The 238,819-nt window shown below is 31.5% G+C and overlaps 29 protein-coding genes across 48 annotated transcripts; 16 read left to right on the plus strand and 13 right to left on the minus strand.

Annotated features, from left to right (window-relative positions):
• Positions 1-869: 869 nt before the first annotated feature.
• Positions 870-4,136, minus strand: LOC137826316 (cell division control protein 2 homolog C). The gene is made up of 5 exons (XM_068632243.1): positions 3,991-4,136; positions 3,249-3,903; positions 2,285-2,354; positions 2,021-2,159; positions 870-1,229 (listed from the first exon to the last, which is right to left on the minus strand). The coding sequence occupies exons 2-5, from the start codon at positions 3,889-3,891 to the stop codon at positions 1,137-1,139; spliced, it is 945 nt and encodes a 314-aa protein (XP_068488344.1). The 5' UTR covers positions 3,892-3,903; positions 3,991-4,136; the 3' UTR covers positions 870-1,136.
• Positions 4,137-9,532: 5,396 nt separating this feature from the next.
• On the plus strand, positions 9,533-12,481 carry WRI4 (Integrase-type DNA-binding superfamily protein). Of its 2 annotated transcripts, XM_068631704.2 has the most exons (8): positions 9,533-9,740; positions 9,898-9,980; positions 10,101-10,109; positions 10,214-10,302; positions 10,393-10,466; positions 10,582-10,632; positions 11,257-11,333; positions 11,907-12,481. In XM_068631704.2, the coding sequence occupies exons 1-8, from the start codon at positions 9,616-9,618 to the stop codon at positions 12,305-12,307; spliced, it is 909 nt and encodes a 302-aa protein (XP_068487805.1). In that variant the 5' UTR covers positions 9,533-9,615; the 3' UTR covers positions 12,308-12,481. The 2 variants fall into 2 exon arrangements, with proteins under 2 accessions (XP_068487805.1, XP_090149599.1); XM_090293473.1 differs by lacking the exons at positions 9,533-9,740; positions 9,898-9,980; positions 10,101-10,109; ... (2 more) ...; positions 10,582-10,632; positions 11,257-11,333 and adding an exon at positions 11,344-11,666.
• Positions 12,482-15,104: 2,623 nt separating this feature from the next.
• On the plus strand, positions 15,105-18,005 carry LOC137823981 (uncharacterized). 2 transcript variants are annotated; one of them, XM_068629385.1, is made up of 5 exons: positions 15,105-15,831; positions 15,902-16,119; positions 16,478-16,606; positions 17,452-17,583; positions 17,729-18,005. In XM_068629385.1, exons 1-5 carry the CDS (start codon positions 15,531-15,533, stop codon positions 17,840-17,842), a joined length of 894 nt encoding a protein of 297 aa, XP_068485486.1. In that variant the 5' UTR covers positions 15,105-15,530; the 3' UTR covers positions 17,843-18,005. The 2 variants fall into 2 exon arrangements, with proteins under 2 accessions (XP_068485486.1, XP_068485487.1); XM_068629386.1 differs by having other exon boundaries at positions 15,244-15,831; positions 15,919-16,119.
• Positions 18,006-19,618: 1,613 nt separating this feature from the next.
• LOC137824138 (protein SHOU4) lies at positions 19,619-25,238 on the plus strand. Of its 6 annotated transcripts, none has more exons than XM_068629604.1 (6): positions 19,619-19,843; positions 21,307-22,017; positions 22,171-22,292; positions 23,046-23,201; positions 23,966-24,177; positions 24,743-25,238. In XM_068629604.1, exons 2-6 carry the CDS (start codon positions 21,393-21,395, stop codon positions 24,933-24,935), a joined length of 1,308 nt encoding a protein of 435 aa, XP_068485705.1. In that variant the 5' UTR covers positions 19,619-19,843; positions 21,307-21,392; the 3' UTR covers positions 24,936-25,238. The 6 variants fall into 6 exon arrangements, with proteins under 6 accessions (XP_068485705.1, XP_068485702.1, XP_068485707.1 ...); XM_068629606.2 differs by lacking the exon at positions 19,619-19,843 and adding an exon at positions 20,035-20,158; XM_068629605.1 differs by lacking the exon at positions 19,619-19,843 and adding an exon at positions 20,570-20,792.
• Positions 25,239-32,152: 6,914 nt separating this feature from the next.
• LOC137825434 (GRF1-interacting factor 3) lies at positions 32,153-33,922 on the plus strand. Its single transcript, XM_068631101.1, has 4 exons — positions 32,153-32,227; positions 33,112-33,188; positions 33,387-33,474; positions 33,560-33,922. Exons 1-4 carry the CDS (start codon positions 32,153-32,155, stop codon positions 33,920-33,922), a joined length of 603 nt encoding a protein of 200 aa, XP_068487202.1.
• A 1,204-nt stretch (positions 33,923-35,126) lies between these two features.
• On the plus strand, positions 35,127-39,719 carry LOC137825808 (Galactose oxidase/kelch repeat superfamily protein). The gene is made up of 6 exons (XM_068631596.2): positions 35,127-35,568; positions 35,665-35,894; positions 37,043-37,213; positions 37,858-37,963; positions 38,198-38,404; positions 39,293-39,719. Exons 1-6 carry the CDS (start codon positions 35,236-35,238, stop codon positions 39,461-39,463), a joined length of 1,218 nt encoding a protein of 405 aa, XP_068487697.1. The 5' UTR covers positions 35,127-35,235; the 3' UTR covers positions 39,464-39,719.
• A 1,049-nt stretch (positions 39,720-40,768) lies between these two features.
• LOC137825611 (Kelch repeat-containing F-box family protein) lies at positions 40,769-44,204 on the minus strand. Its single transcript, XM_068631321.1, has 2 exons — positions 43,409-44,204; positions 40,769-41,964 (listed from the first exon to the last, which is right to left on the minus strand). Exons 1-2 carry the CDS (start codon positions 43,833-43,835, stop codon positions 40,982-40,984), a joined length of 1,410 nt encoding a protein of 469 aa, XP_068487422.1. The 5' UTR covers positions 43,836-44,204; the 3' UTR covers positions 40,769-40,981.
• A 1,857-nt stretch (positions 44,205-46,061) lies between these two features.
• On the minus strand, positions 46,062-51,089 carry LOC137824270 (Pyridoxamine 5'-phosphate oxidase family protein). Its single transcript, XM_068629832.1, has 9 exons — positions 50,658-51,089; positions 50,010-50,225; positions 49,770-49,872; positions 48,378-48,457; positions 48,208-48,285; positions 47,976-48,067; positions 47,219-47,330; positions 46,585-46,710; positions 46,062-46,500 (listed from the first exon to the last, which is right to left on the minus strand). The coding sequence occupies exons 1-9, from the start codon at positions 50,853-50,855 to the stop codon at positions 46,384-46,386; spliced, it is 1,122 nt and encodes a 373-aa protein (XP_068485933.1). The 5' UTR covers positions 50,856-51,089; the 3' UTR covers positions 46,062-46,383.
• A 1,127-nt stretch (positions 51,090-52,216) lies between these two features.
• LOC137826926 (beta-glucuronosyltransferase GlcAT14C) lies at positions 52,217-55,028 on the plus strand. Its single transcript, XM_068633081.2, has 4 exons — positions 52,217-53,022; positions 53,429-53,504; positions 53,947-54,062; positions 54,238-55,028. The coding sequence occupies exons 1-4, from the start codon at positions 52,494-52,496 to the stop codon at positions 54,795-54,797; spliced, it is 1,281 nt and encodes a 426-aa protein (XP_068489182.1). The 5' UTR covers positions 52,217-52,493; the 3' UTR covers positions 54,798-55,028.
• Positions 55,029-61,014: 5,986 nt separating this feature from the next.
• Positions 61,015-62,026, minus strand: BBX32 (B-box 32). The gene has a single exon (XM_068632244.2). The coding sequence runs from the start codon at positions 61,839-61,841 to the stop codon at positions 61,092-61,094; it is 750 nt and encodes a 249-aa protein (XP_068488345.2). The 5' UTR covers positions 61,842-62,026; the 3' UTR covers positions 61,015-61,091.
• Positions 62,027-69,199: 7,173 nt separating this feature from the next.
• LOC137826346 (RNA-binding KH domain-containing protein) lies at positions 69,200-74,524 on the plus strand. 3 transcript variants are annotated; one of them, XM_068632281.1, is made up of 7 exons: positions 69,200-69,937; positions 70,757-71,167; positions 71,675-71,923; positions 73,333-73,695; positions 73,856-73,929; positions 74,055-74,169; positions 74,257-74,524. In XM_068632281.1, exons 1-7 carry the CDS (start codon positions 69,491-69,493, stop codon positions 74,398-74,400), a joined length of 1,803 nt encoding a protein of 600 aa, XP_068488382.1. In that variant the 5' UTR covers positions 69,200-69,490; the 3' UTR covers positions 74,401-74,524. The 3 variants fall into 3 exon arrangements, with proteins under 3 accessions (XP_068488382.1, XP_090150387.1, XP_090150386.1); XM_090294260.1 differs by lacking the exon at positions 69,200-69,937 and adding an exon at positions 71,454-71,530 and having other exon boundaries at positions 71,149-71,167; XM_090294261.1 differs by lacking the exons at positions 73,333-73,695; positions 73,856-73,929; positions 74,055-74,169; positions 74,257-74,524 and adding an exon at positions 71,454-71,530 and having other exon boundaries at positions 69,224-69,937; positions 71,675-71,814.
• A 70-nt stretch (positions 74,525-74,594) lies between these two features.
• On the minus strand, positions 74,595-80,792 carry ZML2 (ZIM-LIKE 2). Its single transcript, XM_068632282.1, has 8 exons — positions 80,441-80,792; positions 79,529-79,871; positions 78,144-78,230; positions 77,930-78,063; positions 76,188-76,319; positions 76,010-76,115; positions 75,055-75,111; positions 74,595-74,957 (listed from the first exon to the last, which is right to left on the minus strand). The coding sequence occupies exons 2-8, from the start codon at positions 79,847-79,849 to the stop codon at positions 74,892-74,894; spliced, it is 903 nt and encodes a 300-aa protein (XP_068488383.1). The 5' UTR covers positions 79,850-79,871; positions 80,441-80,792; the 3' UTR covers positions 74,595-74,891.
• Positions 80,793-87,287: 6,495 nt separating this feature from the next.
• On the plus strand, positions 87,288-95,485 carry MNS1 (alpha-mannosidase 1). Of its 2 annotated transcripts, XM_068628695.2 has the most exons (14): positions 87,288-87,773; positions 88,381-88,428; positions 88,883-89,071; positions 89,457-89,569; positions 89,948-90,013; positions 90,146-90,317; positions 91,834-91,923; positions 92,216-92,340; positions 92,494-92,559; positions 92,830-92,938; positions 93,039-93,140; positions 93,671-93,751; positions 93,824-93,994; positions 94,829-95,485. In XM_068628695.2, exons 1-14 carry the CDS (start codon positions 87,615-87,617, stop codon positions 95,066-95,068), a joined length of 1,731 nt encoding a protein of 576 aa, XP_068484796.1. In that variant the 5' UTR covers positions 87,288-87,614; the 3' UTR covers positions 95,069-95,485. The 2 variants fall into 2 exon arrangements, with proteins under 2 accessions (XP_068484796.1, XP_068484795.1); XM_068628694.1 differs by having other exon boundaries at positions 87,345-87,773; positions 89,948-90,317.
• A 1,844-nt stretch (positions 95,486-97,329) lies between these two features.
• Positions 97,330-102,527, plus strand: LOC137826349 (Cation efflux family protein). Its single transcript, XM_068632283.1, has 13 exons — positions 97,330-97,955; positions 98,040-98,094; positions 98,198-98,330; positions 98,514-98,569; positions 98,915-99,029; positions 99,165-99,222; positions 99,312-99,430; positions 99,897-100,016; positions 100,107-100,208; positions 100,292-100,364; positions 101,467-101,534; positions 101,888-101,948; positions 102,025-102,527. Exons 1-13 carry the CDS (start codon positions 97,772-97,774, stop codon positions 102,147-102,149), a joined length of 1,269 nt encoding a protein of 422 aa, XP_068488384.1. The 5' UTR covers positions 97,330-97,771; the 3' UTR covers positions 102,150-102,527.
• Positions 102,528-105,358: 2,831 nt separating this feature from the next.
• On the minus strand, positions 105,359-107,346 carry LOC137826580 (large ribosomal subunit protein uL30w). Of its 2 annotated transcripts, XM_068632592.2 has the most exons (7): positions 107,293-107,346; positions 107,001-107,179; positions 106,805-106,902; positions 106,658-106,715; positions 106,086-106,165; positions 105,897-105,999; positions 105,359-105,815 (listed from the first exon to the last, which is right to left on the minus strand). In XM_068632592.2, the coding sequence occupies exons 2-7, from the start codon at positions 107,175-107,177 to the stop codon at positions 105,600-105,602; spliced, it is 732 nt and encodes a 243-aa protein (XP_068488693.1). In that variant the 5' UTR covers positions 107,178-107,179; positions 107,293-107,346; the 3' UTR covers positions 105,359-105,599. The 2 variants fall into 2 exon arrangements, with proteins under 2 accessions (XP_068488693.1, XP_068488692.1); XM_068632591.2 differs by lacking the exon at positions 107,293-107,346 and having other exon boundaries at positions 107,001-107,186.
• Positions 107,347-108,793: 1,447 nt separating this feature from the next.
• ACA9 (autoinhibited Ca(2+)-ATPase 9) lies at positions 108,794-132,608 on the plus strand. Of its 4 annotated transcripts, XM_068633580.2 has the most exons (36): positions 108,794-109,035; positions 109,185-109,278; positions 118,203-118,305; positions 118,509-118,807; positions 119,791-119,907; positions 119,992-120,031; positions 120,692-120,807; positions 120,895-121,026; positions 121,127-121,216; positions 121,937-122,006; positions 122,227-122,297; positions 122,392-122,475; positions 122,561-122,638; positions 122,713-122,784; positions 123,533-123,616; positions 123,723-123,805; positions 123,910-124,018; positions 124,105-124,160; positions 124,281-124,323; positions 124,404-124,487; positions 125,259-125,396; positions 125,729-125,794; positions 125,892-125,990; positions 126,205-126,315; positions 126,683-126,850; positions 127,088-127,147; positions 127,290-127,454; positions 127,686-127,802; positions 128,747-128,845; positions 129,201-129,338; positions 130,264-130,364; positions 130,913-130,958; positions 131,039-131,170; positions 131,838-131,945; positions 132,032-132,123; positions 132,302-132,608. In XM_068633580.2, the coding sequence occupies exons 4-36, from the start codon at positions 118,586-118,588 to the stop codon at positions 132,414-132,416; spliced, it is 3,306 nt and encodes a 1,101-aa protein (XP_068489681.1). In that variant the 5' UTR covers positions 108,794-109,035; positions 109,185-109,278; positions 118,203-118,305; positions 118,509-118,585; the 3' UTR covers positions 132,417-132,608. The 4 variants fall into 4 exon arrangements, with proteins under 4 accessions (XP_068489681.1, XP_068489680.1, XP_090150389.1 ...); XM_068633579.2 differs by lacking the exon at positions 118,203-118,305 and having other exon boundaries at positions 108,799-109,035; XM_090294263.1 differs by lacking the exons at positions 108,794-109,035; positions 109,185-109,278; positions 118,203-118,305 and adding an exon at positions 112,795-112,834 and having other exon boundaries at positions 118,671-118,807.
• Positions 132,609-135,299: 2,691 nt separating this feature from the next.
• On the minus strand, positions 135,300-138,811 carry LOC137823398 (protein MANNAN SYNTHESIS-RELATED 1). The gene is made up of 6 exons (XM_068628512.2): positions 138,397-138,811; positions 137,714-137,846; positions 137,547-137,620; positions 137,055-137,140; positions 136,032-136,611; positions 135,300-135,894 (listed from the first exon to the last, which is right to left on the minus strand). The coding sequence occupies exons 1-6, from the start codon at positions 138,496-138,498 to the stop codon at positions 135,616-135,618; spliced, it is 1,254 nt and encodes a 417-aa protein (XP_068484613.2). The 5' UTR covers positions 138,499-138,811; the 3' UTR covers positions 135,300-135,615.
• Positions 138,812-149,872: 11,061 nt separating this feature from the next.
• Positions 149,873-154,972, plus strand: LOC137826176 (coatomer subunit beta-1). The gene is made up of 4 exons (XM_068632053.1): positions 149,873-152,130; positions 152,425-152,937; positions 153,478-153,563; positions 154,479-154,972. Exons 1-4 carry the CDS (start codon positions 150,082-150,084, stop codon positions 154,681-154,683), a joined length of 2,853 nt encoding a protein of 950 aa, XP_068488154.1. The 5' UTR covers positions 149,873-150,081; the 3' UTR covers positions 154,684-154,972.
• A 2,728-nt stretch (positions 154,973-157,700) lies between these two features.
• On the plus strand, positions 157,701-160,113 carry EXO70G2 (exocyst subunit exo70 family protein G2). Its single transcript, XM_068628828.1, has one exon. It carries the CDS (start codon positions 157,949-157,951, stop codon positions 159,971-159,973), a length of 2,025 nt encoding a protein of 674 aa, XP_068484929.1. The 5' UTR covers positions 157,701-157,948; the 3' UTR covers positions 159,974-160,113.
• A 254-nt stretch (positions 160,114-160,367) lies between these two features.
• On the minus strand, positions 160,368-162,149 carry PGR7 (proton gradient regulation 7). The gene is made up of 5 exons (XM_068628829.1): positions 161,676-162,149; positions 161,515-161,586; positions 161,308-161,412; positions 160,882-161,031; positions 160,368-160,779 (listed from the first exon to the last, which is right to left on the minus strand). The coding sequence occupies exons 1-5, from the start codon at positions 162,147-162,149 to the stop codon at positions 160,540-160,542; spliced, it is 1,041 nt and encodes a 346-aa protein (XP_068484930.1). The 3' UTR covers positions 160,368-160,539.
• A 58-nt stretch (positions 162,150-162,207) lies between these two features.
• LOC137823623 (WD repeat protein) lies at positions 162,208-167,545 on the plus strand. Of its 3 annotated transcripts, none has more exons than XM_068628831.2 (8): positions 162,208-162,341; positions 162,432-162,651; positions 162,725-162,787; positions 162,871-163,010; positions 163,448-163,485; positions 163,581-163,626; positions 166,464-166,628; positions 166,907-167,545. In XM_068628831.2, exons 1-8 carry the CDS (start codon positions 162,230-162,232, stop codon positions 167,080-167,082), a joined length of 960 nt encoding a protein of 319 aa, XP_068484932.2. In that variant the 5' UTR covers positions 162,208-162,229; the 3' UTR covers positions 167,083-167,545. The 3 variants fall into 3 exon arrangements, with proteins under 3 accessions (XP_068484932.2, XP_068484931.2, XP_090149647.1); XM_068628830.2 differs by having other exon boundaries at positions 166,961-167,545; XM_090293521.1 differs by lacking the exon at positions 162,208-162,341 and having other exon boundaries at positions 162,523-162,660.
• A 1,980-nt stretch (positions 167,546-169,525) lies between these two features.
• Positions 169,526-173,344, minus strand: LOC137824081 (putative xyloglucan glycosyltransferase 5). Its single transcript, XM_068629534.1, has 5 exons — positions 172,024-173,344; positions 171,389-171,697; positions 170,998-171,288; positions 170,662-170,775; positions 169,526-170,576 (listed from the first exon to the last, which is right to left on the minus strand). Exons 1-5 carry the CDS (start codon positions 172,756-172,758, stop codon positions 169,932-169,934), a joined length of 2,094 nt encoding a protein of 697 aa, XP_068485635.1. The 5' UTR covers positions 172,759-173,344; the 3' UTR covers positions 169,526-169,931.
• A 3,454-nt stretch (positions 173,345-176,798) lies between these two features.
• Positions 176,799-178,410, plus strand: LOC137825939 (ATP synthase epsilon chain). The gene is made up of 2 exons (XM_068631752.2): positions 176,799-176,990; positions 178,164-178,410. Exons 1-2 carry the CDS (start codon positions 176,807-176,809, stop codon positions 178,190-178,192), a joined length of 213 nt encoding a protein of 70 aa, XP_068487853.1. The 5' UTR covers positions 176,799-176,806; the 3' UTR covers positions 178,193-178,410.
• Positions 178,411-180,310: 1,900 nt separating this feature from the next.
• EXO84B (exocyst complex component 84B) lies at positions 180,311-189,588 on the plus strand. Its single transcript, XM_068633319.1, has 7 exons — positions 180,311-180,756; positions 182,310-182,407; positions 184,047-185,103; positions 185,428-185,943; positions 187,495-187,683; positions 188,861-188,997; positions 189,119-189,588. Exons 1-7 carry the CDS (start codon positions 180,607-180,609, stop codon positions 189,279-189,281), a joined length of 2,310 nt encoding a protein of 769 aa, XP_068489420.1. The 5' UTR covers positions 180,311-180,606; the 3' UTR covers positions 189,282-189,588.
• Positions 189,589-190,073: 485 nt separating this feature from the next.
• On the minus strand, positions 190,074-194,855 carry LOC137827108 (RNA-binding (RRM/RBD/RNP motifs) family protein). The gene is made up of 7 exons (XM_068633320.2): positions 194,322-194,855; positions 194,077-194,206; positions 193,813-193,930; positions 192,172-192,263; positions 191,998-192,067; positions 191,805-191,891; positions 190,074-191,300 (listed from the first exon to the last, which is right to left on the minus strand). Exons 1-7 carry the CDS (start codon positions 194,686-194,688, stop codon positions 191,211-191,213), a joined length of 954 nt encoding a protein of 317 aa, XP_068489421.1. The 5' UTR covers positions 194,689-194,855; the 3' UTR covers positions 190,074-191,210.
• Positions 194,856-197,363: 2,508 nt separating this feature from the next.
• On the minus strand, positions 197,364-200,833 carry LOC137826251 (D-3-phosphoglycerate dehydrogenase 2, chloroplastic). The gene is made up of 5 exons (XM_068632146.2): positions 200,203-200,833; positions 198,962-199,338; positions 198,545-198,655; positions 198,352-198,447; positions 197,364-198,259 (listed from the first exon to the last, which is right to left on the minus strand). The coding sequence occupies exons 1-5, from the start codon at positions 200,825-200,827 to the stop codon at positions 197,588-197,590; spliced, it is 1,881 nt and encodes a 626-aa protein (XP_068488247.1). The 5' UTR covers positions 200,828-200,833; the 3' UTR covers positions 197,364-197,587.
• Positions 200,834-211,742: 10,909 nt separating this feature from the next.
• Positions 211,743-214,767, plus strand: LOC137825940 (uncharacterized). The gene is made up of 2 exons (XM_068631753.2): positions 211,743-212,842; positions 214,198-214,767. The coding sequence occupies exons 1-2, from the start codon at positions 212,084-212,086 to the stop codon at positions 214,411-214,413; spliced, it is 975 nt and encodes a 324-aa protein (XP_068487854.1). The 5' UTR covers positions 211,743-212,083; the 3' UTR covers positions 214,414-214,767.
• Positions 214,768-216,260: 1,493 nt separating this feature from the next.
• SLP1 (Calcineurin-like metallo-phosphoesterase superfamily protein) lies at positions 216,261-221,438 on the minus strand. 3 transcript variants are annotated; one of them, XR_016514893.1, is made up of 10 exons: positions 221,013-221,438; positions 220,166-220,266; positions 219,810-219,923; positions 219,326-219,538; positions 218,489-218,629; positions 218,210-218,385; positions 217,543-217,631; positions 217,372-217,441; positions 216,980-217,089; positions 216,261-216,622 (listed from the first exon to the last, which is right to left on the minus strand). XR_016514893.1 is itself a non-coding variant. In XM_068631421.2 (10 exons), the coding sequence occupies exons 1-9, from the start codon at positions 221,218-221,220 to the stop codon at positions 217,003-217,005; spliced, it is 1,194 nt and encodes a 397-aa protein (XP_068487522.1). In that variant the 5' UTR covers positions 221,221-221,411; the 3' UTR covers positions 216,261-216,622; positions 216,980-217,002. The 3 variants fall into 3 exon arrangements, 2 of the variants coding, with proteins under 2 accessions (XP_068487522.1, XP_090150108.1); XM_068631421.2 differs by having other exon boundaries at positions 218,489-218,624; positions 221,013-221,411; XM_090293982.1 differs by lacking the exons at positions 216,261-216,622; positions 216,980-217,089; positions 217,372-217,441; positions 217,543-217,631; positions 218,210-218,385 and having other exon boundaries at positions 218,582-218,644; positions 221,013-221,367.
• A 1,743-nt stretch (positions 221,439-223,181) lies between these two features.
• On the minus strand, positions 223,182-226,937 carry LOC137826393 (UDP-glycosyltransferase 87A1). 2 transcript variants are annotated; one of them, XM_068632352.2, is made up of 2 exons: positions 226,310-226,937; positions 223,182-224,159 (listed from the first exon to the last, which is right to left on the minus strand). In XM_068632352.2, exons 1-2 carry the CDS (start codon positions 226,803-226,805, stop codon positions 223,285-223,287), a joined length of 1,371 nt encoding a protein of 456 aa, XP_068488453.2. In that variant the 5' UTR covers positions 226,806-226,937; the 3' UTR covers positions 223,182-223,284. The 2 variants fall into 2 exon arrangements, with proteins under 2 accessions (XP_068488453.2, XP_068488452.2); XM_068632351.2 differs by having other exon boundaries at positions 223,182-224,162.
• Between the last annotated feature and the right edge of the window lie 11,882 nt (positions 226,938-238,819).

Genomic DNA, 238,819 nt, shown 5'->3' on the forward strand with positions numbered 1-238,819 from the left:
GTAAAAGAAATCAATTTCTCTTTATATGTATCCTACTAAAACATACCCATTTAATTTTGCCACCCATTTTTTATCCCCAACACTCATTAAACATGAACAATACCATAAATATTCTTATGCTGTCTCAATTATAGTTCCTTAAAGTAATATAGAATAGTATTTAACTACCCAAGTAAAAAGCATGCACAATAAAAAATAAGAATATATCTGTTATTTTTCCTACCAAGTTTTTTCCAGTCCAAACTATGCAGAAAGAGCTTGAAATCACAAATTGTTAATTTTACAGAACTCTTGTTCTTATTTGAACATTTGCCCTTAGCATTATTTAGTTTCATAATTTTGTTACAAGTGGGGTTAATTTATTTGATTTATTTATAAAAAGACTAAAACCTTCTTTGTAATTCAATTACTGAAGTGACAACGACATTTGAAAGGAGGGCAAGTAGAGCACAAAATATTGGTATTGATGTTCATTACCTAACCTTTAATTTTGGCTTTCCAGGTGGAAACCGGCAACATCTGAGCAAGACAATAGCAATCAAACACTAGCAATCCATTTTATATTCTAAACACTAACGTCTTTTATAAACAATTTATAACCAAGTAATCTCCGAAATATTCATCAATTTAGTTTCTAACTTTTGTTGAGCTAAAAATTTATTTGAAGAATTTCTTAAAAAATTTAAAAAAACTACATAAAAACATAATTTGTCTTAAACTTTTTTACTTCAGGGACCATTTTAAGTGCAAGAATGAAACTAATGGTTCTTTCACAATCACACGTACTCGACTATAGTCAGGGTCTATTCCTTTCAATTTCAACAGAAAATACAACCAACTCTAGCATGATTAGACACTACGCACTGGGATAGTTAATATCATAGGCATGGACTATCCTTTTCGATTTCAACAGAAACTACAACTTTTTAGGAGCATTAAGTTTTTCAAGGGGTCCTACAAAGACTTTGGCAACCATGAACTGCCCTTAATAAGAGTGAACTGTTCATATATCACCAAGATGATGACGAAATATTACACACAAGCTGAATTGGACATATTCAATAATTTTCATCGACTGCTATATAATACTGAATAACAAACACTTTTGCACAAAACCTTTTGACTTAGAGGCAAAACTAAAATTGAGACTTGTCAAGACTGTCAAAGTAGGGATGTTCAAGTGCTGCCTTGGCAGATATTCTCTCAGAAGGGTTGTACTTGAGCATTTTCTGCAGATGAAAGAAAATATATTGTTGAAAAAGGGTTGGTATATATGTATGCGTAGAGCGTAAGAAACACCACAATGTGAGATAAAGCTGGTTCAATCTAAAAGCTAGATCAGGTGATATATATGGTATGTAAGAAACTCCAATCAAGTGAGATAAGCCATATACACGAATTCCATGTAATTCGGCTCAATATGTAAAAAAAATCAAGTGTATGGTATATAACAAACTCCAACCATGTGAGATAAGCTACATAGATGATGATACAATGAAATCGAGATCACTCTAAAAATTAATTCAAGTATACTTACTATGAATTTTTTAATAATTTTCTTGAACTCCTTCTATCAACTTTTATAGGACTAGAAACCTTGCCACCCAAAATTAAAATGGAATTATGCTATTTTAAGTATTAAGGTATATAAATAACCCTAAACTGGCTTCAAAATTTCTTTTTGAGCACCTGATATCCATGAGGAACACACCCTGGTTTCCAGCATTTCTTTATATTGCGCCTAAAATTTCCATTTATCAATACATAATGCATTGAGATTACTTCATTGCCAGGGAAAGATTACTTTGAGACAAAAATGCAGCACGGCACCTATGTCACAGCCTCAAACATATTTTGATTTTGTTTGGATGGTCACAGAACAGAGAATACATTAGGAAGAATTTACGTGGTGACAAGTTCTGTTGCACATATATGTATGTATTTATTCATGTGAGGGACTGAAGGGTTGTGAATTCAGAAGCATAAAACAGTCAAGAATAACAAAAATACAAATACTAACCGATAGAAGGTCCACTCCATCAGGTCCTAAGGTAGGTACATTCCTTGCCAAACTCTGAGATTCCCAATGCGGGTACACATGCCAATCACGCAGAGAAGTAACTCCAGGCCATTGCTCCTCCGTTGGAGTCCCCAACATCCTTGAAGGATCAATAATTAGCAAACAGCATAGTTGAATCAACAAACAAAGTATGAAAAAGACAGATAAAAATGTGACTAGCTTCTAATATTCCAGTCACAACTAAAAAAAGGTTTACAGACATACTTGAATATGTGAATTAGCTGCTGGAACTCAGAATCCCCAGGAAAGAGCGCTTGCCTTCTCACCATTTCAGCTGCATAGAAACAGACAAAATGTTTGGTTCAGTATATTTTCGGATGTGATTAGTTGAAGTAGTTCTAGTTTCCCCCTTCCTAGCTCTAGCAAAACTAACATGATTGTTCTCTTTGAGTATTTTGTATAAAAGTACATTTCTAACTTCCATTTGCACGTTTTATTTTTATTTCTATTCCCGCGAGGAGACAATATGATATTTCCATAGTCTAATACACATTTAATTTAACTGCCATTTTATTTATTTTTTATTTCAATTCTTGTCTATTTAAAGAAATTTTCCAGTGAATACTCAAATTTAACCAAACATACTTTTGAAAATACACAAATAAGAAAGGTTGTGTTTGTTTCAGGGTATCTAGAAATATTCCCATGAGCGTGAACATAGGAATATCACATTCATATGTTTGGACAAGCTAGGATAATGAAGGATGAGTATCTGCATTCACATAAAATGAAAGTTATTTTCTACAATAACTACCTTTCCCCACTCTTTCCTTTCACATCTCTTCTCTTATTTTTATTTCCCCAAATTTTTAATTAAATAAACTTAAACATTTTTTAAAATATAAACAAACACGTTCACTAGAATAATAATCCCCCCCCCCCCCCATAATATTAGCTATATGATTAGTATTGACAATTGATAATACAATTTTAAATCCTAGAAAGAAATTGGCCTCAACATGTGTAACTATAATACGATCCTGTGCTAAAAAAATAGATAACTTCTGTGCTACATAAAAAAAACATTCAAAATTTACAAGTCCCATTACTTCAAAACCCAAATTTTATTAACTAAATCCATTTCGAAATCTCTTTTGCAAGCATCCATTCATCCAAACTCCAAACACAAACAAACTAGAATAAAAGAGAGCGAGTGATGTGGACTGACCAAAGATGCAGCCAACAGACCAAATATCAACCCCAGTGGAGTAATGCGTAGAGCCGAGGAGAACCTCAGGCGCTCTATACCACAGAGTGACAATCTCATGCGTGTAGCTCTTGAGAGGGACGGTGAAGGCGCGGCCGAGGCCCAGATCAGCGATCTTGAGAATCCCCTTCTGCTGGTCGAGGAGAAGGTTCTGGGGCTTCAGATCGCGGTGGAGGACACCGTGGCTGTGGCAGTGCGCCACGCCCTTGCAGAGCTGGAAGAGAAAACTCTGAACAAGTTGGGGAGGGAGGGGCCTGACATTAGGGCCCTTGCGGTGGGAATCTATGAACTTCTTGAGGTCAGTATCGAGGTACTCGAACACGAGGTAGAGGATGGGCTTGGTGAGGGGGTTGGCGGAGGCCTTATGGGTTTTGGGGATCTTATCGACGTGTTCGACGGAGAGCAGTCGCACGATGTAGATGGATTGGGAGAGAAGTTGCAGAAGCGAGACCTCTCGGAGAGCCGTCGGAGGCACGCCCTCCTCGTCCATCTCCAGCCGCGTCTTCTTCAGCGCCACCACGTTGCCGGTAGCTTTCTCTCGTGCCTTGTACACTTTCCCATACGTTCCTTCCCCCACCTTCTCCAGCTTCTCGTACTTCTCCATTTCCGTTACTCACTTCATCACCGATCGTGCTTTTCATCAGACACATAATCCACAGAATATGCAAATTGAATTGAAGAAGAACAGAGAGTGAAGACAAACCTGAGAGCGTTGTTGATGATGATGATGATGAGACGAGAAAGCGAGAGAGGCGCGGAGAGAGATTAGGGTAGAGGATTGGGGAAAGAGGGAATTTGAATGTGAAATGAAACGGTAACGTTCCAGATCTAGTCAATGGCGCCATTCTCATTTTCAAATTTCTTTCCCTTTTCATTTTACTCTGTATTTGCATCTTTCAATCACTATAACGTAAAAAATATAATATTTTTAATAATTTTTTATTTATTTTTAGTTTAATTGATTAGTAATTAATATATTTAAGTTGAAGTTTTAAAGGATTGTTTTATAAGATGATATGTTAGTTTTTGTAATAATTATTTTAAAAGTTATACTAAGATTATCTATAGTTTTAAAAAATGTACTTAGTTTAGGAACACCAAATTGTGTTTGTTTTAAGTAGAGGAAAATAATGTGGTTGTAAAAAAAATTAATAAAATTGTAGTATTCTAATTTTTTTATTGTAATTAAAATTAATTTAAAATAAAATAAAATATAAGTAATTACCTGTACATAGAGCTCAATGTAATTAAAATATTATTCCGTTATAGTCTATGAACTAAGCTTAAAACACACGTGAACACTTTGTACGTATATGTCCTTATGTACGTAGTTTGAAAATGAAGTTTAATAAAATTAACTAAAACTTTAATAAAAGTAATTACAAAAGTTGAATCAAACAAAATCTTGATAAAATACTAAAAGTTTGGTATGAAAATCTAACACCTGATAAATATTAAATATAAATAAATACAATATAATATGATTATTAGACAGAAAAAAAAAACAATTATAATATTGTCAATAAATCTAAAAATATATTTTTATAAATTAAATTTTACCATAAACTACTTCTTTTACTAAGATTTTTTTTTAATTCGTCCAATAAAGTAATGAATCATGAATAAATTATTAACAAGTTGTTTTAATTTAATTAATAAATTCAAATTCAAATTATTTGTACAACTTAACTTAGAAATACTTGTAGTGACACAGTCTACTAAAAAAAAATTGTTCTCGAGATAACGACTAGTGTAATATATCATCAGTATTAATTGGAAAACCTTTGATCTCGACATGTTAAATTGTTTTATCATCATATTGTTGCATACTCTCATTATCATCTCTTGATACAACTTTGTTACTTCCTTTTTCTAATTTGAATTCAGTATCATTTTATTGTGGAACAAAATAATGAATTTCATCAAAATTAGATGAAAAATATATCAAGGTCTCATAAAAAAACTACATTTATAGTGATAAACATTTGTTTGGTTTATGGATCGTAATGTTATTATCCTTTTTACAACCAACAAACATATAATTTTCTACTTTAATAGACAATTTGATTCTCTATGCTTGTGTAAGTAAACATAAGTCACACAACAACAAAATTTGTATGTTAATTAATTTTAGGACTTATTATTGCATTTGTAAGTAATGGAAGAGGTTTAATATTCAAAAAGACATGGACAATGCTCTATTGATAAAAGTTATATTGCATACGTGAAAGCTTTTGTCCAATATATTATTAACATATGAGTTTTAATCAAATGGAGCTTGAACCACTTAATGATAGTTCTTACGTTCTACTACTCCATTATATTGCGGAGTATATGAAAAAAAATCTCGATGAACAATTTCATTGACTACTAAAAAATGTTCTGAAGTTCTGATTGCATATATTCTTCTCCATTATTACTACGTAGTACATGAAATTGTGTTTTGTACTGAATCTTGATGAATTTGCAAAAAAATCTAAAATAGTCTTTCAACTTCGTTTTTAAACTTCATCAAACATAATCAAATCATCATTCAAAGTGAACGATCACAAAAAAAAAAATATTTAAAATTAAAGAAAATAAGTTGTGTTACTAAAATATCTATAAAATATTTTTACACTAATAGTAATAATTAATAATCATTGAAAAAATAAGTTTCTAAAACTTAGAGAGTAACTTTTGACATTACAAAACCATTATATAGATTGCTAAAAAATTATAATGAGCCATTTATTCGAAAGAGGTGCCTTGAATGTTATTGTTCTCATACACTTCCACATGCACTTGTTTCCTACCTTTGTTTTCGGTAGATTAATGGTGTGGTTGTGTTTACTACCTTTGCCATCACCAATGAAACTTATTTCTAGGGTTTCACGAGATAATAAGAACAAAAAATATATATATATATATATTACTTTTTCTTCTATCAACAAAAATTACAACAACTTTAAACATGTATGGAGGTAACATGGCAAAATCCTCACTAATAATTCAGGTGTAGCATATAATATTGAAGACAAATAAATAATTTTAAAAATTACACAAATGGTGGTTTTTTAAAATAGCTTCTATAATTCTTTTGTGACTTTCTACAATAATAGGAAACTTAAATAATTTAACCTAAACAATTTTATTTTTACTTTTATTTAATATAGCATACTCTAATTAATATAATATTTAATATCAGATTAAAAATTAAAAATCAATATAACATATTAAGATATTTATAATTTAATTACTAATTTGCTTTTTAAAAAATCATGATATTAAATTATATAATAGTATTCTTTTTGTATGATTTAATAAATCCAAAAATAATTTGCTATAAATTTTAAAATATTAATACTAATAATAATATAAATATTAAATTATTATGAAAACAAATAGTGATAGATGCAATGGCACCAGTGTAAGTTGCATTAACACTATCAAAAAATTAGTCAAAAAAATATTCATAAAATATGCCACTAGGATGAATATTTATTTCATAGAAATTTTATATAAAATAAAATTAAGTTTAAATATGTTTTCTGTTTCTGTAAAATGAACTTATTTTGATTTTAACCCTGATGAAAAAATTATAAATTTACAAATTATTAGTTTTAGTCAATATAGATTTTTTTTCATCTTCCAAAATTTTGAAATCGTGAATTTTGATCCTTAACATTCACTTAACTATAAATAAACAACTTATATTTATATATTTTAAAAGTTTGTAAAAGACTGTATTTACCGACATTATATCACAATACTAATAAACATCACCTTATCATTTAACTTTTCAGTGAATGCATAAATAATTAACAAGCACATAATACTGAAAATAATTTTATTTTTTTAATTTTAGAGTAATATTTAAGCCAGCAAATTATATTTATCTATATAAATAAAAATATATGTAATATATAATTTTGTAAAATATATTGAAATTATTAATAATGCAATACTTAATATAAATTGCGTTCATATGATTAATTTTTTTCATTTAATAAATATATAATAATAGTATTATTTGAATATAATTATTTTATTAATATAACATGACATCTATTATAATTTAAAACAAATATTTAAGTTTTTATATTTGTTTTAATAGTATGAATTTGTGTTGGAGTGTGTGTTTATAATAAACTTATTGGTCACCAATCTATTTAATTCGTATGCTAATTAGGTGTTAATTCCTAAACCAAAAAATTAACATCTATTTAGACTTCATAGGCTTTAAGATTTTAAGTTTTTGTATTAAGAGGTTTCAAAAAATTTAGCTATGATAGAAACAAATTATTTGCATTCAATCCATTATAAATTATTTTTAAACACAAATAAATAAATAAAATTTAGGGTTAAATAATAATAATAATACCGACCACAATAAAAAAATATAAACGATAAAAAGCAATAAAATTAATAAAAACAATAAAAACATGGTTGAGTTATGATTAATTTCAGGACTGCAAAAAGCAAGGTCTACTCAGACAGTGACTTTATGCACTTAAATATACCATTTACTGTGTTTTTTTTTAATATTTTGTATTGTTAATTTGAAACATAAAATTACATTTTCAATCTAAATAAGAAATAATTTAAACTCTCTTTTTGCACTAACAATTAAAGCTCAGTAATATTTTATTATTTGAAAAATATTATAATATATATTCCTTAAGTATGATAAAAAAATAAATGTTATATACAAATTGTTTTTTTTCAAAAGGGATTATTGTAATTTATTAAAATGATTTCAGAAGTGCAGAAAATTATCACAATCAAGAAAAAAGACAAAAATACAATGGATTAGTTCAGAGACAGCCACAATAAAAAAAGCAAAACTTTTTTTTTTTTCCGTTTTTCCGTCCAAAACAGACTTTGTATGGTAGTAAAGAAGAACACAAAAACTTACATAATCTGCTGCAATAGAAACATGATAATCCTTTCTAAAAACATAATCAGTATATTAAAATGTGCATAAAGTGAAAAAATATAAAAAAAACTTATTTTTTTAAAAATTTAAGATAAATTTAGTTTTAATATTTTTTTCATGTGAAAATATAATTTTTGTTACTTGATGTGTCAACCAGCACTTCAAGAAAATCATGAAATAAAAACTAATTTTTAGTGACAAAAAATAATTAGTTGTTGACTAAATTAGATATCATTTTAGAGATTACAATTTTTTTTTTCTAAATTAACTTTGATTATTGTTAAATGGTTTCTAAATTGGTATCTAATTAGCCACTAAAGTTTTTGCTATCAAATTTAGAAACTAGTTAAAACTTTGGTTTGTTAATTAGATACTAATTTAGAAATTATTTAACAATAATAGTTTTATAAACTATTTTTTTTAGTTTTTAACATGATTTTTAATTTAGTTAATATAACAATTAATTTTTTTTTTTTAAATTGGTTTCTATTTCATGTTTTTTTAGTGCAGATGTCAAGTTGCATAATTATGTCTAATACGAAAGCATTTAAAAAAAACTAAAAAATTATTTTAGTTTCTAAAATTAAAAAATATTTTTAAATATTAAATTTTAAGGGCCAAAATAATTTCTTAAAACTATATTTAATGCTTTTTTAAATTTAGTTTGAAAGACAAAAATCACATTTGCCTAAATTTCAAAGTTTTTTTTTTTAATTTAAGGTTCAAAGCAGAATTATTCTTCAGAAATCAAAAATAGAATTCTTCTTCAAGATAAAAGTTTGCTTATGATTTAAAAATTCATGAGAAAATATTGTTGCAAGTCATTGATATGTTAGCTAAACTAGCTGCGTTTCATATGACTTCATTGACTCTTTTTTTTCATTATTTAAAAAGGTTAGCCAACCATAAACAATCTTGCAGAAAAGAGAATCATTTCATAGACTTATATAAACTGCAAAAAAAGGAGAAAAAAAATGAAAATTTAATCTGAATAACTCAATAAACCTTAACTTATCAAAAAAATGTTTTGTAAAAATGGATGAAAAAGTTTATTAGAACATTAATGGTGTGATAATTAAAAGTAAAATTCAATAATGAAGTGGCCATTGGAGATTATTACTCCTTTCAATCCTGCAGAATTTGTTCTACTCAACCACCAACTGCAACTGCATCACCAAGAAAAAGGAAACTAAAATGTTGAATAAATATATTATTAAATTATATTTTATATATTAGGGAGAAGGAGAAATAAAGAATACACCTACTTTTTCATTCTCCTCCACTATTTCTATTAATTAATGCCCTTTTTATTGGATGACTTAGTCATATTTATAACCCTCTCCGACCTTCTCTCTTGAACTATATGCACTGCAGTGTGGTCCTCTCTTCTTTTTTTTTTTTTCAGTTTTCATGGCCAAAAGATCGCAGAAAGCCCTCAAGAACACTGACACCAACAGCACTGCCAAACGCACACGCAAAACAGTTCCAAGAGATTCACCACCACAGAGAAGTTCAATCTATAGGGGTGTCACAAGGTTAATATAATAGCACTTGTTTTTGTTTGTCATCTACTGAATCTAGATCTGTTGCAACATGTTTTTTCATTCATTTTCTTTGTTTGTTCTTTCCTATGTTTCATAATGCTGTGTTCTCAAATGGGTGAGTTTGTTTGCATGCATGTGGTTTTTCCAGACATCGTTGGACTGGTCGGTATGAGGCTCATTTGTGGGACAAAAACTGTTGGAATGAGTCACAGAGCAAGAAAGGAAGACAAGGTCTGTTGCTTTTTGCATTTGTTGTTCTGTCTTTGTGTACATACTTTGATTTCAAGTTTTTTGATTTTCTTCTGATCTTGTTCATTTGTTCTGGCAATGGAAAACAACTCCATGGTGCAGTATATCTAGGTATGATTTGAGTGTTGCTTTGGATGACAAAAACCTTCATTGATCATACATATTTGCTTTTTCTCAATCTGGCATTGAAAATTGGTTGCAATGAACTTTGTTAGGGGCATATGATGATGAAGAAGCTGCAGCACGTGCTTATGATTTGGCAGCATTGAAGTACTGGGGTCAAGATACCATTCTCAATTTCCCAGTACTTTTTCACATCTTTGATTCAAATGATGTTTATTGTTCATATATCAGATTTGATCAATCACTTCATTGTGTGTGTTTTTTATCCTAGTTAACAAATTATGAGGAGATGCTCAAGGAAATGGAGGGTCAATCAAAAGAAGAATATATTGGATCTTTGAGAAGGTTAATCTTCAGTATTTAACTCCATTCATGATAATGCTTTTCTGAACCTTTTTCTTTTTCCTTTTAACTTTTGGAACTGATGAAGTTGTTTCTTGATTCAATTTTCATTATGCAGAAAAAGCAGTGGATTCTCTCGAGGAGTTTCAAAATACAGAGGTGTAGCAAGGTACTCGAACCTTCCTCTGTTTTGTTGGAAAATGTTAGATTTTGTAACATTTCAATATAAATCTTTTTAAAAATATAAAAATGTGATAATTATATCAGTTTTAAGAGAAATTAAAGTTGTAACAGAGTTAATAAGAGTCAATCTATTAAAATATATATAAAAAAAAATTATTTAGTTTTTAGAGTGCAATAAATGAATTAGTTTGCAGGTAGAATATTTCAATAGTCTGGTACGAAATATATATAAAAAAATATCCCATTTTGCATGGACTACGATGGAGAAAAGCAAAAAAAGAAAAATAAAATGTACATTTATAATTATTGAGCAACATTTTTGTGCAGTAACAGTAGTCAATTCTCACTATTAGCTGTGGACATTTATTAAAATTACATGCTGTAAAATGTGTAATGAAATTTGAAACAACTATGATCAATTCATATGAAATACAGCAAGTGTGAAACTACAATCATATATGAAACTATTAACTGAATGAAATTTATGATAGTTCTTAATACAAGTTATTCATTCTAAGTCTCTAACTTTACTTTTAATCTGCATAAACACTGTATATATAAACAGTTAGATTGGTGGAAAATGTTCTGAATTTTTGTTTTAAATGATTAGACACCACCATAATGGAAGATGGGAAGCTCGAATTGGCAGGGTCTTTGGCAACAAATACCTATATCTTGGAACTTATGGTAATTTCATAACTATGATCTAATCTTTAGATTGGGTATGAGTGAATGGTGTTTGTGTGTATTTTTATGAATGGTTTTGATGTGCAATTCTGATCCTTAGACAGAAGCATATGGTCTTAACATTTTAATGCATTTAGATGAATCATTGGTGTGAAGTTTTGAAAATGTATTTGACCATTCTTTCCAATTCTAACAAGAAAATACCTACTTTCTTTCAACATGGTCCCACAGATCAAAATAGTAGGACAAATATAAAGGTCAAATATGCAATCAAATCACATTGGTTGCAGTATAGATCACCAAACTCCAACTGCTTAATAAAGCTATTTAATGGTGACATCATTCTTCCCTGTTCTTCTTTTTTATTCTGAACCAAACCGAAAGAAGAAGAAAAATTCATAATTTTGATACTGACATAGACATGTCTCAACACATTCTGTCAAAAGGGTCATGTTACTTACCTCAAAGATTTTAACTGTGGTTCTTACTCACCTAATCAAACATTAAACAAATGTTTATCACAACACAACATAACATAACATGTTTGCATATGTTACAATGTTGTATTTGCAGCTACACAGGAAGAGGCAGCAGCAGCATATGACATGGCAGCCATAGAGTACAGAGGAGCAAATGCTGTTACAAACTTTGATGTGAGCCGCTACATCAATTGGCCAGGTCCTAAGAGTGAAGAAGAGAATCAAAATGTTCCTGTAAATGAAAATGTAAACTCTAATGCTGAAATTGAACTAGGGTTTGTTTCACATGAACATGGTTCAAAAAGTGATGAGATCACAACAGAGGATGCAGCACAGTCTTCAGAGTCAAACCCTTCTCGTCGCACATTCCCTGAAGACATTCAAACAATTTTTGAGAGTCAGGGACCAGACATCTACACTGAAAATGATGATATCATTTTTGGTGACTTAGGTTCATTTGGGGCATCGATTTTTCATTACGAGCTTGATGTTTAGAAAGATGATATTTTTATTTTTCAAAAGGGATAATCAAAAAAAAAAAAAACATGATAAAGAAGTTGTTAAGGGTAGATTTTAGAAATTTCAGTGGAAGATTCTTTAAAAGTAACAAAAGGGAGAAAGAAAGTTCATAATTTTATTTGTGATACAACAAGAACAATTTAGTTTTGTTATTTGTCTCCACTAACTACAAAATTTAGTTCTTAGAGACATAAGAATAGTTAAAATAAATCACTACTCATGTTTGAATGGTTAAAGATTAAAATGAGTATAATTAAATTTTAATTAATTTTATGATTTAATTTTTGAATTCAATCAATTGTATATTTATATGATGGTATTACTCACACGAATGCATGTAGTATTTTGATTAATCTTACTGTTCTTAATTAATTTAAATTTTGAACATCCATGTATAGTTTAATTACGAACCCAATTTTTCTTTTATGTAATTTTGTAACCAAATAATTGATGTGTTTAAGGAATTAAACCCAGAACAAAACTAATATAATTTAATTTCATTGGAGTATAAATCCTCTTAGTGGGGGAGAAGATGTATACAAATAAAATATGAATTAATTTTTTTTAGCTTTTAACATACTTTTACTTAAAGATACATATACTCATATTATTAGAGAATTAACTTTCTTTTAACATTGTTTTTTAACATTGTTGTCTTTTGACATTTAACATTATGTTTATATGACTACCAAAGCTCTAAATAAAAATTAAATCTGTTTTTCATCACCCAATATACATAAAAATTTGTTTCAAATCCCTGTATTAATCAAGGTTATAGTTTAATGTCTATAATTAAGAAATTTGTGCAAAAGGTACTTACTTATAGATGAAATTAATGTTTCAGCCACGTGGTAAATGAAGTTTCATTTTAGATTTATTTGACTTAATATTTGAATTTAATTTCAAGATTTAAGAAAGTTTGAAAGAAGTGTCTTCACATAAATTGTAGTTTATATTTCTTGTATTGTTTATTTTTTCTCTCATAAGTGTCTTTCACGGATATATTTCATGCATATGTTGTGGAATTTATTTGCTGTTCGTGAGTGTGGATAGGTGTGGACGTTTCATAGTATTTATGTCATCAAATTGACTCATTGTCACTATTTTTTTTATCATTTGTTTATTTTTTATGAAAATCTTGGAGTTTTTAATAGATGGGTCATTTAGTTGAGTTAGTTAAGAATTGAACAAATGATGTTTTTTTTATTGGAATGAGATTCTCAATAACCTTTCTTTTTTTTATCCTTTTTTTTATCAGCATTTGGAAGATTGAATAACATGCTATTCATGGATTGGATCTATATTTTTTTTAAACATTTGGAAAGATGAAAATCTAAGAATATAAGTACGGACAAATACTTGAAATTGTGCCTAGATAGAGATGCTATGAAATTGATTAAATATGCACAACACAAAAAAAAATATAGAACTAGTTAGCTATTATGCAGTGTCGAGATTGTTTGATCGTATAAAATTAACGTATCAAACTAAGATAATGAGATACGTGACAAATTCGGTAATATGTAACGAAACAAGTACGTGATAAATTCAGTAATTCCGTCTTTTTTAACAAATATATATATATATATATATATATATATATATATATATTAAGTACGATCTATAATCGAGATAATTCATTATAAATTCTATAAGTAAGCATGACTAAATCCTATAAGGTATACTTTTATCAATATATCATTCACTTTTATACAAAGTTCTTACTTGATTGTTGGAAAATCTTTTACAAGGTCACTTCAGACCGAGTCCAGTGTAAATAAAATTTGGATTTACCGTTGATATCATAAAAATAAGGTTTATGGTCCGACTCTAAAAGGATTTTAAAATATTTACCTTTAAAATTTTTATATGACAAAGTAAAGGGGACAAAAAGAATGCAAACCGAACGATCCAAACATTTAATAAATGATAGTAGGATGAAGTTACATCGACACCCTCACAATGATGAACAAGTGTATGAGGGGAGTAACAAACATTAATGTTGTATTTAGAAAGAAAAAAAAAGAATTAACTGAGAAAAATATTTGGAAGAAATTATCAATATTTTTTAATTTTCAAATGAAAAGTAGATGTTAAACAATATATATATATATGTGATGCACGAATGTTTACGACATGGAAAAAGGAAAAAAAATAAAGTTAAAGCACAACAATATTTAGTTGATATGGTATACATGTTACATCCAAAATCTGTTAAAAAACACATTTACTTGCTTTCAACTTGTCATATTCTTTTAAAAAAAAACAATTTTTTTTAATGTTTACAAAGATATCACGTAATCACTCTTCAAAAGTTAAATACCTTATATTTATCTAATATTTAAAATTAATTGGTTTAAAATTTCTTAATGAAAGTAAAGTTAAAAATTATTAAAATGAAAATAAACTATTTATTAAAACTTTATTTTTTACTTGTTTATTTTTTATTTTTAAAAGGGTCTTCTCGTATATATGTAATAATTTTTTTAAACGTATATGTATCAATAAAAAAAACTAAATGATAATTAAAGTTGTTTTTAAAAAACTTAAGCAACTTGTAATAAACCTTTTCAACTAAAATCATAAGATGATATTATGTGTTGCTTGTATTACAGAGGAATCAATTGATGTATTCTAGGAATTAAAAATAACAAATAGATACATAAAAAGATTACTTCTACTCACTTTAAAACTATTCAACATATAATTTAATAGGCTTTGAATTGAAATAGTTTTCATTAACTAAAACTTATTAATTACTTTTAACAACTTCAAGATCAAAACTTTTGAAACCCAAAATAATGAAAGATAGAAGATGATGCAAGAACAAAATAATGGAAGACATTTTTTAGCTGGACCCCTTAACAAAGTAGAAAACATTGATTTGATGTTTTAATTTTAGGGTTTTAGTTATCGATATTTGAGGATTGAAATTAAAAACTGACATTAACATGGTACCTACTACAAACAAATCACGATCAGTAGAAGCGACAAGTGTTGTTGGAAGGGAGAAGTTTTGGTGGATCAGCAGATAGAACCTTCCCAGAATAACGATCGAACGAGTGGCGTAACTTGTGACAGGGAACGTGTGAACGAATATGGACAAACATGGCACAACATAGCTCCACAAACAAACACAACAAAAAAGAGCCATGTCGGTTCTTCACTCCTTCCGCCGCCACTGATTACTCGCTTCTTTATGGCCACTTCACTCTCATTATCCGTCTCTCCCACAAACATAACCGCATTCAGATTCAAATTCTCCGCCATGGCCGCCGCCGCCACCACCGTCACCGTCCCTTATACCAGAGTAGCTCCCGCCGTCATTGTCGGCGGCGGAAGAGTGGGGAGGGCTTTGCAAGACATGGGCACCGGCGGAGACCTCCTCGTTCGCCGAGGAGAGTCCGTGCCGCTCGATTTTGAAGGCCCCATTTTTGTGTGCACGAGGAACGATGATCTCGAATCCGTGCTTCAATCTACACCACCTTCTAGATGGAAAGGTGAGTCCTTTTGTGCTGATTTCTCATTGGGTTGGACCATGTTGTTGATGAGTTACTGATGGTGGCGCAGATTTGGTGTTTTTCCAGAATGGTATGGTGGAGGCGTGGCTTGAGAGGAAAGGGTTGAGGGATGCAAACCAAGTGTTGGCTTATTTTGCTGTGTCGAAAGTTGGAGAAGCCCCTGTTGATGGAAGGACTGATACCAATCCTGAAGGACTCACTGCTGCATATGGCAACTGGGCTTCTGTTGTGGCTTCAAGATTAGAGGCTGGAGGCCTCTCTTGCAAGGTATACGTAACATCTATCTTTAGTTTTTCTTCTTCAACAAGTAAACACCCATTTCATGGTCACAGTGATGGAGGGGAGAGGAGAGAAATACATGAAAATAAAACATGTGAATGGAAATGTTGGTTTTATTCTAATTCTGAGTACACCTCAGAAAATTGGGACTAAAAGGAAGAAAAAAATAAATCTGAAAGGCTTCTTTTTATTTTTGGGGACTCCAGTGTTTTGATTCTCATGTATTGTTTTTGGGTTTGCTTAGTGTCAATATTGTAGTTGTAGGGTATCCTTGTACAATGTCAAAAACAAATATTTACACACTTCTTCTGATATATATCATACACTGATGTCTCTCAAAAGCCAGGTTCTTGACAAGGAGGCGTTTCAAAAGCAGATGTTGGAGAAGCTTATATGGATTTGTTCCGTTATGCTTGTTGGAGCGCGTCATGGAGGGGTTTCTGTAGGTGTCGTGGAAAAGGAATTCCGCACTGAAGTAAGCTTTGCAGTCTGCATCTTCTCAAAATTCATCTGCTTATTCTGCTAGAGCCTTTGTGAATTTACTTTCTTCATAAACATGAAGAGTAAGAATGATAAAAGAAATAAGTTTTTCTTATCAGCTAAAGTTAGTTTATGTAGTAATTAAAATCAGTTTTTTTAGAGAGATCAAGTTATTTTGCTTCTTCGAAAAATTGATTTTGACTTATGAGTTACTTTTGGTTTATAGGACAAACTTATTTCACTTTTTGTTTTATTTTCTTTTGTTACAAATGCTTATGGAGAAACTTATCTTAACATGATGATGAATTTAATCAATAACATTTTGTTTGATTACAAGGCAACGTAATGTGTGCATGATTAGATTAAACTGGGTAGTTAATAATAGGATGGTTGGTGAGGGCAATCGGTATCCCCTTCCTCCCTGAGATTTCTTCTTTCGGATCTTGAAGAGATGCTACTCAGTCACAGTTATCAACTCCTATGTTCAAATAGGGTTATGATTGAGTAGGTAAGTGGCTCAGTAAGTTGCTGAGTCGGGTGAAATCGGTTAACATGAAACATGTTTAAACTTTGTTGGATCTGATGTGCTTGAAGGGTTTATCCTGGACTAAAGGAGCTCATCCCAAAATGGAGTGGATATGTTGCCTTGTATACAAATTTGCAGATATACTATGTTTGTCATACAAAGTTGGGATAAAATGTAGGCATAATAAGAGAAGAAAGAAAATGTAGAGATTTTGAGACAAACATTTTCATTTAACATTAGCTATGTATTTAACTAGCAAAGCAATACTAAAACATAACACCACTATGAGAAGTGACTAATATTTCCACTTTCAGTTGTCTAGCCTTATAACAGAACTGGCATCAGCTGCAGCAAGTGAAAAGGGGTTAACATTTGAAGAAGCCATGGAAGAGCGATTATGTGCATATTCGAGAGCAGTAGCTCACTTTCCCACAGCAGTTAAGGAGGTAATATTAATATAAGTGAAATAAATATTGGATTCACAAGATGACTCTGATACACACACATATATATTCTCACACACACACACATATATATATATATATATATATTCACACACACATATATATCTTGACTATACTTGCATTGCAGTTTAAGTGGAGAAATGGTTGGTTTTATGCTCTCTCTGAGAAGGCTGCGGTGCAAGGCAAGCCAGACCCATGCCCTTTGCATTCCCTTTGGCTAAAAGAGTTGAGAATTGTATGAAGCTTAAACTCTAGCATTAGTGTGTGTGAGATGTGTTCACTAGGTAATCAGCTTGTAAGAGCTAGGTAGACTTTAGGCCATAGCCACTAGCTTGTAAGAGTGTTACAGTTTCTGGCGTGTAAGTTTAACTTGGTCAATGAGCATCAAATTTAGTTTCCTTCCATCATAATGCTCCAACAATTGTATTAACTTCTTTTTTCTCATCACTTTGAAGCTGAATAAAGTGATTTTGTAAACACGAGATTTTATGATTTGAAAAAGGAAAGGGACCTAGTAAAACTGAACAATCAGAGTAATATGCATTGATTTTGAATGAACTTAATTTTAAAACAATGTAATTTATGCTTTTATTATCAGAGAAAGTTAACAGTAAAAATTTTATCCGACACAATTATTACAGTAAATTATTCTAACTGTGCCGAAGTTATGTGAAACTACATCACACTAACACTCCTTTTACATTATACTAACTTCCTTCAGTTTTTGAAAAACATTTGTGTAAAAAAAGTGAGATATGAAGGAATAGAATTCATGGTGGAACTCAATCGTGTTCTTTGTTCTTTTGAGACAACATGGTCTTCTCTACCAGGAGAAGAACTTGTTCCCTTGTTGTTTTTGCAATGGTATTTAGGACCAAGTGAGCAAGTTGGACAGCCGAAATACAGTCAGACAAAGGCTGTCGTGATGAGACATTGGCATTACATTGCAACCTAAAAACAATGTGTGAATACAGGTTGGATTTCATTTTTATTATATAAGATCTGAGTCCTTATACTGTGCATACCAACTTCTTTTTATATACAAAAACATGCTGGAGATTTGAATCTCAGCATCTGGGGATTTTAATACATATATAAACACGATAAAAACTTGTAAACCAATGATTGATTCACAGTAAAATATAATTCTTTCTAGCTTTGGTTTGCAAAAAAAGAAAGTGTTTTATTTCATTTCCTTCCACTTTCACGTTTTAATCAAATAGCCGTATAAGACCATAACACAAGAAAAAAAACAATACAAAATCAATAAAAATGTTGCCATTCAATCATATAGAAAAATCCAAAAGGCCAATAATAACCACTCTAAATGAGAGCTGGTGTCAACGTACCCTTTTGACCTTTTTTTTGTTTCTTGAAATGGGAAATACAAGCAAAGATTAAATTCGAAAACTTTATATAAAATATTTAATATTATCCTTTGGGATAATATCAAATTTTTTAATGAAATCTTCCAATCTAATCTTGGACATAAAAATATATTGGGGTGTAGAAAATCTAGGTTTCACTTTGAATAAAAATATCTTTCTGAACTATGTTTTTGTTGTATAAAATGAAAATTGGTAAAAAGGAAGAAAATAAGAGATAAGAATCCGTGATTAGATAGATAGAAAAGAGAAAGAAGGGTAGTTTGGGTGTTAGGAAAGGTAGGGTCCGTGCCCAGAAGTTGAATTGCCTTTTTGCATCCATCAATGTAATCATCATCATAACTTAGATATAAACCAATTTTAAATTAACTTAACTGTATTAAATGTTAATGTTTCATAAAATCTAAATATCATCTTTAATAATAAATGTAGTGAAGAATAAACCTAAGCACCATTTTTATTCACTGTGGGAAATTACATATTTTGGTATGTAATAAAGTTTGATTATTATTAGAGTTTAATAATTTTGATGCATCAGTGTGAAGAGTTTTTTTTATCAGTAAAACAAAACAGTGAAAAGAATAGTAAGTTTGTTAATATTTTTTATAATAATTTATAATTTACCATAACATACATTTTTGGTCACTTTGCTAAAAACCAGAGTCAGACAACACACAAATTTGTTGCGGCTCTCTTCTCAACCTCTCACACAGCGCAATACAACCTTAGATTCTCCGAGCCAGAAACCTATTTTTATTTTCTCTGTTTTGTTGCAACACTGAGACTCAGACTCGTTGTTGATTTTGTGTCGTTGTTGATTGTACCCATCATGGTTCCGCCTCCAGATTTCACTTCAGGTAGGTCTTCCCTTCTTCACTCTCCCTTTATAGATCCTTCCCATTTCCCAACTTGGAATTTCAACTACATGGTACAACATACGACACACAAGGTTATGTCTTTTGGGTTTTCATTTTGTTTTGTTGAGAAAATGCCCCAGAAATTCACAATAGTGTTCAACTCTGACCACTACACACATTGCTTCTACCCAGAGTTGAGATCACCACTTCATTCTCTAGATCGTTTTCCTGACGATGTGGGTTTGCTTTTTCTCATCACTCTCGGCAGTAACATTTGACTTTTGGGGCGCAATGTGTGTGGCGTCGGTGCTGTGTGTGAGTATTTTCACCCGAAATCATAAGGTTCTCGACCGAGTTTTTTTTTTTTTTCTGCGTTTTTATTTTATTGTGTGCTGGTTTTCTGCTTGATTGGGGGCCAAAGTGGTCGAGGAAGCTTCGTTTTTTCAATAATATATTTGGTTTTTCAATCCTGGGGCATTCTTTAATCTACCAAAAATTAATGCCAGCTTGGTGTTGTGTATGACCTCGAGCAATTTCCGTTTACTTCTTCTGTTTTTAATTTGGAATAATGGATCCAGGGTCTCTTGCTTCCTGGATTACAGATTGGCACAAGTTTGAAAAAAGTGGGGCTTGACCCTTGTGGATGTTGACGTTCTGTTAGCCTTTCTTCCTAGTGTAGGGTTTTTTGAGAAAAGAAAAGTCACTGCAATACAGAAAACATAGTTCGTTGCTCCAGAGTCCATACTCTGGACTAGCTCTCTTTCCTTCTTGTGCACTTTGTTCCACTTCAGGAATTTTATCTTAGAAATTTACTGTTAGCGTTCCCTTATTCATTTATCTCAAATTGGAGTACTTTTGGTTGGAGGATGCATGAAGATTATGGGAGGACCGGAGATAAACACTGATTGAATGTGTGTGTAAAAATTTGTAGACATGCCCCCTTATATAGGTTAGTGATTATGTAAGAAATTTGGGTGTTTCTTCATTCTATAGATTCATTGGTCTTCTGATAATGGCGATAGGGAGGTGATGTGCTCTTTATCTTCATTTGGGTTATGTGCATACATCGAAGTACACTAGGAAGTTGACTATCATATACTTTGTTTCTTCATAATTATTTCTAGTTAAAGTGGTGATATATACAAGATTTGCTTGCTCTGTGATTAGGTTCCCGGGCGACCATAGGGATTTCATGTTCCCTTTAGCTTGTTAATTATAAACATGACACGATATGTTTCGAAGGCCATGATTGGCTATTCACACATTCTTTTTTCCAATTAAGAATCCAAGTTCCTAAACTTTTTGCTCTAAAATTAAATTTTGCTCTCTTCAATAGGTAGATATTGTGCTTTCTGTTACCTTTTGTCTTTTCGCTAGGCGACAAGGAAATTGATTGCAAACTACTAATTTTCATTGAACAATAATTCCAATTCGTTTGGGAATTTCATTTTTGCATCTTTCAGGATCACTTTGACAGTTTGACTTGTCCAACACCAACTTCTGGTATTACCATTGTCTGAGTTCTCAAGAGTTCTTCAAAAGAAGGTAGATGAGTTCTAGAATCCCTTCTCATCAGCTTAGCAATGGCCTCTATGTATCTGGGCGGCCAGAGCAGCCCAAGGAAAGGACTCCAACCATGACATCAACAGCCGTGCCATATACTGGTGGAGACATAAAAAGGTCTGGAGAATTGGGGAAAATGTTTGATATTCCTGTTGATGGCTCTAAATCTAGGAAATCTGGACCAATAACAGGTGCTCCTTCACGGACAGGATCTTTTGGAGGAGCTGGTTCACATTCTGGACCAATCCAGCCTAATGCTGCTGCTCGAGCTGCCTATACCACTTCAGGTCCAATGACTTCTGGTGGCATGATTGGTTCAACTTCAATGAAGAAGTCAAATTCTGGGCCACTGAATAAGCATGGGGAACCTGTTAAAAAGTCTTCTGGTCCTCAGTCTGGGGGAGTCACGCCAGTTGGGCGTCAAAATTCTGGACCTCTTGCTCCTGTTCTACCTACAACAGGTCTCATTACATCTGGGCCCATATCCTCTGGTCCACTAAATTCTTCTGGGGCTCCTCGGAAAGTGTCTGGTCCTTTGGAAGCGACAGGTTCAATGAAGATGCAAGGTTCCGCCATTGTTCACAACCAAGCTGTGACTGTTCTTAGTCAAGGTGATGAATATTCCTTCAGGAGGAATTTTCCGAAGGCGGTGTTATGGTTATTAATTCTGCTTTTTGTCATGGGTTTCATTGCTGGTGGTTTTATTCTTGGAGCAGTGCACAATGCCATTCTCCTTATTGTAGTTGTGGTTCTTTTTGGCTTAGTTGCTGCATCTTTCTCTTGGAATACTTACTGGGGAAGAAGATCTATTATGGGATTCGTTGCTCATTATCCAGACTCTGAGCTCAGAACTGCCAAAAATGGGCAATTCGTGAAGGTCTCTGGGGTATGTTTTGGTCCTCTTGCCTAATTTAATGGCTATTCTGGGAAAATTCGTATTCACTTCTTGGGCTAATAAGTAAATTCTTTATAACAAATCATGCTGTACTAATTTCAAATGTTTTCCTTATTCACCTGTCTCTGCACCATTCTGATTTTGCATTATAAATTATTCTTCAGCTGCTTTAGAAGTATTTGGAGCTTGTTTTTTAATTTACTGGAGCTTTTCAGGAATGCTATTTTTTTTCCATAAAGGAACGATTGGAAATCCTCTAGAATATCTGACGTGAACCTGATTTTTTTTTAATTATAGAAACAAACTTACTCCTAGTAAATAACCTTACATGTATTAGGTTTTAAACTGCTACAGCGTGGATATGTATCAAGTGCTTCCACAAACATGATTTTAGTATGGTTTAAATGAAGGAGTATGTTTAATATTGAAATTTCATTACTCTAATTTTTTTTCAAAGGCATGATCTCATCATAAGAAAAGAAAAGAAATATGAAAATAATCTTTATCATGGATGTAAAGCCTGGCAGTCTTCGTAGCTGTTTAAAATAACGCTATTTTCATTGAATGAGATATCCATGCCTTAATATGGGTGTCTTCCCAGAGTAATAATTTCCCTGTAAACATCTAATTATGTAAATGAGAAATTTTCACTTGATTGATTTTTCATGCTATGATCCTTTTTATAACTACGTACAAGCTTAAATGACTAATCAAATCAAATATGTTTTGCTGTTGTATGTGAAGGTTGTTACCTGTGGTAATGTGCCTCTTGAGTCATCTTTCCAGAAAGTTCCCAGATGTGTATATACATCAACAAGTTTATATGAGTATCGAGGTTGGGACTCAAAAGCTGCCAATCCTACACACCGTCGGTTTTCTTGGGGCCTTAGATTGCTTGAAGTAAGTTACTAAGTTTTTTAAGTGGGTTTGTTCGTTATTATGAAATTTAATATTCTTGTCTTACATCTTGTGTACAATTTTACTTCTATCCTTTCCCCGGGAAGTATATCACAGAAGGACGTGTTTCTTTATCTGAAAAATTCAAGTTGAATTCATTGTTTTTAATTAATTTTACTATCATACTTAGGAGAAGAAAGGGAAGCTTTTCTTTTTGATATGATGATATTTTCCTTCATATTGAATGTTTCCAATTTACCTTGGACTAGATTTGGTTTACTGAGGAAAGGATGGATTAAGATGGGTGCTCTACCCTTAAGCCAGTTACAATGCATTGAGTAGGAATGATGGTATAACTAAAATTTGATTGGATTCAAATTGATGGTTGTTGATTCAATCTACTAAGTTTTATTTTCATTTGGTGGATCGGTTAAATTTATGCATGGATGGGTTGCATGGTGGATCCACCCCCTTTGACATTTCTTGTCAAGCCTTTTGATGGCATTCTAGATTGAATTGAACTATTTATGTTGTTATATATGGTTACCTAACATTTGTATCCCCTTGATTGGTTATTGTTCCAATACTGAACGTAATTGTCTTCATGAGTTTTCATTTAGGGACTGTTATTTCTTTTCTTTTTTGGTTTCATGAAAGGACCCACCAGTAAAGAATGCCCCATGAGGAGTCTGTGCTTAGGGCTGCTATTGCTATTGCGAACTTTTTTTTCATTTGTTGATTTGACTGGAATATATGTGATGTGACAGAGGCGCGTGGTTGACTTCTACATCTCGGATTTCCAATCTGGTTTAAGGGCATTGGTTAAGACTGGTCACGGAGCGAGGGTGACCCCTTATGTTGATGACTCAGTTCTCATCAATGTAAATCCAACCAAAGAAGAGATTTCACCAGAGTTTCTCCGGTGGTTGGGAGAGAGGAATCTTTCAAGTGATGACCGCATCATGCGGTTGGAAGAAGGGTAAAACTTATCTCATGTTTGCTTGCTTTTTTATAATTTAAGCTACTTCTTTGTCTCTATGGATGCATTTAGTGTCAGCTTTGATTTAGGAAACGTTTCGTACAAGAAAAATCTAGTTTTCCACAAACCTGTTTTCCTGTTTGGTTTATGTTTTAAAACCAGAAAACCGTGAAGGAGGGTGGTGTTGCCTAGGAATGTTTTTAGCCAAACCACAAAATTGTCTCCAAGTAAACTTATAAACTATTAAAAATTTTGGTAAACAAATCATGTCATTCTTGAATTCCTGGGAAACTTCATAAATGTTTGCTGAACTATTCATGAAAAAACAAACAGATTCTGGAAAAAGTCTTAAGAATCATGATTTCCAAGTTTCATGATTATCAAGAATCATGATTCCCGGACATGAAGAAACTAATCTTGTACCAAAAGCTCCATAAGGGGTATCCCAAGTAGACAAGTGTGAATTAAAAACCTGTTGATCTTATTTTGCAACATAGATATGATTTTTGACTGTTCAGGCAAAGTGTTTAAGTGAAATAATGTAAAACATGGTATTTGTGTTCAGGTACATCAAAGAAGGAAGCACAGTAAGTGTAATGGGGGTGGTTCAGAGGAATGAGAATGTGCTTATGATAGTTCCTCCACCAGATCCTATCACTACCGGTTGCCAATGGAGCAAATGCATTTTTCCAGCTAGTCTTGAGGGTATAGTCTTAAGATGTGAAGACGCATCCAAGAATGATGTGATACCAGTTTAACAGTAATGCTTGAAGCATCTTCTAATTGGCCTCCTTAGATAGTATTGTATTCTTTTCCCCTCTGTTATTAGTGGTGGTGGAATATCATATTCACAAATTATTATAGATTAAGATGCCAAAGTTGTGTGTGTGTGCCCTTTATTTTTCACCTTAAATTGTTGTATAGTTCTGGTTGTCTTCATGTTCTTCTAGGCTTTGTAAACTTTGGTTATGTTTGGTGCAGTGCAAATTCTTACTTGGACAGGCATATTGTGATTATGCTAACATGTTAAATAGAATACAATCTTTTCTTGTGTTTGCAAATATGTTCTTCATGCCCACAATTTCTCTCTAACTTCTCCAAACATACACATGTCACAGCTAAACCCTTGTATTTTAGGAGGAGTTCACTTTATGTAAAATCTTTAATTTATCTTTGAAAAAATAACTTTTCCAAGAAATAATACTGTTTTCCAGTAATGATTTTAAGCAAAGTATTTTTACAAAATCATTTTCATGGAAAGAGGAAAATCTATTTTTTTAATGAATCGAATTTACCGAATATAAATACTATTTGATTAATCAGGTGGTGATGAAAATGATATATATATATATATATGTATATATATATGTATACATGTATGTGTGTGTGAGAAATAGTAAGACAAACAACAGCAAACATATATATAAATTTAAAATTCTGAAAAAAGAAACAATATTTTTATAACATAGTAGCTATATAATCTTTAAAATATAGGACACGGGGACACGAATCTATATATTATATAATTTTGAATTATATAAATTGAAAATAAATATTTATGTGCAAAAGTATGTTTTAGATTCTTTTGGGAGCAGGAAAATATTTTTTATGACTGGTTCAAAAGAATTTGTTCCTTATTTTTATAATCATAATAAAAATTTATATAATAAATTTGAGTTTTTAGAAAATTATTGTATTTATACCTTTTAAAATTGTGTTAGAACCGTGTTAGAATTTTCAAAAATCCAACAAATACTTTTTGAATTAAACACTTCACCGATAAGTGTCGTACGAGTGTCGACACTGATACGTGTGTCCGACACGGATACGCTCATTTAAGAGAAGTGTCCGAGCTTCATATGATAGTATTTTTTAGGAGATGTTTTTAACCATATGTGCAGAATTAACGAAATGCATTAAGATAATTTTTTAAAAAATATTTAAAAATAAGAGTAAAAAATTATTTAAAAAAAAATCAATAACACTAAACAAAATATAGAAAATGAAAGGATGGAGTAAGTAATACGAAAATGAAAATCTAAACTTAATAAAATGACATAAGTTAAAAAAGTTAATGCTAATATTTTTAATTGATAATAATAATAATAATAATTTATATTTTACAACGAATTATTTGTTGTTAAAAATCTAGCTAATTATTTTTTAAAATAATATTAATTTTAATATGATATGAAATAATATGAATAATATATAGTATATATTAATTCATTTAAATAAATTCAAATCAAAATATACACAACAATAACCAGGTAATCAATATATAATTATGCATATTTATAAATTAAAGTAACAAAATAAATTCAACTTAATTCCTGTAGGAACATAAATAAAGGTGTTATTATGTGCTAAACTACTTTTTATATATATATATATATATATAAATATGAATATGAATATGAGAATAAATCTTTTTAATTTTGTTAATTTAAATCTACTATAAAATTGAATAAAATATATCAGAATATACTAACTTTCCAATTAAAAAAAAACTATATCATTACGCTATCAATTAGAATGTTGAAAATAACAAAATATATCATAAATAAATGCAATGACCTGGTAATTATAAAAACCCTTTCACAAATTTTAATAAAATAATTGCTGTACAATTTAAAATAAAAAGTATATAAGATAATGATTTAATCAATTCAGTTAACTTTGATGATTATATATTTTTATGAAAAAATAGTTAAATAAAGAGTCACATTTGAAAGAAAAAAATTCAGTAAAGTATATTTGATGGATAATTTGATTTTGTGATAATTTTTTTTACTATAATAATATAACATATATATGTAGTTGATTACTACATAATTAAAAATAAAAATATTTTAAAAATGTAATATTACACTTTTATGTAATTGTGCATTAATTATGAAAAAATGAGATATTTTACATTTTTATTTTAGAATGAGAATGTCGAGTACACTAAGTAATCACATATATTGTGTTGAATCATTCCTTATTTAAAATGATTATCATGTATGTATGCATTATATTGATTTTCTTTTCACTTCTCGTATGTAGAACTAGTATATAAATAAATGAATATGCAACTCTTTTTTTGTCATAACTAACTCTTCTATCAACATTTTTCTTTTCTAAGGTCTTCAGAGTCAACTCTTCTACCAAAATCTTCTTCATACAAAATGATGTGGACAAAGCAATTTACCAAGAACATGTTCATTCTCTTCTTTTTCTCAACAGGAGTTTTGGCAGCTATCGACCTGGTAGATGGGCACCACCGTAGACTTCTTCAAGTGGGTTATACTTATATCCCTGTGGCTGCTGATGCTCCTGTGAATGATCAACCTTTTGATATATCTCATTTGACTGGTCTTATTGTGTTCATTTCCTGCAGTGCTGTGTTTGCCTTCTTGTATCTCATCGCTTGGATATGTGGCTCCAATATACCTTACTACTCATTGACCAAACATTGATAATATGCATACAAATTTCACTTTTAGAACCATTAGGTTATTGTTTTGATAATATTTATGATATTAATGAGGATAGTTTATCAATTATTTGTTTATGATTGTGTAATATTCATTATTATTAAAGAAATAAAATTCCAGTTTTTTTTATACTTCTAAGCTCTTGCGTGCATAAGCTTTTTTATTTTATCTATAAAGTTGTTGACAAGATACATTTTATGTAATGGTTTGATATTGATTATTGGAAACTTGAATTTCCATGAAAGATTGAATTTATTGAAATTAGATGGTTTGAAATTGATATGGTTTCAATATTTTTAGAAATTTAGGTGTTTACTTATTTTTCTCCAAATTACAATTTTTTTTTTTAAAATAACATCAACTTATGCATAAGTTCACACTATTTTTTTTTATATTTTTTTATAACAGTATATTTTTTTTTTAGGAAAACTCTCTTTTAATCATATAGGCAAAATTAACGAAAAATATTAAGATAAAAATGTTTAAAATATTTTAAAAATAAGATTAGAAAAATATTTTTTTAGAAATATAAGGGTGAAACTATAAAAAATAAATATATAAAATGAAAAGATGGAGTAAGTAATGCAAAAAAAAAAATCTAAACTTAATAAAATGACATAGGTTATTCATTAAAAAAGATTAAATAAAAATTATTTTTAGAGATTAAAATAATTAATTACTATTTTACTATATTAAATATCATCTTATAAACTAAAAAAATTATTAATACATAAAATAATTTTTACTATTAATAAAAATTTATAAAATAATTTTTATATTAATATTTAACTATTATCTACTAAAGTTTTAGTTACTTACTATTTTATATTATAAACTAATCTCTATTAGTCTTAATATAAAATTAATCTCTATTAGTCTTGTAGAGATTAATTTATAATCTAAAATATTAGTAGATAAAATATTAATAACTAATTTAAAAATTATTGTATAAATTTTTATTAATAATAAAAATCACTTTAAATAAAAATATTTTTTTTTTCCTAAAATAATATTTAACTTAGTTAATTTTTTTTTATTTCTAAATTTGATTACTATTCAATACTATTTATATGATTATTAACTTTTAAATTGTACGAAGTCATTTCAATTATTTAATCTAAAAGTTAAAAATAACTTATAATGTTTTCAAAATAATTTTCTAATTATACAATTTAAAGTTATTTTTAAATAAAAAATAACTATAATTATATAACTCAAATAGCAAAATATTTTTGGATTATAACATTTAAAAGCTATTTAGAATTCACATTCTAAAAGTTCTTCTTTAACCCTGAAAGACATTTTTTACTGTACAATTTTAAATATTAGATGGTTAATCACAATTATTCAAATGAAACGAAAAAAAACTTTGATTAAATCTATATCAATATATATACAAAATTCTTAACAGATTCTATTATATACATTTTATATTTCTATTTATATTTTTAAAATTAAAAGAAAGTATAATATATAATTAGACTCTTCACATATTTCATATTCTTATTTTATTTTTAATTAAATTTTAAAATTGTACAAATTATAGCATTTATAATTATAATTATGATATATAGAGGGAAATCTTCCTCTCGCTGTATATAAATCTTATATTCTTATTATACACTTAATTCTATTTTAAAATAAAAAAATATATAATAATAATATAATATATAAAGAATATACAAATTTAATATTCTCTTTTTACTTTTAATTAGATTTCAAAATAATAAAAAATAAAATAAAATAACTAAATACTAAAAATGAGTATTGTGTAATTACTTATTGTTTTTATATATAACTACCATTATTAATATTTTTTAAAGTCTCTTTTTCATGGATTATGGACAAATTCCTCATACATAAAACAAAATCAGAATCATTAATACAAATTATGATTTAAGATTTTTGAGAAACATACATTATAGACATATTCGGATAAAATTAAAAGGTAATATTTTAATGTTTATTAAAATATTTAATTTTTTATTGTGTTAAATAATTTAATAAAAGTAACATGACTGATTTTTTTTTTAAATGCGGAAAAGTTAGTATTCCCCCATTAACCATTTTTCAAAACATTATTTCTTGGAAAACTTTGTTTCCGTAAATATTATTTTCTTAAAATAAACCAAATATAGAAAAATAATAATTTCCCAAATGCTATTTTTTCTCTACACACTGTAAGGTAATTGTATATCAATTAATTGACTGATTTAATTGTTTACATTATTTAACTTCTTTCTTTAATTTTTTAATGAAGTTATTAATACATTATTTTTATGAAAAATCTATATTATATTTATTTTATTCTAGAGACATCATAAAATTTTGTATATGTAATCTATATAAAAGAAATTTTCCATATAATGATAATCTTAAAAAATATAATTGAAGTAATATATATATATATTGATTTTGATAAATTTTATTAAAAATCATGTCGATCATAATTACAATAATTATATATATATATATATATTTTGAATAGATAAAGAAAAAGAATAGAATAAATGAAGTATCACGTAATTGGTTTTGAAAAAAAATCCTTTATATGTTTTAAAATTAAAATAATAAATTTTAAAGTAAAGAAATTATCGTATAAAACTAAAAGCAAAGTTATGAGCAATGCACATTTCTTGCTCACATAAGATGAGTTAAAACTTAAAATTTTATTGAACATGATTAATTTTATGTCACAAGAATACCTTTTTTATGAAACTTCATTTTTTAACTCTTGTACTTCGTCTTAGTATCTAAAACTAAAAAAATACAAAATAATTAAAATGCTAAATATTAGAAACTTCTTGATTGGAAATATAAATTTGAATATATTAGAAGTGAACCATCTAATTCGATCTGAATTTCCTTTTTTTGGGATATTATATTTTTATAATCAAATTAAATTTAAATTAATGTCATTTTTAATTATTTTGTACAACTAAGTTTGAATTCAAATTTGAATTATATTAAAGATTAATAAACATTGATTTAAAAATTTAGACGATTTACATATAGATTATTTGTTAATATTAACTCGTTACGTTATATAATATTTATAATATAATTGTAATATTTTGGATTTTTTATTCATAAGAATTTAGCATGTAGTTAGATATTTAGGGCATCTAAAATTCAAAATGAATTGAGTTAGACTCCTTAGTTATTAAAATTTATTTCACTCATATCATAAATTTTTTTCTGAATATTGTACACTTCATAAGTATTTTCTTTTCAACGGAAACATTTTGAAAGGAAAATAGTGATTATAAAATATTTGTTTTCATTAGTTTTTAGTTGAAAAATTATGTGATTTAATTATATAAAAATGAAAATATATTTATAAAAATAATATTTTTAAAATTAAAATTTATATAATAAAATCACATAATATATGTGTGTGTATTATTTAAATACATATTAATATTCATATAAATCTTAATGTATTTTTAAAACACTATATACATATCTATAATTTAATAATATACTACTAAAAATAATTAAGAAATAAATTACAATAATAAAATATAATAAATTAGAAATTCAATATTTGAATACCTATTTATTTATTATTACAATAATATAATATAATAATCCATATTTATTGATAAAATTGATGATTGGTAATTGACACTACATACATGGGAGCCTATGGTAGAAGACAAAACTTTTCATAATATTAGGAATTTTAATTTTTAGGAATAACTAAATTTTGGTTTGTTGGTGAAAGATATTTGTATAAATATTTATCAAAATCATTAATTTATCACCACATTTAATGATTTAGAAAAATACCATGGTATATTTTTAATGGGTTTTCTAATTTTATTTTGCTAGGTTAAAATTTCTATTTTTATTTAGACTTTTCTTATAAAGCATTTTTTATTTATTTATGATATGTTTACAACCTAAGTGAATCTTCCAACTTACAAATGCTAAAAGTAGAAGAAGAGAAAAAATCTTTTAGTGAAGAAATGTGAATTCATATAAGATGATTTTTTTTATAAAAGATTGTAAAGTCGTGTATTTAACTATGGAGTTATGAAAGTAACATTTTTTTTTCTTTTCAGGAAGCACCACTAAGATCATTCATGGAAATTTTGTTGGGTGATGATGTTATTTTTCAAAAACAATTCCTTCTGTATAACTAAAACTCTACCTGATAGTAACTGCAGCTCTGAGGAGTGAATCCAAGTTAAGAGTGGCTTAAATCTACTCTTCCATGGTACCTATTTTATATCTCTTTCTCATTCTTTGCTCCATCTCAGGTACCTACTGCTTTTGCTTCTTTCATATTGGCTACTTTTCTGGTTTGTTTCTGTTAAAAAGTCCATTTTAAGTTTTGCAAATTCTAAAAGCCATTGTAAAAATATTATAACTTATCAGTTTTGGATTTTGAAAATTATAGTTTTTTTTTTATCTAGTAATATTGAAAATTAAGATTTGATTATTGGTTTTATTGAAAATTCAAACTATAAATTGAAAAGAAAAGTATGACAATGACCAGAAAAATGAACCAGTCACCACAGAATTTGCCGGTTCCCAGAACGATAACCACCAACGATGTTCAATGGGTATGGTACATTCTTTGATGTTTTTAATAGACTATGTATAAGAAATGTTATTGCCATTTGGAAGTTCATCTTTTGCCTCTTTATTACAGTTAATTGTTGTGTATCACTTGAAGTTTCACTCATGTATAAATGAGTAAAATGAATAATATGCAAGTAAACAAATTCATAAATCTATTGATTTAAGATTGCAAAGTTAAAAATGGTGCACTAATAGAATTATAGCACTTGTTTACTCTGATACAATTTCAGAATGCCCTTCATAATTCACCCTCAAATACCTTTTTTTTCTATAAAAGTTTTCATATTAAACATCATTATATAACTTGACATCTCAGTTAGACTGACACCTCAAATAATAACAATCATAGAAAAACTAAATCAAAACCCATATGTTAACAAAAATGATATATAGATAAATGATACCTATTCATAAAGAATTCTAAGAACAGACTAGATAGAAACTCATTATACCAATGAAATAATTCTCTACGAAATAAATAATAAATTAGCCAACTTATTAGCACACATTCCCTTCACAAACAATATAAGTAACCCTAAACCTGATTTTTCCACGGTAATTAAGACAAGTATTCTATCGATTACGAAACATTCACTAAACATTAGTTATAGCAGTATACGCTACACAAACCAAAACAGAATCACATTAAGTTAAATATTAGTAAGTTTCATCTTTTAAACTTCTCTTTTGAACTTCCCCATAACATGTATAACTCCATAAAACTCAACATAAAAACAACCTCCCATACTTTATTACTTGATTTTCTATGATAGTTTAGGCCTATTTTTGAATAATTGCCTTAGATTTTTGGCTTCATGGCATCATCGCGTTTAATTTTAATGGCTTGTTATGTCACATGATGCAGTATCTTGATGAGAATAAGAGGCTGATTATGGCAATATTTGAAAATATGACACTCAGGAAATTTGATAACTGTGCCCAGTAAGTGACCTTAATTTTGTCTACATATTTTATTAATGATTTGTTCTGTGACTTTTGGTTTGAATTTAATTAGTGGTACGTGAGTTGTAGGCAAATTCTTGGAACATGATCTGATTTTCTACAAGTAGCATTTGACACTGTTTGCATCTTTCACAAGTTTTATGTAATGGTGTGGTTGTGAATGCTTGCATGTCTTAGGTACCAACAGCAGCTTCAAAAGAATTTAATGTATTTAGCAACACTTGCTGATTGGCAACATTCACAAACACAAGGCATGTCTTCACAGGTAAAAATTTACCATTTCTGATCCTTTGAAGTCTATGAACTGATACAAGTAATTTACCTTGCTTTGATTACCTCATTTTGGACAGTTGCAGAAGATGATGCAACCAGAATACTATATGCAACATCCTCAGATTGCAGCACCAGCTCAACAACTAAGAATTTCCCCTCCAAATATGCCATTGCAATTTGCTAATCCACAACAACAGCTACACCAACACCCTGTTCAAGGGCAAGTAGCACTGAGAGGTGGATGGATAGGTAATGGCACAAATCCAAGGTATGGTGAGACTGCTTTTGGAGGTGGCAAGAGTGGTGGCTCAAATTCAACTGCAAGTCTTAATGATGCATGTGGGGGAAGCATGCAAGGACCTTCTGATGGCAGAGATGGCCAGGGAAACCACTCAACTGCTAACCATCACAATATTGGTTCATCTGATCTCCAAGACTAAATTACACTGCTGCATGATTTGTTTTTGTTTTAAATTTGTTCTTATGATCTTGATAAGTTTGTTAAACTAATTCTACACATACATAACAAAGTTGTTAAGAAGATCTAATTTTACTTTTATTTTTCATTAAGTATATCTAAGTATATTAAGTATAAGTATATTAAATATATCTAAGTATGTCTTGAAAAATCATCAACTATGATAAAAAAAAGTATCTATGCTGTATATAGATGTAATATGAAAAACAACCCAAATATTTATATGGATAAGATGAAACCCATCAAAGGTGACACATTTACTAACCCAAAAACTAAATGTATGTTGTTTAGCAAAGTACTAAAAATTACATATATTTTTATTATTATTATATTGAATGTGTAGAGTTTTTTTTACATACACGATCTAGGATCTTATTAGAGTGGTGATCAAGTCTAAAATGTCAAATATAATTGAACATTATTAAAACGATTGTTATGAGAATTAACAAAATTCATGTCTTCAATAATGACAATAAGCCTAATTATCTACAACATATAAATATTATGTATTTGATATTTTTTTTATGTAAAAATAAACATTGTAAACTAAAACAATTAATAAACTTTTGAGCTAGTACTCTACCAAGTTAAAACCTGGGATTGGTTTTAAGAATACATAATATTAAATTTTGTTTAAAAATGTTTATAAACATGTTCTTTTTAAACCATAAGATTATATATAATAAAAGTGTAGAATTAAAAAGAAAAGAAAATAATTGTTTCTTCGTAAAATTAAAATTTTACACAAGAACTTTTTAAATTTATAAGAAAATTAATATCTTATTTTTTAAAAAATCTTATCAATTATGGTATAATTAACATTTTGATTATTTTAAATAATAATTACTTTTATAAAAATAAATTTTGTTACTTTCTAAATTGGTATTAGTAAATAGTAATCAGTAATTATTTAGATTACTTTAATGATTAAGCAATGATATATATATATACTAAATAGTTTCCTTCAAGACGAAAATCACATCAAGATCAAAAGAAATTTAAAACTAGAAAACCTCGGGCTAACAAAAATTAATAAATAAATTCTATTTATCAATCAAGGTAAAGAAAAGATTAATAAATTTTAAAATAAAATAGGAAATAAAGAAATTAGAAACAGTGATGGTAAAATATTTTATCCATAATAAAACTGTAAAAAGAAAATATTTGATCAAAATTAGAAAAAGAAGAGATAAAAACGTGAGCAAGAAGAAAGAGGCGTGGGAGAGTGAGAATGGTGTGTGAGCAGAAGAAGTTTGGTTTCGTTGATTGATTGCAATGGTTCGAGCGTCGGTGAAGGTGGGTTCGGCGAAGCTGGTGGTGATCTGCGTGGGCCTATTGGGTTTTGCTCTCGTCGCCGACTTTCTATGGGCCTCCACCTCTTCCACGCTTCCCACTTCCAAACCCTCCACCTTAGTCATCCCTCACAACAAACATTACCAAAATGCCACTGCTTCTGGAAGGTTCCTCGCCGCCGCTTACGCCGATTTGGATGCGCCGCAACTGCACTGGCAGAAGATGGCTCCGGCTCCCGTTCCTCGCCTTGACGGAGCCGCCATTCAGATTCGCAATCTCCTCTTCGTCTTCGCGGGTTACGGCACCATCGATTACGTAACCGACTGCTCTCCTTTCGCTTTCAATCTCAATCGCCGTCGCCGTTGTTACTTTTCTTACGATTTTAATTCGTTTCTCTTTGTTTTGTTTCAGGTGCATTCTCACGTTGATGTGTACAATTTCAGTGACAATACTTGGGGAGTGAGATTCGACATGCCGAAAGAGATGGCGCATTCGCATTTGGGAATGGTGACCGATGGGAGATACATTTACGTCGTCACTGGACAGTATGGCCCGCAGTGCAGAGGTCCCACTGCTCATACGTTTGTGCTCGATACTCAAACCAGGAAATGGCGGGATCTACCTCCTTTGCCGGTACCTAGGTTTGTGTCATGCTTCAAATTTATCTTTCCCTTTGCAATTAACATGCTGCAGAATTGATTTCGTTATTTTCCCCGTTTTGTTGTTCTTTGTGTTGTTCAGGGAGTGGTAGAACAAATTACTAGTGCTAGATCTTGGTCTCCCCTAGATATTATTATTGGCAATCATTAACAACTTTTGTGGATCCTGCATGTAGTGGGAGCTTTATTATACGGGGTTGGGTTGTCCTGATTTGTTACCTTCTAAGCATTATGTATATTTTTTTTTCTCAAATAGAGATAATTTTTTGCAAGTTTAATCAGCTGGTTTATATTCTTTCCAATATACCTAAAAGTCTCATATCTCTTACCACTCTTACGAGTTGAGATCAGTGATAGTTTATAAACACCTTATTTCCTTAACCCATTGGCGTGCTTCTTCGGGCATAAAATCGTGACGGAACCACTAAATGCCAAGTGGACAATAATACTTTGGACGGGTGACCCTAATGAAACATAAACAACAGATTCAGAGGAAAGGGAAAGGATCTGGTCAATCTCACTTTTTCCCACCTTCTTTCTTGGTTTCCGGCTGTGCTCTGTACCTGTATTGGATGGTGCACAAATTTTCGTCACAGACAAGAGGTTCTAAAAAACCAGGATGTGCAGGTGCACAGGTGTGTGAATGGTTCATCTAATCTCCTTTCATAAAAAAAAAATTCAACTAATTAAGTTGGAGGCGTGCGGAAGAAGTAACAGATGAATAAACTGTAGCACAGCAGTAGACTGAAAAAGAAGATAAAGGAGTTGGATTTGTACATTTATAAGATGAGTAGTTAAGCAAGAACACAGGCTTGTGTTATTTTTATTTACAGTAATGTTTTTCTAATTATATTAGTAAATATATTATGATGGAGATTAATCATGGCCAAAACTAATGATAATTCTACACGAATATCATGGTTACCCCAAATATTAGTACATTTATCAGCAAAATAACAATAACAATTTATTAACTGCATTTAGAACAGAATCAAAGTTATTTTTGGCAATATTATGTTGGGTTTCCCTAGTCTGGCTTTCCTTTTGCTTATGATAAAATCATTTATGTGCTCTTTCTTTCTTGTATCATGGTTTTGGGTGGAAGTTTCATATGACTGTATTATTTTCAGGTATGCACCAGCAACTCAACTTTGGAGAGGTAGACTTCACGTGATGGGTGGCAGTAAGGAGAATCGACATACACCTGGATTAGAACACTGGAGTCTTGCTGTGAAGGATGGAAAAGCTTTAGAAGAGGAGTGGAGGAGTGAGATACCTATTCCTCGTGGTGGACCTCACAGGTTTGTGAACTGACTGAACCGAATTTGTTTGATTGAGCTAATGAGTGCTAGAAGAGTACCACGATATGTCGTATTAGTGCCATTGAGTATTGAATTCTGTTATAGCCATAAAAATATTAATTGGAATTAACAAATAGTTATAACTTTCTCTCTCTCAAATCAGTGTGTTTTACTACTATTGCTATCTACATGTTTTTTACATAATTATTTGTTTATTTTGCATTGATATGAAAGTCACATCTTGTTAATCTTGAACCATTTTGGTCTCTTGGGTAGCCTTTTTGAGATTAGAAAAACTTCATTGCTTCCTTTTCATACCCTCCGCTCATTTGAACTTCTCAATTGGATTTTATACTCCGTATTTGGTGTCCTTTTGATTGGAGTGTGACAAAACAACATGGGAGTTTATTTTGTTTTCTTGTACTTTCTAGCATTATCGTTTTCAATCTGTTCTCTTATCCCTTATGATTCTTTTAACCTTTATATTGCAAAGGGCTGTAAACTTTGTTGTGTTCAAAATAATGAAATATGATACAGTTTTTCAATGGTGTGTTTAGGGTTCCAAGCATTATAATATAGGTTTATTAAAATGCCTTTTTATGTGTTTATGTTTCCTGGAATTTATTATTTATATATTCTTTTAGGGCTTGTGTTGTGGTTGATGATCGTCTTTATGTTCTTGGTGGTCAAGAAGGTGATTTTATGGCCAAACCTGGGTCCCCTATTTTTAAGTGTTCACGCAGACCAGAGGTATGCCATGTATTCCATTGTATTATTCTTGTCTTATTTTCTGAAATTAAGGACAACTTTGGTATCCTGAATATCAGTTGTACGAGCCAAAGTTTTTGTGTTTCATCTCCTTATCTCTAAATTGAATTGATAGTATATACGAACAATTTCTTTGTAATATGATACTAAATTGTGTTCTTCGACAATGCTGTCCCGTGGTTTGGCACTCTGTCTCACTGTTCGTTTTCATGTCAGGTTGTCTATACTGATGTTTACATGCTGGATGATGAGATGACGTGGAAAACGTTACCTCCAATGCCAAAACCAAACTCACATATTGAATTTGCTTGGGCGCTTGTAAATAACTCCATTGTCATTGTTGGAGGCACAACAGAAAAGCACCCTGTAACCAAGAAGATGGTTTTAAACGGAGAAGTGGTCCAGTTTAACTTGAATACTTCGGTAACTATTTCGCTTTTCAAAGCACTGGGAAATGGGTCTCCATTTTTGCATATTTCTTCATATTCAATCATCATATGAATTTAATTATCATACACATATTACTCAATTACACGTGAGAATGCTCATAAATACTCTTTTTGGTCCTATTTATATAAAACCCTTTTCAAAAAGTTATTTGCCCCTTTTTATAAGTTCCCTTTGTAATTGTTTGATACATTCATTATTTTTTTTCTTAAAATACATTTAATTTATTGACTTCTTTTAACAAAAAGGTAAAGTAGTTAATGTTAGAAATTAACAACATAAAAGTTTCTTTCTGATTCGAGTACATTAGTAGCCAGGATACTCAAGTCTTGCTCATCTAAATTATTCTTTGACTTTAAGTATAATACGCATAATTTTGAAACAACTATACGAATTATTGACAAAATTAACTCTTATCCTAATTAGTTGAAAAGATCTTCTAAAAAGGGATGGAGGCAGTATTCCATTTTAGTATTTTCCTTGTGTTACCCTCCATTCACTTTAGCAGGAAAATTGGTATTTGACAACAAATTCTTGGACTATCTTCCATTGCCTTGGAGTTATTGTAATTTGGTATTAAGCTAATTAGCTTACCATATCTTAATTCTAAGTTCACATCCTTTGCCACCTGTTGATTTTCCGGAGTGTTAATATTGTGAGTTGATGAAGTGAGATTGTAGTGTTAATATTGTGAGTTGATGAAGTGAGATTGTAAAGTGCATATATATGATAAGACGAGTCTACACATGTAGTTTCATTACGTAACTGACACAAGGAATAGTATGATTTGCTTTCAAGACACAACAACATATATGTGTAATTTGTCACTGATTGTTGTTTATTTCTCCTGTTATCAATTCTCAGAAGTGGTCAGTGATTGGAAAATTACCATTCCGAGTGAAAACCACTCTAGTTGGATTTTGGAATGGATGGTTGTACTTCACTTCAGGACAGCGAGACAAGGGACCTGATGATCCATCACCCAAAAAGGTTATTGGAGAGATGTGGAGAACAAAATTAAAACTGAATGAGTGAGCAATTGCTGTGGAATCTTTTAGTTACGTCTTTCTCCAAAAGCAGAGGCCAAAACATTGCACATTCTTTGTCAATACAATATTCATTGTTGTAATTCCGAGAATGACTGTAATTTAATTTAACATTTACAGTTCTCATCAATTTTTTACTCTCCCCCTCCCCATATATTTTTAGCTTTTGTATTCAAGTAAATATTCACAGATAAACTTAGTTTATGCTAATTAATTGTAATTCTTATAGTCCTTATTATTGGAAATTTTGTGTTCAACTCTTCCCAACACTGGAAGAGTTCTTTCTCTTGAAGTAGCTCAACTTGACCAAAATTAGAATTTAATGAGTTTTAAGTGACTTTTAATTATGCAATGGTTTAGATAAAAAAAATACTATGACATTTATCCCAAAGATTTGAGATTCTTCTTTTGCACTTTGTTTTATTCAATTTTAGAAAACATAGCATCTTAACTTCCAATTTAATGACCTAATTAAACAATATCAGCAACATTTTCTCAGCTATTTTCTTAATACTTCCCTTAAAAGGAACATTTTAACTTAAATAGTTTTATTTAGTCAAGATTTTTTAATCTATTGTGCTGTGTTGTACTGTATAATGTTATTGATATTAATATTAAAGTAGATGACTTTAATTTTGATACCTGCACGGAATTTGCTTTATGTTGAACATAAATTATAAAAATCAATTAAAATAATTGTAATTTATATTTTGTTTTCTTTTTAAAATATTTATAATAATTTTTGTAATCAAATGTTGTTTATAGAAACTAAAGATTTTCTCAATAAAAAATTAACATCCTTATAAATATTTAATTACTCGACTACTTTAATAGAGTGAAATATATATTTTGATTTTTTGTTAAAAATATAATTTCTTAATCAATTTATTTTTACAATATATGATACAATTCTTATATCCTTTTGAAAATATAAAGTTGGAACAATTTCAAAACTAATTATAAAAAAAATATTTTGTAGCATACATTACAAGAAGTAAAAAATAGAATTGTTGCTTAAGTGCCTTTGAATCTATATTGAAAAACACATTTATGAACTATTTTGTGTATAATTAATTTCTAGAAGACAATCCTATACATGGATATATTGTTTATTTGTTTTCTTGCTAGTCTCTTGACAAAAAAACATGCTTCTTTTTCACCAAATTTTAGGTTCAAAATATATAATGATTCTGACTTATCTACGTAATATATTTGATATTTATAATGTTAACTTAGTTATTTTCTTCAACAATGTATTAAGGGTTTAAAATTTGCTCATCTAATAGTGCAAACGTTTTGGTAATCCTCACAATCATACCATTCATTGCTTTCCAATTATGTAGTGACAGTTCATACACAATACTTGATGCAGCTGCTATATCCTTTACAACAGCCAAACACAATAAGGCACTACACTGTGACTGTGACTGTGACCAGATAATGGTATGTAGTTGGAAGACACTGTACAATACAGAATAGTCTTTCTCAAGAAAGAGGCATTTACTAACTAAAGCTGAAGCACAAGCTCCACAAGAAAGAGCTCAGCATCAAACCTTAGTGCAGAAGGCTCAGAAGGCTGAAGAAAACCATCCACCATTCCACCAAATACATACAGATAACGCCCTGATCTGTCTGCACAAGCACGGTGGAATGATCTAGCTCTTGCCTCAAAACCACTTGATTTCCACCTTTTCCACATTCTTGCCATTGACTCTTTCTTGGAGCTCACTGTGGTTGGATGCTGCAGAGTGATGTAAGGGTAAGGAATGGCACTGATGTCCAACACCCAAAAATCATTTTTCCTGTGTCTATATGAGTCTTCTCCTCCATAAATTAGCAATCTGCTCCCCAAAACCAAAGTTGCTGTGTGACCAACTCTAGGGAGAGAAACACCATCTGATATGCTTTGCAAATCATAAACTATTTGCACCCATTTGAAATAACCTTGATATGTATCCAATAACCAAACATCATCAAGCACCTCATAACCCAACCCTCTTCCTCCAAATAGTATTGTCCTGCTTCTGCCAATGCATGTCAAGGTGTGTCCTGAACGTGGTGGAGGTGAAGGGTATGACACAATCTCATGCCAAGTTCCATGGCAGGGACTATCTGACAGCTCCAAGACCCATGTGTCCCCCAAACGGAGGCCATGAAGCCCAATACCCCCATGGATTATCATTCTCTTTTCATCAATGCAACATGCACCATGTGCCCCTCTTGGAGGTGGTGCAACATTGTCCACTTCAAGCATTTTCCATGAAAATGCTATGCCTTTGTTTTCATTCAACACAACTTGCCCCAACCATGTATCGTTTTGACGGTTGCCACGGTCATTGATTCCTCCAAAGAGCACAAGATAATCACCCATTTCCACACATGTATGCCCAAATCTCCCACTTGGAATGCCTGCATGGACTGTTTGCCATTTCAACATTCTCCGGAAATCATTGCCAATGTATGCCACCCTCGTGTCATCAAGGTGTCGTCCTAAACAACAACAAAACTATAATGATAATAACAGAATAAAACAAGGACAAGGAACAACAAGATATCAGTTACAAGGTACAAGGTAGCACTTCAATTGTTAAGATAATCTACAAAGGTTAATGATATCTTGAAAACCCAATAAATTATTACAACTACATAACAACTACTTTTTTATCCTACTTTCTTTATTTTCATTCACAACTACAGAAGTTTACATGATTCTCAAAACATCATTTTCCTTAAATAAATGAAAAAAAGAAATACAGCATTCTGATCAGAATGCAGTGCTAAATAAGGTGTCCTTGCTCCTGTATGTCAGAACATAATTTGGCTTTTCAAAGTGGACAAGATAAAAAGAAAAACAAAGTAAAACATCACAGTTCACAACAAGGGGAATCTCTGCAGACTTCCAACAAATAGAATGTGGCCCATTATGAATAGGGTTTGATCAAGTTTAGTCAATAATTCCCTTTCACTAAAAAATTAATTTAAAGATAGAATGAAACACTTTCATAATTTCTTCATCAAGCAGTAACTGGAAGGGAGGTAAACAGTAGTTCCCTTTCATGTTTCAAATATCATGTAGGTCAGATTTTCTGAAGTCTGTTTCTTTTCAATGTGCACATAAAGAAGGCCTAAAAGTCAGTCATAAATAATTAACCTAGGGAGAGGAAGAGCAAAAGGGACATGGTTTTTGGTTTCATAGGTGCTATACGAGTTTATATAAACAATTCTTTCTTAAGGCAAATTGAAAGTGTCATAGGGAAATTGATAGGCTTAATTATGTATATTAGTTATTGTAAAGAAGAAAGCTGAATATACACTTAACTCTCTCTAATGATAATCAATCTTGACAAAAAGATAACCACGGATTAATTCTCTTCACCCTTAAATTTAAGTCCCATGACCTTAAGTAAAGTTAGAATTCATCTCAAAAACTAGTTGGTATTAAGAAAAGTCACCTAACATATATATAAATAACACTCTAAGAATTGAGGCAAGTGATGAGAAACTTCCCAACATCCCACCACAACATGTGATTCAGGAAGATGACTAATAAGTTTTTATACTATGTTAGAATTGATCTCAAAACCAATTTACATGAAGTGAAGTGACAGCATCATCCCAAGAACTGAGATAACTGACATGATGAGGCTTCCCAACAGTAGCGACCAAAGTGGAACATGTAATGGTTAGATGGCTTAAGGTTACAAGCAAAGCCACCTAGGTAGGTTATAGGGACAAGTATACTGCATAATAATGCTGTACAATGGGGTTGGTTTAATAATTTTGTGTTGAATTCGATTCCCTTTGTAGTGGAAAAAGGACACAAGTTGTCTCCTTTTTGTTTCACCATATTAGGGGACACACATGATGAGAGGATATTTATGAGTACAACAGTAACAGAATCCAATTTAGAAGATGGAAAGAGAAAGTAACGAACCTCCCTCACAGCCGCCACCAAACAAGACAAGACAATCCGAGACAAAGTTGAGAGAGTGAGAGGCTCTGGCTGAGGGGAAATCCAAATCTGCATGTGGCTCTGACAGAAGTTTATGACAACAAACTGAATCCATCAGAGAGACTTGTCTGTAGAGCCTCATCCATGGGAACTGATGGTGGTGGTGATTGTTAGAGGAGTTGAGAAGTGCCTCAACACAAGTGGAACCTAAGTCCCTTTTGCACAAATATTTCCATAGAGTGTTTGAGGAAGTGAGAGACCTGAATCTCTTGCAAGTCATGGAAAGGGAGAGAATTGCATCTATGGGGAGGAGGAGGAGAATGGTTAAGAGGTAGTCCTGAGCCATGTTGGTGATTGGTGATCCACTTGAACTGTGGTTCCCACTTACACTGCCCTCATACTCCTCCATGGTTGTTGGAAGCTATCTTGTAGCAGAACAACCAAGTGATGCTGTTAATTATATGGCTGAAAGGGAAAGAAGAAGAAGAAGGAGAAGGAGAAGAAGAGGAGGAGGAAAGGGTTTGTTTGAGGAAAATGGCATGCTGAGAAGTGAGTGTGTTGTGTGAGAGACAGAGATAACTAGTAATGGTAAATGGTAAAGTGGTGAAAAGAATGTGTTTTGTTGTGTTGTGTGTGATGAGTTGAAGTTGAAGAAAATGGTAAAAATGTTGGAAGAGGAAAGAGATTGATGTAAGACAGGTGAAAGGGGTGGCCATTTGATTTGTCGTGTGTATGAAATAATGAGCATTGCCTTTTGTTTCAACATGTCTTGGCTCACATCTTCTCCTGCATGCCATCTCATGTTATCTGTCTGCACAACCCTAACAAAATCAAAGAATGAATCAAAAGGATCTCAAATCAATTCAATTTAATTAAATAAATATAACAATCCAAGACCCCACCACACATCTCCTTCATTTCAAAATACTAAAATACAACAATTTTTCTCATAAAATTATAATTTTATCTTAACAAAGATTTTATTTATATTAAGAGGTGGATTATAAGCCTAATTAAACCTTATAAAATCAACTTTTAAGGTGAGGTTTGCATCCAATTATATACTATGAAATGCTATAATCTCTAGAGATGAGAATATTTCATTGTATATAAGTGGCTGTAGACCTCATCTTAAAAGTCAATTTTATGATGTTGAGTTAGACTTATCTTAATATGGTATGAGAGTCATTTAAAGTTTATCCTAGTAAGTGTTTGGTGGATTTATGAGGCTATCCGCTATCGGGTTGTTATCGGACCACCCATAATATGTTGTCTCACGCACGAATTATCACTCTCAGTGTGAGAGGATGTGTTGCAGATCTCACGAGATTAGAGCATTTCATAATATATAGGTGGATGCAAACCTCACCTTAAAATCCGATTTTATAAGGTTGAGTTAGACTTAAATTTCACTTCCTAATAATTTTGGTAAACACAATTATTGATATAATTTATTATTTATTATAAATTAAGGAAAATTTGATATTTCATGGAAAGTTGACACCAATCAATTTAGAAGGGGAGAGTATGTTAGTATATAGGATTAGAAGGATTTTGCATGATATCATAATAATTTATGGTTGGAGCCGCCAACAATACTTTTCCACTTTTTTTTGTCTTGAATGTCTAACTCACTTATTCATTCTTCAATTTGCAACTCTTCTTCCAATCCTTGTCTTGCATACTGTATATTCCATTTTTCTTATGCTCTATTTGCTTTGAAAAAGAAAATGGACACTGAGGATTCAGAAAAAGAATATGAACAAATTGACTGGAAAAAGGTCAAAATTAATAGTAATTTTTTAATATGAAAAGAAAAAAAATTATTAACAGTTTAATAGGATTTCAAATATGAGATTGAATCTCACAAGAATAAAAAATATATATAAATTTTTTTTGGTTGAAAGTGGTTCAAATATTGAATCTTCCTGATGTCTCTCTCTTGAAGAACCAACAAAACTATCAATAGACAATGTTAACTGTTAGCAAGCCACTTAAAAATTTGTAAAATACTCTTAACTGATTCATATTATAACTGTTAAAAATAGAGAAAAAATATTTTTTTACTAAATTGTAGATATAACTTTTTATTAAAATTATGGATTCATGTGAGGAAATAGAAAATCTAAAAAAATTTAAACTAATATTTTTTTACTAGAATATTGTTGACGTTTTGTAAACAAGTTACAACCTTTTTGTGCGACTTCACGTGGGACCATCAAGTCATTTTGACCGTTTTAGAAATTTTAAAACAATAAAAACTTAAATAAAAAATATAGTTATAGAATTTTAATCGTATCATTAAGTTTAAATCTAAATTTTAGTTATAATAATTTAATATATAAATAAATACAAATTATAATACAATGTATTTAAAAAATAATATTACTATAACCTTTTAAAAATATAATCATTATTGTATAAAATAAATCTACCTAAATTAACCTAAGTCCATTTAAATCAGAGGTCAAACAGATAAAACAAAAACATTAATTCTGTTTAAGTTTCAATTTTCTTATGGACTTTTCAAACTAGATTATTGGTTTCAACTTATTTTGAAACGTGAGATGCTTGAACTAATGGATGTGACAAAACATCAAAGCATTTTTCAGAAAACAATAAAAAAAAACATCAATTGTGAACTTTGTCTTGTCTTGAATTAAAAACCTGAGATGATTGGTTTATTATCCACAAATACAACACGCGTGGAAGGGGATTTCTTTAGGGGGAAAATGCATACTATTATTTCTCCTGAGTTCTGATATATTATTTCTAGTTTGACTATGGTGATAATATAGCCCACAAAAAGCCCTCTAACCATCAGAGTTGATATGATACACCTTCTGGTGTATATCATCAATCAGGCAAAAAAGTATAAAATTAATCATTCCAGAAAAAAAAAGTCAGATTAGAAAACTGGAAGGGTTCAAAAGGGAGAGAGGGCATCCAGCATCTTCTTATTTCTGCACATTGTACACTTTTCCTTTGTGTATCAATTTCCTAAGAGCAGCTTTAGCTTCTTCCAAAGTTTCTACACTCTGCCCTTCATCAAATGATATCCTCTGAATGTTGAACTGCATACAAGAAAGACACTAAATGAGACAGCAGCTACAAATATTATCAGGAAGACAATCTGGTTATGGACAGAAAAAGCATACCTGGGCACCTTGTCGGACCCTGATATCAGTCCCTTTGCTGTCTATTGATATGAGTGCAGCATCATCTACCTCAGTCTCATTAGATAGAAGTTTCTTAAGGGGCTTTGAGAAGATAGCATTGAGTTCCTATTTTTTCAAACCAAGCAATGAGGTGTTATAACTCTAGGGCTGGTTTACATAATTGTATCAATGAGCATATGGATGATAGAAAGTCATTTAAAAAAGGTTTGACTGAAACAACCAGATTCAGACTTCATTTCAACTTCACAAAAAACTCTATTGGGTTACTTACCCAGGTAGGGGGGTTGACATTAATTTATCCTTTTAGGTAGGTTTATTGACTAAGGGAAAGTACTAGGGTCAACTAAGAACCCCACAAAACCAACCCCAGTCATGACCTTGAATGTGCCACATGTATACACCTATCTGGACCATCTCCAGCTACTGTACTGAAAAAATTAGAATGCCCCATCCCAACCAATCACATAAATTTCTTTTAAGTGGGAGAAGAGAGAAACATTCCATGAGCATATTAAATTGTTTAAAAAAAAGGTTGTTTACTTTTGCCTACACAAGTCAGATATTATTTCCTTTAACCCAAGTATAGTAAGAAAAAAAAAATCAGAAAATTCACCTTTAAATACTGTTCACCACCATCGACTGCAATCTTATCCGGTTGAATTTTTTCATATTCCTTTACATCCACCCAAGCAACAGTACCAAAGCCTCCAATGAAATATATGTCACTGTCAATAATGAACTGATTAAATTAGCTACACAGGCTGATAATGATAGCAATACCAAACAACAAGATGAAATTGAATTTCCCAATTCTTCATGCATTCTATTCATCATGAGCACCGTATTTTTTGTAGAGGAACTAGATTTTTTATGAAAAATTAAAAAGGATAAAAACGACCTGTACATGTTCTTGACGCTTTACCAAACACCCAATTATGATTGTTTTGTAATTCAACCATGAAAAACAAAAACTATTTATCAAAAGTCTAGGCTATTGCCTTCTTACTAATATTGGCATTTATACGCCAGGCCCAGATAAAAGTATGCAAGGGAGTTTGCACAAAAGATTATTTTGTTAAATACAATCAACTTGGCTGCAGGCAGCAGCTGCTTGTGTTAAAGAGAGTGTGGACAACATATCAAATGACAGTAATTTTTATCCAATCAACTATTAAATCATACAAGGAATAATCAATATTAAAATTCAAAAGTCATGTGACTTTAAGTGATCGTATAGTCTTTAATCTTGACTAAATAATGCAGAACATCCATGTATGATTGTATAATCAAGATTCACACACCTCTCACTCAAAAAGAAATGAAAAAAAATACTAGATACATCCCATAGATATAACTGGAAAGGAGCCAACCTTATATTTTCCATCCTAAAGTAGTAGAAGTTTCCCCACTGTTGAGAAGGACCCTGTTGATGTTTCGCAATGTACTGCTTATGAGCCCATTCCTGTTAGTACAAATAGTCAAATAGATACCATGACATGTACAAATAAACCTCTAATTCAGAAGTATCTCTATATGAATAATTGAAGGTACAAACAAGTGCACATTTGCAAATCCACAAAGGCAAATTAATCAGCAAACAACCTGTTGATCTTCCGGAAGTGGATAGACATCCCCAAAAATAGTTACCCTTGCATTGGACAAGCCACTCCATCCAGGTATCTAAAAAATATAACTGTCAATAAAACCCAAAAAACGGAGAAAACTAGAATTGGAAATCTAAAAGCTTAAAAAGGAAATGTCATATTTCAAACCTGAACAACTAGTGTGCATCTTGGGTCAGCCAACAAATTCCTTGTGTGAATTGCAAGAGGAGAAAATGAAAATATTGGATCTACAAAAGAACATAAGACATTTATAGATAAACACTACAAACAGACAAGAAAACCATAAATGCGACACAATTAGCAACTATCACCTTGAGACAGATAACAGAGATAAATCAAGGAGCGCTTTATAACACAAGAATCTTGAGTGGACTGTGAACCTTTTTATGTGTACTTTATTTTCCTTATGTTTATGTAGTATCAAAATAGTCTTTTAGATTGGAATACTCTGTAATCCATGCCCATGTTCCAACTAAAGGACGAACATGAATCTCATCCCCAGTACCCACATACTCTTACTCATGTCACACATTTATGCTACAAAAACAAAAGATGGGCTAAATGGAAGTGATGGACTGTGTATGTAAGAAAGGAGAAGCAGGAAGGAAATTGGAGAAAATGGAAGAATGCCCACTGCAGAGAAGATTCCAGAGGAAGAGTCAGAGATTAAAAACAACAGACCAGCTGGTTCAGAAAACTGGTGGTATGAAATGGTTGTTTTGGTTTCTTTTAATTTTTTAATCCAACCTAAATATTTGTTTAGCCAAATAAAGTCCACTGCCAACATATAAAAGCCATGTATGAATTGTTAGCTTTCCATTATAATTTTTTATCTTGCAAAGCATACAATATGGTCATCTTAAGCTAGTTCAAAATTTTACCTAACCATAATTTTATGGTTCTATGTTAGTTTATCCTTGATATGTTATAAAATTACATACCATAACTGGACGAACAAATGCCTTCAACCTTTCTTCACTAGTCTGGTTTATAAAACATAGATTAGAGGGCATGAACTTTGTAACAACACAGATAGTTGTCACATGTTGAGTGGTAATACCAGAACTGTGGGCCAGGGGGTAAAGAGGGAAAGGAAGAGTTTAGGAGATAGGTAAGAATTGAGTGAGGTGGAAAGGTTCGGGTGGGCTGAAGTATCTGTTCAGTTCAGCTGCACAATCTCCATAGTTATCTTCATGCCTTCTTCTATGTTAATATTATTATTATCAGAGGGCTACCCTGTTTGTAAGGTGCTTGGTCACCCTATTTTCAGTTTCTATCACATTCTCACTCTTTTCTTAGCAAGGATCAATACTAGATTGAAATCCTTAGTAATGCATGCCCAATTTACAACAATTTAATTATCCTAACCCCCATGAACTAGGCTGAGTCCACCAAATGCATGATTGTATCAGACATGTACCTTGGGGAGAACTCCCAACTCCATGGATACACAAATAGACACCGAAATCCAAAAGTGCATCATATATTCATGACTGAACAGAAGTAACTAATCAAACAAATGAAGAATTATTGACTTACGACCCGTCGAATCTGGTGCAAAATCAACCAGAGAACCAAATGGATATCCTTCTCTTCGGTGGTGCATACGAGACATTACAGTGCACAAATGAGCAAATCTTGCCTTGAATTGCAGAAGGAAAAGGCAATACAAAATTAATAAAGGGAATCCGTGACTGTAACTGCGCTAGATTCAGTTCTACATAGCAGAATACACAAAAATCCATTTAGATTTTACCAGAAACAACACAAGCAGCTTACCTGCTCCATCAGGTTTCGAACTGCCAAAGCCGGTCTAGGTAAACCGTGAGCCGATGTGGCACTCTGCACGCCACCAGAAATAGGTGTTCTGAAAAGTCCAGCCCTGGAGCCACCACCTCCTACTGGGGTCAAAATACTTGACCATGACATGTTCATTTGTAGTGGCACATCTTGATCTTCTTCAGAACTCTCAGTCTCAGAATGGCTTATGTTTTCCTTGAGAACGAAACGGAACCCAACAAAGTCAAAAGTCAATGACAAGTTATCTGTTGATTATGATGCACAAGAACAAAAAAGAAATAACCAATTAACGACCCAATTAAGCAATACTACGAAATCTGCATGAAGAGTGAAGTGCAGCAATAAGGAACAAAAAAAGAGATAAATTCATCACATTTCATTCCTAACGAAATAAACATAAGCCACCAGTATCATGATCTCTAAGGAACAAGTTGATTGAAACGGCTAGTAAAAATAAATAACAATAACAAAACGCAGAACACAACCGTGAATAGGGTTTTAGGGGAGTGGTTTGATCAGAATATTCCAATTCCAAAGTAGAAAGTGAAAGCAGAGATTTTGATTTTAGGGGTGTGTGAGTTTATCACCCAATTGATGAATATGGTAAAGAAGAAGAAGTTGAAGAACCTGAGGTTGAGAAGCTAAGGCGAAATCATTGGTTGCTTCATCGCCACCAGTGTTTGAAACACGAAGAGGGAGAAAGTGGGAGTGAGAGTTTTGGGTGATCTTGAAGAAAGAAAGTGGCAGCGTTCTGACACGAGAGGAAGTAGAAGGAGTGCGAAGAAGGAAAGAAGAAGAATCAGGGATGATGGAGAGTGCTTCCATGGAAGAGTGTGTGTTGTTTGAGATGGGTTTTGGTTTGGGGAATATAGAACAAAATCAGCGTATACTATGAAAGACAGAGGTTGATGTTGGTGTTGGTGTTACTGACACAAACAACAATAATAGAAAACAATATAATACTATAATAATTTCATCCTTATTATGCTATTTATTTCTCTCTTTTGCTCTTTTGGTTCCAAATCCATTCTTGCTTTGTTTAGATTAATTATTGATTAGTGATTTGATTAGTGATTTGATTAGTGATTTTGATGGGCTTTAGCTTTGCCAACTCAAATACCACTTCCAATTCTGCGTGCCCAATCCAATACTATGTAATCTTTTTAAACATTTTTTTATGATACCACTAAAAATCAAAACTTTTATCTCTAAAATTCCATAAATCCCATAAATAAATCCCATAAATAGTTCAAATTGTATAACAACAATATATAACAATTTGGATATTTTCTAAATAAAGAAAAAGATATTATTTTTTTATTAAATTATTCAATGTTGTATATTTATTTTCTAAAAAAATACAAAATTATTCTATTTTTATTTTCCAAAAGTTTTCCACTTGAAAGTCATGTTCTATCAAAACGATTTTGTTAAATTCGTTACACAAAAATCATTATTTTAGGTGAAGTTGTATATAAAATACACTATTTCAATGTAAAATAATATATAATTGAAGATACTCAACCTCTCAAATCTTTTATCCTTAACAAAAACAAACACGTTAAAGGTATGAATCAATTGAAAGAGTTTTGTAAAGAAGAAAAGTAGTAACTTAATTGCAATAAAATTGTTAATGCATATAAAAAGATAGAGCACATGTTATATGATTTTGTCTATTAGTGAAAACATATTGACCTGTTGATTTTCATTAACAGTTTCTAAATAAAATAAAATAAAATATTACTGACAGAATCAATGAATCAAAAAGTAGAGTTCTAACATTTTCTTCATGAATGTTTTGCTAAAGGTTAACTTGATGTTCTAACAAGTGGCATTTCAGGAAACAAAAAAACAAGCAAACAAAATATCCATTTCATTTTCACTAGCATTTTATTAGGGAAAGAATTGTACATGCAAACTCCTCTCATCACATACCATTTTCAGTAATTTATTATTATTCAACCAACCAAAGTTCATTGTTTTCAGAAAAAGGGTCATAATAAGCTTTCAAATCTGTTGCAACCATGCTTTTTGTTGCCTTCCAGTTCAAGTTTTCAAACGTTAGGTACAAGTTTCAACATCCTTCACCTTTTTCCATTCTCAATCACAATCACACCTTCTACACTGATTTATTACCTTACTCCTCTTACTTTTTAAGTTGAGTTTATAAAACATAATGAAAAAGTAGAATATGATTTTTTTTATACAACAAAAGCAATATATTACTGATTTTTTTCTCTAATGTACCTTAGTTTCTATCTCCCATTTTCACACTTTCTGGGATTCATTAGCATTTTGAAGACTTCATCCATGCATCAGATCCCCAGATCAAAGTCAGATCAAAGGCAAATTTTGCTGCTGCAGGACCTGTTTTCATAGCAGATGAACTTCTTCATGGCAACCAAGTTTATCTGAATTTGAATCTTTCTTGAACCTTTTTTGCATCCAAATACAACCACTCCAATGAGAACATCCAAATTTCCATGTAGGGGATTAGATTATCGCCTATGTCTTCTGATTTTTGTTGTGTGTTTGGTGTTGTATGGAACAGTTTCAAGATTGAATACTGCAAATGTTTCTCATGCCACAGTGTCTAAGTTACGGCACTTCAATCCCAAGCATGTTGTATCAAAAGGGAAAGGGTACCCTCCTGTGCTTGCATATTGGATTCTTGGCACCAAAGATGAGAGTAGGAAAATGTTGAGGCTGTTGAAGGCTGTGTACCATCCAAGAAACCAGTACCTGCTTCAGCTTGATGATCGTTCTTCTGAGTCTGAAAGAATGGATTTAGCTATTTCAGTTAAATCAATTAAGGTGTTTGAGGAATTTGGAAATGTGAATGTCATTGGGAAAAGTTATGCCATAAATAGGATGGGATCTTCTGCTCTTTCAGCTCCTCTACATGCTGCTGCTTTGCTGCTTAAACTGAACCCACAATGGGACTGGTTCATCACCTTAAGTGCTTCAGATTATCCTCTCATGACTCAGGATGGTAAGTGTGTCAATGATGCAAATGTTTACCTACAATAAAAACTTGCCTTCTGAAGTTTTCTTTCTAGTAATGCTATGCATCATGAGTTCAATTCCAAATTGAGTTCAACTTGAAATGATAGAGGCCTCTGAATTCAATAACTCCAACCAAGAAAAAAGAAAAAACCTGACTGCAAGAAACTTTAGAATTGCCCTCCTCCTAGTTTGTTTAGTTATGTTTAGATCTAGCAAAAAAGTTGATCCATCAAAGATGCTAGCTACAATGATTTAACATGTGCAATTTCTCATTAGTGTTTCTTAAATTGTAATAACCAAGGCCCTAGATACTAATTTTAGAGCCTGAGATCTCTATCAATGTGCCTTCAATGGGATAGCAAATCAACCATGTTTTATTTATTTCTGTGCAGATATCCTTCATGCTTTCACATCCTTGCCAAGATATGTCAACTTCATTCATTACACTAACAAGACAATTCGGAACGAGTAAGTAGTCATCAAATTAAGGTCTACCTATTTCCTTAACTATATTGCAAATAATTAGAACAAAATTTCAATTAAATAATCATAGTGATAACATTAACTCTGCCAAAATAAAAAAAGTAGTTTATTTGTTATGTTTAGTGGAGAGCCCTTATTACCTGACTTCAATTCAACAAAAGAAATCATCTAATCACAATTCACAGTTGTTGTTGTCAAAAAGATGTATGAAATCAAGGTTTCTTTCTGAATTCATTCATCATTTTCCACTGGTTTGGGAGGATGGATAAGGAATGATACTATTGCTGTTAATCATCCAAAAAAGTGTAGATTATGATCTTAATCAAAATGTGTTCAACCTTTCATGTTGGCATGGTAACAGAGAATTCAAATATCTTCACCATTCATCTAATAGGTTTATAAAATGGTCGATGACATGATGATGCAGGCAACGAGACATTAATCAAATTGTGGTAGACCAAAGTTTGCATTATGAAAAGAATAGTCCACTTTTTTTTTCTGTGGAGACCAGAGATACCCCAGATGCTTTTAAGCTATTTCGAGGTCAGTTTACCTTCAGACAGAATTTGATAATAGAATTATAAGGAAGAAAAAATACTCTTTGTTTTACATTCCGTCTCTCTTTAGTTAAACCTTGAATGAATGTATTGAATGAATGTATTGCTGGTATATATTCAGACTGATATCTCACATTTTTTTGTTATTTTTGGATCAATAGGTTCACCTTGGATGGTTCTTACAAGGCCCTTCATGGAGTACTGTGTTACAGGGTGGGACAATTTACCAAGAAAACTTCTGATGTTCTTCACCAATGTGGCTTATCCTGTGGAATCATATTTCCACACAGTGTTGTGTAACTCAAAAGAGTTCCAAAACACCATTGTGGACAACAATCTAATGTACAATCTTTGGGACACCGATCCATCTGAATCCCAATTTCTTGATATGTCACACTATGATACAATGCTGGACACTGGGGCTGCATTTGCTCGCCCATTTGGCGAAGGTGATGTGGTTCTGGAGAAAATTGATGATTTGATCCTTAACCGATCATCTAATGGGTTTGTTGAAGGAGAGTGGTGTTCAAACTCAGAAACAAATAAGACCACAGAGGTTTCAGAAGCTGAGGAAGAAGAAGAGTTCTTGTGCTCACAATATGGCAATGTTGATGATGTAAAGCCAGGGCCATTTGGCATCAAGCTTAAGATTCAACTAGCTGAAATTGTGAACACAAGGGAATTCACAACAAACCAGTGCAAAGCTTTTGAAAGGTGGTGACAAAATGGAATGTTGTTTTGCTAAAACCACTTGGTATTTTTTTTCATGTGGTGACAGATCATTGTTGTTACTTCATGTGTCAGCCTAATTGAAATGTCAAGTTTTATAGTGAAGTCAAACATTGAGTAAAAACTTTACTAACATTCAGTAAAAACTTTATTAAGAAATGGATTTAAACCTAATTCTATCTTATAAAATCGACTTATAAGGTGAGATTTGCACCTACTTATAAACTATGAAATGTCATAATTTGTAGTCGATGTAGGATCTTCGACACACTCTCTTACACCGAGGCTACCACCTTGTGAGTCAGATTATATATTTATGGGTGGTCCGATAGCGAGTGTCTTGATAAGTTCAACAAACACTCACATATCAAATTAAGAAGTGGATTTTAAGTTTAACTCAACCTTATAAAACCGTCTTATAAGGTAAGGTGTGCACCACCTATAAACTATGAAATGTCCTAATTTTTAACTCCTTGTTTGCTTCCATGGATGTACTGTTTAAGAGGAAGGATGTGAGTGGATATTCATGGTTTGGATCAAGGGATGTGCAAGGAAGTGAAGGAAAGGATATACCTGTGAACAATAAATATCCTCTCCCCTCAAAATGAAGAGATGTAGAGGGAAAGTCATGTCAGCATCCCTTATTTCCAAATTTACCCTCATTTGAATGTATCACAATGCTTCATTTGAATGTATTAGTATTTTAAAAAATTTATTGTACAATGTTTAATATATATATATATATATATAAAATGAAGAAACAAATCATAATAAATTTTAAGGAACTTTTAAGTTTGTTTATTATTTTATAAAATATTATAAATCCGTGTAAAAAAAATATAGTTAAATAAAATCTTCCATTTATATATTAGTTATTAGAGTAGATCAAGTGATACCTATTTTTCAAGTTCTAATCAGATATTTTATTAAATGTGGTTGGATTTAGTTTTTTTTTAAAGAAAAGAATATACTATATCTAATTAAAATTGAAAATATTACCTGAGTTGGATCATGGTCATCACCAAAAGGTTATACTAAACATTTTTCATTTTATTTTATACTAAATATTTAATTTATTTAATACAAAAAAATCCCTAAAAACAATCCATCACTTAAAATAATTTTATTCTAACTTAAATTATTCATTAAAAACTGAAAATATAATTAATATATTAAAATATGTATTTATGTATTATGTTATATTTTTGTTACTGTTGTATTTTTTAGATTGCTTTATTGTGAGGTTTTTTAATATTAAAAAATAGTAATTTTTTTATTTATATACGATGTGATTTATTTTTTAATTTTATAGTATATGTTTAATATTTAAAGAAATTATTTGAAATTCTGTTTTTATTTTTATTTTTGTTATGTTTATATTAAAATATTTCTATATATAGTTATTATGTTTATGAGTTATAATTTATTTTATTATAATTTTTTATGAAATTTTTTTCTATTGTTAATTACGTTATATTTTTGTTGTTGTAGTATTTTTTTATTTTTCATTTCTAGAGGGTTTTTAATATTAAAAAATAATATCTTTTTATTTAAGATTTGATTTATTTTTTAATTTTATTACTTGAAGTTCTGTTTTTATTTAATTTGTTGAATACATATTTTTTTTCTAATTATAGTTTTTATATTATACATATTTACATTTAACATATATTTTTTTAATTATAATTTTTAAATCTACTAAATGTGTGAAAGTTTTTCATTTTTAAACAAAAACAACTCATTTTATTATTAATTTTTTAATAGGCAAGGGTTAATCTGTAAAGCAACATTTCACACCTTTAAAAAAAATTAAAATTCTCTCATAACCATCACATTACTCACAAACCCCCCATAAACTTTGCTCACACATCCATTCTACATACTCTAATCCAAATACCCTCACTTACTTCACACTCTCCTCACACATCCTCTCTCTCAAATCCTCACACATCCCCTTCCTAATCCAAACAGAGCATAAGCGTGTGATTTCCAATAAACTTGAGTTACATTGATTGAGAAATAACTTCATTATTACCAATAAAAAAATATTTAGTTAACATCAATAAAAATAGCCTTAATAATGTTAGATAAGAAAAGTAAAATCTTTTATGATCCAACTCATAGGCTTAAGATAGATGCACATGAAAAAAAAAAAAGTTGATATCATCAAAATTAGTAGTCATATATTATTATTTTTTATCTTTTGAAAACTAAATTATTTTAAACATATAAAATAAGACACTTAAATCAAATTATATATTATAATTAACATAAATCAGACTTAATCATATGTTGCCTCTATTATTTATTTATTTAGTTCAATTTAATAATCAAACTATCAATTGAGTTACTCCATTTTAAAACGCCAATGATGTGAACCTTTGGTTTGTTAAAATTGATGTCATTGTGTATTGGTTTCATGTCATTAATTCTATAATTGATTATTATGCACTTATTATAAACTATATTACATATAAATTAAAATCATTAATATATGTTTGTTAACGATTTCAGAATTGATTGAATGAAAAATAAGTACATTCAACTTTTTATAAATAATAAGACTAAATAAAATAAACAATAAAATTAAAAAGATAATTAAACATTTAAATAACTAACAAAATTAAACATATAATCTCAATAATTCCATATCATGGCCAAATTAAAACTTAAATGATTTATATATTTTTTTCTTCGATTTTAGTTATATCTATTTTATACTTTGTTTGGATTTGAAGATAGATTTGAGATAATAGATTTTAAAAGATTTGAGGTGAAAATAAGTGGAAAGTGAGTTTATTTAGATTAAGGGAAAGATAATGAGGAATGAAGGAAAAGTTTATGAAAATTTAGTAAATGATGTGATAGGTGTGATTGAAAAAATATTCTTTTTAAATAAATTTACAAAGATGTAAGATTACAAATTTACCCTTGTGGTTAAAATAAAATATGATTAAATTGTTTTATGTATAAACAAATTAAAATTTATGTAAAAATATTTTACAAATTTTGACAGGTATATTTTGCATAAATAAAATTTCCAAATTATTAAAAAAAATATAAATCCTAAATTATTTAATATCATACTTAAATAAAAATATGAAATAAAAAATCTTAAATTATTCAAAATTCTAAATAAATACAAATCTAAATTATTTAATATTAATATTTAAATAAAATAAAAAAATTTAAAGTATTTAAAATCCTATATAAATAGAAATCTAAATTATTTAATATCAGTATTTAAATAAAATGTAAAATAAATAAAGAATCTACACCATGCATGTTGGAAGAAGAATTTTTAAAACTTTTCAGAAGAACAAGAATGTAATATTCCTTGGTCCACGTGGATTTTTCCAACCATCATTGCAAAGGCACAAAAGGAAGTTTTTTTCTATTTCTTTGTTAATCTTCCCTCTTAATTCGTCTCCAATTATCAAATGCAAACATAGACTCTCCTTATTATTCCATGAGGTTTCTGTTTGTATCAGAATGATCTTTACCCGGATTGAAAAAGAAAAAAAATCATGTTTCTATTTGGGAGTTTGTGGGTATTAGAGAGAGAAGAAAAACGTAGAAAGTGAAAATGTTTTCTCTGTTGGATTGAGAAGATTTGGTGAGAAAGTATTTGGTTTTACCATATTACCCATCACTTACTACCTATAATTCCCAAATAATCAATCAAAATAATTTTTTTATCAATTTTTAAATGTAAGGGCAAATGTGTAAAGTTACATTTTTATCAATTAAAAAAAATACAATTTCAATCACACTCATCACATCACTCACAAACTTTTATAAACTTTTCATACACTTTCCACTTTATTTATCTTAATTCAAACTTTCTTTACACTTTTTCTTCAAATCATCTCAAATCCACTTCCTCATTCTCACTCTCTAATCCAAACAAAACTTTAATTCAACTCCTCTTCAACCCTACTCTAGCCCGCCGTCCGTTTATTGTCCATTCAATTTTCGATAAGTTACTAATAATATTTTACTGAAAAGTTAATAACTAATTCGTCATTATCAATAAAAATAAATTAATTATTTCATGGTAATTAATAGTATTGTTATCATATATATATATATTATTTTTTTAAAATAAAGGTAATAACATTATTAGGCCCAATTTATAAAACAGAAAAATTCAGCAAATTAACAAGGTAATATTTTTTTAAGAAAACCCCATATAAATTTATAATTTCGCCAATATAAAATATCAATAACTCTCTAAGATTATAAAGCTTGAATAATTAAATATGAATATACACTTCTTCCAAATTAATCCATTGATTATTCATCGTTTGCTCTCAAAGAAACTAACTCAATTGAGAATGTAACTTAATTGCATAATGTGCATAAATGATTGTGAATATTCTTAAATTTGAGAAAAAAAATTGACCTTATTAATAAAAAAAACCACCCGATGTATAGAAATTTTCATTTTAAAAATATCTAAAAACTTAACTATATAAGTTCTAAGTTTTTTTAATGTATATTTAGTTTCTATCATCTAAGTATAGTGGCATCTGGCATATCGTCATGCAAGAACTTATAAAGACTAAAAAAATACCTGAAAAAAAGGTATTTACCAGAAAAAATGATAGGATGAAAAATGAAAAAAAAAACACAAACCCAAAATATATTAATTAACCCTTAATTATTTTAATAAAATTTTCTAACGGTTGCAAATTACTTATATTTATTAGACCAAATAAGATTTAATCGGTTAAAATTTATAGAATAAGACTGGTTTAATTTATTAAATAATCTTGTTGATTGAATAAGATTTAATTATTTGAAATTTATTAAATTTATGAACGTGTTTTTTTTTACTTATATTTATATTTTGTAGAGTTTAAATCAACAAAATTGTTGATTTTTATAGACTTTTTTTTAAAGAGGTATAAACAGTGAGAGAAAGCAACACTTTAGTAGTTTTGAACATCACATCATACAGAGACAATGTGTTTGACATTTCTATATAAAATGAGCAAAGATGTGTTTGATATACACCATTTCAAAGAGTGATTGGCTTGATGGAAACTACAATAAAATAAAGATTGGTTTGAATAATTTAACATTTTATCTCTTGACTCTTGTGATGATGGTTTTGGACAACTCATGACCTGGTTTTTTCTACTACTTGGTCTCTTAGGTTTCTTGAAAACTCTCTTCAATTAATTAAGGCACTAAATACATGGGAAGCTTGTAGCCATTAGTTGGTGAATATTTTAAGGAAGTGAAACAATGGCTAAGAATGAGCCATGGCAACAAAACGATGATGTTATGAATTTAAATTGAAAGTAAATGAAAGATGTGGTTTAGAGATAATGAAGCCCATTGGAACAGAGAGAATCTAAGAACACAAGAACAAAAAAACCAACAACCTCTCTCTTCGTAGGTTGTGTGCAATAATAACTTTAAACTGCAACCACAATGAAGTGCTTTGCTTTGCTATTCATAGACCCAGCTCATGTGTCACTTTTGAGAAGAGGGTTTAGACCTCACATATGTGTGTATCTATCTACCTCTTTGATTGAGCCTTTTTTTAACCGCTTGTTTTCGCAGATTGTTGTTGACGTGCATTATTACTAGGCACAATTTGTGGGACCAAAAGCAGAAACGTAGCAGACGTGTGGCTTTCAAACATGGTACTCCTAGTTAGTATCTAACAATCTAAGTGATGCAACATCAATTATGGTAATAACCTTCACAAAATTGTTCCAGAACTCAGATATTGGCCTTTCGATAACAAGTGGCACCTACCAATGCCACTTTTTTTTTGACACGTGCAGCATCACCAACAATGAATGGATTGTGTGGTTATATTATGAAGTATACTTTAAATCTACTCGATCTCATAAAATTGAACTCGATCTCATAAATTGATTATGGTTCATGAGATTGAGATTTGCACCTACTTATATACTATAAATAATCACCTAAAAATTATGCATCTATTTTATAATGTACTTATAAGGTACATTTGTGTGAAAAGAAAAACTTTGATTAAGAATATGAATCGGGTCGAATACTAAAGAAAATTAAACCTTAATCCGAAATTAAAGACGTTGATTCATAATTAATTAGCAGGTTTGGAAGGAGAAGGTTAATTGGGTGGGTAGCTTTTTCATTTCTTTCCGAATTGGTAAACACATTAATGAAGAACTATTTTGGTAACTGTAAATGCGAAAAAAGAAAAGTAAAATTTGAAATCCACACTTTGGTTAATGATCATAAGATTACAACATACAAATTCAAACTAAATATATGTATTGGACTAGGACTCGCCCCATCCCTCGTGCAATTCACGCGGCAGCGTGAAGACACGTGCGAGGTTCGCGTGTGCGGCTAGAATCAGATTAGCTGGCACTCCGGAGATTTTCTCCAACCTCGCCAGATTCTGCCACGTGGCCAGACTCCTGTCCCCACAAAATCTCAGACCCTGCCAAAACGACGTCGCCGCAGCCACCCTGAACGGAAGCAAATTCCACTTTCCGAGACACACGTTCAGAGCGTGCGAGGCCACGCGGTTACCGTTCTCTCCTAACCCTAACCCTAAACCTATCTCTCTGCTCCATTTTCCAAACACCTCCTCCTGCTCCTGCTCCAGCTCCACCGATCCGACGCTATTCCGCTTTTTCTTCGCTTCCTGAGACGCGTCGTCGATGACGGAACTCCAGAAACTCCTCCTCCTCTTCTTCCCCGCCGCCGCGCGCGTCGCCTTGATCTTCTCCGCGGCGCACGACTCGGAAGTGGAGACGCAGGTGGAGGACGACGGGAGAGAATCAACGTCGTCGGAAGGCGGCTTTTCCGGCGAGCAGGAGGTGCAGGTGGACGGTAGCGCGGCGCCGGAGATGTGGATCCCGGTGAAACGGTTGCATTCGGAGCAGATACGGCGACGGAAGTGGCGCGCGACGAGGAAGTTGGCGGCGTGCACGGCCGCGTCGCAGTCGCAGCAGAGAAATGCGGAATCGGAGGGACAATAGAAAGAAGCTCGGTTGCTGCAAAGCTCGCAAGCCTTGCCCATGGTCACACCAATCTCGCTGCGAACGAGATTATGAGAGAGTTGGAAAAAACCGTTGATGAGAAAATGAAACAGAAAGAGAAAACGGAAGAGAGGTTCAGAGAAATTGTTCGTATTATTATGTATGCATTGTTAGTGACAGTGTCTCATATTAATACCCCTGGTGACTACCGTATCATAGCATATTTAAAATAAGTAACGCAAGCAAAATACTATGCCTTTTGCTTTTCATTGCTTATTTCTGTCCTTTTGTTTTACTTGTGGCTACCAATCCACCATGCACAATTCAACACCATTCATCCATACATACATCATAACACATTAATCTTATCAAATTTAATAATAATATGTAACATTCTTAACTATAAAATATCTTTTCAATCTACATTATTACTCTCATCATTACCATATAAATATTAATATAATGTTACATGCACCTTCATATATCACTAAAATTATTAGTTGTTAACTAAGATAACTTTTTGTTTGTTAAAAAAACGTCACTTCAAATTCATAACCCTAGACTCAACTTTAATGGCTAGTTATTTTTCGAATGGGTTCGTGTCGAGTTAAAAAAACACACACACATAATTTATTTATATTTTCATTAATCTAAAGTTTTTTTTTTATATTTTTGCTATTTCTTTCGTGCACACTTTGCTCTTGGTGGAAGCTGACCATAGGAATATAATTTTTAATTACAAATACAATCTATTAAACAACGAAACGTGCTTTATAACATTACAAGTATCGAAACCAATTAAAAAAATTGTGTGCCTAACACCCGTTTCTAAAACAAGAAAAAACACGAGGAAATAGTGTTTATATGCCTAATATAACGAAGCCACTGCACGGGCAATATTCGTTGCCAGCACTATTTTTAGCCTCTTATTTTTTACACAGTGATAAAAAAAAACATTCATTAACATTATTTTTCGCGCACTGTTGAATAACGTTGTCAAATAACGAAAATGTTTTCTCACTAATTTTTTATATAATGCAATGTTCTTTAAACAACGTATCTGGTTGAGTTTGCTGCGTCTGTTTCTCGTTTGGCATTCAAAACCTCGTCTCGGTCGAACTCGTTTTTTTATGAATATTTTGTTGTGAGAAGCTTTTAATGTCATTTTCTGTTCATGTGTTTTACGCAATTTCGTGGCAATTTCATGGTTTAATCTGTGGTTTTTTGAAATGCATAGAAAGTGGAAGTTAAAGGTAGGGTAAGGGCTAAGAAAATAGAAGTGGTTGGTAATTAAGATGGAGGTGGAAAATATCTGGGTCTGTACACAAAAAAGAAAATATCTAAATGTGAAATACTGAAGAATGAGTACGAACCACGTCACAAGCATTTTGCACCACAAATTTTATCTATCAACGATTCTTCTCCACGTCCCATTCTCATCATTCACCATACACAAACCTGTGTTTGAAATATTCATCAACCCATCTAAGATTAAGAAAATCTTTAACTTTATCAAATTCTCTTTCTTCTTAAGAATCAGTTTTCACAGTGTTTTTCTATGAAAGTGCAAATATATATACGTCATTCATTGTGTGTGTGAAAGTACAAAGGTGGTTTGAAATTGAAAAGGGTGGTTGCAGTGGTTGCTTAGGTGCAGGAAAATTTAAAAAAAAAGTGGGAAATTAATAATCATGAACAGTAGTAGTAGATGAAGTGGCAAGATCCGAAAGAACCGTAATAAATAAGCAAGGTATGTGAACCACATTCATGGAATGCACCAAACAAAACTAATGTTCTTCTCACTACGCTCTTCTTTCTATTCTACCTCTCATTTAACATTACGTGTGAGATTTTCTTTTTCCCATTTATACATGTAAGGAATTTAAGTTATAAGGGAACAATCGTATTTGATATATTTTCTTTTGGAGTTTCATTACAGTTTTGTTTTTAATCTCATGTGAACTAGATAATGACATTTTATATTATATAAGTGAGTATAAATCTTATTTTATGATATTTTGTAAGGTTAAATTAGACTTAAATTGCACTTTTTAAGATTATATCATAGTTATTTAGAGTCTATCGTAACGAAAGTTTGTTGGATTTACCAGGTCACTCAGTCGCTACCAGACCATCGGTGAATATATAGTCTTAAGCACGAATTGGAGGATTTCAGCGTAATTGAGTTAAACTTAAATCTACTAAAGAGTTTTGTCCTTACAAAATATGGATCAAGAAAAAAATATATATTTAAATTTATCATTAATCTTAACTCTTAAACAATTGAGAAAGAGATGTTAACTTCTTAAAATTTTAGGCATGAGATTTCATATATATGGAATTAATGAGTCATGGTTGAAAATTACATCTTCCAATTTTTTGAATAGATATTATTTTGATATAGTTTCCAAAGTTATAATAACTCTATGCTAAATTGTACACTAAACCTAATTTCCTCTTTAGCATAAAACACATGTCAAAATTCTATGATAAAACTCTATGATATCAGAGTCATCTTGATTTCAACGAAAGTTTTTTTTGTCTGATTATATCACCAACTATCTAGCCGCTATATATAGTTCCAAACACGAATTGAAGGTTTGTTTTGAATTAAACTTAAAGTTTACTTCTTTAAAACTTTTGTACTTACGTAATATGGATTAAGAGATAAATATGTATTTAAATTTATCGTTAATATCTGTAGAACTATTAGACGCACGAGATAAGAGAAAGACAATTTAACGTCTTAAAATCTTAGACATGAGATTTCTCGTGTATGAAATGAGTAATGGTTGAGAATTACATCTTCCAATCTTTTGAATATTTTGGATAGATATTATTTTGATATAGTTTCCAAAGGGATAATAAGTCTATGCTAAATTGTACCCTAAACCTAATTTCCTCTTTTGCATAAAACACATGTCTTAAGCTTTCAATTAGTGAATTTAGTCTCCTTTTGAAAGTAGAACACATGATGGTGTATTTTAAAAGAAGGGTGGAAAATGAAGAAGCCAAATCACGAGTACCCTTTATGAGTGATGAAAGTGTGTGTTTGAGTGGGACCCCAAGAGGTGGGTTTGATTCATACGATATCCACATGGCGCAGAAGCATTTGCCTCATTTTTCGTTGCACCAAACAACAGCCACAAAAAACATTTCATCTTTTCATTCTTCTCCTTTCGCAATCACTTCTCTCTCCGTGAAAAATAAAGAAGAAAAAATTCGAATGTACGATAAATTTTGGGACACAGAATGAACTTACCTTTCTCTTCGAAAGTGACACAAGAAAATTACCAAGGGGAAGAAGTGAATGGAACATGATATTTTTTTAGAGACATTGTATGATAGATGATACGTGTTCGAAAGAGCATTTTGTGACGAAGTTTGAGGTGGTGATGGTTTTGGTTTGAATGTGTTTTGGGAATTGAGTGTTTAGTGAAATGTGTGATTGAGACTATTCTAATATGGAAGAAGTATAGAGAACATTCTATGGGTGATCGTGAAGGTTTATGTATAATTTTCATATTTCTATTTTAAAATAAATAAATAAATTAGAGATTAAATAATAACTAAAATTAGAGATAAAAAATGATTAGGCACTATATTAACTAAATACTATTTAGAGACTACAAAATTAGTTATATATAAAGTGATTTCTATTATTAATAAAATTTATAAAATAATTTTTAAATTAGTATCTAGCAATTAGTTACTAGAATTTTAATTGATTATTCTAAATTAATCTCTATTAATATTTTAGAAATTAATTTAAAATTTAAAATATCAGTAGTTAAAACTAAATTAGTCTATATTAGTCTTTTAGAAACTAATTTAAAATTTAAAATATCAGTAATTAAAATTTTGGTAACTAATTGTTAGATAACAATTTAAAAATTATTTTATAAATTTTTGTTAATAATAGAAACTACTTTATATATAAATATTTTTTTACTTTATAAAATGTCTATACTTTAATTAAATAGTAACTATATTATAAATAATTGTATTAGATTTAAATAACATAAAATAAAAATGTATCCTCTCAATTTCTTGTTTTGTTTTTGTTTGACCTCTTTATTGATTTCATCAGTTAAGAAAAGTGTTTCTTTAAACAAATTTAACATGTAATTGAAGTTTTGTATTGTTTTGTCATATTTCACTAGTTATTTAGAGTTTTGATAAATCTCCAACACTTTCTAGTTGTTACTTGGACTCCATATAAATTATGGGTAAAAGAATATATTTTAATGATTTTTTTTAAATAGTGAATTTGTTATGATTATAAATTATGTTACTAGTAGGATATTTTTTTAACGATGTTTAAATTAAAGATTAAAAATGGCTTAGTTGTTATAAATATTGGGTAGTTAAAATTGGTTTGGAAAGTGATACGATCGTGTTAATTTTGGAAATATATTTGAGATGACAATAATAACTTGGCAAAGATTATTTGATTTATTATTGTAATTATACTTAATACACGAATAGAAAATAATGCAGGTTCAAGAAAATGAATCAAAGTAAATATTTAAGTTTAAGTTATTATGTTATTTTATATTAGACTTGTACGTTGGTATCTTTTCTTGTGAACTCTTAGATAATTATACTTTTATTTGGTCTTTATAAACTCTTATATTGAATAATTATACTTTAATTTGATGTGTAAATATTCAATATTTCATTTTCTTTAATTTATATGGATGGAGTAAATTATTTTTTGAGATATTTCATTGTATCACTTTCATTTATTTTATTTTTCTTAAATTGTCTTTTTTTAAACTTGGAAAAGAATCACTGGAAATAGAATCTCAAATAATAAATATTTAAAGAATATAGTATATCATTAAACAAGGTAAAACCAATTGAGATTTTTTTATATCTCAATTCATGTGGGTTTTTTTCCGTATTTTGTGCGGTTTATTTTGTTAAAGTTAAATTAAAGTTTGTTTAACCTAATTTGATCATAATTAATTTTTTTCTAATAATTTAACCACGGTTTATCGTTAATCAGTTTAAATTATGGATAATCATATTAAAAGGTCTATTTTTATTTATTGTATTTTTTTCATAGATAAATTAATATAATCCTCTAAACAATAACTCATTTTCTCTCAGTCCAATGCCTAAGTCGAGCATAGTAAATGTCATCTTTGAATCTTGTTGAATCTATAATATATTACTTAAACTTCATTATCCACAAGGTTATATTTGTCTATTATGAGAATGTGATTATATTTGTGTATTATGACAATGTGATTGCAATATATCTCTTTGATAAGCTCTTACAACATTAACTCATGAAAACACATTGAAATGGATATACATTTTGTACTTGAAAATTTTGTTCATGAGCAAGTTTGTGTCCATTATGTTCCCTCTAACCATCAAACTATTGTCATTTTCATTAAAGGATTTTCGTGCATATTTTTTTCATTGAGCCAAAATCAACATGTGAGAACTTCTCAGTTTAGGGTTTAGGGTTTTAATGATTGAGTGTGATAAAACATGTAAATACTCTTATAAGTATTTTTAATATTTTATATTAAAATATTTAATATCCTTAATTATTATGATTGTCTTACCTATTTTATTATCCAACACCCAATATTTTAGTTAGTGTTTCAAAATAATTGAGTATAAAACTACACTTCGTGTGTGAGATGATAGTTTTATAAAAATAATAAATCATGTAAAACACAATTATTTCATCCTACATACGACACAAAACTATGCAATTTGTTCTCAAAGTCTTATAAAACGCACATGAGAATAGATGAAACGCATACCAAATATTAAACGATATACATAGAATAAGCAAATCTTGTATTTAATATAAATATTCACGCACTTACTCTACATATGCAGGAAATGTTTGTTTACCAAAAATATCCTTTCAAATCACATATCAAATATCTCTTGAGATACGAGCTAAAATTGTTTCCTTCATCAACTTCTTGACACAAAGAACTTTTCAACTCTGACTCAGGCATTTGCCATATACATAATGCACATCAATAATTAATTAGTGCAAAAGGTTAAACTAAATAGTGGATAAGCATTGCTAGTTATCAAGGAGGTTTTGAAGAAAAATAAGCAAAAATCAAACTTACATTAACTGCAACAATCATGTTAAAACTCGTCAGACGTAGAATGGACATGCATAAAGGCTAAAGATGCTCAAGAATATAAACAATCACATAACAACTATATATTTTTAGAGTCTATAAAAATGATTTCTTCCAAACGAAGAAGAATATAAAGAGGATAAGATATATGATGCCAAAATGTTTCTCAAGCTAAAAACACTATTTTAAGCCAATAAAGTAGAAGTTGCACTGTACCAAAATGGATAAGATGATAGAGTACATCTTACAACTTTGTAAAAGGATCCTAAAACTTAAAGAAAATTAAAGTATTGGGATTAAGAAGAACCTTATAAAAACAATTAGGATGTTTATCTAGCTATTAAGAAAAGTAAATCCAACCATTGTATATACTAAAAGAATATATCCTTCCTAGTGAATGAGATTATTTGAACTGGGAAAAAACCTAAAAATTATATTTATATTTATTGTTAGACGCAATTGTCCATGATTATCATATTTAATATTGATACAAAAAATGTGCAAACTCACAAACTCACATATCATATACTAATAATTTTTTATTTTTTAAATATTTGTCCTAATTCAAAATTTTGAATCCTCACATCAATGATATGATAAAGTTTGGATCATCACATTAAGCATTTTATAATAAAAGGAGAGACAATCTTGTATATAAAAAAACAGTAATAATAGTTTGATACCGAAAATAATATTCACAACTATTTAATAATTCAATAAATTAATATTTTTATTTATATATTATTATACTATTATAATAAATTTTAAAATGAATATTTGTCCTGTTCATTAGTGTCAAAGTATCTTTTCTATATATAAAAAAGTGACCCAAACATGTTGAATAATGAGAACATGTTAACATTTTCACTTAAGAAAATCTATGATTAACTATGCTTTTCCACTTAAGTATGCATAATTATAATTTTTAGGATTTAACTTTTTTTAAAGTGAGGTAAAACACTTTCGAAGATAAAGTAAAATAAGAATAATTGATTACAAAAATCAACGATTTGAAATTATGATAAAATTAGATATAAAATATAAAGCTAATTATGATGACAATAGTTAATTTGATTAGTAGTAGTTGTTATTTCACTTTATACTCTAAAGTGTATTCAAGTCATATCCTTATTTTTAGTTAATTTCACTAATAATTAGTGTACTTTTTAGCTTTCATTTATTAAAAAATAACATAAAGGTATTTTAATGAAAAAAAAAACTAATATAAAATAAATAAAAAATTAAATAATATCCTATTCGGAAATACTATAACCAGCTTTAACCTTATCACTTTACTTATGCAATGAAGGAACTAGATTCGTCACATGAAAAGCATGTTACCTTAAGCTTGATTCAACAAATCAAAGAAAGTAGTTCAAAACTTGAGATTGAAATCGAATCCAACGGATCTGACTAGTTGACTCAACAATCTCGTGAAAAAAGCGACGCAGCGAATCCAGTTTCGTGCGTGTGCTGCACACGTGTTAATTTCATAGCATTTGGGATGCGAAACAAACGATGAGGAAGTGATTGTTCTGTTGGAAGTGAATTTGCTGTTTGATGTGATGTCCAACAACAACAGCAAGAAGCGCCGCCATGCTCCGCCGCCACCAGCAGCCGACGCCGTTTTCCGGATCGTGTGCCCGGCCGCGAAGGCGGCGGACGTAACGGCTCTGGCCGGCGACGGAGCTAAGATTATGGTGGAGGACTTGGGCGCGGCGGAGGAGCGCGTTGTTGTCATCGTGGCGGCGGCCGGCGCTGTTTCTTGCGAGGAATCGGCTGCGCAGGTTGCGTTGATTAGGGTTTTTGAAAGAACGGTGGAAGATGAAACTAAGAATTGCAGCAATTCGACAGTGTCGTGTAAATTGGTGGCGCCCAGCTATCAGGTTGGTTGCGTGCTCGGGCGAGGAGGCAAGATCGTCGAAAAGATCAGGCAAGAGAGTGGGGCTCACATTAGGGTTTTGCCCAAGGATCAACCTCCTCTTCCTCCTCTTGGAGACGAATTCATTCAGGTATTATTTTATAATCTAAAAAACGGACACTCTCTGCCGTTTGATAAATTTCTCCGTAAACACTTGCAGAATTTGTAAAATAAGTTCATCTTCTAGCACAAATCAAGACTAAAGATTTATAAGTAACTTGGATTAGCTTATGGAGAAACTTTGCTTACTTTTACTTTTATTTAGGCAGCAAATTAAGAATGTTATACATGTATGTGACCAAATTAATGGATGCTTTACGCGTATGAAGATCAAAATAAAAGTATGCTACATTAGTAGGAACTAAACTAAGAGCTGTAAGGGGATAATGGTGGCAAAGACCAGATTAAGTCAGTTTTACACGAATATGAACCGATTTAGTAGACTTTTACTTACAAAGACCAAATTAAGAATTCGCTACAAAAACGAGGACTACAATGACTAAACTATATGCATTTAACCTAGTTTTTGTTCTCTTATAAATGCTTAGGAGAGGCTTATTAAAACCGAGCTGGGTCTTTTTCTTAATATGGGCTATGATAAATGATATTGAATTGGGGCTTGTGATGTGTGCAACAAAGATCAAATTAAAAATACGCTACATAGGGACTAAATTAAGAGTGTGCAAGGGGCAACGGTGACAGAAACCAAATTAAAACGTATAGGAACTAATTTAATAGATTTTTACATATGGAGACCAAATTCAAAATTCACTACATATACGGGGACTAAATTATACACTTAACCTAGTTCTATTTTCTCTAATAAATGCTTTATACCTAAACAGATCTGGGTCTTTTTCTTACTATGGACTATACAATGATGTTGAGTTCCGGCTTGTGATGTGTGCAGATAACAGGAAACTTTACAGCAGTAAAGAAAGCGCTTTTATCTGTTTCGACTTGTCTTCACGATAACAATGGGCCAAATTCTGGTGCGTTTAAACATTCTGGAGCAGCTCCTGCTCAGGTTGATGGTTATCCTCAACGTGGTTATGGGTCTTCAGGTTCATATGCTCCTCCTGATCACCATTCCAGAGGTTATTCTTTTCCGGGTCCAGAAAGTGCTGGCCCTACTCATAGGATGTTTATGGAAGAGGAGGTTGTCTTCAAGCTGTTGTGTCACCATGATAAAGTTGGTAGTCTTATTGGCAAAGGTGGTTCTGTGGTGCGGGCTCTGCAGAATGAAACTGGTGCATCTATCCAAATTGTTGAGGCTGGACCTGATTCAGACGAGCGCGTGGTTGTGATATCTGCACGAGAGGTATGAGATCAACTACTTTATTTGTCTTTGATACATAATGCTCTACCTGTGTATGATAGCTTTTAACACAAAGTTGCCTATCACCTTCCGATGTTTTTGTGTGCAAAGTTTTGCTTTGATGGGAGTAAATTATGTCGGTTCTTCAGTATTATGTCTTGGAAAGTTTCTTGTTTGTAACTTTGGGTGCTTCTTGAGATTATTGTGAGCTGGCTCTCCGGTGTCAAGTTATTCTGGGGATTTTGTTAGAAATCTAAAATATGATTGTTCTTTTGTTATAATCAAACAGGTAATGTCTGATTTTTGTGGCTGGGGTTCATCTTCAGAGTGTTTACTCTGAGTTGCTGTTGAGTTATTCTAATCATGGTAACTTCTCTGTATTGGTAGTTTTCTTTGTAAAACGTGCTTGCAGCTTACGAGACTATTGCAGCAGAAAATTATAAAACCTGATATACAATTTCCATGATATTTGACAAGGAAACAAACTAAACTTTATATAATCTTCTGCAGGTGTCAGAGCAAAAGCATTCTCCTGCACAAGAAGCTGTCATCCGTGTTCATTGTCGACTTACAGAGATTGGATTTGAGCCAAGTGCTGCGGTTGTTGCTAAGCTTCTTGTGCGTTCAGCACAGGTGGGCTGCCTCTTGGGCAAGGGAGGTCTTGTTATTTCTGAAATGCGAAGGGCCACAGGTGCTAGTATTCGCATTTTTTCGAAGGAACAAATTAAGTACATTTCCCAAAATGAAGAAGTTGTACAGGTAATTGGTACTTTAGACACTTTCATGAGAGTAAAAAGATAGAAAAGAGAGAAAACACAGATAATGATGCATTTTCTTTGTTTGGTTCAAGAGAAAATGAAAATAAAAGAAAGAGGAAAGATGACCTTTAGAAACAAAATTTATTAATTTTCTTCCATTTTCTCTTCAACTTGAATTTCAAGCATTTCTTTCTCGCCTCATTTCTTGCTTCTGTACCAAATAGAGGTAAAGGTACGAGAGAAAGAAAAAAAAGGCAGCAAAATTTCCCATCTTTACTAAGTCATTAGGAAATGTCTTATATCTCTCTTTCCTAGAATATAAATACTTTTCACTCTAATTTGAGTTTTGGTTTGTAATTTTTAGTGTATCTTGAGAAAAAACAAGTTATGTCTTTTCATTTTCTTTGGCTTTTCTTTCTCACTTTTTAAGAATCCAACTAGATGCTTATTGTAATGAGTACAAGGATGTGGTGATAACCTTGGGAACAATCCTGTAGCGGATAACCCTTGTTTGATCTTTGCTGTGTGCGAGCGAAACTCATTAAGCTAGCAACAGTTGCAAAACTTCGAGTGAGATTTGTTTCTAGTCTATTGGGTTGAGAAATACTAGTGTCAGGACAAAAATTCCTAGTTAAAATCCGTCTAAAATCACAATTTAAATCCCGAAATTGCTAAAACCTTTTATTTATAATTTTGTTGGCAACTTGTTTGGACAAATTGATACGATTTTCCCACTTCTTATTTTTCTATCACGATTCACTTTGACATTGCACACCATTCTATTATTTGATTTGGTAAACCGGAAAACCTAATCAGTTACTATTTGAAGCATTCTCCTTCCTTGTCCTTCACAGTATTTTGCCAGGCCTTCTTCCTCTATTCTTCCTTTGTTCTCCAGGTCCATTGTTTTTTTTGCTCCGTTCACTTATTTGGTGCTCTATCCACCTTTCTCCATTCTTCCTTGTTCAAACCTTAATTTCACTTTCGGATTTTTTGTTCTTGTTTGAATTACAAACCCACCCTTTATTTTTGTTTGAACCCACACGATAACCTTTATGTTGTGGCACGTTTGTTAGATTAGACATCTAGGTTCTAGGATTATATTGTATTATGAATTTTGTAAAATCCTATTTACAATATGCGATTTTTCTTGATCTCCCATCCTGATTTGAGGTGAAATCCTGATTTTAACTACCTTGGTTGCCGGTGTCATTTTTTTTCCATGCAGGACTAAGGATTTTGTTTACTCACATAGAGTAGCTGCTAGTGGGAAAATAAGGGCTTTCGGTTCTTTTTTGTTGATAATCCTGCTTGAATATGCTTATATGTAGATTTAAGTTTTGGATTTTGATGGTCTTCTGGGAAACGAGGACGATCTAACAGATGAAATAAAATTGTGTTCTATCATAGGTTATTGGGAGCTTACAATCGGTACAGGATGCTTTGTTTCACATAACCAGCAGAATTCGGGAAACCGTTTTCCCTGTAAGGACCCCTCCAAATTTTAATGCACCGCCTCATTTGCCACCATATCCAGATATGCCACCTCCTTTATTTAGGCCAAGAAATCACATGATGTCCTCTGGCCACCCTCCTCCTTCTCCTCAAGTTGGGCACCATGGAATCGACCATTCAACTGTTCCCCCGATGTCTATTGACCATCAGCAGCATGCATTTGTACATGGCATGGGACGTGGTCCCCCAAACATGGATCGAGTTCCCTATCCTCGTGGTTATGAAGGGCCAACTTCTCCAAGATCATGGAATCCTCTGGTCAGTCTCCCTTTCATATACAGGGTTTAATGCTTGGGGATCTTGATATATGCGGTCTAAACATCTTATATTTTCTTTTCTTTTTTTGGGGTGTGGGAGGAGAAAGGAGGGGGACCCTATTTAGGAATGATGTTTATAACGCTTTAGGTTTTTATTTCAGGCAATTAACAGAGGAAATCCTGGAGGAACAGCTGATACATCTAGTTTTGCCTCACGAAATGAGAACCCTGGAAAGTGAGTTTTGGAAGTATTTTTTGAAGTGACAGTATATTTTATCTACAAGTCGATAGTTGTTTCCAACATTTATAAAAGCAGGTGCTGTACCAAATATCTTATACTGGTGTTTGTGTTATTTGCAGGAATGGACACCCATTACAGAATCCAAATAACTTAACAATTGAGATCACCGTCCCTCATATGTATTTAACCCACGTTTATGGGGAGAGCAATGGCAACCTTACTCAGATTCGACAGGTCTGTGTATATCTGATTAGTAATTAATTTCTTACTGTTTGCTAAACGGTTGTCTTATAGTAGTTTTGTCCATTGGGTTTTCCTCAGACGTCTGGTGCAAACGTGGCGATTCATGATCCAAAACCTGGAGCCACTGAGGGTCTGGTGATTGTCTCTGGAGCGCCAGATCAAACTCACGCTGCTCAATGCCTAATTCAAGCTTTTATTTTATGTGGCCAGACCGTAGCTTGACACTGCAGGAACAAGACTTGTAATAGATATACCCATCACGGTGGATTAAGGATTTTATATATATGAAGATGGTTGTACCATTTTTGTTGTCCAGTTAGTGTAATTCATTTGTTCTTCACACCCAGCTCATAGTTCCCTTTTAATATTCTGCTCTGTTGAAGAACTTAAAAAAGTGAAATGAAAATCACTCGATCTAATTCGAAAAGGAACACTTTTTTTTATAAATACAGCTACATTGCTCAAACTTAATACAACATCCGGAAGTGCACTGAAGCTGTTCAGCATACCCAAAATAAATAAAAATCTCTGGAAAGAACTAGCTGTCATGGACAATAATGACCTGCATATATTTAAAACAAAATACAGAATGCTCTCATCTAAACATTTTTCATTCACTAAAAACATAGTAGAATAAGCCACCTTCTACAATTTTTTATCCCATCACTCTTATTTCATGAAATCCCTCTCCATTCTGACCAAAATAAAGTTCTTCACGACGAATCATCAGCTTCTCCTGCAACTCTAAGGACTATCTGGTTGGCCTCTACACTTTTATTCTGTAAATATTCAATTGAAGGAAAAATTAAGGTCATAAAGATGACCCAAGTTGTTAAGAAATACGGCATGATATTTAATGAATGCATGGTATCCGACCTCATTTTTTATTGGTCCAGATATGGGTGGCGCCCTTGATAGGTCCCTCAGGGTTCCCTGCGGTTCAGAAAATGAGAACATATCAACAAACTAAATTAATATACAACATAAATTTTTTGCTGAAATGTACCTTATATTACTTTAATGAAACATTTTCCTCATCAATCGGTCAGATATCTTAAGATAAAGTTACAGATTGTGTTGCAATTTCTTTAACTGCATTTTTTGGTGAGATGCCATTGAAGAAAACAATTGTAGATTAATATTTTATATTTTCCTCAAAACCTAATCAAAGGCTAGAGCGTGAACTGGCAAATCGTGGTCCATACCCCACAAAGATATATAGAATCTTTTATCTATGCTGATCTCTCTCCAGGTAACTCTCAAAATCAGTGTCAAACCATTCAAAGCTCTCATAATGTATTATTATCTTTGTTTTCTTCTCAAAGCACTTTTATGTTTCCGATTTTATGCAGTTACATTCACAGATTCCCAAATTCACGTGATTAAATAATAAATACACATGATATTGAGCTAAGCTAATGACAATAAAACATCATAACATTTTGGACCCCAACCTTGTAAAATATATGCATCTAGTCCCTCCTAACTTTAAAAACCTTGAAGATTTTTAGAGAGAAAGACGCATATTTTTAAAGCATCTAATATCATTGTGTGACCAGATGAACTAGTCTGCACGTACCATAATAATAGCATCACAGTCAATAGGTATATTTTAATAACCATCAATATATTGACACTGCATGGACCATGGTATACAGACATACCATAATAGTTAAGTATAAGGATGTTAATAATAAATTGGACAGAAATAAACCACCACAATGTACCTTAATTTGGTGATGTTTTCAGACAATAATTTAATCTATAGCGCAACATGGAATATACAAAACGATAGCAATTGACATGAAGAGTGAACATAACTCTCATTTACCTTATTTGCCCACATAAGACCACAAGCATTGCAGAGGGTTCTTGGCCCTTCAGGCCCACGTCGCATCATTGGTGTGCACTTCTCACTGATGCCACAATGCCTACAACTGACAGAAAATATACCATTTGTTATACAAGACAGAATCTCCCCTAGTCATAGAATGAACCAGAAAACTTACACAATATCTTGCTGCTGGGAACCGTTATTCTCTGCTGACCAGTTTTCGTTCGGCCCCCAATTTGTTAATGCTAATGCAGATTCATCATGATTGGACTTTGAAGATGTAAACTGACCTTTATTCCTTTGCATCCTACAGAAGTCACTTGTATTTGTTAGCAAGTGGTGTAGATATATTAAGGTAACATTGCTAGTCAGAATGTGGATTTAGAAATATATTTACATGATAAAATAACAAACATCACCATATAAACTTGCAATATATCATACATTCACTGCACTATAACATCACTTTAAGAAAGCTAGAGCGATAAGAAGATAGATGACACATATTTCGCAGGTTTGAGATGGAACTCCATTAGATCATGGTAATTGAATTGAGATACAAATTATGTATGGAAGGAGAGCTTATATTTTGAATCGTGAAAGTAAAATTTGTAAACATTAAAAAATGCAACATATACTTAATATATAAAACATAAAAACATTCAAAGATACAATTAATAACAAAACAACCACATAGTCAAAAAGAGTGGTTGTATTTATGCGTATTTACTACACAACTTCAGCAACACAACCTCCAAAAAACAATGTTACTGCTGCATAAGATTCTTATAACCATGGTTGTATGCAACTAAACAAATTTGTTGTTGCTGCTGCTACTGCAGACTACTGTTGTTGCTTACAGATACTGAACAATCTCAGAAACAAAACAAAAATCTATCCTAAATAATTCATATTTCATCCTCTTCCTCTCCAAAATCTACATCACTCAAGTCATCTTTATCTTCTATTAAAAGTTCTTCCCCTTCTTCAATGTCTTCAACTTCTTCCTTCTCTCCTACTTCAACATCACTGCACCAACATGTGTTGTTGAAAAGTCGAAGGGGCTACTCGCTTAGTTCACAATCACTGTTCTGATGTTTCCCTGTTCCATTGTTCCCAATCTTCCACTGATCTACTGTTCCATTGTTGCCAATCTACTGCTGTACCCTTTCTTCCAATGTTCCCACTCAGTCTGTGCTAAGGGTTGGAGGGAAAGCATAAATCTCTACGCATCTATTTCTTCTCAGTTCGTGCTAAAGAAAAGTAAATTTAGGTTTTTATCAAACCGAGTCACACAACCTGACCCAGTTCGCGGTAAAACCCAAATGCAATTTTACTACAATTCAAGGCCCGATTCGAATAAGAATCACTGTTCTCGTAATTCCAAGAGTCATTTGGGAGCAAAAACGAGTGTTTTGATGATTCGTATTGTGGGGGAGAAGAATTGTATCGGATGATTTATATCATGTATTGTACTATGCATTGGATTGTCTGTCAATCAAATCCCCAATTTATTGCTGAGTTACACATACACCTAAGCCACATCATTGGTACCTGCTATCAAAGTTATGCTTTTTATGGTTTTCTCAAAGAAAAAGATCCTTGCCCTTGGCAAATTTGAAAGACTGAAAAAACCCAACAACAACTATAATGGATCATGGATTGTGAAAGAATTTAGACAATATGCCAAAAGCTACAATGAGGCAATACATGATAATGATGCTTTAATAAAAAATTAAGATTATTGCAGACCCTTTAAGGAACTCGCCGCTATGTTCTATTTTGCACCCTTCTACTATTATCAACACAACATTACAAACATAAATGGACTACAGTAAAGTCAAAACTTTAACCCAAAGAAGTGAACAGGTAAACGTGTATGCTTAATCTAAAAAATAATGATAGGAAACACCATACCTTAATGCTACTTCTTTCCGAACAGTATACCGAATTTTCTTGTCAAAATTTCGTTCCTTCCGCTTTTCACGAAACCTAATCAATGAAGCTAATCTCTGAGGGACACTGAATTTTTGCGGAGTACCAGTAAATCCCTAATAAAATACTTCATAAGCCATTTATTTGACTAGAAAAAGAGCATCAATTGCAATCCAACCAAATAATGTAGTAATACCCGGTTATTATGGTGAGGAGACACTGGCATGGTAGGCATGGTTGGAGGTATTTCACGGCCTCCCAGTAACAGTAGTACAGCTTGAACCTGAGAAAAATATCCCAGGATTTTCATCAATGTATAAATGTTATTGGTAGTAGTTCCTAACTTGGTCAATAATGGATCAAATTATTGATTTTAATTGTTAAAGCCATCTTTAAAATCATAATATAAAACGTAACAAAGAAGCTTGTTAAACTGCAAATTATGATAAATTTAACATGTAAAGCATTGAAAGTTGAGAGACAATGAACATTGCGCCTGTGCAAATGCAGGAAGGGATAAGAGGAAAATAACTAGTCAACACTTCTTAATTGATACTCTCAAATTTAGAAGAAATAAGATTCTACTTTATAGTATCAATTATGAGGTCCTTGGACATATAAATACATGAACCTGCTGATTATTTTAGGAAATATAGACAGCTAAGGAGACAAATCCCTGTGATTATGGGATTGTTTTTAAATACATAAACCTAGTATTAACAGCGATTATAAAGAATAAAATTACAACAAGAACTGAGCAACAACATTATGTTCTATAGTTAATCATGTTAAAAGACAAACCATTGACCACTAAATTTTCTTAATGACTTTACCCACAATTTTTTCACACTTGCTATACTTTTTTCTAGCAAAGCTACAAGGCTGCCTTCTATATGACCTACCCCTTTGACTAAGAGTTCCACAAGTCTTCTCCACACGTCCAAACCACCTAAAGACAAATTCTATCACTTTTGTTCTACAACAGGTGTCATTCCAACTTTCCTTTTAAGGCATTCATGTCTAGTGTGTCCACTCATCATCCATTGCACAACACTTCTTATCTCTAGTGCATGCAGATGCAGTTTATTCTTTTCTTACACTCGGTTCCATACAACATTGCTGGTCTTGAGGCTGTGAAACAAACTTTCCCCTTAAGCTTGAGTGATACCTTTTGTCATATACATCAACCAAAATGACAAATACTCCCAAAGAAGAAGAAATGGGAAATCAAACATGCATAAAGCATATATGAATATGAATAAAAAAACTAACATATCCCAATGCCAAAAGGCTCCTTGCTATACGAAAGTGTGGGAGACGGTCATAGTTTCATCAATGCATTCTATTATTTATAACTAAAGCATCATGATTTTTATGATCTCATGCATATTCAAGCGCAGAGCAGACACCCCCATGGACAACAATCTAGGAGTCATTAAATTGAACATGCTTAAATAGCCAGTGGAAATCAATATTTCCAAAAAAGGCTTGAGAAGTCGAGACACGCATAGTAGGCTGTAGACACGAGGAGCAATGTCATATCATGTCAATGCAAAGTAAAAAGACATAAGTTGGATGCACCTTTTCTGGAGACACGGAGTCAAAGACATAAACTTGGCCCTGAAAAGACAACGTAAGCTGATCCCCAGCATCACCCCCTTGATGCATTATTACACCGTGATTGTCAGGGAGATTTCCATGGCTGGAAGGGATATCACCTTCCACACTCTCACTTCCACCACAGTTAGTATCACCACCATCATTCTGATCCTCATCAATCCCATTCCCATTGCTCATATGGTGCAGTCCATGATGCTCATGTTCTTGCACATATGGCACATGTATAGGATGCTGGCCATCACTGATGTGTATCCGAGAATCACCCCCGTGAATACCATCCATGGTACAGGAAGAGGCCAAACACCTAGGAAATGGCAGAAAGATTGTTAAAGACAACCAAACAAAACTAACAGTAAAAACAACAGCAAGCAGATAGTCAAAATAACAGATTGAAAATAAAAACAAATTATCAACTCCGAACTAAGGAGAACACAAATTTCTTCCAGCAAACCAAACTACACATAAAATCAGGAAACTGCAATGATAGTAAAAACATGATAGAGTGCAACATTTCATTCTATTTAAAACACATTTCTAGGAAATGAAACGTGACAACGAGCTAAACAAAAAATGCAAAACTATCCCATTGGAGCAGGCAGTAAAAAGAGCCTCACTTAGCAACGGATAAGACAAAAAGAGATTGGGAAACAGGGCAAAAAGTAGAGGGCGAACAAGGCAAACATTCGAGTGCTATGATGATAGAGTTTTGTGAATCCCTCGGGGCAAAGCAATAGTTTTGCAACACATACAAAACATCCAAGACTAAAGGATGGGAATGAAAGGAAAGAGGGCACAAAAGATATTGCTGAAAATATTAAATGGGAATAAGGGATAAGAAAGAAAGAAAGAATTTTTAAGGGAGAAGAAGCAGACCAACAACAATTGAAGATTGTGGGTTGATCTGTACAACACCCCAGAGGCACCTCCGCAACAGAAAAGGAATTGGGATAAGGTCACGATAACTGAGAAACCAGTGAAGAAGAAGAAGAAGAAAATGAAAATGGAGAGAAAGGGTAACGAGGAAATGTATGAAAGAGAGAAAGAGAGTTAAAATGGGTCGGTAACAAAGGCGATCGAGAATGAGATCAGGGTCAGGGAGACACAAAACAGTGCCTTGTTTTGTTCCAAAGGCAAATTTTTTTCACAAACCAAAAAATATTTCATCATTGGGTGCAATGTGAATGTGGCCCCTAAAAATTTAATTTTTTTTTTCACCTTCACACATAACTAAAAACATGCTATTATTCGAATTAAAGTGGTTCACTTTTCATGTTTTCCTTTTTACTGTTCCTGTCTTCAATGTGCATTTATTAATGGTGATACCTAAAAACATACTATGTGGTTTTTTAACCCTAAAAGGAAACATCAAGATACCCATTCTTTCTGCACTTGTATTTGGTTTCTATATACCCACTAGAATGCACCTTTAACACACCATGCAAAACTCAATATCACTATAGTATACATGCTAATGTGTTCTAGTATTACCCAACATAAAATCTACAAAATTATAAATATTTCAAATATATACATATACATATATGTGTGCATACACATTTATAAAAAAAATATTTATAAAGTCTATTAGCTGTTTTTAAGTTCACTTTTGGATTTGTAGACTTGTGTAATTATGTAAATAGTGTAATAACAATAAATTTTCAAATAGTTGTATAATTATAATAAATTTTCAAATAATAACATGAGAATGGGTCATCCATGTAATTAATTATATGTAAAATAATCTATAAATGAGTTCTAATATAAAATCATAATTTTATATCTAATTTAATATAAATTTAAATATCAAAAGAGATATATAATAGGAAATATCAACTAGTATTTGTATGTCTTATTAAAGACTAACACCTAACTCAATATAATAATTTAATCTATAAATGGAGTTGGGTATGTTTAAAGCATTCACTACCATAACACAAGCACGTCTATCATGCACGTCTATCATGTATGTAATAAATCTTCTATTATTTTCTCATCACCAATGATTTTAACTTGCATTATTTGGACACTCGGTTAAGCTAAGACATTATTTGGACACTCATGCATGCTAACAAATAATGATTCCATGTACAATCTCGTATATGTAAGTTCAAATTAATTTATATCATCTATATAATACAAACTCTTTATAATCATTTGATTGCAATATCAAATAATACAATTTCACTCTAATTTATAGCATCACATCATTTTATTGAATAATTAAACTAAATAGTGGCTTAGACTTTAAAAAATGTTACCTAAGTGAAACTTTGTCACCTGAGCGACTTACATGTCATTGTAACCTCTTCACTTAAGTTGTGTGAAATCGCTTGAACGAGAGGTTGTGTCATTTAAGCATCAATATGACACTCAAGCAATATAACGTTGTAGAAAAAAGAAATTGTCTTGCTCCTGAAGAGGTTGCTTGAGCAACAAGGGTGCTACTCGAATCATATCACCTTTCTAACTCACAAAATCAAACAAAACGCATGCATGAGTTTCTTAGGTTCCATTGTTGGAGCGATGAGTTTCATTGAGGGTAAGGTTGCTTGTAACCTCTCTCTAGCTAAATTTTTGCCTTTAGCTTGAGCAAAGAATGTTATCACTTAAGCGTTGAACTAGTGGCTCGAGCGATGGTACTTTACACTGAGCATCGCTCAAGTGATAGCTTGGAACTCAAGTAAAATTAACATAAAGGTAATTATATAAAAAAAACTTAAATAAATCTTGTGAATATATTTACTCATTTAAGCTATTCTACTAAGTTTATAATTAATTTTTTAATCAAACAAAAGCACAATTAATCCAATACTGTTATAAACATCCATTTTAACTCTTTTAAGTCATTATCAAGTTCAAAATCTATATACTCATACAATCAAACATTAATTTCAATTTCAACATTTATGTCATTACACTCAAAATCAACAATTCAAATATTGTTCAAGATAATTTCACTTACCTTACAAATTAATTATAATCTAAGTAATTGCTACAAATAACTGAATGGAAAAAATAAAAAAACTAAAAACCTAGTGAAATTTCACCAGATAAGCTAAAACTCGTATTGAAGGATAAACTAATTTAGAAAATGACTTTTTTTTCAATTAACATAACCAGTAAAAATATAAATTATCCACATAATATAGGTTAAACGAAAACAAATTGATATATCCCAAAGTAGAAAAAAAAACACTTACTCCAATGAATTATAATAGTATAATTATTCTAAAACTCACTAACTTCTACGTGGTAGGATCTAGTGAGAGACATGAGAAATTGACTAAGAAATAAAAAAAAAATAGAAGATAAGAGGTTAGAGACATAAAAAAAAGAAAAAGTACAAAAGAAAATAAGAAAAAACAAAGAAAGAAAAGAATGATCGTGTCACAAACAAGATAAATTATCAACATAATCAATATAGTATTTATTTATTTAATATTATTTGACTATTAATTATTTTAATATAATTTTTTAATAAGAATGGTAATGATAAAAAATATAATAATAATAATAATAATTTAAGCAATGAGTGTAATAAATGATAATAATATAATAAGAATACATTAATTATAGTAGAAAGAAGTACTCAAACCTTTTGGTTTCTACTCACTTTGCAAGTTATTTTTTTTTATATAAAACTACATCCTTGCTAACAAACACATCCTTGCTAACAAACACTGTGAGTAGTGAGATCCCACAAATAATACCATTAGGTGTAACTGAAATAGGAAATTATCTCATAATATCCCTTTATTTGCAGCATGTTAAAAAAATCTCCATTTATGTATTCTTTTTCACTATTTGTTCTTAAGCACTTAATTATTTTTCTAATTTTGAACTCGTTTTGAATTCCTTGATTACAGGAAGTACATGTGACTTCCTATTGTTACGGTACATGTAGAATCTATTGAAATAATCATCAATGAATGATGTTGGATATTTTGCTACTCCAGGAATAGTTATTCCCATAAATCATGATTAATCAAGTATAATATGTATTTGCTTCTCAACACCATTATAACAAATGTTAATATATATGTTGTTTGTTTATCACACAACAGAAAGGTAAAATAACTTTCTTAAGCATTGGAAATAGATTATGTTATGCAAGGATTTTTAAACCTTACTTTGACATATAACAGTTTACAACGTCACACATTACGACTTCTTCTTGACTTGTTGATGCAACTCCTGCATTTGTTTCTTGCAACATATCTCCCAAAAGCATGTATGGATTTTCCATTATCTTTTATACTTTTATTATTAGTAGGTTTTCTCTCATCACCTTGAATATCACACCTTCAATATGAACATTACACAAAAAGTCGTTCTAATTGACTAATTGACAATAAATTATACTCCAAGTCCTTCACATGTTGTATCCCTTGAACTATGTGTATAATACTCTCATGCAATTTTATTTTGACAATACCAACTCTAACAGTCTATTGTTAAAACAAATCAATTCAATCTAGTAGGCTTAATCCATCAGTATACTGATCAATCCAACTTGACCCACCTTTTGGTAAGTTCTACAAACGTTAGTCGAGATCAATCTACCACATGTTGATAAATTAAATAAATTGACTCATTTTAAAAATAAATAATTTTCCTAAAAACCTAATTTCTTTGTAGAATTTTTTTAACAAAATTAAATAATAATTTTTCACTAATTCTTAAAATTTCAAATAATAATAAAATAAAAATTTTAAACAAAATATAAGTCTTAAATATTTGTGAAACAATGTTACATAATACTAAAAAATAGCAAAAAAATGAAAACAAAAAACAAATGTCATAGTTCTTCGTCCCTCCATGTTAAATAATAATGAAATCTTGATCAGATAAACATATAATAGTATCACCACTTTTAGTATTTGTAATAAAAAAAATTTCAAATAATATTAACTAAGAAAAAAATGTTAAGAAATAAAAAAATACTAAATAAACTTGAATTTTTTTATTCGGTGAGTTAATAAGTAAATTGGATTTTATTTTACTAGAATTTGTATTTTTCAACCCAACCTATCCCAAATTTATGATAAATCAATCCTTGAGTTTTAACCAACATAAGACATAAGACTTGTGTCAAGATAACATTACATATCTTGCTATAAACTTTCAAAAAATTTATTTTTATTTTCATAACACAACTCGTTTTATTTTGAAAAATTCCCCTTGACATTAAATATTTTGAATTCTCTTTTAGGAAAAAACCGTTTTTGGATTCAAAATAAAATAACAAAAAATAGAAATCAACATACAAAATAAAAAAATCACCGAAAGAGAAAATAATGAAAAAAATAATAATCACAAAAGCATTAAAGATTATTAATTTTTTTAGGCAAATGTTCTTGTACATTGTTTTCTTCCCCCTCTATTTTTTTTTTCATGACTTACTATGCAAAACATCATTGCACTTTACAAAACGATATTGAGAATCACTATGTATTTTTCTGAAGACTGTATTTGGTGAGACACTCTAATATTTTATAAAATTATTTCCAATTTAATTGTTTTCAAAAACTTGTTTAAAGTTAATTAATAGTATTTAACAAAATTTAGGAACAAATGACATAACATCACTTATATAATATAAGCATGATGTTTTATATAAACAATATCATTTAAAAAAAATACTTTAAATACAAAAATTAATGCGTAAATGTTTGAAATATTCGTAAGATTTATAAAAAAAAGTTTTTTTTTCACATAAAAAACAAGTTAAACACTGATTTTAGCTGCTATAATATCGAAGTTTTTTATTTTTATTTTTATGTAAAGTGTTTAAATCTGTGGAATTATAAAACCCACAAAATCAATATAAACAACTCATCTGAGCAATAGTAAATTTTAGATGCTTTAGGTTATTATCTCTTAATTTTTATATCATAATCTGTTTTAAGGATTTTTCCCATAAGAATATTTAGAAAAAAAATCAACTTCTCTATATGTTTAAACTATTTTATGCACACACACAAAAAAATATATAAGAAAGTTTATACAAATTACCTATAGTGACAAAGAAAAAAACTTTGAAATCTATAAACACAATTAGATTAGGATTAAAAACATATATTTGAAAAATTTTAAAGACAACAAAATAACTCAAAATTATAAACAAAATTATTTATATAACTTTGTAATTATAAATTTTAACTATATTTTTTTAAAATATGTTACTTCCTAATATATTCTTTTATCTTTTATTCTTAAAAGCCACACACCAAGCTGAATTGTACTATATTTTAGTAAATAATGGTCTTTCATTATTATTATTTAAATTCATGGTATTTCGATATATTAATATACTATTACATCGTTTAGGAATCGAGATAAAAACGATTTATATTTTTTCTTTCTTCATGGTTTGCCTTTTAGTACATTTGAAAATCATATTTAAACTCTTTATAAATTAAAATATTGCTTTCTTCATAGGTTTACTGAATTATAAAATTTTAAAATGTAAAAAATGATTTGTATATTTAACATTTAAAATATTCTAATTATGTGTGGTGGTGCAATTGTATAATGATTTGAACAAGAATTTTAGGTGAAACTCAAACATACATATAAAATAAATTATTTAATCTGAACTATTTGTCAATTCTTATAAGATGGAGATTAGTGGAGAAAAAAAATCTTACTCATATGACCATTTTGTTTTAATGTAGATTTTGGTGGGAAAAAAAAATATTAGGTGATTATGTTGCACAAAATTAATGATAGATAAATAGTCAAGTCATATTCAATTGATGAAAAATAAGTTATAATTTGAGTTATGAAGATCAGATGTGAAAAAAATCATTTCAAACTTTAGTAAAATGGATTAAACATAGATTATATTGTTAGTGTTAAATTATTGATTTCAAACTGAATTTATATAAAAGGTAAAAAAAGAGTAAAACATGAATAAATTTTTACACAATTTATATTTAAAAAAAATATTTATGTGTAAAATTAATCATAAATTCAAAATTAAAATTAATTAAAAAAGACTTGGTTTATAACAATTTTTCAATTACAGGTTAAAATTTTGAAATTAATTTAAATTCAATCACATTAACTAATTCTTAATTAAATTATGTTATATTATATATTTTTTAATTTTTTACTATAATAACTTTAAAATCTATTAATCTCGCAAATAGTTTTAATTACTTAATTAATGATATACATATATTTCCTTGAAAGAAAATCATCTCATAAAATTTTACCAGTGAAAAGTGTATGCATTTTTAAACATATTAATCCGATGATGTTGAATATCACCCACTCAAATTGTTTTTTGTAATTTTTTTAAAGTGAGTTAGGTTTAAAGTGGATAATTTCCTTATAATTTTAAATTTATTTTGGTAGTATTAATAATATTAATGTTTTTAGCAAATAATGTTATTTATACTATTATTCTTAATATTATTGAGATTAGTCATCTCATAATAGTTACTCAATTACTCTTGTTAGTCATTTTCTCTAATCCCACATAAAATAAATTCCAAAACGAATCATCTAATTAATTTGTATAACATTTATTGTTTATTGACCATAAAAATTATAAAATAATAAGAATATTTTAGTAAAAACAAATTGATATAATAATTTTTTTTTAAAAATGTATGAAAAAAAGAAATAAATACTATTTCATTTAAAGAGATTGCCAGTTTCTTACGAGAAAAACTGAATTATTAATTAAAATTAAAAGATTTTTTTTTCATTTTGGTAAGGTGATTTTGTTTGTGTTTGTGATAAGGTGATTTTGGTAAATATGAAGTTTGTGTTGTATTGAATTTTCATTTTTGTTTTAAAGGAATTGACTAGAATTGAGCCAAGTCTCTGCTTCGTCTTCGTCTTCTCTGCAATTTTGCAGACTGAATTTGAAGAGAAGGGAAAACAAATCTTCTTTAAAACTCTGTGCTCAGATTCCGACAAACAGATACGTGTATTTGAAGAAACAAACGACCGGCCGTTTTGTGTCCTTAAAAAATTGTGTGTCTGCAACAAAAAAGGGACGAGGTTGTTGTGAACCTTAGATCTTGGTTTGGGAATGGCGAGAGGTAGCAGATCAGTGACGAGCACCAACTGGAGGTACTGCCACCCTTCCTATTACCTGAAGCGCCCAAAGCGTCTTGCTCTGCTCTTCATCGGTTTTGTTTGCGTCTCTTTTGTTGTATGGGACCGTCAAACGCTGGTCAGAGAGCACCAGGTACTTGCTTTCGGATTTCGATCTTGTTCATTTTCCATGATTTTTGGCAACACTTGTGTGCGGATTCTGTTTGTGTTGTCGGTTTTTTATGATGGCCGTTTTGAATTTGTACATAGCAAAGAAATCTGCGTGGGACTGTGCCATAAGATGGATTTTTTTATGGGGATGGAAGTTCATACTTATAGAATTGAATGCTGGGTGTGTGGTGAAAATTAGATTCCTGGATGAGATACACGTTTTGTTCCTTTTTTATATCATTTCTGTAATATAATATGGGTATGTTTGGATAACAGTGGGAATTTTTATGAGAGATTCTCTTATAAAAATAGAAAAGTTTTGCTAGTAGAGAAACTCCTAAAAACTCCCAAAAGCACTTCTGTTGTATCAAAGCAGACTAGATGTGATTTAATTCCTGAAAACTACCAAAATTTGAAGTAGTGTTAGTTAGATGGAATACTGTAATGACAGATGGTGATTATCTGGTTTAGCTAGGATGTGCTATTTTTTACTTGATTTTGATTTACAGCTTTGTTTTCAGTGTATCTTTTGAAGTGAGGATGAAATATTTTTTTTGGATTTCGGTGTATAACCCATCTTCTAAATACAGGTTGAAGTTTCTGAGCTGCGAAAAGAAGTGACTGATTTGAAAAATATGGTAAGAGACTATCAATTTTTGGGTGTGTTTACTCTTCTGCTACATTTAGCCCTGTCTTAAGTTAAAAGAAGCATTTCATTTTTGTTTTGCAAAGAACAAACATAAGCAATGAGATAGGCTCTACATATATTACATTTCCTACATGAATACTGCTTTAATCTGATTGAAATCTGATAGAACCTCGGGAAAAACCTCACTACAAAAGCCAGCTGCTTGTTGGAGAGCCCAAGGCCTTGTAAACCCCAAATTAGAATCCCACACTTCCTAATAATATCCTCCTGTGTGAATTCTCATTCTGCATTCGATCTTGCATAAAGCTATTATCAGCCAGTGAAATCCTTTTGTTGTAGCTCCTTTTACAGCCTAGGGTTCTTATTTGATGAATGTAATATTGTATTACGCAACTTTTTTTCTTTTAATCTTCTTGGGAGCTAAGCAATTAGCTTTGTTTCAGTTGGGTGAGTCAAATAACAAACAAGGTGGTACTTCTGGGAAGAATGACTTGACTAGTAAAGTTACCAAGTCCAGTAAAGAGGTGCTAGATGATCCCATTGATACTGAGAGGAGGGAAAAAGTAAAAGAAGCAATGCTTCATGCTTGGGGATCTTATGAGAAGTATGCATGGGGCCAAGATGAACTTCAGGTATGGTGATTCTCTATTATGAACAAATCAATCTTTCACTCTTTATTTCAAGATAGTTCATGTAGGTATTTCCACTGTGGGTTCTTTCAATATGCCTAAAGTTTCTGTTGCAAGGCTTCAAGTTCAGTTTCTTTCCCTAGATGTAAATATTATGGAGGTCTTGCCATATCAGGCTTTAGTTCTCTTGTATTTTTGCTTCAGTTCTAAAACATTTAACAGTTTAGGATTGATGCGAAAGAAAATAAGGATTATGCATTTATGCCTCGAAGCCATTAGTCAGCAAATAGGTGGCTCACTTTTGCTTTCATTGCATAACCATCTAAAATATAACTATTTTACATTCTCTAAATTTACATTTTTTGAGATTTTTTTTTTGTGCTACTAGCCGCAATCAAAGAGTGGTGTCAATAGCTTTGGAGGTCTTGGAGCAACATTAATAGATTCTCTTGATACACTGTATATTATGGGTCTCAATAAGCAGTTTCAGAAGGCGCGAGAGTGAGTGCAACTTGTGACTCTACACTATGAACTCATAATCTTGTTTTTGTTGCTTCACTCATATCTCTTTCTATATGTTTGGAATTAATAGTAGGGAGGTTTCCAAAGTTATATTTGGATAGGATACTTGCATGTTGAGTAGAAAATTCAGTTTAATGCTCTGCCTAGGGCAACTACGTGCTCATATAGTTCAACTCTGATACGTATTTATTGGCCCTACTCACTATTCATTTCTGTTTTTTTTTTCTGAATGGGGGCATAGTAGTCATTTATATTTATTTTAGTGGCTTGCTATATTCATTTGTTTAATGTTTTATTGAAATACTCTTGGTTATGCTTTGTTGTATTCCTTGTCATAATAAGAAATTGCTCTGACAGTTGGGTTGCAAACACTTTGGATTTTAACAAGGATTATGAAGCAAGTGTTTTTGAGACAACCATAAGGTTACTTTATAAGGTTTACTTTGCAGTTGAAGTTCCTTCCTCATCTACAAAATTATATTTTTTAACTCAGTGTTACACAACTAATATTTTTTTAATACTTTTCTTTGTTGGTCTATTTCCACCAAAATCCAGAGTCGTAGGTGGTCTTCTTAGTGCATATGATCTTTCAGGCGACAAAGTTTTCCTTGACAAAGCTAGAGAAATTGCAGACAGATTACTGCCTGCATGGAATACGCCTACAGGAATTCCTTACAACATCATTAATTTGTCACATGGACGAGCACACAACCCTAGTTGGACTGGGGTAAATTTTAGAATTCTTTTTATGCATTTCAGTCTTACTGCACACCAGGAGATTTGGAATACTACTTCAATGGATTGTAGTCCTTGATTTTAACTAACTGGAATTGTTTTTACAATTTACATTTTTATTATCCTTAGGGGGCGTTTGGTTAAAGGATTTTTTTTTCATCCCCAAGAATCATGATTCCTGGGAATAATTCATCGGAAATTATGATTCCTAGAAATGATTAAACTTTGTTTGGTTGGGAAAAAATATTACTGGAAATATTTAAGTTTTTTCAAAATTATGACATAATGTTATTTTTATCAAAATCTTTTATTTGTTACTACATCAAATAATTTAATAATAAGAGTAACATGATATTTTTTAGTAAATTTTTTGTTTTTACTTGGGAAAGTTAGTTTCTCACCTTCTCCCATGGGAATGCTTTCGTGAGAAACTTGGCTAAAATCCATTCTCCATAAACTGTCTCCTGGAAATGTTATTTTATGAAAAAGTAAACCAAATGTGGGAAACATACTTTCCCAACTTCATACTCTCGGGAAACTAAAAAAAATTCTTTTACCAAACACCCCTTTTTAGAGTCAGAGATGTGACTTTAATGGGTTATATAATCTTTGGTCGTAATTTTTAAGCTTTGATATTGTAGTTATAAGTTATTTTTTTTTATGTTTCTGCTTCATATCAGTTTTCAAGCAATTAATGAAAATAGGTCTCTTATTCAAGGCAATTTTGGATGAGCTTTTAATGGAAAATAAATTCATTTTATAAGTGCTTCTTATACAAGCCCCTTTTTCTTAGGAGCTCTTTTTATTCAAGGCACATTTCTAGCTTTGATGTAGTGCTCAAGAAGTTTCTTTTTTGTTTTTGAGAAGCCTCTCCTTTCAAAATTAGCTTTAGCTAGATCTTTTTTCAAGGAATCATGAAATTGTATATTACAGTCTTATAATTTGGGTTTGAGCCTAACTCAACCATACAAAACCTACTTCTAAGGTTAAGGTTGTCTCTACTTATATATTATTTTTTTGTCATATTGTAGACAATGTGTGATCTTGAACACACCCCTCTCATGCCCTTAACTGGACTCTCAAGTGTGAAGTTAATATGACTTGACATCTTCTAGTGTTCCCTTGATAAAAAACCCATTGTGAGTGTGTCAACAGGTCCAACAACTCATGGTAGGATAGATTCTGATAGTATTTTAGAATTTGAGTTTGGACCTATCTCAACCATACAAAAATACTTCCTAAGGTGACTGTCGTCTCCTGCTAATATATTATATTTTGACCAGATCTCTAGATGATGTAGGATTTCCAACTAATAAAAATTTAAGGCACTCCTTTATGATCTTTTTGGCTGAGTATTGGTGATGAAATTGCTATCTTATTGTAGAAAAGCAGTATTTCATCTAAGGATTCTGTATTTAGAGGCATGAATTTTTGGCTACTTGATAATGCAAGTAGCATTGACAGCCTCATCAAAGTCTCTAATTCCTTTTGGTTTATATTTTGTTAAGGGTGAGAGTATCCTGGCAGATTCTGGCACGGAACAACTGGAATTCATTGCTCTATCTCAAAGGACTGGAGACCCAAAGTATCAGCAGAAGGTTTTTAACTCTCATTCTATATGTTCTATTTTTTATGGAACGATTGGAGTGATGGGTTTACATTTATGTTGGTTCAAAACAGATATAATTACAGGCATACATTGCAGTGGTGGTAGCCTTTAAGTGTTAAAATATGCTTGTACCACTACTACTAGACTTATTTGTACTTGGTTGGAGCTATTTTAGCTATAGTCAGTTACTAGCTTATGCCAGTATGCCTTTCATTTGTATATAGCATGTGCAAGTCATTTTTCTAGAAGTGCACTGATTGGTTTGCACCATGCTTTTTCAGGTGGAAAACGTAATATCCCAGCTAAATAAAACATTTCCTGGTGATGGATTACTTCCCATCTACATTAATCCTCATAGTGGGGCAGCAGGCTACTCTCCTATCACATTTGGTGCCATGGGTGATAGGTATTAATACAATTTTTAGCAACCATATTTTGTGTGAGAAGATCATAGAAAACTTCTGAATTTATTAATACGATCTGGATTTTGCTAAATTCTAATAATTTTATCTGTGCTTGTTAATTTGGTCTGTTGGTGATTGACACAATTTTATTGCAGTTTTTATGAGTACTTGCTCAAAGTTTGGATACAAGGGAATAAGACTTCGGTCGTAAAACATTATAGGTGAGAATAATGCATCAAGATTATCACGTTTTCTGCCCTTTGGGTTGATATGTTAATTGATGAATTCATAATTGAATCCATGTCATTTTAATAGACAGTATAAGGTAAAATCTAATTTTATTTCCTTGGACTGATGAGAGAATTTTTATGCTAATCTTTAGAATTTAATGGCTAAATCATTTCAATTTTTCTTTCACATAAATATTGTATAAGTGTAAGTATTCTTTAACACCTTTTCTCATTCATCTCTTTCGGGAATCATGAAAGCAGAGATATGTGGGAGAAATCAATGAAAGGTCTGTTAAGTTTGATTAGGAGATCCACACCATCTTCTTTTGCTTACATATGTGAGAAGAATGGAGGATCTCTCACAGACAAAGTATGATATCACACTTACAGTACTTATATTGTCATGTTTAGTATTTGCCATACGATCTTCTGGTTTTGGTATAATTTCTCATTCATCTGAGTACCTGCAGATGGATGAACTGGCATGCTTTGCTCCAGGAATGATTGCATTGGGATCATTTGGTTACACTACTGCTGATGAGTCACAGAAGTTTCTGTCACTTGCAGAAGAGGTATATTTTGATAGCCTATTTTATGTGCTTGTTCTGTTGACCGACTGAGTTTTGGTCTTGATCTGTCAACTTACATATGGTTTTCACACCTATACAAGCTTAATAATTTTTTTCTGCTTAGGATTTGCTAAGCTGATACCAGAACAGCTGCTTGGAATCAAATCACGATGTTATCAATTTCATTTATATATTATGCATGCATTTTCAAAACCTCTTTTATAATGTTGAGAGGGGTGGATGTTTCTATCTATTCTTCCTTTTAGGAAACCCGTTTTGCCTTTCTTTTTGCAAGGAGTTTATCATTGGTTTAAAACAGAAAATGCGCTGAGCTATAACTAAGAATTTTTTTGTCATTCAAATAATTATAGATTGTGAGTGGAAGTAGTGGCTGTGTGTGATGTTTTAATATGTGAGATGGACCTATATGGAATCACACTCTGCATTGCTTCTTCAGTGCATGTGGGTATTTTATTCTGCAATGATATCAATATTATGAGGTAATCACTGATGGTATGTACCTTTCTTTGAAGCTTGCTTGGACATGTTATAACTTCTACCAATCAACTCCAACGAAATTGGCTGGAGAGAACTATTTCTTTCATTCTGGGCAGGTTAGTTATTAGCTTATTCGTGCCATGAAATTTGAAATTTGTGTGATCTGAAATTTAATTTTGAATTTAAAGGACATGAATGTGGGCACATCATGGAACATACTGAGGCCAGAGACAGTTGAGTCCCTCTTTTACCTTTGGCGTCTAACTGGCAACAAAACATACCAAGAATGGGGTTGGAATATATTTCAAGCTTTTGAGAAGAACTCCCGCGTAGAGTCAGGCTATGTTGGACTGAAGGATGTAAGCACACCTCTATTTCACATCTAATTATGTGTTTTTGTATTGAGTACGTACGTTCTACCAAAAGTTAGAATTCTTTGTTCTGGTTCATTATTGAAAGCATTTATTGAACTAAGCACTTTGATAAATGAGATAGAGGCATTCTATGTGTTTTTTCTCAATTGAATGCTTAACTTATTTTCATAGGCAATAGGTGTTGAAAATTATGTTGTTTTTAGGTTTTTGCAGTTATAGGGTTCTGTTTGGACAAATCTCTCCATAAACACTTCAAAGAGAGAAAATTAGGAAGAAAAACAATGAAAAGATTTTCTGTATAAACTAAAATTAACTGATGTCCAATTTAAAAATAAGAATTTAGAACATTTTCATGAGAACTTTTACAAATTATCTTGTGCATAAACTAAAACAAAACTAATTTTAGTTTATGAAGAAACTCATTTAATATGTTTCTTCTTAAGGTCTGTTTAGATAAACTTCTCCATAAGACCTTCTAAGAGAGAAAAATAAGAAGAAAATGAAATGAGTTTGTGTAGAAGTTAAAATTAGTTTATGCATAAGCTAATTGTAGAAGCTTATTCTTTTGACTTCCCTAAATTTTTAACTTTGCATAAGTTAATTTTAACTTGTAAAGAATTTTACTTATTTATTTGTTCTTATTTTTTCTGTTCTAGCATTCTTGGCTTTGTTGGCATGGTTCATTGCTTCTTAAACTACTGGTTTCTGCCAATTTTCTTCCTTGCTTCCTTTGATGTTTGTCTAATGCTTGACAACCATTTAATATCCGTGGCAACTATTTTGCTCACTCATTTAGTATCACTTGTTCAAATTTCTCAGGTTAATAGTGGAGTCAAAGACAACATGATGCAAAGCTTCTTTCTTGCGGAGACCCTGAAGTATTTTTATCTTCTCTTCTCTCCTTCTTCAGTCATCCCATTAGATGAATGGGTATTCAACACAGAAGCCCACCCTCTGAGGATTGTGTCCAGAAATGAAGGGGAACATGATAAGAATTCAAATGAAAAGCAAAAACCTTTTTATAGAATAGGTGGCAGGAAAGAAGGTCGATCAGGTTAGAATCCATTCTTCTCTAATCATTGCTGATTGAACCCCTTTCACCAACATTGGAGAACAGCTGTTTGTTCTATTAAGGGGGCTTGTAAGATGTCAGAATTTTCTCATTTGGAGGAGTAATAAGGGGTTCATTCAGCCACAAAACGCTATCTAATGTAGGAAAAATAGTTCTTCATTGAAGTTCTAAAAATGGGTTTATTCAAGGTGAAACTGAACTTTGATCGATGAATAACCCTTTTGAAATTCACGGCTAGGAGCTTGTTGCCCTTTATTTTTTGTTATAGTTTTCTGGAAAATGAGGCAATATATCTACGAATACAAGATAATCCATCTCTGTTTACATTTTTCTTTGTTGTGCATCACTTGTTACTACATTTACTGAATCTTATGAAGCAGAAGATAGTTACACTTCTTTTGTTATGGGTCTCTGTCTTCAACCATTCTCTGGTTTTTTCTTGTTCTGCTGGATCAGTTTTCTTATTGGATTCATGATTTACCTATGGATATGCACACTACTTTGATTAGATCGAGGAACCAAAACAAAATGTTGATATAAATGATATAGTTGCGAGTGAGTTATATAATTTTTAGGTGAAATTTAAAAAATTTAACATGTTTTTATTACAATAAAATAGTTGTGGACTTTGTTATTTTATTTATTTTACTTCAACTGCATAATAACTATAATTAATTAAGAATTAGATTCAAATTTTAGACATATTTGAAAACAGCTGAGAATTAAAAATGTTTTAAAATATTAAAATTAGAAAAAAGAGAAGAAAGTACCATAGTTTGAAATAATTCGATACATATAAAATGGTTTCTTGTTTCACTCTATTGTTCTTATTTGCTTTCTCAAATATTAGTTTTAAGTTTATAATATAGATTTTGGAATATTACAAAATGAAATTATTTTGAGATTATTTTTTCTGAATTGCACAAAATAGAAATGCAAGGACATATATATATATTCTTGATTTAAAGTGAGCAGTTTATGATGCGTTTTAATTTAAATATAATTTGAATGTATTTTTACTTTAATTTGCTTATTTTTTAGAAGTATAATTTAAGATTTTGAGCAAAGTTTTTAAGTGAATAGAAAAATGTTTTAAAACTTGAGCTTAACCAAAGCCTGAAAAAGTAAAACTTATAAACAATTACAATAATTGTATTTTGTATGTGACTTAAGTTCTCTTGTTAGAAAAATTTCCATGCGACACAACCTAATGTTATGTTGGAATTTGGAGTTTATCATTGTCATTTTAGTTCTTAAATTTAGCTATTACTTTTATATTAATTCCAAAAGTAATTAATATTTTTTTGAAAGACCTTGAAATTTGAAAATGTTTTATTGGATAGAAAATTTTAAGAGAATAATTATTATTTTAAAAAAAATGAATTGATTTATGACTATGCTGTTTTGATAAAAAAAAAGTTCAACAAAATTAATATTTTAGAATATTATCAGAGTAACTGAACTATTTAAAATTAGATAATTTTAAGTTTTATTTAAAAATTATAATTTGAATCAAATTTATGTTTTTTCTCGTTAACAATTGAGACATAATCGATTTGATTAAGATTAAAACATTGTCAATTGACAATTTTTCAATTGGAGTTGATTAGAGTTTTTTTTACTGATATTAATAAAATTTATTTTATAATCTAATTTTCTTTATAGATCACTATTATTTATTGTTCGATATCAATTGAAATTTTCTCAAATAATAATATTAAGAGAGCTATTATTTTTTATGTGAATTATTTTTTTTTTCATTTAATTTTGTTGTAATTACTTTTTGTTGATGTCAAAAACATTTTATCATTACGGAAAATGTTTAGTTTTTATTAGTAGTTTGATAGAATTATTTTTCATATATTCACCAAAAACACTTTCAACTAACCTTAATAGAAGAAAATGACAAAAAATTCTCAATCATTAACATTATAAAAATAACTTTAATGGAAAGTCGACTATAACAAATTATCAATATTATTTTTTTTAATTTTTTTAATTTTTAATAATGATTTAATATTTAAATAATTTTGTATATTTTATATACTTTATCTAAATGAAAAGCTAAAATTTTAATGTTCATTTATTCAAAAAAAATAATTTCAAACAAATGTATTTATATATTTTAAAAGGTATGAATTTTTGTGTGAAAATACAGTTAAACTAAATTCATAATAATAATATTTTTTTCAGACAAATAATTACTTGAACGATGTCAAAGTTTCATATAAAGATTTCTAACATAAGAGTTTTTATCTAACTGAATTTAACTATACACAAAATTACACAATTTTTGAATTTTCATGTCCTAGATGATAATCTACTACATTTTTTCAGAATCAAAGTTACTTTTTACCCGAAGTGAAAAACCTTTCTCCAAAAAAGTTGTTAAGAACAAAAGATTGATTTGCGTTGGGTGTGATGGTGCGTGCGTTTCAGAGTTGCAGTGGTTGAAGATAGAGAGAAGAAGAAGAGCTATAATTGGCAGAAAATCACTTTCGTTCCTTCTTCTTCTCCTTCACCTCATTGTGCTATTTCACTTCTCATTTCACACGCAACGACACTGAATAGTGATAGAGTCGCTTAAAGCCCTAGTTTCGTTTCGTTTTCATTTTGCCATAACATAGTTTCGCAATTCGATCATTCGTTCACTGCCACTAACGCTGGGTTCCGTCAATCGTTTTGAATTAATGCGAACATCCTACAATCTCCTTCGCTCCCGCTTCCGCCGTTGCCACTACCACGCCGCCGCCTACCGCTCCCTCTCCGTCGTATTCGTGAAACCGGACCACCGCCCGCCGCCTATTGTTCCTTCGTTTCCGCATCCTTCGAAACCGAAACAGTTTCTTCTTGTCGCCTTCAATGCTCATCGCAGTATGTTCACTTCTGTTTTTTATAGTTTCGTTGTCTCATCTTACATGGATTCATTCGTTCGTTCACGTCTTTCTGGTTTTCTAGGTTTCTTCACCAGAGCTAAGCCAGCTCAGAACATCGAATTCAACGATCGCCACAGGTTCTTTTGGTTTATTTAATTTTTTTTAATTTCATTTAATTTGTCACGACAATGCTTCCCTAATTTGGCTGCACTTGATTCTGTTCGTTGTGTGTTACTGTAGTCAGCGAGCTGTTAAAACTGCATTGTGGTGTAACTTTCTTGTTTTTTCACTCAAGTTTGGAGTGTGGTTAACTTCCTCTAGTCATGTTATGTTAGCTGAAGTCGTCCACTCAGTTGCCGATTTTGCAAACCAGGTATATTTTATGTTGTCTTGTCAACTTAATTTTAGCTTATTAGTCTATATGGGAAAAAATTGTTAGATTTTTTTTTCTTCATATGGAGAAACCTATTGAAGCAAGGCCTGGGGAGTTCACATTGGACTGTGTGATGCTTAAACAAACGACAATCTGATATATGCTCAATAACTTATTTTGTAGGCGCTACTGGCTTATGGACTAAGTAGCTCAAGACGTGCACCAGATGCTATTCATCCGTGAGTTAAATAGTTTTGTTGATTTTATTTGTCGCCACTGGCTACCAATTTGTTTGTTTTGTACTCAATATGGAGATTATTTCTGATATTGAATATACATTGCCTTCGCATGCTCTCTGATTCAGGAACTATTGTTTATGTAAGGAATGAAATATGAATTTGTGATTATTGGTTAGCAGTTGAATATGATTTCTGTGAATAGTGCTTCAATCACTAATTGTGCAAAATCTTACTAGACTCAAAATATGATAATAATTTATTTTTCCGTTCATTTGTATTTCATGGGCATGGATTTGGAATTTTATCGTTGTGTTAAATGGATGCTTGTGTCTTCTATTTCTGTAGTTATGGCTATTCCAAGGAAAGATTTGTTTGGTCCTTGATATCTGCTGTTGGGATATTTTGTCTTGGTTCTGGTGCCACCGTTGTAAATGGAGTTCAGAACTTGTGGATTGCACAGGTATTTATCCAAATTGGATATTTGAAATAAAAAATTTAACTTCTTTCATCGGATTTTTTTGTCAGTTTGCTTGTTTTATTCTTGTGTGAATTTTCTCTTATTTAAGTTATTGACTTTTGAGACTTTCTTTTTCAGCCCCCTGAGAATATGCATCATGCAGCTTTGGTTATATGTGGTTCATTTGTCATTGAAGGTACTGCTGTCTGCAATTAAATCTGGGTGCAATCTATTCTCCTTTGTCTATTTCAGTCCTTTCCTTTTTCAATGGGCATTTTCTGTTAGGTGCTTCTCTTGTCGTTGCCATACAAGCTGTTAAGAAAGGTGCAGCTGCAGAGGGAATGAAATTAAGAGACTATATTTGGCGTGGCCATGATCCTACATCTGTTGCTGTGATGACAGAGGTGATAACTTGTTGCACTTGCTCATCTTTAGTTCCCAAACATGTTCCGGTGTACTTCGTTTAAACAAGAATGGCTGATGGATCTTTCTTAAAGGGGAGGAGGGGGCTCATTTTAGAAATAAGATTTCTGGATAGATTGCATTACTTTTTTGCTTTACATATTTGGCTGCATTTGTGCTCAGAAGTAGCTATTTGAAGGTTGGTATGTTTTTTGTAGTTATTTATTCAATCTTCAACTTTTATGCTGCCCAAGGGCCATGTTAAAGAGTATGTATTTTTGTTGTCATTTTGCATAAAAAAAAGAAACAGGGAGGAGTGACTTAAAGCTTGTATTGCTGAGAGGAGTTGCATATTTCTCTCTTTAATGAACTTTGGAACACGGATTTATATTTAGTTTTTAAACCTCTCTTTTAACAAATTGAAATTTTGTCTGGTTTTTCATACTCATATGGTAGCAAAATATGCAGGATGGTGCTGCAGTCGCTGGCCTTTTAATTGCTGGGGCATCATTGGTTGCGGTGAATGTTACTGGAAATGCCATCTATGATCCTATAGGTTCCATTGTAGTTGGCAACTTACTTGGAATGGTAAAAAGGGCTCAGAAGTCAGCAAAAATTCCCCAGGCATTTGGAGTGGTATCTATTTAATTTTAATTCCATGCTGAATTAACCATGCAGGTAGCCATATTTCTTATCCAGAGAAACCGACATGCTTTGATTGGTAGAGCTATGGATGACCATGATATGGAGAAAGTACTTCAATTTTTGAAAAACGACCCGGTACAAGCTTTTTGCTAGTTTCAATTGGAATCACATAATAACTTTATAGCATTCATTTGACTAAGTTAACTTTTGTGCTTCAGGTAGTAGACTCCCTCTATGATTGCAAAAGTGAAGTTATTGGACCTGGATTCTTCAGATTTAAGGCGGAAATAGGTTACCTTTCTGAACTTTGTTACTACTTTTAATGTGGTTTAGGTTGTGGATATAATTCTTGTGTAAAAAAAAGGGTTGTGGGATATAATTCTAAAAAACCTATATTTAAAATATGGCCCATTTGTTTGTTTTTTGTAAAATGAAAAGGCACTTTTTTAATTGAATGATATTATTATATTTATTTAAATTTTCAAAGAAAGTTTACCATGCATGGTCTCGGCAGCTATTGACATGAAGGCTATGTTTGGATGAATGGAATGGAGGGAAATGAAATATAGTGGCAATATGTTCCTTTGTTTGGGTTGGTAAAATGACAATGGGATACAATAGAAATTATTGTGAACTTAATTCCATTGTTTACCCTTTCTTTTCTTTCTTTATAATTTGGGAGGAAGGAGATGGAATGGAAATTTTGTTTCATTCCATTGTAAAATATCGAAAGTCCCAACAATAGAATGGATTTTCATTTCATTATGTTCTATTCTACTCCATTCCATCTCATCTTTCTATATCAATTCAAAGACAATTAAATGTCTTATTTTATTTCAACAATCTCCTTGATCCAATATATATATATATATATATATATATATATATATATATATTACATCCTACTGTCGTAATGGTTTGCTATATTTTTCATTGCAATTTTTTGGTTATTTGAAACATATGCTTATGGTTCTCGGGTTTCAACTTATATATCGTACTATTTATGTGCTCTCAATGTTTCTATTGTTGCTATCTATTTGAATTAGTACTAAGAAGTCAAAATAGCCGGATAAGGATGTGTAATTCACTTTGATGGGAAAAAAACTTTTATGGTATAACTTTTTCGGAAGCTACTCTTTATAATTTATGGCAAAGGCATTAAAACTGCCTTTGGGGATTTTTTTATTTTATTTTACTCCCAAAACTAATTTAATTAAGTAATTGTAGTATTTACAATTAAAAAATGTTTTATTACTTTTAAATAAATAGCTCAAACATACTTGAAATTGAAGATTTCTATATAATAAATTCAAATATCATAAGGATGTCAATTTCAGGTGATATTAACAACTAAGCATGATGATGTTAATCTGATCATTCTTGATAAAAACAGATTTTAATGGAGAGATGGTGGTCCAAAATTATCTTAAAAGGACTGGACGTGGAGAGTGGGCAAGACAGGTAGTGTAGATATGCTTTTATAATGTTCATGGTAAAACCTCTGATAATATGCTACTATGTTCTGCTGCTGTTATTAGTATTATAATATTATTCAGTTACTGCTGCTTTTGATTACATGCTAGCAAAATAGGAATGCTCTTTAGCTTGCATGAAAAGAAAACTATCCTAGGGCATTAGTTCACATTAAACAATAATATATTCTGGCTGTTTGGGCCTGACTACTGTAGTAGGTTACCTCCCCCTTTCAGCTTTCTGGATCATTCAACAATAGTTCTATTGTGCGGCTTCCCTGTCATTGTGTGGTTTATAATCTTTAGACATGTAAGTTTCATAACAGCCAAGTTTATTTACAGTTTCGTGAAGCTACAAAGAAGAAGGACGATACTGCCCTGATGAATATTATGTCAAATTATGGTATGCACCACTAAACTTGATCTTTATAGTCTCACTGATTAAGTAATTGCATGCTTACAGTTGTAAGATGTGACAGGTGAGGAAGTTGTTACAGCTTTAGGAAGTGAAGTAGATAGGTTAGAGAAGGAGATCCAGAATCTTGTGCCTGGTATTCGGCATGTTGATATTGAGGCCCACAATCCTCCAACAGAGATTCAATAGATTCAACACCCTATTCATATTCATTTATATTATCAGAGCATTTATGAAAGATTGATTTGGCTCTATCAAGTATCATGAATTCTGAAGGACGTTCGAAGCTGAGCTACATGCCTCAAGTTGGACAGATCTTGATACATTAGTGCACAAGTACTCATGTTTTCCTCTTCGCCGAAAGGTGACATCAGAGCAACCTCCAGTGTGAAAGACCATAAGGCATGTAATATATATTAAACAATGCCAAGTTCAATGAATAATTATAGACAGTAACTTTTTTGTGTTCCGCAGTTCCTGTCACTTGCAGCAAGTATCATAGTTCATAGTAAAAACTAATTGAGGTATGTTATTAACGCATTCTTTAATATATTATTTTTGACCCTATATTACAAAGTCATCATATCATATATGCCAGTTTAATCAATGACTTATAATTTGGAGTCTTAGTTAATAATTAACAATGTAGTACGAATTATGGTGGACAAAGTTGCTTGCATGAAATTTCAATTGAATGGTAGCATAGCCTTTGCTTTAGACAGAGTCCATCGCAAGGTGTAATTATTATCAACCATGAGTTTTTCTATTACTATATCGAGGTAATATGATGATCGTTCTGGAAGCTTGACACTTGGCTGGCCTGGTAAGAGTAGTATAGTATGGAATTAGTATTTTGCTTGATTAGGATAAATACAAAAGAATCGAATGGTTATGAGAAATTATTAGGTAGTTCACCACCATCATAAATCTATAGTCTCAATCGATCACCTTTATGGACTACTGTAGTGATGAAAGATGATAATCATGCATGCCTCCTACGGATACACTACCTTAATGAGCATGGAATATGTTTCTAAATACTACCATAACTTCTCAAATTAACGCACTAGAAACATATAGATTGAACAATTTAGAGCGTGATTGACAAAACTAACAATAGGCTAACTAGAAGTTGAAAATTGACATATTAGTTCACAAGTAAAATTTGTTTATATAAAATGACCAGACTGGATTATTACAAGATTGTCACGATAACAGTGAAATGAAAAATAAAATCCTTTATTAGGGCTAATTTGATCGAATAAGTTTCTGTATGGTAGAAAACTCAAAAAGTTATATTCGTGACGTTTAATGTTGCAGCCGAAGAGGAATGAAAATGTTGTGGTTGGAAGGGGGTATGCGGCTGGAAAATGGGTACAATTAAGATTATTTAAAAATATGAATTTATATTTTATTTATGATTATTTAGATTTTTTATAAAGATTAAAATCAATCTTTTATAATAAATATGGAGGTTTAAGGGAAAAATAGGTGGAGGGAGAATTTGTCTGCCAGTTGAGTAGCCCAGAATCCATACTGAACCAACAAATTGCAAAAAAACACATTTCAGAGTGAATGGTAGGTGAGTTAAAAAATGGCAAATTCTTCCTACACCCAACATTTTTGAACCTGCACCCAATACAATTTTAAAATTTCGAAAATACCCTTTATTCCAGAAATCAAAATCCAGAATAGATAATCATACATTCTGCAAAAATAAATACTAAAGAGTTGTGGCAATTTCTCCCTCCAAAATTTCAGCATGCACCTAATCAGCTCTAGAAGATGACAAAAATATCCTTCCTAAATGATGAAAATAACCTTACACAAAAATGGGAAAAGTTATTTTTGAAACTTTTATCTGAAATATTTTGGATTTCAATTTTTGGAACATATTTTTGAATTCTGAATTTTTTTATCCAGTTTAGTTGTGTTCAGAATTTTTTTTCCAGCATGTATTTTTTTATTTCTCAATTATAATTATTATTTTGGATTTTTTAATTTGGAATAAGGGTAGTTTTGGAAATTAAAAAAATTGATATGGTGGTGGAGGTTAAAATTGATATGGTGCAGGAGGATAGTTTTGGAAATTTATAAAATTGATATGGTGGAGGTTAAAACTGATATGGTGCAGGAAGAATTTGCCTTAAAAAATTTAGTAAAAGTCCAACCTAAAGAAGAGCTTACGTAATAGAAAAAAAAAAAGGTACAGGTTATGGAAGTCAGAAGAAAACCAACAAACAAAAAGCAAACCCAACTGGACTTGTTCACATCATTGCTCTCTGCATTGGGCCTGTACAGTAAGTTGTATCTTGTTTCTTCCTGTACCTTATCAAAGTTCTTCCTGCATTTCATCAAAGTGAAAAATGACTAACTATTTCATCTACTTTGCTTTCATTCTGAAAAACTCTTTCCAGAATACATTATGCAAAAGTTATTCTGAAAAACATATTTCATAATCTAGATAACACGTTTTGGAAAATTTATTTTGAAAAACTTTTATCAAATTTCTTTTTTGTTGAAAACATTTTTCATGAATTACAAAAAGAATAAGAATGTGTCGGAACAGCTTTTGGAAAACAGTAAAATAGTTTATTTCAAAATTAATGAGGTGCTGATAGTGGAAGAGTCTTGATAGAGTCAAGAAGAAATACCCTGAGTTCTAACAACTCATAATTACTCTTAAAATACGGTAGCAAAATCACAATTTACAAATTTTATTTTCCTAGAATTAATCGTCAAGCTTGTTCACTCACTTTTAACTCTTTTTTTGCCGTTTGGGCTCAAATTGTAGATACTCTAGGATTCCAAAGAACTAGGTCTATATCAAAATACTTGTGATTGAACCATCATGATAGTGCTACCAAGATGCTTAATGTCATACACTTGATCAAAATAAAACTTGATTAACCGCCTTCAAAATATCATTTAAAAATTTATATCTATTAATAATTTTATATACAATTCACAATTTTTCTCAGGCTAGATGAGTAACATGATATTTAACTTATCAATATTTGGTGTTAAAAGATTTTAAATAATATATAACTACATTAGTTGCGGAATTTTCGACAAGTGGTCTGATTACTTTCAACTACATTGTTACCACAACCTCATCAAGAAAACTCAAGGGACACATTGTTCTTATTTGACCCACTCAATTGAAAAATATTAGAACCGTTATTATTAAAATTAAAATTTCCAACCCACTCTAACATAACATAAACCACTCACCTAAGAGTTGCCATTCAAAATTCACCATCTCTATGAACCATATGACCAAGAAAATGCATTATACACGACAAAAGAAAAATCATTAAAAAGATGACAATAAATAACGTAAAAAGTTCCTAATTAACGTTGAGATACTTGTATAGACTCCCAAAAGAAAACTCAAATTCAAATTCCAAAAGAAATCTTAATCATTAAAAAGGGAGCATATGACTAGCAATACCTTTAAATTAAAAAAATACCGAACATACTTATAAAACGAAAAACATTCAAACTTAAAAAGATTTATCGAAGTCATAAATGTGCTATTCTCAAAATTTCAGATGCAAATATTGTCTGATATTGATCTAAAAAAGCCAACAAGAAAATAGTGATTCAACTTGTCAAAAGATTGAACAGTGCCACAGCTCAATTCATTCTCCTGATTAGCTCATTGATGTAATTCTCCCGGTTTCCAGCATCACCTCCCTCAACATAATGGTTTCTCTTCTTCTTCAAACCACCCAAAGGAGCCTTCAGCTTAAATGGCCACAGAAAGTTGTTAGCCTCCTTAAAGTGAGGTCCAACAGTTATGATCTCGTGGATAAGATCTTCAGCAGAAATGATTCCGTATTTGCCCAGTGCCTGTCATCCAAAAAAGTTAGCAGCATGCAATGAATTGCTACAAAATAGTAATGACGAAATTGTAAATGAACATTTGCATACCTGCTCAATGATGGAGTTGTCGGTTAGAGCAGTCCTCTGCTTGTTGAGCTTTCCATACCCTCTCTTATAAATAAGTTCTTTCACACTCTTCAGATTTGGGTAACTACAAAAAGGGCAGGAAAGAGTCTCTTCAGTTGGTACAAAAGCAATCTTACTATTCAAATAAGTATTAAAAGGTAATCCGCGTACCCATAAGTCACATAAGGTTCAACTCTGTGCAGCATGTTCACAGTGGCCTTGTTAACCTTGAGAAATACACCATTGAAGATCTGTTTCACAATAAGGTAAATATCTGTATCACTGAGTTTCATTTTATAAAAATGAAAATGAAGATATTACATACAATTATTACATACAACAGATTTGCATTAACAAAAAAAAAACAATCATACAAAAACACTTGAGCAGTTCATAAGTTCTGAAGGCCTCAAAAGACAGTTAATTCATCATATTCCAATATTAAATTACAACAAAATATCAAAAGAAACTACCAAAGTCCAATGATGAAATATAAAGCCCATTATATAGGGAACATATGAAATAGGAAAAAACAACAGAATTGCATAACGAAGACTGATTTCAAATGCTCTTTGTCACTTCTCTTCATTTTCTTCTCCAAGAAAACATACGCATACAACCTCTTGGTTAAAATATCCTACCACAAGTATTAAGTTCAACTAGAAACATAACAAGGCATGTAAAAGAACAAAGCATCATACATAAACCGACGCATCATGCAACTAAAGCTACTCAAATAATACCTGTCTCAATCGCAACAGCTGGAGGATCTTCCTTGATTTGGGGTCCATTGCATTGATACTGAAAAAAAAAAAGTAAAATTGCATACATTAGACCAGGCTGAACATTATAAAATATGAGAAAAAAAATATAAACAAAAAAATACACACCCACGAATGCGAATGATAAACAAGAGCTTAGCTTCTGGATCCACATAAAATCCACCTTTGAGCTTTGCCTCGCGTTTCAACCGGATCAAATCCTTCTCCTGTTAAAAAGTACCGAAAAACACAACAAGTTCAAAACTAAGGCAAAACAAAAACAAAATTAGGGCAACAAAGTTGAGAGAAGATTAGCGGAGTGCACCTGTTGATCGTACTCCTTTGCGTACTGTTTGGCTCTGTTGTAGATGAGTTTGCGGCTCTCGGCTCTCTTCTTCTTCGCAGCTTCAAGCTCTTGCTTCTTCGCCAAAGCCCATTCCTCCTCTCTCTTGCGCTTCTTCAGAACGGACTCTGGAACAATTGTCTTCACTTCTTCACCCATCTCTGTCATTTTCACAATGAAATCAAACAAATGAGACTAAAACTTGCAAAACAACTAAGTCACGCATATGGAAGAATCAAATGGAAATCGAAAATGCAATGAAAAAACAAGAGACCTCAGATTTGGCTCTATGACTGCGAATTAGGGTTTTCTCGGAGGAGCTGAGAACTATGTGAAGTGAGAAGAGTTAGGGTTTTGTAGTAGTTCAGTCCTGGGCTTCTTCCATGAAAATGAGCCTACTGTTGGGCCCAACCCGTAATCCTTTAGACACCCCCAATAAGCCCAAATATATGCCCTTTTTCTTCTTTTTAGGCTTTTTTTTCTCTCATTATTTATAATCTATAACATTAATAAAGAGATTTTTTTTCTGTCCACAAATTCTTACTAAGTATATTTTAAATTAAAATAACTACTCATATAAAAAATTACCTATAAAATAAAAAATTATAAAAATTATTATTTTTAATTAAGAAAAATACTTTTTACCTATATATATATATATATATATATATTTTTTTTTTTTTAATTAATTATTTATAAAAATTATTTTTTTTTAATTTGATAAAAATGTGAATAGACATGTACCATAAGTCAAGATAACTTATTTTCAACATGTTACAAATATCTAGTTTTCCTATTTTTCAATTTGGTGATTTATTTTAAAATTTGTATTTTTCTTCTTTTAAAAAATATTCAATTTAACTAAAAAAATTTATCAATATCATTATTATACAAAAAAAAATGTACACTTTTTTTTATAAACTATTAATAATATTATTTACTACATAAATAAACACATGTTATTTGATAAAAGTATAAATTGATAAAACGCCCAACGTCCCAAACTTATGTTTGTAGACTTAATTTTAATGTTTATTTGTAGCTATCTAATTTTATTTTTTTAATCCATTTTTACTATTTGTATACTAGGTGAGATTTTATTAATATACCATCATTTAATTATAATTTCTTTTAGCAACATAACTTTGATTTTCAAAAAAACACAATTTTTCCATATTTATATGCACGCACTATATTTTTTTATGTTAGTTAATTTTTTAATCTATTAATTTAAATATTATCTTAAAATAGTAAATTTATGTCAAACTCAATATAAGTTATACATGAGTTTAACAAAATTCATTTACATGTATAAATAATCAAAATCAATCTCGTTTCAATTCATCTATTCCTTCAGAGTTTTTTAAAAAAGTACATTAAATCAACGCATGTTTAATATATATAATTGAAGGAACATAAAAAAAAATTGACACTCTCAACAAAAATCAATAACCATTTTGACAAAATAATTAGTAATTCTGTTTTTTTTAAAATAAAATATAAATAATTGAGACATAATTGTAGTTAGATGCATGTCAATATCAGAAATAATACTTTGGACAACCTTTGAAATTGAAATTATAGTTTATAGGTTTGACAAATTTTAAAATTACATGGGATGAGTTTATAAATAAATATATAAAATAAAATAAAAAATTATAATTAAATTATATAAAATAACATTTAAATAATATTATTAAAAGTTATAATATAATTATATAAAAATACAGATTGTAAATATATCATTATAAAGACAATTACCTTTTGTCAATATTGAGATAACACAACAACATGTTTGGTTGCATTAGTGTACCCGCACAACCTTAGGATGTTTCCACGAAATTTCGCGTGTGGCTACTTTCCACTGTCTCAAGTCAATGTCTCATCCTTCCTTTTCATTTTCAATGAAATCAAAGAAAAAACAGCTTCTTCTTCTTGCATTCACTCTTCTTAGCCTCACTTAATGGCATCTAAATTTTCTCTGCAGAATTTGCAGAATCTTCGCTCATGCACAACAGTACTTCTTCTCTCTCTTGCTTTTTCCATATCCATATATATACACTTCTTTTTCAAGATTTCGCTTTCCACTTGCACACGATTTTTAATTATTATTACTTTTACTGTTCTGGTTTAAGATGTTCTTCAACACATTTTCCTTTACTGCAGAATTCCTTCGGATTCCCACTGACATAATACATACTCAGCAAGTGTATATGAAATGCTTGTCTTATCGAGATTCATCATCATTCTCACTCATAAGGTAATTATTAACTGTTACAATTTCAACAGTTTTCCTTCTTAACCATGATCTATTTTTCTATTAGGTTCTGATAAATTAACATCCAGTCAAAATATATATTTCACATTTTAATAAATTAACATTTTATTTATTTGTTAATTTAAAAATATTATTATATTATTATAAAAAATGTATATGTTATTTATTGTTTATAGTGTTAAAAAAAAATTCTTATTTGGTAGATTCTGTATATTTTAACCTAATGCAGAGATTTAAATTTTCTTCCATGCCTTTCTAAAAAACATGTTTTAATGTACTTCCCATGTGTTTTCATACATTGTCTTGCATGTGGAGACTCATAGAAAAAACATTAAAACATGTTTAAGAGGACAGCGAAGAAATCGCCATTATTGTAGAATGTGTTAACCTAGCTAGCTCTGCATGCAGAAACAAGATACAATGAATTAAATAGATCAGAAAATATATATATCTATATATATAATAAAATAATAAAAGATAAATATTTAAGAGATTAAAGTGAATTATAATTGTTGTAATAATCCTAAGATGGAAATAGTTGAGAACTAAGAAATCTATTATTATGATAAATGAATTGAACATAGAATAATGGCGAGAATGACTATTGCGTCCAGTGAAAGATGAGACATATGGAATGAATAAGAAGAGTTGCAATATATTAAGAGGATATAACATTAATAAAATTTGGGAGAATGTAAAATAAAGGAGGGAATGAGAAGAGAAGCGAAAACGAATACAATAAGAATCGTGAATATTATTTCCATTTGGATAAAAAAAATATTTTTAATTTGTGCAAGTAGTGTCTTGTTGCATGACTTCATAAGAAGTCATTTATGGGGTATATGACTTCTATGTTGAGAGTGTCAATGTTGAAGTCATGTCATAGATCCACGGTTCTACTTGAAATCAATTTTTATCGAAGTTGTGTGTGACTTACACAACTTTTTTATTAAGTCGTCTTGGATTACGTTTAATTAAGTTGTGCGACTTTTGTATGATTTCAATGCAAAAGTAATATAATTAAAGTCATGTCACCACATCCTGGGACATGCTAATTGATTTTAGTTTCACCGACGAAGATGTAGATGTTATGAATTAGGAGGATGATAAGTCGACATATTCAATACACCAATATTAGTCTAATATTGGGGCACGACTTAATCTTCGACATGACTTGTTAGAGTGCATGTGTTTCAGTATGTGTTTCAGTTTGAAAAAGTTCGCTTTGAATGTCATCTAACATTGAGCAAGGATACAAATTTCACATTATGGAGTCAAAAGACAAATAAATATGTTTCCAAATGCATAAGTACGACAACGGTTGTCAATGTTGACTTTGAGTATTGTATAGCAAACTTCAAGATCAAAAAAAATTGAAGCGTCACATACCTGTTTGTTAACTGTGTTGACTGCAAACCACGTAAATTTGGATTCAAACTAGATTGCTTCAATTTTGGTAAATTTAGTTTGGACGAACACTTCCATCCCCATAAAAAGTTAATCGCTGACTTAAAAAATCGTTATGGTTACACTATAACGTAGATAAAAACATGGATGACAAAACAAAAAGGCGGTTGCAATAAAATCATTTGTCAAGATAGTTGCAAGATTTACAAGAAAAAATTTGGGCACAATTGCATAGTTTGATCATTGTTGACGATGTTGAAGACAACTCTTGTTGCATCTTAGAGTGTGTCTTATAGGCGTTCAAACCTTGCATTGACAGATTTAATTATTGTAAGTCCATCATCCAAGTTGATGAATTTTTCTTAATTGGAAGATATGCTAGAACTTTGTTGGCTGCAATTGGTCAAGATGACATTAGTAACATGCTTCCCTTAGCTCTTGTGATCGTAGAAGGAGAAACAAAGGAAGTCATGATATAGTTATTTCAACTATTATGTGCATACTGATGGGAAAAACGCACACGGAAGCAACACACACAATCACGAATCAACTGCAGAAAAATAAACAACACAAAATTTAACGTGGTTCGGTCGCCAACTGCAACCTACATCCACACGAGCAACTATTAGGTTTTCATTCTATCCTGTTGCATACCAATTACAAGTACAATGATCTCTTTAAATATATATTATAAAAGGGAAACAATGATTAAGCCCACCCACTAAACATGGTGTCTAGTCAGCCCAACCCAATTGGTCTTGGCTTCATACCCAACAATCACCCACTTGAAGCCACGGAACAATGTTCACCTGCGCTTCAACCGTGTACATGGTGTCTTGTCAGTCCAACCCAATTGGTCTTGACTTCATACCCAACAATCTCCCACTTGAAGTCACGGAACAATGTTCACCTGCGCTTCAACTATGTACATGCACTTCTGTAATCTGTCGACGAAACTCAATGTTCCAACACGTCATTATGTAATTTGTACATGCTCTTCTTAATCATTTTGAAGACTTCGTTAAAAGTCCCCCTGAGTTTCAACACGTCAGTCAGTGACCCGTTCTCTGTTCCTACCGACTCCCACTTACAGGAACTGCCGGATCCTGGAACAAGTTGAGAACAAATACTTTCCATATTCAACAAGAAATTTTATGAAGAAGTTTCAACCGCTGGAATACTGGTTCTCCTAACCCACTGTCGTCTAGGAACCTCAGTTGAAGCACAAGTACCTCTGACTGGTCTACCTGAACCTTTCCATGCTCGTTCATCCTGAATCTGACATGTGGCTCTAGGTTTCTCTCTTGTAAAGACAACCCTCTTCTGCCCATGAGATTTTGTGAATCAGACTTTGTTTATCTTCTGAACTGGGATTGTCACTCCCTCAGACGCAGTAATCCGACCATATACAACGAACCTCTTTTTCTTCCGCAGGCCATGACAAGATTTCTCTTGACGACCTTCCACTGCTAATTTTCGAACTTCACTTCATGTCCTTGTCCGTCCAACTGCCTAACAGAAATCAGACTTTTCCTCAAGCTTGGAACAACTCTGACAACCTTCAAAGTCCATAAACCAACTGGTGTCTTCAACACTATGTCACTCATGCCTGTAACATCAAGAGTTTTGTTGTCTGCTAGTCTTGCCTTTCCAAAATCTCCAATAACTAGATTCTGCAATGCTTCGGAATCCATGACCCAGGAATCTACACTGTTATCCGCACAACAGACTAAAAAGGTCCTCGTCTGCAAAATCTTTTGCAATGTTAACTTATTTATCATTTGGGCATTGATTCCTAAAATGCCTCACCTCCTTGTAGTTCCAACATGTTACACTTGAGCAATCCCGCATCTTTTACTAACTCCTTCTTTTGTTATTCTTCCACTATCTCTGATATTTTTCTTACCTCTAATGACATATAGTGATTCACTAGATAATTCCCCATAACTCCTTATTCTGACATCCTCGCCAAGAATGAGATCACGAATCTTCTCAAAAGTGAATCCATCGGATCCCGCTGAACTGGTAACTGCTGTAACCATTCCGAACCAACTGTCAAGCAATGACAATAGCTGTAGTAAAGCTTGAACTTCATCATCGAACTTAATGCTCACTGACGTAAGTCTGGCTAAGATCATATGATGTGCTCAGTAACTGAACTCGCAAATCCTCAATTTGCATTTTCCACCAACTGAAATTTGTACCATCGAATTTTCAATTCGGAACTTCCCGTCTTCTGCCATGTCAAACGACTAGTCGAGATACTCGGTACAACTAATTTCAGATCTTGGCAATCTTTTTTTTTTAAATCAAGACCACAAAAATTGCACCACCCAAAATCAGTCACCAAGTCGCAATCCCCAATGCACTGCCGCTCTACCGCACTAGACCACAACTTCCAGGACGCGCACCGCCGCTGTTCGCGCTCCGCACCACCACCGTCGCACTGCACTCCGTGTCGTCTCAGACCAGCACACCTGCAGAACGCACATGCAACCCTAACTTTGGGATGTCGTTGCCGCCCCTGCGAAACCCTAGCTTTGGGATGTCGCTGCAACCCCTGTGAAACTTTAGCTTTGGGACGCTACTGCCGCCTCTGCGAAACCCTAACTTTGGGACGCTACTGCAGGCCCTGCGAAACCCTAGCTTTGGGATGTTGTTGTCACCTCTACGAAACCCTAGCTTTGGGATGCTACTATAGCTGCAATTTTTATGTCTCGTCGATTAATTTCTGCTGATCGGATCTCTGGTGTGTAAACGAACCAAGGCTCTTGATACCACTTGATGGGAAAAACGCACGCGGAAGCAACACACACAATCACGAATCAACTGCAGAAAAATAAGCAACACAAGATTTAACATGGTTCGGACACCAACTGCAATCTACATCCACACGAGCAACTATTAGGTTTTCATTCTATCCTGTTGCACACCAATTACAAGTACAATGATCTCTTTAAATAGAGATTATAAAAGGGACACAATGATTAAGCCCACCCACTAAACATAGGGCCTAGTCAGCCCAACCCAATTGGTCCTGACTTCATACCCAACACATACGTGACACCCCAACCTAATGTATTCCTCATCACTGACAGAGGAACGACCATACTCTTAACATTGCAATCTCCTGAGTTTAGTTGGGACGCAAATGAGCTACAATCATTGTTTTGGATTCGTCACATTGCATTGAACTTCAACAAGAAGTTAAAAAATCCATAGCTAAAGGGACAACTTATAAACACGGGTATGTATATTCCATAACTTTAACTTTTTATATATTTGTTGTCTAATTTTAATGATTTTTTCTAATATTTTTTATGAACTTGTATCAGGTTATGAAATGAAACAACTCACTATTCAGACCAAGTTATCCGCAATGCGAGTTGAATTCCGCCAAATTGTCGTGTGAATAGATAAAATACCACTAGAAAAGTGAACTCGGGACTATGATGACGAAAAAATATATATGCATATGACAAAAAATCTTGCGAAATGCATGAATACAATTTTGAAGGGAGTACGATCCTTACCCATTTGGGATTTTGTAAAAAGGACATTCAAAAGAACAAATGCATGGTTTGTTAAATGAAGGTCGAAGGCAAAGACTGTACTACGAGCATGTCATCATTTTCTGGAAGATATTGTTGTCTGGCTAAAAAAAATGAGCAATAATCTAACAATCTAACATGTGTCATGTGAAGAGATTTAATCAATAAAATTCGAAATTTGATGTTGATGAAATATCAAATTATAACAGTCAACGTTGACCTGTGTCGTTCACGGTCAAATTAAATGAATGATGGTGCGATTGTGGGAGTTTCAAGCTCTTCGCCTCCCTTGTCCTCATGTCACCGTAATTTGCTGATATTGTTACCTGCAACTAATGTTTGTTAATCCACTTTACAACTACCATAGTATTTGTAGGGCTTATGATGTCCAATTTCATCAAGTGCAAAATGAGGATTACTAGTATACTTTCACTATACCCAATTTTATTCCAGATCCTCACATGAGACATAGAGAATCTGGAAGACCAAAAACTAGACACATCCATAATGAAATAGATGAGTTGGATCGGAAAAAAAAAATGCTTTTATATAAAAATGAAGACCACAATAAAAACAATTACCCATATTGACAATAATATGTTGTCAATTATAAATAAACTTTTACAGTCTTACATTCTTTATTTACCATACTCACATCTCACTCAACTAATTTGTAGAATATTACATAATATCATCGTAAGTTTCAAATAATTATAATTAACACATTGTTATTATAAATCTAAATTTTCCCATTCTCTTTACTTATATGCATAATTACAAACCCTCAATCCCTACAACCGTTTAACCCTAAAACCTTCCACCTTAACACTAAAATCTAAACCTCAACCATTTAACCCTAAAACCCTACTCATAAACCCCAACAACTATACCACTAACACTACTAGTTAAACATCCACTCTTTTTTTTCCTTCACACTCCTCATTAAAACACTAAACTTCAAACTCATAACTTTTATTTTGTTCCAAATACCAAGCTGAATTTTGAGTTTTTAAAGTTAGACAAAAAAAAAAAAAAAAGTTTGTTGAGACAATTGAACTTAGAGAGCAGAAGAGAAAAAAAGGAAAAAGATAATCAATATGCATTTCTTGTTATAAATTAAACCTAGTTTATATTGAGTTGTCTACTGGTTGTAAAAATTTTAAGAAGAAAAAATGAGAATACAAAATAAAATGAATTTTTCCTTAAATTAATATGTAGAAATTATTTAATGTAACTTTATTATTTTTTATTTTCAATTTATGGATAAATTAATTTTAGATTTTTCTTGTCTTTTTAAATTGTTGATAGAAAAATTATCCAAACAATCTGTTAAAATAATTTGTAAATATTTACTAGTGTATTATCTAAGTTCTCCTTTTTAATTTGTCTACAAGGTCATTTTAGTTTAGGAAAAATTTCATTATATCCTTTTTTTATTATAAACAAATAACCCGTAAACAGTACACATTTCGTTGAATTAATCTATAACATATAACAATTAATAATGAATTTTGAATTTTATAACTGTTTTTTCCCCATTAAATCTATTTATCCCTTTTATCCTTTCAATCCTTATATTTATTAATTAACTTTTTAATTTTTATTATCTAAAAAACTACCACAAAAGATTATTTTTCTTGTATAATTATAATAATTAATAAAAAATATAATATTTATAAAGATTTTTTTTATATATGTTATACTATATTTTTAATTTTTATTTTGATGAAAAATTAAAAATATTTTTATGTATTATAATATTATAAAAAATAATGAAAATGTTTTTATAATTATTTCTGTTATTAAAAATTATATATTTTTTCAATATAAATTTTATAATTTTTTATTTTATTTTTATTACCATAAAAAATGGAGACATATGTGTTTCCCTAATATTAAAATAAAAAATGTATTAAGAAGTTTACTCCATGAAACAAAGTTTAAGATAAAAAATGTATTAAAACGTATAATAATTATGTTATTTTTATGTTTCATGTTGTTTATATCAAATTAAAATATATCTGATAACTTAAATAAATTATTTATTTAAAATTTGTATAATCTATATTATTATATAAAGAGACACACCATTTGATAAATTTCTTTGTTATTATCTTTTAATTGAAAAAAATATTTTTTAATAAATAAAAGATAATATATTTATTTAATAAAATATATAATTAAATAATTTCTCTTTATTTTAAAATAAATAAATAATTTCTCTTTTTAAAGATAATAACTATATAAATTTTTAATACTATTTTTTCAAAATTATATATATTTTAGTATAATAAAAATGTGAATACAAATGAACAAAAACATATATATTTTCGCTAGTTTGGCACTGTTATTAATGTGATTTGATGTATATTTTAGCATGTATTTTAATGTGAATTGATGTTTTGTTTTACCACTAGTTTAGGACTATTATTAAAAATTAAAAATTAAAAAAAGTATGACATTTAATAAAAAAAAGGAAAAGGTTGATAATAAAATTTCATTAAACTAGGTATAAATCGATTTTTTAGTATACTAAATATAATTTATTCTTTTTGTTTATTCTGGGAGGGAAGAAACTCAGGAAATTATTTGTTAATGAAAAAAATTTGTGTCTAAACTTTAATATTTGAACTAAATTTTCTCTATTTTTATTTATTTAACTAAACTATTACATCCTTTTCTTCAAGCAAAGAATAAATCACGTGTGATAAAACAAAACAAAAATATAAAATAAAGATGTGCTTTTATTTAAAAATAAAATAAAATACAAACGAATGTAAATAAAAACTCTAAATTTTAAGGGTTTGGTGGGGCTTATAAGCTAATTACAAGCTTATTTAACTAAATTATAAGTTATTTGAATTAACAAAAAATGCATGATACTTTAAATAGTTTATTTTAGAAGTTTTTAACTTATAAGATTATTTCTTATATTTTAATAATTCTTTATTTATTATTATGTTTAATATTTATTAATTTGTCTCTCTTTATTTATGCAATTTAAAGTTAAAAAGATTTAACATTATAAATTAAAATAAAAAATGTTTCGTTAAATATTCTGAAAGTTATAAAAAGAATTTTAATATAGTTTGAGAACTAAAAAAGTATTTTTTAAAAAATAAATAAAATTTAAATTTGATTAATATTCATTACACCAACCCATTTAAATAAAATAACATGTCCAAATATATATTTTTTTTCTAGAAAATAAACATAAAATACTAAAAAATGTAATCAGATTTTGATTATTTTAAAAAAAAATTAAATTATATATTATATTATCTATATCTATATATATAAAGGAATTTCCCACTTTAATGGTTCTAATTTATTTTTCTATTTTATACTTGCTTAATATTTTGTTTTATTAATTTATTTTGGTTATTTGGATATTTTATAATTTTAGAAGTTAATAAAACAGTTTTTTAATTTTAAAATTTTATTTTATTTTTTCTCACTTAACTATGAGGAGAGTGAAAAGATTCTTACGTTGATTTTATTATTTTGTTTTCATTTTGAGAGAAGAGTAAAAAAATTAGTTACTTTTCTGTTTTAAACTAATATTTTTCTTTATTAAAAAATAATTTTTAATTTTATTTTTATTTGTTCTAACTTAACTGGACAGAGAAATTTGTTACTTTTCTGTTTTAAATTGATATTCTTCTTAACTAAATGAACAATTTTTTAATTTTATTTTATTTGTTCTCACTTGCTTAATAAGAAAGTTGAGTAAAAATAAAAACTGAAAAATGCATAAGTATATATAATGAAACTTGTATAATTATAATTTTTCATAAATTAATTCATCAGTTAATTTATGAAATTATTTTAATCCAAATTTATCATCAATAAGCTAATTTTACCAAACCATATCAGTGTTTAATTCTAAGTTTGAAACTTTTGAATTTCTTAACTAATTTTTTTCTTTTCCATTTTTGTATTCTGCAGCTTACCACGTGACATTTCAGTTTTAAAATACAGAGAGAACATATATATGTGCCGTTGGAACTTCCGCTCTTTTTAGAAAAAAATGAAAAGAGCATTATGAAAGGTTTTATTATTATCCACAAAAATATAACGAATTCTAGCGGCACTGTAGCACGACCTCACGATAGCATAGGGCGCAGAATGCATTCATAATTTTGTTACTTTGACGAATAATATATTTTTGTTTTGAATTAATTTATTATTGCTAATTATTATTTTCATTTTGTTGACGTTTCGGTTGGAATTGGATGCGTGTGTGTGGCCCAGCCCTTTGCATTTCCCACGCAGTGAGCATTTGAAATCGCTGTTGTGGTTTGGAGGAGGCAAAGGCAGCAACCATCACCATGAACGGCCGCGGCCACCATACCGTTAACATCGCTGACAGCAACAACAAGCAACCTAACGACGAAGACGACAACGCCTTCCCTCATTCCTCCTCCTCCGTCAACGCCGACGACAACACCAACTACCGTGAAGATGACGACGAAGAACTCGTGGATCCCGACGATCCTTTCGACATTACTCATACGAAGAACGCCTCGCACGACACGCTTCGCCGTTGGAGAGTAATCATTCTCTTTCCATATCACAATCTCTGTTATTATTGCACTCTGCATTGCCGCCTCTGTTTTCTTATGCATCAATCAATTCAATCGTGCGCGTTTGCCCTCAACATAAATCAATGTACATTTGTGCGTGTATGAGTTAATGTAGTGGTATGTGTAAATGTATGTATAGAGAGGCATCCGTTTTGGAAGGATATGTTTCGGAATCCGCTTGACATGTAGAGATACGTGAAATCGAGAAGGAGAAATTTGTATCATTGTCGCAGTTGAAGTGTGTTCTGCACACGTTCGTTTTTGAATAGCAGGATGTACGGCGTTCGATGGATCTCAATGTGACTGAAGGGAATTTGTGGATTGGTGTGGAATGTGGTTTTTAACGGGAATACAGATACAGATTAATGTTACGCTTGAATAGAAGTTAGAAAAAGTACATTTGTCAATTTCAATTTAGAAAAGAAGGAAGGAAATGTTTCCTTTTGAATAAAAGTGCTTTTAAAGTCTTTTAACTGAAATCTAAACAGTACTTGTTTTCAAACTCAATATTGTAATGTGTGTTTTGTTTAAAATTTAAAGTAAGGAAAGGAATCCAACGAATGTGCAAGTGAAGACCATTAGCAATCTACTAAATGTGTACTTATTATTATTATTTTATTAGAAATTGTAAGAATGAAAATTCTAGGATGCTTCGTCGGTGCTAGCTGAAGGGTTAGCTTTCAGATTTAATTGATCATATTCAAAATGGCTGATTGTGGTATTCTTTAAGCTAATTATGGACAACATCAAACTTTTCTCTTGTCACGCTTAAATGAATGTAGAAAATTTTCAGAACAGTATTTGTGGAGAATTTACCAATTGATGCCAGTTATGCAATTATTTTAATATCTGATTGTGGTTTAAAGCTATGGTAATTTTTACGAGGAGCATTAGTGTGGAAGTATATCTGCTTTTTCCAGACATCTAACTGAAGTTTCATCCGTTTACAGCAAGCAGCCCTTGTGCTCAATGCGTCCAGGCGTTTTAGATATACTTTGGATTTGAGAAAGGAAGAAGAGAAAGAGCAAAAGAAGCACTTGATTAGAGCCCATGCACAAGTCATAAGAGTAATATTCGAAATGCCAAACGTGAACTAGTTAATTATTTCTAACTATCTTTTGCTTTCCTAATCCGAGTTGTTGTTTTATTAGGCAGCTCTGCTTTTCAGATTGGCTGGTGAACGTGAACTAGGTATACTCATTAGTTTTTTCCTCTTCACCTTGTAATGATCCTGATGACTGTCATCTTTGCTTACCATGAGCTTTAGGAAATAAAAAATTGATTTAGCATCATCTTACCACCACTCTAACACATAATTAATATATCGCATATTTGTGGCAATGATGAATTTGTAGAATAAATGTAGATGTTAAGAGAAAGTAAACAGAGTGGTAAACTATTGGCACAAAATCTTAGAAAAAGAAATAGTTTGGCATTGGTGCTGCCGGTTTTTAGTAAGGTACCACACTGGGAGCTAGTAGAGGACTGTTGATAATGGTTAGGAAAATTGTTAAATTATTTGGTTTTCTGTACCTTCATTAAATTTTCGGATATTTTGCAAACTTAGGTGGAAAATTTAACCGGCGAAACTGTTCCTATGTGAATTGACTTTCAATTTCTAGTCCTACTTGGATTTCACTATTCATTATTTATAAATTAATCTGTATTCTGTAGCATGAATCGTGGTTGTAGCCGTCAATTCATACTTTTGGAATGTGCAAGCTTTGTTTTTGTCAACTACAATGCCAAATGCCCAAACAGCACGTGCTCAAAGATTATTACATTTTGAATTGCAGACTTCATTTTTAGTTACTTATTATGGTCTTCCAATTTATATTTTGATTCATCCAGTGATAAGTTCAGCAGTGTCACCCCCAACTCCAGCCGGTGATTATGATATTGGGCTCGAACAACTTGTTTCAATGTCTAAGGATCAGAATGTTTCTGCTTTTCAACAATATGGAGGGGCAAGTCTAAAAATATGTTGTTCAGTTGCTTTTAGAAATGTCGAAGTTATTTGCTTTGCTAACACAATCTAGTGATATCTTGTCCAGATTGGAGGCTTATCAAATTTAATAAAATCTAATCCGGATAAAGGTATTAGTGGAGATGACGCTGATCTGTTAAAACGGAAAAATGCATTTGGAACTAATACATATCCTCGGAAAAAAGGAAGAAGTTTCTGGGTATGTTCTTAATGGCCTTGTCACTGTACACATGTTTTTTATAAGATTATAATTGATGAATAATTGTCATACTAGCATTAATTCTCCGTGATTGTTTCAGAGGTTTTTATGGGAAGCTTGGCAAGATCTGACTCTCATAATATTGATAATAGCTGCTGCGGTGTCATTGGCACTTGGAATAAAAACAGAGGTGCAATCAGCATTCATAATTGCTAATTGTCAAATTAGGTTCTGGGAACATATATACTTATGTTTGCTGTTATGCTGGGCTTTTGCCTTTCCTGATAGAAGATAGATTTCAAAGAATATTCCAAGATGAACCTACCTGGTCGTCTTTGTTTTGAATAATTTCTTTCATATGGGGAATTGTTTCACAGGATCAGGAACAGTGAGATTCGATAACAGTAAGAAAATAACATAGGGAATTATTTCTTCAAAATCTACTATTGTTGGGTTTAATGTAAAAGTTGGATATATCTGCTCATCCTGTCAGTAACAACATACATGTGATGTTTTAAACAAAAAATAAAATAAAAGTGTAATGCTAGGTTTTTATGGAAATATATGTTTCAGAGTTATTGCTGGGTTGCATCATTAATTTTATATATTGATACTTCAGTATATCATACAGGACACAATAGAATGCATTCACCACGTCCCATTTCCATACAGTCAATATTCACTCCATGATGTCTTTTGGCCTATTCTGACGTTACTAAATTTTAACAATTTACTCTGCATTTTATTTTGCAACCCCTCTGTCCTATTTATATGCCTGTTGATACATGGTGTTTGGTTCTGAATCTTGTGATTATTCATGTCAGTTGAATAAATTTGTTTTGTATTTTCTATGACTTGACGAAGTTATGTTTCTCGAAAGTTTATCCTTTCCTTTATTTGTAATTGACAGGGTTTGACTGAAGGATGGTATGATGGGGGAAGCATTGCTTTTGCAGTCTTGCTTGTCATTGTAGTTACAGGTATTGCACACATAGTACATAATTTTTTTAGATAAATAATCAATGAATTTCCTTCTATGTGTACAGGCGAGATATGTTGAGATTTGGCGTGTGGCCCAAGTTATATGTTGCCCTGGGACTATTTATGCTCTTTCTGGAATATTAGTCACTCTACTACAAGCTTTATTAATTTATTTCGAAGACTGACTTTAAGCTATTGCCTTTCCTTTTTGTCTGCCAGCTGTCAGCGATTATCGGCAATCTCTGCAGTTTCAGAATTTGAATGCAGAAAAACAAAATATACAATTGGAGGTGTGTGACATTATATTAGTTGAATTTAAAGTGTAACATTATATTATAACTTGACTTTGGGCAACTAAATTTTTTTCTATTGAACTTCTTACAGGTTATTAGAAGTGGGAGAACAATTAAAATGTCAATATTTGATATTGTTGTTGGTGATGTTATACCCCTTAAAATAGGAGATCAGGTGAGTTTGTATGGTACTTTTGAGTTTTTTTCTAGAAATTGAGTAGTTTTCATTGTTCACTGATTATACTGTATGCGATACTCAGGTACCTGCTGATGGAGTATTAATCAAGAGCCATTCACTAGCAATTGATGAATCCAGTATGACTGGTGAAAGCAAGATTGTATGTTACTTGCTATTGAACAAATTTTTGGTTATTATTAATTCTTATGACTAAGGAAATTAGTGTTCTTGCAGGTTCATAAGGATCACAAAATGCCATTTTTGATGTCTGGTTGCAAAGTAGCTGATGGAGTTGGTGTTATGCTGGTATGGCATGATATTTTATTTTATCCTCTTATGCTTTTGTTATACGAAAAATGCTATATGGTGTATACATGCATTTTTTTTAAACAACTCAGAAAGAAAAAATTTAAATAGTTAGATGCATTTTCTAACATTTACATTTCAATCTTGCTTTTCTCTCTCTCTCTCTCTCTCACACACACACACACACTCACTCACTCCCTCTCTCCATGATTTGTTATTAGAGATTTATAACTTTTTTTTTCACAAGAAATTTCTTAATAAATATATAGCATTGTTGACAAAAAATTATTTAGGGTTCTGACTTATTTTATAAAGCTCTGGCTTATGAAGCTTGTTGCATTATGCTTCTAGGCACAAAATTAGAATATGTGTTCATGTACACAGGAGATCCATTCCCTTGTATTATACTGTTGATACTTTCAATCAATTAAAACATTTTGAATTGGATAACTTTTTCAGATTGGAAATATAAAATTATTTTTTTCATTTGTAATGATAAACTGTATCTTTATTATAATTTTTTTTCGATGAATTATTAATTGTAATAATTTATATGTGCCTTTGTAATGCTATGAATTTGATTCTTTGAACAATTATTTTTGTTGAATTTGCATTGTCGTTAATTGGCATTCTTTTTCTCTATGCAAAAGTGCGTAAAATACTCCTGTATTGATCATGCTCTTAGTGATCTTTAAGGAAATAAATCAAGTATACAGAAAGCCACATTTTAGACTGCCATTTGCTGTAGGTAACTGGTGTTGGTATAAATACCGAATGGGGATTGTTGATGGCAAGTATCTCAGAGGACACTGGAGAAGAAACTCCGTTACAGGTTCCCTCTGTTCCATCCAAAAAAAAAAGAAAGGCTGTTGCTTTAGCTGTAGCTTGGTGAAAACATAGATGTTAAAAGTGTGATTACTTTATTTGATATGTAATAGGTACGCTTGAATGGAGTAGCAACTTTTATTGGTGTAGTTGGGCTTAGTGTAGCTGTTTTAGTGCTTGCTGTCCTCCTGGGCAGGTAATCTAGAATTGCTCTTTATATTTTGCTTTTTTTATGCTGTAACTCATGAAACAGGTTTTGTACCTTTTTTGAAATGTTATATTGTGACTATGAAATTGTAGATACTTTTCTGGCCATACTAAAGATGTAGATGGACAAGTTGAATTTGTTGCCGGAAAGACTAGTCTCAGCAATGCAGTAGATGCGGTCATCAAAATTTTTACCATTGCAGTAAGTGCGAGTTTTGAAATATTTTACACATTTATTTTTTCTTTTTCTATTTTTGGTAGTTTTTAACCAAATACAGTGCCGTGCAGGTCACAATTGTGGTTGTTGCAGTGCCTGAAGGTCTACCTCTGGCTGTTACCTTAACGTAAGTACAAGTGCCCAGGTTACTTCATATTTTCGTTATGCAAAATAGATATGGCCAAAACTGGGCCACAGGTATTGTTTGCTTCTAATCTGGGTAACTCCTGTGCCACTTTCACAACAGCTTGGCATACTCAATGCGGAAAATGATGGCAGACAAGGCCTTGGTAAGTATCATTTTATGCATCAGTCTTTTATGTTATTTTTAGTTGTAAAGCATCGTCTCTAACAACCAAAATATGTGCAGGTACGGCGGCTATCCGCATGTGAAACTATGGGCTCTGCCACAACAATTTGCAGTGATAAGACAGGAACCTTGACCTTAAATCAGGCGAGTTTCATTATGAGGCTTGTATAATCTATATCTATATCTATAACAACAATTAAGAGATATCCCATTTTGATTTGCACATTTGTTTTTGCCTATTATTTCATCCTTTAACCGTTAAGTAAAACTCCACATTTTCTCAATTTCTATTCAACCGCATCCCTCTTCTATGTTATGTTATATTCCAAAAAATGTTATTCTAAAGACTAAAAATGCTGACAAAGGCAGGTCATGACTCGTCATTTGTTTACACTTTTGCAAATGAATAAAAGCTCATTGAGTTATCAAGTTATTCAATTCCCCTTCCCTTAGTATAGGCAGTTTTGGGCTCAACAAATTGGAAATTACCCTTCCTAATTTGTTTGTCATTCTATATTGTTGAATAAAATGTTGGTAGTTTCCAGTATAACTTCATGAAGATAAATACCCAATGATGCTTTGGGGTTGATGAAGCAAAGTGGCTTCATTTTCAATTCCGTTCACAAATAATCGGCTTCTGTATGGATGAGAGAAAGATGCTTTGTTTTTTAAGGATAATAAGGAGATGTAAAATAAACTCGGAACAAATATTGCTTAGTGACTGGATTTAGTTGTTTGATAGACCCATCATGTATCTGTTCCTATTTTTACAGTAGTCATAGACATAGTCTTTCTAAGTTTTGCAATTTGTTAAAAACCTTCCAGTCCATTCTGCTAACTCTAATGCATCTTATTTTTCTTCATTTAATTTAAATAATCGAATTATTAATGGTATTTTACTTTATGGCATTACAGATGACTGTAGTTGAGGCATATGTTGGAAGCACAAAAGTAAATCCACCGGACAACTCATCAAAGTTGCATCCAAAAGTATTGTCTCTGATAAATGAGGGCATTGCACAGAATACAACTGGAAATGTTTTTGTACCTAAGGTTTGCCTTTTATACATGAAATGAATTAAACAATCGTAACTAGAGTTCCCTTTTATGATATTTGGTGCTAAATTAACTCAAGGATTTGTTCCTGATCTTGATTGGATTTTCGTTTAGGAGGAACAGTACTTTGTTTATGTTTTTTTTACGGGTATGAGATTATGCTGGTCTTGTTGTGAATGTTAGTAGCATAAAAGCTAATAGAAAATTCTTTATTAACCTATTCTCCTCTTTAAATATCACTACTATCGTTCTAATTTTATGAACATTTCGGATTAATATTTTTTTATGCTTATCAATAATTAAATTTGTTGCTGAATTTGATTTGGTAGGACGGCGGAGAGAAAGAGGTGTCTGGATCTCCTACAGAAAAGGCAATTCTTTCGTGGGCATTAAAGGTAATAACCATACTAATTTTTTTTCATGATCACTCGCCCCAACCCCCACATCTTTTAATCTGTTGTATTTGAAGCTGAACTAATTTGAATATGGCAGTTGGGAATGAATTTCGATGTTATCAGATCAAATTCAAAAGTTCTGCATGTGTTCCCATTCAATTCTGAGAAAAAGCGAGGTGGTGTTGCTTTGAAGCTGGTAATCATTTTGACAAAAATATTTACTGATGCACCATCTCATTTAGAGCAATCTGTGAACTAGACAAGATATGTATTCATCCGTGTAATTCAATTCTTAACTTTTGCTTGTGACCAAATCAAGTTATAGTAATGAATGCTGTTATGGAATCATATGACATGCATGGTTGCATGATAACTGCTAATCAGATATACTAATTCAATTTTTTTATCAGGGGGATTCTGAAGTACATATACATTGGAAGGGAGCTGCAGAGATAGTTCTCGGAGCATGCACTCAATATCTTGATTCAGATGGTCAATTGCAATCCATTAAAGAGGAACAGGTTAGGAAATTTAGTTTGAAGTCCTCGAGAGTTTACTTTCTCCACAAAAAAAAAGTCCTAGAGAGTTTGCTGATGGAATGAAAGTCATTTAGTTGAACTTTGGAGATGCATTTTTTTTTTCTTTTGGTTTATAAACTATCAGAAATGAAGGAAAAATGCATGGACTGAGGTTACCACCATATCTCTTTTTTCTTATCAATGTGATTATAGTGTGATTTGAAATTACTTTTATGTAGAATCAAGCAATTATGTATCGGGTAATGTAGCATCTGACTATTTCTTCAAAAATATCACAACTGAGAGCAGTTGACAATTTTTTGGCAATTTTCTAACTGTTTTGATATGTTTTTTTACAATTCTTTTGCAGGCTTTTTTCAAGGAATCTATTAATGACATGGCTGCTCGCAGCTTGCGTTGTGTAGCCATTGCATACAGGCCATATGAACTAGACAAAGTTCCATCTAGTGAGCAGGACTTAGACCAATGGTCCTTACCGGAACATGAGCTTGTTTTGCTTGCTATTGTTGGAATAAAGGTAAACTGCAAGGGTAGATTTCTTGGTGCATAGTCTTAAACTTTTGATGTGTCTCATTACTGCCATTTTATGTACAAATGAGTCTTGCATTCCGATTTGTATATTCGTAGTTATATTCTTAAACACCTAATCCTATTATTTATTACTGAGATTAGAGATTGCTTGGTCCTTATCCCTTTCAAATTACCCTGCAATCCTTTATTCTTTATTTAAGTTAAAACTAATCTGTATCTTCAGGATCCTTGTCGCTATGGTGTCAAAGATGCTGTAAAACTATGCTCTGATGCCGGTGTTAAGGTAACGAGTTTTATGTTTGTTGGGCATGGCTTACGTGTGCTGTGTCATATTGATTGTGAGTTTTTGCTTCACTGTGGCATGGGTGTTACTCCAAAATGTAACACGGGGGAACCCAACACATTCGGTGGTTTCGAATTCACAGGTACGCATGGTTACTGGAGACAACCTCCAAACAGCAAAGGCAATAGCTTTGGAGTGTGGAATACTGGCTTCAAATGAAGACGCTGTTGAGCCAAATATAATTGAAGGAAAGAAATTCCGTGAACTATCTGAAAAGGAAAGAGAAGATATTGCCAAGAAAATAACTGTATGTTTCTTTGTGATTTCTACTTCTCTTTTTGGTGTATTTGCCTTTTTTGAGGTGGTTATTGTGATTTTTTTGTTATATGTATTATCTGTAAATATTGATAGATGGATTCTTTTTGTCCCCCATTATTTAATCTTGTACAGGAAAATGCTGTTCGTGTTAATAACTCTAGCCACACCTTACATCCGACTTAGATACTTAATTTTCTTCTGACTTTTTGAATAATTATAGGTAATGGGGAGGTCTTCTCCTAATGACAAGCTTTTGCTTGTGCAAGCCCTACGTAAAGGAGGGGAAGTTGTTGCTGTCACAGGAGACGGCACCAATGACGCTCCTGCACTTCATGAGGTCAGTCATTCTTTGGATGCATCCCTTTGACTGAAAATCATATATATTTGAACATTATGTCATGGAGCGTCCGTATCTGATTGGCATGACTTGCATAAATTCTTCTCATTGAAATTGTTTTGATAGACACGAAGTTCTGCATACTCCGTTCTTTAGTACGAGGTTGTTCTAATGTGTTCGCGTAGGATTGTAGTCGCAGTTGAATGCCAAAAGCCTGCGGTGAATGTCAAGTTTGCTGTTATAAATAATTACTTCCGATCTAACTTTTGGAATACAAAAGCAATCAGTGGTGATTTGAGATATTCTTCTGTAAACAAACATTTTTTTTCTATTACCATGCCAGTAGCTGTTGTCTTCTAATAGCACATTTTAAAAAAAACCCAGCTTAATGTGGACTACCATTTGAAAAGTTGGAGAGGGGAGGAAGAAATGAAGAGAGAATGGAGAAAAAGCCAGTCTCATTGAATGCTTTTCAAGGAAGTATTAAGGGCTGTTTGGTTTGATAACATGTTTTCTGCTTTCATTTCTTGATTTCACAAATGATTACAAAAAGGTTACCCAGTTTGTTTTTTATTTTAAAAAAATTGTGTTGAAAATTATGAAAATATTTTTTACATATATTTGAACACAAAGTTAACTACTAAGTGAAAATAGGTTGGCACTTTTGTAGTTATTTATGAAAATGTTTTCTAAAGCCTAAAGAATGCCATTATTTGTCAGCAAAGTGTTTTTCTCCGCACGAGCAGTAAATTGAATGCTTTCTTTCATTTTTTTGGCCGTTAAAGTTTATGCATTTCTAGCAACAGATTTGATGCAATTAACATAGAGACCTCCAGTAATTCTTGATCTGAAAGTTTTCTTCGTGCTTGTTGTACCTCCATTTTTTATTATTGAAATAATTACTGTTATAGTTAATCTCGTGCTTTACTATTTTGTATTTTTAGGCAGATATTGGTCTTTCTATGGGCATCCAAGGAACTGAAGTTGCAAAAGAAAGCTCAGATATTATAATACTAGATGATAACTTTGCATCAGTAGTAAAGGTAGATATTCTCTTTAATATATTCACATGCTTGGGTATGGTATTGTCTTCGTTTTCCCGCGACTTTGGCTTGTAATTACTTAATATATTCTAGAAAAAAAGTTATTTCTTTTTCGTTTGCCATTGTATTGTTTTGTCAGGCTTTTATTTTTACATTTACCTCCTTTTGGCCCTTTCGACTTAAACCAGTTGGCTATAAACTTAACATGACTGGGAAACAAGCCTATTTTGTCACTGGGTAGAGGGTTATGATTGGGTTTTAGCTTAAGTAGAGATTTATTTCACCCAGACACAGGTGTCCAATGGATTGGCTAACCTGTAATTTGTGTATGATGTGTATTTCATTCTTTGTGTAGGTTGTCCGCTGGGGCCGCTCTGTATATGCAAATATTCAAAAATTTATTCAGTTCCAGCTTACAGTTAATGTTGCTGCTCTTGTAATAAATGTTGTGGCAGCAATAACTTCTGGTGATGTTCCTCTAAATGCTGTCCAAGTAAGAATCTCCTTATCTCTATATATTTGAGTCACCTACGTTTACAATCTAGTGCTCTGCTTGGATGAGGAGTTAAACAGAAGGAAAATAAAATAAAAATAAGAGGTATATAAATTGAAGGAAAATAAAACAGAAAAGATATATTGTTAGGACAAAATGAAAATTAGAAGAAAGGAAGAAAAATCTTTGCTTATTTGAATAATGAAAGATGAAGTGTAAAAAAGTAGATGCATGGTATAAAAGATTTTTTTTTACACTATTTAAAACAATAAATCTCACTTAAAAATGTAAGTTCTAAATCATATTATTTTTTCTTAATATTAGATTATCCATTGCTTTCGTCAGAAAAAATATTTTTTATAATTTAAACAGTTTAAAAAAAATGCTGACCGAATAACGCGGAAAGAGGGTGAAACAGGCAATCCAATCAGATTTGGACCGCAGCCAAAATCTTTAGGCCATGAAATTGCGGGCCCTTCTTTATCTTATCAATCATAAACAAGATTTCCTGATTTTCTTTAATTTATTGTAATGTAATATTTGTAAGATGTACTACCTGAGCGGATTGAGCTTTCTTCAAAGTTATTGTTTTGGATGGGCTGCCAACCACGATGATGAGTAGGAGAAGTAGCTTAGTCCTTTTTGTTTAGTTCAGCACTCACCTTTGTGAACTATATTCCTCATGGGTTTTAGTGTTTGTCATCAATAAATAAGACTAACAATTGCGTACAAAGGCAGGTTATATTCATGTTTAAATTAAATTTTGTAAATATAAGTTTGTATCAACTCATTTGATGTCTCTGACCGAAAGTTGTGCTCCAAATGTACGTTTGACGTTCCCAAACAGATACCAAACATAACCTAAATCATCGTCAATGAAAAATTGTGTAATTCTGCTTTTTGATGTACATGCTCTTGGGTGCAGCTTTTGTGGGTCAACCTTATCATGGATACACTTGGGGCCCTTGCACTGGCTACTGAACCGCCAACAGACAGCCTAATGCGCAGATCACCAGTTGGCCGAAGGTTTGAATTGATTGGCTTTCTCATTCAACTGTTTAATATTTTTAGTACTCTAAAACTACACTGATCTGGCACATAAACGCCCATGCACATGTACATGTGAATCACTAGATACTGGCACGGTCTATAAGAACAGGTCTTCTGATTTTCTTATGTATAATTTCAACCAAAGAGGCATAACATACTGCTTTTGAGTCACTTTCTTTTTCTTTTTTTTACGATGATATTTCCATTTTCAACTTAATTTAAATTTCACATCAAAATCTATTTTGTGCTGTAACATAAGGATACAATGGGAGAGGACAAAGTGCGGGGTAGCACTTAAGAGGATAAATTGCAGTTCTAACTAATTAGAATTGCCATAAAATTAAATACATAAATGACGAGAATGATATTGATTGCTTCAACAGAATTGGAAAGTGAGGGAATAATTTCTTAAAACTTATAGCATTGGAGAAGTTTTGAGGCACTTGCGTGCTGTAGTAGATGAGTCTATTTGGGTTTTAAGTTAAAATGCACGCTTTGACTATTATCTTACGTTTGGCTTTCAGAGAACCTCTTATAACAAATATCATGTGGAGAAACTTGACTGTGCAGGTAACTTAAATTAGTTTATTCTATGGAGAGACTTATTAATTTATGTCCTATTATCTAATGGCTATTATTTATCATCGTAGGCCGTCTATCAAATCACAGTTCTTCTTGTTCTTAACTTCCATGGTGAAAGTATTCTACCCAAACAAGAAACTAGAGCTGATTCCTTTCAAGTGAAGAATACTTTAATATTCAATGCATTCGTCCTATGTCAAGTAAGTGATTTTTAAAATTTAAATATTATGCTGGTCTTTGTCCCTGAAAAATCACTTTTATCCTTTGCTTGTTGAATTTTTTCGTTGTTGATAGACTGAACCCCTTTATTCTCATTAGTTATTATGCGATCTCTCAGAAGCCCCAGAATAACCGCCGTTTCTTGTTATTTCACTTTCAAAGAAAAAAATGTTTTTATTTGTCATTTTAGTATTTCAAGATGCTATTAAATACTATTTTTAAATTATATCCTTATTAAAAAAGAGAAAAATATTATGTAAAATTTCAAAGTTATAAATAAGAGAGATAGATGGCATACTAAAAGATTACAAATAATTTTAGTAAAACCGAGGAGATGAATTACTTATTTTATTTGCTATAATCTCAAATGTCTGACAGTGAAAAGAAGGATGTACTAGAAAACTATTGATGTTATAGTACTGGATTTCCAATCTATTTGAAAAGCAATCCAACAATGATTTTAGAAAAATGTGTTAAACTTTCAGTTTGTTTGCAGAAACCAGGTGCCATGTTCAATTATTGAATGTTTAGAACAGTGGATTGATATGTTTAAATCCACTTTTCCCTTCATCTCATTTTGAAAGAGAATTGCAACTATAAAAGTTCAGCTAATTCTTATCAAACAATTTTTAATGTTTCAAATTACAGATATTCAATGAATTCAATGCTCGGAAACCCGAGGAAAAGAATGTTTTCGTTGGAGTGACGAAGAACAAACTTTTCATGGGAATTGTTGGAGCGACCTTTATACTTCAGGTGAATAACCATTTCCATTGTGTCCTTAATTATTATTATTATTTCTTAACATTTGTTTGCTTTCTCACTCTGCTTCAAATTGTTAGATACTCATCATCGAGTTCCTTGGAAAGTTCACCACAACAGTGAGGCTTGATTGGAAGCTGTGGCTTGCTTCTCTTATTATTGGCTTTGTCAGGTTAGTTTAGTTCACTCAACTGCATTGTCCACATTTCAAGACCTCTCTATCTATCTGCCTCATTATACAACACGACCATTATCTAAACATATTTTAGCTTGGTTGTATGATTCAAACAGAAGCTTCTGCATTTTGCAACAAATCTTATCTCATGGTTATTGTTTTTGCCATCTTACAGCTGGCCCCTTGCTATAGTTGGAAAATTCATTCCCGTTCCCAAAACACCATTGGCTCGTTACTTCATGAAGCCACTGAGGAGATTTAAAAGGACTAGATCTCGTGCTACACAATAGGCACCGCTTCCTGCAGGGGATAACCAGCAATTCTTATTAAGCTAACTTCTCACCAGTTACAATATACAGTACATTTTGGCTACATTTTACTGAATCAAGCTTCTAGAATTCCAATGTAATGTATATTACTCAAATAAATCCCGAAGGGGTTTAAGCATAAAGCAATCATTTCGTGATTCCTTCTACTTTTAACATCATTTCATTTTCTAAAAATTTTGGTTCAAATGTACATTGTAAAATTTCTAGATACTGTTAGAGTTGCCACTAATACTATCAAACTGGCTTTCTAGCAATTGCAAGATCCGATTCCCCAAACAAAGTAAATCATAGCGTATTTTAGGCTTTTAGCCATTTCATATACATTTATTTATTATTATTTCTTCTACACAAATTTTTACAGTGCCAAAAGTGACTAAACGAGTTAATGTTCCTCCAATTATTCCCATTCTTTTTTAGGATTTTCGTAATACACCCTATGCGATAATACAACAAAAGATTATTAAGAAAAAACAAGCTCTTTGTTGAACTAATTGACATGGCAATTTAATTGAATCAGGCAATCTCTACAAGTTCAATTCAACTATCGTCCCTATGGTAATAAGCAAATTTCCACAAAACGACCATTGTCAGGTATGCCCTGTAATTACCCTCAATTGTCTCACAAAATTTTTTTACACAACTTTAAATTATAAAATATTTCAGAAAACGAATTAGAACCAAACATGAAAAAGTAAAAACATTTAGTTGACCATTATATGGTATGCCCTATAATTACCCTCGATTGTCCCACAATTTATTTACACAACTTTAAATTAATAAAATATTTCAGAAAACGAATAAAAAACAAACATGAAAAGTAAAAACATTTAGTTGATAAGGTATGCCCTATAATTACCCTCAATTGTCCCACAAAATTTATTTACACAAATTTACATTAATAAAATATTTCAGTAAACGAATAAAAAATAAACATGAAAAGTAAAAACATTTAGTTGACCTATGCCCTATAATTACCTTCAATTGTCCCACAAAATTTACCATTACTTTCAGCTTTCGTCGTCTGTGAGAATCGAACCCACGATCACATGGTTTAAAGCCATGCGCTCTACCAGCTGAGCTAAGACGGCTTGGTGTGTATTTACTCAATTAAATAGTAATTAATAATATATTCCCCGAAAGTAGGTTTTTCTTTTTCTAATGAATTAATGACTTAAAAATCAATTATTATATAAATATCCAAAACATTAAATAAATAATAAATAAAATTTAGTATTTGAACAATGACGATTGTGAAATTAAAAGAAGTTCAGAACTGTTAGAAACATACTCTCTAACACGTTTTTTTTAAAACGCACAAAACTTGTGGGTTTCGCATTATGTTTAATGTTTCTCAATCCTACTTTTATCATTTTCATTAAATTTAAACCAATAAATAAAAAAACATCTAAAGGTTGCATTCTAGCATTATTCAAAGAGAAATTAATACATATTAAAAAAATTTGTCATCACTTTTTTTATATATATATAATTAAGGGATTATATATTCATAACATTAGAACACCATAATAGGATTTACACTAACAAAACAGTTCAAAAGTCAATTTTTGAACAAACATGTTAAAATAACACAACTTTGTTTACTATACACACTTTGTGTAATGTTGGGGAAAACAAAATAAGAAAATTAATATTTATATTAACTTCAACAAGGTTAAAAACAGGAAATTTTGGTTTGAGGAAAAGACCTCACTAAGGTAGACAGATTCAGTCAAAAGATTTTATGAATCTGAGACAAAATGATAAATAAGATCCTTTTATGCTTAAATATTTCAAAATATAAATAGATATTACATACATAATACAAGTTTGTTAACAACTTTATATATGTTATTGCATTAAATTAATACTCCATAGTTTTAATAAGTTTATTATTGAATTATTTGTATTATCATCTATTATTCGATTACTTCTTTATATAAACTATATATGACAATATATATTAAGGACAGACTTTATTTTACCTATTCATAAGAAGTGATAAAGATTTAAATTTAAAAGAGATAAATTTATGTTTTGTAAATTCATCTTTGTTGGATTTGATCATATTTCGATAAATTGACAGAGAATCAGTCACCTTTTTTATAACTTCAATTTATTTATATATTTTAAAATTGTAAATTACATTTTATAATTTAACTTAATTTTTATATTTTGGTCTTTCAATGAAAATATTGTAAATCTATCACTATTGCCTATCATTAAACATCTTTTTATATTTAAGTTTATATTTTGTTATTTATTTACGTACTCATTTTTAGTTTTATTTTCTTTATATAAATCATTATTTGCTATAATACAAATTTAAGATTAATTATGTTAAAAAATTATTTAAATTAAAACTTATATTTGTATGACTTAAAATTATATATTTTTCAATATTATATTTGAATACTCGTAATGTTATTTCTTGAGAAATTTAACAATAAAATTGAAATGTATCTTACTGTTTAATCTCTAGATTAAGTTTAAAAAAATTATTACTACTAATCAATGATAGTAATTAGTAGATACTTCACATCATGATGGCTCCAAAAATATTCTTGAAAATAAACTTCAATCACCTACCAGTTTTGTTTCCTCTTTCATACTCTTCCTTAAAAAAGGGAGTTTAAAGTCAAAGAATTCTTAAAGCAGAAAATTTTGGTTTTATGAATTCATTGAATTGAGTTTTATATGAAGTGAGTTCTTGTCCAACATAAACATATCAAAATTTGTGAGCCTACTAAAGGTAAAGATAGAAGGAAAACAAACTAAAAACATAAAAAGTTACTCTATCAGTATCAGCTATAAGAAAATGGTAAAGAACTAATATTATGGATACAGTTCTTGATAACTCAATCTCAATATGGATGTGCCTAAAACACCCAATGAATCGAATATGAATTGTTTCACCAGTTACATGAAATAAATATGGGGGCAGCCATAATTTTACAAACTAAAATATCAGTTCAGAAAGCCCTGTGTACATGTGAAATGAGAGTAACTTCAACTTTTTGGTGAACACTCAAGCAAAAAGCCTTAGGCCAAAACACTAAAATACCCCAAAAGGGTAAATTTTGGAAAGCATGATTGAGGAGGAGAATTGGTACACAACATTTGGTACATACAGAATACTAAGATTGTCTTCCCTTGGAACTAACTAACAGTAACAAGAATAGGCAAAGTGGTTTTTCTTGGAGACATAATGGGACAAGAAACGGGAGGCAGAAGCAGATGAATCTGGAATATTAGCTGGAACAAGTATCTGGGATTTACCAGAGCCAATTCTCTTACCAGCTACATTTGCATAAAATAGACCTGAAATTGCTGGTACGAAAACATTACTCTCAGAGCTAATGTAAAAGTCAATCACTTTCTCCAACTCAGAATCTTTAGAGTCTAGGAACTTTTTCTTCTTATCTGCTGGTATGATGGATTCCTGAAACAATTTGACAGAAAGTATGAAATTTATTATGGTTACTGTAAAAAAATGTGTCCTTGAATGCTGAAATTTATCTGAACATTCAATGAATAAAGTTTGTGTATGAGAACAGGAAGTAAGAACAAATATCTCACCTTTGTATATGTTTTAGGGAACAAATCTTTGAGAGAATCAAGGCTTTCATCCCACCTAGATTGTGTCACATAGATAGTAGTGTCCTTGTCAAAACCAATCTTCCTCAGAAACACTGCAACCTCTTGTGGATTGAAGCAACTCTTCTCTTTATCACCATCACTTCCTTGGCATCCCTTCTTATCCAACATCTCAACCCTCAAATCCACAGCTACAAATTGGCCATCCAATTTTCGGCTTAAAGTTTTAAGTCTTTCAACCATTGAGTCTACAAGGTCATGTATTTCTTGCTGCAACTCTAAGCTTCCGTACATTGCTAAGCATGCAACAGAATCGGCATCACTTTTTTTCCCTGCCTTCCTCATGTTTATTGATGGAAAATAAGTGGCAAGCCTTACACTCCCCTTTGATCTATAGATAGGTTCAACATGTTTAGCAATGTAGTCTTCTGTAACCCGATTAGGGACCTTCACGGCAGCAATTTTATGCGTTGATATGTGAGAAGGAAGATCCTTTACCACTCTGACCACTGCTTCCATGCTTTTCATGAACACGTCGACATCATAAATGTCCTCAAAGTTCCTGAGACATAAGTTATATTAGCCACATGCAAGTGCTTAAGAGTAAATCAGACTTATTTCAAATTGAGTTGAACAGTAAGGTATTTCACAATGTCATCTGAATGTGGCATTTTCAAATTAAGCTACATCCAAAACAAGCTTGAATATGAATGGAGCTTGAAAATAACAAAGCATAGAAGTGCTTTTCATGTATTAAAAGCTGAGAACCTTGAGTCATTTTTCCAGTTTTTAACTTTAAACTTGGGTGGTCTTTTATACTCTCATATGGCAAAATAAGATGATCAATACCAGTAGAATAGAAAGCATAACGAGCTAGAAAACTGCTATGGTTACTCTTAAAAAGATGCAAAATACCCCCCTCCACTGCACTCTAAAATATGTTCAACTACAATAGAAATTGAAATAGGAGAAACAATTTGCATCAACATTTTCCTCAGCACTGACCTTTTGTCACCAGGTTGGCTTCCTCTAATGTCAGGGATGACAAGTGTCGCCCCGAGACTACGAGCAACAAGCACTACATCTGCTATCTGGACAAGGAATTACCAGAAATTTACATAATGTGGGAAATAATAATTGAAATTTTGGATTAAGAATACATATCTCATGATCAAACTTCACTAAGAGTTATGAGACAATAATAAAGAGCTAACAGCAGCAGGCAAGAAGGGTGATAATAAGAAAAATCAAAATGGACAGTGGAACTCAATATTAGGCATTAAGGAAAAAGTTAGATTAAACAACATATTCAGAGAAATGATCAATTAAAGTCAGCAAGTAGACCAAAGCAAAAAGAAGGGATCATGATCAATAGGAATGGTTTTATCCTTTTTGGTGTGGAGAGGAGATGATGTTTGAAAAATAGCAGCAACTATCTTTACATAATTTATGCATAAACAACTCCTCAATGAGACAAGAGAAATTGTTGAATGATACCTGAGATATATGGTACTCAGGGCCATTGGTTAAAGAAAAGGTAACAAACCCCTCAGTCTGCTCCACGTTGCTGTCTGGAAACCATGGCCAAAAGATTAATTAATACCGACAAACAAGGTGGAGCACTGCATCAGTTACGTTTGCAAGGCCTTAAAAACAAATTTTACCTTCAGATGGCTTAACCCAACAAGGCTTTAACTCATCAACATCTCCCTTCCAAATCCCTATGTTCTTTCTAACATGAGTAGTCTCAAAGTTTGTACTTTCAAAGCTGATATCCTCTGTTCCAGGTAGTTTATCCTACAGAGCAAAAGGTACAAAGAAATACCATTGAAATAAGCTCATTGAAGTTATATTGACAAATTACAAGAGGAATAAATATGCATTAGAAAAGAACTAGGACATGTATTGAATTGGAATCACACTCTCTTTTTCTTTGAGGAGGAAAGTCTGGAATAGAGGTAAAAAAAAATGGATTCTAAAGTTGGGTTTGCTAAGAAAATTAGGTAGAGAGAGAGAGAGATTGGTTAAGTGAAGACCAAAGGCAGATAAATGAGAGATGGCAAATTTTACTGTCTAAAAGGCCTGAGACTGATTAATCCGTTGGGATAGATTTGGCCACAGATGTTTTTTTCTCAATTCATGAACTGTTAATTAAGGATCTATCATCTCCACAAACCAAACACAACATGGTTTCACCTGATCCTTGTGTTTCATTCATTTCATTGTGATACCAACCCAGATCCCTGGCTACTTGTTTGACAGTAACAATTCAGAGTACCATATGAAATGAAGTGGTGTGTGTAATGTAAGAGACAGCAATGAAAAAGAAGGAGCCAGAATTCCTTACATCAACAGCATCAAAATGGTCCCTTTTGATCATGTGTATGAGCATGACGAACATTGTGAGGGTGAGCACACCCGCCACCACTTGCCTTAAATCCACTCCCATGATCTGAGCCTGCTCTTGTGCTGCAAAGGGTGTCTTTGAATGAATCTGGAAAATATCTAAATGGGGAAGGATCAGAACTGAGAATCAGTAGTGAACTTAAAGTAGAAGTGAAACATGAAGACCCAGAAGAAAGGAAGCAGCTTTAGCTGCACATGGAGGTGGGGAACACAGTGTGTGATACTAAGACAAAAACCCAAGTTGATGCAGTAACTAAATAATGAGTGAGAGAAAGAGAGAGAGAGAGTGAGAGTTTGTGTTTCCCTTACTTCATCACCGACACTACTCCTGACAATGATGTTCTTCCTAAGATCTTACGTGTGTTTTCCTATATTTTCCTTTTATGTTTTGAATCTTTCTTTTTCACAGATTTCACAGGAAAAAACATATAATTCATAATTTAGTGTTATAGTTAAAATATTTTAACATTATTTTGTAAATATCGTTCGAGTTAGGTTTGATCGTTGAGCTATCAGATCAACTTTTCAGAACATCGACATTTTATATGACAAATGTCCATCTTAAAAGTATAGATGGAAAAATATTATATATATATATATATAATTATTTAGAAAATTATATTAAATTATTTGTATATTTACCTATCATATGTGGTTCAATTAATATATTAAGATAAATAAATAATATTCACTAAAAACCAATTGGGAAATTTTTTTTTTACTAATATATAAAATATTATATTTTATTATTAATTCTTCAAATTATTTTTAATTAAGGTTGGAGAGATAGTATTGTTATGAAAAATCTTGTATTTGAAGTATTGTCCGCATCGGTATTTCATTACGATTTTATTTTTAAAAGATAATGAATTAAAGGAGAAAAGAATATATAGACTTTTATTGATTTTGAATATATATTGAGTGTATATTGGACATATAGAATAATAACATCATTTATCATTTTTATATAGGTTCAGATTTAGAAAAAAACTTTCACAGATTTTTAGATGAAAGAATGAGACTTTTAACATGTTTTAGACATGAAAATATCTAATGAATTTAAAAAGTTAGCAACAAAATTGTAATCTTTGCTTTAATGTTTATTACATGCAATAATTTTCATATATATATATATATATAAGATCTGTGGGCATAAAAGTATATGCATTATTAAGATTCTTAGAATGGTGGTAGTTTAAGAGCATAGATCTTTAAAAAATGAGTTATATATTAAAATGTGAATAATAATTGATGCCAACGCATAGATGGTGAAGTAGTTTGATTGGGATTTGGTGTTATGCATAGCATATTGAGAAAAGAGTGGTTAATAAAAACAAGTGTGGTAATTCTATATTCTTCTTCAGCCTCAGCTCCAGATCCGAAGCCAATGGCCACACATTGTAAAATATCAACTTTCAAAAAACTACAAATCATTCCAATCAAAATGTCTTACCTACTTGAAATAAATTTATTTTTCTTTCTTTTTATTGTAAGTCTGAAGCATTTTCTTATTGAGGAATTCTTCTTAATTGTATTTTTTATTCACCTTCGAAATTAAAACCTTGTTTTAAAGAACCATTTTTATAGCTTTGAAAAATGGTTCAAAGTATTAATTTTTTAAATTTTAAATGTGATTTAATACTATATAAATTAGACTTTTAATTATTTAATTATTTTTTATATAATTTTATTAATTTTAGGTATGTCATTTTCTATCCTCTTATAAATGATAAAATAGGTCAAGTCATTATTTAGGTGTAGCAAGTGGACCTTTTGAATTCATTGTTTGTATTGATCTGATTCATTAACTTGTCATTATTTGGTCGAACTGGGTCAATCTTTTGAATCCACCAGCATGTATTGATCCGACTCGTCTAACCCGTCAACCCATCAGATCATAGGCGAGACGAGGTAAGTTGTAGGAGATTTTTTTTTTCTAAAACATTTCTACCTTTTTCTCTAAAATATATAAATGTTTTTTTATACGTACAATTACATGAGATAATGGTTATATATGTTGAATGAATTTCTAATTAAAATATTAGTTGTTAGGTGAGATTTTATTTTTATCTTTTATTTTTAAGTTTTTTTTTATTATGAAACAAACAACTCTTGTAAATTGAGTTGAATTAAAACATTAAAACTATTTTAAATTCATTCTTATGACTTTGAATTGTTGTGGATAGTTGAATGATAGAAAATAACACTGTTATATATATATATATATATATATATATATATATATATATATATATTATTGTTGATGACGTGATTTAAGGTCATTAACCATATAGTTTGATTTAGATGAAGTTGAAATTTGTTCTCTTTGAGTTATTTCAAAAGCAGAGGATTGTGAATGTTTCTATTTGTTAACCATTGGATTGTATACATCATTTTAGTCTCCTCACTTATATAAACTATGTATGTACCCACTTGGTTGTTGGTTGACACAAACCCAACCTAATAACTATAATAAAAATCAACTTCACCATTTTTTTTCTATTATTGTATTTATTGTTTAAGACATAAAAAAAAATTACACCCCATAGGATAACATTAACAAACTATCAAGTCAATATAATATGGGTTAAATATGTTTTCTATCACTATATTATAACACAAAATTTATTTTTATATCTGGTTTAAATTTTAAATCATCTAGGTATTTGGAGTATGAAAATAATTGAAATGAGTCATTCTGTAAGGAAAATTTGATATATTTTTTTAAAAATTTGTTGTTGTTTTGATTGCATATTAATGTCTAATATAATTGTTTTTAATGAGTTGACGAGATGAAATCTTAAATTGAATCACTTCACATATAGAAATATTCATTTAAATAATTTTCATGTTACAAACATCTAAATTGTCTAAAATTTGAAAAAAACGAAAATCAATTTCGTATTATTGTAAAAAAATACATATTCAACCATAATAGTATTATTTTTATTCCAAAAATAAAATATAATGATAGGATAAAAATGATAGAAAATAACCACTATATCAATAAAAAAGTTACAAACGACATATATATCTATTTAATTCTTTTGATATAATTCTTTTGATATAGGTTCGCATCTTATACCAAGGAGGTTCATACCAAAACATTTTATTAATTAAAAAAATATTAATAACGGTAGTCCTCGTGTGTGATAGTGCGACGTCGATGTCACTAATTCTTTTTTCTTACTTTTGAAAAAGTAATATAAAAACATTTTAAGATTAAATTGGAAATAACTTTAACTCCATTTATGCAAAACATGTTTAATTTCAAAACAAAAAACTGAAAAAAAATTATAACCACTTAATCAGCGCCCTAAATAAAGAGACTCAAATGAAAATTTCGGATTTCAAAAAAGTCACGCAGATCCTGTTAACCGAGATATACGCAAAACCTAATTCACCCAAATAATACAAAAACAATTAAACAGTAAATTTATAAACTACTATTATTAGTCTTAATTAGTACACTACTTTTCAAAACATTTGTTAATAACACATAAATACACATTATTAGGATTTCAAATTAGAGATAACATATATCAATTAACACAATTGAAGTATTATTCGTTTTAGAAATCGATATTCCGTTACAGTTTTGTCTTTAAAAAAAATTGATGAATTAAGGAAAGAGAGTATATAAACTGATATTAGTATCATATTCTTCTTAACTATGTATGACTATATTGACGATATTAGAACGTATATTATATTAAATATTTATTCACGGCAGAGTATCATAATAATTAAAAAAACTAGTTCGTTCCTACTCCGAAAAGAAGAAATTGTGATTAAATTATCTGGAAAACATTTTTAATATTATCACTACATAAAAATAAGCAAGTGATTAATTATTTATACTGATAATTAATTAATTATTGTATAATGTAATTAGAATTTATAATTGTTTATGGTTATGAGAAGTCAACCAAAGGTGCATTGATGGTTAGTTATGTGTCTTGTTCATAAATGTTTTAAAAATGTTTTGAATGTGATTAAAAATTGAGGTGATTTATAATATAAGTCAAATTGATTGAATGCGAAGAATTGGATATTCCAAATCCCTGCTAATCCGCCTCAAACTATGGCTTTAAAAACTCCCGTGCTAATTCCTCCTTGCTTTTTTTATTTATTTTCTTTTTAAAAGTTATTTTAACTTTTTTTAATATAGTTTTCTTCAATTTAAATTTAGAAGGGTTAAATATATATTTTATTCTTGTATTATAACATGAAATGTCTCTTATTCAAATTTTAAATCATCTAGATATGGAAATAATTGAAATATTTTGAAATGATTATTATTTGTTTTTCAAAAGTATTAGTTTTTTTTTAAATTCTTTGTTGTTTTTATTGGAGGTTGATGACCCTTTGTAATATATTGATGAACTGAAACCTCAAACTGAATAAATTTCACACACAAAATAACATATTTCAATCATTTACATATTATAAACATTTAGACGATCTAAAGTTTGGACCGACCAATTTCGTGTTATAGTATATTTAACCGATTTTAGAATCAACTTTTGAAATATTTGCATATAAAGTCATGGATTAACGGCTTCCAACAATATTTTACTATTTAGTCCCTCTCTTTCCTTATCATTTGCTTCATCACTCGAAAATATTATTATGTTATTTTCATTAAGACATTGTATTAATTTATTAACGATAAAAATTATAAATTTATTTTCAGAACTCCCAATATTGTTACTAGGATCATAGATCCTAGAATTATAAAAAAAAAAACTAACTCGTACATATGAATGATCACTCGATTTATATGTTTTTAAGCTCTTATTTACTTGATCTCTAAACTTTTACTGATTTTAAGTGTAAGAAATTCTTCTAATTCTTCTACATATGAATGATCACTCGATTCTCATCACCAAAACTCTATAACTCTTGAAGTAAAAAGTTAATAGCTCGTACAACTTCAATATTTATCTCGAATAAATCGAACTCATCTATTCATCTATGGTAGAAACAAAATTTATTTTTCATATAAAATTATACTAATGAATGAAATATTTGTAATGTGATGTATAGTAACAAACAACATGTGTAGCAATTGTTGTTTGTTTATATGTGAGAACATTTTAGTTTTTTTAATGAAGGAACAATCAAGACTAAAAGACAAAAACTATGTGTCATTTGGGTGGTAGAAAGTAGTTAAGGTTTTTAAATAGTCAATGAGTGTGGTTTGGTTTAGATAGTGGAAAGATAGGGAATATGAATACGTGAATAAATGAAAGATGTGTAAATAAAAGAGGGAAACAAAAAGTAAGAGAAAAAGAATTTTTCACGCTGAAATATGTTGTAATGCATGTTCAAAAATTAGGTTAAATGTGTTTTCTAGTACTTGTTTTTTTTCTCTTTTTTATTATGATAATAAAAATAAATAAATAATATTGAAAATAATTAATAAAATAAATTTATTAGTGATAAATAAGATTCTTTTATTTTTTTTTATTAAATTCCTTTTAACCAATCAATCTTGCTTTTAATTATTTTTCTTCTTCTTTTCTTTCCTCTTCTTTCTCTTTATTTTTCTAAATCTACAATATGGAACATTTTTTTCGAGATATATGAAAAACAAAAATTACGTAGAAAAATAAAATGTATTATAGGTTAAGCTTTTGTTACTCTTTTTTTTCTTCAACTTATTATTACATTTTGTTTATATTTCACATATTTAGTTTATTTTCCCCTTTTAAATGTGTCATTTGTAAAACTTCATATAAAGAAAAGGGATTAAAAAAAATACGTAAACATATGAAATTAAAATATTCTAAGTGGCCCCAACCTGTCTTTTAGAAGTGGACAAGCATATGTTCATCTATCAAGTACAATTAAAGCATTGACAAACGATAAAAAAAAACGAGATAATTACACATTTTAATTACAATTCAAGTATATCTTAAAAGTTCAACACATTTTATCTAATCCATTTCAAAACATTTTAAACATAATCAAACGAAACTAAATTCAAGTAGATGAAAGATAGAAAATATAAATAATTATATTCTAAAATAACTTGTATGAAACATGTCATAAAAAAATATTAACACTTGACTTGTTCTAAGAAATTTTGATCTACACATATATCAACTCTCCATTTGTTAATATATGTTCAATGTATAAATATTTATACACAAAAATGTATCTCATTAATGCAACAATTCTCTCAACTTTTCATAATTTGATGTCTTAATCTGCATTATTTAAATCATTAAATCATTATTAATGTGCCTGCATTTATAACCATAGACTCACTTAATATCTCATCTCAATTATTTGACCACAAATTTTTCAATTCAAAATAACATACCTTAATTGAATACCTTAATTGAATGCATTTCCATATGATTATTTTTCAAATGTGAGCTCAAATAGGCTAAATATTGCATCATTAAATATTTTTATAAATAAACACACAACACATATATAAACTTAAATTTAAATATGCATTACTTTAGTTACTTTTTTTAAAAAAATATTAAAAGATTTTTTGCTTGAACAAAAATAAGAGAATTAATTTGTCCTGTTTTACAATTGAACAAAAAAATAAGCTCTGGACATAGAGAATTGTCTCGTCATATTTTTGTTTGAGGTAAATATTTTCAGTTAAACAAAAAATGTAGAATTTAAAATAAAAATAAAAATTGATCCACTAGTAAAAACTATCAATTATAACTTCGTTGTCTATTTTTAAACATAGAAAATAAGATTGATTTCAATCAAACTCGTATGAATACACATTAAAACAAAATATAATTACTTAAAGATGAATTAGAAATACTCCAATGATTAAAGATAATTATTAAATGAAATTTAATGAGATTAGAGACAACTCAATATAATTTAATGTGGACTTTAAAGCATAAATATAATTATAATATTAAAAAAAATTAGATAAAGTTAGAAGCACATTAATGAGTAAATATAATTATAACATCAATAAATAAATAAAATGATGTTATTGTGAACATAATATTTTTACAATCACGCGCATATAAAATAATTATTTAATATTGAAATCTAACTTTTTTTGGCAAAATGAAAACTAAAGCATAAGAATTCTCTCTACCCGTGGAGATTGAGAAATGCAAATATTTAAGTTAAAAGACAAAGAATCCCCATAATTAAGGAAATCAATAATCTTAATTGTTACACAATAATGCTAGATATTAATGATAAATATTAATGTTGTTTATTTGTAATTATCTGTAACCAGAATGTTTGATATATGAAGGTCTAATTTGCATTTTAACATTTAACGTCATAAATAAGAATTATATAATAAATGACTTATAAATTATGATTAACGGTATTTAAATTTAGCCTAATTATCCATACAATATAGAACTTATACATAAAGCAATTTATGCAAAGATTAATTTTAGTGAATGTAAATGTTTTTTTTTATTTTTTTATTTTACCTAAGAGAAGGACCGTGTTAAGAAGTGAAACTCACAAAATGATGTTGTGAGAATAAACATTTTTTAGGTAAAAAAGCACGATTCTTTGTGTGAATGTTTCATCTCAAAAAGAGAGAGAACTAAGTTATAGCGATGGATTATATAAAAACAAAAACAAAATCCTAAAATTGACAATAAAATCCGTGGACAAAATTCTTGAAGATAATATAAAAAATTCTAGATTTTTACTTTTGGCATGTGTCCCAACAATTATTGTCCTTTTATTTAATCCATAATATCCAACAATTTTTGAAAATTTATCATAATGTTTATGTTCGTATTCTATAAAGTCTCTTTTAATATCTGAAAATAATAAAAAAATCTCTGTCAAAATACTAAATTTGTCTATTCTAAATTTTACAATTCACAAATTTTCCATTCTAAATTTTATAATCCGAAATACAAAATTTGTATTTTGAGAGGTTGGGCACTGGTGGTTAGATGATGCTTGGTGGGCTGGACGGACTGTTTCTTCCTGCACCTCCATATCTTCTTCTATCACCTTCATACACAACATGAAAAATACATTTTTGTCCTTTTTGTGTCACCTTCATAGAGTAGTTTTCGGATTATGTAATTTAGAAACTCATTTGAAAAAAAATATGGATTACATAATCCGAAAGTTAAATAAGTCTTCCAGATTATATAATCTGGAGAATAATCATGCATATGAAAAATGGCTTCCGGATTATATAATCTGGTAACTAATTACAAATTTGAAAAATGACTTTCGGATTATGTAATCCGAAATATTATAAAACGACATTTTTGGAAATTTTAAAACTTATGGAGGTAAGAGAAGTTATGGAGGTGCAGGAAAAACCAGTCAGTTGGACGGTGCTTAGATATTTACTGAAACAGTGAAGGTAAAAGGTTGTTGCAGTGATGATGATGGACATGGGAGGTGTTGTGACTGGGGGCTACTATGGAGGTGGGGAGCTACTGCGGTGGTGAAAATTGAAGGTAGGGCTTGCTGCGGTTGAGAAGGATAAGTTTGTCATTTTACTTATTCTGTGGAGGTGCAGACAAAAGGCACGGGAGTACATGAAGAATTTTCCTCAAAATTGGACGACGAATATACAAAAATAGTTATTGGGCGGAAAAGGTTTTATAAAAAGGCTTTTGTTTCATGCATCCTCTTTGACAATTGGGCAATTACTTCCTGCACCCAATCAATTGCTTCCTACACCCAACGAACATTCTAAAATTCCATTGTACCCTTGTCTTCTTTATTTTGAAAAAGCGTGTAGGGTGAGCTGTAGAGAAGCTTGGTTTGTTTTGGTGATGGTTTGAGCTGCAGAGGAGCTGCAAAGGAGGTGGTTGTGGAGGGACGTTTTCAGGCTAAGGTGCGATTGACATTGTTGTGAGGTAAGAACCTATTTGAACTGGTTTTTCGCGTTTCTTTCGACTAAGGTAGTCCCGAATATCGTTATCCAGAAATATATTTAGTGTCTTATGGATGCTGGTGTTCGGAAGTCATTATTAGTCACTACGAATGTAAAATTCCATATGTATTTTTCATTTGCAGTTGAAAGTTTTGGACGCCCATGTCCATAGTTTAAAAAGAGCTTATGGATCAATGAACATAATAAGCACAACAATGGACATTTGCACAACTATATTCTGCATTCACACCCTTCCGGATGAAGACATCCACAGCCCACCACTACTACCTTCGCATACAAATATCCATAAGTCATTTAAACAACTCCCTTCCACACAAAAATATTTGGAAGTCAAAACTGACTTTTGCCTAGAAATATCCACAACGCACACGCATTTTGACCTTGTCTTCTCCGGTGCCTTCCTTCATTATCGCCTTCCTTCCAGTCAAGCCTCCGTTGCCGGAGAAATGCCAACAAAGGTGCGAGGATGCGAACGTTAGTGCGAGAGTGTGGGGTGCGAGAATGGCAGAAACGAAGATGAAGCTCTGTTGGGTGTGGGATGGGTGCAGAAATAAGTTAACCTAGTTTCATATTCATCAAGAGTATTTCAGTATTTTCACAAACGCAATTGGGTGCAAGTCTACTTTGATTGGGTGTAAGGAGAATCAGTTTGACAATTGCCTTCACCCAATCAATGATGCGAAATGCCTAAAATACCTTTTTTAATTTTCAAATAAATGTGGAGAGTGCAACTCAAAATGAGTTTCTCGATATTTCAAAATACATTTATGAGAAATTTGAGTTTTTCGAACACTTTTCTTTTGAATCTCTTTTCTAAAATATATTTTGTATTCCATAATTTTTTTTGAAAATGAGATTTTGGTTTACAATCCTATTACAAAATATTATTTGTGAAACATATTCATTAGAAAATGTATTTTTAATTTTGAATTTTGGAATGAAAGTTGTTCCTGCTAGGAATATGAGACCTAAGAACTATTGAGAAATTTTGTCTTCCTTCTTCTTACCAGGCGGTTGATATATGCTTCAACTTCCTCTTCCAAACTTTTCGCTACTCCTTCAGTCTCAGCTGCTCGATCACTCGGTCTTTTTAGAGAATACCGAATGAAAATACCTGCAAAAGACACTTCGACGCTCAAGTCAGCAAAGGGGGATCGACACTCAGATGTCAGAGTACAATAATAAATGACGTACCTGCTTCTTTAAATATGCGCTATTTATATTATTTTAATGGACCTACCTTATTGGATCAGATTAGTAAAGTGGATCGCGCTTAGAGATGTATTATCTAGTTTCTAATGATGACTTAACTTCATTGACCTTTATCGAGCGTAATTAGACCAAAAGTGTTTGTCGATCCACACGAACGTGACACGTTCGGTCAACTCGATTATGAAAACCAAGTCGAAGCATAATATTGACCATTCGGTCTATACTAGTACAAAAGCCAATTTAAAATTTTTAAAATTCAATTAGTTGCGGTCTAAAGTTACTAGGTGCATGAAACAATTTCCGTCCTCTTTTTATTCCCAATATTAATTTCTCTTATTATTTTATAACAACGGAGATACCAAAGTTTTAATAAATTGTACGATGCCTTTTATATTAAGTAATTTGGAATAATAATTGACTATAAATATTATTCCAGATCGTATATTCCCAAAGATCAGATGTAAGCTTTCAAATAGTAGGATAAGTTCTTAATTGCATAGTTTGATAAAAAAAAACTTTAGAATTCTGCACAATTCGATTTGAAATAATATTTATTAAGTTTCAAGAAATCCGGAAGATTATTTTTTTTGGAATACTTAATACAAAAATTATGAAATATTTTTAAAATTATATAATTTGAAATTCTTCCAAAAGATATATTTTATGAATAAAAGGCTGAGACTCAAATTACAGTTATAGATTTTTAGGCTGTTTTTTCTCCTGTAACCTAATAAATGTCTTTCTACAACTCATTTTTTAAGAAGATTGTTTTCCTCCTTTAAAAATTATTTTGGATTGTTTTGAAATATTTCTAGAACATATTTTCAATCCGGAGACAAAAGAAATATATTATGAAATAATTTCTTGTCTTTTGGAATTTCTATTTGGGAATACCTTTTTTTACTAAACCCTTATTTGAAAAACACTTTTTCTTACAAAATCCTATTCTAGAATAACATAAAACTGTAAAAGGGTAATTTCGATATTTCATGAATATAGGGATGCAAGAAGAAAAATGTAAGGGTGTAGAAAGAAACTCCCGGCTTTTGAAGTGCAGAGTTTAAGAAAAAACCTTACAAAACCAGTGTGGTACACCTCGCTTATCATTATTTTAACATACTAAGGGCAATTAAGTTATTTTGAAAACAGTAGGAGTGTAAAAAGAAATTATTGAAGTTCTGTAAGTAAAAGATCTAAGAGCCCAAATAGGACCCAGTGGAGTAATTTTTTGTTGCATGGTGGTGGCTGATGGACAAACAAAGTTGAGGCCCAGAGAAGGCATGGAAGCCCAAGGAGGAGTGAGAGTGGTTTGGATGGTGTTAAAAACTGAAAACGAGCAACGACATTGAAGGGTGTGTTTTTTCGCGTGTTCGTTCTTTGTTTCTCTTTTCTTTCACTCACTCAGATCCCACAGATCTGCTTGCGCTTCGTCTTCTTCGTCTTGTTCTTCTTGGTAATTGTGAAGTTTCCGTGTGATTTGGAATTGGCGAAATCAGATCTGGTCTGAGAGAATTGCAGATCAGAGCAATGGAGAAGTCCTGCACTCTGGTTGTCCACTTCGACAAGGGCACGCCGGCGCTGGCCAACGAGATCAAGGAGGCGCTGGAGGCCAACGACGTCACGGCGAAGATCGAAGCACTGAAGAAGGCCATCATGCTCCTCCTCAACGGCGAAACCATTCCACAGCTCTTCATCACCATCATCCGCTACGTCCTCCCCTCCGAGGACCACACCATCCAGAAGCTCCTCCTCCTCTACCTCGAGATCATTGACAAGACCGATTCCCGAGGCAAAGTCCTCCCCGAGATGATCCTAATCTGCCAGAACCTCCGCAACAACCTCCAGCACCCCAACGAGTACATCCGCGGCGTCACCCTCCGCTTCCTCTGCCGCCTCAATGAGTCTGAGATCATCGAGCCTCTCATCCCTTCCATCCTCTCCAACCTCGAGCATCGCCACCCCTTCGTCCGCCGCAACGCCGTCCTCGCCGTCATGTCCGTCTACAACCTTCCCCAAGGGGAGCAGCTGCTCGACAGCGCGCCGGAGATCGTCGACAAGTTCCTCTCTTCCGAACAGGATCCTTCCAGTAAGCGAAACGCGTTTCTTATGCTTTTCTCTTGCGCGCAGGACCGTGCTATCAATTATCTGTTTGCCAATATCGATAGGATTATTGACTGGGGGGAGCAGCTCCAGATGGTGGTGCTGGAACTGATTAGGAAGGTTTGTAGGAGCAACAAGGGGGAGAAGGGGAAGTACATTAAGATTATTATAGCGCTTTTGAATGCTTCTTCCACTGCTGTGATTTATGAATGTGCTAGCACCCTTGTCTCGCTCTCCTCTGCTCCCACTGCCATTAGGGCTGCTTCTAGCACTTACTGTCAGCTTTTGCTTTCTCAGAGTGATAACAATGTTAAACTCATTGTGCTTGATCGTTTGAACGAGCTCAAGAGTTCCAATAGGGAGATCATGGTGGAGATGGTCATGGATGTCCTTCGGGCTCTTTCTACTCCCAATCATGATATTAGGAGGAAGACTCTTGATATTGCCCTGGAGCTCATAACACCTAGGAACATTGATGAGGTTGTTATGATGCTCAAGAAGGAGGTTGTTAAGACTCAGAGTGGGGAGCACGAGAAGAATGGGGAGTATAGGCAAATGCTGGTCCAGGCTATACATACTTGTGCCATTAAGTTCCCGGAGGTGGCCAGCACTGTTGTGCATCTCTTGATGGACTTCTTGGGGGATTCCAATGTGGCTTCTGCCATGGATGTGGTTGTTTTTGTGCGCGAGATTATCGAGACCAACCCCAAGTTGCGGATTTCTATAATAACCAGGCTTTTGGATACTTTCTACCAAATCCGTGCAGCTAGGGTGTGTTCATGTGCGCTCTGGATAATTGGGGAATATTGCCTGTCACTCTCGGAGGTTGAGACTGGAATTGCAACCATTAAGCAGTGTCTTGGTGACCTTCCGTTTTATACTATTACTGAAGAAGGAGATGGTCAGGAGGCATCAAAACCCATTCAGCAGGTAAACTCCACCACTGTGTCTTCTAGGAGGCCTGCCATCCTTGCAGATGGGACCTATGCCACCCAGAGTGCTGCTCTGGAAACTGCCATGTCACCACCTACCCTAGTACAGGGATCTCTGTCTTCTATTGGAAACTTGAGATCACTAATTCTCTCAGGTGATTTCTTTCTTGGGGCAGTAGTTTCATGTACACTCACAAAACTTGTCTTGAGGTTGGAAGAGGTCCAGACTTCAAAAGTTGAAGTTAACAAGGCAACTACACAGGCCTTGTTGATCGTTGTTTCAATGCTGCAGCTGGGCCAGTCTTCTGTTCTTCCACATCCAATTGATAATGATTCTTATGACAGGATTGTTCTCTGCATTAGATTGCTGTGCAATACGGGTGATGAGATAAGGAAGATATGGCTGCAATCTTGCAGAGAGAGCTTTGTGAAAATGCTTGCAGATAAGCAGCGTCGCGAGACTGAGGAGATTAAAGCTAAGGCTCAAATCTCTAATGCGCAGCCTGATGATCTGATTGATTTTTACCATTTGAAGAGCAGAAAGGTATGCTATCTGCCTTTATTCTCTCTTCTTTTAAGAAGGGTATAACTGAATTACCTTTTGATTATATTCCGAGTTCTTTATTTTGCATGATGTGATCATTGTTACATTTATGCAAATATTAAGTTGTGATAAAATGCATTGCTTGAATTCATGATGTTAAATTGGCTTATGTGTCACTCGGGTGTAATTCCTGGATGTGGCTTACAAATCAACGTTGCAATATTTGTTAATGTGCTCAATATGCTATCTCTTCTGATGTACATTCTTTGTATACTTTTCTTCTAAATTCTTTAGGGTATGAGCCAACTTGAGCTGGAAGATGAAGTTCAAGATGATCTCAAACGTGCTACTGGAGAGTTTACAAAGGATGGAGATGATGCAAATAAGCTCAATCGCATTCTTCAGCTCACTGGATTCAGTGATCCTGTTTACGCTGAAGCATATGTAACAGTGCATCACTATGACATTGTACTTGATGTTACTGTCATCAACCGAACCAAGGAAACCCTTCAGAATCTCTGTTTGGAGTTGGCAACCATGGGTGATCTCAAACTTGTTGAGCGTCCACAAAACTACACTCTGGCTCCAGAATCAAGCAAACAGATTAAGGCCAACATTAAGGTTTCATCAACTGAAACAGGAGTTATATTTGGTAACATAGTTTATGAGACATCTTCTAATGTTCTGGAGAGAACAGTTATTGTTCTAAATGATATCCACATTGATATCATGGACTACATTTCACCTGCATCTTGTGCTGATGTGGCATTCAGAACTATGTGGGCTGAGTTTGAGTGGGAAAACAAGGTACGCCTCTTTTCTCTTTCTCTCATAGCAAACTTTTTTAACCCAATGGTAATAAAGCATGGCGCAACTCTTTTTGCCCATAGCAACCCCACTTCCATTATAAAAAAGTACGGGAGAGAAACCTTTCAGGTACTTCTGCGGTTATAGTCACAGCATACTCTTTTAACTAGTCATTCAAGTTTTTATTAAGTATGAGCTCATAAAGTTGTGATTTGAATTTTGTTTAGTTTGAACAGCATCTTGTCTACAGAATTTGCATTCACGGTTTTCATCTTGACTGTTGAGATAATGATATTTTGTTGAAGTTCGTTTATTTATATGAATACTTTTCATTATTATTGTTAATGGTAGTTAGGTTGAAAGTTTGATATAAACTTTTCTTTGCTGGTTGCATTTGGTAATAATGAGATGATACTTCATAAGGAAACATGCCAGTTGATTAAACTCATAGATTTAGGCTATTTGTGAAGGATTTGGAGGCTATAAGAATAACTGGATGATATTTATGATTCGTCGTTGTTAATGAATTTTATGTTTTAGGTCGCTGTAAATACAGTATTACAAGATGAGAGGGAGTTCCTCACCCACATTATCAAGTCTACAAATATGAAGTGCCTGACTCCACCGTAAGTTCTCTGACTCTGCTGAGGTCCTTTTGTAGACAATAATTTTACGCACGAAATATTGTCTCTACTTTAACACACCCAAAGATGTAAAACTTCTGACAGTTTTGCTTTTCCTAAGAAGAATATTTTTAATTAAATAAATAAGCATGTCTAAACATTTCAAAACATTTTTAAAAAAATTATCCAAATTATTTAGGGCTTACTATTTTTTCAGTCTCTGAACCTTTTAGGATTTCTATTCTTGTCCCTGAACATTTTTTAAACTCGTCAAATGGCCTTAACCTTTTCCATCCTTACTTTTAGTCCCTCAACTTTTTTCTAAGAACGAAAAGGAAGATACAGGACTAAATTAGTCCAAACAAATTCAAACATTGAAAAGATCAGCATTTGAGAAAAAATTCTGTCAAGCTTGACTGTTATATCAAACTATCAATTGCCAGAGGTCTTTTGAATAAGAAATAATTAATTGGATTTATTATCTTTTGAATCCCTAGATATTTTAGAATTTCTAAAAATCCAATCAATTGTTTCTTAATCAAAAAAGTGTTTTTGGCAGTTGGTAGTTTGACTGTGTAATCAGTCAAGCCTGACAGATTTTCTATTTCAAATGCTGATTTTTTGTGCATCTTCATTTTGTTGCGCTACTTATCTGTATCTTTGTATCTGAATCTTAACTTTATAGTTTTTGTTTATTATTATTATTAATGTTATTATTTATTATCACAGACCAGATCTCTTTTGACAAATAATACAACCATCATTATAATAAATTGAAGACATCAATAATTTTGATATAGTATTAGTTCAGCGATTCATGTTACTTACTAGTCATCAGTATCCCACGTTGTTATTCATATCTTGATTAGATGGGACCCATTCCATATAATCGTTTGATCATGATCTCCTGTTATTTAGATCGGCTTTGGAAGGGGAGTGTGGTTTCCTTGCTGCAAACCTTTATGCTAAGAGTGTGTTTGGGGAAGATGCTTTGGTGAATGTGAGCATTGAGAAGCAAGCAGATGGTAAGTTGAGTGGATACATCAGAATAAGAAGTAAAACTCAGGGAATTGCCCTGAGTCTTGGGGATAAGATAACTTTGAAACAGAAGGGAACCGCTTGATAGGAGCAAATGTCCCGTTTTCTATGCTGTTTCCCCGCTTGTATGTCCATCAACATTGTGTAGCTTCCGGTGGCAGCTGACTTCAAGCCGCCTTATTGCTTCAAATTATGTGCCTTTTGGTGGCTGCCCTCTTGTTAGTATTAATTTTTTTTTCCTTTTGAATTTCCAATTTTGTTTGTATTCTTTCCTTGGTTATCTTATTACCCATCATCTTTTATTTTTCTACACATGGGGACGGACACCGTATATTGATATGAGAATCAATCTAGTGACTACTTGTTCTGCTTCACCTTGCATACATATGTGCGCATGTCTTACAATAATAATATAATCATAAATTGTAGTTTATGTGCCTTTGTGATGATCATTGATACTTTTAGATTCTAGGTTTCCCTTCTTCCCTTCTTCCTATGTTATGCTTATTTTATCATTGCCCTCTTTCCTTCATCACTTTAGAAACTATAAGATGGTCCATAATTTATTTTCTAGTACTGAAGTGTATGAATGAGTTAAAACTACCTGCTCTAAAAGAACCACTCATGTGGTTGAAAGTTAGTCTCTGTAGAGTTTTTTCTAGCACAAATCTGCAGCTGTGCTATTCCTTGTTTTTTATTTGTTGTGTTTTGTTTCGTTGTGTGGGAAGATGAAGATGTTGAAAGGGCCCTAGGATAAGAGATTAGGATATGCCTTGTTACTTGTTTGGATACAGAACAATCAGCAGGAATGTTGACTTTCTCTGTTTGAAAAAATAAAAAATGAAAATCACTAATATACTTTTGTGTTGTTAAAATTGAACCATCATTTATCTTGGTCTCTGGTTACTTGTGGAACTGAAGAATCTCTTTTAACTCTCTTTTTCTCAATAAAGATGTTTTAGTTTTGATTCATGCTTTTAGTATTGTTTTGATTTTTGTTCCTCAATCTTTTGTTTTAAGTTCTACAGCATTAACTATCCCCATTAAACATATTTAATAATGTAAGAAAATAATATATTTATAGAAAATTAAATTAAAAAATAACATATTTACAAGGTCTAAAAAGTTATATATTTCTAATCACTAAAATTGAAATAACATATATATGGCTTAGAAACATGTTGCAAGGATATAAAAAACATTATCTAGAAAGAGTGAAACAAAGTGACATTTACTTGACATATTTAAACATCATATATCAATTAATTGACAATTAAGGATAAATAGCTTGAAAAAGGTTAACTTTGATTAGCATTAATAATTTTTCATCAATAATGATTCACTACTCACTTTTTAGCAAATTCATGGCAATTTTGCATCCCATGCTCAAACTTTTTTTTTATTTAATTTTTTCTTGATTAATGATGGTTGTGGAATGCTTGAAGGTATTTGTGTTAATTGTAATCTATAATTTTAAAAAAATACTAAAGCAATGCTATTTATTCTTAACATAATTTTCCTTTTTTTTATCTCAGTCAAATGTAACAATAATAATTATTATTATTGAAAACTCAAAATAGTCAAATAAACCTAGTTTTTCTTCTGCTTAAAAAATATTCGTGATTCTTATTATTTACTATATTTTGATTATTCATCATTAGTGTTAAATTTTAGTAGGGATTACTTGTTAAACAATTTTTTTTAATAAATATGTTTACCTTTTACTTTAGTCCCATAAATAGTTTTTACATTTTGTTGATAGTCCTTATGTTTTTTTATTATTGCAAATATGTTACTTTTTCATTTTAGTCCCTTTAAATATATATATATATATAATAATAATAATAATAATAATAAATGATAAAATCACGTGTTGATATTACAATCTTGATTCGTCAACATTATTGATTTAATAATATTGTAAACATGACAAGACACGTTGATTTGATAATATTACTAATATGACATGTGAACGTTAACCGTAAAAGTTAACTATAGAGACAAAGATAAAGAAAATTAAAAAAAGAAAAACCATATAATTAAAAGAATAAGGATCAGAATAAAAAATACTTTTATTTATGGAACTAAAATTAGTATAATATTTAGGCTAGTAAGCTTTGTAATTTTTTTGTACTAATTTGACTTTTTATATACATTCAAGAACTAAATATCATTTTTTCCCAAAGATTAACTTAATAACATTTTATGATCAAATTAATCATTTAGATGCACTTGTTGGATGAACAATCATTTAATTATTTTTATAAAAAACCGTTATAAATTTTCAGGTTTTATTAGTTTATTTATTGAAGTCAATTTTATCCTTTCATTTTTGTCAAAAATTAATTAAGTTTTTTGTTGCATTAACGCTATTAATATAATAATAACTAAATTGACATTTTAAAAATTAAATAATGTAGTCGAATCTTTCTAAATAAAGAGACAGTTTAAAGAACAAAAATAAAAATAAAAAAATTAAAGGACAAAAATATTTAGAAAAATTCTTCCTCCACTTTCATATTCCTCTTGTATTCCCACACTTCCAAAAATATCAAAATTATTTCATAACATTTTTTTAATTGTAGAATATGAAATCTAAAGACTTTCTGAATTATATAATTGGGAAATTAATGTTTGTGATTTTTGTTTTATTTTGAATTGTATAAATCTGAAATACAATTTTTGCATGTTGGATAATGCAATTTAGAATACAAATTTTCTAGAAAAGTAATAAAGAAGAGTAATTTTGATATTTTTCGAATAAGAGGGCAAGAAGAAACACATGGATGTGTGGAAGAATTTGCTTAAAGTTAAACAATTAATCAAAGTTTTGACCTGGACCGAGTTGTCCACGTTAATTAAACTAGTGTGCGTGTAAAATAAGAACTTGGTCACATGTTTACTTGCTTTATCTATACGACATTTGGTTCCAGTGGAAATAAGAATTCGGTTGTAAGTTTCGGTTGGTCGTTGAGGCAGTTGAAGGAAGAGTTAGAGTAGCTGGTGTTGGTCGTCAAATGAACCATGGAAACTAGGATTGACTAGCACATGACAAGATGATGAATGAATAATAAACAATGGCTTGAGAAATTAGTTGTGCATATGGTACCCTAATTCAAGGAAGTTCTACTATCTGGTGGTTGACATTACTGACATGTTTGCATTGTAAGTGAAGTTAGCCTTAACTCCCTTTACTTTGTTTGTTGAGTTTGGTGAAGGGATGTGAGTAGGAGGATGAACAAGAAACCAACAAATAATATCTTTTTCATTGGACCAAAGTTTATGAGTAATTGTAAATCTAAAAGCCAAACTAGTAATCATTTCGAGTTTGAACTTGACTTGCCATTGATATGGAAAACAAGGAGAATCTTGAAGCAGCCCGAAAGCGTTTGACAACTAGTTTGGAAACATCACGCATCATTGCCTCTGCACTAGATGAATCTGGGTCAAGATTGGAGCTACTTAACCAGAGATATCTGTCTTTGCAAGCTTCCCTTAGACCCATCTCAACGCAAAAGTGCTCATTTGTCAACATTGAGCACGGTATAAACAGTGTTCTATGTTCGGCTGCTGCAGTCCTTAAGGTTCTTGAATGTGTTCATCAGTTGGAGCAATCTCTCTTGACAGATCCTTCTTCTGATATATACACATATGTCTCAGATACAAAGAAGCTTGAGGAAGCACTGAAGCTTCTCACTGACAATTGCAGGTTAGCAATTGGTTGGTCGAAGGACGTTTTTGAGTTCTTACAAGACAAAGCAGTCACCAATGAGCTTTACCTTTTGAAGGTGAGGAAATCTCTGACAATATTGCAAGAATTGCAGGTCAAGGAGGAAGGTGCTCGCCTTGGTGAAGGCCTTCTTAGTACTGCTTTTGACAAACTAGAGCTCGAGTTCCACAGGCTTCTGATAGCAAACTCCATGCCTCTTCCTTTGGTTTCGTTGACATCACCACACACTGGCCAGCAAGCTAGTATTGCCAAACATATTTGGCCACTGACAAGTTCTTTGGCAGGGAAGTTGCATTCCATCATAGAGAGAATAAATTCTAATGGCAGGCTAGACAAGTGTCAATCCATGTATGTTGAAGTTCGAGGCATGAATGCTCGTAGAAGTTTGAAGACTTTAGATTTGAGTTACCTGGATATTCCAACAACAGAATTTGAGGCTGTCCAGTGTATGGAGAGTTACATAGACCAATGGGGCTGCCATTTGGAGTTGGTTGCGAAGCAACTGCTCGAGATTGAGTTCAGGCTTTCTACTATTGTCTTTGAGAAAATTGGTCCGGAAGCATGCATGGGGTGTTTTGCAAAGATTGCCATTGAATCAGGAATTCTTTCTTTTATTCGATTTGGAAGGATTGTCACTGAGAGGAAAAATGACCCGTTCAAGTTGTTGAACCTGCTGTCCATATTCAGGGTCTTAAATGATCTGAGATTAAAATTCAACCAACTTTTCAGTGCGAAAGCTTGTAAAGAAATTAGAACTGTGACAGAAGATCTTATAAAAAAAGTTGTCAATGGTGCCAATGAGATATTCTGGCAACTTCCTGCACAAGTTAAGTTGCAAAGGCCAACTTCTCCTCCCCCTGATGGCAGCGTTCCCAGGCTGGTGAGCTTTGTGACTGATTACTTCAATCAGCTGCTTGGGGATGCCTATATGCCACATTTGACGCAGGTTGTGAGAATACATTTTAGTTGGAGAAAGGAAGCGTACGAAGAGGGTATTGTTTTATGCCAAATGTATAGCGCAATTAAGGAGGTTGCGGTTAATTTGGATGCTTGGTCGAAGGCCTATGAAGATATCACCTTGTCCTACCTTTTTATGATGAATAATCACTCTCATTTCTGCAATTTGAGGGGTAGTGTGTTTGGAAATATGATGGGAGATTCTTGGTTAAGAGCACACGAACAATATAGGGACTATTATGCAGCACTTTATTTGAGGAACAGCTGGGGAAAGCTTCTATCTATGCTTGTAGTACAAAATGACATACTTTCACCCTCCAGTGCAAGTGTGAGATGCCAAGACTTGGCAAAGAGACTAAATGCTTTCAATCTAGCTTTTGAGGAAAGGTACAAGAAGCAGTCTAATTGGGTAATTTCAGATGAGATCCTGAGGGAAAATGTATGCAATCATTTGACCAAAGGTATTATACCAATCTACAGGGTCTATGTCAAAAACTATTGTTTGTCAACTGAAAATGATGCTAAGGTTGACAAACATATGAAATATTCGGCAGAGAGTTTGGAGAAAAAGATTAGGTCTCTGTTTCAGACCAAGCAGAGGAAGGGTAGTAGCATTAAACAGGCAGACTTGATTAGTAAAATAAAAGATTTCAGTCATCAATTTCGCTTAACTCTAGCAGCTCTATGATTTCTTTTCCTTGTACTTGCCAGAATGAATGTTAATGTACTCTGTTGTAATGTAGGCGTACAAAGTTACAAATCATTTGAAAGTAGACCTTCACTGTTACTTGTATGTTATCATTGTTACAGCTTAATTAATTATTTTCAACAGAAAATGACTGACTTTGGTAAATATGTTATCTTTTGGCTTTTGAAATTTAGCTGTTCCTTTTTTTCAAAAAAGGGAAAGACAAGACCTATTTACTTACTAACATGAATAAATGCCTCTCAAGAAACTATATATATAAATTTATATAGTTAGCATGTGTCTGTATACTACTGGTAAAATAAACGTCACATTTATAGATGTATGAGTTTATTAATGAATATGCAAACACTTATATTAGTCCATTCGACCCAGATTTGATCTCAAAATCATTTCCTATTGAGTATATTCAACCAGAGTTTTGAAACACAATGGTAGACATAATGGAGCCTACTGAATGAAGGTGCAATAAACATTGTCATATTATTCTTTGAAAAATAAGCTAGAATGGATAATGTTTGACAAAGATTGAAGAATTGGTATATGGGTTACAGCAAAGGTGACCTGACTGGCTTCAACTCTTTAACCTTTGGAACGTGTGAATGTTGGAAGTTCCTTTCAACCTCCCAAGCAAGTTGTGACATACAATTAAACGTGGACTTGGCACCTTTTCCATCGGTGACTTCTCTAGGGAAGGGAATGCGGACCTCAAACACGCCTTTGTGAGGGGATGACAACCTCATGTCAAATCCCAAGCGATCAACCCATATCATCTTTGCCTCCGAAACCTTCCAAATACATTCACAGTCAACACAAGCAATGCGTTTTGGTTTTAGATGACATTATTTAGAAAACAAATAAACATAGATAGAGTAGTGTCATTGACAAACCAGGAAATCCAAATCAACATAGACATTGCAGAAGCGAGTAAGGTCTTCCATGTTGTTGGTGTTGATCTCAGTTACTAAGTTGTGTGCAGAGTCTCTAAGAGGGTCCGGTTGAGCATTTCTGTAATCTGAAGAGGTTACCCAAACACCATCCTACAATTGAATGCAAACCATCACTCAAGAGCATAAGACTAAGAGACCAATAAGTTAGAATTAACTTATGCAAAGGTTAATTAGTAACAACTATCTCATAACTTTTCTTCAAGATGATTTTAACTTATGGATGAATTAATTTACCTCATGTAGAAGTTCATTTCATCTTTCCTTCTTATTTTCTTCTCCATGAAAGTGTTTAGGAAGAGAATTACCCAAACAGGTCTTATTAAGTTCAATTTCAAGGCTAGATCAGGGTTATGTAATGAGTTCTACCTCCTGAATGTCTTCCAATTGCAGTACCCGATCCACAGCAATAATATAAATAGAATCTTGATCCACTTCTTCTCCGAACCGCTTCCTCCACACAGAAACAAAACGCTGCGTAGATACATGCACACACAATGATGAATTTTGATTAATGATAATGATCCCGATTCAATTTGACAGGGAACTCAACTAAAAGTAACTAGCTACACTTACCTTTGGATCCTGTGGTTTGGTAAGAGTTCCTTGAACACTGCATTGAGGAGTGCGCAATCCGAATTGTTCAAACTGATAAACAAACGCAGACATGAAAAAGCTTATCGAATGGATAAATTTAGCAGTGAGACAGAGAGAGAAAGAGAGGGAAAATGAGGTACCTGAACATGAAGAGAAGAGGAGATGTTAGTGTTGGCACTGGAACTGAAGCAGAACAAAGGAGTGCCATGTTCGGGTTCAACCGCGAATCGAACCCCAGTACCCAGAGGCAAACCCTCTTCGGTCAACGTACATAGCGTCCCCACCTTAGCCAATTCCATTAGGGTTCTCGATACCTCCGCCGGAAACGGCTTCGTTTTGCTCTCGCTCTTCACTTCCAATTGTGCCGTCGACGCCGCCGCCGCCACCGAGCATTTTGGGCCCCAATTCCTCCTTCTCAACCAAACAGAGCCACTTCTCTTCGTTGCGGTTGCGCTTGCGGGTGCAAGCTTCACCCGTGGACACGCTGCACCGAATTGCCTCGTTTGAATTTGAAGCAGCATTTCTTCAGATAGATCGCAGACACTCTCAGTGCTCAAGTAAAAAGCAAGTAAAAAAGATAAGAAGAAAGGACCAGTGTGTCGTTTTTCTAGCATAGTAACTAAACGACACTCGTTTTGGTGCGTTTTTATATATCCACACGCCCCAGTCGCAGCGTGCTAGCGTTTTCACTTTGATGGCAGGAACAGTGACGACACTCACATTAACGCCACCGAGGTGGCGGCGGCGGCATCATCACCGTCCGATTCCTCGTTCCTTTTCCTGCCGAATGCATCCACGGCTGAGAGGTGCGTTCGTGCGTCACTTGACAGTTTTACCTTAAACCCTAAATTAAACTGAAATTAATTGTGTTGAATTATTTTGAATTGGATTTGCAGGATTGGGATTGTTCCGAAATGCGGTTGTGGATTCTACTCGTGGTGTTGTTTCTCAAAGCAATCAATTGAATGTGTCACCTTGGGATGATAAACCCTTTCGAATTCTTCCGAGTGGTAAAAAGGCTTACTTGGATGAACAAGACGTGGTGACATTTATTGATCCTCCTATGGGCTTGATTCCTTTGGACTCATCTTCCTATAATCCTGCTGCATACCTATGGTAACTCATGTATGCATGCTGCTACTCTAATTCTCATTTCTCTCTCGGGTACACACTCACTCTCTATGTTCAGGAAGAAGATTGAAGATATACCTGAGGAAAGGCGACATCGACTACTGCGATTGTTAAATCCTAGGTATTTTCACTCCTTATTTTCTTGTCATTTTAAGTGTTTTTGTTCTACATTCATATTGCTTAGCACTGGAATTTTTTGCGCAGACTTGTGTCAATGGCTTGGCAGATAGCTGGTACACGGTATGAGGATCCCAAGTTAGTGAGGAAAAGTGCATCTACATTGTTGTCCAGCTCCAACAATGGTGATGTTGTGGTTGAATATTATAACTGCAGAACAAGTGGAGGTTAGTGAACTGATTTGTTCATCGTTGTTGTTTGGGAGTAGTCTAGGTCGGGTTAAATTTTATACAATGAATGAATGCATTCTGTTCCCTATTGCCCCATTCTTTTCTCACGTCCTCATGAAGGAATGGAATACTTTGCTTTCTAATACCATGCACACTTCAATCCTAGTGCTTAAAATATGTTCCCTCTTCTTGTATGTATAAGATTTTTACTTCTTCATTTTACTGGATTCTTAAAAACCTTCCATTTGAATTAGGAAATGTTTATTTTCCTGTGAAATTTGATCTGCTTTCTTTCATGTTCCAATACTTCTGCTGCCCTCAACGTGTCTTTTGTGTTGAAAGTATTTGTCATGGTTTCGTGTGTATTAGTTTTTCACTTTTAGCTCGTTAAACTTTGAAAACTAAATTCATAAGTGTTCAACTTTGTTACATAGGACCAATGCCAATTTCCTGGATAAATTCCTTTAGAAAGGTAAATTCATAATCTCCTTTTTGTTTTTTCGCTCTTGTACACTGAGTACTCACTACTTACATCTGACGATTTGGCTTTTTTTTATACTTTATAAGGCCGTATTTTCTTTCAAGGATGGAGAGGCCTACGGTCGAATCATAAGTAAGTTTCTTTGTTTTTGCCACACAATTACTAATTTTAGTGAAATATGCCCTTCAATCTGAAATTTTGTGGCACTTTATGAAAATATGCACATCAAGGTTGTATTGTTAGTCTAATATTGAATGCACATCAAACTTATATGCTTACATGCTTTACCTGAATACTGCCACATAATCCAAATTTCTGCAATATTGGAAGATTGACATTTTTTTTATTCTTGTTAGAAAAAATGAAAAAAAAAAGACAACAAAAGTCTATAATCACTAGTCTGGCCACACTTTGAACTCATTGGCTAATGTAATAAAATGGGAAATTTGGAAAAAGAAAGAAAGAGAAGAGAGCATAGAAGTATTACCATAAATGTGACCAAAAGCACATCAAGAATACATGAACTTTGACTTTCCATGGTTTGAGAAATGCAAGTTGTTAATAGGCCAGACTAGGTATAGGATTCTGCTTGATTGCTGGATTGTAATTTGAGATATTCATGATATTCTTCATCAAATTTGGAGACATTTGTTGTCATGTCAAGGAAGCCATGTAGAGAGAAGTCATGTCATATTCAACTATAAAAGAGGTTATGTCGTGATCAAATTTTTTCAAATGTCAGTCAGTCTATGAGCATAATCATAAATGCATTGAATATCATTTGCAAAATTACTCTCAGCCTTGTTCCAAAAGGCGTTACAAGTTTTAAATGCTCTAAGAGTTCCCAATGTAACATCCTTAATTTTTAATACAATATTTTTTTTTCAATGTTTTAAATCACGTTATTATTAGATGATTTAAATATTTTATTATACATGTTTTTATTTTAAGCAACACAAATATATGTCAGACAATGTGAAAGGCTTCGTCTGACGCACTTCAAAGAACAGATGAACCCAAGGTTTCAACTGGCGCATTTGAAGGATAAACAAACTCAAGATTTCGTCTTACAAGTTGGAGAAGTTTGTAACGTGATTAAGCAAACTGAGTCAAACATATGTTAGAAAGATCATATGAGTAAAACAGGTTTATATAAGATTAGCTCGTCTAAGTGTTTGAAGGAACTTACAGAGGGCTTTAGACCAATTGAATTAGTATACAACCGTCTAGGGTCTCAAGTAGCAAAACTGCATATTATAAATCGATGAATCCAATCCCCTTTTCCTCACAAATTTCATTCACCAAGATAAGAACAAAGTAAGAGGATTTTTTTACCCTTAGTTACTTTTCATGACATGACAAGTTTAATACAAAAGATAAGCTATGTTTTTACACACATATATATATGTGTGTGTTTATGTATTAATTTATCTTTGTATTATTCAATTTATTTATATGATATTTGTTCTCACTTCACCATACATCAAATAGTTCTATGCCTTAGTACATGTACAAGCCACGTTCCTTGGTCTACAATGGAGTGTATATGCCCAAAATAATACTATGAGTTTTAGAGGGCAAGGTTTATCACTCCTAACACTTCCAGATGGAACAAAAACAATACCTCTAATGAGTCCTATTAACATTACATTCACAATTTATGAGTGTGTTTGTGAAATTATGTAGTAATAGAATCTAGAGAACTGCATCTGATGAAGACTAGTCAAACGTAACTTCGTGCTTATCACACAAAGAATACTTATCCTTTGTCTAAGCAAAAGCCTACCAGACAAAGTGTACAATCAAAAGGCGCTTGCGTCTGTTCGGTCAGACAGAAAACAACAACAAGCCTTCGTTTGTTCGGTCAGACGGAAAACAACAACATGCCTTCGTCTGTTAGGCCCAAAGGAGCACTTAGGTCTAACGATATTTGATGCAAATATAAAATGTTTTACACCTTGTTGTTAAGCATATAATTAGAATAAAATTAAAGGGTGTGTTGACTTTTGGCTAACAATAATAGAGATTGATTTTCATTTTATCAAGAAGAAGCTCAGTTGAAGGAGCTCCATACTGGATCTATCATCTTTAACGACCAACTTGCCGACATTCTCACTAGGTCCTTAAAAGGGCCTAAAGTTCGGTTCGTATGTTCCAAGCTTGGTGCATATAATTTATACCGTCTAGCTTGAGGGAAGTGTTAAAATTATGATTGTTATTATATTGTACAACTTTCATAAAGCTGCTTTTTGGGTGTATATACCTAGTGTAAGGTTGAGTTTTATAGGATATATTTTTTCCTTGTAATGTACTCTTCCCTTTTTCATATATATAAAATATACATCCGCTGAGCATGTAACTCACTGATTTTTTTTATCACATCCAAATTCAAATGTTATGTTTAAATAGTTCATTGATTGTTCATATTGGTTCAAAATATTGAAAGAATGGTTAGTTTTTAGATACACAATAAACTTAGTCACTCACATTTCGCATGGTTAGTAATAGAAGAAATTTATTCTTCTCATACAAAATACTTTAAATTGATCCGTAATATTGAATTTGTACGTTTTTTTCTATTCACCAAGGGGTCAAACCGTGAAAATGAGTTTATATATGATTGTGCAACAGTAGAACGACAAATGATGTACGTTGTCCATTGTCATGATTAGTTTACATCTTTACCTGTTTACTCTGTAATTTGTTAAATCATGGTTTCTGAGTCCTAATGTTTCAATAATCTATATAGAGATATACAAGAAGGATTAATTGGTTGTATAATCTTGCTGTTTTTCTTCAAGACGTTTATATAATTGTGATTTAATCAAGGACCTTTGATGCATTCATTTCTGGTGCTTGGCTTGGATTTTTTTCTTTTATGGTTTGTAATTCACTATTTTAAGCTTAGATCTTGATTGTCCTTAATATTAAATTTACTTATATATTTTTTTAATTTCACAACTTCCCAGGTGGGTCACTTTTAGCTGCATTTGCTGACTCCTTCTCCCCTTTGTATTTTGCGGTGAGACAACTTAAGGAAGTGATGTCAACTGAACAGCCATGCGATTTAGCATATGAATTTGGGGATGGACTATATGATATCAAAGAGCTCCCATTAGGCTTTCCAAAACCAGGTAGCAACTTATTTCTTTTGTAAAGAGAATCTCAGTATTTACAACTGCAAGTACAAATGTTATATTGTTTAAAGTATTTATATTGACTTCTAGATGTTAAAATTAACTTAAAATTTCTGTGATAGATGTCTGCATGGTGTATTCTTGTTGCATTATTTTTTAGTTATATTGTACCTCTTCATTGGTTTACCCTGTCATACACTAGAAACAAGCTGGGTGATCGTGTCATTTTTCTAAGTCCGGATATGCTCCAATATTATTGGCTTTTGTTTTGGCAGTTAAGCATCCTTATCCTTTCAACGATCAAATTGTTGTGTATGTTCGCTATCTAGGACCTGGGGTCTCAGTAGGACAAGCATGGCAAGAGGGTACGAAACTGGAGCAAGTTCCACGAAAGTTATGCGGGGAGATTTTAATGGTGAAGGATTACACATCATTACGAGAAGATAAATGAAGAAAGTGGTTTGTCCTCCCTTAGACAGAGTTAAAACTACTCTTTGGTTAACAGTTGTGCACATATCAATGATGTGGAAACAGACAAGTTTCTAAGGCATATATGACGGAAATATGACTCATGTCCACGTTTGCAGTTTCTTTGCAGACGAACTCATTGCACAACTTGTTAAGGGAATAGTACGTTGGATACGACGTCACATTTTTGGCTGTGAGACAAGGTGAAATGAAATGTTACTGCTACATTCTCAGCAAAGCAATGTTTCATATCCTCATTAAAACTCAAGATATCTAGAACTTCATACACATTAAATATTTAGGTTGAAATACTGTTTTCTTTCTGTAACATCCAACAATAGTACATCCTCACATGTGATGTCGAGTAGAAGAAAATTGCATTGCATTTCCCTTTCCTCAACAGTGAAGTTTTAATTTCAGGGTGCAATACAATTTTTTTATGTCTACTTTGAATTGAAATGAGCTAATATATGAATTAAATACTCAGTTGACAGATGACTTTTTACTGCTTTACAAATTATACCAAGAAACCTCGACCCAACGTAATTCACATGAACCAGTAACACAGATATACGTTGTAAAATTTAAATACCTTAATGGTGAAATGTCTTTCTTCCTTGTCCTATTTTCCAAGGTCCGAATTGTCGGTGGAGAGTGAGTGCATGGGACACTTGGAGTTAGAGGGAGAGGGACACTGCTTTTGGAAATATGGGTCAAGAGTGGTGCCACCTTTAAAAGAAGGGTCTAAAGATTGCACGATTATGGCAGCATTAGCAGTAACGTCCAAGGATCGTTCGGTATGGCACTATAGCTGACTGCTCCACTGAATCCTCAATCACATAAAGACAAGTTTCTTATAACATATTTATACTACATTGAAGCGTTTTCCATAACCAATTCTCTATCAACCTTTGGTATTATTATATGCCGGTAAAGTGTTGTAGGTCCAATATTAAGCACTGCCTAAACCAAAAAAACTTGTAACTTTTACTCTTTCTTTTAGTATAACGAAGAAATATTGAGGGATGATTTATCATGGTTGTTTTTGTGTTGAACATTACAAATGATAAAAATAAAAAGTAGTTTGGTAATGAAGGTTACTGATTTTATGTTCATTCTTCTTAGTTTTGCATGCTGTCTTCTTTGTTCCTCTGAATATCAGAAAATTGAGGTTTGCACTTTACTACAATTAGGCTGAAGGAAACACACGTGCACTGATGCTCCCTTCTCTATTATTGTATGCTTTTTGAGCGTTGATTGTGATTCAGGATAGATGAACACAGTCAACACCACAAAACAAAAAGATGGTAACTAGCTTTTTGATGAATGTCCTGTCAATAAACATCTTGCACTTCTTTCCTAAGACCTATATGGAATGAAAGAAATGTTTGCCTTCGGAGAGATCCACAAACGTCTTTCTTAGAAAAAAAAATATTTATCTGGCAGGTGGAAACTCACTTCACCTTAAAGTTAGATCAAAAGAAAATTGCAAAACTTAGAAAACATTAAACTGAGACCAAGAAAACGATTCTTTACTTGAAAAACGTATGGTGTGACCAAAACTTGTCGATAGTTTTTTTTTCTTGTGATAAAAATCTTAAAGAAGATAGGGAGGGAGGGTCATTCATTTCTTTTGCATCCAAATAAAAACAGCAGTAAGATCAAAGATTGAATTGAATGACATGGAAACAAATGTCAAATGTAATTTTTATGTCAGAGATTGAAAGATAAAAGTAAAGTACATCCAGAATTAGTTGGTAAAGTGGCCAGATCATGTAAACCCGTAGGACTATTTAAAATTTTATTGAGGAAAGAGTTGCCCTTTTAAATTCGTTTAGAATCTTGGCTACAATCTCTTGGTAAAGTGCTGAAGAAAGAGCATGTTTGTTATGATGGATTGTGGACTTAAGTATTTCAAAAGCATAAAAAAAATGCTTTGTTGAGACAGCAGGGGCCACCAGCCTTCTTGAGAGGTATGTGCACATGTGCCCTACAATTATTGAAATGGCGATTGACATGGGTCGAATTTGGAAGTTAAGTATGCCCTAAAATATCTTTTTGGTTATGGTTAAAGCTTGAATTAAAACAAATGGGTCCAAGTGGGACACTATCCCTGGCCAAATCCAAGGCACAAAATCCTTATTAATGAACACGTTCCTGCCGACACTATTTTCTTTTCTTTTACCATTCAAAACTACTTTCAGCAATTAACTCACAGAAATAATCATGATATAGATAAACAAAGTGCATATTTGGTAACAAGGTAAGTTGACCTCCCAGCCATGTTTTTTGAAGCATAAAATATTTACTTTTGTGGTGATTTCACCATGTTTTTTGTATTCATCATGGTTTTGTACCACCAAAATGTCATGCAGTGAAATTTGGTTCCAGAAACATATAAACCTTCGCATTTAAGTGAGCAGGTATTTGTTGGGAGTTGAAACATATCAGTGTCATTCAACAGATACATACATACATATGAACCAAAAGTGAGGTAAGCAACAGGGTTATCCTGACATGAAATGAATCAGCTCAACGTCACAGAAAACTCAAAAGGGAAAGAAAAATGAATGTATTGTGATAGACAACAATAGATGGACAAGTAAAGCCAGGAAAAAAGAAAGAAAGAAAAAATCTATAAATGCCTTAAAGAATAACACTTATTTATGATATGACCCACGGTGGCTTTCAGCATGTTACCTGAGCCTTATTCAGGCACCATGAATATAACTGCGAAAACCAACTTGTCTTGTAAATCCACATTGGTTGGCTTCTTTAATTATTGAACCTTGTAACAATCAATTTTCTACTTTACACATCCTTTCTGATCCTCTAGTTCATCTGTTCGCCAATTAAATCCAGACCTACAAGGAGGAATGAAACACCTTGAAATAGTAAATAGTAGAAGTGCATGCCTTGAGCTGATAACAAGCTCCTAAGTGCAGCAGTCAGCAGTAAGAAAGCAAGGGCAAGCTCTTTCTTATATATCTTGTTCATTTTCTTCACAGGGGGTTTAGGAACTGTTTCTTGGCATTCCTTTATTTTGTTAAGCTCAGAAAGTCCACTATCAGAAGTCCCTCTGTGAAGTTGGAGACTCATGGCCTTTGAATCCCTTTCTTCAGCAGCTAATAGGTCAGGCTCTGATGACCGACCGGCTTTTTTCGTAACAATCCATTCATATGAACTTCCCAACTGGAACAAACCGGAGACCATGGCATTGAATTTGGTAACTGACATTGTGTTCTCAAAGAGGAGGTAAGGAACAATGAAGGGAAAGGATTTTGGGGCAGGAAGAATGTTTAAGAAGGACAAGAATACAGGAATGTAACAAATAACCCAGATAGGAAGCTCGGCTTCTGGGACAAACATTGTCAAAGGAAGAATAATGCAGAACAATGTGAAAGAATAGAATGGGAGGATTAGCTTTCTAAGCAGAAAGAACAGAAAAATTAGGTTGGCTTTCTTCCAGAATGCAATCTGCAATATTATGAAATCAGAACATTTTTAGATTGCAATTTACCACAAAACAGTGCATAGACAATAAATGAAAATGCATCATCACCTTTGAGGTTATAATCGCAGGAAGGCACAAACGAAAGAGTTGCATAGGACCAGAATGCCATCGATGTTGTTGTTTCCTATAAGCTTCATATGATTCAGGAAGCTCACAAAGCACCTGAAAGAAGTTTCTTTAGATTAACTACTGCAACTGAATTATTCACATGAACAGTTTTTCACTGGTATTTCACCCCAAAATTTAGTCTAACATGTCTTTGAATTACTGCAGATAATTATTTCATCCAACTCAAGTTTATATTAGCTTTGATTAAAACCCAACAGACAACAAAATAAAACAAAACATAAGATCTGTTCTACTTGAAAAAAACAAAACGGTTACCTTAACATCATTGAGATAGATAAATTTCCAACCATTCAGATGGGCTCGGACCGCTATATCCATGTCTTCTACAGTTGTCCGCTCAAGCCAGCCACCAGATTCTTCAAGTGCTTTTATTCTCCAAACACCAGCAGTTCCATTAAAACCAAAGAAATTAAGGAAGACCCCATTAACCTGTTGTTCAACCTCAAAGTGGAAGCACAGATTAACATTTTGGAGTCGTGTCAGTAAGTTCTCATCCTTGTTTACAAAGGCCCACCTAGCCTGCACCAATGCCAGTTCAGGATTGCCCTGCAGAGACCACACACACTCAAGAATAAAAATGGGAAACTAAAGCATAGATAGAGTATTTGGAAAAGCAAGAAAGGAAGAAGGGAAAATATCTAGCCACCTTAAAATGTGGAACAGTTTTCTTGAGGAAATCTGGATTTGGTTGGAAATCAGCATCAAAAATAGCAACGAACTCGTAATCCTTGACGTAATCACAGCTCATTGCAGACTTGAGATTACCCGCTTTGTAACCAGTTCTAAACTTCCTATGACGGTAGATTATATTCACACCTCTTTGGCTCCACTTAGAGACTTCTCCCTTGATTAACCACTGTATGCTCTCATCATCAGAGTCATCCAGAACTTGAATAAGCAACCGATCTTTTGGCCAATCAAGTTGGCTCACTGCTGAAATCGATTGTTCATATACCTACAAGCACTTAATGCCAAACTCATCAACATCATTATCAGGAAGAGTTGCAATCCATAAAATCAACACACTAATCTGCCCATCAGATAAATAATCAGAACGGGACAATATCATCATCATTATTGTTATTATAATTCAACACAGGAAACTTTATGATGAGAAAAAAAGAAAAATTAAGGTGGGACGAATCATCATCATCATCATAATAATAGTATGTTCTGAGGAACCACTTCATGATTGATTTGTTTTGGCACCGACAACATTTTTTTTGTTTTAAACAGAAAGCAACAAGCTGTAACTAGGTAGGATTAAGAGAAGGGTGTCACCTCTTTCTCATTGCACATGGGAATTTGAACGAGTACCATAGGGTATCCCTGGTTGGATCCTTCCAAATCATGTGAATTGAGGGGGTCCCCATCAATGAGGGGCTTAATCTTCCTGAACTTGATCCAGAAACAACCAAGGCAGAGAAGTATTCGGTCCACAGACTGAATTAAGAAGAGAATAATGCAGAAGGTTGAGAGAGATTGCATTGGGGGAGCAACATAGTCTGCTCGAAACTCCAACCACCTAACATAGGCAGTGTGAAACCATCCTGTGAACTCTGATGTTTGTGGAAGGTGCAAGTTATGGTTGTGAAAGTAGTGCCACCCTTTGAAGTGAGCAATCAGTTCAAAGAACAAGAATGCCAAAGCCATCACCAGAAAAGTGAGAATCACTCGAAACAAAAACTTTGCCTTTGCAGACATCTCAGTCTCCACGTGCCCCAAGAACAACCTTTTCTTAACAGCATGGAGCAATGAACAAAGAGAGTTTCCAAGCCAGGCAAGGCCACCGACAACTCTATGCGCCTTCAGAAGGAGAAGCCATGTGAACTGCTTTGCATTCTTACCTCTCTCTTTGTCAAGTGGCTGAAATGCTGAGTCCGGAGCATCTATTTCAACCACTGAGTAATTGGGGTTCTCCATGGTCACCACAACCGGGTTCCCTTTCCTTGAACTTGAACTCCAACTCTCCTTAACCCACCACTTTGAAAAATCTATGGTTCCACTTGGACCCATTTGCTTGCTGAATAGCACAAACAACAAGAACCAACTTTCCACAAACAGTTAACACTCACACAAGCTTTCACAACTCACTAGAGTGCAGTGTTACCACTTAGCACCACACCCGAGTCACTTGAAAAATCCATTGTGTTTCAAGTTTTAGAAAGCACAGTCAAAGGAAGGACAGAGCCAGAAACTCATATGAGTTTGGTTGTGTTAGATCCACGAGTTTAGAATCCTTTGAGTTGAGTTGTTTGGTCTGAATGCATGAGGAAAGGAGGGGGAAAAAGTTGTGGAGAAGCACAAGTGAGTGTCTTTGTGTTGGTTTCTTTATTGGAGTTTGAAATTACCAAGATGGGTTAGTCTAAGGCCTAGTACTACACTTCCAATGTTGAAGATGAACGTGGGCATGATTAGTTTAATCAACGAGTTACTGCAACCATAAAACCATACAAAAAAACAAAAAAAACTTGACTAAGTCTACCATGGGTCAGAAGCAAGTCATCAATCTCTCTGTTGGTCAAGAATAGTGACCATTTTTCCATTAAGAACACAACCCACTTCTTCTTTCTTATCAATATCTTTCTACTTCAACATGCTTAACCAAGTTCTTCATTTATGGAAACTAATTATCAATTACAATATCATAATGTTAAGTCCCACATCATCTGAGTGTAACTCTTCATTACAAACATATAATTTATCATCTTACATCATATGCCTCAAAAGAACATGATAGAAAAAAAATTAAATAGAACTACAAAAATATTTATAATTTTTTTTTCTCTTTAAAATTAAACAATAAATCATAAAAATATTTACAATACTATTTGTTTTTGAGTAAGTGTGATTTTTGTAATTTTTAAAGTTAACAAATTTATCAATTATGATAAGTGTGGTTTTTGTAATTTACTTAAAAGTTGATAAACTTGTGATGATTATCCTTTATAATTGAATGACATATTTTAATGTCATAAAATAATAAACTTAAAACCTTCTTAAAAAAATATCTTGATGCAATTATAAAGTCAACTTATTAAGAAATATAATTGCATCACTTTTACGTCCTAAAATTTATTGAAATAATATTAATGGTTCGGTCAATCACCGCATGTCACTTTTACGTCTAATCTAAAATTTATTGAAATAACATTAATTGTTAGGTCAATCACCGCATTCAAAATATTAACTGTTTTGAAATTTGAAATTCTATTACGATTTTATTATTAAAATCATATGAATGTACATAAAATATTATTGACTTAAAAGTGAACAAACTTTCATACTTAATATTTACAAATTCATTCAATTTTGAAAAAATATTAACATCAAAGTCATATTATATGTCTTAAAAGTTTGAGCATAATTAAATTGCTAATGGAAAAATCTTATTATTTATTATATTTTTTTACTTAGCTTTATTATCAAAATTGTTTTTTCATGACTTGTTAGATAAATAAACTGTAATAAAATTTATGACTTCTTTAAATTTTATTTCATAATAACGTATATTAAAAATATGTTAGAGAACACAATGTTAATATTTTTATTTACATAATCTGTACTTGCTCAATTAATTTAACAAGAAAATATTTAAATTATATATGAAAAATTAATTTTGCGAGTTGATTATATTTACAGATAACCGTGAAATAAGTTTTCTATGTTAATAATTAGGAGAAAAAAAATAATTTTTTTTCTGTTTAAAATATACAAAAGAATCATGTTTATAGTAAGATTAAAAACATACTTCAAATCACTTCCAATAACTTGTTTTGCATTTAAATATTTAATCATTATATATCTATATATATGTGTCTATATATATATATATTCTTTTACACCAGTATAAATTTCAAAGTTTTTATTTTTATTTTTTCTAAAATATAATTTTATTTTCTTAAATTTTTATTATATATAAGTTTGATCTTTAACTTTTTAATTAATTTTTAATTATTTGTAGTTATATTTAATTTTTAATTCAACTATTTGCATTTTTTTATTTTAAATATGATTCAATGACATTAATGAAAAGATATAGAATAGTCGTATTTATCTATAAAATTAAATGTAACTATAGTGTGCTATTTAAATAATATATAGCATATACTATTAAGTAATATCATAATATTTAACAAACACAACCACTATCTTTATATATTATATATTACTCTTATATATAATATTATTTCAAGTTTTTAAGTAGTTTATTAAGTTTTATTTTTATTTTGATATTATTTGTTCACATGTTACATGTAATCATAACAGTTTACGATTAACCGATCTAATTTAGTTATAAACATTAAAATATAAAAATATTATATATATATATATATATATACACACACATTATATTTTAATAATAATTACATCCATTGTAAACATAATTCTTGCACTATTTTCAAGATTAATGTACTTTTTAACATTTTAAATAAATAAAATTAAATAAAATATTGTCAAAAATATTGAAACTTTTAGTCAAAAATTTTAATTTAATATCTAATTAATACGCTACGTTTTCTTTGAGATTTACACATATTAAATATTTCTCAACAAAGACGAATATATAATACATCATAAACATCATTATTAAATATTGATGTTAATTTTATATGTTAATATGGTACAAGCATATGTTTTCAAATCAATTGTGATCTCAGAAGTTTATTATTATCATAAAATAGTATCATTTGTACATTAATTATAAATATAATTAATCTTATCAATAATGATTTACATTATTATTTTCAACTAATTATATTTCAACAAATCCATGTAGACCTACATTCATGTATGTATTCTTAATGTGGATTCTTCTTATTTGAATGACCTAATTTTCATAATTTTGAAAAACTATTTTCTTTGAATAAGATAGGTCTCTTTCATATGATTCAAATGTTACTTCATTCTTTCATCATATATATGAAATATTTAACTGAATATCTTTTAAAATATTAAAAGTGTTATTTTTTTATCAGCACACTAAAAGTGTTATACCTATCATTAAATATGAAAAAATTATAATATTAGAAAAAATTATTAATAAAATTTTAATTATTGTGATAAAAAAAATTATAAGAAAAACATGTCATGAGTTTAATTTTGGTAAATGTTGAAGTTGTCAAGATCATAATATTGAAAATTGAACTAGTAGAAAAAGTCTCCTTACATATTTAGATAGATAAATACATAAATGTGTTTTAGTTTCAAGAAGGACAACCAAAATTAGGGATTAAAAAAATAAGGGAACATAATTATATTTTAACCTAAAATAAAACTGGAGAACATGCAGAGAATTAAAAGGCAGTTTCTTCCTGCACCCCTACATTTTTCTTCCTACACCCCACATTTTTGTAAATTTTGAAACTGACCTTCACCTGTTATTTGAATTCAGGATTTAGGAGTGTGTTACGGATTCATCAATCTGGAAGTGAATCATGTTGCATTCCGGAAGAGGAGGTGTTCTGGAAGCAAAGTTTGTATAAATTGTTGATTTTCGGATTGTTGAATCCATAAGCTTAATTTCTATTACGGATTGGTAGATCCAGAATGATTTTTTTCAATTATGAATTTTTGAATCCAGAATGCATATTTTTGAATTACGGATTGGTGGATTTGAAATGATTTTTTCAATTATAGATGTTTTGTATTTTTTTTTTATTTTGGATTAACACTGTCATTCATGTACTACCGAAAGCACCAATCTGGAAAATTACCGGACGCACTAATCCAAAATTTTACTGGAAGCACAAATCCGAAAATTTACCGGATTTCATAATCCAAAATAAAAAAAATGTACAGTTTTATATAGGAACAGTTTTGTCTTTGCGCAACCTTGTAGGGGTGCAGAAAAAAATGTAGGGGTGCAGGAAGAAACTGCCAAATGAAAAATAAAAGTGGGCCGAGAAGTAAAATGAAGACCTGGGCCGGGCTGGACTGGGCTTGAGTGGGCTTTAGAGAGTCCATATAGCATAGTGTGTCTGAAAGGTTCTATGCATTGGTATTGGTAAGGAAGAAAGTGTAGCGTTTCAGAGAGAAAGAGAAAGAGAAAGAAAGTGTGAAGATGGCGTCGAGCGGAGCGGTGCCGTTTTGGAGAGCAGCGGGTATGACCTACATCACATACTCTAACATATGCGCCAATCTGGTTAGAAATTGCCTCAAGGAACCCTACAAGGCCGAATCCCTCTCTCGCGAGAAGGTTCATTTCGCTCTCGCCAAATGGGTCGATGGAAAGCCTGAAAAACCTAGTAATCTTCTATTCTCTTCTCAAATTTCATCATCTATTTCACTTAATTTCATCCATTTTATTTTCAGATGAAAATATTGTAATCATTGTTAGACGTTTCATCTGTGTGTGGAGTATAGGAATTGATTCCCTTGTTCGCCCAAATCAATAACCCTAGTTTAGTCATCGCGAATTTTGATTTTTAGCTTCGTTTACCTTCCTCGTAACCATGTCGTGGGAGGATCAATTCCCGTTTTGTACGAATTAGCTTTCACCAGATCCTTCTATTTGGCATGCTCCATTTCTCTGTTTTTTTTTCATGTGTTTTTTAGTTGATGTTAAACACAGTTGATATGGTTTGGTAACCTTTGTCTCCTGTTTTGTTTTATTCTTAATATCATGTATGTATGTATGTATGTGTTTTTGTGTATGTACATTGCTCGTGGCATCCATGACTAATAGTTCCTATTTTGTGGAAACGAGATTGGTTGGGCTGAGACGTTGCCCTTGTTAAGGATCAATGGAGAATGCTTGTCACATGAGATTTACTTTGAGCATTTTCTGTTTTCATTTTCGAACAAGACGGGAAATGAAACTAAAGTATTTTTGGTTGATCATTAGAAAATAATTTCAGAAGATGTTCTTGAAATCAGGCTAAAATTTAGAATAAATTACTTGTTTTTATTTTCTGTGTTGTTTGTGCGTTTATTGATGAGCCATTGTAACATATTTTTTTAGAAGTAAAACAGGGAATTTATAATGAAAGTAAGAGATAAAATCATACACATTTTCTAAATTTTGAGATTGAAACTGAACAATTTTCAGAAAATAAAAAATAAATGAAAATGGAAAATGTTTTCGCAAACCAAAATTTCTCATTGCTGCAAACACAAATTTAGTGAAAAGGATTAATGGACAATTGTTTCACTACTACTGGGTTTTTCTTGGAAAGAGAAGATGGATATTGAATACAATATTGTGATGCGTGGGGAAGCATTCTAAACATACTTTTACGTGCTGAACAAACTTTTGAGCAAGAATACTCTTTATGTCCTTTACTGAAATTCTAAACATACATTTAGAAGGGGTGCACTATCTTGAGTTGACGACATTTTTCTGTTACTCATCGCCTAATGTTTTTCAGCCAACATCATGTTCGTGTTTTCTGATCAAAGTGCTCAATTTTCTTTTTCAGCTCTTCGTTCAGATACCCCAGACCATTGATTCGGAATGTTGTTGGAAGCTATAAAATGCACCAATCATTGAGATCTGGAAGTTGATTGTTATTTTGAACCTTTTATGTTTTTTTATGTTTAATTTCTTTTGTTTTTTTCTTCCCATGAAATGGAATATGTCTGGATTTTGATTCAGATGGTTATTCTTGTAATAAAGCTTAAACAGGTGATTTTTGAACTTAATGACAAAGTGGCTTTGTAACTTAATCTGCCTCCAGGTTCTGAAATGGGAAATCCTGAAATGAGAAAACTGCTCAACTATGTTAAGTTGGGTCATAAGTTTGTGATAGAATCCTACAATAAATTGAAATGCGTTAATTCATTATCACTTGCAAATTCATGAAGGCCATGTTTTAAACATGACTTTTTTTATGAAATATGAAATTTGAAGATTCATCAACACAGAATGCTCCATGGTTCATTTTATTATACTGTGTTCCTTATTAGGCTTTCAAATTTCAACTATGTTTGTAAAAGGAAAGTAGGATATATCATACCATATAGGAGTATGCAATACACCTGTCAACCAATGTTGCAAATAGCCATATTTTGGTGGTTAGAATGTCACTTTTTAATGGGCATCTGACTGATGATTTGGGATTAGCAATGGCCAAATGGCACTAATGAGTAGTGAATGAAAGTAAAAGAAAAATTACAAACAGAAAGTGACATCAATCAATCTAATAGTTAAATTTGCAGGGGAGCAGAGAATGACTGCACTTGCATAAAGATAGTGAAAAGGGAAAGTCTCACTCCATGAAAAATTGTGTATAATAGGATTAGTGTGGTGATTATTTTTCTTTAATTTATAAAAATATAAGATTATAATTTTGTTTTTGTCATTAAAATTAATTAAAAATTACATACTTGTGTATGAAACTGTTATAATATCTAGGTTAAAAAAATAATGATTATTTGAAATTGTCAATCTTAAGAGATTGTTAGATAAAAAATATTTATATTTGAACAAAATTTAATCAAAAAATATTTTTTATATTAAAATTAAGTAATAATATTTTTTTATAATTAATATTTATATATTGATTATATAAAATTATTTTCTTAATTATCAATAACTATATTTTATTATTATTTTATAATTATATTATAATTAATATTATTAAATATTTTATTATATTATTATATAATCAATTATATTATATATATAGTATATAATCGATTATTCATTATATATAATTAATTATAAAATAATAGAAAGCAGATAATATTTGTTTTTTATGTTTTTGAAGGGATCTTGTGAAATGTAGAAGGTAGGGAAATATGTATAAATTAAAAGAGTTGTTCAAATAGCCAGCTACATTCTCTCCAATGATGAAGTGACTAATGTTGATTATTCTCCTATGCTCTTTACTACGGTTTTCAGGTAGTCTCCTGCATGTGCTTCTTATTCTTTTGTTTTTTGTTTTTTTATTTTATTAAATGAGACCTATTATATATATAGTAGAAAAAAGAGATAAATAAATAAAAAAATTATAGTTATGTTAAAGTTAACCTAAGATTTCACTAGTTCCTCATACACACAATAATTCCACTAATTCATCCCAAAGCTATTAAAACACTCGTTTAGCAAACAAAAAAAACTAATAACTCAAATAATGATGTACTTTAAATCATGAAGGAGTACATGTTTTACTGAAATCAAAGGAATTATAATTGCATTATCAATTGTGACTCTTCAACTAGTTGACTAAAGAAAAATCAATTATTTCATTTTATTTTTCTTAATTCAACCATTTTCAATCAATAAGAGATAGAATTTTCTTTTATCTTCATATCTTGTTGTTTTTATTTTTTTTAAATGTATAAAATACAAAATTAAACCCATAAAATGCAGTCCATCTGAGGCTAATAATAATGCAAGTCACATTCTTAATTTAGATGATATAATAGATAATTTTTTTTTAAAAATTATAATAAAAAAAATATTTTCATTTATCATCAATTTAATTTTTTAAACATACACTTTTAGGTGCAAAGGGTAGATGATTTACCCGTAAACAAACAAAAAGGAAAGTTATTATTAGTTGAAGAAGTTAAGCGAAAAGCAAATTATTTTATTATTTATTTATGATTTTAAGAGAAGAAAAAAAAAAATTAGGCGTGGTGTGCTGGCAATCTTCTCCTCTCTTCTCTCTCCCTGGCACAAGTCTTAACTCTCTCTTACCATCACCGCTTTGTTAGGGATCAGAGAAATTGAAATTAAAATTAAGATTGAAACGACACGAAATAGAGTCTTCTCCTTTTCTTTTTCTGCTCTGTGCTGTTCAGTGTGCTTCCTCATTGATTCGTGCGTAGATCGATCTACGTTTTTGATTTCTGTGTTTGAATTTGAACCCTAAACTTCGGCGGTTGGTGATCTCGTCTCAGTTGGAGTCCGTTCATATGGCGACGGCGAAGACATCTCGGACGAGAAGTGCAGTGGCGAGTGCGAAGGAGAATGGACCTAAGCTTGAAGAAGGACTCAATCCCTTCAAGACTGAGAAATTCGACGCGGAGTCCTATGTGCAGTCCAATTGCTCCCTCAACGATAAGGTTCATTTCGTTTTTTCCTCTTTACTGTGTCCTATTAGCTGCGTATTCGGTGATCCGTTCCAAGCCTTTTTGCAATTGCGTTCGTTCCTACCTAGTTTTTTCAAACTCAGTTTAAATAAGAAATCTCTAATCGCAAGTGTTTAGATGCGGTTTCTGAGGTGAGGTGAGCACATCGGCTCCTTGCTGAATTTCTCCTCACGGGGAGAGGCATTTTTCTGCCGGAGCTAAAACAAAAGAAAGTAATGTACGATGAAAAATTGGTGAATGATTTCTCTTTCTTTTGCTTCAGTGGCATGTTACGGTAATTGTGTATTTGTTGATATCTCAATAATAGAAGCCTGATTGCTTATACCTAAATGATGCTTGTGTTGAGGCCTAGGAAGATAAGTCATCTGGTTAGAGTTAGACATATGAAGTTTATGGTTGCATCATTGCATGCTTCATTTCTTTTAATTTTCTATGGACAATAGAATCTAAGTTGATTTTAATTCAGAATAAAGTCCACTCCTAAAAGCTAGGAAGTGAAGAGAGGATAAGCTTTATTTTAGATTGGAGTATCATGTGTCATACCTTGGCAACATGCGATATCCTTTGTCTGTCAATCCTGTAATTCATAAAATTTACAGTTTGAGATGACTTTTATTTGTAATTGACTCCTTTTAGTGGCTGAAAAGGGAAAATTTGTAGTTTCTTTCCTATCTTCTCTATTCTCTATATGGCTATTAGATATATGTCTCCTTCATCATCTATTTAAGACTTATGTAGTTGTGAACTAACTTTCAACATGTTGTCTTAGCCACTTAGGCATAATTTTTTTTTCCAATTAGAGTCTAGTTTGACAAAGTACTCCACAAGCACTAAAAGGAGAAGAAAATAAGAAAAATGAAATTTTTTCTCCTTAAGCTAAAATTAACTTATGCAAATTAAAAAGATATTGGAGAAGCTAATACAAGAGATCTTCTACAAATTAGCTTCTGCATAAGCTAATTTTAGCTGCTAGAGAAACTTATTTGATTTATTTTTCTTATTTTCTTCTCCTATAAAGACTTTAGGAAAAAATTATCCAAACAGGGCTTTAGTCATTTGTAGTGCTGAAACCTGTTATTGGATACTTCTAGTTCCCACCAGGAAGAGAAAATTTTTTTTGACCTTCACATTAAGGGTGTGCTTGGGACAACTGCTGCAATTTTTTTATTATTTTAACAATCAATTATATGTATTATTGATTATAATCAGAATGTTCTTTTTTTGGATAAGTTTGTTGAAAAGTGATTGTAAGATAATTAAGTTCGTTTGGAAGCAAAAAACAATTTTGACATATGAAAAAGAGTGTATGATGCTGGAAAAATGGAACTGTTGAACAATAATCATAAGTTTCAAAATTTTCAACTTAAAAGAACAAATTATTTCTCCAGATTTTTTTTTATAAATTTAAGTTATTTTCCCAAACACAGATTATTTTAAAAACAACCTTTTTTCTGTAATAAAACAGCTGAAATCTAAGATTTCAGATGTTCCTAACATGTTCTAAGTAATGCTACTTTGTTCTTCAGGAAATTAAGCAATTATGCACATATTTGGTGGACTTGAAGAAGGCATCTGCTGAGGAGATGCGTCGAAGTGTCTATGCTAATTATGCTGCCTTCATTCGGTTAGTTGTGCCAGTTTGTATAAATATTTTGAAAACTTCATTGGTCCTTTTACTAATAAAGGAGATTCAAGGTTTTGAAATCAAGCTAAACTTCATTGGCTTCAGCCCCTAAATTCATTGGGGCCCTTTAAACTTTCTGTAATTGAAATTTCCCTCTGATATACTGATTTGCACAAACCATGCATACAAACCAAGGTAATCTATATAAACAAAATCACTTTGCCAATAAACACCAATGCTTTAGTGTTTCACAAATGGTCATCTACCACAGCCTAGTTATGCCTTTGTTTCCCCCTCATAGCTGAAGCATTTTGAGTGGTAGAGGAATAAAAATGATAATTCAACCAGTTCAGCCAGTCAAACCCCAACCAATTTGCGTTGTTTGAGTGGTTTTGAGGTTAGTTTTCATTCTCTGGCTTTGGAGTCTGGCTGGACCACTTACCAATTTAATTGGTTTGGTTTTGAAATTCTGGTTTGTATGCAATCTGTGTAAATCTTATTGTGCTTTAAAAATTCTACATATGTCCTAATATTTTAGTTGTAACACGGTATCAAATAAGTATTATACCACCATATCATTGCAAAAAAGGGTTTTTAGCATCTGACATTGATCATTCTTATTTTGTTTATGAGAAGTATCTCCCTGCATGTGTGTTGATAGGGGGAAAGACTTGTTCATTTACCTTCTATTTTACATTTCATAAACAAAACCACTTATATTAAAAAAAAACTTCCCCAAAACCCTCCTATTTTATAAATTGAGATACGAAACACAAAACCTTTCTTTAAATTAAATTGAGATAAATATTATTATTAAAGAGTTTGATCAATTACACAAACTCCCTTCTATTTTATATACATTACAAACAATCTGATACCAATACATTAATAAAAAAATTAAATTATTAATATTTAAAGATAAAAAAATGTTAAGATAACATTAAAATAATAAAGAAAATGAAAAAACATATTATTAATAACAAAATTATCAATGACAAGAATTCAAAATTATTGCAGTAAATAAAAACCATAACCATATGAACTACTAATAATAAAATCAATAAAATATTTTATTTTCTATTATTCAATTCATTAAAAAAAATAGTTGAATTGGATACTATTAATTATTAATGTGACTAAGCTTTTATTAGATTTTTGTTGAATATGAAATAATAATTAATTTTACTCTTTATTTTTATGTGTTATGCCAATAATATTGCAAAACTTGTCTTTTAAGGATTTAACAATTTCAATTTTTTACTATAATATGGTGGAATGTAAATGTAATGTATTTATCAAATGGAAGGGATTTTGTGTAGTGTTTAACAGATAGAGGATGTTTGTATAACGAGACAATCTATAATCTGGATATCAAAGTTATACCAAATAATAACAGTGGGTTTAAATGTAGCATATTTATAAAATAGGAGGAATTTTGTGTATGTTCTTGAAATAGAGGGAGTTTTGTGTAAGAAATGCAAAATAAAAGGGACATTAGAGTTGTTTACTCTTCTTTTTAATGTTTTACCCCTTCTAGTTTGGACCTAAAAAATTGCTGCTGCAATGTGTTTTAGCTACTGTTACTTAGCTGATATATTGTGGGTCATATTTTGAAATCTTAGCAATATTAATATTACAGAACATCCAAGGAGATATCAGATTTGGAGGGGGAGCTTTCATCTATTAGAAACCTTCTCTCCACACAAGCTGCCTTGATACATGGTTTAGCTGAAGGAGTTCACATCGATTCATTATCAATTTCAACGTCTGATGGTTTTTCTCTAAATGCTACATCAGATTCTGAAGATAAGGAGATATCAGACCTAGACAAATGGTTGGTAGAGTTTCCTGATCTCTTGGATGTTCTCTTGGCTGAAAGGCGAGTGGAAGAGGCTTTGGCTGCTCTTGATGAAGGAGAGCGTGTAGTTTCTGAGGCTAAAGAGATGAAATCTATCACCCCGTCAGTACTTTTGTCTCTACAGAATTCCATTGCTGAACGTAGACAAAAGCTAGCCGATCAGCTAACTGAAGCTGCTTGTCAGCCCTCCACACGTGGTTCTGAGCTCCGTGCATCGGTTTCCGCCCTTAAAAGACTTGGAGATGGTCCCCATGCCCACAGCTTGCTACTTAATGCCCATCAGCAACGGTATCAATATAACATGCAAATTCTTCGACCATCAAGCACCTCATATGGTGGAGCATATACTGCTGCTCTAGCCCAACTGGTATTCTCAGTAGTTGCTCAAGCTGCTAGTGATTCTTTGGCTATTTTCGGTGAGGAGCCAGCTTATACTTCAGAACTTGTGATGTGGGCTACTAAGCAAACAGAAGCTTTTGCTCTTCTAGTGAAAAGGCATGCATTAGCTTCATCAGCAGCTGCAGGAGGTTTAAGAGCTGCTGCAGAATGTGTTCAAATAGCATTGGGTCATTGCTCATTGTTGGAAGCTCGTGGTCTGGCTCTTTGTCCCGTGCTGTTGAAACTTTTTAGGCCTAGTGTTGAGCAAGCACTAGATGCTAATTTGAAACGAATTCAAGAGAGTACTGCTGCTTTGGCTGCAGCTGATGACTGGGTACTTACATACCCTCCTACAGCTAGTCGTCAGAGTAGTAGGCCTTCAAGTATATCCATGAGTAATACAACCGCATTTCAACATAAACTTACAAGCAGTGCCCATCGCTTCAATTTGATGGTTCAGGTGAGAATTTCAATTTTGACTTGTTAGACTGAAGTACTGAACAGAGATGTTGCTTTGCTTGGGACAGTGAGTAGATGTTCAAAAACTAAGTGTACTAAATATTTATTATTTCGATTCTTTAAGTGAATATACTTAGAATGTTGAATCTTTTCTATGTTTTCTGTGATCTTACTGAAGAAATAACTGCCTTCCTTCCTACCAAACACATACTCATCTGCACATTTTAATCTTGTTTAGATCTATACCAAGTTCTATGTATGTTTCCTGTTTGGTTTTGATGGGTTTATGTTGTTAATTCACTTAATGCTGAATGTTCTGTAACAGGACTTCTTCGAGGATGTAGGACCACTGCTTAGCATGCAGTTGGGGGGCCAAGCCCTGGAGGGATTGTTTCAAGTATTTAACTCCTATGTGAACATGCTCATAAAAGCATTACCTGGATCAATGGAGGAAGAGGCAGGCTTTGAAGATTCTGGAAACAAAATTGTACGCATGGCTGAGACTGAGAACCAGCAAATTGCATTGCTAGCAAATGCCTCATTACTAGCTGATGAACTACTTCCACGTGCAGCTATGAAGCTTTCCCCCATAAATCAAAATGCCTACAATGATGATAATCGAAGAAGAACCTCAGAAAGACAAAATCGTCATCCTGAACAAAGAGAATGGAGGAGAAGACTTGTTGGTTCAGTGGACAGATTAAAAGATACATTCTGTCGTCAACATGCACTGGACCTAATTTTTACTGAGGAAGGTGATAGTCATCTTACTGCTGACATGTATATAAATATGGATGGTAATGCCGAAGACGTTGAATGGCTTCCATCTTTTATTTTTCAGGTATTTCCGAAATCTGATTCTTTAGTGAAATTTTTCTACAGATTTTTGTATCTGCCTCATTGTTTGTAAGAGTGAATTTCAAACTGGGGAGTGCTAATAACACTGTTATTGGTTGAAATTTATTAATAATTACAAAGTGAAAAGTGAAACTCATTAAATGGGTATGAATAGGACCTGCAAAATTTTATGATTTTCATTAAGTTTCAGTAATAATGTGTTCAAATGAGTGTATTACTAAGCTTTTCTCTTTGAAATTTTCTTTCCATTCCCATGGTGCCAAGCATGTATGTTTTTTTGTAATATCTCATCTGAGTGGAAAAACTTGGAGACGGGGGTGTGGATTATTGCTTGCAACATGAAGCTCCATTCTGATTCTTTTATAGGCTCATGACTATAGATTCAATGTGTTGTCCCATTTCCGAGGATTGGTTTATTTTATTTCAAATCTAAGTATGCATTCTGGAATAGCTACTTAATTATGCTACTGAACGAAATAATTTTCTTGAAGTATCTGTTTCTATTAAGTGTCAACCTTAATCAGCTGGCTGACTACGGAAGTTGTTAGTCCTAATATACGAATACAATTTTCTATTTGTGTTCGTTCTTGTGGTTAAATGTCTCCCTCTGTCTACCAGAAGGGATTAAACATTGTGCTATTACACACACATCGACATCTTAAACACTAAAGAAATCATAATATATATGTTGTATATGTGCATAATTATCAAGCTTTAGGTACTAGCAGCGTAAGTATTTCTATCTTCTATATTCTAAAGACCGATTTTGTCATAGTCATCTATCACGCATGCAATATTAGTTTGTTTACACAATCATGACATAGGAACTCACTTTACTTTCACATCATCTTATTCATTGGATCTGGCTCCTGTAAATTGAGCAATTCACTCAGAGGGTAAAGTAAATAAATATCATCTATGAAAAAATCAAATGTTGATGTTACCATTCATGCACAACAAATCATGTTTGTGTTAGGATATTAACCATTTTCTCATCAACTAAACGATCAATGTTACCTACCGTACCTAATATTCTCTTTAAAGGGGTCAGATTGCTATTTATAAACATGATGCAGCAATAAGATGAATTTCTATCGGACGCAGGCGTAAAAAAGGGTCTACAGTTACAGTGTATATAAATTATATATGTGTGTAAATTGAGAGCATTGAAACATTTAACCTCCTATTTTCCCAAGCAGACATGATTGTTTTATATCTTCCTACAGTTTGATACTATCTTCCTATTTATTACCTATATGTGAATTTAATTTTCAAGCGGAGTCCTTATTGAATTTCTATAACAAATATATCCTCTATGGCCTTGTTCTACATTGGATATTCGATTACAGAGCCGTTATTCTTTATAACTTATTTGATACATGTTGGATTTTTCAAATGATTTTTTTTTTCTTTTGCAATATGAATTATCTTTCCTCTTGTGCTAAAGTCATTACAAATTCTCTTCTAACTTCATTGCCGAGTTATACTACAATATTATTCAAGTATCTCATGAGGCTATTATTTGATTGTTCAGGAGCTTTTTGTAAAACTAAACCGAATGGCCAATATAGCAGCAGATATGTTTGTAGGGAGGGAAAGATTTGCTACGCTGCTCTTGATGAGACTTACAGAAACTGTTATGTTGTGGCTTTCAGAAGACCAGAGCTTTTGGGATGATATTGAGGAAGGGCCCAGGCCTTTAGGTCCCCTTGGTCTTCAGCAGGTAGGATATTGGAGTTTGTTTTATTATAATATCATATATATTTCTTTTGTTTTGGTTGCTGAAATAACTGTTAAACCCATATGCCAAAGCAGACAAAAAATGACGCCTTTAAATGAATCTAAATAAGATAATTTTATTTAGGAAAAATATGTGCGACTCAAGTCTTCTATTACTTATATAGATCAAAGTCTGGTCCTTTTCTAACAAACAGAGCTGAAAAAAACTTTAAATAATGAAGACTAAATTGCAATTTTGGTCTGTATTTAATTCCTGATCCACGATTTAAAAATTGTGGTCTCTATTTAAAAATTTACTCCTATTTTTTTCGCAATTTTGATCTCCTATTTTAAAAACTTTGCAATTTTAGAGCCTCAATTTATATACATTTTATTTCTTTTATTTTGATCCAGTTGAACCTTAAACCAGACATCCATTCAGAGAACCATCAAAAGATAATTTAATTAATTAAAAATTTAAAAATAGAGGAGATAAACATAAGCAAAATTGTGTAACGAACCAAAATTTCCAATTTTATGAAATAGGAAAACCATAATCGTGGAAAAAAAGGTGGAGCCAAAGTTTTGGATAAAAGTTAAAGGGGGACCAAGTTTTAATTTAATTTATAATGAATACTTTCTAATTTATTTGAATAATACTAAAATAATTAATTGAAAGTAAGCATATAAATAATCCAAAACAAATTGGAAGGCATGAAAATAATCTACGTTACCCTAAATAATTACTGATTATTTTTCATTTGATGCAGCTTCTATATCATGATAGCGATTTTGTTCTTTTATCCAACTGTCAAATATCAGTTAGTCTGTGCTATAATAAAAATCATGGAGAAACCACTTTAACAATGCTAACCTCTTGGATTCTGGTCATACTTTCGTCTCCATTGTTGAAGGAGAACATATATTTTCATTGAAAAGTGAAGTTGTTCCTCCACCTGAAGAAAATTTTTCATGTTCTCTACTGTATTTTTTAAAAATTAAAGCGACTACATTGACCTTGCTGAATGATTTGTTCTCACAATCTTTAGAAGTGTATATGCCTAAACAGTGTTATAATGATTTGCCGACTCGGGAAATCAGTAGATGCAAACTTACATGGTTGAACCCCGTGAACAGAGAAGTTAATTGTGGCCACATAATTTTTTTCTTACGTTATGCAGTTCTACCTGGATATGAAGTTTGTCGTATGCTTTGCTTCGCACGGTCGATACTTGTCAAGAAATTTGCAACGAATTGTCAACGAGATTATAACAAAAGCGATGGCGGCATTTTCTGCAACAGGGATGGATCCATATAGGTACCGTTATCAGCATCAACATTCTATCATTAACATTAAGAAAAATGTTTGCAAATGTTTTTTCTGTTAAAAATTGTGATTTAAAAGGAATTTGTTATGTTAATATATATTGTGTTGCCAGAGAACTGCCAGAAGACGAATGGTTTAACGACTTATGTCAAGATGCAATGGAGAGACTTAGTGGAAAGCCAAAAGAAATAAATGGGGAGAAGGACCCTAACAGCCCTACTGCATCTGTTTCTGCTCAGTCAATTTCATCTGTCAGATCGCATAATAGTTCGTGAGGTATAGTTTCATCCTTGTAAATTAAGTCACTGTGAAATTGGTAGCAGATTTTTGTACTCTATGGAGATCTATCTCGTCATTGCTCCTGATGTTCTCCCTACGCAGCAATCGATTTCCCCATCATTTTTATCTTACTGAATTTATTGGGGGAATAACCCTGCTTTTCTGTAGATTAAGTTTTCCATAGTCAGGTGTTTGCCAATATTTTTTCCTCCTCTGTTGGTTTGTAAATGTTGACTTGATTATTTGGTTCGCATTCTCAAACATTATTCTTTTCAAATAAGTGTACTTAGTTTTTTGTTTTAAGTGGCTCCTCTTCTTTCAATGACACTGATTCTCAAGTTCACTGATTACATGACTAATTTAGCCCTTAAAATGTAATCTGTAAAACTAGGTTTTACATTTTAAAATATACAAGTTATACGTCAATAATTTAGTTTTGACTTAAAAGACAATCAAATTTATTTCTAAAGTAATTTCAAAAATACAATTATAATTTTAGATAAGGATCGATTCAACTTGTTTTAATTTAAGCAAAGTCCCCGAATGGTCATTATTACAATTGCAGAGACCAAATTAATGACATACAATTTTAAATGCCTTTCTATTGTTATAATTTATTTAGGAAATATTAAATTAACGATGGAATCATAACGATATGCAAACCAAAGTTTCAGTGTTAACGTGCATCCAAAACGGAAAATTGAATTCCATTAACATGTTCCGTGTTGTGAATGCATGATTAAACATTTGATAAACCTACTAAAATGTCATACCATTCCACTGGAAAATACTGCAAACGTAGTCAGGACAAAATGGCCATTAAATAACGGTCAACTGTTAGCTTTAGTTCTAACACAAGCATCCAGTACTTTGATGCATTGGTGTTGGGTATAATTGAATTTAGTACAACAATTAATGTCTCTAGTTGCAATTTTCATGGCAAAACTTGGACCACTATTCATAGATAATTATGAACCTAGTAGTAGTAGTAGTAGGATCCATTACTCCATTTTCCTCGGGATTTATTCTTGACCTATGAGTTTCTTCTATTACACAAATTAAACTTTTGGTACAATAGTAGATTTTCAAAACTAGCAGAGAATTAGCAAGTCAGTGAGCTGTTTAATAGTATAACTCAGGCGGCGACTTCACTTGATACTGGACAGAAGTTCCAACCTAATTTGATGGTAGAGTTCACCCAAGCAAACAAAGATTACCTGCAATGATATGACAGCAGCAGTAATAGATCTCCCATTATGAAAGGATGCTTTCGTCGTATTGAAATCCTGTATAAATCAGACAATATATAACTCCGCGGATTTCCTTTAAATAGGTCTCATCAACACCAATGCTCTGATTAAATGGAGTCATGAATGACGGATTGAATGGGGAAAAATGTTAAATATGGTGTAATGACAATGGTAATATGATAGTGGAAAGTAGCATGATCATTGCTATGGCATCCTTATTTCTCCTGACCCTAGCCAGGTCTTGATATGAAATCAAAGTATCACCGTAAGATGTCATGTCAAATAAGCACCAGATGAACCTAAAGTTAGAAAATAGAAGCCAAAAGCCTGTTTGAATAAGCATTCCTAATGCCAATGTACACAGAAAGTATATGACCATAAAGCACACAATTTAAACAAAATTTAGACCCATGCATCAATTCTACAGGTGATAATACCATCTAAACGCCTATATAATTAATCTGGGAACCAACACATGTTGCCAAGAAATGCATGTCCGATTAGTATAACATAGCCAAATGTATGTATATGATGCCACTGTGCATTCATTCACATGAGCAAGGATGCTAATGGCGATGACTTGATGATCAATGGATGCATGTGCAGCTGCAAGATGCATCCTATTATGTAGTAATATTTGTCGGAGCATAAAGAACAGAGTACATCCCCTTCAAGCTACTGATAAGTCAATGCTGGTAGAGCTCCATTAGCAGTAGCAACAGCAATTGGAATATTATCTTTCCTTTTTCCAAATGGATTTTTTGAATATCTACTAAGAAGTCAAGAAAAACACCAAAAGAATTCCGTGCACATAACAGGATGTAAAAATCACAACCAATTTTGTACCAAATTGAATGCAAAGAATGAGAGCTTTTGAATGCAAATTAAGGGATAATGGAAGATAGAAAAACAAAATCAACACTTAAAAAAATATAAAGCCCGAATCATAAGATTTACCATATAGTTTTGACCAATGAAAGCCCTAACACATGCAGCTGTATTCGTGTTAGATCATACTGCAAAACAATTAAAACCCTTTAAAAAAAATAATTGAATTGAAAGAAAACCATGGTTCTAGTATCATTGATGCACAGGCAAAGTAAACAAACAAATTCGTGGTATGTTGTTACAAATGCAAGCATTTTAGTGAAAAAGTCTTCAGTAGTCTCCAGAGCTACAACCCCATGCAGAGTCAGTTTTTAAAAAGTGAACATGTGAGAGGGGGGAATCAGAAAGAAAATATCAGGGTGCTTGACAATATAGAAAAGGATATTGTATCCGCATGCCAACGGAACCAGAACTTGGGATAACAGCACCCTGCAGATTATGGTGCACATTGGTAGCACTATTCACATCCTGCAATAGGTCATTGAATATTAAACTGAGGAAATATCATCAGAAGGAAAGGACAAGTATTCACCAATTAACAAGTTAGAAAATAGTTTAATAAAAGATCACTGACTTCAAACTCAATGAAGCAAACTGTATGCCTCTCCTGTCTCAAAATCTTCATTTGCTTAAAACCAGGTTGTCTGCAACACAAAGTTGTTCAAAAGATTGTTCCCCGTCTTTTGAGATAGAAAATGCCATGTAAACTGAACAGAAGAACCAGCGGTCAAGGGATAAATGTACTTACACACTGAAAAGGCCCCTTACTTCTTCCTCGTTTATGTTCTCTCCCAAGTTCCCAATAAACAGGGTGTTGCAAGGAGGATTATCTTTTGTGTTCTACACAAAATAATAAAGTCAAAGATAGTAGCACTATTAGTTATTGCATTATTATCAAAGTGAGATAGTAACAAAATAATTAACTCTAAATTAAATCAAACACCAAAAACCTCAGATAAGCTGGCAAAGAAAAAAAATAAAGCAAGATAAGAATTCAACTAAAAAGCACCTTGGACTTTTTCCAGCTATAAAATACTCATACTTTTGGATACTTCATGGTACGTGTTGAAGAAGTGTCCACATTTTTTAATGCGTTTTTATCCAATAAAACAAGAAACATGCGCGTAATATAAAAACATAGAAACATTGTCTCTTTATAAACCAAAGTTAGAATGTTCTATTTACATATGTAAATAATAGAAAGTAATTTATGATTGAAAAAAATGATTTATTAATTTTTATTTTATTTTGATAATAACTAAGAAATGTGTTTTTAATTTGGATTTGCACAATTGCAGTTATATACTTCTTATATTTCCTAAATTTTCATACATTTTTAAATATGTAACTTGCCCATATTGTATCTTATTATTTTATAATAATAGTATCACCGTAGCCGATCCATGTATCATATCCATGCATCATAGATTGTGATATTAGAAAATAAAGCCAGGCAAAAACCCGGAAAACACTCTATCATTACAAAAAAAAATGGCTTGGAACTACTATTCAAGGTAGTTTCTTGTAGTAATGAGATTTGTAGACCAGAACTACTCTTACATGTCTGGAACTAACGCTTTTTCCAATATAATTGTAAAACAACAGATTCAAGTATCCATACAGAAAATAACTCTTTAATGATATCAATTAATTTTATCTTGATTCCTTGTCAATAATAATCATAGCCAAAATAGGGATAGTTATCTGCCTAATATGCACACAGAATACCAGTTAGGTCAACATTCAACAATTTATCCACTAAACTCAAAGGCAAGTGCCTCCCCACCTATACCCACTTTGAAATAAAATACCAGAACTCTTACATGTCTGTTCAGCATGTCATGAACACAGTACTATGTGGATAAATTCCCCATTTGTTAAATAAATGTTGTGAAATAAATTATCCAGAGCAGAAATCAGATCCTTTGTGACCAGAGAGATTTTAAATGAGTAAGTGTTATATAGAATGGGTGTAAACCAGGATTAAAAACCGTCTTCCCTTTTACAATATGCTCTAAACATAACAAGACAAGGAGTGATAAATTAATCATTGATGGGGAAATAAAATCAAATGAAAATAAATGCACTAAACCCATGTCTCCTTTTAAAATATGAGCTAATCATTGCAAGACAAGGATTGATCATTGATGGTGAAATCAAGTGAAACTAAATGTGTTAACCCAAGTTCCCCTTTTAAAATATGAGCTGACCAGAGCAGGACATGTAGTGATGATATAATCATTGACTAGGAACATGAATACAGAGAATAAATTCACATCAAGTTAGTTTTCATGAGGAGAGTTTATAGAGAGACCACGCGCATATAAAGATTTCCTGAGGCAGTTCCAAACATACATTAAGCACAATTCATACTTTCAGCCACTCTCACCTGAACTGGAACATAACTGCTAGGTGCTGCTATGGGAGCAGGAGTAGGCATTGGTACAGGTGCAACGGGATAGCCCGCATATGGATCATATGGAGGAGGAGGCGGCGGAGCCATGTATCTGGACCATCAAAAAAATTGTCACAAACTAAAAGCAAACACAGTGAAACAAGTAAAATCAATACAAATGCAAACTAAAATTATTACATTGAGATAAAAATTTCTTCGTTTATTTTGGAGTGGGTGTCAAATATAGGTGGTGCTTACCCATGTGGCCCCCAAACAGGCGGCGGGGGAGGATGGAAAGGAGATGGAGATGTATAAGCAGTATGTGTATAATCCCCAGCCGTTCTTAACCGTTTACTTTGATCAAAAGCACCCGCCTCAGCTCCAATTCCTACAAAGAAACAACGAACCAAGAAATAGAGTTAGAAAATGCGAAGCAAGAAAAGGTTTCGGTTTCGGTTTCAGTTTCAGTTACAGCTAAAGATTGAACGGTAAAATAAGCTCACCCCTCTTCACGAAGAGATTCTTCTTGGCCATCTCAGTGTGGAGGACGGACTTGGTGTCGGGATCGAAGAGCATGTCTTGGAGAATGTCTTTGGCTGCGAGTGCTTGGTGCGGAGCGGAGAACAAAGCGAAACCCATTGGCTTTTCAGCTTTGAAATTCAATTGAGAAGCTTCGAAGCCGGGTAACCACCTCAGCAGATTCTGAAGCTCCCTCTCTTTCACGTCTTCCGGAAGACCGGTTATGAATATCGTTCGAACCTCGTCCCCGGCGTGTGGAGGAGCGGCCGCGGCGGCTGGAGGTGGCGGAGGAGGAGCCGCAGCCGCCGGAGGCCATTGCTGGTGGTATGGGTGGATGCCGGTGCCAGCCATTGCGTGGGTGCGATCAAACCCTAACCCTAACCCTAACCCTCGACTCAACCCCCAATCTCTTTTTTCTTCTATACACACTCCTCTCTCTCTCTCTCTCTCTCTCTCTCTCTCTCTCTCTCTCTCTCTTTCTCTCTCTCTCTCTCTTCTATAAAACAATGTTTGTAACAAATTTCCTTTTTTGTTTTTGAATTTTAAATGGATCTAAGAACTTCCACACCTCCCCAATAGAGTAATATTCATATTACATTGCACACTATATTTAAATTTTAAATCAATTACAAAATACTAAGTTTTTATTTCCTAATATATTAAATAAATTTATTGAAACATTGTCACCAGAAAAATCAATCTCTTTTTCTTATACACTTATTTAAATGATACACTATTTGAAACCATTGTTTCTGAAAATCAGAAGTAGATTCAATTGATTAATTACTAATTAATTAATATGGTAGTTACTAAAATTGGAATAATTCATAACTAATGAGAAGCTATTAGTTAAACAAGATTGTGTTTATCTTAGTCATCTTCTAAGTTGGATTTAAAATTTTAATATTTATTCTAACACGAGTTGGTTAAATTTATGATAACCTTCACAATACTTTTTATAGTATAGTTTTATTTAAATGTATAGTTTTAATTTTGTTCGTATTAATCTTTATTTTAAAAGCTATAAAATTTAAAATATAACAATGAATTTTTTTATATTATATATGTTATGTAATATATAAAATAAATTGTTTTATCTTATTTATTATTTAAATATTTTTTGTTTTTACTTATTTTATTAAGATATTTTTTAATAAAATATTGAGTTTATAATTGATTCTAATTTCACCTAATTAGTTATACACTTAACTTTCCCTTTAAATTTTCTCAATTTTGTAGAGAAAGTTTGGTGATAATATTTATTCATTCTATATTGTTTTACTCCCTTTTTTAACTCGTGCTAAATACGACATTTTTTCTTGATTATTGAATTATCTAGTTATTGATTAAATTATTCAATATAAAAAACCATATTATTGTTTTAGAATATTTTTTATCACTCGATTAAGTTAAAAAAACTAATAAAAATCAATTGTGATAATTGATTGTAAAAAGTCCGATATCATGAAAAAAAAAAGTTAAAGGAAGAAGACTAAGGTCCCAATATTTAGTGTTAAACTAGTATCTCAAATTATTACATTTCTACTCAAAATTCATCCTTCTGATATAATTTTAAAAAACTTGTAGGACAATTGAAGTTGCTGGCAACAAGAAAGAAAAATTAACAATGATTCAATAGTAAAAAAATGAAAACTAAATTCATAAGCAATTCATACCAAATATATATATATATATATATATATATATATATATATAATAATATAACTAAACTATTTAACATATTTATCTTTGTCCATAATTGGAAAAATCTGCTTGTTATACTGAAATAAGTTAACAATTCTATTTAAATAATATTATTTTTCATATTGTATAATTTATTGGATATTTAAATTTATTAGTCTATATAAGTTTGTCACGACTTACATTAATTTTTTTTATTATTGTGTAAAATGTTTTATATATTAAATATGTCTAAATATTTTTATTATTATTTAATCAATATCATCTATTTACAAATATAAATATAAATTTTATTTCATAGTTTATTTTAATATTTTTTTCATAGTATATTTTCTTGTTTACTTATAAGAAAGAATGTATTATTAGTTTTTTAAGTTTTTTCATAAATCGTTATACTTATACTAAATCTTTATTTTTATAAAATATTAACATTTGGGATGGAAACACGAGTTTTACCTTACATTTTGACACCTGAAGAAAGATAATAAAAAAAACAATAAAAATATAATAATGAGATATTTTTTAACAAATTTAAGTTATACAAAGCTTATAAAATCATTTCAATACGAGCAATGATAACAATAATAATAAAATTATAAAAAAACTAATAAAAAAATAAACAGTGTTCTAATACTTGATATAAAAATAACAAAAAAAGCAAATTACATTTACAATAAAATAATAATAGAAAATAATATTTTATTAAAAGTGAATAAAATAAAATAATATTTATTTAAGGGACAAGAGCATGCTTGCACATGGTTCACTCTCTCCTAATGTCTAAATGCTATTATAGTAATCTTAGTTGGTATTATTTTAGTGTCTGCATTTAATTTTTTACTACAAAAGATGATGATGCAAGAACAACTAGGAATATATTTAAGTAAGCATATCAAATCTTTCTGCTCAGGAATAAATAATTGTGGGTTTCATTTAGGAAGAAATGAATCTTATAATCAAATATTTGTTAGAAGTTTTTCTTGTTTGCATGCTTAGATATTCATATCAACAAAACACAGTTGTCTACTTAACATTAACCTTTGTATATTATCACAACACTATGTTACAGGCTTTTCTTTGTACGAACTGGGGTGAAGATACCCTTTTGAACTTTATCTTTAATGATAGCTTTTAAAGCATCTTTAGATGAAAGCAAATGGATTGCTCCTATTGCTTTGGACTTGAGCAAGTTCAAGTTGGTACATTACATTATTGGAGTGAGATTCTCTACATAAGTTGTTGAAAAACTCAGAAGAAAAATAAAGGAAAACTCAGAGGTGCACACACTACTCACTAGCTGCAAACAGCTAGTTTTATTCTGAAAATGATCCAATCGAAAGCCAAAACAAAATATATTGCATCCACGATTAGTCCACCAAAATGTGAAAACAGATCTAGATCATGTTGAAATGCAAGTGCACTCGAGAGAGTAGCAAAAACTAGAGAAATTGTCAAAAAAACATATTCTTTTTAACCAAAGTAGCTATTTTACTTCTGGTTAAAATCCGTAGATACTCATTATTTATGTATATACCATCATTAGTAACTACTACAGCTTGAGGAACACGAACTCTTCAATGGCAGGCACGGCTCCAATGTTGTCAAGAGCCTGCTTGTTTGGTTCTTCATCGACACCAATAGCCATGATAGCCTTCTTCCTGCGAGATGTCCTTCCCACGCTCATAAAGCTCACATTCACATTTTGCTCACCAAGTATGTTTCCAACACGACCAATCATGCCGGGCTGATCCACCTGTCGGCACAGGATTAGATTCCCTTCCAAGCTCACATCCACATCGAAAGACCCCACACATGTCAGGTGAGGTTCACCAAACTTCACTTTACCATCAATGTTGATGTGACCACCCTCTGCTACAGCACTTGCAAATTTGGAGTCCACACCTGATATCTGTACCTGGATGGAATCAAGAGGCAGCTCAGAAGATGAATCAACAACCACTTTTTCCTCACTTATGCGAAGCCCTTTCTGCTTTGCTATGAAATCAGCATTCACAAGGTTCACAATGGTGTTTGATATTGGCTCTATGATGCCCTTTGTAACCATGGCTCGCAGAAGTCTTGTGTCCAAGTCATCTGGGCCTCTGGCTGATCGATAAACCACCTTCACAGATTTTATCCCACTTCCTCCAGAAACCAACTGCACAGCAAGTCTCCCCAGCTTCTCAGCTAGCACCACATATGGGGCCAATTCTGACAGCACCTGACCATCACAAACCCACCATGTTTTGTTTCATTGATTGAAGTTGCAGTGTAGCAAAGGAACAACAAGAAGGTCACATTCACAATTCTTACCTCAGGAGCAACCATAGGAGCATTCACAGCAGTTGCTGAGAGTTCCCCTTTCAATGCTCCTAGCACAGCCTCAGCTATTTCAATAGCTACACCCTCCTGATGAAGTATAATTGGTCAGGAGATGATGTATATATATATATATATATATATATATATATATATGCTACACAACAGATCTGAAGGAAAAACAAACCTGTGCCTCTTTGGTGCTAGCTCCAAGATGAGGGGTAACAGTCACATTCTCGTGTTGCACTAGCTTACTTTCTTTGGATGGAGGCTCTTCAGTGAAGACATCAAGAGCTGCCTGCTCCACATGCAATTTAGACAAAGTTAGTAACTTGAGGCACCCTTATGTGATACTCACGAGCCACATTGGAGAGACTCATTGAAAATTGAAAAAGACAAAACTTGTATGCATAATAATCCTTTAGAATAATATAGCTATTAAGAGTTATTTGTCTTTAACTCTAATCAGAATTACCAAGAATATTATGCATAATCTATTTGTGCAAATTACCAAGGTCAGTTTTCAATTTTGATAGGAGACACTTGTATCTATGTCTTACTATTGAAAAAGGAAAGAAAAAAAGGTTGCAGAAAAGAGGTTGACCTGAGCAACGACTCCACTGTCAAGGGCTCTAACCAATGCATCTTCGTCAATAACTCCTCCTCTAGCAACGTTGACGATGCGAACTCCCTTCTTCATCTTTGCAAAAGTGTCGTCATTGAAGACCTTGTTGGTGGTTGGAGTGAGTGGCATGTGGAGGGAGATGAAATCTGCAGTGGAGATAGCCTGATCAAAGGGCACAAGATCCACACCAATAGCACGGGCTCTATCAGCCGGAGCATAAGGGTCGTGAGCAATCACGTGCATGCCCAACCCTTTTGCACGCCTCGCCACTTCAGATCCAACTTTTCCAAAACCCATCACCGCTAGTGTCTTTCCAACCATAGAAACTCCCACATACTTGCTTCTCTGCCATTTTCCTGCAAATTTTTCCACAAAATCACTCTCAATGGGTATCCACAAGAAGCCTTAATAAAGGAAAATTTGTACCCCAACACACGAACGAGTCAACAATTAGCACACGTAACATAACATAAAACGTTTTTCTCCATAACTACCTCAAGCAAACACAATACCTAACTAATTCTTTCATGTCTCAACCAACATGTCCCTAATAAATTATCACTTCAAAAGTTAAAACATCCATTTCTATTGATGATCATTAGTCCAACAAACTTTATTTCCATCGTTAAATTCAACAGCTAGACAAAATTTGCATTTATATCAAACTTAATTAACCTCGAAACTAGTTTGTGATCAGTTCACACATATACAAAACTTAGTTAAATTACATTTTTCTAATAATGCAGAATTAATTAATCTACTCATAAAATGAATTACACATTCATAAATAACTTTAAAATTGTAAGAAATCTTGTATATAGAAATTTAACGAAATGAATTAAAATTACATTTCTTAAAAAGTTTTTGAAAATGCAAATATGGTATGAACAGATACTATACTGACCATATATACATACACTTTTGATCGAATTACCAATCAATATAAAGTCTCAAGAACACTGAATCATGTGAAGACTAGATATATGCAAATGATCTGATGAAAGTATGGTATGCTATATAACATATAGATCAGATTACAGCTTCACTTATATAAACTATTTTGATCGTATGACTAAAAATATGTATATAAGATTGATCTGATAAGTTATATATGATATGAGATGATCCAACAGAGGCAACAAAAAAGAAGAAAAAGAGATCTCTGAAAAAGGGTTGATGATGGAAGAGGAAAGAAGAAAGAAGAAAGAAAAGGAGAATACCAGCTTTGGTGGAGGCGTCAGCCTGGGCAATGTTGCGGGCCATGGCAGCGAGGAGGGCGATGCCGTGCTCGGCAGCAGCAACGGTGTTGGCCGTGGGCGCGTTCACGACGAGGCAGCCAAACTCAGTGGCGGCTTGCAGATCCACGTTGTCAATGCCCACACCGGCTCTTCCCACCACCTTCAACCTCCCTTTCCCAGCTTCAAACACTTCCCTCGTCACCTTGGTGGCGCTCCTCACAATCAAAGCGTCGCAGCACGAGATCTTGCTGCAGAGCTCCTCCTGCGAGAGGTCGTACGCGCATTCCACGTGCCCCATACTGCGCAGCACCTCGAGCCCCGCCTCTCCAAGTTTCTCGGAGACCAAGATCGTTGGCCTATCGCCCAGAGACCCGACATCCTCGGACTTCGAGCTCCGCACCGAGGTTTCTGTCGCGTCAGCCGTTTTCAAAACATTGTTGACCGCCAAGCAGCGCTTGGAGAGGTTGACATGGGAGAGCTTTCGGTAGATGGGTAAGTGGGTGGTGCTGCTGATGAACGACACGTGAGAAAGTTTTGACTTTGATTCTGAAGAAGAAAGGGTGAAGGATGAGGGAAAGATGGGTTTGGTGCAGGCAGAGGATGCCATTGATTCTTTTTTCTTTTTTTTTTGCTTTTTCTTTTTTTCTGCTTTTTTCTGTTTCTTTGATCTCTCTCTGTTCCAATCCAACAAAAGCGTTAATGGGTCTTTATAGAATGATGAATGATCGCAAGGGAGAGGCACTGAATTTTGTTGGCTATATATAAAGCCAAGAAAGAAGGAGGAGTGTGCGCAAATGGGAGATATTTCTTATGCACAGGGTTTGGTTTGGTGGTCGATTTTTCTCACACTGGATCTTAAACTAATTAACTTTTTTCTTTTTGCAGAAAAAAAATAAATAATCGGGGTAGGTGAGTGAGAAGAACTCCATCACCAATCATAACAAAAATGTCTATTTTCATTTCCTCAAATTAAATAGTAAATCAAAAACGATGGTCTCAGAGCATTTCTTCTAAATACGTCTAACTCATAATTTTCCTATATAAAAAAGTTAAAAAGTATCTTAAAAGAGGTTACCAAAATAGTAAAAACAAACAAACAAAAATTGGATTGAGTGAGTGAACAGAGGTAGTGTAAAGTGATTAATTTCTCCATTAAAAAACTTACCAAATTTACGAAAAAACATGTTACTAGATGCATAATACATTCAAGGATCATCAATGGAGTTAATTCACTCCATTTATTGGCTATGTCATTGGTTTGAAAAACACACTCTCTCTCTCGCATTCGTCAACATAATGATCATGTACATTACTCACTTGATGCTTTTTTAAGTTTTTTTATTCCAGTGGCTAAACAATCATTGGTGAAGAGGTTAATTAGTGTGCGCGCAACCAAATTAGGTCCATTGATACACGAATCTTTTATCTTCAATATTTTTTTATTACAATGAACATATTCCTTGTAGATTTTACGAACCTGCCCAAACTCTGTTTCATCACACTAAAAAATGCTTTAATTTTGTTTTTTTAATTCAAAAGCACACGTCTTTCCATTTCACTGCTGAGTCAAACGTTCATATTCATGCTCGATTTTTTTCTTCCCTCTGGGTCCAGTACTGTTTTAAATCACAATAATAAAATTTCTCATCTACCAATAATTTCCCTGCAACACAAATCTGGACCGTAGATTATATTCTCTCTCCATATTCAGTGATCAATCAAGGACTAGGATTTTGCTACATACTTTGTCATGAAACCGTATGAGTTTGTTATAACTGTTTTACAGTGGTACAGTGATATTAGTTTGTTATAACTGTTTTTACAATGGTTATCAGTTATATATATATATGATTAGTTGCGGGTTATTAATATCAATATTGTTAATGATAAGTTCAACTAATTTAGGTCCGGTTATTAGACCATGATTTTTGTACAGTTGTTTATGTTTTATAGCGTTCTAGGTTATCTTTTGTCGGTGAGATTTTTACGTTGTTTGTAATTTATTTGTCTTTTGTGCATTTATTTTCTCTCTTGTGCTTTTTCCACATCATTTATAGCAGATTGAATGAATTTTGTGTAGCAGATGTATTATCCACATCACATGAAAGCAACTCCTGATAGCTATCATGAAAATTTAAAATTGGACCACTATATAGCATATTTGTAAATATATATGTAATAAATCACATAACGTAACATCCAGAGATATAAAAAATGAAGAAAAAAATGTAATAAAAGATTGATGAAAAATGAAGAAACGGATATGAGAAGAAAGAAAAGGAAAGTGATATATAAAAATATGATTTAAAAATAGAATTAACCTATTAAAGTTTGAAACGGTGGTGAATGATAGATCCCGTTTTGGAAATATAATAACATTTATGTAGCGCAGGGTGAAGAGTGAAAGGGTCCCATTTTAAAAATATTTGTGGAAATATAATAAATGGCACTAATTGTTGTTTGTGTTGTAAAGGAAAGGGTAGGGTAGGCGAGTTTCACTACTCTCACACTACTTTGACTCACTGTCCCATTGTTGTAGTAAAACCATAATTTAGTATTTTCTTTTCTCACCCCACCAACTATTTATAATTTAGGTTAAATCATTTTTCTAATTTAATAAATAATTTTAATTTAATTTTGTTTCTTCAAAAAAGCTATGAAGTATACTAATTAATACGTTGTAAAATTATAATTTGGTAAAACAGATTAGAGAAGTTGAACTAAATTAATAACGATAGAAATCATGGAACGAAATTCAAAAAGTTATTATAATAGTTAAAAAAAGACTATTTATTCTAATAAACTGTAAAATTAAGGAATTTCTTAAAAATAAAATGTGAGTTTTAATATGAAATATGGAATTTATGTTTTATTTTTCGTTTTCGTTAACTAATAAGTATATTTGTATATGCACTTTATTTATATATTGTCTAAATATTTATTAAATAAATTTTTATAAAAATAAAAAATTTAAACTAAAAAAAATAATATTAATATATTGTTTCAATGAATAATGGATAAATTATAATGGTATAAATATTAAAATAAAATAATAAATTAATTAAAAATATTTTAGTGTTTTAAAATAAAAATATTTCGGATATATATTGGTATTGTTTTTTGTACAAGTCAAATATTATGCATATTAAAAAAAAGTAAAAATATTATTTATACTCTATTAGAAAATGTCAAATATTATTCTACGTGGCTTTTTGTGATGATATATTTTTATCGGAGAAATAAGGGGTAAATTGATAAGAAATTTGAACTTTGAAGACGAACTTTGAAAATAAAGGGTTTTCACAGGTCAAAGTAAAAATAGGAGAAAAAGTTATGCCATAACTTTTGAAGTTCTTCTTAAATCCACGACTTTCTAAGTTTAAATATTTGAAATCTAGTTATTTAAAATATAAATAAATTAATGAAAAGGTGACACGTAGAATACTATAAAAACTAGAAAAATGACTTAAACAAATAAAGGTTTAGAAATTGTTTATAATTATAAAGTAATTACTAAACATATATATTATTGAGTTTTAAATGTATAACATCGAAAAGGAAGAGTAGTATAAAAGGATAATGTTAAAATGAAGGTATGATAATATAAGAAATAACACAAAATAATGAGTATCTCATTAGAAGATTAATGGTGCAACACCATTTTGTGAAAAATATAGTAGAAAATTAATGAAAGTGATTTTATATATGTACCAAAAAGACCATTAAATATTAAATTTTAACTGATTTTTATTATTGCGAAGAGGTAAAGAGGGAAATAAAAAATGTTAAAAATATTCTAAAAAAAAATATTAGAGTAAATAATATTTCTAAGAATTTTGATAATGTCATACATGTAGTCAATCTCACAAAGTGTAATAAAAGGTTGTTGTTGTTTTTCTTATAATATTTGATTGATTTCGACTGAATTTAGCTTTAGAAGAAAAATTATTATTTGATATATTCAGTTTCTCTAACCACGTGACCGTTAGTGCTATAAAAAGTTTATGAATATATATTTTTATAGTTACTTTAAATGTCTGTTTTGCAAATCTATATTCGAATATTTTTTTTGAGTTTTTCAATTTATTTCCATTTGAGCTGAAACCGTTGGAAATAAATTTAGTATTGAGCAAGTGCAGCACTAATTGAAAATTCACATTCGCAGGCACGTTCACATGCGTGGTGAAACTAACTTTTGAAAACGAGAACAAAAAAGATATCCATCAAGATTCTTTTTTACATATTTAAGACTATTTAGTTTACGAGTTAATGACTAAAATAATCATTAAATTTTATCAAAGTTTTCTATTATTTATACTTTTTCATTCAATTTTTTTCTTGTTGTATTAGGATCTATGTAGCACAGACACTGACACGGACACAAACACGAAAATACGTAAAATCTCTGAAATGTAGGATACGGGGACACGTATCTATATATTATATAATTATGAATTATATAAATTGACAATAAAGATTTATGTGCACAAGTATGTTTCAAATTATTTTTTGGAGCAAAAATATGTTTTTCATTTATACAATAAAATTTGAATTTTAAAAAAATTACGGTATTTTTTTTAAAAAAATTGTGTTAGAATCGTATTAGAATTGTCAAAAATCTAACAAATACTTTTTGAATTGGACACTTCACGGATATGTATCCTATAAGTGTCATACGAGTGTTGGTATCCGATACTCGTATTAGACACTGACACGCCGTTTAAAAGGAGTGTGTGATACTTCCGTTGTTACAAAAATATTTATGAAGGCTATTTATAAACTAGAATAAAAAATGAGAAATTAAATAAAATTAGCATCTTAGTTTGTGTGATGTATTGGACGTATATATTACTTTAGTATAATTAAAATTTATAATAATAAATAATTGAAAGTTTGTTATATAACCTTCCCACTTACCTAATGGCATCAACATGATGCCATGCTCACATGACATGGGTATATATTTTTATCCCATGTTTTATTACTGTGCTCATTTAGTTTCTTAAATTTTATTTTGTCTACAACATCCACCCATTAAATTGGTATTTAGAAAACTAAAATTACTTAATTATCAAAAACGACGAATGAAAATACATAACTACAAGATGTAATAATATCTCCTCTGGATTTTAAATTTAAAATCTAGGTATTATAAAAAATTATCATTAAAATATGTACAAGAAACCTCGATCGTGTATAAAACCTCAGATTATAACGACAAAACATAGAAAAATGCAAGAAGATGATTAAATTGTGTTTTTAATAAATTTTTAAAAACTATCTTAGAAAACAATAATGTGTCGTTTATAGTTTTTAAAAGCAAACAAAACTACTAAACTCAATATTTCATAACATAAATGTTGAAAGTCTAGATATTAGAATATTTTATTCTTTATAAATGGGACAAATCTCACCTTATAAGTCAATTTTACCAGGTTGAAGTTATACTTAAAGTCCACTTCTTAATATGGTATCAGAGTCATTTAAAACATATCTCACCGAGAGTTTGTAACTTATCATGTTATCCGCTATTGGATCGTTATCGGACTACCTATAACGTATATTTTCACGCACGAGTTAATAGTCTCAGTGTGAGGGGTGCGTATTGGAGATCTTACATCTACTAAAAATATACTTTATAAGTATTGCAAATCTCATCTTATAAGTCACTTTTATCAACTCAAAGTCTACTTCTTAAGAATAAATATTTAAAAAGTCAACAAATCCTATCTTCAAAATATATAAAACATAATTTTTGGTTAGTGTGGAGATAAAAATGTATATAAAAAAGGAAAGATTACAAATAATTTTATGAATAATTTTATAGGGATTATCAGCTCAAAACAACTATTTCCCTAGTAATTCCTAAGGGATGTACTTTTTTTTATTAATTTCTTCAAACTAAATGACGAATGTTCTTTTGCAACCTTGTACACATGAGTATTTCTTTTAACAACTAGGTCATTTTTAACTTACAAATAAAAACATTTACATAACTTTTAATTTTTTTAGCATTATAATCTTAGATTTAACGTCTTAGATGATGAATACTATAAGATTTTAGTAAATAAATAATTTGAAAGCATAGCAATAATAATGTTAATTAAATATTAAAAGTAAAATTATGATCACTATTTAGCTGATTAAGAACGAGCAACATATAATTATTAATTGCATGTGAAAATATTCTTCTTTATCCAATTTAAGAATCTTTCTTGACAAAACAACATTTTTTTCAAGATAAAGTTCATTTTATGGATATGTAAAGATAAAAGGAAATAACTCAATCCTTATCCCCAACACAAGTTTTGGAGTCATTCCAATTTTTTTTCAAATAGTTTTCCATTAAAAAAAAAAATTCAGATAGTCAAAACTTTATAAAAATAACCAAATAATTTTAAAGTTCATTGTTATTAAATTATCTTGAATTTAGTAAATACCTTTTTAACATCATTAGTTCTATTATTCATGGATTGATCTACCTGAGGTGGATTAGCCTCAGTTAACCTTTGATTTGATAATATCATTAATTTAACTTTCATCAAACGTATAAATCATAATGAAAGTAGACCCTGGAACAACACTGTGTATACTATACTATGTAATTCTATGAATACAAATTTAACTTAGAATATGTGGTTCAAACTCTTAGTTTGTGTTATATCGATTTAATTTCTCATAAAAATTTGTGCAAACACAGATATTAAAACTAAAGATAAAATAAAGCAAAATCTTCATAAAAATGAAAATCACCAAAGCAACTGTTCTAAAGTTGACAACTGTTTTTTTGTGAATGTCTCAGTTCAATTTTATTTTGCCTTCTTTCTGAGCAACACCGTTTCATTATTCATAAAAATCAGAGCAGAGAGAAGGGTCCAATAAGATTTTCTTGGTATTAGGAACCTCAAACAAAATCAAAAACTACCGACATCTGAATTGGGAATTTGAGTAGAGGCCAATATTGTTCAGATTTTTTCTTGGGATACATCAAATAAGATAAAAATATAAGATATCATGATATTATATTTATTTAGTTTAAAATAACCTTAAGATTAGGTGTTTTGTGAAATATTTATATATAATACATAATTTTTTTTATTTTATTTTGCGAGACACTTTGAGTTCATAGCTAGATTCTTTCACAATTTTGTGCATGAATGGTTTATCAGTCCCAAGTCAAAATTGGCTGCCATAAGAGGATCTGTTTGTTATTGAATGCAAAGGTGAGTTGTGATGGTGATGGTGATGGGTGATATGCAAAATCAAAATTTGGTGTTGCAGCTAAAGGTATGGAAATTTACATGTTAATTTCGTTTCATATGTTGTGACTGTTTGTGTCTAGTTCCATCTTCTCCCCTTGCTCTCTTGTTTAATGGCATGGAAAAAGTTCTTACTTTTCTCTCTAATATGTTCATTATTTGCTACTCTTGTTATCATGTCTCTAGTTTAATTTGTCATGACTAGGTTACTCTTAAAATTTGATCCATTTTGTTATATGCATATTTCATGTAATCTATCTTTAGAAAAGAAAACATTCTCTTTTAGAAGTATACCATACTTTTTTTGGTTTTTTTTTATCATCATAGTGCTATTTTTTTTTAATTTTTCTTTTATAAAAATGAGTTCTTTTTTAAAAAAATAATCATATTTAGGATAGTCATGTCAATGTGAAATAGTACCTTGACACAATTTTAGCCATGTCAATATGAACTTATGTCAACTTGACACAACTTTGATAACGTTAACTTGAAGTTTTGCCAACTTGACACGACTTTTTACATCAATCTGAAATCATGTCAAGATGACACGACTTTAGTATTAAATGTCTGATGATGATGAAGTATGTGATCATATGTCTAAACTTTATTTGAACTTAATGTCAAATTCTCATTTTTATTTGTCATTACAATTTTATTTTATTCAAAAAAATGTTTGTGGTTGCATATGTAAAAAAGGAGAAGTGGGAAATAGAAGACACATTAAAGAAAATCATAGCTGGTGGATGTATACATAAAAACAGGATGTGACAAATAGCAAACATGTTTATCCAACCAAATGAGCCCAGACTTTTCAGTAACATGTTGCAAATATAAAAAAGCTGGTGGCGAATAACATTATTCTGTGTCAACCGAATTAGCCAGGAATTTCAAGAAAACGTGATGCACATATAAAAAATGGGCTGCAAATAGTAAAAATGTTGGCCGAATTAATGAACGAAAATAGGGTGCATAGAAAACGGGTGGCAATTAGTAAAAACATTGGGCCAAATAAACGGTCCAGATTAAAAAGAAATATATGAGGTGTACATATAAAAAGCGTGTGACAATTAGTGTAAATGTTGGGCCAATTGAGTAGGCCCAGATCTTTTACAAAACTAAAACAAAATGCTATGTATAAAAAAACAGGGGCACCACATCGTCACTAATTCACTTTTGCTTCCACGCTTCAATTTCAATTAAGCCCACTAATTTTGAGTTACTCCAAATGTGGCTAGTTAATATTCAAAAAGCAAAATGGGACGCATCAGTTGTTGTGCACATTTTTGCAAAAGGCCTTTATAAACAAAAGTGAGTTTGCCATTAACTTTTTTTTTTACAAATTTTTCTTCCAACATATCAATTTCAACATGCACCAAATTTATTACTAAAATGACAAAAATGTTTCTACGAAATAATGAAAATGATGACAAGAGAATGTGGATAAAAAATACTTATAAAATTCTTTTTCTGGAATACATTTCCAGATTTATATTTTTGGAACACATTTTTAAATTTTGAAAATTCTTTTATAGAATGCATTTTCAGAGTTTGAAAAATTTGAAAGATGATAGTATGCAAGTTGAAATTGACATGGTACAGGAAGAAGAATTTGCCTATGTTTTTTTCTATGGAAAGTGAGTGAGGATTTTTCTTTTGTTTTTTCAAAATAGATTAATATGAAAAGAGAGATTATAAAACTCTGTGAATGTGGAATGCAAGTGTGTAAAGGAAGAAGACGAAGATGTATGATGAGAGTGTGGAGTTGCAATAGACATTACAGTGGAGAAGAATGAGAGTTTTTAGAGGCTCCAAACCTCTTGCACGAAGGTTTTCATGGAATTAGCAACTAGTTTATTGAAAACTGCCCTTGCCTGGGAAATTTGGAGCTGATACAAGAGTCTGAATCATTTGCAACACTCACAAATAAAGCAGTGATGCTGATAACCAATTACAATTGAAGTGATGTACCAAATTTATTATTCTATTAACGTGATTATAAATCAGTGTGGAAGTTAACTCCAAAAAGTATTATAACCCCACTTTGGGTTATGTTTTCATCATGAACAATACAGGTTTATATAATCTAGAGAGTATACTGGGATAGTTAGATTTACAGGGAAGAAAAGGAATTGATCATTACAAACATAGGTTCTAGATTAGCTCTATCTTATGAAAGAAAAATATGTGTTTTTGTTTAACATCTTATTTGACATATGTTTTGAATTATTTGAATTATGTACCATAATATTGCATTTCACAGTATTAATATGATCTTCTGCTGGTTTTAAGACCGTATATTTCTCAAACTCAGGAAATTGGTAGGGAAAATATATCTTTAATTATAGTTGAAATAATATTTATTAAGAAGTAGATTTTAAGTCTAACTCAATCTTATAAAACTGATTTATAAAGTGACACTCATTTATAAAGAATGAAATATTTTAATCTCCAATGTGAGATCTTCAATAATCTCAAAAGTGTTTGTTCTTATAAAGTTAGATCTTGTCTATCAAGTTTTCTCTGCACTACTCCTCCAGTCTCTTAGTCTTTCGGCTTATTAGGATAAGATCAGATCTTTTTTATTAAGTTTCTCTATCCTACTCCTCCAGTCTCTTAGTCATTGAGCTTGGCGGGATAAGGTCTGATCTTGTCTATCAAGTTTCCTTTGTCCTATTCCTCCAGTCTCTCAGTTTTTCGATTTGACAAGATTTATTTACAAAGAGATATTTCAACGATAAAGTTAAAGGTGAATATATTTATTATGTCATGTACGTAAAATCAATACAGTGTCTAATCTCAAACTTTTGATGGATTGGTAATTTGCATATTCCTATACTCTAATTGTAACATAAATGGCGCAAATATAGTATCCATGTTCACTGAAGTCAGTTTTTTTTGCATCTACAGTTAACACAGTTGTAGCATATACCTTTGCAATGCCCTTTTCAAAATTGGCTTCTCTTTCACTTTAGCACTTATTCTGATATAGCAGAAAAAATGTGTAATATTATATGAAAAAGAAGAATTTAGGATCTCACAATCTCTCAAATCAAGGTATCTAAACTCCCCCTTGTACTTGCTAGAAACAGTTTTTATTTATTGAATATAATATACGAATGGTGTTTCTGTTGAAGTGGATGAAGATGCAGAGTCTCTGAGATATTGAAATTGCAGAGGAACAACAGAGATGAATGTAGCTTGAGTCATTATATATATAGAAACTTCTGTAAATAAACCATTTTATTAGTTTACTATTTTTCTTTATTTTTGTTGCTGTTATATATTATCTATTATTTGTTATGTATTTAGTTTTCTTCACTATTTTAAAAATCAGACTGCACCAGTAGTGATTTTACTTCTCTGTATCTAACGAAATTATTTGTTTTGGAATAATTGGTACAAAATCAGTCAAAATTAGTCTAAAATTAAAATTTTGTATTTTTAATTTGACCTAAAGATTAAAATAAATAAACATGTACATTTAAGAATTATACATATATTCGAATTATATTATCAATTATTATTAATTTTTTTTGTCTTATGAAACATTCAATTTAGTAATTTATAATAACATATAATTTTTCTACCTTAATCTGTTATAATTTGATATTATTTTAATATAAAAATTTAATTACTATGGATCGAATCATGATTTAACCACTATTGAACCGATATTTTTGTTCCAATTCAACTACTAATTCACTTTTAAAAACTTTGGCTCTTTTTTTTTCCTTTCTAAATATTAATTGATATTTTTGTCAATCAGTTATTTTCGTTGAAGAAAATATTGTTTTTTTTTCTCCGAGGAGGAGTAAATTGTGATATTTTCAATTTTTTTTACACCTAATCTTCTATCTTAAATTATCTAATACCAGTATATGTGGTGGATTTAAATTTGGGTTACTTTCAACGTGGTCCATATAACATGATTTATTTATTTTTATGTATATTTGTATATAAACATGAAACAAAAATTACATTATACATAATTTTAATTTTAATTTTTTTTATGATATATCATAAAAACTCGTTTTCAACAGATAGGTTATAGGAGACTAATTTTATAAAAAACAGTTCAAACTATGAAAACAAATTAAAAACGATAAAGGTTTGAAAAAGGATAAAATTGGTTGATAAAGATGAAAACAAACTTTTTAAAAGATAAATAAATATAATTAAAAAAGATAGAAGATGACAAATAGTACCATAGTTTACCAAACAGTAAAAAGATTTTCCAATTAGGTGAACAATACAAAAGAGAAACAAAAAAAAAAACAATTTCCCAAAAAATTGGAACCCTAACCCAATATATGTAATCGAAGTTATGAAAGTAGAAGAGATACAAAGTCCTGTACGCAATCGTTTCAATTGAATCGAGACTCCATCTTAGACTTCCCAAAGCTCTTATCATCATCGCATTCCCAACTCAGAAACTGCAAAGAAAGTAACTTTTTTTTCTCTCACACTCATCAACTTCCCAATTCGCTGGAACAACGATTGGCAACAACAACCTTTTATGACGCAAAAAGCCCCCAAAACCACCTCGTACCCTAATTACTTTAATTTTTAATTTTTTCGTTTTTTTGGGTTTTTTGGGTTCTTCAATGGCGACGGATGCTAGGGCGAAGTTCCAGAACGCGGATTTCCGCCCAGATTTTCACGCGGACTTAACGGTGTCAACTCACGATGGTCTCCAGTTCTGGCAGTTTATGATCGCCGGATCCGTCGCGGGCTGTGTTGAGCACATGTCGATGTTTCCCGTTGACACTGTTAAGACCCGTATGCAGGCCTTGGGCTCCTGCCCGGTCAAAACCGGCACGGTCCGTCAGGCCCTAAAGTCCATTCTCCAATCGGAGGGCCCGTCGGCACTTTACCGCGGTATCGGTGCAATGGGCCTGGGCGCTGGCCCGGCCCACGCCGTCTATTTCTCCGTCTACGAGACTTGCAAGAAGCGGTTATCCGAGGGGAGCCCTAACAACGCCGCCGCGCACGCCGCCTCTGGAGTCTGCGCCACCGTGGCCAGTGACGCCGTGTTTACGCCGATGGACATGGTGAAGCAGAGGCTGCAGCTGGGGAATAGCGGGTACAAAGGGGTTTTGGACTGCGTGAGGAGGGTCATGAGTGAGGAAGGGTTTGGGGCGTTCTACGCCTCTTATAGGACCACCGTGTTGATGAACGCGCCGTTCACCGCTGTGCATTTCACGACCTATGAGGCTGCGAAACGTGGCCTCGTGGAGGTCTGGCCCGAGAGTGTTGACGATGAACGGTTGGTTGTGCATGCCACCGCCGGTGCTGCTGCTGGAGCCTTGGCTGCCGCAGTTACGACGCCGCTTGATGTTGTCAAGACTCAATTGCAGTGTCAGGTATAGTTGTAATACTGATTACTGATATTGTTGTTGTTGATATTTTTCAATTTTCACATTTCCTTACTCGTTGTAGTAGTTTTGAACTATAGGAGTTTTTGCTTACTAGAGTTTTGAATTGTTTAGTGCATGGCTTTAAGGTTTATTATATGAACAATGTGACTGTGGTATGGAAAATGAAGTGGATTGTAGTATCTTATTTAATTCAAGAGTCTGGCAATTGCATTTGAACGATGCTAGGGTTTCGTGCATCACCTTTCCTATAGGATTCAGTATATTGAATAATATGGATGCTTACAAAAAAAATGTGGCTGTGGTGTGGAAATGAAGTGGATAGCAATATTTTGATCGTTTGTGTTACATTTCCTTTATTCCATCTGTGTGCTTGCTAGTATGAGATAGTAATGTTGGCTTATGTTTCTGTATTGTTAGTTTCGTGGTATGTTCTTTGTGCTTCTTTGGCATTTTCGTATGCTATTCTTCTACCGCGACTGAGGCTCTGGGAAAAGTCAATCCAAAGGAAAGTAGTCCTGTTAAAACTGCGGGGGAACATTTTGCACTAAGTATAGTTTAACTGTAATTTTGGATTTGGTTTTTTAGAAAGTCAAATGAGTATGGTTGATTCATGTGTCAACCCCACTTGTTAGGATAGGGGCTTGGTGAGTAATGGGACATTGGGATCAAAATGCTGCCTCAGATGCTCCATAATAAGTTGTGTTGTGCTCTTGGGTCTGTTTTCTTATGACTGCAGAGAGTTTGGGCAGCCTTGTTGTTTTCCTCTATCTAAATAGAACAAAATGAAAGTGGATGCCAGTGAAATATAGAGCTTTAATCAGACAAAAGGAGTTTTAATGACCGATTACAATGGTTGGAATTTCTCCGAATGTTTCTTTCAAAACTTGTTGCATTTTTTGTTCTTAAAATGGGATGAGTTCTTTTTTACGATTCTACAATCATATGTAGATCGAGGAGCCAGCAAAGTCATGTGTAGATCGGCATCCTTTTAAATTTATATGGGGATTATTATGTCATCTTTTCACTGTTTATATGGGGATTATTTTAAGTTTATAAGGCCACACACATCAGAGGAACCTGATAATTTCAAGCAAAAATATGTTCCAAATTGAATTGAGGTTTCTGCACTAATGTCATGAATTTTATTATTGTTGTTGTTGTTATGGTGTAATATGGTGCTAATTAAGTCCACACTTTAACTAGAAATTGATTGTGTAAGAACTTTTATTATATGAATTTGATAAGCTTTTTTGAAGATGGTGAAACAGGATCAATCAAACAACAATTCTTTTAATCTTTTCTTTTCTTGGATAGTAACTTGACATGGTTAATATTTGCAGGGTGTCTGTGGTTGCGATAGGTTCAAAAGTGGATCAATTGGGGATGTTATTAAAACAATAGTGAAAAAAGATGGATATAGAGGGCTCATGCGAGGTTGGATTCCAAGGATGCTATTTCATGCTCCTGCTGCTGCTATTTGCTGGTCTACATATGAAGCTGGAAAGTCCTTTTTCCAAGATTTCAATCAGCAGAAAGACACTGGCACTGTTACCTAAATATCAGAGTTAGAATATTCATCATTCTTCGCTTCCATTATTGATGATTGTGTCTGTCAAAATCGATAAAATGGCACAAATGGGGTGAAAGCAAGCAAGCATTTGAAGTTCTGCGTTCAAACCCCAAATAATATACAGAAGACATCGGATTAGCCTACAAATGGAGAACTTGCAGTCTACACATTGTTACTTTTAATTGTGATTTTCCGCCGGTTTAGATTTTTTCTACAGAACATTATTCCATGGAAAGGCCTGTACACCATTTTTGCCTTAGTTTCGTGCAATTGTAAGTTTTAATTATGTGAAACATTATATGATATTCTGAAATTTAGGGATTTCATTTCCTCGCTTAAATTATTATTTGTTATCTCCATCGATTCCAACTTCAAGTTGTTCCTCCATAAATTGGTTAAAATGGGGAAAACTGAGTTTTAGTTGTTGGGATTTAGATGGATAATAAGAAAAGTAGGAGTACAAAAATGAGAATGTTCAAATGAATGGCCAAGCATATTACAAAATATAGACTGCAAATAAATGTTATTCATGAGTTTCTCAGTCTAATAACACTTATTTCTGTGTACAAAAGCCATCTTAATCAGGGATGTTTTAGCTGAAGAAGAAAAAAGTGAAATATTAAATGGCTGATAAATTAATTATGCAAATTGTTTCTCGTGCAACAAACATTAATTTTAGAAACGGTTTGATTCAATTTGTCTTGTATTTGTTTTTGACAAATTAAAAATTGAGGTCAGTATTTCTTAATAAAACCAAGGCAATGCTCCCTCCACCATATCAATTTCAACATGCACCCAATTATTGAAAATAACAAAAATACAATAGCCTTAAATAAAAAGAGGGTGTAAATAAAAACTACTTTCAAAACCTTTTATCCAGAAATATTCTGAATTTGATATCCGGAACACATTTTTGAGATCTAGAAATTTTTATCCGGTATTTTCTATTTTTGTTTTGAATTTTTTTTATCCAAAATGTATTTTATTTATTTATTTTTGAATTATATTTACTATTCTAGATTTTTAAATCCGGATTAAGGGTAATTTTAGAAGTTTAGAAAAATAATAGGGTGCAGAATTGATATGGTGCAGGAAGAAATTTCCTAAAACCAAACTGGACGATGCTCACGGCCCATTTTGATTTGCTATTAAGATCAAGGAATTTACTTCCTGTACTCCCATTTTTAACCTACACTACCATAATTGAGGGAAATGACCGAGTTACTCTGTCTGCTCCTATCTCGCTGCATCTCACCGCTGCCACCGCCACGCCATCACAATAAAGTTTTTTCTAGAAAACAAATGTGTTCTGCAAAGTTTTTTCCGAAACACAATTAATGTGTCTTGAAAAACTCATTATAAATGTAAAAAATTCTATTATGTAAAATTTGTTCCGGAATATATTATATGTCTTCTTTAAATTTTATTTCAAAAACTTTATTCTATTTTGAAAAACGTTTTATAATGTAATTTATGAATTTCCAAAAGTGTGTTCTGAAATTGATACCGGACGAGTAAATATTGATCTCGATAACCGACTGACGGTATTAAAGAACATTTTAAAATACATAATAAGTAACATTAACGAGAGTTATAGTAATATTTAATGAGTCAATTCATATTTGGAATCGTTCAAAATCATTTAAGAAACACTTCACAGAAAGAAATCAATTCTAACCATTTAAACTCTGAAACACTTATTAATTCATTTGAATGTTTTGGTTTGGTGTAAGAACACCCTACAACATAAAATATACCCATCCATTCCAAAACAGAAACCAAATACTGTAAGAGGTAAGTCATGTAAAGAGTGTGAAACAAGAACAAACATCATTAGGCAGAGAACAAGCAGAGGTGGACTGAGTTAATGTAATTAGTGATAATTCAACTTATTCAGAAGTAGAATGTACAATATTTGGATTATTTTATCCTCCTCCTTTTTCCTTCTTTCCCCTTTTGCAGATGCTATTTTTACCTTTCTTCAAGCCATTCACAAAGATTACATCTAACTGGAAACATATCAATATCTGGCTTGGAATTTCTCTCAGGATTTTTTTTTGGTTGCCAAAATTTTTATACTGATCCTGTCTATACAAGGTCCATGTGAATCAAACAACTGATAAGTGACAGAAATAGGATAATGGGTATGCATAAATTTGCCAATGTTTGACTTCACTAGCTGGAGCCCCTACCTCCTACAAAAACACAGAATTAAATCACTAATGTGCTAAATACTTCATTTTCAAGACATGAAATTGAACCACAACTATAAAGTCAACTACTATATTTCATTCACATGAATAATTGCACAACTATAAGAACAACCACCACATGTTCAAAACAACTTTTCCAAAATATTGATTATAACAGCTTAAAGAATCAACATGAACTATATATAAATTTAAGAGTCGGAGGGAACCATTATTTGGTGGGAATTTTCAACTTGCAAATGCTACATACCAAAGTATATTTTCTATAAGTAACAATTAATTACTTTCAAATTTTCTATTAAATCAGTAACACAACAATCAAGCATCTTGTAAACAATATACCTGTAAAGTCATTTGTTTGTCCCTTATGTATATGCAGCAGCTTGAAGTTCGCTGTGTCTGTCCCTTTTGCACCTTATAACTTTTGCTTGATTGTCTATAATTTCTAGAACCTGGAAAATATGAACTCTACTTTAAAATCCAAAAGTTATTTTCTGTCAATAATGATCAAAAAGAAAAAGGAACTGTCAACATGATAAACTGAATTTACTTATAAACTGTGGAAATTAGTGAGCTCAGTGGAAGCCCAGAAGAAAGCTTGAGAAGAATGTGATTGTCTCTAATAATATTTAGTACATAACCAAAGTATTCAAATCCTATTGACTCCACCCACATAAATTTTTTAACTGAGGGATATAAATAATAAGTACATTATGGTCACGGATTTGTTTTACCTCTGGTCTTGAATTAAGAACTCCACTGGACATTCCAACATCTATACGCCATATGTTACAATTGTATTTACTGCAGGAATCAAAGAACTGGTTTCAATAAATAGAATATAGTATTTTTACCGTTTCTGTTAGCTCGAGGTTGTTTTAATTTGAAGAGATATCTTCTCTTACCAATTTACACCTGTAGTTTGAGGAGTATGCCCGACCACCATTGACTTAGCACCAACTGCTTGCAGTGTCTCGTCAAGAATGGAACATACCTGGAAATCAAATTTAGTTTCAAAATGTCAATCCATGTCAGCTTGCAACGGAATTCCATTTGCCTGCTAAGGATGTCACAGAACAATGGGACATAATTTAAGAAACATTTGACAAAGCAGTACAAAAGTCCTCTTACTAACTTAAATCTATTCTGACATTTTTCAAACTAATAAAAATTGTTGTGCAAAGATGGAGTCAAGAAGCTTGTTTTCAGGAATAGAATTTTGTTTTTCTGGGTATGTCAGATGACCATTGAAGACATGAAACAAAGTTGTGACTTTGATGTACTTTGTAAAGATCCATGTTTCTCTAAGTAATAGACAATGTAATTCTCATTAGTTAATTACTGTTTTCTTCTTCCAGGTAATATCTTTGCTGCATCATTATATCACTTTTTTTACTGACAGAGGTGTTTTGTTATCATATTTTAGAAAGGAAAAAAAGAAAAAGGGGAATTGCACTAACCATAAAATTTTTATAGGGAACAACAAGGATACTTGCCATCTTTTCTATTAATCCCTCATATGATCTTTGTACTAATTACAAAATAGTATTACAATGCCATCAATATAATTACCTGTTTAGCCTCATAGTCCACTAAATCTGGTGCGTCTCTTGAATATAAACGATTCCAAACAACACTATCATAACCCCTAGTGGCAATGAAAGGCCTTTTGAGAGTATTGTCATTCTCATACTGACCTTTCATCCACTCAGACACTTCTTTATTCATCCTCTCTAAACCATATGCAACTACAGGAAACAAAAGGAAGAAAATATAGCAATACAGCATATAATTCTCAAGTAAAAAATCCATCTCAAGTTAAACAAAATCAAAATGGCAGAAAATATTTACCATGGTGAGGAAGAAGTCCACCATGGCAGAAGACCCAGTCATTGACCTTAAGTACAACAGCATGCCTTGCAAGCTCACGTGCAAGAAGCCCACCGGGCCTAAAGAGGACTGATCTGGCTATGACTCCCTTTTGCCTCTGTCCTAATAATTGGAAAACTTCATCAAAAAACAAAGACACGATATTTCTTTTTGAAATAAGAAAACTTGTCTTGTACTTAAAAGGTGACAAAGTATTTATATACAGATACAAGGACATGATCATATAGCTCTTTAAAATCATTTAAAGTGAGCTTAAAAGATCTCCTTTAGTTTAGTTTTATCTAATTACAAAACTCATCAAGTAAATTAGTTAATTATTCTATTATAATTTAAATCCTTTTCCTTTAGTTTATCATGCACACATGCCTGAAGAAAAAGCCCTCAATCTGTAAAATTTACATGTTATTGTGTTTTCACCAAACAGTTTAAGCTTTTAGGATAGATGGATCATGAATTGGTATGAAAATCTTGTAACCATGTGATCTAAAGTTGCCATAATTTTAGCATAGCTGGTTTTTGAAAAGTACTTAAGTTTTGGAATTCTTTTTTTCTTTATGTTTTTGTCTAGTATGTTGATGTGTTGATTTTGGGGTACGTATATATATATATATACACACAGACACACATACAAGGTTTAAAGAGGTTATGCTTGATGAAAAATAAAAATAAAAATAAAAATAAAAATAAAAATAAAAATAAAATAAAATATATATATATATATATATATATATATATATATAATGACTTAAACAAGAATAAGTACTTCTGAAAGAAAAATGGCACAGAAATTTATAGTACCTCCAATAAATTCCAATGTCCCCAATAACCTTTTGACATTGTTCGATCTTCTTTCCACCTTTCAGAGACATTAACCCAAGAAGTAAAAGTTTGTTCCCAGTCATTTTCAGAACCATTGATATATTCTAAGAAATCATTAGACTCATCAAATCCTCCAGAATCGACATATCTGAAATCCCCTTCCACATTCATGGTCTCATGATTTCCATTTACCTAGATGAAGCAAAGTCAGTTAAGGAAAGTTACTTCAACAGAAGATAATAGAAAAATAATGAATTGCTTTCTTCAGAGTTTACAATCTTCTACTTAACTTAACACTTAAATTTAGATGAAGATGGAAGGAAAACCATGCTATAGTGCACTTAGATTTTACAATATCCGAGGTGATTTTGACCATAATATTAAGATATTAGAGATATTAATTTGAATGCTTTTAATTCTGTATAGCAGTAGCTGAAACTTTTCAAAGTCACAAATGACAAACCTGAAACACAGCTCCACCTTTTGCTTTTGCCTGTTTATCCAACGATCGCAGCAAGGATAAGATGGCAATTTCATCTTCACCTCGATCTAGTATATCTCCAAGTTGAACCAACACCTACGGATGAAAAAGTAAATTCATATGTTAGAATCTCTTAATTCTGTGATATTCCTTTTTTTCTTCTTACTTTTCAACTTTTGCTAGAAATGCAGATAGTAGAAGACAATAAAGATTCTCAATTTCATCTGTACAAGTTGAGAATTTCATAAACTTAGTCCTTTTCTACTACAACAATAGCATACAATAGAGGCTACTGATTAAAACTAAGAGCAATCTATTTTTAGAAACGGTAAGCATACAGTTTCTCCACCAGTCCACAAGTCTTGACCATCAGAACTCAACACACCGGCCATTTCAAGAGCAGACCTGGCTTGCTTAAGATCTCCATGTAGATCTCCAACTATGTAAGAAAATTAGCTTCAATAAGACATAAATAACACATAACATGGAATAAATATTAAAACAAGGTTAGAAAACGATAAGCAAGAACATCAAGAGGACAGAGAGTTAATCACACGACACCATCCAGCCATCCAGCTCATAGAAACTCTTCAACACTTTGATTTTGAGAATTTACATTAAAGTTCCACAATCTAAGGTAATAAAATAGAGAACAAAATTCATACTACAAAAGTCAATAAAAAAACTAGTGGTAACTAATAAAGAAGTGCATTTGTATATAGAAAAAATAGGATCCATCAAGAAACTCTAAAACTGAATAGTGAAAACATTATGAATTTATGATATATGAGGTCAACAACACTTCAAACCTTAACACAGATAATCATTAAGCTGCAGTTGTAATTTTGTTTTAGTCCAAATGATCCACATTAACATTTTTTTTTTCCATACACAACACACGATAACAAGAATAAACACAAAAACCATATATAATGAAACTTAGCAGTTCACATTCAAACCAACACAAGTCAATATATAATCCACATTCTAACAACCCAAATGAATACATTCCAAGCATTCAGCCAAAATTATACTTTAAACATGACTACAGTGGAAAGCATTTACATTTCTTTTTCTTTTGCTAACACCGACAAACCAACAAGGCAACTATTCACGACTATGCTAAGCATACAAAACCAAATAGATCAATTCCACAAAAACAAAAAGGGTATAAGAAAAGCAAACCAGCAAGAATTCTGCGACCCGGAGCAGAAACAAAAGTTGGGGGGTCTCCACTGACAACAATGGGTTTCAAGGCACCATGATTGTAGTTGTTGTCGTTGTTATCAAGAAGCAAAGAAGGATAAGAAGAAGAAGAAAGAGAAGTTTCTGTAGGCTTGCGAGGAAGAGAAGAAGGTGGAACTGGAAATGAGTTTAAACACAGTGATGCCATAGATTTGAAAGATCATTTGGTAATTGGTATGTTATGTTGCCATTGATTACACTACTTTGAATGAAACCAGAAAAGACACTGTTTTGTGACACAGAAACATCCTCAGCCAAGCATTTGGTATATGTGTTCCTTCCCCGTACGTGGGAACTGACAGAAGATAAAGATAGCATTTTTATGTGCTTGCATTCTAGCTTCATACTTTTTTCTTTCCAATTTTTAGCTAGAAATAAATGTTTTTGGTTCTTTATCTTTTTAAAAAAAACATTTTTTACATTTTAAAATTAGTTAGTTAGTATTTAAATTTTTAAAAAATAGAAAATTTGGTTATTTTTTGAAGTATATTCTTCGGTTTTAAAGGAACTCAATATTTTATTATGATATTATTTAAAAATAAATTAAATGTGACGTAAAATCTAAATATTAATAGATATAAATGTGGCAGTGTTTGTTAAAACTGCCGGTTGATCAATTCAGTTTTTAAAACTATAAACTGAATTAAATGCTGAAATTATCTAAAATTTATTTATACACTTTAATTAAAAAACAAATACTAGTTTATATTTACATCTAGCACTCTGAGAGATTTATGTTAAAGTATAACAAATTTTAGTTATATTGGAATTTTCTATTTATCTTTGAGTTATCTTTTAAATTGTAGTTGAAGGTAGTGTGAATTATTTTACATGAAATTACAGCAATATTTCTACTATTTGGGAACCATTTTTTTCCATCAAAATATAAATTTTATAGAAATAAATATCAATATAAAAAATCATCAAGCTGAGATCAATTGGTAAAATATTGTTCTAACTTGCTTAATAGTGTAGAGTTTAAGTCCTTGATATGCAACATTTTTTTAATACACGAAAGGAGAATTTAGTTTTGGGCCATCATGTTATGTTAACATAATTATCTTTTTTACAAAGAAATGCATATAATCACACTTTTTTATATTGTTAATTTTCTTTTATGTAAATTAGATAGAAATGATTGCATTATATAGGAGTGTATTTTTTTTTATACAAAACTGCATTGATTTAAATATTTTTTTATTATCCGTAGAGTTTTTTTTTTTATAAATCTTTCTTTATTATTTATTCGTTACAAATTTAAATGGCAGTTATCTGTTAGTGAATTTTAGTTTTAATTTTTATAAAATAAATTTTCTTTTATATCAATATCTCCAAAAGTTAAATTTATTATTTTTATCTTTCAGATTTACTTTAAAGTAGATAAATAATATTAAATTTAGAAATTATGATAAAATTTTGGAAACATTACGTATATACACTATAACATATATATTACAAATAGTTATTGAATTTCATACAATATTTTAACAAAAATAAGTAAAAATTTGTATTTAATGACATCATTTCGTTTTAGAATTAACACTAATTAGTATTTAGAATATAAAATAATTAATAGTTAAAATTTTTGTAACTAATTTATAAATTTTTGTTAATAATAAAAATTAGTTTAGATACTAATAGTATTTTATTAATATAATAATTAATTATTTTAAATTATTTTTCTTCAATAATTTTATTATATTAAGTGTTTAAAATTAATTTTTATTAATAATTTTATTGTATTATGGAACAACCTAAAAACCCTACATTAATCACAAGACTTCCTGGGTTGCAAACATGTTAATTATTAGTAAGAAATGAGGTTTTCTCATATGAAATTATTGGCTACGAAATTGCACAAGATATTGTTTCATTCACTTTTAGCAATTAAAAATTTATATTAACAAAACCAAATTTATTAAACTCTTAAAACAAATGGCCACTTGGTTTAGATCAAATTAATCAGATTGATTGAGCTACCAAATCATGGCTTAAAATCTATCAAATATAACCCTTCTTTAACTCATTCCATCAACTCGTTACACGAATTTTAAGAAGAAAATATACTTGCATGTAATCCATTGCTGTAAAATTTAAATAATTTCAGTATAAAAAAAGTGCATTTAAATATGATAAGAGAATAACATGAACTGGTACAGAATTTAAGTTTTCTGAAAACAGAGACTGCAGGTATAAAATAAAGCCAACATTCCTACTTTGGCTTGGCACCATGTAATATATTTGAAAGAAAAGCAGTGATATCAGTTTCTGATGATCCCCCACTTGCAATTGCACTATGGCATAACTGTTTCAACTCTCTGCTTTTTTTCCTCATCACTTCATTACTACCAAAATCCATGAACTTTCTTATAAGATTAGCAATTTCATTTTTTCTGATCAAAGTGTCATCTTTTACCTCCTTCTTCACCCTCCACCCCACCTTCCATTCCTCCACTAAAAACTTACCATTAAGGGGTTGGTCCAGAAATATAGGAAATGTCAAAAAAGGAACACCACTAAAAATACCTTCTTTGGTAGAATTCCAGCCACAATGAGACCAAAACCCCCCAATTGCAGGATGCTGGAACACCTTCAATTGGTCACACCATGGCAAAACTAGTCCTCTATCCCCACACAACTCTTTCAACCTACCATTTTCTCTGGGTTGCACCCACAAGAACCGAACACCGCTATCACCCACACCAGCAGCAATTTCATCAAATTGTTCATTAGAAACAGAAAGAAAGCTCCCTTGAGAAATGTACAACACAGAGGCAGAGGGTTGGTTGTCAAGCCACTGAAAGTAGCCATGTTTAGAGGCATCAATGTGGCCATTGGCAAAACAAGGTATGGCAGGGCCAACAGTGTATATAGGTATAAATAACTCTGCTTTCAAAGCATCAATAGCTTGAGGCTCAAGTTCATATATGGTGGGGAATAACAGATATTGCGCTTTCTGCACCCACGGTATAATATTCAAAGCCAATTCCAACAATCTTCGACTACGCCAACTTTCATCACTGAATGGAAAATCTGCCAGACGAATTGATGAGTTCCCCGGAATATAATCCACACGTTTCTCACCATCTTCTGCAACAAATATCTTACTTTTTAATTATTACATCAAGAATTGATATGCAGAATTGAGTGGAGAAAAAAGTAAATTAACTTTAGAATCTTATAGATAGATACACATGATATTATAGTATAGAACAAATTTACACAATTTTGATAGTTAGAATATTAACACAACATTGGAGAAAATTTGCGAGTTCCATTTTAAGACATATATATAGAAAGATTACCATCTTATATACCACGAGTCACAAAATCTCTATTTAAATTCATAATCTGAATGCTAAAAATGATTTACATCCCAAAATTTAAACTTCAGACCGATAAACAGTTCTGCTTTTTTTTCCTAGTTAAGAGAATGTGACTTTTTATCAATAAAATTCCTACATATATAAAGAGATTCAACCCACACACAAATCGAGGGGAAAATTTAATTTAAGTAGTGGTACAAGTTAAAAATAGTCTGGGAATCGAGTCTAAAGAGCTTCCACGAGTCTACATAGACTCGCGAGTTTGACAACCTTGACTGTGGCCAATATCTATTTGTTCTGCCTCTCATATCTTCTTTGTGAAAATGACACAAGTTTAATAGGTCCTTTAAAAAGGTTTGTCAAAACCCAAATTGTGGCATTATCTGATCAACTTTATGAAATTCCACTATGGCAAAACATATCAAAAGAACGATCATCCGACTTATAGGAGAATAAAAAAAAATTATCGTTAATACAAGTTAAAAAATGTTGTCAAGATTAAATGTATGTATGATCTTATTAAGAACCTGTTTTGGCTTTAAGTGACCTAAGATCTTTCTTATTAGATTGATTGTACTCGTAGGTGTGTGTTGTCTTTGCATAATTATTGAAGACATTGGCATAGGACTTGGTTTTGCACTTGAAAAATGATTTATTTTATCTATACAATTACTTTTAACTTTTGCGGTTCTAATAAAACATGTTATTTATGAAAGGTGGTCTCGTACAACTATGCAAAGGCAACACACCTACTAATACAATCAGTCTAATAAGGAGGACTTTGGACTAGTTACAACCTAAACAAATTCTTAATCAGATTATACATACATATAATCTTAACAACATTTTTTAACTTATATTAAAACATTTTTTCCAATTCTTGTGGATTCCTTACAACAGAAACCAAGTTAATCCCTTGATTACTACTAAGGTTTCTCTTATTAGTCGGGTGATTGTTTTATTGATTTGTTTTGTCAAGTAGAATTTCATCAAGTACATCAGGTTGGATTTTGACAAACTATTCCAATGGACCCATTAAACTTATATAAACTTCATAAACAAATATGAGAGGCATAATAGATAGATACTAACCACAATACTATAAAACGTGGATAGCAATGTAGAATGATCGACATAATAGTGTCATTCAAGAAATTTAGTTAAATGGTAATGATGATTTGCATGATACCACAATATACATGTAATTTTACATTAATCATATTTTTCGCTACATATCGTCTCCACAACCAACATCCCACAACAATGTAAAAGTTTTATTTTTTATTTTTTATAAAAACTCATGATAACTATCACTATGAATTTTCACATCTCAATTATATGATACCTCAAAATCCTCCAATCATATATCATCACATAAAATATGACATTAAAGAGAAAAGAAACAAATATAAGAAAAATCCTCCAATCATATATCATCACATAAAATATGACATTAAAGAGAAAAGAAACAAATATAAGAAAAAGGAACATAGGATATAATTATTGCCTTCCCTAGCTTTGTAACTAATTTAATTGATATAATAAATTAAAAAGAATTAAAATTAATATATTAATGAAATGATCAAATTATTATAAAATAATAATAATAATAATAATATTATTATTATTTATTTTATAATTAATTTTATATTATATAATATCCTGAAATATGTTTATGTATGTAATTAAATAACATAATTAAAGGTTAGACATGTATATAGTTTTTAAATTCTCTCAGCTGTATATTTTTTCACCTCATTCATTTGTTTTATTCTTTTTCGCAAATCAGTGAATATTATCGAAAATAAACAATGGAGTATCATCGCGTTTTAGTCCACTTGTAGAGAGATTGAGTGAAGTTCTAGAACAGTCATGGTAATTTCCAAACATGGTTTTGTGATGGTAACTGACCTGATACGTTTACAGGGTAGTGGCCGTTTCGCCGGAGAAGATGGTAGTGTTTGAGAACGGCGAAAAACGACGCGGACATGGGCCAAAACGACGCCACGGGAATGTTTCTAGCGTTGGCGACGCGAACCACCCAGTAGAGGAAAGTGTCGTATATGATTACTGTGGGTGGAAGGTGAAGACGGTTGAGAAAGTCTTCAAAGGGCGCTTCCATTTTGGTCATAACGGCTTCAAAGAAGGTGACGTAGTCGTTGGCTCGACCCTCTTCGGAGGGAATAACGTTGGGGATTGTGGCAAATCGGAGGTTGTCGGGTTTGGAGTCGGAGTCGATGAAGCCGAGCCATTCTTCGGTGACGACGAAGGTTACCAGGATTTGAGAGTTTTTGGAGAGGAGCAACTTGCAGAGGTTCATCATGGGATTCACGTGACCTCGTCCTGGGTACGGCACCGCTACCACGTGGCAGACCATGGTTGGTGGTAGTTGAACCGGATGCCCCATAGATATAAGAACAGTGCAACAAGCAGAGTATGGAAAAATGTGAACAGAGCACGTCACTTTTCAATGATCACTGCACACTCCTCTGCAATGATCACTGCACCCACCTCTGCAATGTTCAGATACAAGTCTTCAATGTTCTTTGTTGAGTCATAGTCTCTTTTATACTCCACAACGAGTATTAAAACACTAACTTTTTTGGTTTTTTTTTTTACATTTGGTGTAATTTTATACATAAATTATCCGGTAAATTTTAAAAAATTAATTGATATGGGTAACTCATGTTTGTATGATTCCATTTCTTATAACTAGTTAAGTGTAAGAAATAAGAAAAAACAATTGTTGATAAGTTGAAAATCTTGCATTATATTATAATTAGAGAGAAGAATTTTTTATTAAATGAAATTATTTTAGAATTATATTGTATTACATCCAGTTATAAATTCTGCTGATATATGTATATGGTGCAATTATCTAAGACAACATTTTATAAAAAAAAATTGTGCGCAGGGAATATAAGTACCGAGAAAAATAGTATTAGAGTAGAAATGATACAGGAAATATAAGGATCGAGAAAAATAGTATTAGAGTAGAAATGATACATGGTACCTGAATATTTTATTATTAAAGTGAAAAGGCTATATAAATAGAAATTTAGTTATTCAGGTTTCATTTTAAAAAGAACTATCATATCTAAAAACTCTTTTTTCCTTTCCTCTACCTTCTCTCTAAAATCTCAACCTCCTCGTTCATCTGTTTGACGATCGGAGTCCACCATTGGACTCTTGGCAGCGAGATCTACAATATTGACCGTTCAGAATCTTTCATAGAGTATGTTCATTTTTTGTTCCCTTTTTCCTTTCCTCTCCCTTCTCTCTTGGATTTTGACCTCCTCTTTCGTCAATTTGATGATCAGAGTCTGCCATTGGACTCCTGGCAGCGAACTCTACAAGATTGACCGATCAAAATCTTAGATAGAGTAAGTTCATTCTTGGCTCTTTTTCCTTTGAGTTAGTTTTGATCTGGTTGGGTTGCCTTTTAATTTAAGTTTGCATGTGAGGTTTTTATCTTCAGAACTAGTCTCTGTTAGCTTAGGGTCCTAGTGATGTAGTTAGATTTGTGATCAGGACTCTGTGGTGCAGGTTAGGGTCTTTTGGTGGGTTTGGAGCTCTTAGTGAGCATCTGCTAAAGTCTAGGTAAAGGAAGCTAGTTTAAAATCTTCAATAGAACCCTACGTTAGAAGATTTGAATGTGTGAGTGTGACGTGATCACCAATTCCAAATTTTGTTGCAAGATTTCTTGTTTTGAGTAGATTGTAGTTTGATTGAAATTGAAAGTGTTGTGATTGAGAATTTTTTGATTTAAATGGTTGTAGAATTAGAAATCATATATATATATATATATGTATAAATGGAGATAATAACTCAATGATTCAATGAGAGTGACTGTATCATGTTGAACAGGAACTACCAATGTAATATGTAGATTTATAATTTATGAATCGAATGAGATGTTGATTTATAATCTGATAGGTATATTAAGTTATGCAGAATTTTTCTGCATATTTCGCCCAAGCTAGCAAGTTCTAGCTCAAGCTAGAAAATTATGGGTGCTCCCTAGAGGATTTTAGCTCAAGCTAGCGAATTTTAGCTCAAGCTAGCGAATTTTAGCTCAAGCTAAAATTCTGGGTGCTCTGAGGATTTTAGCTCAAGCTAGCGAATTCTAGCTCAAGCTAAAATTCTGGGTGCTCTCTGGAGGATTTTAGCCCAAGTTAGCGAATTTTAGCTCAAGCTAAAATTCTGGGTGCTCTCTGGTGGATTTTAGCTCAAGATAGCGAATTTTAGCTCAAGCTAAAGTCTAAAAAAATAATAATAATAATAATAAATAAATAAAAATAAAATATATTAAACTAATTTTTATTTGCTTTTAAAAGATTGATTGATTTATTTATATATAGTTTTTCTTATAAAGTATGTAAACTGTTATTTCATGTATAGTTAATTGAAAATCTCTTTAATTAGACATTTATATGATTAGTCAATGAATTGTTGTGTATTTTGGAAATTTTAAACATTGGTATGATTTGATTGTTTGATGGTGGATATTTTGAGGTTTAAAATATGAATTCTAATCAAGACATAGTATTTTCAGGAAAGAAAATACCGTGTTAAGATTGTTTAGGATGTGCATTGACTAGAGATTCGTCTAGAAGGAGATATCCTGACTCTCCTGATATAATGGAATCATATAGATGAAGTTATTCAGGTGGTGAGGGTCGAAAGAGGTTCATATGAATAGGTAAGTTGTTTGAAAGATAATTAACTTGACCTGTTATATGAATTAACCCTGTCATACTAGGAGAGAGATGATATTGAGATTAATTATGCGCATAGCTGTGTGGATTTCACAGTGATGTAGTATGACAGGTGCAGATCTCTGAGTTTAAGTCAACGCACGAGTCTTTCGGAAGTAGAGTCAAGTGTCTATGTGTTATGAGTCAGTAGAAGTCTGACATGAGAAAGATGAATATTGCAATTGTTGATAGACACTTGATGGTTATGTGAAATGCATGAGAAATGATGAATTTATGTGGATGTTTAAACTCATATTTGTGTTATAAGTTTTAAAAATACCTAGCTTACCCTTTGTTTTGTTTTGTGGTTGTTTTTCTTTGATCTGTGATGATCGTGTATTTTACACGGGAGCAGATGATGTTACAGGTGATAAAGTTTCTCGGTGAGAAGATGGATAATGGAAAATGTTTATTTTTCTTTTAAAATTTTGTTTTAAAATTTATGTAAATGTTTCAAGTCTTATGAAGAGAGAGATAATTTGAAACATTATAATAATGAAATTTTAGATATATTTGTATTATGTTTATATATTTATTTTAATATTTCATACAGATTATGGTTATAGATATGAAAAAAATATAGGATGTTACAGGAAATTCCACTTATTTTTATTTTAATATTGACACAATTTTAGTGTATTAATTTAAGTATATTATGATGTAAGTTCGAAGTTATGCAAAAATAATAAATTTTTAATATCATCTTATTTGAATTAAAATAGTGTGAAGATAATATGATTTGAGTTGTGCTTTTATATTTTATTGAAGTGGTTTACCATTTACTCAAATTTTGCATGAGATTTTTTTTTTTAATTTTGATTTATATTTTTTTATATTATTATTTATATTAATATTAATACACACGTTTTTAGAAAAGTGATTAATATGTTATTATTGATTGTTTATATGAAGATATTATTTGTGAAATTTAAAAATTAATATTGTATATTTATTTAAAAATATAAGATGAATAAGTAATTCTATAAAAAAATAATATATGTTAAAAATACAAAAGTTAATATAAGATTTAAGATTAGGGATAATATGGAAACTAGTTGTTTAATTTATGTAGTTATATATTATTATTTGTTTGATTATTTTGTGGGATAATTAGAGGAAATGAAGCTATAAAATAATAGTACAAAATAAAAATAAAAAGAAAATTAATAATAGAAATTTGAATTAAATTTTATTATCAATCATTTCTACATGGACAATAGGTTGTACTATAATCTTCTTTCCTACAATAAAAATACTTTTTTATTTAAAATTAACTCATCCATTTTATCATGTGGTTCATGTGACATCGTCCTGGGTACGGTCCCGCTACCACATGGCCTGGTTGGTGGGTGGTACTTGAACCGGATGCGCCATTGAGATAAAAAATTGTTTTATTTTAATTATTTATAATTTTTTAATTTTAAAAATTATTTTAACATTTTATATTTTACTTATATTTTTGTTTAAATTTTTTATTTTTTTATTATAAATATTAATATTTTAATGTCAAAATATCATTTCTCATTAAAACAAGAACAGTGAACCAAGCAGAGTATTAAGTGATGAGAGAACGTGACTATTTAATGATCAGTGCACCCACCTCTTACCCAAGAAGTTCGCAGACAAGTCTTCAATGTGCTCTTTTTGTGTCATAGTCTTTCTTATACTCCACAGTATTAAAACACTAATTTTTTGGATTTCTTTTTATACATAAATTATCCTGTAATTTATATAATAAAGTTGTCTCATGCATGATTTTAATTTATATTAAATTATCTTAAAATCGTGTCAATCCTACAGGATTTCATTTAAAGAATATATAAAAATAAAATTAATCGTAATCAGTATAATTGTTCACACAATAAAAAAAAACAAACCTAAAGAGCATCTAAGACAGGAATGATACAAAAGACCAATGTTAAATGTGTTGCATCCCAGAGTGGCATGGAGAATCTGAATCAAATGTAAGTAATATTTCACTGTTTCAAACTCTCATTATGGTACCCATTGTTGGGTGAGAAATAAAAAAAATTACTGTGTATAAAGAAGACATGAAAATTAAGAGAATAAAAAGTGAAAAATATATAAAACTGTACCGACCAGGTAGTCGGGAGTGATGACGTGGCAGCAAGCGATAATATAGGCGTGTTGAATGGGACACCTGGCTGACAGAAGGGAAGTACATCGGGAAGTCTGTGTAGTCGCCAAGTGTTGGCTTGGCGTTCTCCGATCTCTAGTATATGTAAACCAGCGGTCACCAACTTGCGTCGTAGTCGCCGTATGTGAGTTATGGGAGACCAGGTGGTTGGAGATCGCCGAGAGGGGCACATCGCCGAGAGATCAGGAAGGCTTGCTTAGGGCCTTCAAGGGGTACGAGTACAAAGGACGAGGTTATCAGATGATCATTCCCTAGCCAGAGGTCGAGGCAAGGGAACAGTTTCCCAGAACATGCATGATGTGCAAGTAATGCAGATCGTGATAGCGGCAGGCGAGACCACAGAGAAGGTATGCATGGTGACACCCCATGCTCGCCACTTAGAAGAGATCGCGTTCCAAGGAAGCTATGCACTGAGTTACTCCCTGCTTGGGTAACTTAGTCAAATAGCTCGAAGAGTAGAGGTGACGCTCAGGTAGAAGGGAGGCTCCAGATGGTGACACGTGTACAGCTGGATGCGAGTCACGTGTCCAGAGGTGTAACCGTCAGGAGAGAGAAAAACGCTCAGGTATATAAGGAATTCTAACGGACTTCTGAGGTACGCGCGTTTAGAACACTTCTTTACGCTTGTGAGAACACTTGAGTACGCTGAGAGAGAATATTGCATGGTTCCTTGAGTTTTTAGCTTTTCTCTGAGTATTTTGGTGATTCCGTCACTGACTTGAGCGTCGGAGCGCGATCGGCCGCAGTGGCGCCACTCTGTTTCTTCAGGTTCTTGCGAGGATTTGAGACTTGAAGGACGGAAGCTAGCATGGTGCAAAGCCGATCCAGAAGGAGGTACCTTCGACGTGGCAAGACTCTTGCGCTCTGGTCAACCGGCAGGATAAAAAACGAAGAGCATTTTAAACTCAAATTATTACTAATTTTATTTAAAATAAAATTACATAATTAAATATAATATAGTATGTTACGAAGTGAACTTTAAGCCTAACTCAACCCCATAAAATCGGCTCATAAGATTGAGGTTTGCACCCAGTTATATACAATGAAAGACTCTAATCTCTAGTCGATGTGAGATCTACATCACACCCCCTCACGCCAGCCGAGGGTGATATATAGAAGCTCGTGCGTGGGATAACATATTATAGGTGATGGCCTGATAAACCAAACAAATACTCGGTAGGATAGGATCAAAATGACTCTGATACCATGTTACGAAATGGATTTAAGCCTAACTCAACCTCATAATACCCGCTCATGAGGTTGAGGTTTGCACCCAGTTATATATCAATTAAAAAAAATATAATTTCAATCACACTCATCACATCGTTCACAACTTTTATAAACTTTTTTCACACTTTCTACTCTATTTATCTTAATCCAAACACCCTAACTTTCTTCACATTTTCTCTTCAAATCATTTCAAATCTACTCCCTCATATCAACTCCATGATCCAAATAAAAACTATTGAAGCATAGAGAATCTGAATCAAATGTTAATAATATTTGACTGTCCCTATCAAACTCTCATTATGGGAGCATGGAGAATCTGAATCAAATGTTAGTAATATTTGACTGCCCTACCAAACTCTCATTATGGAAGCATGGAGAATCTGAATCAAATGTTAGTAATATACTGCCCTACCAAACTCTCATTATGGGAGCTTCATGTATCACACCACTCTCACTTACTAAACCCACATTATGGGAGTTTCATGTATCAGCCAACTCTCACTTTAGAATTTTGGCTTCGTAAGATCAGAAGTGGAAAAAAATTTTGATCCTTTTGGTGGGATTCTTTACTTACAACTGATTAATTTTGTATTGAATTCATCATCAACACTTAGATTTTTACTTTTTCAATTACTTATTTCTATAATATGATTAATTCTCTTTTATGACATTGTTTTTATAGAAATAGAGTTTCATTTAATTTTGTTGAAGGTTGTGTTTTTCATATCTCATCTTTATGCCTGTAATATTGCTATTGTTATTTACTTTTTACATATGGACTTTAAAATACCAGTGTTTTTTTCTCTTTTGCTTTTTATAAAACAATATCAATCCTTAGTCATTCATTATATGGAGTACATTTGCTTCTTCTCATTTGGTTTTTGCAGAAAATATAAGAACTAGCATGTGGGGAATCTAATTAGTGTTCACGGACATCACTTTTAAAAAGCACACAGTAAAAGTATGCACGGTCACCTCTTCCGTGAGACTACTTAACATCCTAAGATTTAAGAGGGAAACGATATTACGAGAATGTGTGGAAAAAATTTATTAAAGTTGGTGAATGATGTGATGATTGTAAATATATTTTAATTATTTTTTAATGGTATAAATTATAAGATTACAAATTTATCTTTGTGTATAAAAAAATAATTTTGTATACATTTTAGTTAGTTAAAATAATGTAAAATTTTAATTATAAATAAAAGAATACAAGAATATAAAATTAAAATAATAATTATTAATAATATTATTATTTAATACATTTATTTGATTATTATTAATTTATTTAATTTATATTTATTATCATTATTTTAAAAATTTATTTTAATTAACATTATTATTTTATAAATTAATTTTACATATTATTTTTATTTTAATATTTAAACATTTATATTATTAATATTAATACAAAATTTACTGTTATAAATATATAAATATTTATATTATATTATTATAAAGCCTAAAATTTTAAATCATGTATTTTATTAATTCTGACTAATAAGGAAAAAATAGATAAAAAATATATGTACACTGCATGATTAATTCATAAGAAATTTTATGAAAAAAATGAGGGCGTGCATGTTACCACATTCTTAAGTGGCTTTCTTACTTGGCTCAATTCCCTATCTAGCATCATTTACATCTTTATTTCCCTATCTAGCACCCTTTTGTTTTTATTTCCCTATCTAACACTCTTTTATTTTTTATTTCCCTATCTAGCACTATTTTAAAAGTAAATAAATAAATAATAAATTATTTTTTTTAATAATTTTAATTTTGAATGCATTAAAAAATAAATATTTTTAATGTTTAAAATAATTTGAAATATAATTAATGAATGAATAAATAAGTTTTTACAAAATAAAAATAAAAAAGTAATAAATTAAAAATGTTTACTTTAAAATTATTTTTTTTAAAAATGAAGAAAATAAAAAATTAAACTCTACAACAACATAAAAGTTGAATCTATAAACACAAATTAGTATTTATTTTTATTATTATTGATGATGTAATCATGTTAATTTCAAAGTAAAAAATACATGACATATTTATAAAAAAGAACAATGTCAATTAGTATTAATTAATAGTGGACACATAAATAATATTGAAGTATTTACCTAAATGCAAAATTCTAAAAAAAACTAATACAAATGTTACACTTAATGCTTAAAAATGAGAAGAAAAAAATGCAAAAATAAATAAGTCTAGAAAATAAAAACAACAACAATAAAATAAAAACAAAAACCATAAATAAATAAATAAAGATTGCAGAAAAAATAATAATAACTAAAAACATAAAAGGTATAAAATAAAGAAAAAACAAAATAAGATAAAGATAAAAGATATAAAAAAAATCAAATAAATCAAAACAAGATAAATATAAGAGATATAAGACGATATTAAATAAGTATATGTTGATCATGAAAAGGAAAATAAATGAGAGATGATCATTCATTTAATATGTTTCTAGTTATTATTTTTTTTTTTGGCATTCTTTATTTATTTCTATTTATGTTTTTATTCATTAATTATATTTCTAACTATTTTAAATACTAAAACTATATTTTTTTAATGCATTCAAAATTAAAATTATAAAAAAATTTACTGGATTGTGCAATTCTCGTCATTAATTATGTTTCATTTTGCACAAACTATTTAATGAAAATATCAAATGAATGATTATCTTTTATTTATTTTCCTTTTTATGATCAACATATACTTATTTAATATTGCCTTATATCTCTTATCTTTATCTTGTTTGAATTTTTTTTATATCTTTTATCTTTATCTTATTTTTTTTGCCTTTATTTTATATCTTTTATGTTTTTAGTTTTTTTTTTTCTGTCATTCTTTATTTATATCTATTTTTTGTTTTTATTTTATTGTTGCTGTTTTTATTTTCTATACTTATTTTTTTGGTCTCATTTTTAAGCATTAAGTGTAACATTTGTATTAGTTTTTTTTAGAATTTTGCATTTAGGTAAACACTTCAATATTATTTATGTGTCCACTATTAATTAATACTAATTGACTTTGGTTTTTTTTATAAATATGTCCTGTATTTTTTACTTGAAATTAACATGATTACATCATCAATAATAATAAAAATAAATACTAATTTATGTTTATAGATTCAACTTTTATGTTGTTGTAGAGTTTAATTTTTTATTTTCTTCATTTTTAAAAAAAATAATTTTAAAGTAAACATTTTTAATTTATTACTTTTTTATTTTTATTTTGTAAAAACTCATTTATTTATTCATTAATTATATTTCTAATTATTTTAAACATTAAAAATATTTATTTTTTAATGCATTCAAAATTAAAATTATTAAAAAAAATAATAATTTATTAAAAAAAATCATTATTTTTATTTATTTTTAAAATGGTGCTAGATAGGGAAATAAAAAATAAAAGAGTGCTAGATAGGAAAATAAAAACAAAAGGGTGCTAGATAGGGAAATAAAGTCAAAAGAATGCTAGATAGGGAAATAAAAATGTAAATGGTGCTAGATAGAGAATTGAGCCTTCTTACTTCTCCCTCATCTTTCTCCACACTTGTGAGAAGGAACCTTCACCTTCGAGCTATCTACTTTTCGCCTATAATAAAAAATAAATTTAGAATTAAATGATATAAAAAATATTAAAATAATAATAGTGGGAACTTAATGTAATTGTATAGAAATTGTGTGAAGATATTGTTACCTTATTTCAAAAGCTAAGAATTCAAACCAGTTTTACTTTCGCTGCATAAAAAATATTATTTTATAATTTTATATTGCAAGTTCTGTCCTTATTTTGGAAAGCTAAGGTATGAAACATTCAAACTTGTTTCATATTGTCTAGAAAAAAAAATATTTTATAATTCATACACATAATTATTTGTTTATATTGTTTATGTGAGGAGTTTATGGTCATTGATCAATTTAAATGGTTTCGGAAGATTTAATTTTGTACTTATAACATGTGTTCTAATTGAAGGTCTAAATCACAATTTAATATATTTCTCAATAACAATTTAATTATAAAAGAAGAAAATAAAAAACAAAATAAATTAACTATTATAAATAAGTAATTAAAATCAACTTAAATAAAGAAGTTTGATTTTTTTCCTATTATAAATTAAGAAATTGATTTAATCATAATAGGATTTTTATGTGTTTTAACGTTCTTTCTTGATAATTAGTAGTTATGAACATTCATTAAATCTAATGTTTTGTTTGGATTAGGAGTAAGAAAGTTGATTCAAAATAACTTTTTTAACTTAGACAACAACTATGAACAAGTGAGGAGCAAATTCGACACATGAATTCCCGGTTTCAATCCTTTCAAGGTTTTATGATTCAATATCTACCACTTGAAGCAGTAGCAGCTTCACAACCTATTTTTCAGCAGCCAAATACCCCACAACCAAATACTCAACAGAATCAGATGCAAGATAATGATGATGAGCAAAAAATTCACCTGGTCAAGATTATAATAATTATTAGCTTCTTAAAATCTTTGTAATGACTTGAATTTCCTTTTGTTAGATATTTTTTTTTTGGTTTGAATGAAATACATTTGGATATTTTGAATATTTGGAAATAGTATTGTATTCTGTCATACTTTTCATTTTATGGACAGATCTAAATGTTGATGAATATTTGTCTTTGAATTAATTCTATTGAAAACTGGAATGGTTTTTGGTATATGCAGGTGTGATTCCAGTGCTTTCAAATATATATATATATATATATATATATATATATATATATAAAGAATTATAGTTACATACGTATATATTTGTATGTAAACCTACACACAGTTACATACGGATATATCTGTATGTAAACATACAAATTTATCCGTGTGTAAATCTGCACACAACCGCAACCATAACCGCCTTCGCATCTAACTTATCACCCTTAGAGGTTTCCTTCTTATGGTCATGGTTTTGATGTTGGTCAATCCAGTCATTCAGATCTTCCATAACCATCCACATCCAAAGATCATCTTCACCACCTCTCACTTCATTCTCCACATCAACATATTCTTTACACATATAATTTTTTACCTTCTCCTTCGAGTATTTTTTCCACTCTACCAAATATTTTTGGAACTTCAGTATTTACCCTTTTTTCTGAATATAATCCAACATCATCCATGCACTATCGACCCACAATGCCCTCACCAGGATGTCATAATGAAGTCAATAACGACGATGATGAACATATCTAGTTATATGACAATAACGACGATGACGAACGCTGATGATTCTCTTCCACCTCCACCTTCATCTGATCATCATCCTCCACGAAGACCACATTGTGACACGTTTCCCATAAATAATTTACTTCCAATATTTTAACTTTTTTATTTATTTTATATCTTGTAATGAATTTTATTAATTTGTCTAGTTATAATTAATCTCTTCTCATCATTACGTGTTCTATAAAACCATTATTTCCCTATGTATTTATTTTCCAATCCATAACAACAATTTTCTATTTATTTTCAAAATACATTAACAATTCTCATTTCTCTATTTGTTTTCAAATGCAATAAAATTTTTCTTCATATTTTTATTAATCAAATAACCAAATTAATATATTACATTACCGTCAAACATATCCATACATGATTACCTAATTTTTTTGTCACTTAAAACTAACATCCTTAGAAAATTATTTATCAAATTAATTTGAAATATTACATATGTTTATTGATTATTTTTAATAATATAGTAATTGAAGCATCCTACATATGTTTGTCGACCACTCTTTCTGATGATCACGTAAATTTGGACTCCAACCAAATTACAACTGTAATGGTCAATTCCATTAAAGCAAACCCATCCATCACTGTGAAAAGTTTAATCGCAGAAATTAAAAGTCGTTATGGTTATTCTGTAACATATAAAACAAGCATGGATGACAAAACAAAAGGCGCTTGCCATGAAATTCGACGATTGGGATGAATCCTATAATCATCTTCCAAGATGGTTGCAGGTGGTTCAAGAAAGTGTCCCTGGGACAATTTTCGAATATGTAACTCAGCCTTTTGTTATAGGCGATGTTCAAGACAACTCGTGTAACATCTTCGAACGAGTATTTTGGGCTTTCAAGCCTTGCATTGATGACTTTAATTACTGCAAGCCAATATTCCAAGTTAAGGGAACATTCTTGACCGGAAAATACCATGAAACTTTGCTACTGCAATTGGTCAAGATGGCAACCGAAACATATTCTCTCTAGCTTTTGCAATAGTTGAAGGTGAAACAAAAGAAGCATT

The sequence above is a fragment of the Phaseolus vulgaris genome, chromosome 8 (genome assembly GCF_051622355.1).
Source record: "Phaseolus vulgaris cultivar YP4 chromosome 8, ASM5162235v1, whole genome shotgun sequence".
In the NCBI taxonomy this organism is placed as follows: domain Eukaryota; kingdom Viridiplantae; phylum Streptophyta; class Magnoliopsida; order Fabales; family Fabaceae; genus Phaseolus; species Phaseolus vulgaris.

Bases quoted from the DNA above. Each gene is read 5' to 3' on its own strand.
- LOC137827108 (XM_068633320.2), bottom strand. From the start codon at position 194,688: ATGGCTGGCACCGGCATCCACCCATACCACCAGCAATGGCCTCCGGCG. The intron at 191,892-191,997 runs GTCAGTGATCTT...GACCTATTGCAG, and splicing joins TTTGCTTCATTGAGTTTGAA to GATGTGAATAGTGCTACCAA. The intron at 191,301-191,804 runs CCTTTTCTATAT...CTTAGTAGATAT, and splicing joins TTGGCATGCGGATACAATAT to TCAAAAAATCCATTTGGAAA.
- LOC137823981 (XM_068629385.1), top strand. From the start codon at position 15,531: ATGGCCACTTCACTCTCATTATCCGTCTCTCCCACAAACATAACCGCA. The intron at 15,832-15,901 runs GTGAGTCCTTTT...ATGGTGGCGCAG, and splicing joins ACCACCTTCTAGATGGAAAG to ATTTGGTGTTTTTCCAGAAT. The intron at 17,584-17,728 runs GTAATATTAATA...CTTGCATTGCAG, and splicing joins TTCCCACAGCAGTTAAGGAG to TTTAAGTGGAGAAATGGTTG.
- LOC137824270 (XM_068629832.1), bottom strand. From the start codon at position 50,855: ATGGAAGCACTCTCCATCATCCCTGATTCTTCTTCTTTCCTTCTTCGC. The intron at 50,226-50,657 runs GTTCTTCAACTT...TTCGTTCTCAAG, and splicing joins CCTTAGCTTCTCAACCTCAG to GAAAACATAAGCCATTCTGA. The intron at 46,711-47,218 runs GTGAATTTTCTG...TTGAAAAAATAG, and splicing joins GTGGTGAACAGTATTTAAAG to GAACTCAATGCTATCTTCTC.
- LOC137826251 (XM_068632146.2), bottom strand. From the start codon at position 200,827: ATGGCATCCTCTGCCTGCACCAAACCCATCTTTCCCTCATCCTTCACC. The intron at 198,656-198,961 runs GTCAACCTCTTT...CATGTGGAGCAG, and splicing joins ACAGTGGAGTCGTTGCTCAG to GCAGCTCTTGATGTCTTCAC. The intron at 198,448-198,544 runs GTTTGTTTTTCC...ATACTTCATCAG, and splicing joins CTAGCACCAAAGAGGCACAG to GAGGGTGTAGCTATTGAAAT.
- LOC137826393 (XM_068632351.2), bottom strand. From the start codon at position 226,805: ATGGGGCATCCGGTTCAACTACCACCAACCATGGTCTGCCACGTGGTA. The intron at 224,163-226,309 runs GTCAGTTACCAT...TATTTGTTGCAG, and splicing joins CTACCCTGTAAACGTATCAG to AAGATGGTGAGAAACGTGTG.
- BBX32 (XM_068632244.2), bottom strand. From the start codon at position 61,841: ATGGGCAAGGCTTGCGAGCTTTGCAGCAACCGAGCTTCTTTCTATTGT.
- LOC137825611 (XM_068631321.1), bottom strand. From the start codon at position 43,835: ATGGAGGAGTATGAGGGCAGTGTAAGTGGGAACCACAGTTCAAGTGGA. The intron at 41,965-43,408 runs GTTCGTTACTTT...GTTGTTGTTTAG, and splicing joins TGGTGGCGGCTGTGAGGGAG to GACGACACCTTGATGACACG.
- LOC137823398 (XM_068628512.2), bottom strand. From the start codon at position 138,498: ATGGGAGTGGATTTAAGGCAAGTGGTGGCGGGTGTGCTCACCCTCACA. The intron at 137,621-137,713 runs GTAAAATTTGTT...CATGGTTTCCAG, and splicing joins TTGGGTTAAGCCATCTGAAG to ACAGCAACGTGGAGCAGACT. The intron at 135,895-136,031 runs GTGAGATATTTG...AAATTGTTTCAG, and splicing joins TCCCTAAAACATATACAAAG to GAATCCATCATACCAGCAGA.
- EXO84B (XM_068633319.1), top strand. From the start codon at position 180,607: ATGGCGACGGCGAAGACATCTCGGACGAGAAGTGCAGTGGCGAGTGCG. The intron at 185,104-185,427 runs GTGAGAATTTCA...GTTCTGTAACAG, and splicing joins GCTTCAATTTGATGGTTCAG to GACTTCTTCGAGGATGTAGG. The intron at 188,998-189,118 runs GTACCGTTATCA...TTGTGTTGCCAG, and splicing joins ACAGGGATGGATCCATATAG to AGAACTGCCAGAAGACGAAT.
- LOC137824138 (XM_068629601.1), top strand. From the start codon at position 21,393: ATGAGTTCTAGAATCCCTTCTCATCAGCTTAGCAATGGCCTCTATGTA. The intron at 23,202-23,965 runs GTAAGTTACTAA...GTGATGTGACAG, and splicing joins GGGGCCTTAGATTGCTTGAA to AGGCGCGTGGTTGACTTCTA. The intron at 24,178-24,742 runs GTAAAACTTATC...ATTTGTGTTCAG, and splicing joins ATCATGCGGTTGGAAGAAGG to GTACATCAAAGAAGGAAGCA.
- LOC137826176 (XM_068632053.1), top strand. From the start codon at position 150,082: ATGGAGAAGTCCTGCACTCTGGTTGTCCACTTCGACAAGGGCACGCCG. The intron at 152,938-153,477 runs GTACGCCTCTTT...TTTATGTTTTAG, and splicing joins AGTTTGAGTGGGAAAACAAG to GTCGCTGTAAATACAGTATT. The intron at 153,564-154,478 runs GTAAGTTCTCTG...CCTGTTATTTAG, and splicing joins ATGAAGTGCCTGACTCCACC to ATCGGCTTTGGAAGGGGAGT.
- LOC137826926 (XM_068633081.2), top strand. From the start codon at position 52,494: ATGAGAACATCCAAATTTCCATGTAGGGGATTAGATTATCGCCTATGT. The intron at 53,505-53,946 runs GTAAGTAGTCAT...ATGATGATGCAG, and splicing joins AACAAGACAATTCGGAACGA to GCAACGAGACATTAATCAAA. The intron at 54,063-54,237 runs GTCAGTTTACCT...TTGGATCAATAG, and splicing joins TGCTTTTAAGCTATTTCGAG to GTTCACCTTGGATGGTTCTT.
- ACA9 (XM_068633580.2), top strand. From the start codon at position 118,586: ATGAACGGCCGCGGCCACCATACCGTTAACATCGCTGACAGCAACAAC. The intron at 122,639-122,712 runs GTATGTTACTTG...GTGTTCTTGCAG, and splicing joins TGACTGGTGAAAGCAAGATT to GTTCATAAGGATCACAAAAT. The intron at 122,785-123,532 runs GTATGGCATGAT...CATTTGCTGTAG, and splicing joins ATGGAGTTGGTGTTATGCTG to GTAACTGGTGTTGGTATAAA.
- ZML2 (XM_068632282.1), bottom strand. From the start codon at position 79,849: ATGGATGGTATTCACGGGGGTGATTCTCGGATACACATCAGTGATGGC. The intron at 78,064-78,143 runs GTATTACTACAT...GTATTTTATTAG, and splicing joins CTCCTCACCATAATAACCGG to GGATTTACTGGTACTCCGCA. The intron at 74,958-75,054 runs GTCGGATACCAT...GAATATTTACAG, and splicing joins CTGGACCAATAAAAAATGAG to AATAAAAGTGTAGAGGCCAA.
- LOC137826349 (XM_068632283.1), top strand. From the start codon at position 97,772: ATGCGAACATCCTACAATCTCCTTCGCTCCCGCTTCCGCCGTTGCCAC. The intron at 98,331-98,513 runs GTATATTTTATG...CTTATTTTGTAG, and splicing joins TTGCCGATTTTGCAAACCAG to GCGCTACTGGCTTATGGACT. The intron at 101,949-102,024 runs GTATGCACCACT...AAGATGTGACAG, and splicing joins GAATATTATGTCAAATTATG to GTGAGGAAGTTGTTACAGCT.
- LOC137826316 (XM_068632243.1), bottom strand. From the start codon at position 3,891: ATGGAGAAGTACGAGAAGCTGGAGAAGGTGGGGGAAGGAACGTATGGG. The intron at 2,160-2,284 runs GTATGTCTGTAA...TGATCCTTCAAG, and splicing joins CAGCTAATTCACATATTCAA to GATGTTGGGGACTCCAACGG. The intron at 1,230-2,020 runs GTTAGTATTTGT...TTTCATCTGCAG, and splicing joins ATGGAGTGGACCTTCTATCG to AAAATGCTCAAGTACAACCC.
- PGR7 (XM_068628829.1), bottom strand. From the start codon at position 162,149: ATGCTAGAAAAACGACACACTGGTCCTTTCTTCTTATCTTTTTTACTT. The intron at 161,587-161,675 runs GTACCTCATTTT...TTTGTTTATCAG, and splicing joins CCTCTTCTCTTCATGTTCAG to TTTGAACAATTCGGATTGCG. The intron at 161,032-161,307 runs GTAGAACTCATT...ATTCAATTGTAG, and splicing joins AATTGGAAGACATTCAGGAG to GATGGTGTTTGGGTAACCTC.
- LOC137825939 (XM_068631752.2), top strand. From the start codon at position 176,807: ATGGCGTCGAGCGGAGCGGTGCCGTTTTGGAGAGCAGCGGGTATGACC. The intron at 176,991-178,163 runs GTAATCTTCTAT...TTTCTTTTTCAG, and splicing joins TGGAAAGCCTGAAAAACCTA to CTCTTCGTTCAGATACCCCA.
- LOC137825940 (XM_068631753.2), top strand. From the start codon at position 212,084: ATGGCGACGGATGCTAGGGCGAAGTTCCAGAACGCGGATTTCCGCCCA. The intron at 212,843-214,197 runs GTATAGTTGTAA...TAATATTTGCAG, and splicing joins AGACTCAATTGCAGTGTCAG to GGTGTCTGTGGTTGCGATAG.
- LOC137825808 (XM_068631596.2), top strand. From the start codon at position 35,236: ATGGTTCGAGCGTCGGTGAAGGTGGGTTCGGCGAAGCTGGTGGTGATC. The intron at 37,214-37,857 runs GTTTGTGAACTG...ATATTCTTTTAG, and splicing joins CCTCGTGGTGGACCTCACAG to GGCTTGTGTTGTGGTTGATG. The intron at 37,964-38,197 runs GTATGCCATGTA...TTTTCATGTCAG, and splicing joins AGTGTTCACGCAGACCAGAG to GTTGTCTATACTGATGTTTA.
- LOC137823623 (XM_068628831.2), top strand. From the start codon at position 162,230: ATGGCAGGAACAGTGACGACACTCACATTAACGCCACCGAGGTGGCGG. The intron at 162,788-162,870 runs GTATTTTCACTC...TTTTTTGCGCAG, and splicing joins CTGCGATTGTTAAATCCTAG to ACTTGTGTCAATGGCTTGGC. The intron at 163,011-163,447 runs GTTAGTGAACTG...TTTGTTACATAG, and splicing joins TAACTGCAGAACAAGTGGAG to GACCAATGCCAATTTCCTGG.
- LOC137825434 (XM_068631101.1), top strand. From the start codon at position 32,153: ATGACCAGAAAAATGAACCAGTCACCACAGAATTTGCCGGTTCCCAGA. The intron at 33,189-33,386 runs GTAAGTGACCTT...TGCATGTCTTAG, and splicing joins AAATTTGATAACTGTGCCCA to GTACCAACAGCAGCTTCAAA. The intron at 33,475-33,559 runs GTAAAAATTTAC...CATTTTGGACAG, and splicing joins CACAAGGCATGTCTTCACAG to TTGCAGAAGATGATGCAACC.
- LOC137824081 (XM_068629534.1), bottom strand. From the start codon at position 172,758: ATGGGTCCAAGTGGAACCATAGATTTTTCAAAGTGGTGGGTTAAGGAG. The intron at 171,698-172,023 runs GTGACACCCTTC...AAGTGCTTGTAG, and splicing joins CCATGTGCAATGAGAAAGAG to GTATATGAACAATCGATTTC. The intron at 170,776-170,997 runs GTAACCGTTTTG...AACTTCTTTCAG, and splicing joins TCTATCTCAATGATGTTAAG to GTGCTTTGTGAGCTTCCTGA.
- LOC137826580 (XM_068632591.2), bottom strand. From the start codon at position 107,186: ATGACAGAGATGGGTGAAGAAGTGAAGACAATTGTTCCAGAGTCCGTT. The intron at 106,716-106,804 runs GTGTGTATTTTT...TTTTTTTTTCAG, and splicing joins TTTATCATTCGCATTCGTGG to TATCAATGCAATGGACCCCA. The intron at 106,166-106,657 runs GTATTATTTGAG...ATTGTGAAACAG, and splicing joins AGCTGTTGCGATTGAGACAG to ATCTTCAATGGTGTATTTCT.
- LOC137826346 (XM_068632281.1), top strand. From the start codon at position 69,491: ATGTCCAACAACAACAGCAAGAAGCGCCGCCATGCTCCGCCGCCACCA. The intron at 73,696-73,855 runs GTCAGTCTCCCT...TTTTTATTTCAG, and splicing joins CAAGATCATGGAATCCTCTG to GCAATTAACAGAGGAAATCC. The intron at 74,170-74,256 runs GTCTGTGTATAT...GGTTTTCCTCAG, and splicing joins ACCTTACTCAGATTCGACAG to ACGTCTGGTGCAAACGTGGC.
- EXO70G2 (XM_068628828.1), top strand. From the start codon at position 157,949: ATGGAAAACAAGGAGAATCTTGAAGCAGCCCGAAAGCGTTTGACAACT.
- WRI4 (XM_068631704.2), top strand. From the start codon at position 9,616: ATGGCCAAAAGATCGCAGAAAGCCCTCAAGAACACTGACACCAACAGC. The intron at 9,741-9,897 runs GTTAATATAATA...TGGTTTTTCCAG, and splicing joins ATCTATAGGGGTGTCACAAG to ACATCGTTGGACTGGTCGGT. The intron at 11,334-11,906 runs GTAATTTCATAA...TTGTATTTGCAG, and splicing joins CCTATATCTTGGAACTTATG to CTACACAGGAAGAGGCAGCA.
- SLP1 (XM_068631421.2), bottom strand. From the start codon at position 221,220: ATGGCATCACTGTGTTTAAACTCATTTCCAGTTCCACCTTCTTCTCTT. The intron at 219,539-219,809 runs GTTTGTCATTTG...TGCTTCATCTAG, and splicing joins AAGGTGGAGCTGTGTTTCAG to GTAAATGGAAATCATGAGAC. The intron at 218,386-218,488 runs GTAAATATTTTC...TGTTTCCTGTAG, and splicing joins TGGACTTCTTCCTCACCATG to TTGCATATGGTTTAGAGAGG.
- MNS1 (XM_068628694.1), top strand. From the start codon at position 87,615: ATGGCGAGAGGTAGCAGATCAGTGACGAGCACCAACTGGAGGTACTGC. The intron at 88,429-88,882 runs GTAAGAGACTAT...GCTTTGTTTCAG, and splicing joins TGACTGATTTGAAAAATATG to TTGGGTGAGTCAAATAACAA. The intron at 89,072-89,456 runs GTATGGTGATTC...TTGTGCTACTAG, and splicing joins GGGGCCAAGATGAACTTCAG to CCGCAATCAAAGAGTGGTGT.